This window comes from Oncorhynchus tshawytscha, linkage group LG33 (genome assembly GCF_018296145.1).
Source record: "Oncorhynchus tshawytscha isolate Ot180627B linkage group LG33, Otsh_v2.0, whole genome shotgun sequence".
NCBI lineage: Eukaryota > Metazoa > Chordata > Actinopteri > Salmoniformes > Salmonidae > Oncorhynchus > Oncorhynchus tshawytscha.
In genome coordinates this window covers 15,842,603-16,130,960 of record NC_056461.1, presented here as the reverse complement: position 1 = coordinate 16,130,960, position 288,358 = coordinate 15,842,603, and the positions used below count along the sequence as shown (strand labels likewise).

At 42.0% G+C, this 288,358-nt stretch overlaps 6 protein-coding genes, 1 long non-coding RNA gene, 3 other non-coding genes and 1 pseudogene across 16 annotated transcripts; 3 read left to right on the top strand and 8 right to left on the bottom strand.

Annotated features, from left to right (window-relative positions):
* Positions 1–9,128: 9,128 nt before the first annotated feature.
* LOC112230901 (torsin-1B) lies at positions 9,129–26,395 on the bottom strand. Of its 2 annotated transcripts, XM_042311054.1 has the most exons (6): positions 26,093–26,395; positions 16,509–16,558; positions 13,439–13,704; positions 11,598–11,773; positions 9,977–10,104; positions 9,129–9,614 (listed from the first exon to the last, which is right to left on the bottom strand). In XM_042311054.1, exons 2-6 carry the CDS (start codon positions 16,549–16,551, stop codon positions 9,370–9,372), a joined length of 858 nt encoding a protein of 285 aa, XP_042166988.1. In that variant the 5' UTR covers positions 16,552–16,558; positions 26,093–26,395; the 3' UTR covers positions 9,129–9,369. The 2 variants fall into 2 exon arrangements, with proteins under 2 accessions (XP_042166988.1, XP_042166987.1); XM_042311053.1 differs by lacking the exon at positions 16,509–16,558.
* A 92,093-nt stretch (positions 26,396–118,488) lies between these two features.
* On the top strand, positions 118,489–144,209 carry LOC112230900 (epidermal growth factor-like protein 7). The gene is made up of 9 exons (XM_024397263.2): positions 118,489–118,716; positions 131,157–131,429; positions 132,302–132,427; positions 138,658–138,770; positions 138,852–138,947; positions 139,040–139,258; positions 141,873–141,931; positions 142,268–142,430; positions 142,698–144,209. Exons 2-9 carry the CDS (start codon positions 131,350–131,352, stop codon positions 142,715–142,717), a joined length of 876 nt encoding a protein of 291 aa, XP_024253031.1. The 5' UTR covers positions 118,489–118,716; positions 131,157–131,349; the 3' UTR covers positions 142,718–144,209.
* A 5,189-nt stretch (positions 144,210–149,398) lies between these two features.
* LOC112230899 (1-acyl-sn-glycerol-3-phosphate acyltransferase alpha) lies at positions 149,399–185,547 on the bottom strand. The gene is made up of 6 exons (XM_024397261.2): positions 185,083–185,547; positions 168,266–168,399; positions 155,210–155,385; positions 151,794–151,889; positions 150,915–150,987; positions 149,399–150,739 (listed from the first exon to the last, which is right to left on the bottom strand). Exons 1-6 carry the CDS (start codon positions 185,256–185,258, stop codon positions 150,573–150,575), a joined length of 822 nt encoding a protein of 273 aa, XP_024253029.1. The 5' UTR covers positions 185,259–185,547; the 3' UTR covers positions 149,399–150,572.
* LOC121841650 (putative nuclease HARBI1) lies at positions 174,690–175,734 on the top strand (the record flags this gene model as incomplete). The annotated part of the gene is made up of 4 exons (XM_042311378.1): positions 174,690–174,990; positions 175,060–175,175; positions 175,272–175,383; positions 175,478–175,734. Coding segments are annotated over exons 1-4 (786 nt in total), but the record flags the coding sequence as incomplete, so codon positions are not given.
* A 5,422-nt stretch (positions 185,548–190,969) lies between the features above and the next one.
* Positions 190,970–223,420, top strand: LOC112230896 (divergent protein kinase domain 1B). The gene is made up of 7 exons (XM_024397260.2): positions 190,970–191,656; positions 192,919–193,053; positions 212,034–212,141; positions 214,209–214,385; positions 216,092–216,318; positions 218,191–218,332; positions 221,637–223,420. The coding sequence occupies exons 1-7, from the start codon at positions 191,588–191,590 to the stop codon at positions 222,078–222,080; spliced, it is 1,302 nt and encodes a 433-aa protein (XP_024253028.1). The 5' UTR covers positions 190,970–191,587; the 3' UTR covers positions 222,081–223,420.
* Positions 223,421–223,924: 504 nt separating this feature from the next.
* LOC112230898 lies at positions 223,925–230,276 on the bottom strand. Of its 6 annotated transcripts, XR_002950389.2 has the most exons (8): positions 230,138–230,275; positions 229,139–229,264; positions 228,131–228,196; positions 227,739–227,867; positions 226,755–226,830; positions 226,369–226,471; positions 225,224–225,279; positions 223,925–224,719 (listed from the first exon to the last, which is right to left on the bottom strand). It is a non-coding gene; the product is annotated as an uncharacterized LOC112230898 (long non-coding RNA). The 6 variants fall into 6 exon arrangements; XR_006080670.1 differs by having other exon boundaries at positions 225,224–226,471; positions 230,138–230,276; XR_002950387.2 differs by having other exon boundaries at positions 223,925–225,279.
* Positions 224,494–224,623, bottom strand: LOC112231519. Its single transcript, XR_002950479.2, has one exon. It is a non-coding gene; the product is annotated as a small nucleolar RNA SNORA17 (small nucleolar RNA).
* Positions 226,567–226,698, bottom strand: LOC112231518. The gene has a single exon (XR_002950478.1). It is a non-coding gene; the product is annotated as a small nucleolar RNA SNORA17 (small nucleolar RNA).
* Positions 227,943–228,074, bottom strand: LOC112231520. Its single transcript, XR_002950480.1, has one exon. It is a non-coding gene; the product is annotated as a small nucleolar RNA SNORA17 (small nucleolar RNA).
* Positions 230,277–232,289: 2,013 nt separating the features above from the next.
* LOC112230492 lies at positions 232,290–235,094 on the bottom strand (annotated as a pseudogene).
* An 8,898-nt stretch (positions 235,095–243,992) lies between these two features.
* On the bottom strand, positions 243,993–255,824 carry LOC112230895 (protein phosphatase 1 regulatory subunit 26). Its single transcript, XM_024397259.2, has 5 exons — positions 255,661–255,824; positions 249,035–252,777; positions 244,808–244,928; positions 244,522–244,574; positions 243,993–244,271 (listed from the first exon to the last, which is right to left on the bottom strand). Exons 2-5 carry the CDS (start codon positions 252,745–252,747, stop codon positions 244,247–244,249), a joined length of 3,912 nt encoding a protein of 1,303 aa, XP_024253027.2. The 5' UTR covers positions 252,748–252,777; positions 255,661–255,824; the 3' UTR covers positions 243,993–244,246.
* Positions 255,825–288,358: the final 32,534 nt, after the last annotated feature.

The following is a 288,358-nucleotide window of genomic DNA, read 5'->3' as shown; positions in this document are numbered from 1 at the left end:
AGAGCTTCTAGAGAGCTTCTGTTGACGTTTTTATGGTCATTGGATCCTTTGTTATGCTTGTTACCCCTGTTCCCTGACCCTTTAAGAGGGTTAAGTGCAGGAACGTCGTGGCCAGGTCGACCTCTGCGGGACCTGTTTTGTTGGGGACGGTCGTTATAGCTATCGGTACTGCGGTGGTCATAGGTGTGGTTACTTTGTAGCTGCCCACCATGTGCGTCATCTTTTCCTGCTTCTGCCCCTGATGCCTCACCCTCTAACTGGAGTGAATGCTCCTTACGCATCACAAAGACTGGGTTTTCCGGGCTCGCTTTTGAAGCATCAAAAGCTGTGCTTGCAAGCTCTCGGAGTGCCAAGATTGGCAAACCAACGTGGACAGTGGGGCCCAAGTAGTTAATGAAGTTGGGATGCAGGTTAGACAGAAACATTTGTTTGAATGGTAATAGCACTTTCATTCCTGTTTCGGTGAGCATTCCAAAGTAGGCTGAACAAAGCCTATGATAGTAAGCTTGTGGGTGTTCAGTCCGAGCTTGTTTGACAGTGTTAGCCAGCGAGCTGTCGTGTTTGCGGGTCGCAGATCCACTGAATTCTATTTTCAAAGCAGTGTAAAGTTGCACGTAGTCGTTTTGCACGTGTTGCTCTCGTAGACGGATGAACCTTGTCACGTGTTTGTTGGACGTTCGATTCAACAGGTAGAGCCTGTCGCCATTGGGAGCGTTTGGGTAGCCATCCAAGGCGTCCTCAATGTCTGCTAAGAACGTCTCGATCTTGTTTGGCTTACCTGGGACGGGGTCAAAGATGCAGAAGCTTTTGACGATTTTGTCAAGTCGTTCCGTGCCAAATGCGCGGGGAGCGTCTACTTCATCCTGTGGGGAATTTTGGTCCGAAAGGGCAAGAGGAAAAGGAAAACTTTGGCTTTGTTGGCAAGGAGACGCCATGTTTCTCTGGGTCGAATGGCTAAGAGGAAAAAACAGAGACCCCTGAGGGAGGTAAAGTCTGAAACCTCTTTTCGTCTACATACACTCATAACCCCGAGCTCTGGTTGCAAGCTTGGGTAGTCACGCGACAGCGCGTGGCAGGTCTGGAGTTCCTCCAGATGGTACCTACGGGTGGTATTCTGCTGCATCGCAGAGTCCACTTGGGAGCTTAAGGTATTTATTTTATTTGACCTCATACTTATCAGTCATGGTTTACAGGGAGAGCTCACGTTTGCGGAGCGAGAGATTCAGTGAGGACATATCCTCTGCTTGCTTACAGGCCAAGGTTTCCATCTTGTTCACCTGGGTTCTCTCATCGCTCATTTGATTAGTGACTTCAATGAGTTCCACTGTTTTGTCATCCAACTTGGTTATCGTATTCATTGTCTGATCGTCTTTGGTCTGCAGCTGAAGGAATAGGGCATTATTACTTTTAGTGGTGTTATTCAAAACTGTTTGCAGGGCATCGAATTACACGCCCTTAGTTTTAGCTAACTCGTCAAATACATCTAATTTTGCATGGACTTCATATTTACTGTTGGCTTAATCGAGATGTACCTTTAGAAGATGGATTTGTTAGAGTTTGTGCTCGCTCTTCGTCATAAGTGTTTGCCAGATCTTTTAATTGGACCGTTCTCAAATGTAGCTCCTTGGCTATCAGTATCTTTGTCAGCTTTTGTCATTAACTTCCTGGATCTCTCCACCTGTGCCGTCAACTCCGCAGTTTTCAGCTCGTGCCTCTGCTGGGCAATGAGGTATTGGACCACTGTCCATCTCTGCTGGTTTGCACAGTTTAAGGCTAAACTAGAGAGAACCTTCACAAATCCTGTGCCTGGAGAGCGTCTGGCACCATTTCTGCTGTTTTTCCACTTATGGCATCGAAATCTAATTTTCAGCCCCTCGCCATAATTAGGATTTGCATTGCTGCTGAGGTCAGCGATCAATCTTTCGGTGGGTGAGGGTTCACTTATTAGTGGGGGAAGGGATGGCAACCCACCTAATAGCTTGCTCATTATTATGATTATCAGTTATTTCAATTTATGTCAAGTTTGGGTTGAGTTGAAAGCTGCAAACACGATTTAAATCAGTTTATAGACGTCAATGAATCATCAATTACAGTTAATGTGGAAGTTGGGCTTTTAATGAACTTGCAAAAGTAATTCTTAATTGATTGCTCTTTGGGAATTAAACTTTTAACTCACCTGAACCTGTTGCTGTTTCTAAGTTAATGGGGGAAAGTTTAAAATGTCTCATTGGTTAGAACAAATACATTTGGACGTCATCCAAAAGAAAAACCCTGAAAAAGGTTTGTTGGGCGATTCAACTTCCCGGTTAAATCGAATAAGACAATGATATCAAATCAGTTTAAAATTATATACAGTGTAGCCTGAATTACTTAGAAACAATTATTGCCGATTCTTCAATGAGCTTGTAAAATCAAATGTTATTGATTAATCAATGTTATTGATGAATCATACCTCATACCTAGGTTATTTGGGATTTAAACTTTGATTAACCTGAAAGTGGTGATGTACTTAAGTTAATGTGGAAAAGTTTAACAATGTCTCATCGGTTGGCACAAATCAATTTGTGTATTATCCCAATGAACGACCTGAACAGGTAGTATGGCAATTTAACTTATTTATTAAATTGAACGAGACAATGATATCCAATCAGTTGAGATTGGTTGGATACCATACAGTGTGCCCGATTGTAATAGGTGTGAGAAACCTATGCCACCTGAATTCTTTTTAGCCAAAAAAAATAAAAAATACTAGCGATTCTTCATCACCAGGGGTCACTGATAGCAAAAAGCTAAAATCAAACAGGGAACAAAGGAAAAACTAAAATGTCTGCTCTCACTTTGTTAGCTTTGACATTCACCCTTTCGGCGTAGTTTGGATTTCTATTCTAGCAATGTTTCCGGAATATGCGGAAACATAAATAAATACCCGCCTTGATCTCCTCACGTTACCAAACGTGAGAGATAATGACTTCGCTTCAGTCAAGCAAATATATCTACCAAAATTTCTGACATGGCCAGTACATAGACTCGTAGAAATTAATAATGACCGAGTCTACCCACGCCGAGGGCGAGAGACAGAAATAGCAATTGTTTAAGCCCAACGCTGCTATCGCTTAAAATGCTTAAAACGGTCAGCCCCTATGTCCTGACTCGTAGGCATTTGGCAATTCCCCTATACACACTGACTTCTGTCAGATATACAACCGGAGTCAATCTCTCCCTATTCGTATCTGGGTGAAAAAAAAACAACACACACCCCACTCAACAATAATGCTTGCTACAGCGCTATTGGTCCATAAGTATCTTGCTACTCTATTCCTATGGACTTAAACAGTGAGACCTAGATTTATCTTAGATTTCTCGCACGGGGCTCCAAATATGTCGTTACGTTTATCATCATTAATGTGATGACATGCTATTCATCGAATGATTAACTTTGTTTATAATTACGTGATTAAATTAATCAGGTAACCATTAACTCAGTAACCTGGGGCACCATGGGAAAAATAAACGAGTTGTCATTTCCCAAATTAACACAAAGAATATCAAAATATCGATTTCATAGCAGTCCCTAATTAATTCATTTCCTCATAAGTCTCATTCTGAACATTGCATAATTCATAAATCTGCACAAACCCGGGTCTCACTAAATCATTCTGTACCACACCAATTGAGTTAAATATTTTTTTACGAACAAGCTAAATGATAATATAAGATACACATACAGTCTAGGTTAAGGATTATTGATTAGAACTTAATTCAGTTACACAGGTCCCTAGCTGGCCAACACAATATGACATGTTACACAAGATGGAGATTGAGAAAGAAAGTGCACGAGAGAAAAGCACTTGGATACAAATGTAAACTATGCTTAGTTTAGCCCTAACACCTTGCCCTGAACTGCCGCGCTTATCCGTCAGAATTATATTGAATGTATTTACTTGAAGGTCTCCGTTGGATATCTCTTCGTGGGCCGAGTTCCTGATGGGCCCAGGCCTTCGTGGGCCGTGTTCTGCTTTGTGCATCTTGTTCTTCGGATAGCCAGGTGCAAGTCTCTGATTGTCCACAAGGTGTCACAATGTCCTTTCCCTTAGTTGTCTGACTCCTTGTACTCGTTCTGGAAGATTGGTCTTCTGAGGATGGCTAATCAGCCGTTTAGATATTCCCAAAGTGGGAATAAATGCAGTGTAGACACACAATTGCTTGGAGAGAATAACCAGGTGGTCCTGCTTGAATTCACCTTCTTAGATACAGCTACTCAACCGTAGCATTGATTGTTAAGAGGTTCCTTTGTCTTCTTCAACCTCGTGTTGCATTTTGAGGTCGAATAATAGTAGACCTAGGCTGCAGTACGTGATCTCTAGTCTGATGTGTTAACTCTTAACACAAATGCTTTATGCCCTGGGGGAAAGAGGGCATTTACATCATTGTGGCACGCTCCCTGGGTTTCCTTGAGGTGTAGCTAGTTACAAGGCAAGGTGTCAGACAACTAAATTCACAGTTCATCTTCACACAAACATTAATTTTGATCTGGATATTTCCTACACAACACACAGTATGTAAACATAATGTACATATTATTTAAAGTTACAATGTTTGTCATAACATCCTCATTTAACTTTTAATGACATCACAAAATTAACATTCATTTTCATAGGCCAACTGTCCTCATTTTGGTTGATGAAATAGAATGTCCCAAAGTCCATATATTGCATGTGAGAGTTCTGAGGTAGATACTCCATAAGGGACAAAGACATTACGATATCTCAGAGACCAGAACGGAGTTGGTCTGCTGCATTATAATTTACAACGGGCGTGAGGGGTCACACCCCCCCCCCAGACACACACCTCTTCCCTTCTGCTGGAGTGAGGGATATCTCTTTAGAGCTGATCCTCACAGGCATGTCATGACTACCCCCAAAGATAAACTTACAGCAGATTTTGAAAACTGTACACAACGCACGCCTCCAACTCAATCATCAAGTTTGCGGACGACACAACAGTGGTAGGCTTGATTACCAATAACGACGAGACGGCCTACAGGGAGGAGGTGAGGGCCCTCGGAGTGTGGTGTCAGGAAAATAACCTCACACTCAACGTCAACAAAACTAAGGAGATGATTGTGGACTTCAGGAAACAGCAGAGGGAACACCCCCCTATCCACATCGATGGAACAGTAGTGGAGAGGGTAGCAAGTTTTAAGTTCCCCGGCATACACATCACAGACAAACTGAATTGGTCCACTCACACAGACAGCATCGTGAAGAAGGCGCAGCAGCGCCTCTTCAACCTCAGGAGGCTGAAGAAATTCGGCTTGTCACCAAAAGCACTCACAAACTTCTACAGATGCACAATCGAGAGCATCCTGGCGGGCTGTATCACCGCCTGGTATGGCAACTGCTCCGCCCTCAACCGTAAGGCTCTCCAGAGGGTAGTGAGGTCTGCACAACGCATCACCGGGGGCAAACTACCTGCCCTCCAGGACACCTACACCACCCGATGTTACAGGAAGGCCATAAAGATCATCAAGGACATCAACCACCCGAGCCACTGCCTGTTCACCCCGCTATCATCCAGAAGGCGAGGTCAGTACAGGTGCATCAAAGCTGGGACCGAGAGACTGAAAAACAGCTTCTATCTCAAGGCCATCAGACTGTTAAACAGCCACCACTAACATTGAGTGGCTGCTGCCAACACACTGACACTGACACTGACTCAACTCCAGCCACTTTAATAATGGGAATTGATGGGAAATGATGCTCTGTACCATCACTCATTCATATATCCTTATGTACATATTCTTTATCCCCTTACACTGTGTATAAGACAGTAGTTTTGGAATTGTTAGTTAGATTACTTGTTGGTTATTACTGCATTGTCGGAACTAGAAGCACAAGCATTTCGCTACACTCGCTTCTGGTGAATGAAAGGATTAAAAACAAATGCAAAATAGATGCAAGTAAAGGCAGATTTATCCATGTTTAGGTATTGGTAAACTGGGTATTGACAACAGATATAAAATACACAATGGGTATCCAGTGGACAATATTTCAAGTGATACATTTTCAATGACAATTAAAGGGGCAACCTGCAATACGTACAGCTGTCCAAATCTTTTTCAATTAACAATATGTACCCATTGATTCTTGAAGAATATAACCATCACATTGATCTCATGGACTGCGAGTCCTCTGTCGTTTAGAGAGTGTTGGCATTTGTCCGGCACCAGTATCCCTCAGCCGTTTGGCTGAAAAATGTTTGACTGGCTTGGCCCAGGCCGAGTGGAACGATTTGCCGTGGTTGGTAACTGGCGGAAAAGCAAAGGAGTGATGCTTTGTCTAGATGAAGGAGGAATGCTAACTTGTGTCACTGGCATAGAGGGCGTTGGCTGTGCTGGCCTCGGAGCCTCCGGGGACTGTGTGCCATGCTGTGCCAGAGAGGCAGATTGGGAAAGAAAGGCAGACAGGTCAGGTCCATGTGGAGGGGTGGTCAGGTCAACTCAGTTTGTTCCTCTCCAGGAAGGATGAGAACTTTCGTGCCTCCTCCAATTCCCTTCTTGCTTGACGGTGCCATCGCTGCTGTGCCAGGTCCTTGGCAATGAATTCCCGTTCCTGTAGAGCTCTACGGGCCTGCACATCCAATAGGTGAGATCGTTTGTCAGCCTGTCGTTCCTCCTCAATCTGAAGCTCAATTTCCTCCAAAGCTAGTAGGACAGCGTTCTGTGAATCGCTGAGGGCTATTGAATGGCGGCTGCCATGGCCACTTCCAAAGGGGTATCCAACTGTCACTCCGTCTAGAGTGCCTCAACGATTTCCCATTAGTTAAGGGGTGAGCGGAGACTGCCTCAGGAAGCTGGTCGACCTGTGCGGTGGGAGTAACCTCCTCCATAGGTTCTTCCTGTAGACCACTTTCCCGTCCTTGGCTCAGAGGGGATGGTTGATGGCTGAAACGTACAGTTGATCCATCACCACTTTGAGTTCTGGTGGGCTTGCCCTTTGATGTGGGATACTCGACCACATAATCCTCAAGATAACCAGGTGCTTGTCTGGTTCTTCTGGTGCTGCTGGTGGCTGAGGATGAAGCCTTCCTTGTTGCTTTAGGCTTAGCTCCTGGATCTTTTATTTGTTCCAAGACCTTTCCCTCAGCTGCTCTTTCTTCCTCTCTCCTTCCAGTGGAGACAATTCTTCCTTCTCCCCCTCCATTTATTTTTCACCTGTCTTTAGCTCAGTCATGATCCTGCTCGAAGGACCATTGAAAGATCAGTGGAATCTGTGGGGAGGAATCTGTGTTGGGAGGAATGGATGAGACTGAGGCAGGAATACCTTTAACCATTAAGTGGTATATTTACTGGGTAGTCTGTGCTGCATAACAAAGGAAACAGAATAACATGTATCCAATCAAATTAATAACATGTATACAATCAAATTCATAATCAGAAATATCAAATCATAACAATCATTCATTAACAAAATTAGGGAATTCAACAAATCAGTTCATTAAGAAGTCAATAGGAATCATCCTTGAGTCATTTATGCTCGTAACTATTAATCATAATCATGAGAAGAATACAAACAGTGATCGGTTATTCAATCTATAATCCCCATTAGTTTGATATCAGAATCGATCAGTTCAGCAAACGATGACGTTTCATATTTCACCCTTTCAAGTGTCTTCATATGTACATGTAATTTCACGACATATTAACCATATATCGATGGCATAATTGGCCTGTGATGATCCGTAGGGCTGTGATCATTGACCATTCACATTAAATAGGTTTGAAGCGTGCTCTCCAAGCTGCGCTCCGCGGTAATAACTATAAACAATAACTTATGGCCCACTCTCCCGATCGCAACAGATAGTTCAGATGAAAGGTTCAGATGAAAGGTTCAGATGAAAGGTTCAGATGAAAGGTTCAGATGAAAGGTTCAGATGAAAGGTTCAGATGAAAAGTTCAGATGAAAAGTTCAGATGAAAGGTTCAGATGAAAGGTTCAGATGAAAGGTTCAGATGAAAAGTTCAGATGAAAAGTTCAGATGAAAAGTTCAGATGAAAAGTTCAGATGAAAGGTAACAGATTTGGTGGACTTACATGGATTCATGGACACACAGAACTTCTGGATTAGACGGAGTTAAGGAAGAGAAAGCAGTCAGATCGGAGATTTCCTCCTTTTATGGAGTTGAGATCTGTCGGACATTATTAAGGCCCTAATTAAAGCGCTCCTGGCCAAGCTGAGTAAGTGGCCATGAATTAAAGGATTCTTCCACCAACTCCATGGGCCCTTTCTACAGTACTAGAGATTGTAACTTTAAACCACATTTGTTTCTAATACACAACTCATTTTCACTTGCCACAGTTCATGTGCAGCAGAATTCCATGAAAAAGAAAATCATTATTTGGAGGTAATCATTTACAAAAAAATAGAAATCAGGAACAAGCACCTTGATTGGTTAAAAAGAATAGCGTTTCCCCTCAGTGTTTTAATTTTATATCTCTTCTTAAATCTGGCATCCTCTCTCTCGGTAATCCATCTTCAGGGAGATGGACACTACAAGAACAAGGCCGTTGATTTTCTCCACATGGTTGTGTTGACAGTGGGAGGCCTGAGGGGCGGGTCATCATCAGTCACTGACTTCCTCACTCCGACTGGCGGAGATGTTCTCATTAAGAAAGTGCACACAGGGCCTCCCAGGTGGCGCAGTGGTTAAGGTGGCTGTACTGCAGCGTCAGCTGTGCCATCAGAGACTCTGGGTTCGCGCCCAGGCTCTGTTGTAACAGGCCGTGACCGGGAGGTCCGTGGGGCGACGCACAATTGGCCTTGCGTCGTCCAGGTTAGGGAGGGTTTGGCCGGTAGGGATATCCGTGTCTCATCGCGCACCAGCGACTCCTGTGGCGGGCCGGGCGCAGTGAGCGCTAACCAAGGTTGCCAGGTGCACTGTGTTTCTTCCGACACATTGGTGCGGCTGGCTTCCGGGTTGGATGCGCGCTGTGTTAAGAAACAGTGCGGTTTGGTTGGGTTGTATATCGGAGGACGCATGACTTTCAAACTTCGTCTCTCCCGAGCCCGTACGGGAGTTGTAGTGATGAGACAAGTTGGTAGCTACTAAAAACAATTGAATAGCACGAAATTGGGGAGAAAAAGGGGCAACATTTTTTTTTTTTACATTTAAAAAAGAAAGTGCACACAGTAGAGTAGGAGGTAGATAGATACAGTAGCTATTCCCTCGGAGATCGTCTACATTACCGTCAGCAAATGCAGAATGACTGATCAGACCTACAAACCACCTTTCATCCTAAATTACAACTCATTATGATTAGATCAGTCAGTCTGCAGCCGCCGGCAGCAACGTAGTTGGCCTCAAACATGCACTATGTGAAGTAATCTAGCCTTCCGTTGATGGTCTTGCAGCCCTTGACGGAGAAGATCTTCTCGCTCTTTGGGGAATAGACCAAGTCTCTGGCCATCTGGTCGACCACGTCCTGGTTGGGCTCCAGGCCCTTGGCGGACATCTCTGCCATGCCACACAGCAGTATATGTCTGTACTCCAGAGGCAGGAAGGGGACAAAGAAGTCAACTAGGTTCTTGTCTATCAGACTAGAGTGCCACAACCCACCTACACAGAAAGGGAGGGAGGGACACAGTCATGAGATGGGCAAGAAGAAGCTACCACCAATTGCTTACCCAATCCTCTCAGATGTACACAAGTGCCTAGGGGGTAAGGATAGTCATAAAATGGGCAGGGGCAAGAAAGGTAGATGGACAGAATATAGATATCACAAGTAATCTTTGTATTGAAGGTCTAAAAAGACTCCAATAACATCCCCAGTCTTCTAATCCCAGGCGTAGTAACACAAAGGAGAGAATCCTGACCTTAGACAAACATGTGCATGGTTTGTTAAATATTTAAAAAAAGAGTTACCAAAGTGCATAAGTTAGGCTTCAGCCTTAAAGAAGGACAGCAAAGAGGTGGCTTACTGTTCTTGTTGTTGAACACGGACAGGGAGAGAGCTGGTTCTAAGTCATGCAATTTAATCTCCTCTCGGTCTCGACCTGCTTTCCAGAAGTCCAGGGCCACCTGCGTGATTTTCTCCCCTCCAGCATTGCTATGGAGATGAGCAAAACAAACTAGTAGATATTAAAGTTGCACTATGCAGAAATTTCCTGGTTGCTAAAACTCTAATAGTTAGCCTAATTTCAGTTTATGTGACTAAATAAGCTAGTAAAGAATCACTGTACCATCTAAACCACTGTGAAATATATTTTCTACATAATATTTTCTACATTTTCTACAAATATATTTTCTAATAATATTGTTGTTTCAGCTGCTTGAAGCTGGTGTAAAAAAATGAAAATAATCGACACTGTCGTGGCAATTTCCTATATTACCAAATGAGGAGAGTTACAAACCACACACCAGTCAGAGTTATACTTAAACTTCATCTTTAATAATATGAGCTTTACCATAGCCCTGTGACTTTCAACAATTCACTATCTATAATGAATTGTTGAGTCCCAACATAATGGTAACTGAGATCTTTTATAGCAAAGATACACCCCTCTCAACTTACATGACGAACCACAGATCTTAGGAACTCTTCATAAAGGGCATTTTTCTTGAGAAAGGAGTATCCCTTAGCCAGATTGCATTCGCTATAAATTATCACTCAGTTTGGTCTCTAAAATGAGGTTCTAATCTCGTTCCTGGTACTTCATAGTACCAAAACATTACTCATCCAAGGCATAACTCAATTGTCAACTCTATATTCTCCCATCTCAAGTAAGCCCCCTCTTCTCCCCACTCCTGGACAAGCTCACTGAGGGGAGTGACTTGCGTACAGACATTGTGGAGCCAAGAAATAATTGGTTCCCCCTTAATCACGCCATCCCTTCACATGGTTTAACAGAAACATTCACATATGAAAACAATGTTCCATTCTGACCTCTCCCCTCTCTGGGCCCCAGGTGACTGAGCCCTAGCTGAGAAGGGAAAAATGCAACTGCCAACAGTATAGTCCAAAGGGAGACATTCTAATGACAAGTATCTCACATAAGCATATTATATAAATAAAACATCTTATTTATCTATGTTACCCAACTAATTCTGATTCATCCTCCACAACACGAAAACAAAACTTAAGAATGGGAAGCATAGAAATTGAACACATTACTGATCTACTCGTTCTTATACTTGCTTCAAGTAGAATGATAGATCTATTACTCACATTTCTATGTGAGTTTGGTCAGGTCGCCCATAAAAGTTGCGTATTGCCACTCTAAGCTGGGTTCAACGTTCTTTTTCTTCCTCACTGGTCCGGACATGGAGTAGTTTCTAAATGCTTTAGGTTCATGTGTGGTGATTCCATTTGCTAAATAAAAAATCTGAAGTAACTGAACTTTAGTTTTGGGGGGCCGTATCTGATTGACAGCTGACTTTTAGCTAAGTAAAACCATGGTCACTACAACGAGTAATTAAGTTGTGGGAAAGATGATGGATGTCTAATATATTTGACTGGATATCCAAAATGTAAAAAAATACATAAGTATCCAAAAACAACACAGGAATTCTTATCACACACTGCTGGTCTGTCTGGCCTACCTGAGGAAGATGAAGATGGCTTGGCGGTACGTGACCCCATCCAGATTTTCATAGTATTCCAGGTAGGGCTTTATACAGTCGATCAGGCCAGGGTGCATCTTGTCCATCTCGTCAAAGATGAACATGGAACGTGGGCAGTTGGTGACATTGCCTTTTACCCACTGTTGCAGTTCAGACTGGGGATATGGTCACAACAGTAAAACCACAGACTTATCTACAGCAGTGAAGATAACTTACAGGAAAGCCGCAAAATATATTTAGAAAAATTCATATATATATTACCAGTCAAAGGTTTGGACACACCTACTCATTCCACGTTTTTAAATGTTTTACTATTTTCTACATTGTAAAATAATAGTGAAGACATCAAAACTATGAAATAACACATATGGAATCATGTAGTAACCAAAAAAGTGTTAAACAAATCAAAATATATTTGATATTCTTCAAAAGTAGCCTTGACAGCTTTGCACACTGGCATTCTCTCAACCAGCTTCACCTGGAATGTGTTTCCAACAGTCTTGAAGGAGTTCCTACATATGCTGAGCACTTGTTGATTGCTTTATCTTCACTCTGCAGTCCAACTCATCCCAAACCATCTCAATTGGTTTGAGGTCAGGTGATTGTGGAGGCCAGGTCGTCTGATGCAGCATTCCACTCTCCTCTTGGCATTCCACGCATCACTCTCCTTCTTGGTCAAATAGGACTTACACAGCCTGGAGGTGTGTTGGCTAATTGTCCTGTTGAAAAACAAAATGGTAGTCCCACTAAGCACAAACCAGATGGGATGGCATATCGCTGCAGAATGCTGTGGTAGCCATGCTGGTTGTGTGCCTTGAATTCAAAATAAATCACAACAGTGTCACCAGCAAAGCACCCCCAGACCATCACACCTCCTTCTCCATGCTTCACGTTGGGAACTACACATACAGATATCATCTATTCACCTACTCTGCGTCTCACAAAGACATCTCACATTGCTTGTGTTTCTTGGCCCAAGCAAGTCTCTTCTTCTCATTGGTGTCCTTTGGTAGTGGTTTCTTTGCAGCAATTTGATCATGAAGGCCTGACTCACGCAGTCTCCTCTGAACAGTTAATGTTGAGATGTGTCTTTTACTTGAACTCTGTGAAGCATTTATTTGGGCTGCAATTTATGAAGCTGGTAACTCTAATGAACTTATCCTCTGCAGAAGAAGTAACTCTGGGTCTTCCTTTCCTGTGGCGGTCCTCATGAGAGACAGTTTCATCATCGCACTTGGTGTATTTTGCAACTGCACTTCAATAAACTTTAAAAGTTCTGGAAATGTTCCATATTGACTGACCTTCATGTCTTAAAGTAATGACGGACTGTCATTTCTCTTTGCTTATGAGCCGTTCTTTTTAACGAGGTTTATTTTGATTTGTTTAACACCTTTTTGGTTACTTCATGATTCCATATGTTATTTAATAGTTTTGAGGTCTTCACTATTATTCTAAAATGTAGAAAATAGTTTTTTTTATGTGGAATGAGTAGGTGTGTCCAAACTTTTGACTGATACTGTACATTCCCTATCATATAGAACTCTCAAATCCAAGCCAGTTCCACTGCTTTTTTCTTTTTCATTCTTCCCATCTAACCAGGGACTGATTTAGACCTGGGACACCAGTTGGGTGCAATTAATTATCAGGTAGATCAGAAAACCAACAGTACTCCAGACCTTGTAGGGTAAGATTTGAATTCCACTGATATAGAACATGCATAAGAGGGATTTTTATTTTTTTACAGCCTAATTCTCCATTGAGAATTTCCCTGCCACGGTTACTGGGGATTACACTTCAATATAACAAAATAGTTGTTTTACCTTGTAGTCCTCAATCTGACTCAGATGAGGGAAGTGAGCTGTAGAAACAAACTGATGGATGAAACTGCTGGCCATGCCCTCCTTGTAGAGGTTTTCAGCTATCAACTGGCTGATGAAGTTCTTCCCTGTGCCAGTCCAGCCATGTAGAGAGAGCACCAGGGGCTTTTTGGGTTTTTTATTGTTCATGAAACCCGTTACAGCTTTCTGGATGACTCTGGAGGCAACATGTTGACCAAACAATTTCTGATCTAGAGCCACTTCCAAACCTGATGACAGGGCAGAAGTCGATTATTAGTGTCCATGAATGGGACGTGTTACGAATACACCACCATTATTTCTATACTAATTATAGGTGGTTATCTTAATAATGTGATTAGTTACGCATATAGGGCACAGCTATGTAGGCTAGCGGTGCACGAGTTAGCTGTTTGTTCACTCTTACCTGCCAGCCCGCAATTGCTAATAAATCATCCACAACCACCCGACTGTCATGACTTTGCCTCATGGGTGAGGATCAAAGATGGCAGACCCCCCCCTCTCTCCCACCAGAGTGGAAAAAGAGGGGGAGTGGGGCCGGTTGCATGACTTTAATGACCGGTCATAAACTCTCTCCCTCTTGGAGAAGTCAAAAATCGTTTTTCATATAAACTTTGCCAAGTCAGTAACCACGCCCACGTTAGCACAGACATTATGCCAAAATGATGGAACGCCCCTTTTGCCAGAGTGCTTATGAAGTAGTCCCTGGCCTCCCGGGTGGCGCAGTGGTTAAGGGCGCTGTACTGCAGCGCCACCTGTGCCACCAGAGACTCTGGGTTCGTGCCCAGGCTCTGGCGTAACCGGCCGCGACCGGGAGGTCCGTGGGGCGATGCACAATTGGCCTAGCGTCGTGCGGGTTAGGGAGGGCTTGGCCGGTAGGGATATCCTTGTCTCATCGCGCACCAGCGACTCCTGTGGCAGGCCGGGCGCAGTGCGCGCTAACCAAGGTTGCCAGGTGCACAGTGTTTCCTCCGACACATTGGTGCGGCTGGCTTCCGGGTTGGATGCGCGCTGTGTTAAAGAAGCAGTGCGGCTTGGTTGGGTTGTGTATCGGAGGTCGCATGACTTTCAACCTTCGTCTCTCCCGATCCCGTACGGGAGTTGTAGCGATGAGACAAGATAGTAGCTACTACACAATTGGGTACCATGAAATTGGGGAGAAAAAGGGGTAAAATTCAACAAAAAAACAACAAAAAATAATCAAAGAAATTAAGTAGTCCTAAAGAAAGTTACATAAGACTAAGCAGGCGGGCGGTGTAAACCGGACGTCACGTAATGGTTAAAACTAGAAGACCAGTATACGAAGGTGAAGACAAGACTACAAATTCACAGTCTGTAGCTGTACAGTTGAAGTCGGAAGTTTACATACATTTAGGTTGGAGTCATTAAAACAGTTTTTTCAACCACTTAACAAACATCTACTTTGTGCATGACAAGTAATTTTTCCAACAATTGTTTACAGACAGATTATTTCACTGTATCACAATTCCAGGGGGTCAGAGGTTTACATACACTAAGTTGACTGTGCCTTTAAACAGCTTGGAAAATTCCAGAAAATTATGTCATGGCTTTAGAAGCTTCTGATAGGCTAATTGACATCATTGCAGTCATTTGGAGGTGTACCTGTGGATGTATTTCAAGGCCTACCTTCAAACTCGGTGCCTCTTTGCTTGATATCATGGGAAAATCAAAAGAAATGAGCCAAGAGCTCAGAAAAAAAATTGTAGGCCTACTCCACAAGTCTGGTTCATCCTTGGGAGCAATTTCCAAATGCCTGAATGTACCATGTTCATCTATACAAAACAATAGTACGCAAGTATAAACACCATGGGACCACGCAGCAGTCATACTGCTCAGGAAGGAGACGCGTTCTGTCTCCTAGAGATAAACGTACTTTGGTGCGAAAAGTGCAAATCAATTACAGAACAACAGTAAAGGACGTTGTGAAGATGCAGGAGGAAACAGGTACCAAAGTATCTATATCCACAGTAAAAACGTGTCCTATATCAACATAACATGAAAGGCCGCTCAGCAAGGAAGACGCAAATGCTCCAAAACCGCCATAAAAAACCCAGACTACAGTTTGCAACTGCACATGGGGACAAAGATCGTACTTTTTGGAGAAATGTCCTCTGGTCTGATGAAACCAAAATAGAACTGTTTGGCCATAATGGCCATCGTTGTTTGGAGGAAAAAGGGGGATACTTGCAAGCTGAAGACCACCATCCCAACCGTGAAGCACAGAGGTGGGAGCATCATGTTGTGGGGGTGCATTGCTGCAGGAGGGACTGGTGCACTTCACAAAATAGATGGCATCATGAGGGAGGAAATTTATGTGGATATATTGAAGCAACATCTCAAGACATCAGTCATTAAGTTAAAGCTTGGTTGCAAATGGGTCTTCCAAATGGACAATGACCCCAAGCATACTTCCAAAGTTGTGGCACAAAGCCCTGACCTCAATCCTATAGAAAATTTGTGGGCAGAACTGAAAAAGCGTGTGTGAGCAAGGAGGCCTACAAACCAGACTCCGTTACACCAGCTCTGTCAGGAGGAATGGACCAAAATTCACCCAGCTTATTGTGGGAAGCTTGTAGAAGGCTACCTGAAACGTTTGACCCAAGTTCAACAATTTAAAGGCAATGCAAACAAATACTAATTGAGTGTATGTACACTTCTGACCCACTGGGACTGTGATGAAAGAAATAAAAGCTGAAATAAATCACTCTACTATTATTCTGACATTTCACATTCTTAAAATAAAGTGGTGATCCTAACTGACCTAAAACAGGGAATTTTTACTGGGATTAAATGTCAGGAATTGTGAAATTTGTGAAGTTTAAATGTATTTGGCTAAGATGTATGTAAACTTCCGACTTCAACTGTATATGTAAAATAGTGTAGGAAACTCAATCGTAGACGAGAACACCTCGTGGTACACATCTGTAGTATACATTCTAACAAACACATCCAGAACAAAAGCCTACTACAACTACAAATGACATTGCGTACTCTGGTGGACAACCAGACTTACACGACCAGAGTCTTACATCACTTGAAAACCTCCCACTGAACATCCGAGTTCTACAGGGGGATGACAGAGAAAGACATAGGCATAAATATATACATTGCAATTCTTGTCAAATGATTCATGTGCTAAGTATTCATATTCCCATGAGCATAGTTTACAAACGTCCTGATAGTTGAATTCCTTTGTATCTCCCTTTCCCTCTCCTTTGAATCCGCCATATTGTGTAACAAGCAGTCATTTCAGTTTAGTCCACTAGGAACCTATCATTGCATTGTGTTAGTAACCAAATACCCATACTAACATACTGTATACTACAATGAGTATATACACTACATACTATTAGTTCATTTGAGTATACTGCAAACGAACAGTACACTTTCATTTGAGTGTACTAGCTCTTTGCTTGTCTATCGGAAGTTGTGGTTGCTATGCAACCTCTTGCTAGCTAGTTGGCATAAATGACTAGTTAGACATTTTATGACTTCAGGTGTATTCTTCAATTCAATTTGGAGTTCCAGTGTGCCCATGATTTCAGAGGGTTGTCAGCTTGTCCATTTGTAAATTCTGACCGGTTCTCTCTCTCAGAGCGCACACTGGACGTTCACGCTGAAGAGTAGGGTTGATTTGAGCGTTCTGGCCTTGCAACGGCAGTCAAGCACCCAAGCTAATGTTGGCTAGCTTGCTAGCTACTTCCAGACACAAATGAGACCACTCAAACCATTTTACTCGCCCTAGCAGAGCTGGTTAGGCAGTTTTCATGTTATCCATTGGTGACTAACTGTGCTGCTGGAAACAATTTATTGACTCTTTTTTTGCCAACGTTTACTGACACTGGCCTTATTCAACGGGTGTTGAGCGCCCATAAATCAATTATTCTGTGCTCTGGTACCCTCAGACGAGAGTGCTCTGAAATCAGAGTAGATAGCTAGAGCGAAGTCACGAAGGCACCCGAAAGACCATTGAGAAGTCACAACGACTATACCGTTAGGCTAGAATGACGGGACAATCAAGTCGTTGGGTAGTTAGTTAGGGTAGTTGGGTAGTTAGTGTAGTTAGTTGGGTAGTTAGTTAGATAGCCTGTAGTTACAATACTGGCAAGTTTGATGTACAAGTAGCCAACTAATGTTAGGTAGCTAGCTAACATATCGGTACATACTGATGTAATGATATGCTATGTGGTTCGTAAGGACAGCGTAGCTGACAAATTGTCAGCCAACATAACATGTAAGGTAACTTATTTGAAAACTCATTACTTTATTACATTGTTCAACATTTTCTTAACATTTGTCATAATTAGTTAAAGCAATGAATTTGTATCTGCTCTCGTTGAACTTCAGCTGCATATTTTCCGCCATTTTCTAAAAATCTGAAACCGATGTGAAGCCACGCCTATTTCCTGAAGAATTGCATTATGGGCCCTAAAGTACAGAAATAGTGTCCTCTGCGTGTATACTTCATATTTTGGCCAATGTAGTACGACATCCGGGAACTTTTGGCATAGGCGTACAGAGGCCCATTATCAGCAACCATCACTCCTGAGTTCCAATGGCATGTTGTGTTAGCCTTTTAAAATGATAAACTTGGATTAGCTAACACAATGTGCCATTGGAACACAGGAGTGATGGTTGCTGATAATGGGCCTCTGTACGCCTATGTAGATATTCCATGAAAAATCAGCCATTTCCAGCTACAATAGTCATTTACAACAATAACAATGTCTACACTGTATTTCTGATCAATTTGATGTTATTTTAATGGACAAAAAAATTGCTTTTCTTTCAAAAACAAGGACATTTCGAAGTGAACCCAAACTTTTAAACGGTAGTGCAGCTAGCTAGCTACCACAGCCAGCTCATCTCGAGGCTCTAGCTACAGACTGCTGTGTGTATGGAAATGTTTTGTAGCCTTTTTGTCGCGTTTCCAACTAACTTGGCTAGTTTTTGCCAGTTGATGTACCATTAGAGCTAGCCAAAAGTTGGCTAACTTTACCTGGCTAGCTCACAAACTTTAGATATTATTTTTGTCTCAATCAAACTAGACCTGAATAAAACGATGGAACCAGCAGACAAAATGATTTTAGACTGATATTCTATAGTTTATATTAGTCAGTTTAGCAATGTAATGTTATTGATCTGTCAGTTTCCCTAGCTAATTCCCTACTTTTCAAACAGACACGGTAGGAACAGCTATACAGACTACACTGTCATGGTGAACGGTCAGTACTCAACACAATATTGATGATGAATGGATACAGATATCTTTGAATGTACAGTCATGTTCATATAATCTCAGACATACAGTGGGGAGAACAAGTATTTGATACACTGCAGATTTTGCAGGTTTTCCTACTTACAAAGCATGTAGAGGTCTGTAATTTTTTATCTAAGGAGTGGTACACTTCAACTGTGACAGACGGAATCTAAAACAAAAATCCAGAAAATCACATTGTCTGATTTTTAAGTAATGAATTTGCATTTTATTGCATGACATAAGTATTTGAGACATCAGAAAAGCAGAACTTAATATTTGGTACAGAAACCTTTGTTTGCAATTACAGAGATTGTTTCTTGTAGTTCTTGACCAGGTTTGCACACACTGCAGCAGGGATTTTTGACAGACCTTCTCCAGATCCTTCAGGTTTCGGGGCTGCCGCTGGGCAATACGGACTTTCAGCTCACCCCAAAGATTTTCTATTGAGTTCAGGTCTGGAGACTGGCTAGGCCACTCCAGGACCTTGAGATGCTTCTTATGGAGCCACTCCTTAGTTGCCCTGGCTGTGTGTTTCGGGTCATTGTCATGCTCGAAGACACAGCCACGACCCATCTTCAATGCTCTTACTGAGGGACGGATGTTGTTGGCCAAGATCTCGCGATACATGGCCCCATCCATCCTCCCCTCTTTACGGTGCAGTCGTCCTGTCCCCTTTGCAGAAAAGCATCCCCAAAGAATGATGTTTCCACCTCCATGCTTCACGGTTGGGATGGTGTGCTTGGGGTTGTACTCATCCTTCTTCCTTCAAACACAGCGAGTGGAGTTTAGACCAAAAAGCTCTATTTTTGCCTCATCAGACCACATGACCTTCTCCCATTCCATCTGGATGATCCAGAGGAGGTCATTGGAAAACTTCAGACGGGCCTGGACATGCGCTGGCTTGAGCAGGGGGCCTTGCGTGCACTGCAGGATTTTAATCCATGACGGCGTAGTGTGTTACTAATGGTTTTCTTTGAGACTGTGGTCCCAGCTCTCTTCAGGTCATTGACCAGGTCCTGCTGTGTTGTTCTGGGCTTATCCCTCACCTTCCTCATGATCATTGATGCCCCACAGGGTGAGATCTTGCATGGAGCCCCAGACCGAGTGTGATTGACTGTCATCTTGAACTTCTTCAATTTTCTAATAATTGCGCCAACATTTGTTGCCTTCTCACAAAGCTGCTTGCCTATTGTCCTGTAGCGCATCCCAGCCTTGTGCAGGTCTACAATTTTATCACTGATGTCCTTACACAGCTCTCTGGTCTTGGCCATTGTGGAGAGGTTGGAGTCTGTTTGATTGAGTGTGTGGACAGGTGTCTTTTATACAGGTAACAAGTTCAAACAGGTGCAGTTAATACAGATAATGAGTGGAGAACAGGATGGCTTCTTAAAGAAAAACTAACAGGTCTGTGAGAGCTGGAATTCTTACTGGTTGGTAGGTGATCAAATACTTATGTCATGCAATAAAATGCAAATTAATTACTTAAAAATCATACAATGTGATTTTCTGGATTTTTGTTTTAGATTCTGTCTCTCACAGTTGAAGTGTACCTATGATAAAAATGACAGACCTCTACATGCTTTGTAAGTAGGAAAACCTGCAAAATCGGCAATGTATCAAATACTTGTTCTCCCCACTGTAAATTACTGCAGTTTAAAACCATCCACAGAACATCCAATATGCCAATGAAACTGAATATTATCCATCTCTGCTGGATGTGTAAATCACAAAAGGGACATATTTGCATATGTTATGATCTTGTGAAGGCTGGCTGAATTCGGGCAAAGAGTGTATTATTTTATCTCTGTATGTCTACAGATTCTCCCTTCTCCCTGGTTTTGTTTGCTTGGAAATGTTGATACTGGAGACTTATCCGAAGACTGTAACCTAGCATTTATAGTGGCTAAGAAACGCATCACCATTAATTGGAAGGTTGGTTATCCTACCACAATGTGACAATGGATGGCAAAAATGCCAAGATGTATCACTAGATTTGATTTATTACAAGATTAAGGGTCTACTGTGCAACATTCATAATGTCTAGGTGTCTTATATGGAATAGCCTACTGTATGACAAATGGCTCAATTTAATTTACTTTAGTCGAGCAGTCACAAATAGATACAGTGGGGCAAAAAAGTATTTAGTCAGCCACCAGTTGTGCAAGTTCTCCCACTTAAAAATATGAGAGGCCTGTAATTTTCATCATAGGTACACTTCAAATATGACAGACAAAATGAGAGAAAAAAAATCCAGAAAATCACATTGTAGGATTTTTAATGAATTTATTTGCAAATTATGGTGGAAAATAAGTATTTGGTCAATAACAAAAGTTTCTCAATACTTTGTTATATACCCTTTGTTGGCAATGACAGAGGTCAAACGTTTTCTGTAAGTCTTCACAAGGTTTTCACACACTGTTGCTGGTATTTTGGCCCATTCCTCCATGCAGATCTCTTCTAGAGCAGTGATGTTTTGGGGCTGTTGCTGGGCAACACGGACTTTCAACTCCCTCCAAAGATTTTCTATGGGGGTTGAGATCTGGAGACTGGCAAGGCCACTCCAGGACCTTGAAATGCTTGTTACGAAGCCACTCCTTCGTTGCCCGGGCGGTGTGGGATCATTGTCATGCTGAAAGACCCAGCCACGTTTCATCTTCAATGCCCTTGCTGATGGAGGAGGTTTTCACTCAAAATCTCACGATACATGGCCCCATTCATTCTTTCCTTTACACGGATCAGTCCTCCTGGTCCCTTTGCAGAAAAACAGCCCCAAAGCATGATGTTTCCACCTCCATGCTTCACAGTAGGTATGGTGTTCTTTGGATGCAACTCAACATTCTTTGTCCTCTAAACACGACAAGTTGAGTTTTTACCAAAAAGTTATATTTTGGTTTCATCTGACCATATGACATTCTCCTAATCTTCTTCTGGATCATCCAAATGCTCTCTAGCAAACTTCAGACGGGCCTGGACATGTACTGGCTTAAGCAGGGGGACACGTCTGGCACTGCAGGATTTGAGTCCCTGGCGGCGTAGTGTGTTACTGAGGGTAGGCTTTGTTACTTTGGTCCCAGCTCTCTGCAGGTCATTCACTAGGTCCCCCCATGTGGTTCTGGGATTTTTGCTCACCGTTCTTATGATCATTTTGAGTGGAGCCCCAGATGGAGGGAGATTATCAGTGGTCAAGTATGTCTTCCATTTCCTAATAATTGCTCCCACAGTTGATTTCTTCAAACCAAGCTGCTTACCTATTGCAGATTCAGTCTTCCCAGCCTGGTGCAGGTCTACAATTTTGTTTCTGGTGTCCTTTGACAGCTCTTTGGTCTTGGCCATAGTGGAGTTTGGAGTGTGACTGTTTGAGGTTGTGGACAGGTGTATTTTATACTGATAACAAGTTCAAACAGGTGCCATTAATACAGGTAACGAGTGGAGGACAGAGGAGCCTCTTAAAGAAGAAGTTACAGGTCTGTGCGAGCCAGAAATCTTGCTTGTTTGTAGGTGACCAAATACTTATTTTCCACCATAATTTGCAAATAAATTCATAAAAAATCCTACAATGTGATTTTCTTTTTTTTCTCATTTTATCTGTCATAGTTGAAGTGTACATATGATGAAAATTACAGGCCTCTCTCATCTTTTTTAGTGGGAGAACATGCACAATTGGTGGCTGACTAAATAATTTTTTGCCCCACAATTTTTTTTTCATGGCCCAAGAGACACCTGTGTGATTTGCGAATGTCTCAGTGGACTAATCCATTGACAAGGATGCGAGGATACCATGGTTCAAGAATATGGGGATTGTGGCACAGATGCACAAGTCTCTCTCCAGAATGCACTCTTCCTCCATTTTGTGGGCATTCATTTTTTCATAACTTCATTGTGTGCAATATTTGCTGTGTATAAATTCCCCCTTACATAAACTCAGCAAAAAAAGAAACGTCCTCTCACTGTCAACTGTGTTTATTTTCAGCAAATTTAACACGTGTAAATATTTGCATGAACATAACAAGATTCAACAACAGACAAACTGAACAAGTTCCACAGACATGTGACCAACATAAATTGAATAATGTTTCCCTGAACATCTCCTCCTCATGGACTGCAACAGATTTGCCAGTTCTTGCTGTGAGATGTTACCCCACTCTTCCACAAAGGCACCTGCAAGTTCCCGGACATTTCTGGGGGGAATGGCCCTAGCCCTCACCCTCCGATCCAAGAGTTCCCAGGCGTGCTCAATAGGATTAAGATCCGGGCTCTTCACTGGCCGTGTCAGAACACGGACATTCCTGTCTTGCAGGAAGTCACGCGCAGAACGAGAAGTGTTGTCATGCTGGGGTGGCAATGTCATGCTGGAGGGTCATGTCAGGATGAGCCTGCAGGAAGGGTACCACATGTGGGAGGACGATGTCTTCCCTGTAACGCACAACGTTGAGATTGCCTGCAATGACAACAAGCTCGGTCCAATGATGCTATGACACACCCTCCACCTCCAAAATGATCCCACTCCAGAGTACAGGCCTCAGTGTAACACTCATTCCTTGGACAATAAACGCAAATCCGACCATCACCCCTGTTGAGAAAAAAACACGACTCGTCAAAGAGCACTTTTTGCCAGTCCTGTCTGGTCCAGCGATGGTATGTTTCTTGTGCCCATAGGCGACATTGTTGCCGGTGATGTCTGGTGAGGACCTGCCTTACAACAGGCCTACAAGCCCTCAGTCCAGCCTCTCTCAGCCTATCGCGGACAGTCTGAGCACTGATGGAGGGATTGTGCGTTCCTGGTGCAACTCGGGCAGTTGTTGCCATCCTGTACCTGTCCCGCAGGTGTGATGTTCGGATGTACTGATCTGGTGCAGGTGTTGTTACAAGTGGTCTGCCACTGCGAGGACGATCAGCTGTCAAAACCTGTCTTCCTGTAGCGCTGTCTTAGGCGTCTCACAGTACGTAAATTGCAATTTATTGCCCTTGCCACATCTGCAGTCCTCATGCCTCCTTGCAGCATGCCTAAGGCACGTTCACGCAGATGAACAGGGACCCTGGCATCTTTCTTTTGGTGTTTTTCAGAGTCAGTAGAAAGGCCTCTTTAGTGTCCTAAGTTTTCATAACTTTGACCTTAATTGCCTACCGTCTGTAAGCTGTTAGGGTCTTAACAACCGTTCCACTGGTGCATGTTCATTAATTGTTTATGGTTCATTGACCAAGCATGGGAAACAATGTTTAAACCCTTTACAATGAAGATCTGTGAAGTTATTTGAATTTTTACGAATTATCTTTGAAATACAGGGTCCTGAAAAAGGGACATTTCTTTTCTTGCTGAGTTTACATTACCAGTAGTAGCCAGCATTTAACGTTAATTCCCATCAACTCTAATCTGCAATGTTTGTTTGTTTATGGTCATTTCTGTTAATGCATTCAATATATTTGTATTAGTAATTTACCATTAGTTCTCATTGTCGGAGTGGACATGTGTTTTGCAGAACTCACAACCTATGTTACACTTGTGAGAAGTTTGTTTTATTTCATTACACTTACGAGTTGTCAATTTATTAATTGTCTTTTGTTTGAAACGCTCCTGTCAATGTTGAGTAAGGACAAGCACCTAATTACACATATAGAAGTAGGACTAGTCTACCTGGCCTGCATCCAAATCTAGGGCTAATAATGTGCCCATTTGGGGATGTCTGATAGTATTTCTGATGTCTTAATTCAGCCCCACTAATGAGTTGGAGCTTCTCAAAGTAATTTTTCTTCACCTCAAAACAGCAAGTAAACAAAGTCTGTTTTTACAATCAATTGTGAATGACAATAGGTTCTCAAAGTATTTGAACAATATTTTCAGCTCTCCCTTTTGATAACCAAAGCGAAAAATGTAATGTTCTGATCCAGTGGAATGTCATAAAATACCTGATTACTTCTTATCCCTTGCACAGAAAGCCTACAGCTATGTCTGTCTCGAGATCACTGGCACTGGAAACTGAGGGCCTAGACTATTTTATACAATGTCTCAAGTTTGCGAGTGTAACAGTATAGACCAGGGACGCTCTGCACACGTCAACAGTCACCCTCGAAGCATCGTTACCCATCGCTCCACAAAAGCCACGGCCCTTGCAGAGCAAGGGGAACCACTACTACAAGGTCTCAGAGCACGTGACGTCACCGATTGAAACGCCACTAGCGCTAACCAGCTAGCCATTTCACATCGGCTACACTAGCACGAGTTTTGGGGCGACACAGTTGACACAACGTTTCAAAATCGTTGCAGACAAGCCATGCGTAGCCAATGTAATTTATAGGATATTTATTTTTATTTTCTACCTGCCGGCTGTAATGTTTGTTTGTGTTGGCTTTATGTAGGTTATTATTACATAGTTGGCAAATGGCAATAAAAGTAACTTTTAGATTTGTATCATTTTCATTTAGATAGAATGTAAATTGACAACAGACAATGATTTTGAGATACAAAGACGATCATAAATTACATGAACCTGTTCCACAAAATTGCAAATGAAAATCATAATTGGTAGAAATGGTAAGATAAATTGGCACTCCAAATGGAGAAGGTTGCCGACCGCTGGTGTAGTCTATTACCGGCAACTTCAGGAGCATAACAGCTGAATCTGTGAAAGTCAGCAGGAGAAGGCGGGTCAGGAACAGTTTTTTTTTCTTCTGGTTAAGCTATCTTGGTCTCCGGCTCCATTTGAGTCATTTGTGTGTCTTCTTTTGTTTAATCAAACAGTGCTAAAAGCAGCTGACTAGTTCAGTACTTACAGATGATTTTATTAAAACACATAGGGTGTGTCTATATATGGAAAAATAAACGTTTAAAAAATGGATTAATAGATTGCTCAAAAGAAAATACTACTCTTGGTTTATCGGGACCGGTCCTAGTAGAAATGCAGTAAATGAGCTATAGATGCCCAAAACCATTCAGAGGGAGGACCCCCTCTATGGTTATGTCCCCCCCCCCCCACACTTCTAAAACCAAAGTTGCACCTGATGTAAAAACTATAAGAGGCACTGATTCAGTTGTTCCTAACTCACTTCACTTATAACTTATATGCAGCCCACAGATATAAACTGCACAAGACTGAAACATTTATGGATTTAAGGTATCGTTTTCTCAAGCCGCCCGCCTACCACGCGAACTTCCTCCACACAATATGTAACGATCCTAAAGTCAACCCTGGTTTTCTAAAGTAGACCAACGGTATATTGGTGGAGATCGATAAGCAATTGCAAGATTAAAACGCAAAAGGACTGACTGTGTCTACACGATCAAACAGCCTAAGTAAACCACGTTAACACATCAACCATTTAATATTTAGTTGTGCACATACCTGTTGAATTAAAAGTAATCCATTTTGAATCGCAACTTTCACCATATACATAATTGTACATTTTCCGCCCCACTGCTGTAAATCCCAAACCGACAAATGTGGTTGAGATTGGTTCGAACGCGTTCACAAAAACATTCGATATCAAGACATAAAATACGAAAAAGGTTTTGTATGTTGCTCTCATTTTCACTTCAAATAAACACGTAGTTAGCTACCAATTTTGTCATTTAGGAGTGCAAAGACGTTAGAAAGAATGCAAAACAGATATTTCCTCCTACGTATTCATTATGCGACACCAACACAGCAAAAATGTATCTGTAGCAAAATTGTCGTCACCAGGTATAATCCGCGTTTACATACTAGTCATGGATCAAATCATTCTGCTGGTGTTTTGACATTTATTCACAAGTTTAAAGGTGACATTCTAGAATCCACATCTTCACAAGAGGGCAGATGGGTCATAGTAATTGTTAAACTTGACAATGCTATTTTCATCATCTGTAATGTATACGGACATAACTCACATGCTCCTAATAAGACCCTTTTTACCCAATTTACCAGGAAAGTACAGGATTTAAACAACAAATACTCTGAGGCTTTTCTAATTATTTCAGGGGATTTTAATGAAACACCTGATGCATCTGCTGATTGTTTTCCTCCTAGAACGAGTCAAAACTTTCAAAATAGTAACATTATCATTACATTATGCAAGGATCTCTGTGTTGAGGATGCCTGGCGTTATTTCAATCCGGATGCTAAGGGTTATACCTGGACCAACAAAACTACAGTGGCTTGCGAAAGTATTCGGCCCCCTTGAACTTTGCGACCCTTTGCCACATTTCAGGCTTCAAACATAAAGATATAAAACTGTATTTTTTTGTGAAGAATCAACAACAAGTGGGACACAATCATGAAGTGGAACGACATTTATTGGATATTTCAAACTTTTTTAACAAATCAAAAACTGAAAAATTGGGCGTGCAAAATTATTCGGTCTTACATTTTTACTGAAATGTCATTATATTTCTGAAAAATTACCTGCTAAATTGGCTAGGTTTCACCAACAAGCTTTACTGGCCTGGAAAATATGTTTCCTGCACAATTGTTCCCCTCATAAAGCTCTTTTGTGGAATAATTCAGACATAACTGTAAGGAATAAGTCATTGTTCTACCCCAGCTGGCATGAGAGGAATATTGACTTTGTCCTTGATATTTTCGACAACAAGGGTAATATTCTCACATATGAACAATTTATAACATTGAAAGAGTTTCCAATACTTTTCAGAGAGTTTATTTCTGTGATCAAAGCCGTTCCCAGTGGTCTAACTACACTTATGAAAAGTCATCTTAATTTTGGGAATGATCACAAAGTTTATCCAGAACTCAGATTGGAAGGCGTGGGCTTACTTGAGAAATCTTGTTGTAATAAATATATAAGACAAATTCTTCATTCACAAAACCAACTTACACCGAGAGGAAAGTTTTTCTGGAACATGCTTATTTCTAACATTGTCTGGAAAAATGCATGGTTAAGACCTTACAAATACTGTATAACAAAGTTAAGGAAGTGCACTTCAACATTTTGCATAAGATATATCCATGTAATTATATGATGTCCAAATTTGTGGCTATTGATTATATCTGCGTTTTCTGTGAAAAAGAAGGTGAGAATCTGTCTCACTTGTTCTTTGAATGTAAATTTGTGTCCGAATTTTGGGAAAACCTTGCAAAGTACTTATTTACAATTATGAACACTGCCTATAATTTTAACATAAAATATATAATATGTTACTATTGCAATGATAACAAAACCACTGAAATTATTGTATTTTTTTAAATTCTTGTTGCCAAATACTTTATACACAAACAAAAATTCCAAAATTCTATACCAAAATGACCAATTTTTCTGATTGAATTTAATTATCTTATTAAAACACTAACCCTAGTGAATAAGAAAAAGATATCATTATAATAAGATATTTTCAGAGTGAATATAATTGCACTTAAATTGTTTCTTTTTTTGTATTTTATTTATATTTTTTGTATGTTTGAGCATTGTTAATACCTGTGCTTGGTTTGCTAGACATATTTGATGTAGCAATGTAAGTTGATTTTTGTATTATGAATAATAAAATAATAATAAATAAATAATAAAATAAAAAATAAAAATACTAGTCGTAAGTAAGAAATTCTGATTATTTGAATTGCTAACTTGTTTAGTTATATACGTGCAGCTTTCAATGAGACAAGTCGGGCATTTCCAAGTTCACTAGTTCCTACTAGCATTTGAGCACGACATAATAAATAAACAGCCACAAATGGCTAAATCCCACCTATTTATACAATTTCCACACCGATAACCCTATAACTAACCTGAAATGAAGACATTTTATTTATAAATTTTTACGATATAGCCCATTTTGCTGGTTGTCACTCATTACCCCACGCCAGAAAAGGGATCGCATTCAACATCGGCTACGTTAGACCATGGTTGGTCACATGGATGTCATTCGGCATTTCAAAGTTAAAACAGCTAATTATATTCAAAAGCACACAATGTTAAGGGCCAGAGGTGTTCCTGCTGAGCCAGAGAGATGCAAGTAGTAGCTAAGGAAGGACCACAATACATTTACTTACTACAAACGAGGATATGTTAAAAGAAACTAAAGCTGCAACGCCATTAATACATCTAGGAAATACCCCCCAAAATAAACCTTACCACACCGATACTAAATGTTGATATTACCTGCTGTTTTTAGGAGATCCACTCTGGTATACAACATTCGTGAAAATTGTAAAACACATACCAACCGCTATGCTGGTACTGATGGGTTCAATCGTCGCAGTGATGTTCAACAACAGAAACCCCGGCAGAAAACTGTCGCATCTTTGACAGTGTTTACGAGCTAGCTAGCTGTGTATATTTACCTAAACAAACTTGATTGCAGACTAGGTTAAGTAAAATTAGACACAAAATGGTATCAAAGAATACAGACAACACCACCTGAGCGAGCCACAACTCTGTGGTTTGAGCTTCTTCTATGATATAATGGCGGTCCGTGTATGCCGCCACCTGCTGTAGTGTGTATACAACATTTCTAAATCCTCCTTCCTAAATCAGTACTTTTGAGAAAATACAAAAGAGCCCTACTAGCATACCCTCCCCCATATCCTCCACACACTGGAGGGCAACTATTATTGGCAACAGTTCAACTGAGTATACCGAAAGTTAATCTCTTAATCTTCTACATATCTGCACATCAAATTCAGGAATGTAAACGCCTGCTCCTGTGCGCCCAATATCTGGGTCCTTGGATCCATTTGTGATAAGAGGTAAAAAAGGCTAGAAACTTCTACCAATGTAATTGTCAACCAGTTTCCCTATATCACTGACTTCTGACCAATCTTTCCTCTTCTCTACCAAGGTTAGATCAACAACAGGATCTGGGAGTAACTATGGAAGAACATCCTCTATCACCACAGGAGGGCCAACCTCTAAGTCCCTCAAACCACTCTCATGAGCAAGCTGTATCACATCCCAGCCGTGATTGGGAGTCCCAAAGGGCGGTGCATAATTGGCCCAGTGTCGTCCGGGTTAGGGTTTGGCCGGAGTAGGCCGTCATTGTAAATAAGATTTGTTCTTAATTGACTTGTCTAGTTAAATAAAAAAGCTTTTCAACTGTCCAACCAAAACCATTACCTTGTCTACTAGTATGTTCCCAACCATCATCTTGGACAGTAGCAATGGGATGCACAACCTCAGCCTCTCAACATAAGCCAATAAGCTAATGACCATTTTTTATGCCGTATATCCAAAGCCATCTCACCTGCCTACACTAATAAGGCAAATGCACCAATACATATCCTTAAAGCTATACACTGGATTTTGTCCAGCTTCTGAAGCAAAATCTTTAGCGCTGTTCCATAAACTATACACCCGTAATCAATTGTCGTCCTGATCAGAGCTCTATAAATATCAATCAACGATTGTCTGTCAGCACCCCATTCATAACCAGAGACCGAGCGCATAAGATTCATCACCTTCTTACACTTTGTTTCAACATTGACATTATCTTTCCATTTATATGACTCATTGAACAATAGATCCAAATATTTGTACTTAGAAACCATCCTTATAGGCTGTCCATACAGAAACAACTGTATATTATCTGAAACTTTCTCATTCAAGAAGAACATAAAAGACTTTGCCACTGACAATTTAAAACCCCAGTCAATCAACCATCTTTCAACATCCACTTGTTGAATAGATTTGATCACATGAGAAACATTCCTTCCCCTCCAAATAGCCACATCAGTATATAGGGAAGCCCCAATACCTCTACCTATATTCGAAAACACATTGTTAATCATAATGTTGAAGAAAATAGGACTGATAGCACTGCCTTGAGGAATACCATTGTCAACTCCATAGGCATCAAATAAAAATGCTCCTATTGTTACTTGAAAAGAGCAGTTACATAAGGACAAGTTAGCCCAGTTATATAATCTCTCACCAATACCAATTCTTTCCATCTTATTCAGTAGGCCTTTTCTCCACATAGTGTCATAAACCTTTTCAATGTAAAAAAAAAGACAGTAGCCATTACTTCTTTCATGACCAGAGTTTTGTCAAATTCATTGCTCACCTTTACTAATGCATCCAAAGTAGATCTACCTTTACGGAATCCACTTTGACATTGACTCAATAAACCTCTATGTTCCAAGAAATATGACAATCTACTGACTATCATCTTTTCCATCAGTTTACACAAGTTAGAGGTCAGTGCTATTGATCTATAAATATCAGCACATGAAGGGTCCTTACCAGGCTTTACAAAAGGTAATATTTCTGCACGTTTCCAATCAGAAGGTATAACACCCTCACTCCAAATTGTATTAAATAATCCCAGGAGAACAGGTAGATGCTTATACATTACATAGCACAACTGATCAGGACCTGGGGCTTTATACAGTGGGGAGAACAAGTATTTGATACACTGACGATTTTGCAGGTTTTCCTACACTTCAACTGTGAGAGACAGAATCTAAAACAAAAATCCAGAAAATCACATTGTATGATTTTAAGTAATTCATTTGCATTTTATTGCATGACATAAGTATTTGATCACCTACCAACCAGTAAAAATTCCATCTCTCACAGACCTGTTAGTTTTTCTTTAAGAAGCCCTACTGTTCTCCACTCATTACCTGTATTAACTGCACCTGTTTGAACTCGTTACCTGTATAAAAGACACCTGTCCACACACTCAATCAAACAGACTCCAACCTCTCCGCAGTGGCCAAGACCATAGAGCTGTGTAAGGACATCAGTGATAAAATTGTAGACCTGCACAATGCTGGGATGGGCTACAGGACAATAGGCAAGCAGCTTGGTGAGAAGGCAACAACTGTTGGCTCAATTACTAGAAAATGGAAGAAGTTCAAGATGACGGTCAATCACCCTCGGTCTGGGGCTCCATGCAAGATCTCACCTCGTGGGGAATCAATGATCATTAGGAAGGTGAGGGATCAGCCCAGAACTACATGGCAGGAGCTGGTCAATGACCTGAAGAGAGTTGGGACCACAGTCTCAAAGAAAACCATTAGTAACACACTACGCCGTCATGGATTAAAATCCTGCAGCGCATGCAAGGTCCCCCTGCTCAAGCCAGCGCATGTCCAGGCCCGTCTGTAGTTTGCCAATGACCATCGGGATGATCCAGGGGAGGAATGGGAGAAGGTCATGTGGTCTGAGGAGACAAAAATAGAGCTTTTTGGTCTAAACTCCACTCGCCGTGTTTGGAGGAAGAAGAAGGATGAGTACAACCCCAAGAACACCATCTCAACCGTGAAGCATGGAGGTGGAAACATCATTCTTTGGGGATGCTTTTCTGCAAAGGAGACAGGACGACTGCACCGTATTGAGGGGAGGATGGATGGGGCCATGTATCGAGAGATCTTGGCCAACAACCTCCTTCCCTCAGTAAGAGCATTGAAGATGGGTCGTGGCAGGGTCTTCCAGCATGACAATGACCCGAAACACACAGCCAGGGCAACTAAGGAGTGGCTCCGTAAGAAGCATCTCAAGGTCCTGGAGTGGCCTAGCCAGTCTCCAGACCTGAACCCAATAGAAAATCTTTGGAGGGAGCTGAAAGTCCGTATTGCCCAGGGACAGCCCCAAAACCTGAAGGATCTGGATAAGGTCTGTATGGAGGAGTGGGCCAAAATCCCTGCTGCAATGTGTGCAAACCTGGTCAAGAACTACAGGAAACATATGATCTCTGTAATTGCAAACTAAGGTTTCTGTACCAAATATTAAGTTCTGCTTTTCTGATGTATCAAATACTTATGTCATGGAATAAAATGCAAATTAATTACTTTAAAATCATACAATGTGATTTTCTGGATTTTGGTTTTAGATTCCGTCTCTCACAGTTGAAGTATACTACCTATGATAAAAATTACAGACCTCTACATGCTTTGTAAGTAGGAAAACCTGCAAAATCGGCAGTGTATCAAATACTTGTTCGCCTCACTGTATATCCACAGCCTTTTAAGGCTGAACGCACCTCATGTATGGTAAAAACAGCATCCAAAGAAGAGTCAACAGTATCTCTTTTCTTATACACATTAACATGACGATTTAAAATCTCACACCTGCGTTGCTTAAATACTTCATCCAAAGTAACCCAACTACAGTATGTACCCTAGCAAATGTGTTCCCTAACAAGTCAGCTTTTTCTTTATCAGTTACGGTCATTTTTTGACCCACAACCATAAATGGAATTCGAGTGGACTTGCTTCTTCCAATAATTTTATTCAACATAGACCATAAATCTATCAGCTCAGTACCCCTGCCTATTGTAAAGCAGAACTGTCTTCGTGCATTCTCTTGACAGACTTAATGACCCTACATACTAGAGGAAATCGACTAGATTCTCAGGAGTCATATTCCTACGCAACACTCTTTAAGCCCTATTTCTTTCTCGACTAGCACTCTTCAGTCCACCAAGGAATCACCTTCCTTTTCTCACCCACTTCACTCATTGGTACATATACATTCGCAGCACTCAAAATCGGAGGTCACAGAGGCAGCACATACATCAACCAGCCTCTCTAAAGACAACTGTCCAATAGACTTTAAGCAATGATCTCCAAACCTTTCCCAGTCTGCTTCATGAAAGCCCCATCTTCTGAATGGTACCGTATCTGGAATAGTAACATCTAAGTTCGTGGTAAAACCAGATCTGGAAATGATCACTTCCAACAGTAGAATAATTCATTACATTACATTCACACAAAGATGCAATAGAGTTAGAAGCCGTTATGAGGTCCAGGCAGGATGCAACCCCTCTAACAACATCAACTCTTGTACCACATCCATCGTTAAGACATACAAATGCTCTTGTTTCCATCATATCTTCCACAATAGTACTATTAGCATCTGTATGTGTGCTTCCCCATAAACTACTATGTGCATTAAAGTCGCTGCACATACCTCTCTAGAGCCCAACTCTCCTGATATTTCATCAAACACCTCTAATGATAGTTGACGACAAGGGTGGTAAAAAATGGTGTAACTTAATATTACGACCTGCACTGTAGATTTCCACCATTGAGCATTCATATTCAGATGGGACAGTTATATTACGATATACAAGACTTTCCCTTATGAACGTAGCACACCCACCACCCTGTTTAGCTGATCTATCAGATCTGATTGAACAATAACCTGGAATTAAAAAATCTAGATGTTTCTTGAACACATATCACATCAAGTTTGATCTCTAAATCTATTACATATTTCTTAAACTCCTGACAGTTAGCAATAAGGCGTCTGGAATTCCACTGAAGGATAACAAAACATCATACTGAGACATTCCCTCATTAGTATTATTTGGAGTCAACATATCAACAATCATGGCGATAGTAACATCTGTTACTCTTAAAAACTCTGTTGCGTCTTCCACAATGATCTTCAACTTGGCAGTTATTTTTTCCACAAACACAGTCAGGTTGATAATCTTTCCAATGAAGGCTATAAAGTCAATCTCATTAACTATTAAGGTGTCCTTTGAAACAACACATTTGCGAGAGCAAGATTTTTGAACAGGTCTTGTATCCGTGTCTGGACCAACATGAGCAACATTTCCTACAGTAGGTCGGCTTATTCCAGGAGTAACCCTGATATCTCCATCATTCTGCCTTGCAGTCTCTGCATAAGAGACATTATGAGTGATTTTACGTTTTTTACTCTTTCTGCACCTGGCATCCACCTAATGCTGCACTGTGTCCCCCCCCACAATTACTACATTTAACTTTGACATGGTTCCCACGTTCACCATAATCATGTTCCCCTCCACACTTGGCACATCTTTTCTTTCCTTTGCACAGATCCGCTACATGTCCCATTCTTTGGCATTTAAAACACCTTAATAGAGGTGGGACACTCTCTAACAGTGAAAGGCAGAAAGCCCATCTGTGCTTTCTTAGGTACAGCCTTCTCAAACATGAATAATACTGACAGACTTTAACTTCTCTGCCCCTCTTTCTTACTGAAAAACCTTTTAGCTCAAGGTGGAGCTAGCATGTTGGAGTGAACAGCTGTGCGTGAGAGGCTCCTGCAACTTTTTTGCGAAATAATCTAATTTAACCTACTTTATGACACTTTTTACAACAAATGTTTCTTTCTAATACAAGATTGTAACTTTTTATATGAAAATGCCGAGTAATAAGCGACCAAAGGACAATAAATCCACAGCGGAGGCCTACTCCCCACTAAACAACGAGACAGACATGACGGGAGGCACCTGCAACAACGTGACACTTACAGAACTTACCCGGGCTTTGGGGGAGCTACGTGTTGCTATAGCTGAGGATCTTAAGGCCACTATTGCTGAACTGGACACCAAAATCGAGAGCATCATTGGAACGGTCGCTTCGCATGGCCAGAGTATTGTGGACCTTGAGAAAGCTTCTGAATTCAACGCTGGTAGGATCAACGAGTTAGAGAAGCTATGCACGTCATTGCAGGATAGTGTGCAGAGGCTTTCTGTGAAAGTGGTGGACCTGGAGGGCCGATCCAGACGTAATAACCTTCGCGTTGTTGGTCTGGCAGAGGGGGTAGAGGCGGGCTCTCGCCCCACTGACTTCTTCGCCAAGCTATTGAAGGATGCAATGGGATCGGATGTTTTGGATTCGGATCCCCAGCTGGACCGTGCACATCGCTCCCTTGTCCCAGTGCCTGGACCGGGCCAACGTCCTCGCCCAGTAATCATCTGTTGTCACAGTTTCAAGACCAAGGATCTTATCCTGCGTGAAGCTCAAATGAGGGGCAACCTGTCACATAAAGGGCATCCATTCCGTGTATTTGAGAATTATGCGCCCGATGTGGCAAAGCATCGCGCCGACTACAGAGATGTCATGACCAAACTCTACAAACTCTATCTTCGCCCAGCCTTACTCTTCCCTGCAAGACTAAGAATTACCCCGCATTCCGGTGAGAAGATTTGGCTCTCCTCGGTTTTGGACGCAGAGAAATGTATCCGGGGATATACACCAATCCCCCGTACAGGTTAGAGTGCCTTGTCATTGCGTATTAGCGTCTGCTCATGGACTCGAATCCATACTATACCATATTGGGTGAAACCGTATTAAATGGGCTCAACAAGGGCTACCGAACATGTAAGACGCAGAGCCGACCAATGGATGGCGGTCAGAGCTCTCATTTAACGTTAAATTCACTTTCATCCCGGCTGTGCTCAGAGCGATGCATATTTTTACTTCCAGGTTTGATCACTGACACCTTCGGATGGATATACTTATATTCCCCCACTTTTGTTTTGTTATTTATTTTACAATCCTTACATTATTCTTACTACCATACCATTTATTTATTGCTTGCAAGGGACTGGGGGTGATGGTTGGGAGGGGGCAGACGCAGACACCTGGTTAGCAAGTTGATGTTTTGTGCCGTTCTGCCTTTGTCTAGCCGTGGGCCGCTCTCCCGACTAGAGTCCCACCAGCCCTCTGTAGTGCTTATGGCTGTGTAGGTGTGCGTACATATAATTACTATTTGTACTTTATTACTATTTTCTCTTAGCATTTTAGTATTATGTATGTGTATATTTTAAATCAGTGTAGATTGTTATTCTGGGGTATGAATGTTTGTATGTGTATATGTGCATATGGATGTATATACATATTCTTTAAATATATATTTTTTATATTTTTTTTGTGTGTGTGTATGTATGTATATATGTGTACGTATGTGTATGCATGTGTGTGTATATATATGTATATATATATATTTTTATTTTTTTTTATGGGGGGAACGTTTAATTTAGCAAATCCTTGTTCCGATCTCCTGACCCACAGTATGTAAAGGTACGGCTGACTATGTCAGTTGCGGATGGTTTATTTTTTGACCGGCAGTGTTTAGCAATATAATCTTGAGGCTATGTCTTGCTTATCTCTGGGATTGACCCAGGATGGCGCTTAAATGCGCAATATGTTTAAGTTGCAACTTATTCTGTTTAGGTTTATTAGATGCCAACTGAACACTTTATTCGCGGGAGCCTCCTCAGTTCATATGTTAGTAGAAGTTCTAGGATAGTGAGAGGTGAACATATAGTTTGGATTTTATTTTTGTTTTACCTCTTGTTCGAGGTTGCGCCGTGCTTTTTTGGCATCGGCCAGACAATGTGTTTATTATTTTTATTTTTCCTTTTCTTTTCTCCTGTTTGTGCATGCCTGTTAAATGTGGGTTGATGGGGGAGGTAAGTGTTGGGGAAATTAGGGGAACAGGGTGGGAAGTAAAGGTGCTGGCAGGGGGGAGGGGTGGGTTAGATACTGCTCGGGTGTAGGTGCTACATATGCTGATCATGATGGTTTGGTGCGCTTTCTTACCTTTTTATCAAGTTACATGGTATGCGGGCCACCTTAGGAACTACAAACGAGAGGAGGGCGGGGCTTCCATTCACTTCCTGGAATGTCAAGGGTTTAAACGAACCAATTAAGAGAGGCAAGGTCCTAGCCCACTTGAAAGCACTCTCGTCTGATATTATTTTTTTGCAAGAAACCCATCTGAAGAATAACTCTCATAGCAGACTTAAGTGTAGGTGGGTGGGGCAAGTGTATCACTCTAACTTCTCTGCCAAAATGAGAGGCACCGCGATTCTGGTACGGAAAGGAATTCCCTTTCTACATAAAACCACTATTGAGGATAAAGAGGGTCGGTATGTGATCGTAATAGGAGAAATCCACTCTACCTCAGTAACTCTACTAAATATCTATGGGCCAAACATTGATAACCCCTCTTTTTTCAAAAGAGTCCTTGCCCTGATTCCAGATATCTCCCATACTAACCTGGTCATTGGAGGGGACCTTAACTGTGTGCTAGACCAGTATTTGGATAGATCCTCTACCCGGCGAACCCCACCCTCCTATTCAAGCGAATTCTTGAATACCTACATAAAAAATCCAAACTTATTTGATATATGGAGGATCGCTAACCCTACGGGTAGGGAATACTCCTTTTACTCTCATGTTCACAATGTTTACACTTGAATTGACTACTTTTTGTTGGATGCTAGACTACTCCCCTATACCTGTAATGTGAGGTATCATGATATATAATCTCGGACCACAGTCCACTCACCTTCTCCCTGAGATTGGGTGACATTGTACAAAATGAGAGGGTCTGGAGGTTGAATCCTCAGCTCCTCACAGAACCAACATTCTGTGAATATCTTAAAGACCAAATTACAGTTTTCTTTGATACCAACGACAACACAGAGACCTCCCCAGCATTATTGTGGGAAACACTGAAGGCTTATCTGAGAGGCTGTATCATCTCCTTTCAGGCTGCCAGGAGTAGGCAAAACAGAGGAAAACTGGAAGAACTGGGGGGACAAATTCACTTACTAGATAGGGAGAATGCTAGCCACCCATCTATGGAGAAACATAAAAAATGACCTCTTTAAAATTTGAATATAATAAGTCTCTCAGCTAAAATTGCTAAATCTTTTCTCTATGCCAAGCAAAAATATTTTGAGTTTGGTGACAAACCTACACAAATTACTCGCCAGACAACTTCGAAAAAATGTGAGTGACCGAATGATTCACAAAGTTAAATCTGCATCTGAATTACTCTCTTCCCCCAAAGACATCAATGACAGATTCCGTCAGTTTTATGAGACTCTATATACATCTAAAGCGGATCCTAACCCCTTAATTATGCAAACATTTTTGGAGGATTGTAATATTCCTGCCCTGAACCAGGAAGATTCTAACTTCCTGAATAAGGAAATATCTCTTGATGAAATTCGAGAAAAAATTAAATCTGTAAAGAGTGGCAAGACCCCGGGCCCAGATGGATACCCTGGTGAATTCTATAAAACATTCAGCAACATGCTCTCTCCCTACCTGCACAAAATGTTGGTTCAGGCCAATGAGGATGGAGCTCTCCCTTCTACTTTGGACGAAGCGTTCATTACAGTTATACATAAGAAGGGTAAAGATCCAGAACAGGTAGGGTCATACAGACCAATATCTCTCCTTAATACAGACCAAAAGATTTTAGCAAAAATGGCTGGCCAACAGGCTTAGCACCTTAATTGGCAAATTGGTCCATTCGGATCAGACCGGCTTTATCCCTAACAGAAACTCATTCATCAATCTCAGGCGCCTCTTCAGTCTATATACTTCCGGCCCATCCTTGGACACTGTGCTATCTAACCTCCAAACGAGCTTCAATGCCATACAACACTCCTTCCGTGGCCTCCAACTGCTCTTAAACGCTAGTAAAACCAAATGCATGCTTTTCAACCGTTCGCTGCCTGCACCCGCACGCCTGACCAGCATCACCACCCTGGATGGTTCCGACCTTGAATATGTGGACATCTATAAGTACCTAGGTGTCTGGCTAGACTGTAAACTCTCCTTCCAGACTCATATCAAACATCTCCAATCAAAAATCAAATCAAGAGTCGGCTTTCTATTCCGCAACAAAGCCTCCTTCACTCACACCGCCAAACTTACCAGAGTAAAACTGACTATCCTACCGATCCTCGACTTCGGCGATGTGTTGGTGATCACAGACAGGAGAGGGAGAGCAAAACAACGACGCTGGACAGAGTGGAATCAGGTGTAGCAAAAAGGCAGTTTATTTAAAGTCAGAGATATCTTTGTTCTACAGCGTGCACGGACCTAAGCAATATGACTCTGTGAGGAGTCAGAATAATTAGGCTGCTCAGCCAGAGTTTACAGCAGAATGTATACACAGAATAATGTAGGTGGAGTCTCGTCGTGTTGGTCTTCTGACTGGTCCTGAAGAGTTGGAGGCGGGCCTGCTCTAGCCAGAGCAGGAGCCCCATTGGTGCACAGCAAAGTCCTCTGCTCTTGGCACCCGACCAGTAGGGGGGGGGGGTAGACTGTGAGTGTACAGTGCTCATGAGATGTTTGTGTGTCAAGGAAGTGTGGATATAGGGACTGGCAATGTCTGCTTTAGGCTCAGGTGTTTCCTGTCTTTGCAGGAGTGCATGCAAGGGTCAATGTCAGTGAGATAGTTTGGCACTCTAAGCTCGTTAGTGTTGCAGGATGTTCTTTGTAGTTTACAGGGGAGTATATTTGCGTGATGGCAGCTGTGTGTCCTTCGGATAATCATGTTATTGCACGTAGGCTCTAAACTTGACTGAGGACACTGGGCCCAGAGTTATCTGAGGACATCCGGTTTAACCAGAGCGTTGGTCTGCTAGTAATGCTTGATATTAGATTATTTATATAACAGATGTCATCTACAAAATTGCTTCCAACACTCTACTCAGCAAACTGGATGCAGTTCATCACAGTGCCATCCGTTTTGTCACTAAAGCACCTTACACCACCCACTACTGCGACTTGTATGCTGTAGTCGGCTGGCCCTCGCTACATATTCGTCGCCAGACCCACTGGCTCCAGGTCATCTACAAGTCCATGCTAGGTAAAGCTCCGCCTCATCTCAGTTCACTGGTCACGATGGCAACACCCATCCGTAGCACGCGCTCCAGCAGGTGTATCTCACTGATCATCCCTAAAGCCAGCACCTCATTCGGCCGCCTTTCGTTCCAGTTCTCTGCTGCCTGTGACTGGAACGAATTGCAAAAATCGCTGAAGTTGGAGACTTTTATCTCCCTCACCAACTTCAAACATCTGCTATCTGAGCAGCTAACCGATCGCTGCAGCTGTACATAGTCTATCGGTAAATAGCCCACCCATTTTTACCTACCTCATCCCCATACTGTTTTTATTTATTTACTTTTCTCCTCTTTTGCACACCAATATCTCTACCTGTACATGACCATCTGATCATTTATCACTCCAGTGTTAATCTGCAAAATTGTAATTATTCGCCTACCTCCTCATGCCTTTTGCAAACAATGTATATAGACTCCCTTTTTTTCTCCTGTGTTATTGACTTGTTAATTGTTTACTCCATGTGTAACTCTGTGTTGTCTGTTCACACTGCTATGCTTTATCAACTGGGGCCAGGTCGCAGTTGCAAATGAGAACTTGTTCTCAACTAGCCTACCTGGTTAAATAAAGGTGAAATATATATATATATTTTTAAATTATGTATTCTCAGAGGTTACCCAACGTGGACCTTGCCGTCATATCTCTTGACGCTGAAAAGGCCTTTGACCAAGTTGAGTGGCCCTATCTATTCAAGGTCCTACAGAAATGTAATATTGGAGATGAGTTCATAAATTGGATCCAGCTTTTATATAGGAACCCCTGTGCCGGAATATTCACTAACCAATCATTGTCGCCTCGATTTAACCTTAACAGGGGGACAAGGCAGGGTTGTGCTCTGTCGCCTATGCTCTTCGCCCTAATTATCGAACCGCTCGCTCAGACGATTAGATCTCATGTAGCAATACACGGCTATAATACTAAAGATACTCTAAATAAGATTTCCCTATACGCGGATGACATCCTCCTCTATGTAACAGAACCCCAGGCTAGTGTCCCAGCTATTCTTGATGTGATCAATTTGTTTGGTACCTTCTCGGGATACAGAATAAATTGGAACAAGAGTGAATTAATGCCCATACGGTCGCAAAACACCTCCTGGCTAGAACATCTCCCATTTAAGTTCTTCCGAAAAATTGACCTACCTAGGAATTGTAGTTACCAAACAATACTCCTTACTATTTAAATATAATTTCCCCTCTCTGATACAAAAACTCAAAGCAAACATACTATTTTGGGGAACTCTCCCAATTTCTCTGCTCGGAAGAATTAATGCCATTAAAATGGTCTTCCTCCCACAACTGCTCTACCTATATCAGAACATCCCAGTATTCATACCTAAATCCTTTCATAAACAACTGGACTCAATTATCAATCCTTTCATCTGGGATTATAAAACACACAGGATAGGTAAAAAACACCTCTGTAAATCCAAGATGGAAGGAGGATTGTCTCTCCCAAATTTAATATTTTATTACTGGGCCGCTAACCTCCGCGTTGATACGTTTCTGCTGGATGACGCACTTCCGGCATCCAGCTGGCTTACTATGGAGCGTGAGGAGTGTCACCCCTTCTCTATTCGCGCTGTGATTTTGTCGCCTGTCAATCTGGAGATTTACTTTATTGTAACAATCCTATTATACATAGCACAGTCCAAATCTGGAAGCAAATTAAAGTCCACTTTGAGCTTAGACCAATGTCATTCATGCTCCCTGTCGCCAGGAATCCCTCCTTTGCCCCTTCTAACCTTGATAACACCTTTGAGCAATGGGGAGAGCTGGGGATAAGTACCATAGGGGATTTATACATAGAAGGGATCTTTGCTTCCTTTGAGTTGCTGAGGGAAACTTATAATCTTCCCAGAAGTAATTTTTTCAGATACCTACAAATTAGAGACTACGTTAGAAAACACCTCCCAACATTTGGGAATGCTAAACCTTCCATGTTTGACGGAAGCATAAAAATATGCCCCACCTCAGATAAACTGATATCGCGTCTATATGATGCTTTTCAATCTGTTAGCAGACCTTCTACAGATGCCATCAAGGCAAAATGGGAGGAAGAACTAGGGACTGACATTTCTCTGGCAGACTGGGAAGAGAGCTTGGAGTATATCCACACATGCTCCATTAATTCCAGACATCGTCTCATACAATTCAAGGTATTACACAGATTACACTATTCCAAAACTAAACTGCATAGGATATTTCCTGATATATCCCCTACATGTGATAAATGTCAGGCTGCGCAGGGTACACTACTCCACTGCTTTGCCCTATGCTCTAGCTTGCATGGTTATTGGTGTGGAATTTTTGGGATCCTCTCTGAAGTTTTGGAGACTTCAACAGATCCAGACCCGCTTCTGATAATCCTGAGAGTATCTGAGTCCCTAAACGGATTAACCAACCCCCAAAAACAACTAATCTCGTACGATCTCATTTCGGAATCTTGTTGTTTTGGAAAAGGAGGGAAGCGCCCTCTACCAAATTATGGTTCAGTGAATTGGCAAACACTGTACACTTAGAAAGAATTAGATATATTCTGAACAATAAATTATCAACATTTGATCAAATCTGGCAGCCTTTCCTCTCCTACTTGGACGAGTCGGCGCTGTGAATTTGTACTTATTAACGCACTCTCAATTGCAATATTTTAATCTAACTTTGGGCAGCATGTGCTGGCCCTGCCACCCGGGGGGAATGAGTGGGGGGGGGACATCTTCCCTCTTTCTCTCTACGTGTCCTTGTTTTGTATGTCATGTTTTGTATTATTTGTTTTGGACCCAGAACTCTGGGTCTTGTTGTTCCTGTATGCTCTTTTATGTTTAGATAAGAATTGTATACCTGTCTTGTATACCTATACACCATTCTTGTGTGTGTTTAATAAAAAATATTTGAAGAAAAACCTTTTAGCTTCAACCACTATGCCCCCCCCCCCTCTGCATTTATATAATCTATAGACAGACAGTAGAACCCCAGAAATGACTGTATCCAACCCCTATCGCCCGTTTGACGTGTGGTGCAATTGTATTCGCCCTTTGACTTTAGCCACCGCCCCAACTCGAATTTTCAGAAAACATACGGCGGCCATGACACTTTCCCCGCATCCTATCATTGTTTACATCACACGGAGAGATAGTTACAGAGTAAGTATATTGTGTAAGCTTGCATGAAATCGATTGTAGTGTTATTGCTACATCTGTGAAGACGTAAGAACGGAAAAGCTAATTGTAAACATTATTATACAGTGTGATCTCTGGTGTCAACTACCTATGATGCATGTACAGTAGTATTGGTTTCGGCATCGGTAGCTAACTTTACCAGTTGAAACAGCCACCGTCTGCATTTTCAATCATATTTTTACAATTGTGGGGTTTTGAAAATAGGCTTGGCCTAACATGAGGGTGTCTGTGTGTGTTAGAAGTAACATTTTGCGACATATGGTGTGACTAGCGGAAAGGCTATGGCTAACCTTGGGTGTAGGCAGTTATCATGAGTTGTGGGGGACACATACAGAGCATATTGTTACGAAAACAAACGGTCTTTTGTTAGACATTAACAATAACCAGATGTGTGATAATGGTATCTAGGGTATGAGCGCATAGATATTCTACACAGCAACAGTTACATCTATCAACTGGAGTGCCTGGGGGCTGGGACCAGCCTGTGCGCCAACGATAGGCTGAGTGAGGTTAAACCACGCCCAGTCTCTACTCTGACAGGCCAGCTCAGAAGCAGGAACTACTTCTGTCACAGTATTAAAGAAGATACCGTTAGGGTGTTGGCCAGTTCTCTGTTCTGCCCTGCGTGGTATTACAGCAAACCCGTATATATATGAAAATTGCATTTACCATTTATTGCTTAAGTTAATAAAAAGTGTTAATAGAATAAAATCGATGTTTCTGAAATTCACTCTCTAACCTGAAACCAGATTCAAATTGACGCAACCCCTTACACAATCGTATCCATTTTAATGCACACTATTGCTTAAATTCGTGCTTTGTTTTATGGTATAAGACATCTGTGAAGTTGTTATAGTTGTGAGATCGTGTGCACGTGACGCAGGCTACAGTACAGTAATGTAATCATGCTACAGTAGTTTCTTTTCTGTTCCAGTGTATGTGGCAGTATCAGTCATGTATTAGCTAATTAGCTAATATGATGTTTGGTAGGCATTGAATTCCCTTGACATTCTGCAAACATGAATACTTTACAGTAAGGAATGATCTGCATTGCGTTAGTCTTACTATTTGCCCGTTAAATCTCACATGCATTGAATGCTAAACAACTTTACCACATGCTTTCCATAAATGCAGTGTGTACTTTGCAAAGATGAAAACCCTTCCATGATGACACTCCCGTCCTGTATCTGTCATATAGGCCTATGCATTCTTTGTCCTATAGCTAGCTAACTAAATCTAGTAGCTGTCACTTACCATCCATGCTGCTGCTTGGCTGTAGATTTGCTCTCATGGTGTTGAGAATGATTAATACTGTAGTTGTCACTTATGTATTCTCTGTATGTATTATGTATGAACCCTTGGACGTACAAGTACCTCCAGTGCTCGCTCCTGCCTCACGGCAGGCCTGCCCTGGGTGATCTACCCCAGGCTTCTGTCTTTCCCCCAGTGGGGTGAAGACTAGCAGAAGAGGGCGATGTCCTTCTTGCCTCAGAAAGTGCTAGGGTGAGTTTTTCTATAATAAACGTTAAGCATAGAAATTGTAATTGAATATTTGCTAATATTGGGTTGACTATAAGTAGTTTAACACTCTCTCCCTCTCTCAACAAGCATCAGCAGGGGTGGATTGGCTGGACGCTCTTGACCAGGAGCAGCATGGGGAGTTCACAATTCAGCACTGACTTGCTTGAGAGAGACCAGACCAACGTTGGTCCAGTGTGAACTGGCGGCCAGCAGTGGATTGCCCGACCTCCTTCTTTGCATATCCACTGTTCCTCTGGATGCCCCTTTGTATGTAGGCATTTAAGCTGACATGCCCCCAGGCTGGGTGAGGGCACAATTCATCACAGACTTGCTTGAGGCACCAGACTAACGATGTTCCAGTGTCCAGTGTTGTTTTCCACATTTTGTACAGGTGTGTCATGTGGTGTGAGCTGATGTTCAATGTTCCCCTCCTGTGAAAATGTAGTTATTTATTTTTGTAGACTTAAATAAATCGTTTTTTAAAAATGAATTACATTTCCGTCCAGTTTTTGGTCACAAGGCACCTGTCACTAATTTCGTTTTTTTTTAAAGAAGGGGGATACTAGTCAGTTGTACAACTGAAATGTGTATTCCGCATTTAACCCGACCCCTCTGAATCAGAAAGGTGCAGGGGGCTGCCTTAATTAACATCCAGGTCCAGGGAACAGTCGGGCAGTATTTTGATGTTTGGATGAAAAACGTGCCCAAAGTAAACTGCCTATTTCTCAGGCCCAGAAGCTAGAATATGAATATAATTAGCAGATTAGCATAGAAAACACTCTAAAGTTTCCAAAACTGTCAAAATATTGTCTGTGAGTATAACAAAACCGATATTGCAGGCGAAAACCTGAGGAAAATCCAACCAGGAAGTGCTGTTTTTCTGAAACCTCCCTTTTCCATTGCAAGCCTATCCTCCATTTAAAGGGATATCAACCAGATTCCTTTCCCTATGGCTTCCATAAGGTGTGAACAGTCTTTAGACATAGTTTCAGGCTTTTATTCTGAAAAATGAGCAAGAATGATCACATCGCGTCAGTGGATAGCTAGGTGTCCCCAGATTTGTGCATGCGCGAGCGCCTGTAGCGAGACCTTTTCTCGCTCTCTCTCCTATTGAAAAGGCTACCGTCCGGTTGAAATATTATCGATCATTTATTGTAAAAACAACCTAAGGATTGATAAAAAAAATATTGACATGTTTCTACGAACTTTACAGATACTATTTGGAATTTTCGTCTGCCCGTCGTGACCGCACGAGCCTGTGGATTACTAAACAAAACACGCCAACCAAATGGAGGTTTTTGTAAATAAAAATAATCTTCATCGAACAAAACAAAAATTTATTGTATAACTGGGAGTCTCGTGAGTGTAAACATACGAAGATCATCAAAGGTAAGCGATTAATTGTATTGCTTTTCTGACTTTCGTGACCAATCTACTTTGCTGCTAGCTGTTTGTAATGTTTTGTCTGCTGAGAGCTGTCCTCACATAATCGTTTGCTTTCACCGTAAAGCTTTTTTGAAATCTGACACGCCAGGTGGATTAACAACAAGCTAATAGCTAAGCTGTGTTTTGGTATATTGCAATTGTGATTTCATGAAAATTAAATATTTTTTGTAATTTAATTTGAATTTGGCGCTCTGCAATTCACCGGATGTTGACTAAAATGATCCCGCTAAAGGGATCGGTGCGCCAAGAGGCTCTTGCTCAGGGGCAGAACAAGAGATTTTACCTTGGGGATTTGATCCAGCAACCTTTCAGTCACTGGCCCAACACTCTTAACCACTAGGCTACCTGCCGGTGTTTATCTGACTAGATTTTTTTTTAATGTATATATATATGAATTTTTTTTATATAAAAAAAATACATATATATATATATAATAATTATGTCTCCCCCTGCATAGATGTATTACATTTATTACATTTGTTAACAACATTGGTCAGCTAGGAGAAATTAGAATAGGTAAGGTTGAGTTGAAGATGAGTGCAATATAAGCCTAAGAGATGGTGAAAGTACATTTTCAACAAGGTTGCATAATATTGATTTTCTATATGTAAAAACAGTAAACTCAGTTATCAAGGTTTAAAGGGACCAATATGTCAGAATGTTTTATCACAAACAAATGTGCCACTCCTATCCAGAATATTAGGCTATTTCCTGGTATAGGGTACTGATTGGTTTACTTCATGTTTGTTTGATAAAAAAAAAGATTTAAAAAAGAGACAGAACTATTTAAGTCTTTAGAAAGAATATAGAATAAAAGCTATGGTTGATGCCACTTTTTAATCGATAGACCTACCAGAAGAGGGCATCATTGTATTGTAGAGAGTAAATGGCTTGCCTTACCTTCTCAATGGGAATTATCCTGCTGCACTTACAGCCACCTTTTTAAAGTCTACAAAATCACCTATACTACACTCTTTACATTCACCATACAGTGCCTTCATAAAGTATTTTGTTACGTTACAACTGTATTCTAAAATGGATGGGGGGGGTTGGGGAGAGTCCTTAGCAATCTACACACAATACCCCATAATGACAAAGCAAAAATTGGTTGTTAGAAATGTTTGCAAATATATTAAAAATGTAAAATATAAATACCTTAAGTATTCAGAGCCTTTGCTATGAGACTCGAAGTTGAGCTCAGGTGCATCCTGTTTCAATTGATCACCCTTGAAATGTTTCTACAACATGATTGGAGTCCACCTGTGGTAAATTCAATTGATTGGACAAGATTTGGAAAGGCACACACCAGTCTATATAAGGTTCCACAGTTGACAGTGCATGTCAGAGCAAAATCCAAGCCACGAGGTCGAAGAAATTGTCCGTAGAGCTCCGAGACAGGATTGTGCCTCGGCACAAATCTGGGGAAGGATACCAAATCATTTCTGCAGCGGTGAAGGTCCCCAAGAACACAGTGGCCTCTATCATTCTTAAATGGAAGACGTTTGGAACCACCAAGACTCTTCCTAGAGCTGGCTGCCTGGCCAAACTGAGCAATTGGGGGAGAAGGGCATTGGTTAGGGAGGTGACCAAGAGCCCGATGGTCACTCTGACAGCTCGTGAGTTCCTCTGTGGAGATGGGAGAACCTTACAGAAAGACATCCATCTCTGTAGCACTCCACCAATCAGGCCTTTATGGTAGAGTGGCCAGACGGAAGCCACTCTTCAGTAAAATGCACATGACATCCTGCTTGCAGTTTGCCAAAAGGTACCTAAATACTATCAGACCATGAGAAACAAGATTCTCTGGTCTGATGTAACCAAGATTGAACACTTTGGCCAGAATGCCAAGCATCACGTCTGGAGGAAACCTGGTACCATCCCTACGGTGAAGCATGGTGGTGGCAGCATCATGCTGTGGGGATGTTTTTCTGCGGCAGGGACTGGGAGACTAGTCAGGATTGAGGCAAAGATGAACAAAGCAAAGCACAGAGAGACCATTGATGAAAGCCTGTTGCAGAGTGCTCAGGACCTCAGACTGGTTCACCTTCCAAGAGGACAACGACCATATACACACAGCCAAGACAACGCAGGAGTGGCTTCGGAACAACTCTCTGAGTGTCCTTGAGTGGCCCAGCCAGAGCCCAAACTAGAACCTGATCGAACATCTCTGGAGGGACCTGAAAATAGCTGTGCAGCAATGCTCCCCATCCAACCTGACAGAGTTTGAGAGCATCTGCAAAAAGAAATGGGAGAAATTTCCCAAATATAGAAGTGCCAAGCTTGTAGTGTCATACCCAAGAAGACTCAAGGCTGTAATCGCTGCCAAAGAAAACTTTACTTCTGAAAACTTATGTAGTTAAGGTATTTCAGTTTTTTTGATTTTGAATACACTTGCAAACATTTCTAAATACCTGTTTTCACTTTGTCATTATGGGGTATTGTGTGTAGATTGATGAGGCAAAAACACTATTTAATCAATTTTAGAATAAGACTAACGTAACAAAATGTGGAAAAAGGGAAGTGGTCTGAATACTTACCGAATGCACTGTATATCAAGTATCCGTGGCGCAGTGGTTTAATTGCGGGTCTGAGCATCTTATCAGTTACTGTTACAGGTTCACACCTTCCACCGTGCTTCCTTTTTTGCTGTGAATCCCTTTTTTTTTGCTGTCAAAAACTATGAATCTATGGCATTATTTAGGATAGAAGCTTATACTTTACTAAATAAAACAAATTGTTTGAACAACAAAGTGCAGAAAGTGTGGTGTCACAAATATTTTCAAATGAATATGCTTCCACCGGGATTCAACATTGTAAGTACGGTGTCAAGTAGAGGTCGGTGTTTGAAAGCAACTTGGAATTGAGGAAAGCCCCGGAACCACTGCAAAATCAGTGAAAAACCACTTGATCTAACAAAGCTTTGGACGTCATTGATCACATGACAATGTTATGTTGAAACAAGCATTAGTACACTGCATCAGAGCATCAGAGCTCAAGTATCATATGTCCCATTACTCAAATTTTGTCCAGTAGGTTTTCTCAAGGAAAACTCCCCCACTGCTATGTCAAAGATAGTATACTTTGTTATAAATACTTTAGATGTATTATCATATTTTTTAATGTGTGTGTGAGAGAGAGAGAGAGAGAGAGAGAGAGAGAGAAAATGTGATCACAGTCACACTGAATTGTGAGCACAAATTTCATATATTTTTTCAAATGTTAAAAAACTGAGTATTTTCATTATTGAAAAAGAAAACCTGTTGTTTGACTAAGCTTACAGCAGTCAGAGTTGTGTTGAGTAATAATCTAGGTGAGGGCAGTCACTGTTTGTTCAGTCTGCTTCATAAAGCTAGCCAACATTCCCATGTCCACAGAACGAGACCCAGCTTTAACGTGGTGGCAGTAAAGTTGTAACTATAATGACTACATGTCATCAATACTGTACTTTCTTTCCACCACAATTTTTCTTTTTGGCAAATACTTTATCAGGACTAGGGAGCATTTTCCAAAACAAGCTCTAAGGTATTGAGAAATGCCTAAGCTTACTGACAAATGTTTATGATTGATGACACAAATAAAGGGGGAGAAGCAGTGAAGAGAGGAAGGGGACTTTCATGTGAGTCATTTTACAGAAAAAGGTGTGTGTGTGTGATCTATGATATTATTCATACTCAACCAATGAAATAGGTAAATATTATACACTGAGTGCACAAAACATTAGGAACCCCTTCCTAATATTGAGTTGCACCCCCTTTTGCTCTCAGAACAGCCTCAATTAGTCGGGGCTTGGACTACAAGGTGTCGAAAGCGTTCCACAGGGATGTTGGTCCATGTTGATTTCAATGCTTTCCACAGTTGTGTCAAGTTGGCTGGATGTCCTTTGGGTGGTGGACCATTCTTGATTACACACAGGAAACTGTTGAGCATGAAAAACCCAGCAGCGTTGCAGTTCGGTGAGCCTGGCATCGACTAACATACCTCGTTCAAAGGCACTTAAATATTTTGTCTTGCCCATTCACCCTCTCAATGGCGTTCGTACACATGTCTCAATTGTCTCAAGGCTTAAAAATCCTTCTTTAACCTGTCTTCTCCCCTTCATCTACATTGATTGAAGTGGATTTAACAGGTGACATCAATAATGTATCATAGCTTTTACCTGGATTCACCTGGTCAGTCTATGTTATGGAAAGACATAGATGGCGCTGAAGAACATGGCTGACGTTTCACATTCTCCCAACCAATTGTGCAATTTAGATTTTTTTTTTTGCGTTTTGTGTAACTTTAAAAAAAAACGTATTGCTCCTACCGTCTCTTATGACCGAAAATAACTTCTGGACATCAGAAAAGCGATTGCTCACCACAGACTGTGAGAAATGTTTCCTTTTTAACGAGTCTGACGAGAAGGATATCCTGCTCTCACCGGAACAGGCCCAGATCCATGCCTTTTGTGTGAAGAAAAGACGTCGGAAAAGGGGATGCAGATCGGGGATCCTTCTGAGAAGCGAGCGAGTAAACTCCCAATGCCTTCCATTCTCCTTGCTAACGTGCATAAAATTGATGACCAAGATTAATAAAATTGATGACCAATATTAAGATTATCCTACCAACGGGACATTAAAAACTGTAACATCTTATGCTTCACTGAGACGTGGCTGAACGAAGAAACGCTACCACTGGTAAGACGAGGGGTGGGGGTGTGTGACTTTTTGTCAATAACAGCTGGTGCACAATGTCTAATATTAAAGAGGTCTCAAAGTATTGCTCGCCTGAGGTAGACCTTATGATGAGTTGTTGACCACACGACCTACCAAGAGAGTTTTCATCTGTTCGTAGCTGTCTATTTACCACCACAAAGTGAGGCGGGCACTAAGACTGCTCTCAACCAACTCTATAAGGCCACAAGCAAAAAAGAAAATGGTGACCACAGAAGTGGTCAGATGAGGCGGATGCTACACTACAGGACTGTTTTGCTAGCACAGACTGGAATATGTTCCGGGGTTAATCCAGTGGCATTGAGGAATACACCACCTCAGTCATCGGCTTCATCAATAAGTGCATCGATGACGTCCCCCCCACAGTGACTGTACGTACATATCCCAACCAGAAGCCATGGATTACAGGCAACATCCACATCGAGCTAAAGGCTAGAGCTACCGCTTTCAAAATGTGGGAGACTAATCCAGACGTTTATAAGAAATCCTGCTATGCCCTCTGACAAAACATAAAACAAGCAAAGCGTCAAAACAGGATTAAGATTGAATCCTACTACACCGGCTCTGACGCTCGTCAGATGTGGCAGGGCTTGGAAACTATTATGGACTACAAAGGGAAACCCAGACGCGAGCTGGCCAGTGACGCGAGCCTACCAGATGAGCCTTTTATGCTTGCTTCGAGGCAAACAACACTGAAGCATGTAGGAGAGCACCAGTTGTTCTGGATGACTGTGTGATAACGCTCTTGGTAGCCGATGTGAACAAAACCTATAGGGGGCAGTATTTTCACTTTTGAATAAATAGCGTGCCAAATTTCAACTTCCTGCTACTCATGCCAAGAATATAAGATATGCATATTATTAGTAGATTTGGATAGAAAACACTCTGAAGTTTCTAAAACTGTTTGAATCATGTCTGTGAGTATAACAGAACTTAACGGAGCAGGCAAAACCCCGAGGAATAACCGTTCAGATTTCTTCTTTTTTTGAGGTCTCTGTCTGTTGACTGATATCTCAATGGCAAACGATATTTCTTAGGAACTTGTTTTCAGTTCCTACCGCTTCCACTGGATGTCACCAGTCTTTGGAATTTGGTTGAGGTTATTCATTTGTGTAATGAAGAAGTAGGGCCATCTTGGAAAAGGGTAACGCTGTTGAGAATTGGCCAAGACTTGAAAAGTAGTGTTAGTTTCCTCTCATCCTCTATTGAAAACAGATAGACCCGTCTTCAATTTGACCGATTATTAACAATTAAAAATACCTAAAGTTGTATTACAAAAGTAGTTTGAAATATTTTGGCAAAGTTTATAGGCAACTTTTGAAATATTTTGTAGTGACGTTACGCATTTTGGAAGCTGTTTTTTTTCTGGATCAAACGCGTCAAATAAATTGACATTTTGGATATGTATGGACGGAATTAATCGAACAAAAGGACCAATTGTGATGTTTATGGGACATATTGGAGTGCCAACAAAAGAAGCTTGTCAAAGGTAAGGCATGTTTTATATTTTATTTCTACGTTTTGTGTAGCGCCTACAGGGTTGAAATATGCTACCCTCTTTGTTTACTGTTGTGCTATCATCAGATAATAGCTTCTTATGCTTTCGCCGACAAGCCTTCTGACATGTTGGCTGGATTCACAACGAGTGTAGCTTTAATTGAGTATCTTACATGTGTGATTTAATGAAAGTTTGATTTTTATATACATTTATTTGAATTTGCCGCGCTGCATTTTCCCTGGTTTTTGGCCAAGTGGGACGCAAGCGTCCCCTATACCATAAGAAGTTAAACAGGTCAACATTCACAAAGCCGCTGGTCCAGACGGATTACCAGGACGTGTACTCAAAGCATGCGCGGACCAACTGTCAAGTGTCTTCACTGACATTTTCAACCTCTCCCTGACCGAGTCTGTAATACCTACATGTTTCAAGCAGACCACCTTCGTCCCTGTGCCCAAGGAAGCGAAGGTAACCTGCCTAACTGATTACCGCCCTGTGGCACTCACGTCGGTAGCCATGCTTTGAAAGGCTGGTCATGGCTCACATCAACAGCATCCTCCCGGACACCCTAGATCCACTCCAATTTGCATACCGCCCCAACAGATCCACAGATGACGCAATCTCTCTTGCACTCCGCACTGCCCTTTCCCACCTGGACAAAAGGAACACCTATGTGAGAATGCTGTTCATCGGCTACAGCTCAGCGTTCAACACCATAGTGCCCACAAAGCTCATCACTAAGCTAAGGACTCTGGGACTAAACACCTCCCTCTGCAACTGGATCCTGGACTTCCTGATGGGCCGCTCCCAGGTGGTAAGAGTAGGCAACAACACGTTTGTCACGCTGATGCTTAACACTGGGGCCACTCAGGGGTGTGTACTTAGTCCCCTCCTGTATTCCCTGTTCACCCACAACTGCATGGCCCAACACGACTCCAACACCATCATTAAGTTTGCTGACGACACAGCCTGATCACAGAGAACGATGAGACGGCCTAAAGGGAGGAGGTCAGAGAACTGGCAGTGTCGTGCCAGGACAACAACCTCTCCCTCAATGTGAGCAAGACAAAGGAGCTGATCGTGGACTACAGGAAAAGGTGGGCCGAACAGGCCCTCATTAACATCTACGGGGCTGTAGTGGAGCGGATCGAGAGTTCCTTGCTGTCCACATCACCAACAAACTATCATGGTCCAAACATATAAAGACAGTTGTGAAGAGGGCACAACAAAACCTTTCCCCCTCAGGAGACTGAAGATTTGGCATAGACCCCCAGATCCTCAAAAGGTTCTACAGCTACACCATCAAGAGGCTCCTGACCGGTTGCATCACTGTCTGGTATGGCAACTGCTCGGCATCTGACCGTAAAGTGCCACAGAGGGTAGTGCGAATGGCCCAGTACATCACTGGGGCCAAGCTTCCTGCCATCCAGGACCTATATAATAGGTGGTGTCAGAGGAAAGCCCATAAAATTGTCAGAGAGTCCAGGCAAGTTATAGACTGTTTTCTCTGCTACCGCACAGCAAGCGGTACCGGAGCGCCATGTCTAGGACCAAAAGTCTCAACAGCTTCTACCCCCAAGCCATTAGACTGCTGAACAATTCATGAAAATCGTCAGCGGACAATTTACATTGACCCCCCCCATTGACCATTTCACGATAAAGTCTACACTTGTTGTATTCGGCGCATGTGGCAAATAAAGTTTCATTTGATTTGACTAATGTTTTGTACTCAGTGTATGTAACACAAAATCATGTATTTGTGTATGTTGGGGACGTACATCCAACTACCTGTGCAAAACATGTATATGCCTCTATACAAATTGTATATGCATGTGTACAGTATGTGTGAGTAGATATGCATGTGTGTACACATCTGTGTGGCACTCATCTCATCTTTGTCACTGCTGTTGAGAGGTGGGGTGGCCCATCATCAATCAACAGAATGAGAGCAGATGCAGAGACAAGACTGGAACCTGATGCCAGAGTGTCCAGAGTGTCCCTTCCTCTTCAGGGCCATGCCACAAACGACGTCCACCTCCCTCCCTCCTGTCACTGCACCAACCACAACAGTGACGATCCTCTCCCACTCTAGCGCCTCCTGGGATGGTCTAGTGGTGGTCTACCACAGTCTCGTGTCCCTGGTTGTCGGTCACACCACCGCAGAGAGAGCGAGGGAGGGAGAGAGGGAGAGAATGTGTGTGTGTGTGTGTGTGTGTGCGCGCATACGTAAATGAGTGAAATGAGGGTTGTTCTGGTTGTCTGTCACACCACAGCACAGAACACAGGAAGAAGGAAACCAGGGGAATCACTCAAACCACACAGAGTAGAGCAGCCCTTTACAAAACTGAAACCACACTGACCTTAGACTGACTCCAAATGACTCACCAGATGTTTACTATGCTGGCCCTCTTCAAACTGTAGGTTTGTTGAAACTCAATGATAGATGACGGCACTAGAGTGTGTGTGTGTGTGTGTGTGTGCGTGTGTTTGTGTGTATTTGAGACCCATTCAAGTACTACCTGAGACCATTATGACTGAGGACACATTAACAAAGATGTGCTATTGAATCAGACATTACAAGACTATTGTGGGCAAGGGGAATCGCGTTTGATGTTTTTGACTCTTCACTTTGATATCTTAGGGTTTATCCTCCTGTTCATGTTTTGGAGAAAGATTGGGTCACATTTCTGTTTTGTTACTTTAATATTAAAAGGTAATGTTCTTGTCTTGTTTTATTCCGTACCAATAACATTGCCCTGCTCGTGACCCCTTCATCTTTGACTTAATTTCCCCCTCTGGCCATTCGGATCAAGCCCATCTATTTTAAGAGAGAGAGGAGAGAGAAAGATAATGGTTTGGTTTATAGAAACCAAATGTTCCATCCCCTCCCATTCTATCCACCCTCCTCCCTCCGTCTGCCCTCTCCAACCCGCACCTCAACCAGCGCTTGGCCCACATTAGCTGGGCCTGAGGTGAGGATGCTGATACTCATACTGATTTTTACTAAGGAATGTGAAGTGGGATGGGTGGAATAAATATAGACATAACAATAAAAAGTTAAAGTGGTGAAAAGAGACGAGGGGGGACAGATGCAGGCAAGATGGCCAATGTTACTGGACTGACATCCAATAAATCTTACAATATGGTCAGAACATGCAGCAAAGCAGCACAATTGTGACAATAATGTACTAAAAAGGTTTGGTATGTAGTTGAATCAGACCCTTGGGGTCCCTGACTGACTGACCGCCTGCCTGCTATGGCAGGTGAACTGGCTGTTTGTTACACAATCTGTCTGTTCATAGATCAGTGTGCTCTTTAATCAGCTGATGTATGACAGGTGAACAACATAGCCAGAGAGATGAATCAGGATCAGCCAGGTTACCCTTCGGCAGCCCTGGGACACCCTGACTCCCACCCACTGGGCGAAAAGGGTCCATATCAGGGGATATCTTTACATGACACCTTTTCGATATTCTAGAGAAAATAGACCATTTGCAATGCATATTTAGAGTTTTGTGAATATGCACCATATCCTGACAAATTCTGAATCCAGATTTGTCTTTTATGATACTGGGATTACTCCGAATATCACACATGGACATTTCCTATGGTCGGATATGGACTCATTTCATATCCTGAGATATGTGACATATTTTTCTCTCTCTTCATGTTGACAAATACTGTGTGCATCAGCAGATCTGTGTTTTCTCAGCACATTTCTCAGCACATTCCAGATATGCTTCTCTTGGCTGAGGTCCATATCCAGATCTAGATATGCCTTTTGATGCTGAAAATAAGGACGGTTTCTGATGCATTTCTGAGACTTTCAGCACATGCTCAATAATTTGACAAATATGAAATCCATATTTTCCTTTCATGCACAAATCTTTTTTGGATTCCCTCTGGAGGACTAGGACTATGTATGTGGACATCTTATTTTGTCTATATGATGACAAATACTGACAGTAAGCATACACAGTATATTTTCTCCGCACATACAATGCATATGCTCTTGACTGATGTCCATATCAGGATCTTGATACACTTTTTGATATGCTAAATAAGGACAATTTCTGATGCTTATTTAAGGACATACTCAATAATATGACAAATATCCAACCCATATCATTCTTTCAGACACTAGCTATAATTTTTGTATTCCTTCTGCATGAAGGTGATCGCCTTGCAACAAGAATCACGTATTTTAGAATTTGCACACTACAAATGAGTATGTAAACAGTGTGTGGTCGAACTGACAACTGGAGACACAAAGAACTGAGAAGCTGTTCGGAATATACCTAAAAGAAGTTAACACTAAAGTGAGAAGCTAGAGGTTTTATTTAATTTAGTAACTACAATAAAGAATGTTAGCTAGCTAATTTAGCCAGCAGCCAGTAGGGCTAAATAGACTTGATAGGGGGGTGAAAGCTAACTGGTAGCCTAAGTTAGCTAGCTAACAAATAACAAAATTGCCTTTCCTTCAGCAAAATGTTTTTACCCCCGAACAAGCCTCGAGGTAACAGCTAATGTTTTAAAACGTTTAGGCGTATTTTGAATTACTGGTTAATATAAGCTAGCTAGCTAGCTAGCTAACTAGCAACTTGGCTAGCTAGCTAGCTTGTTCCACTTAGTTTTATCGTCATGAATGAAGCAGGTAACGTAAACTCGTACATCGCCTTGGTCCGTACAATTGCCCTTATTTTAGCGCCCCACGTAATAATTCCAGATCAACTGTAATGTCAATACCATTGTAAAGCACGATTTCTCCCCTTTCAAACTGAATCAATTACATGACCTAAACGCTGCCCGTTTCTGCATAATTCAAGAAGACAATGAGCCTCGTCGGGTCTTTTTAAAAAGGACGGGTGGGGAAGCGAAACTAATGCGTGATAGTGAGAAGGAGAGATGTTGTGTGAGAAAATGGCATTTTTTTCACTCGATCTGTCCAACTTATCACCTTATCGCCTCTAAAATGTAAATAAAACACTATAAAGAGTTTATATAATGTGTCATTACATTATATACCTATTTGAAGGTTTGTGTCGCAGTTGAATCGGGTTTTTAGGGCAGTGCTAAAGTGATCTTAGAAGTTAACAGTGGCTTTGAGAATGATGATCGCATGCAATGACGACACAAAAAATGACTAGGTACCCCCCCCCTTACCCCCGTCACTGTCCATTTTTTGTTTTTAAAGGATGAGAAAAGTGCTACACCTGGTGGAGAGAGATTGTAAGACAGAAATAGTTGCTTTATGCGTGCTGTACGTTACGGCATGACACGTCACGACGTAACGGAGGGTCCGTTTTTTCAACTTTTCTCCAATACTATAGAGCCATTACCATTTCGATCAACGCTTAAATAGAAACGTAGTTCAGACCCCTGATTTTGAAGTCAACACAGTCGCTACAGTCCCATTAGTTTTCTTTGTAGCCTCGTTTGAATGTTGCGGTTGCGCACATTTGTACGGAATGGGGTGAGTTTACGTTAGAGTAGCTACCTTGTGGTATGGTTATGTGAAATGACAATATTTTCTTGGAGTATCGACACAATTTTGATTCATGATATGCATTGACAGTTTGTAGTAAATCGCAGACTGACACTACCACCACGTTGGGTCTGGACTGCGAGGGACCCCCACTGACAACCCAATCTGCCAATAGTGTGTAACTGCAGCCCGCTATTTGAAGTGTTCCAGCATGTGGGCATTCCTGCATCTATACCTTATATCTAATAACACGTAAGATATCTGGAAATATATAGATAGATAAAGATATCCCCTGATATTGACCCTTTTCGCCCAGCTACCTGCCTCTCTTCTGCCTCCTCCCTGCCTCCCTGGCAGTCTCTCTGGTCTCTGGCCTGGCTGAAAATCTGTCAACAACAGAGGCCATCTTCTGCCTGGTGAGGGAAGAAGCCAAACAAAGGGGCCTGGAGTTTTCTGCTGTTTCGGGTGTTTTCTCTTCCTCCCCGCATGCGTGTGTGTTCGTTATGTTTCAGGATCAGCGCCCTTCCTTCGAGGGCCCTGGGTGTGGCCCCTGGGGGGGGAGGTAATGAGCGCTGTGGCCCTTGACAAAGCACAGGCCTTCTTGCAGGCAGAGATAAGACGAGAGAAAGAGAGGGATTTGGGTTTCCATTGATAGAGTGGGGAGCTGTGAGAAAACAAGGAAGGCCTGAAAGCTGAGAGGGCACATCCCAATACACACTCCTCTCCGCACTACCTTCATTCCCCTGTCCCAGACCCATCGACTCTTGGAACCCAAAGGGATCTGTACAAACACTTCTGCCAGATTTGTCAAATAAACACCCGCACTTCTCTTTTTTCTCTCTCTCAAGGAGGTCATTGAGTGACAGATTTCAAATCAAATCAAAATCAAATCAAATCAGGAGGAGGAACAATAAGATTTGCCATCATCCGGGAATGTTTCTGTTGTGTTTTTCAGTGTTTTGTTTGTGTTATTTTCTTGTTAGAGCAGCCCAAGAGGTATTATTGCTATTTTTTAAATAGCCACAATTATAATGACCAAAGGCATCGACATGGCAACTCAGTAACTCATGTTCAGCATTTTGACTTGGTCTGAACACAACAACATGTTTTACATTAATGCCTTATACGGTCTTTCTATATATTTTAATCCTAGTTCCCGCTTCCATTTCAGTCTTAGTTCACTTCTGGTTTTGTTATTGGCAATGGAGAAATCCATTTGTGTCACCAAAACATGTGCCACAACAACAGCAAATAAAATAAGTTTGTAACAAAATAGATATCAATAACATCTGGGAGTCATTACATGAGAACACAAACTCGGAACCTGGAATGTGTGTGTGCTTTTGAATGTGTGTGTGCCAGTCCAATCACAACAATTATGTTTCAGTCCAATCACAACAATTTTGTGTCAGTCCAATCACAACCTCCTGGACAGTAGTAAGTCTCCTCAGAGGAAGGGGAGGACCATCCTACTCAGTGAATTTCTGAAAAAATTCCCTTTAAAATAACTAAATATATACATATGTCAACCAATACTGATTTAAAAAAAAATGTTTTTGCAATATTGGCCTACAGTTGTCTCAGCAGCACCCTCTAGGGTAGCACCATGGTGTAGCCGCAGGGCAGCTATTTTCTGTCCTCTGGCTACATTGACTTCAATACAAAACCTAGGAGGCTTATGCTCCTCACCCCTTCTATACACCTACATGGTAACTATGACACCTTCCGGAGGACGTCCTCCAACCATTCAAAGCTTTTGCAGTACGAACTAACATCTTGTCAATCCAATCAAAGGATCAGAGAATGAACCTAGTTCTTCGTATGTGTGATTTAGAAGCTTGGTGAGTTGGTGACAATGTTGGATTGATTGAAGTTGAGATAGTGAATAGTGAAAGTGATCATTTATTTCAATTTTCCTTGCTAACAATTTTCCTTGCTTAACTAACGTAACTTAACTCTAACGACAATGTAGTGGATTTTTTTTGTTGAAAAACCCTTTCATTGCCCACATCAGGTTCAATCTTCTGGGAAAAAGTCGCTTCGATAATGTAATGGACAAAGGTCTGCGTATTCAAACTGTGCAACACAACGACAAGATAAGAAGTAACAGATTTTCTCAAGCAGCTTGTCGACACTACTGCAATTTTGGGCATGTAAGAGTTGGCTTTTAGGGGGCACGGTGAGAGGGAAAGTTCTTCTGTATGTAGAGTCAATCACATTATTACACATTAATGTGATTTTACTCCTTGCTTGAACTAACGCATTCATAGCTATTTTGTCTAACTCTGTTGTGTTATTGTTTTTTGGTCTTCCCAGTCAAATCCTGTCCTGCCCTTAATGGAAGAGTTGAGCTCTTCTCCAACACCATCCATCTATAATAAAACTGTCCTGCACTGAAGCCTCTGAACACCCCAACCCCTTTCCTGCACTGAAATCAAGCATCTGAATACCTCAACTCATACCTCATACCCTCCTTTAATCACTGCTGTAATCCCTTCCCAGCACTGTGTAAGTAGCCCCCTCATGTTTGGATAAATACCATAGCAGACTAGCAGCTAACACAATCTAATTATTACATATACACATCAATGATTTTACTCTTTGCTTGGACTAACTCATTCTTAGCTCATCTGTCTAAATGTGCTGTGTTCAGGGGTAAAAAAAAAAAAACATTCACAATCTTTGCGTTCTGAGCAGAACTCCTTTCCGATGTTCTGACCAGAGATTAAGTTCTGAACCAGTTCAACCCCTCTAAAAGTTACGGTTCATATACCTTCATTTTTTTTCAAGTTCATTTTTTAACCTGTGAAATCAACATTGTTTTTACATTCAACTAATTAATTTACTCCACCAATTTGCGCCGATAGTGCAGCTTGCTGTGGAACGGGTAAAATAGTTGTTTACATGTCTGTGCAGGCATGTAAGTGAATGCGCCTAGATGCAACTGAAATTTCCCAGGTAGGGAGCGAGCGAGAGAAAGGGGTGTGCATGGAGGGGGCTTGTCTTGAAGCGCTGAACATCACGACTTGAAATGTATTATGTTTATGCTATAACTAGCATTATAACTGCACTGAATTACAGAATAATATAGTAGAAATGTTTTATATTTCTGGAGAAAAAAACAAAAACATTCTTAACCGGTTCTCACGATTTGATCACTTTTGTTCCGGTTTCTGTTTCCGTTCCTCAATTTTATTTGGTTTTTGGTTCTGTTCTCTGAACCGGTTCCAATCCCTGGTTGAGTTATGGATTTCACTGCCCTCAGTGAATGAGTTGAGCTCTTCTCCAAAACCCTCCAGCCATGATGAGCCTGTCCTGCACTGAAGCCTCTAACCACCTCAACTAATACCTCGTACCCTCATTCAATCACTGCTGTGATACTTTCCCAACACAGTGTAAGGTATCCCTCATTTCCATTCCCCATAATATTTTACTATAAATGTTATTAAATATTTTAGGTTAAAATCATTTGTATTTGACGATATTTGAAACACTCTTTGACGTCTCTGTGCGGTCCACGCCTATTCCGTGGGTCTCTCATCCTCCTCAACTTTTCAAAACCCCAGTCCTCAGCTCTCTTTTTTGATAAATGTGTGTGTGTGTGTGTGTGTAGAGACAGGGTGGCAGTGCCTTCTGCTCAATCAGCTCATTTTCAGATGTTTGGTAATCTGACACTTCACAGGGATTACACAGGGTCAGATGTTAGAGTGTATACGTATTAGGGAGGAACCCTAGAGATAATCCCACAATATCAACTGGCTTTACAGCTAATCACCCAATAAAGACTCATCTGGTGATAATGCATCTCTGTGATGTGACTTTTGCTTTGGAATAAAACATCAGCATCCATCTCTCATCTCGAATGACATAATTCTACAGTATATAGTCTTACTCAGCGTCAGATATAAACGCTGCTATACAGCAAGCCTGTAATCGGTGAATTATGTGTGTCGTTTTACGAGAGAGGCTTCTTTCTTTGGCTAGGCTACAGAGTGTAGTAACAAAATCCGCCTAGTCCGACAGGTCAGTGCATCCTTTCAATAATAATAATAATAATAATAACGTTATTTGAGCCAGTGTTCTGAATCAGTGTGTCCCAAATGGTCAATGGTCAATGGCGCTCGGTGCTGTGGAATGGAAGATGGCATCTCTGAAGGCTTCATGTTCTTAGAAGGACAGAGGACAGGTCAGCTACTAATCTCAGTTCAAACAGAGGCCACTGCCACTACAAAGCAGGGGCTGACCCCAGCTCCCCCCTTTTCTCCTGGGTTAGCCCTAGCCTCCCACTCCTTTACCCCCACCACCCCTATCAGCCCAGCACCCCGCTCCTTTGAGAGTAAACCCAGGGCTAAAGCACATTCCTGTGCAGTCAATAATTAGGGAATCTGCCAAAAGAAGGCAAAAGGCAAAAGAAGATGGAGTGAGAGTGAAGAGGAGTAAATCGACCGAGAATAAATGGTTGTTTCACTCTCTCCATCACGTTATCACTTGTTGTACTTGTAGATCCTCTCCCCCTCCCTGTTCATATACCGTACTGCCTCCCCTTTTGGTTAAATGTAAACATGTTTAAGAGGGGTTGGTGTTTGGCTGTGGATCTGCTTCTTAACAGTGGTCCCCTCTAACTGTAATGGCAACTCCCAGAAGGAGTGTACAGCTGGTGTACAGCTGTCTTCCCCACTTCTGCTCTCCATAACATAACTATGTATCCATACTCTTTCTCTCCCTGTCTTTCTCTTTCTCTCCCTCTCTCCTACAGTATGACTGTACGTTACAATTATTCATCATGCCATACTAACAAAGGCCACCACTCTCAACGGTGAAACCCAAGCTGTCACCAACAGCACGACAGGCAGAGGCTCCTTCCCACACAGGGTATCTTACACATTCTGTCTTAGAAACGTGATCCACCCTTAGACTCAGGTCTGAGAGCATACCTCAGCTGGGGAACTACAATGGATCAAAAGAGAGAGGAAAGGAGACAACAGGTGATACTAAGTCTCGCTGTATCCCTACCCCCTCCCAAGATTACTTAGCTACAGGGATTACTCATCCTACCCCTTCAATGCACTTTACCCCCTTTTACCAAAGTGCTTGGGAATTGCAAGGGTGCACCGTATTGCGAGTTTACAGTAGTAATAGTTTACAGACTGTACAGTGCCTCAAGTCCTTACCCTTCAACACCAGCAGAGGGAATTTAGTGATTTTCTACAGGCATGTCCACAGATGAAATATGCCACATGCATGCGCTCTCTCTCACACACACACACACACACACACACACACACACACACACACACACACATTCCATATCATTGTCAGAGCTGTGAGCTCATCAAAGGATATATTGGCATGGGAGCTGTTAGGCCCGAGACAAAGTAAATGCGACCCAGTTGTTCTAAATGTTCCATTGCCATACTGGCTGGCAACATTATTATCCCTTGCTTGCTAGCTAGCCAACTACTGCTAACTTACAGTCACGTCAGAATAACAGCAAAGTAGCTGCATTTGCATTTGCTTAAGCTGTTTTATAGTGGCCTTTATTTGGATACATCCATAACAATGAGCAAATGAGGCATGATTTTGCCTGGCAAAGAACATTTGCACACTCGTCAGGACACTGTTGTTCAGAGGAGCTAGCCAACAACACAGCTAACACATTCACTTCAAACTGAAGCTGGAAAGACTGCAAAACTAGCTGCACTTCGCTTCGTTTGACCTTTTTTTAGCTGACATTTCTTTGAATATATTGATAAAAATTATGCCAGCTGATTCATGACTGGCTGAGAAAGGCTGCCTGTCACTGATTGAGAACAATACCCGGCCAAAACAAAGAAATACAAAAACATAGAAAAAGGGACATAGAATGCCCACCCAAATCACACCCTGACCAAACCAAAATAGAGACATAAAAAGCTCTAAGGTCAGGGCGTGACAGGAGATCAAATTTTAATATTGAAACAATGTTGCAAATGTCAAGGTTTATACACATATTTCCACTGTTGAAACTACATGTTAGTCTTAACAAAATGTGAGATAATGTCTAGATGCTTTTATAGTGGAGATCAAGTTTATAAATTGCTTGGCTGGGCTGATGAGACAGTGGATTGCGCAGTCAGATGGAATAGGGTAAATAGGCATTTTAACATCATACATTTCGCCGGTGATAACTTGTATAATAGACACCGGCTAGAATGAGGTTTTATCCAATCAGTATTCAGGATTAGACACACCTGTTGTATGAAATGGCATAACACAACACATTACATAAACTGGAATGACACCCCACAAATGGTTGCACAAAAAGAACTCTGCGCAAACCACGGCCAAAAATATTCTAATGAGCCGCTCCCCTACATTTGAATTGTCACAAAAGAGCAAATAACCCTTTTGAGAACTTTAAAGAACCATTGAAGAGCTCAAAGGTTTCTTTGAGTCATAATGGTTCCACATAGAACCATCACCCTTTCCAAAGAACTTTTTTTTTGTGAGTAGCCACCGTTACAATACTGTGAAACATATGGGACTACTATATACCAATTCAACAATCGAGAGAACTACTGACCTAATCATAGGGGCTACGACACAACTGGCTGAGAGACACGGCTCAGAGAGGAAGGAAGTGTCGATTCGACACAGATAACCTGGAACACCTGTTCTGTTATCTATGATATGTGTACTGTAATAGACCAACATCCACTGTCCACAGCACAGTAAGGGCTGGAGCCTACCAAATTCCATTGTGTGTGTGTGCGTGTGTGTTTATGACGCATGCATGCACATGCAAGTATAGTTATCTAATGTAATGTCTATCAGGTTTATGACCAATGGTTATGACTTACTGAATACTTATGGGGCTAGGACGTTTTCCTGCCCACATGACCTGACAAGGAAAAACTCCAGGCCCTACTCATAAACATAAAGAGTTGACTGACCATTAAAACCTCACCACTATTCCACTACTTGGCCCTATCTGATCCTACCCCAGGCCGACATTCTGGGAGGAATGGGACGATATCGTTCAGCACACCTTGTAAATCCTCTGCAATAAAATCTCGTACACCCAAATACTTCTCTCCAGCTGCCACCACAACAACTGTTTTCTGTGATTTACGTTCCATTTTTGCGGTACAGTTGACAACCTTGGCTATGAACACTAAGAAGCTAACTTTACTGGAACACATGTTATTCCTATTGACCTCGGCCAACTCACAGGGATCCTCTTAGGACAGAGAGAGAGTGAGAGAATAGACAATACACATCACGACAACACATGACTATATATAGGGCCTCGGGACCCCAAGGGGTGCACGTTTTGTTTTTTGCCCTAACACTACACAGCTGATTCAAATGATAAAAGCTTGATGATTAGTTGATTATTGAATCAGCTGTGTAGCGCTAGGGCAAAAAACAAAACGTGCACCCCTTGGGGTACCGAGGACCGAGTTTGGGAAACCCTGATATAGGGAAACGTTCTCCAAGCTGTTCCATTGAATCACAATGAGCTACTTTATATTAAAACGTAAACATCCACCAATACCCAAAGTCTAGTATTAACGCCTCTAGTTAGGAAGTGACCCAACATCCTGCTCCTTTTCCTCTTCGTCCTCTTATTCAGTCTTCCTCTCTCGGGTTGAGAGCTGCCCATGAAGAGAATTCAGACCAGGGACAGGGAGGTCTAGGGGGTAGGGGTCAAAGAGGAGTAGTGAGGGTGTAAGAGCTTCAACAAAAAAAAATGTTTTTGTGCTGTACCATACAGTACACCAAGTTTACAGTTTCTCAAATAGTCAGCTAAAGCCTAGTTTGTGGTTAGAAACATTTGATCTATATGGTGTTTCACAAGGACTTTTAAAAATGCTTTAGGTTGGTCACAAAGAAAACAAGTTTTGAAACCACTATGATATTATTGTCCTATAGTACTATATAGTTGTGGTTTGGGAGCCGCTATACTATAGAAGCCTTTATTTCATCCCTTTACATAAATTGGACTCTGGTGATATCATTAAAAGCACTGGTGATGTCATTAAAAGCACTCTGTTTTCCAAGAGAGCCAACCACAGGGAGCAGAGAGAGTACATGGTGAGAGGGATCGATATGACTGGTCTGACTGCTATAAAGCTCAGTTAGGGAGCTACACTATAATGTTCAGGTTGGGTGGCAGCCAAAGCCCCTTTCCATAACTCAGGAAGGATGCCAACACCAGACCAGTTTCAGGGTCCATTTGCTTGTAGTAATTACTTATTTTTATGATTACAGTAATGGCCATAAAACCATGTTACTGTGTTTCTGGAAGACAATAAATCACTCTTTAAACACAGAGATCAGGGTTCTAAGATGGCGCCGGAGAGGATGGCTGCCGTTTTATTGGCTCTTAACCAACTGTGCTATTTTTTAAAAAGTGCATTGTTTGTATCTTATTTTGTACATAACTTTGCTTCTACCATGTCTTAAAGAGCTTCTGGACATCAGAACAGTCATTACTCACCTCGAATTGAACGAAGAATTTTTCTTTCATGAGTCGGACGGGAAGGATATACTCCAAACACCCGAACTGTCCCTCATCCTCGTCATTTGCTGAGAAAGAAACTGAGATTTTGTGGAAAGAGATCGGGGTGCCTTGTGAGGATCAGGCGACGAGTGGCTAACCTGCCTTTGCCATCCGTACTGTTAGCCAATGTTCAATCGCTGGAAAATAAATGGGACAAACTGAAACCACATATATCCTACAAAATTTGAGTGTTAAGAGCCATAAGCCAATATCATGTAAAGGTACACTGTGCAGAAACGCCATTTCCTGGTTGCTGAAATTCTAATCCAATCTAATTCTAAAACAAGCATACCATCTAAACATCTGTGAAATATCTTTTCAATATTGTATTTTCAGCTGTTTGAAGCTGGTGTACGAAACTGAAAATAAAAGATCAAAAACAAAACTGAAAGGGCAAATTCAAAAATGTTCTACTTCATATTCATCATCGCCACACCACTCCAACATCAACGTATGTGAAAATGGTGCGTTTCTATGTTTTCTAGTAAACAAAATTGAGAAAGGTAAGTGTTTCTAATGACATGATCAACCAATTAGTAGGCAATTAGTAGACAATGCATACTCACAATTGGTCAAAATCACAGGATGCACACTGTTGATGTCATTGGAAGTACTTGTCTTCCTCTATCCTTTTTTTTACTACAAAACATATAAGAGTACCATTTTCACATATGTTGATGTTGGGGTGGTGATGGGGATGATGAATAAGAAATTGAAAATTGTGAAGTTAACCCTTTATGAATGGGAAGTATAGAATTAGCGGGCATAGAACAGATCTACCACTTCTTAGACATGCTTTCAATGAGAGTGACAAATCTATAATTAACATTTCTATGTGAATTTTGTCGGGTCGCCCAAAAATGTATATATTATATATTACAATATAAAGGAAAGTAAAAGGAAGTGGGAAGGATGTAAAACACATGGGTTAAATTAATATTTATGTTGGTATGGTAGTAATGGAATAGTGGTTTAAATGTGGTGGATTTCCATATATGACTGTTGTCTATATGGAGACATTTTCACATGACAATGACCTAGTGAACTAACAAAGAAGCACCATATTTACTGTTACAAGGGATAGTTGAGGCAAAATAAATATATTTTCTGAGGTTAAACACACACACCTATTTGAACACTCACAAGGTCACTTTCCCTTTAAAGAGTATGTCATTCACAGATAAGTAAAAACAAAAGTAAAAACCAGGTACAGAACATTAAATATCCCATCCCTGCCAATGTTGTATTATGTGGCAGAGAATTAAGTAAAAGTATGAAGTACACTTTGAATGAAGTATACTGTGAAGTTTGTAAAGTAAATTATTATGCAGACAGTAAAGAACAGATGCTTAAAGGATCATTGAACTGAAACAGCTAGCTTGAGACTATGTTGGTAAGCAGGAGCGAATAAGATCCCCTAAGTGTAAGTGAGGAAGTGAGATCACCTCTGAGTAGAGGGGGGTCTGTTATAGGTCCGTACCTTCTAGGAACCCCACTGTGACAGGGGTCTTGGGAACAACCTTCCTGGGTTGGAGAAAGGAAGGTTGAGGAGAGGACACCACAAATAGATGAATGAGCAGAAACAACAAGAGGGGGAGAGAAACAAACAAACACAGGGCTAGCCTTACGTCCACCTGCCCACAGGCCACTGACTCTACATCCTAAACCGTAAACCTTACACAACCCCAGTAAACCTAGAGCTACTAGCTGTAACTGCATGCACACTCACCTCAATCACCAAACCAGATCTAAACTGTTAAAATACACCGTAAATATGTTTGACTCAAGGATTCATTATTTCAATAAGAAAGAGTTTGCTTCTTGCCAAAGACACTCATGCATTTAAACTCCTTTGTATATCAACTACACTAACATTTGTATTCTTCTGGAAGCCGAGCAGACTGCGAAAAGAGTTATCAGAGCTTTGAGTCTTCACATCACACACATTGAGACAGTAACTCTAAGATAATAGTTAATTACTAAAACTTTCTTTATGAAGGTCAATTTATTTGTTTTTTCCAAAATTCATTACAGTTTAAAATGTTCAATCAGTTTCAAAGGAAATGTACACTATTCAATACATCATTAAGGTAAAATTAGAAATAATAAACAATTCAAACAATAAGTAATCAATCCAACTTAGGCTAATCAAATGGTAATTCAATCAAAAGAAAACGAAGAACAAAAAAACGAATGCAATCAATGAAAACAAGGAATATAGTGGAGTGGCGTAGTTGACGGTGTATGTGTGTCTTCCTGTTATGTGTGTCTTTCTCATACAAAAACTCTGAGATACGAGTTAAGTACTAAAACTTTCTTCATGAAGACACAGGGAGAGGTTGCTGACACCATCGGTTATTAGGGCACAATGCCGCTACAAAGAGAACATTAGGAGTCTCTTCTGAGTGTCCGTTAACGTGGGCACACATACACATTCACAAAAGTCATTGATTAGGCTGTTATCAGAACACTAGACTACAAAGTGAATAGGGATAACACAAACATTCCATTGATTTAGCTGTGAAAGAGACCCAATGCAGCACTTGCTTCTTTGTTTACGCTCCCACTCATCGACAGCATCAGCCCAGACTCAAAAATGTTAAAGCACCCCATACCCTTCCTCCAACCTCTCCCCTACCCTCTCTGAATCTACACTGAACAAATATATAAACATAACATGTAAAGTGCTGGTCCCATGTTTCATGAGCTGACATAAAAGATCCCAGAAATGTTCTATACACAAAGAGTTTACTTCTCTCAGATGTGTGCACAAACTTTATTACACCACTGTTAATGAGCATTTTCTCCCTTGCCAAGATAATCCACCCACCTGACAGGTGTGGCATATCAAGAAGCTGATTAAACGGCATGATCATTACACAGGTGCACCTTGTGCTGGGGAAAACAAAAAACAAATTCTGATTGGCTGAGCCTGGCTCCCCAGTGGGTGGGCCTATGCCCTCCCAGGCCCACCCATGGCTGCACCCCTGCCCAGTCATGTGAAATCCATAGATTAGGGTCGAATTCATTCATTTCAATTGACTGATTTCCTTATATGAACTGTAACTCAGCAACATCTTTGAAATTGTTGCATGTTGCATTTATATTTTTGTTCAGTATACTTACCATATGTTTACTGGGACACCAGGATATCCTAGGGTTCCCACTCTCTCTCTATCTGAGCCACCCAGTTGACAACACAGAGCCAGAGGGGGAAAAGACCTGACACACACACACACACACACACACACACACACACACACACACACACACACACACACACACACACACACACACACACACACACACACACACACACACACACACACACACACACACACACACACACAGCCAGAGAATGGCTTTGTACCAGCCTGGTGGTGCACTAATCTAAAGCAAGGGCTTTGAGCCTACCGAGTCCTACCTCCCTGCATTAAAACAGTCTTTAAATCTTACCCCCTCTGTCAGTGAAAGAGTGGAACATGCCTTTACATAGACTCTGCTGACTGGGGAGTCTGAGCAGAGGTCTGAGGTGAGGCACACTGCTCCAGGGCACGTGTGTGGAAAGATAGAGAGGTTTCTTTAAATTGGGTATAAGCATTTCAGCACTCTCAGTTCAATATGGGAGAAGTGTTTTGGCCATACCCAGTAATGAAAATGAAGTTGAAAAGACATATTTTAGAAGTATTTCCCAGACGTTGACATCACGTGCTTTTTAAGTGCTGAATAAAAGGGACAAATAAATATTTTCCGGATGTCAAAGTTATGTATTTTGCGAACATTTAAAATACATTTTCAGATGTAAAATTCCAGACTTTGAAATCAGGTGCATTTTAGGTGCTGAATTAAATATTTTCCAGAGGTTGAAAATATATATTTCCAGACATAGAACATTTTCAGGCATTGATTCAATGTTCAACTGCTACACATTCTCAATTAAGTAAGCATTATATCACAAATAATAATTTTTCACACCTCTTAATAGCAAAGAGGAGCCATCTAAAAAAAATATTATTAGCCTTCATCAATCACATGGACTTACATATTTAGTTTTCAAATGTTTTAAAACGGTCAGCAATTATATTAAAAGCAATCAAACATAGTGAATAATCTAACATATCACTTCAACTACAATAACATTCTGAGTAACGGTTACAGAATACATTTTTCTTGCTATGTTCTTGTTTATCTACCTTAGTTGAATGTACTTTCTGTAAATTACTCTGGACAAGGGTATCTGCTGAATGACCAAAATGTAAATTTAAAACCAAACACTTGCAAAGCACGCTTGGTATTATTCTAATGAGCTCCGCCCCCAAACAAGTACAAATTTAGTTGGTGCGAACCAGATACAAATCTGAACAAATCATAGATGTCTATTTTGAACTTCACAGTGCAGTATGGCACAGTTTAGTACAGTAGAACACAGAAGAGTAGAGTACAATACAATGTGGAATGGTACATGACAGCAGAGTTTTATTCAGTAGAGTACAGTACTTTAAAGTACAGTAGAGTTTCATTCATTAGAGTACAGTAAAGTACAGTAGAGTACAATCCAGTAGAGTGCAGTACAGTTCAATTCAGTAGAGTAGTGTACAGTACAGTAGAGTACAGAATAGTTTAATTCAGGAAAGTATTTGTATTTATTAGGGATCCCCATTAGCCGCTGCCAAGGCAGCAGCTACTCTTCCTGGGGTCTGAACACATCAAGGAACTTACAGTACATATAAAACAAAAGATAAAACAGTACATCATATAATATTATTACACCACTACATACCTCCAATACAAAATGTATAATACCACCATACAACAATATTACAATGTATGTGTGTGTAGAGTGCGTGTGCTAGCGCTTATGTGCATATGCATTTCTCTGTACCCTTGTGTGTCACAGTCCCCGCTGTTCCAAAAGGTGTGTTTTGACCAGTTTTTTTATTTGATTCTACTGCTTGCATCAGTTACCTGATGCGGAATAAAGTTCCATGTAGTCATAGTTTAAACAGACATATTCAGCTTGTCAACACTTCTTACCAAAACAAGTAATGATAAAGTAAATCTCTTCCACTTTGAGCCATGAGAGATTGACATGCATATCATTCATGTTAGCTTCCCAAGTACTTTCTGCTGCCCTGTTTTGAGCCAATTGTAATTTTCCTAAGTCCCAATTTGTGGCACCTGAACACACGACTGAACAGTAGTCCAGGTGCGACAAAACTAGAGTCTGTGGGACCTGCCTTGTTGATAGTGTTGTTAAGGAAGCAGAGCAGTGCTTTATTATGGACAGACTTCTCCCCATCATAGCTACTGTTGCATCAATATGTTTTGATCATGACAGTTTACAATCCAGGGTTACTCCAAGCAGTTCAGTCACCTCAACTTGCTCAATTTACACCTTATTCATTCCAAGATTTAGTTGAGGTTTAGGGTTTAGGGTTAGTGAATGATTTGTCCCAAATACAAGTAATTTCAGTCACTATAGTGGTTGATGTGCATACTGTTGAGTCATCTGCATACATAGACACAATGGCTTTACTCAAAGTCAGTTGCATGTCGTTAGTAAAGATTGAAAAAAGTAAGGGGCCTAGACAGCTACCCTGGGGAATTCCTGATTATGTTGGAGAGGCTTCCATTAAAGAACACCCTCTGTGTTCTGTTAGACAGATAACTCTTTATCCACAATATAGCAGGTGGGGAAAAGCCATAACACATGTTTTTCCAGCAGCAGACTATGATCTATAATTTGTTTTGCTGGACCGGACCAAAAATAATCGCCCATGGACGTTGAAATCAAGGCCAGTCCGGATTGCACCAAAAAATACAAAAATAAGACTGAGGACCAAAAAAAATATGGAGTATGACAAAAAAGACGTCCAAAAGACATCGCATAACATCAAATGCTTAGTGGGTATACATTACACCCCCCTCCCCTCACAAAAAAATGTGTTTTATTTTTACATACACTAAATAGGTGTAGTGAAATGTGGTTTTTACAGGGTCCGCCATAGTAGTACAGCACCTCTGGAGCAAATTCAGGTTAAATGCCTTGCTCAAGTGCCTTGCTCATTTTTCACCTTCTCAGCTCAGGTATTCAAACCAGTGACCTTTCGGTTTCACTAACGCTCTAACCGCTAGGCTATCTGGTCTAACTTCTAGGCCACAGATGGCCCCAAGTATAGAGGAGGAGAGGAGGAGCTGGTGGAGGCATGGTGGAGAGAGACAGAAACATGGTTGATAAAAAACATGCAGCCTGCAGTGCGTGGCTGAATCTGTGGAGTGCAACCCAATCCAGGTCCTGGGTGGTCGAGAATGAAGAATGGCTTTTGTTTTACTTGAGTCCTTTTAGAAAATAAACGGCCTGTAGATGTGATTGGCGGAGGAGATCGCATTGCATATCAAACACTAGGCTAGAATCTAGCTAAAGAGATTGCTTCTAGCAAGCCTGCCAATATGACAAACAAATTCAAAAATAGCAGTTGCTCAAAACAGCTAGTCAAACTAGAAATATGTGGGAGGATTTGACAGCATAGCACCACTTGCGTCATGACTGCAACAAAAGGGACAAGAGAAATTCATGTTCATTACTCACCACGTTAGGTCATCAGATGCTCCAAAAAAACATGTCTCTGCAAGAACAAATAAATGCTAGCTAAGTTTTTCCTCGTTGGACCTGTGTTTACAATGTATCCAATTTCAGTTTGTGTGGTTGTTGGTTTAGCTTTCTGTAACTTTGTAGCAAGTATGGTCTGCATGTGTTGGCGCATATTGCATCATAATTGCAAAGTGTCCGATAACTTTTCCAAGTGGCTTAAATAGCCACCCATTCAGTCTGTTACCAACCGTTAGTAAAGTTTTGGAAAAAATTGTGTTTGACCAGATGCTATTTTACAGTAAACAAATTGACAACAGACTTTCAGTATGCTTGACTGATTATTGGCTGAGAGAAATTGATGATAAAAAGATTGTGGGGGTTGTTTTGTTAGACATTAATCGATCATAGTCTGTTGCTGGAATAACGTATGTGTTATGGCTTTACCCCACCTGCTATATTGTGGATAAAGAGTTACCTGTCTAACAGAACACAGAGGGTGTTCTTTAATGGAAGCTTCTCCAACATAATCCAGGTAGAATCAGGAATTCCCCAGGGCAGCTGTCTATGCCCCTTACTTTATTCAATCTTTACTAACCACATGCCACTGGCTTTGAGTAAACCCAGTGTGTCTATGTATGTGGATGACTCAACACTATACACGTCAGCTACTACATTGGCTGAAATGACTGCAACACTTAACAAAGAGCTGCAATTGGCTAAGAACAGGGCAGCACGGCTGACCCTTGGATGTACGCAGAGAGCAAACATTAAAAATATGCATGTCAATCTCTCCTGGCTCAAAGTGGAAGTGATATTGTCCATCACTACTTACATTTGTGAGAGGTATTGACATATTGAAAACACAGAGTTGTCTGTATAAATGACTGGCACACAGCTCACACACCAATGAATACCTGACAAGACATGCCACTAAAGATCTCTTCAGTCCCCAAGTCCAGAACAAACTATGGGAAGCGCACAGTACTACATAGAGCCATGACAACATGGAACTCTATTCCACATCGGGTAACTGATGCATGCAATAGAATCAGATAAATATATATAAAAATACACCTTATGGAACAGCGGGGACTATGAAGCAACACAAGAATAGGCACAGACACATGCATACACACACATGATAACATATGCACTATACACACACGTAGGCATGGATTTTGTGTTGTAGATACAGTGCCTTCGAAAAGTATTCACAACCCTTGAATTTTTCCACATTTTGTCAGGTTACAGCATTATTCAAAGTGATTCAAATGTTTTTTTCCCCTCCAATCTACACACAATACCCCATGATGATGAATCTAAAACAGGTTTTTAGACATTTTTGCTAATTTATTCAAAATAATAAAAACTAGAATATGACATTTACATAATTATTCAGACCCTTTACTCTGTATTTTTTTTAACACCTTTGGCAGCGATTACAGCCTTGAGTCTTCTTGGGTAAGACGCTACAAGCTTGGAAAACCTGTATTTGGGAAGCTTCTCCCATTCTTCTCTGCAGATCCTCTCAAGCTCTGTCAGGTTGGATGTGGAGCGTTACTGCACAACTATTTTCAGGTTTCTCCAGAGATGTTCGATCGGGTTCAATTGGGGACTCTGGCTGGGCCACTCAAGGACATTCAGAGACTCCTAAGTCATCTTGGCTGTGTGCTTAGGGTCGTTGTTCTGTTGAAAGGTGAACCTTTGACCCAGTCTGAGGATCTGAGCTCTCTGGAGCAGGTTTTCATCATGGACCTCTCTGCACTTTGCTCTGGTCATCTTTTTCCCTCGATCCTGACTAGTCTCCCTGTCCCTGCCGCTGAAAACATGATGCTGCCACCAACATGCTTCACCGTAGGGATGGTGCCATATTTTCTCCAGATGTGACGCTTGGCATTCAGGCCAAAGACTTCAATCTTGTTTCTCATCGTCTAAGAGTCTTTAGGTGCCTTTTGGCAAACTCTAAGTGGGCTGGCATATGCCTTTAACTGAGGAGTGGCTTCCGTCTGGCCACTCTATCATAAAGGCCTGATTGGTGACGTGCTGCAGAGATGGTTGTCCTTCTGGAAGGGTCTCCCATCTGCACAGAGGAAGTTTAGAGCTCTGTCAGAGTGACCATCGGGTTCTTGGTCATTCTCTGTACAAGGCCCTTCTCCCTTGATTTCTCAGTTTGGCCAGGCGGCCAGCTCTAGGAAGTCTTGGTGTTTCCAAACTTCTTCATTTTAAGAATTATGGAGGCCACTGTGTTCTTGGGGACCTTCAAAGCGGCAGAATTTTTGGGGTACCCTTCCCTAGATCTAAGCCTCGACACAATTCTGTCTCTGAGCTTTACGGACAATTCCTTCGACCTAATGGCTTGGTTTTTGCTCTGACATGCACTGTCAGCTGTGGGACTTTATATGTGCGCCTTTCCAATCAATTGAATTTACCACAGGTGGAGTCCAATCAAGTTGTAGAAACATCTCAAGGATGATCAATGGAAACAGGATGCAGCTGAGCTCAATTATGAGTCTCATAGAAAAGGGTCTGAATACTTATGTAAATAAAGTTTTTCTGATTTTTATTTTTTAGAAATGTCCAAAACATTTCCAAATACCTTTTCACGCTTTGTCATTATGAGGTATTGTGTGTAGATTTCTGAGGTTTTTGTTTTTGTATTTAATCCATTTTAGAATACGGCTTTAGCGTAACAAAATGTGGAAAAAGTCAAGGGGTCTGAATACTTTCCGAAGGCACTGTATGTGGTAGTGGAGTAGGGCCCTGAGGGCACATGTTTCTGAAATTGTATAACTACCTTAATTTTGCATGACCCCAGGAAGAGTAGCTGCTGTCTTATGGGAATACACAATAAATACAAATACAAATAAATACAAATGTCCCATTTGTTGGTTTTAATGTCAATTTTAGAATGTCCTTCAGAAACGAGTATTCAACAATGCTGTGGTATAATGTTAAACAGATGGAAGCAACCATGCCATGGGCCGGAAAGTCTGCTTCTGGAGATTGAGTCAGTGCAGGCTAAAAGCCTTTCCTTCTACCACCCTATATCTCCCAATTTAATACAGCCCTGTAACTCATCACATCAACGCAGAGGCTTATAGAACAGTTCATTATAAAGAAAAATCCCACAAAACAATTATTACCTCTGCACATTGTTTAATGTGTCAACATTCTGGTTGGGGACCTTTCTCAAGACAGATATAGTTCATAGTCCCCCCAAATTTCTAAAAGATCAACTCATATAGTTAAGATTAAAACTGGTTAGTTACATTTATATTAGCTATACACATATACAGCTCTCCTGACGTTGTGTCTTAATTGGAATTAGAATTTGAAAAACGTTTTTGTCCAAGCAATGTGGAAAGTTGTCTTAAAGCAGACATTAAACACCATCAGGAGCACAGCATCCTCAAGATCATTAAATCAAATCAAAACAAATCACATTTTATTTGTCAAATGCGTTGAATACAACTATTCGAATACACATGCGTCGAATATGAACTTTACCGTGAAATGCTTACTTACAAGCCCTTTTCCAACAATGCAGTTAAAAAGTAGGAAATTTAGCAAATAGATAAAAAGAAAATAATAACACCATAAATTAAAATAAAGTATACAAAGCACAAAAGTGCTACAGTGCAAGTTCAGTTTCAAGTTAGTATACATTTCATCATTGGTCTAAAAGACTGAAGGGCACCTGGTCATCTACATGATTCAATAATTCCTATGTACATACAGTACATCATGATCCATGAACATTATAAGCACCTATGCTAATGAAACGTGGGACAAATTACTTTTTATAGATATTCTTAGAGGTCCTCGGCATCCTGAACCACCTCCCAAAGGGGAGCATTTCAAACTCTGGGAATAGGGGATGAGAGGGGTCATTGGCAATAGTCAGTGCATTCCGCTGAGTGCTCGGCACATACAGTACATGTTACTGAGCAGCCTTTGAGATTTACCAACTATCTTGCTGCCCATATATACCACTCTGGACAGTTTTGTCCTGTTCTTGGCACTCAGGTTGCCTTAACATACAGTGGGGCAAAAAAGTATTTAGTCAGCCACCAATTGTGCAAGTTCTCCCACTTAAAAAGATGAGAGAGGCCCTTAATTTTCATCATAGGTACACTTCAACTATGACAGACAAAATGAGAAAAAAAATCCAGAAAATCACATTGTAGGATTTTTTATGAATTGAATTGCAAATTATGGTGGAAAATAAGTATTTGGTCAAGAACAAAAGTTTATCTCAATACTTTGTTATATACCCTTTGTTGGCAATGACAGAGGTCAAACATTTTCTGTAAGTCTTCACAAGGTTTTCACACACTGTTGCTGGTATTTTGGCCCATTTCTCCATGCAGATCTCCCTAGAGCAGTGATGTTTTGGGGCTGTTGCTGGGCAACACAGACTTTCAACTCCCTCCAAAGATTTTCTATGGGGTTGAGATCTGAAGACTGGCTAGGCCACTTCAGGACCTTGAAATGCTTCTTACGAAGCCACTCCTTCGTTGCCCGGGCGGTGTGTTTGGGATCATTGTCATGCAGAAAGACCCAGCCACATTTCATCTTCAATGCCCCTGCTGATGGAAAATCTCACAATACATGGCCCCATTCATTCTTTCCTTTACACGGATCAGTCGTCCTGGTCCCTTTGCTGAAAAACAGCCCCAAAGCATGATGTTTCCACCCCCATGCTTCACAGTAGGTATGGTGTTCTTTGGATGCAACTCAGCATTCTTTGTCCTCCAAACACGACGAGTTGAGTTTTTACCAAAAAGTTATATTTTGGCTTCATCTGACCATATGACATTCTCCCAATCTTCTTCTGGATCATCCAAATGCTCTCTAGCAAACTTCAGACAGGCCTGGACATGTACTGGCTTAAGCAGGGGGACACGTCTGGCACTGCAGGATTTGAGTCCCTGGCGGCGTAGTGTGTTACTGATGGTAGGCTTTGTTACTTTGGTCCCAGCTCTCTGCAGGTCATTCACTAGGTCCCCCCGTGTGGTTCTGGGATTTTTGCTCACCGTTCTTGTGATCATTTTGACTCCACGGGGTGAGATCTTGCGTGGAGCCCCAGATCGAGGGAGATTATCAGTGGTCTTGTATGTCTTCCATTTCCTAATAATTGCTCCCACAGTTGGTTTCTTCAAACCAAGCTGCTTACCTATTGCAGATTCAGTCTTCCCAGCCTGGTGCAGGTCTACAATTTTGTTTCTGGTGTCCTTTGACAGCTCTTTGGTCTTGGCCATAGTGGAGTTAGACAGGTGTCTTTTATACTGATAACAATTTCAAACAGGTGCCATTAATACAGGTAACGAGTGGAGGACAGAGGAGCCTCTTAAAGAAGAAGTTACAGGTCTGTGAGAGCCAGAAATCTTGCTTGTTTGTAGGTGACCAAATACTTATTTTCCACCATAATTTGCAAATAAATTCATTAAAAATCCTACAATGTGATTTTGTGGGTTTTTTTCTTCTCATTTTGTCTGTCATAGTTGAAGTGTACATATGATGAAAATTACAGGCCTCTCTCATGTTTTTAAGTGGGAGAACTTGCACAATTGGTGGTTGACTAAATACTTTTTTGTAAGTAAGAAAGACTTCCTACCAGACTTTAGTACACTATCTCAAGAATATGATGGCTCACACCAAAGCTGTTTAACTTCCTGAACAGATAAAATCACTGCATTGCCTTCTTAAAAATATAGTCAGTGTTCACAGTAAAATTCAAAGAGTTGTCAAAAAACAAGTAGTATTTAAACGGTCGACAGGTTGACATTTTACCAGATGCTCTTATCCAGAGCAACTTACAGGAGCAATTATGGTTAAGTGCCTTGCTCAAAGGCAAATCGGCAGATTTTTCACCTAGTCAGCTCAGGAATTCAAACCAGCGACCTTTCAGTTACTGAAATACGGGAAGTCCTTTTGTTCACCCCATCTAGATTACTTCACTATAAAATACCGACCGCATTACCTCCCGAGAGAATTCTCTTTGGTCATCGACGGCTCTCAAGTAACTACAATGGACTTTGTGCAAACTGGAAACCGCATATCCTGAGGCTGCATTTATTGTAACTGGGGACTTTATGAAAGCAACTCTGAGAAAAATGCTACCGAAGTTTTATCAACACATTGCCTGCGCTATTCGCTCATCAAGAAATATTGACCTTTACTACGCTCCCTGGCTACAAGGTTCTATTACAATTACACCTCTATTCTGCTCCTTCCTTACTATAATGCAGAAACTCAAACAGGAACTACCTGTGGTAAGGACTGTTCAATGTTGGTCTGACCAATCAGAATCTATGCTTCAAGAGTGTTTTGATCATGCAGACTGGGAGATATTCCAGGTCGCCTCTTAGAATAACATTGATGTATACACTGACTCAGTTCATCAGGAAGTGCATAGAGGATGTTGTTCTCACTCTGAAGATTAGAATTTGCCCAAACCAAAAACCGTGGATAGATGGCAGCATTTGCGCAAAACTGAAAGCACTGCATTTAATCACGACAAGGTGATTGGGAACACGGACGGGTAAAAACAGACCAGCTAGGCCATCCGTATGGCAATCAAACAGGCAAAACGTCAGTACAGAGACCAAGTGGAGTTGCAATTCAACGGCTCAGACACGAGGTGTATGTGGCATGGACTCCCGACAATCACAAATTATAAAGAAAACCAGCCATGTCGTGGATACCGACACCTTGCTTTCGGACAAGCTAAAAACCTTCTTTGCCCGCTTTGAGGAAAACAAAGTGCCGCCTACCTGGGCCAGCGCCGAACACGAGGACGTGTTAACCCTCGAAAAGGCTACCAGTCCAGACGGCATCCCTAGACACGTCCTCAGTGCAGACCAGCTGGCTGGTATGTTTACGGACATATTCCATTTCTCCCTATCCCAGTCTGCTGTCCCCACATGCTTCAAAATGTCCACGATTGTTCCTGTACCCAAGAATGCAAAGGTAACTGAACTAAATGACGATCGCCTCGTAGCACTCACTTCTGTCATCATGAAGTGCTTTGAGAGACTAGTCAAGGATTGTATCACCTGCACCTCCACCTCCACCTCCACCTCCACCTTACCCGAAACCCTACACCCACTAAAATGTGCATAAGCCCCAACAGATCCCACGGATGATGCAATCACCATCACACTGCAAACTGTCCTATCCTATCTGGACAAGAGACTACAGCTCAGTCTTCAACATTTTAGGGCCCTCCAAGCTCATCACGAAGCTCAGTGACCTGGGTAGGAACTCCGATTTGTGCAACTGGGTCCTGGACTTCCTGACGGGCCGACCCCAGGTGTTGTAGGTAGGCAACAACACCTCGACTACGCTGATCCTCTAAATAGGGGCCCGACAAGGGTGCATGCTCAGCCCACTCCTGTACTCCCTGTTCATACATGACTGTGTGGCCATGCACATCTCCAACTCAATCATCATGTTTGCAGACGGCACAACAGTGGTAGGCCCAATTACCAACAACGAGGAGACAACCTACAGGGAGGAGTTGAGAGCCCTGGCGGAGTGGTGCCAAGAAAATAACCTCTCCCTCAACGTCCAAAAAACAATGAAGCTGATTGTGGACTTCAGGAGACAGCAGAGGGAGCACGCCCCTATCCACATCGTCAGGGCCTCATTGGAGAGGGTGTAAAGTTTAAAGTTCCTTCGACGTACACATCACTGACAACCTGAAGTTGTCCATCCACACAGATAGTGTGGTGAAGAAGGCGCAATAGTGCCTCTTCGGCCTCAGGAGGCTATAGAAATTCTGCTTGACCCACACAAACTTCTACAGATGCACCACTGAGAGCATCCTGTCGGGCTGTATCACCACCTGGTATGGCAACTGCACAGTACGCAACTGCAGGCCTCTCCAGAGGGTGGTGCGGTCAGCCCAATGCATCACTGGGGGAACACTGCCTGCCCTCCAGGACATCTACAGCATCCGGTGTCACAGGAAGGCAAAGAAGATCATCAAGGACCTCAGCCAACCGAGCCATGGCCTGTTAACTACGCTACCACCTAGAAGGCGGAGACAGTACAGATGCATTAAAGTTGGGACCGAGAGACTGAAAAACAGGTTCTATCTCCAGGCCATCAGACTGTTAAATAGTCACCACTAGCTGGCCTCCGTCCAGTACCCTGACCTGAACTTTAGTCGCTGTTACTAGTCGGCTACCACCCAGTACTCAACCCTGCACCTTAGAGACTGCTGCCCTATGTACATAGTCATTGAACACTGGTCACTTTAATAATGTTGGCATACTGTTTTACACACTTCATATGTATATACTGTATTCTTGTCAAGGGTCATCCTATATAACTACTGCTGTACATGCCTTTTCTATTCATATACTGTCCATAATGTCTATACACACCATCATATACATATATATTTATATTCCAGACTCTGACATTGCTCGTTCTAATATTTCTATATTTCTTAAGTCAGAAATGGGAATTTTTGGGATCTGTGTGTATGGTTAGGTATTACTGCACTGCTGGAGCTAGGAATATAAGCATTTCACTACAACCGCGATTACATCTGCTTAATATATGTACACGACCAATAAAATTTTATTTGATTTTGTTAGCATAGGTAGAAAATAATACAGGTGAAAAAACACATCCTTGAGGTGCCCTGGTGTTTAAAACCAGCTGCTCTGACATGGCACCATTAGTGGAGACCCTTTGTGGCCGGGTAGAACAGGGCTTTCCAACCCTGTTACTGGAGAGCTACCATCCTGTAGGTTTTCCCTCCAACCCTAATCTAGCGCACCAGATTCTAATAATTAGCTAGTTGATAAACTGAGTCAGGTTGGTTACAGGAGGGTAGCTTTCCAGGAACAGGGTTGGAGAGCCGTGGTTAGAGAGGAAGTCTCTGATCCAGAGAATGAGACCACCGTTCACCCACCGTTCAATGAGCCTTTGCAGGAGAATGTGTGTTTTCGTGGCGTTAAAAGCAGATATAAGATGTATGAATACAACTCTGGCATAATAAGCCTTGGATTTCTGGAGATGTTTGGCATTGTATTGCATAATGTTAGAGTTGCATCAGTGGCTTTTATAAGCAAACTGGATTATCCACAGAAGCTGTAAGGTGATTAGTTCTCCATATGTTTGTTCAGGATGGAGGTGAGTGCCACTGGTCTAAAATCATTCAAGAGTAGCTCCAGGCTTCTTTGGTACAGGTATAATATTGGATAGTTTCCATGAATTGGGTACAATGCAGGTGGTCAACCAAAACAAACTTCTCTGGGATCGGTGTCCCTTCCACAGAACGGTTGAGCTAACATAGGCTAATGCGATTAGCATGAGGTTGTAAGTAACAAGAACATTTCCCAGGACATAGACATATCTGATATTGGCAGAAAGCTTAAATTCTTGTTAATCTAACTGCACTGTCCAATTTACAGTAGCTATTACAGTGAAAGAATACCATGCTATTGTTGAGGAGAGTGCACAGTTTTGAAAAATAAAAAGTTATTAATAAACAAAATAGGCATATTTGGGTAGTCTTACAAAAGTTTGAACAGAAATGCAATGGTTCATTGGATCAGTCTAAAAGTTTGCACATATACTGTTGCCATCTAGTGGCCAAAATCTAAATCACAGCTGGGCTGGAATAATACATTATGGCCTTTCTTGCATTTCAAAGATGATGGTACAAAAAAAATACACTTGGGTCAAACGTTTCGAGTAGACTTCCACAAGCTTCCCACAATAAGTTGGGTGGATTTTGGCCTATTCCTCCTGGCAGAACTGGTGTAACCGAGTCAGGTTTGTAGGTCTCCTTGCTCACAAAAGCTTTTTCCGTTCTGCGCACAAATTTTCTATAGGATTGAGGTCAGGGCTTTTCAATACCTTGACTTTGCTGTCCTTAAGCCATTTTGCCACAACTTTGGAAGTATGCTTGGGGTCATTGTCCATTTGGAAGACCCATTTGTGACAAAGCTTTAACTTCCTGACTGATGTCTTGAGATGTTGCTTCAATATATCCACATAATTTTGCTTCCTCATGATGCCATCTATTTTGTGAAGTGCACCAGTCCCTCCTGCAGCAAAGAACCCCCACAACATGATGCTGCCACCCCCGTGCTTCACATTTGGGATGGTGTTCTTCGGCTTGCAAGCATCCTCCTTTTTCCTCCAAACATGAAGATGGTCATTATGGCCAAATAGTTATATTTTTGTTTCATCAGACCAGAGGACATTTCTCAAAAAAGTACGATCTTTGTGCCCACGTGCAGTTGCAAACCATAGTCTGGCTTTTTTATGGTGGTTTTGGAGCAGTGACTTCTTCCTTGCTGAGCGGCCTTTCAGGTTATGTCGATATAGGACTCGTTTTACTGTGGATATAGATCTTCACAAGGTCCTTTGCTCTTTTTCTTTGGTTGATTTGCACTTTTCGCACCAAAGTACATTCATTTCTAGGAGACAGAACGCGTCTCCTTCCTGAGCGTGGTCCCATGGTGTTTATACTTGCGTATTATTGTTTGTACAGATAAATGTGGTGCATTCAGGCATTTGGAAAAAACTTTCTAAGGACTTGGCTAATTTATTTAGATTTTCCCATGATGTCAAGCAAAGAGGCACTGAGTTTGAAGTTAGGCCTTGAAATACATCCACAGGTACACCTCAAATTGACTCAAATGATGTCAATTAGCCTAACAGAAGCTTCTAAAGCCATGACATAATTTTCTGGAATTTTCCAAGCTGTTTAAAACCTCTTACGTATTGTGGTTCCTGTACAGGAACCAAAATCAGCGGAAATGTCAGAGTGCCACCTGTAGTACTCGATAAAACTCAAACTTTCATTAAAACACACATGCAAGGTACTCAATTAAAGCTACACTCGTTGTGAGTCTAGCCAACATGTCAGATTTGTAAAATGCTTTTCGGCGAAAGCATGAGAAGCTATTATCTGATAGCATGCACCCCCCGAAATACCTGAACGAGACCTAAACAAAAGATTTAGCGGTAGCCGGCGCTACACAAAACGCAGAAATAAAATATAAAACATTCATTACCTTTGACGAGCTTCTTTGTTGGCACTCCTATATGTCCCATAAACATCACAATTGGGTCTTTTTCCCGATTAAATCCGTCATTGTATACCTAAAATGTCAATTTATGAAGGCCGGTCTGATCCAGGAAAATTGACCTTTACAAGACGCAGCGTCACTTTTTAAAATTAAAAAAGTTGCCTATAAACTTTTACAAATCACTTCAACTACTTTTGTAAACCATCTTTAGGTATTAATAAACGTTAATAATCGATCAAATTGATCACGGGGCGTTCTGTCTGTCTTGATAGCAGCAAGTCTTGAAATCTTCATCCATTTTTTCACTTCCATAACTTCCTCCGGTGCACCCCAAGACAGGAAGTGCCTATACGTCCTCTAACCAAGGATAAACCAGCAATGAAATGCCAGTACTGGTGACATCGTGCGGAAGCTGTAGGCATTGTAAACGGAACCTCATCTATTTTCTATCGCCTTAGACAATACATTGACTGGCGGATGAATATTTTTTTTGTGTTTTTGGTGAACAGTTTTCCCAGGGGCTTTTACTCCTGAACACGTTCTGTTATAGCCACATACATGATTTAACCAGTTTTAGAGACTTCAGAGTGTTTTCTATACACACATACTTATCATATGCATATACTATATTCCTGGCATGAGTAGCAGGACGTTGAAAAGTTGCGCGATTTTTAACAAAAAGTTGCGAAAAGCTGCAAAAATTCACATCATCCTTAACAGGTTTAAAGGCACAGTCAACTTAGTGTATGTAAACTTCTGACCCACTAGAATTATGATAAAGTGAATTATAAGTCAAATAATCTGTCTGTAAACAATTGTTGGAAAAATGACTTGTGTCATGCACAAAGTAGATGTCCTAACCAACTTGCAAAATAATTATTGTGCAGATAATTACAATCAGTCTGTCTGGTGTTATTGGCCAAGGATTAGGTGAGGGAATAAAGTCTAACACCTGGGTGTTAGGTTGTGGTGGCCGGTTGTTCAGGGAGTCCAGTTTGCAGGACTCAATATAAATGCAGAGAGAGGAGGGGGAGGGCGGCGGATATAAGTCCTCTCACATCACTTCCTGTCTTTGTTCCAACCGCTCTATTTTCAAGGCTTGGAATGTAAATCCTGTCAAGAGGTGAAGGAATTTAAAACAAGTTCATTATCTCCTATGTTGGGAGTGGGGGTGGAACAGGCTTCTGTGTGTGTGTGTGTGTGTGTGTGTGTGTGTGTGTGTGTGTGTGTGTGTGTGTGTGTGTGTGTGTGTGTGTGTGTGTGTGTGTGTGTGTGTGTGTGTGTGAGAGAGAGAGGGAGTGAGAATGGTCTGGTACCACACCCTTTCTGTATCCTGTACCACCCCTTCAGTCCTTGTGTCTCAGGCCAGGGCACTGAGGCATGCCAAGCCCCACAGTCCCACAGCGCGCTAATATAAACACCCTTTAAAAAAGTGACCCTTAAAACATGTAAAATAACCATTTTCACATGTTGAGCTTAAATCTCTCATGTTAACACCACTTTTTCACATGTGAGAAAAATAAAATGTTTTCACTTGTGAAAAACATTTACATGTGAAAATCTAATTTGCAGTATGACATGTAAGAAAACTCCAACTGTGAAAATCTCACTTTCACATGTGATTTTGCAGATTCACATGTGGATACATTGTAAACGCAGGTCCAACGAGCAATGTTTCCACCAGTGGAATTAGAGTGACCACATCTAAAATGGCCAAATGTGGGACAAGGGAATGATTTTGCGGGACTTTTGCAGAACAGTGGACAGAATACATGGGGGGTAGGTTAATGGAACACGTTCAAATGTCAACATATTTCTGCAATATGAAGGTCACTGCCTGTTATTAAAGAGGCAATCCTTAGTTGCTACATCCATTTTTTGACTTATACATGTATGATAAGTACCCACTGATTCTTGAAGAAAATAACCTATAAATACCTCATGACCAACTGTTGTACCCCATCAGAACCCAAAATATACACATGTTGTACTCCAAGGTAGGACTGCTCTCCTACTGTATGATTCGTTTTTTTAAAAGTGGGTTTGTCTCCTTGGGGACGTCTGACAGGGACCTGTCTCGGGGATGAGGCTCAGCGCTCGACGGATGACAGATTTCCGGTAATCCTCCACTCCTCCAGAAAGACCTCAATCACCCTAAAGACTCTCTTGGAAACTGCTGTCTTTCAGCAGCACAGGGATTTGTGACTTGAGGCAGGATACATGGATATACTTTTTCCAAGTTCAGTTCACATTGTGGGAGAATTTGTGTTTTTGTGTGTATGCCTGTGTACCATGTGAATTTGCTCAGCATATTGTGTATGCATCCAGTGTGTGTGAGTTGTAGTCATGTTCTTCTATTTTAAGTGCATTGTACTATATGAGCATTTTTGACAGTGCTTATTTTCTATGTTAGTATGTGTTTGACTGTGTGTGTGTGTTTGTTTGACTGTGTGCAGGGCTCTAAAGTGCGACCATTGTGGTCGAGTATAGTCTTCAATATTTTGCTGTGCGGCCTGACATTTTAAATTGGGAACCCAGTGCGACTACAAAAAAATTGGCCAAATTATAATTGTTGTAAATATTAGGCTTCACTGTACCTCTGTTTCCGAGTGCCCTAGATACATTTTTAGCACAGATTCGTTACCGTGGTGGTTGCACCATTACTACTGAGAAAACCGCTTGTCTGTGGCCCAAAGCGTTCAAAAGTTGTTACCATATTACCACCGCTAAGCTTTAAAGTGGTTCCTTTACCAGTATGTCCAAACATTTGGGGCACATAAAGAATGGTAAAGGTATACCTTCTTCAGGACATCAGTGATCATAGTGATTAATGAATGACAGATTTGCATGTCATGTCAACACACACAAATGTAACACTCTTAAAGGGACAGTGGACAATTTTCAACACTTGCTTTTTACTCAATGTAGAAACCTAATATTCCACAAATTACTTTGTAATTTCAGTGACAGGTATTTGTATAAACATTTGAGCTTTTATAATAAACATATGTCTTGACAGAGTTATATATTAGTTTCTAGGGCACAACATAGTAGCTAGAATTCATATAGGCCCAATAAAGTCTGTACCTCAATCATGAAAAAAAATCTTATTTGATGGTGCTCCTAAATTTTATGTGGTGCTCCTAACTTTTTTAGGTTTGGAGCCACCAGTGCTACCAATGAAAGGTTTTAATTGAATTAATTTCTCTACCATATAAGAGCAATGACTGTGTGTGTGACTGATATAGCACGTGTTATGACCCATGATTTCTGTAGGATTAATAGTCCCTCGGGTGAACACACATTTAACAATCGCTTGGCTGATGGCTTGTTGTTCTTACCTGTGGGGGTCAATCAGCCTTCCCTTGTTTTTACCTCCTTCCCTCCATTATCTACGCTCCCTCCTGCCCTCGCTTACCAGCCCTCTCCCTTTTCCTCCCCCGTTTCCTCTCACTCTCCCTGCCCTCCACAGTGTGCTCGCTAACAGCCAGCACTTGGTATTTGAGGTGTATTTGTTGACAGCCTGTCACTCACACACTGTGGGCGCATTAGGCCCAGGCTGCTAATGTCTTTGACATGTTTAAGAGAGCGCCTCACCCCATAAACGGACTGAGTAGCAGGCAGCTCTGGTCAGGATCAGTGCCATGACAAAAAGGCCATTTGTCAGGCTTGTTTTCCAAGGTGTTTTGCTACTGTGTACACAGCCAGGTCATCTACTTTAACAGTCCTACCCACTGACTGACTCAAGGTCTTTATGCTCTGTGTGTCAGAGAGGCCTTTTCTTCTCCACCAGAGAAGCCATGGGGGGTACGCCTGAAATGGCACTATTTATAATTTATAGTGTACTATTGACCTGGGCCTGCATAGGGCTCAAAAGTAGTGCACTATATAGGGAACATGGTGCCATTTCAGATGTGATCTGCATCACCAGTACCCTCTGCTCACTTTACTTTACTTTCTATTTGGAGGGGGGGGGTAGATCAGCTTTAATATTGCAGATAGATTGTGGCTTCTATCAATGTAATTGTCTGCATCATTTCCAATCCCCCATATGTTTTTTTTTGTAAATATATATATACACTACCGTTCAAAAGTTTGGGGTCACTTAGAAATGTCCTTGTTTTTGAAAGAAAAGCACATTTTTTTTCCAATAAAATAACATCAAATTGATCAGAAATGTAGACATTGTTAATGTTGTAAATGACTATTGTAGCTGGAAACAGCTGTTTTTTTATGGAATACCCATTATCAGCAACCATCACGCCTGTGTTCCAATGGCACGTTGTGTTAGCTAATCCAAGTTTATAATTTTAAAAGGCTAATTGATCATTAGAAAACCCTTTTTCAATTATGTTAGCACAGCTGAAAACTGTTGTCCTGATTAAAACTGCAAGAATTTTGTATAGTAATTTAAATGGTAAACCTCTTAAGTTTTGAATCTGTCGCCATTTTGTGTATCAGTTCATAAACCATGTGCCATGGAATCGGTACATCGAAAATCTCTTCCCAACTTTATTGCAACCTGTTGGCCATTTTTTGGTCCTTAAAATACATTAGTATACTTTTTTATTTATCACAATTTCTTTTAACCAATTTTGGTCTTTAATGCAGGGCCGACAGACACGTTCCTTACCTCCTCCCCCTTCCACTTGCCTCTTCCATTTTTGTGGTAATGCTGCAATCAGTTGGTTGTAATTTTGGATGGAGCAGACATTTCTATATATTTTTGTTCACTGCATGTGTGACATACTGTAACTCAACCAGTCCTATTTATGATATAATTTACAAAGATTATACCTTTTTTTTTAATAATCTTAAAACAATGATTTTTTTTATTTTGATCAATTAGTATATTTGAATTTAACCATCATATTTGTTGTAATATTTGTTTAGATTTTCTGGTGGATTAAACTGAAATTGCAACCGGCTTTCTATGGCTTGTTTTAAATAAAGCGATATTTTGGAGAATTTTCAAACAACTGAAGTGGGAGTTTGTAATCGGATTAAAGGGGAAAAGGCCATTCTTGAACACGGGGTGAGCCATTCATACTAATCTGCTGGAGAACCTTTTTGAATTTAAGTATAACTTTTGTATGACTGAAGCTTTTAGTGAGAGGTCCAATGCTTAAATATTTAATTATTTCTGCCCTCCAAATTCATTATTCATTGTATAAATAGGCCAGCTTAATTTTGTCTGGCTTGACGTTCCAAATAAAGTGGAATATGTTTAGCTCGTATAATTTAAAAAACAAGTCATTCGTTGAAGGCAGGGCCATAAATAGATACAGTGGGGCAAAAAAGTATTTAGTCAGCCACCAATTGTGCAAGTTCTCCCACTTAAAAAGATGAGAGAGGCCTGTAATTTTCATCATAGGTACACTTCAACTATGACAGACAAAATGAGAAAAAAAATCCAGAAAATAACATTGTGGGATTTTCTATGAATTTATTTGCAAATTATGGATTCTTGACAGTTTAATACTTTTAGAGAAGTAGCCATTATTTACATTTCACACCTGGGGTATCTATACATAACTTTAACCCATTGTATAAGATTCTCCAAAATTAAAATAGTCCAGGAATTTTTTATATAAATTCCAGTCGTACTTTAAGGCCTTTTTTAAAGTCAGCTATGAATACCAGACCTGATTTCCCAGATTTTTCATAGTGTTCTATTGTTTCCAGTACTTGTCTTACATGTATCGTCCATGCAAAAAACCTGTCTGATTAGGATGAATAATATCCGACAATACCATTTTATTTCCATGCGCTATGCATTTTGCCAAAAAAATTCGCAACACTGAAGTGTAAAGGGTCTCCAGTTTTTTAGGTGGACTGGATCTTTATATTTACCAGCTGGGTTCTGTTTCAGTAATAGTGAAATCAGACCTTTATGCTGAGTATCTGATAGTATACCATTTTTATAGGAGTATTTAAAACATGTTAATAACGGAACTTTGAGTACATCGAAAATATTTGATAAACCTCAACTGGTATGCCATCAAGCCCTGGAGTTTTCCCAGACTTGAAGGCTTTAATTGTATCTAGAAGTTCCTCCTCTGTAATTAGGCCTTTATATGACTCTTTCTGTACAGCTGTTCATTTTACACTATTAATTTTAAAAATCTTTACAATTAACTTCAGTTAGTGGAGATGGAGGAGACTGAAATGAAAACATATGCTTAAAGTAGAGGAAGAGGAAGCATCCTCTTTCAAATGATCATTTGGTGAATGACTGACATTGGACAGGGAGACATTTTTTTATGAACCACTTTTCTGTAAATGGCTCCAGAGGTATCTGAGGTATCTGAGACGTCCCATGTCGGATCAATCATCAGGTTAATTGAAATCTGGCACAAGTTTTTCTTTCAATAATAAGTACAGTTGCATAATCTAATTTAGAGGCAATGGCAGATGGGGGCCTGGAGACTATAGCGTAACTGTTGCTCAGGAGACAAGATGCTTGGTTTCTAACTGTGGTTTGGCGTAAATCTCTTTCTGAGTGTATCCAACTGTCTGCTGTGGATTTGTGTGTGGATGTGTGTGTGTCCTAACCCATCTGTCCTTAGTTAGAGATCCAGGCTTGACAGTCCAATAACGAGGGAATAATTAAGACATTGACAGACAGTAACAGCATCAGGCTGGTTGGTATTCTCTCATCTACACACTGACGCTGCTAAACTAACACAGCGCCTCATCTAAATACACTGATCCCAACTGAAATCAGGCTGTACAGTAAATATTTCTGGGAGTATGCCGGGTCTATGTAATCACTGGCGCAGCTGTATACAATTAGGATCCTACGCTGCCAGACTGCTCCCTCCAATAGACCTACTGGTTCAGGATATGGACATATATCATTGGTTACGCCCATCACAGCAAAGACTGCTATCTGTCAATGTGACCACAAAACTAAGACACAATTCTCATCTTGACTCTTATAGCTTCTATAGATAAGGTGGAGGAGTTAGCAGAATGTTATGCCAGACAGCAAGCATTCATTCCACTGTGTCACAGACTAGGATACAGTTGCACTAAGATCAGTCTTGTGTTTACTCCCCTAATGGTTAAGGTTACGATTAAGGGAAAACAAGCTAATCCTAGATATGTGCCTAATTGTTAAGGCCCAATCAGAAGCAGACCTGAGGAATGCCCTAGCTGTCGCTCTATACTCTCTCTGAAACAGTCGTCAGTCCCATGGTCAGCTCAGGCAGAAGAGATGCAGCACTCTACGACACGTAGCAGCAGTATAATAGCAGCAGTATAATAAACCTCTCATCACCAGCAGCAACCCCACTACTCCTCTGACAGTCAATCTTGGGTCTACAACATACTCTCCTGGAGGATCCATTTAGTTTAGACTCTGGCTTCAGCGCCAGCTACTATCATTGCAGTCTGAGTGGAGTGTAGAGTTCCTCATGTCTAGTGGAAACCACTGATGTGCATCTCTGGACACCTTATCTCCTTACTCCAAACATGTTTGTTCCATTAGTCGTTCTTCAACTGCTGCCCAGCCTCTCCACATAACTGCCACCAAACCTGTATCTATAAACCATAACTGAACTTATCAACTACCTATCTGGATTTGATCTCTAGCCTGTACATATACAGAACCCCTCTTTGGAACACCTGCCATTGATTCACAACAGCTTTTCTATTCTTATTCTATTCTGGATAGTGCCAATACAATACTACAAACACAGTACAACACAGTAAAAGTGACTAATTATTTCTACAGTATTTTACTGTAAGTACAGGGGATTAGAGCAAGCAGGTTGGCTCTGTGCATTTCCATATTAATCAATACTAGGTGTTTTATATCACTTGCACATCTAGAGGAGAGTGGTTGACGGTGTATGTGTCTTTCTGTTGGGGAAGGGGCTGGGGCTGGCAGTTGCTGAAATGAGGTAGCAGTTGTGGTTTGTCGGTGCTGTGTCCAGGTTTGGGGCTGGTGTTGTAGCTGGAACTGGGAAAACCTGGGTTGGTACTGATGCTGGGGATGAGACTTCAAGTCGTGCTGGGACTGGGACTGGAGATCAGGGGCCGGATTCACAAAACCTTCTTTAGAAGAAATGTCTTCTTAACTGCCATTCTTTCCTGAACTATAGACTTAAGAAGAAATGTAAGCAAAGTTGCTAGTCCTCATTAAAGTTATTGGAAATGTTCTTAAGTTTTTTTCCTGTTTCTTCCTAAGAAGAAAGTTAAGAAGAAATGGGATTCTTGAAAATAATGCTTTAGGATTTCTTCTTGGAAATGTACTTAACTTTAGGACAGCTAAACCCTTCTCTTGTGCAGACTGGGCCCAGGGGAAGAGCATTTTAAAAATAAATTATAACTAAAAACATCAATGTAAACCTTAATTTGAAAAGCTTTTAATGACATATTTGACAATAATGAATATAATAATAATAATTTTTTAAATGGTCATAAAATCAAATGGTGACAAAGCTAAATGTATTGATTAGAAAAATTATTTAAATAACAATAGTCAAAAAACAGAATAATCAAATAGGAATATTTAGTGATTCAAAACTTACCATAACACTGAACATTAAAGGATGTCACTTCTTTGGGTAGCTGCTAGAGAGAGGGAGAACCCACAGAGGCCTCTCAGAGACAGGATGGATCCTCTACATGTCCCTGACCATGTTCTACTGAGGCAATATTGACTACCACAACACTCTATCATGTACTTGGCTGAACTTTAAATGAAAACTTAAAAAGAAAGTCCATGAGATCTAGCCCTCTTTCAATCATCCTGCAAATCATGATTGCCCTGAGATTCCTAGCATTGGGATCCTTTCAAGCCTTGCTTGCAGGGACAGTGTGAGTTAGTCAGTCCTCTGTGAGTCGGGTGGTTTGTGCAGTGTGTGATGCACTGTGTCGTCATGAAAGATTCCTCAAGTTCCCATAAACTGTAGCTGAACAAATAAGCACCAAACAAAATTTTTTTTGAGGTGGATAACTTCCCCAATGTCCTTGGTGCTTTGGATGGGACCCATGTGACAATAAATGTCAGTGACGATGACTAGCTTCTGTCAAAACATGTCTACATAAGTAGTGTTTGCACCCCACCAAAATGTATTATTTCAGTAGGTTTTATACGTATCTGGTGTAGTCTTACCATTTATCCTGATAGGGTCCACGCTGTGAGGAGGAAATGTATGTTAAACTAAATAACTCCCACTCTATCAATGTGCAAGTAGTCTGCAATGCCACACTAGCCTTCACAAATGTTGTTGCCAAATGGCCCGGGAGCAGACATGACTCCTTCATTGTATCAAATTCAGCCCTGGGAATCAAGTTTGAGGAAGGTCACATTCCTGATGGATGTCTATTAGGTAAAGAAATCAGAAATCACTAACCCTTTCTTTACCTGACACCCGTGGAATTGTTTTATGGTCCACAGCACACTTAAAATAGTGTTGCTTCTTATGATATCAATTTACTACTTTGTGTGTTTGGGGTTTTAGGTATAGTGGCTATGGACAAAAAAACATTGCTCACGACACCAATCCTACACACTAACAATGATGCAGAAGAGAACTACAACCATGCTCAGATGAAAACAAGGAGTTTAGTAGAGAGATCTATCGGAGTCCTAAAAATCCAGATTCAGATCCATTGACCACTCTGGGGGAGTTATTTTATACAGCCCAGAAAAAACATGCAAGATCATAACCTCAGCATGTATCTTGCACAACATCTGCATACAAAACAGGATGCCACATCCCAATATACCTGACATTCCACCAGCTGTACCTGACCAGGATGTTGCCGCTGATCACAATGCTGCTGGTAGATGCAATGCTGGCCTACAAGCAAGAAATTACCTCATAAGGATGAGATTCACATGAAAAAAATATTTATTTTATAACAGTAATCTTCAAGTCTTCGCTTCTCCATGGGAAACTTTTCCTTCTCCAGGGCCTTCCGCCTTCAGAAGCTCCTCCTGCACCCTGCGCAGGGTTGTGATCTCCCCCAGGAGCGTCCTCTAGACAGCCACCATCTCCTCCACACCAGCATGCCTCCTTGCCCATGGTGGCACTGGCTCGTACATTGGGGTGTCATGATGGATAAGGATCCGAGACAGGCACATCTCCCCTGTGTCTTCAGTGATGATCTGTTGAGATAATACAATGAATCTGTTATGGGAATGATATGTGTTGTAGGCATATTATAGAATAATAATAAACTTATTAAATGAGAAATCAAAACAAACACCTACCTCTGCTTGTTCTTATGTCAAATGATCATGATTTTCCATGGCTCCCACATCCGGGCACAGGGGCATATGGATCAAGTCCAGTGTTATTTATGGAAGGTCAAACACCGTGTTAGCATGACAACAATGTTTCAAGAGCTGTAGGCTCAATATGATGAGAGAAGTAAACCAGTGTAACGTTATAGCTGCACGACTGGATACTTTTGTAACCATGAATGTTTTCTTGGGCCACTGACACAGATGGCTACCGGACATTTCAATACAGCAAGAAAACAAATTAAACATGAATTATCTAACTATCTAGAAATTAACAATATATTACAATATTCTAGAAGTGTTATATAGCTATAGTTAGCTCGTTAATTTGCAAAGAAGAACTTGTCTGACTTAGCTAACGTTAACGTCGTTAGCTATGTTGGCTAATTAGCTAACATTAATGTTGTTACAAGTTAGCTAGCTAACTTACCGGCCGCGCAGTCTGAGTCGATGCCCGACCGCAGTCCAATTCATGGTCAATCCGAATTCTGCAGTGGCCGTACTGCATTTACAACGATGCGGCCTCCGCAGAAGTTCATTCATACTTCTTGAGCTAAGGTGAGCTGTCATACACAGCCAATAAATTGGTCTGCACCGCACCACTCGTAGTGATTCAGGGCTAATTTCTACAGCCATTCAGCTAATTATGAGCAACGGGCTAAACGAAAAGACAAGACCTTATCTCTTCTGAGATGTTGGAGTTTGTTTCCCGGTGCTTGACATAGGAGCTCCGCCAAGATAGCATTAAGTAAAAAGGCTGCATCTCCACCCTGAATCTCCCCATTGCTCCCCAGCAATATCAGCCTCAATTTAGGCTATTGGTTTATATGTGTATTTCACACTATGTTGAGGTAAAAATGTGAGTATAATGCAAGCATGGATGTCAACAGCAATAAATGTTCATGTCATCGCCATCAATCAACTGCATTACAGTTAAAAACAACTTTGACTACCACCCCTGATTTCTGTATGCTAGCTGTGCTACCAGCCTATACGAACAGGAATAAGCTGACAACTTCTAAATGTTATGCAGCGAAATACAGTGCCTTGTGAAAGTATTCGGCCCCCTTGAACTTTGCAAACTTTTGCCACATTTCAGGCTTCAAACATAAAGATATAAAACTGTATTTTTTGTGAAGAATCAACAACAAGTGGGACACAATCATGAAGTGGAACGACATTTATTGGATATTTCGAACTTTTTTAACAAATCAAAAACTGAAAAATTGGGCGTGCAAAATTATTCAGCCTCTTTACTTTCAGTGCAGCAAACTCTCTCCAGAAGTTCAGTGAGGATCTCTGAATGATCCAATGTTGACCTAAATGACTAATGATGATAAATACAATCCACCTGTGTAATCAAGTCTCCGTATAAATGCACCTGCACTGTGATAGTCTCAGAGGTCCGTTAAAAGCGCAGAGAGCATCATGAAGAACAAGGAACACACCAGGCAGGTCCGAGATACTGTTGTGAAGAAGTTTAAAGCCGGATTTGGATACAAAAAGATTTCCCAAGCTTTAAACATCCCAAGGAGCACTGTGCAAGCGATAATATTGAAATGGAAGGAGTATCAGACCACTGCAAATCTACCAAGACCTGGCCGTCCCTCTAAACTTTCAGCTCATACAAGGAGAAGACTGATCAGAGATGCAGCCAAGAGGCCCATGATCACTCTGGATGAACTGCAGAGATCTACAGCTGAGGTGGGAGACTCTGTCCATAGGACAACAATCAGTCGTATATTGCACAAATCTGGCCTTTATGGAAGAGTGGCAAGAAGAAAGCCATTTCTTAAAGATATCCATAAAAAGTGTCGTTTAAAGTTTGCCATAAGCCACCTGGGAGACACACCAAACATGTTGAAGAAGGTGCTCTGGTCAGATGAAACCAAAATTGAACTTTTTGGCAACAATGCAAAACGTTATGTTTGGCGTAAAAGCAACACTCATCACCCTGAACACACCATCCCCACTGTCAAACATGGTGGTGGCAGCATCATGGTTTGGGCCTGCTTTTCTTCAGCAGGGACAAATGGAGCCAAATACAGGACCATTCTGGAAGAAAACCTGAGGGAGTCTGCAAAAGACCTGAGACTGGGACGGAGATTTGTCTTCCAACAAGACAATGATCCAAAACATAAAGCAAAATCTACAATGGAATGGTTCAAAAATAAACATATCCAGGTGTTAGAATGGCCAAGTCAAAGTCCAGACCTGAATCCAACCGAGAATCTGTGGAAAGAACTGAAAACTGCTGTTCACAAATGCTCTCCATCCAACCTCACTGAGCTCGAGCTGTTTTGCAAGGAGGAATGTGAAAAAATTTCAGTCTCTCGATGTGCAAAACTGATAGAGACATACCCCAAGCGACTTACAGCTGTAATCGCAGCAAAAGGTGGCGCTACAAAGTATTAACTTAAGGGGGCTGAATAATTTTGCACGCCCAATTTTTCAGTTTTTGATTTGTTAAAAAAGTTTGAAATATCCAATAAATGTCATTCTACTTCATGATTGTGTCCCACTTGTTGTTGATTCTTCACAAAAAAATACAGTTTTATATCTTTATGTTTGAAGCCTGAAATGTGGCAAAAGTTCGCAAAGTTCAAGGGGGCCGAATACTTTCGCAAGGCACTGTATATCCAAATTCGATTTTGGTAACCACGTTGTGGGCCTGTTACAATTCATCAATCATTACAGATTTGACATATATCCACTTTGTTAGATCAAATTTGTTGAATGTGCACCAATCCAGCGTCCTTCTATCCCCCACAGTCTGCATTCCATTGACCTCTTTACCGCATCTATCCCCATCACCTCCCCGATGGGGATAGTTTTTGTGTCTTTGAAATGCCAACAAGAGGTATCATAAAGATGTATTTTATTTGTGAACTTACTCTGATAGCCTTTCATCAAAGTTCTCCATGTTTGTTGTCAAGGAAGTTGTCAAGGATGTGAGTTTGTGTTCATACAGGATGTACCACCCCCACCTACCAATCATGTCAATATAGAGCTATAGGGAGCTATGCGGAGCCCCTCTGCATTGTTATAAAATTTTAACTCTTGGTGGGGCAAAAAAACAACAAGTGGAATGCATGACAGCAAAGCCACTACACAACACAACACTAAACAATACATTAATTGGACTATAACGGTGACAAACGGTGCCCACAAACTGTTAGGGCCTACATAAAGCTGTCCCAACATCTTACCACTGCTACACCTGGCTATCAGCGGAGCCTTGTCTGGCAGCGAAACAGTTAATTCAGCCTCATATACTGCCTTTTTTGAAAAACATTTTGATATAGAAACAAATGTGGTTTCTAAAGCCAATTTAGATGTACAAACTATGGCATAAGGGGACAAGTTGATAAGAGGCAATCCGTCATTTCGATTAAGACATTAATGAGCGAGCTAGGATGGACGTAACGTTAGTCAAAATAACTATTTGTTTAGCACTTTTGAAATGTACAGAGACAGAATTCAGAACATGGGCCATTCTTACAGTGTTCTCCCTGTACACCAAGTCAGAACCGTAGGATAAATAAAGGGGGCATATAACGACAATGAAAGCTCTTATAATATTCAATGATTACATTTCTCTAAAACAGGTTATAGGCTACATTAGAACAGTCAGAACAGTAGGCAAAATGAAGAGGGGTAAATATACCAAATTATTAGGGTAAGGCACATGGGCTACTAACATCTTACTAAACAACATTGTTACAGGAATTAAATTCCTCTGTTTTAATACCCAATTAAAATCAAACACTCTGTCAATTCATAAGAATTTGTATGACCCTTATTTGTATAAAATGTACAGAGCCCAGTCTTAAAGTCAATCAGCAGCGTTTATTCACGAGAGTACTGCCCATTATACATTTTACCACAGGTTATAAACTGAAAATGACGTCATTAGTTTTAGTACTAGCCCGTGTCATCTCCGCTCCAGTACAATGGCTGTATGGTTCTCACATCGTCTCTCCTATTAAGATAATTTATGACCGAGCCTCTAGCCAGTCTGGCTATAAGTTCATTCATTTCTACCATGGTACAGACAGTCATTGTTCTAATGCTTGATTATATTTACACACATTATATTCAGTACTAGGATTAAAAAGAAAATTCATACATATACAGTAACATAATAGCATTCTGATTAGTACATATACAGTAACATAATAGTATTCTGATTAGTCAGTCCTGATTGAAATGTATACATAATTAGTCATTATTGATACAAATTCCCTTAACAAACATCCACTTAGTATTACTTTCTTAGCTACAGTATACATATCTCTCTAGCATATTACATAATTTATCAAGAGCATACAATACATTTTCAGACTCGCATTGTTCTTGCTGTGCTCACTTGAACATGAAGGTGGCACGGTGGTCCTCCGAGTTAACAGTTGTTTTGAGCGCTAGCTAAAATTGTGATAGTATGATATTGACATGATCAGTCCAATCAAAGCTACTGTACATATAACGTGATTTGACACCATTTTATCTGTGGTCAATGACCTTCAGCTTTCTTTGATGGGCACTGCTGTGGCAGCAGTTATGGCAGAGTTCGGTACACTGGATGAGATGTTGGGGGAATTTCATCTTGGTTAGCACCCTCTGCAAGAAGCCATGGCTAACCCTGTCAAAGGGTCTAGGCTGAAAAGGCTTAAAGGGGACCTCTGCTCCTGAGAGTGCAGGATGAGATCTCTCACCAGGAGCAGGTTGTCATTGATGGACCTAACAGGGATGCTGCAGGTCTGGCCTGGGGCTATTAATGAGGGGCGGTGTGTCTGGAACCGTTTGGTGAGAGCCTTGGTCATGGTTTTGTTGTCGACAGAGAGGAGGTTGATTGGGCACCTGTTTCGGAGGTCCATAAGGTCTCCATGTGACAGAGACCGTACTCTGTCACATGGACCCACCCAGCCTCTTTTCCCTGTATACTACTCTGAAGACCTTCGCCACGTCGTCCTTGAGGAGATCCCTACCGTAAAACTCCCTGGCCACCCCCAGGATATTGTCACTGTTGGTCACAGTGTCCACTTCGTTGTTGTACAGGGACAGAATGGGTTTTTGCTTTGACCGTGCCCTGCGAAATAACCATTTCTCCTGCTCCTCCAGATCCTGGAGTTTTGACCTGTGCTAGATCTTCATCTGTTCTTCCCGATAGAGGGTGGAAAGATGTTATTTGGTTTTGGCCAGCTCTCTGGCCGTGTCCCACCCCTCTAGCTGGAAGAGGCTAAGACACTGGAGGGCCTTGTTGTGGTGTTCAAGATTGGCCCTCTTTTCCCTAGCTTTCCTCTGTGCTATTCCCCCAAATAACCATGGGTCATGGTCTTGACCATTTCTCACCACTCTATCAGGAAGTCAAATATTTATTTCAAGGTCATCCACTCCAGGAAGCATCTGGAGGAGAGCTTGACTGCTGGGTCCTAAAGGATAGATATATTCATCCACCAGGACCCATACCTACTCTCACTAGGCCTTTGCAATCTGAAGACACAGTCAATATCCTGTGGTCTGAGAAGTGCACTGCTTAGCTTGTCAGGGAGCATATTCTCAGACCTGGTGAGAGCAAGAATATGTCAATCCTAGAGTAGGATGCAACGGAGGAACTCACCCACGTTGGTGTCGGAGGGGAGGTGCCACCGGCGTCTGTCTGTAAGGGGGAGGTCATTGATGATTGATTGTAGTTACTGAGTGCTATGGTCTCTCTTCGGCCTGCTGTGGTATTTGTCTCGGAGGGCACAATTATGTCTCCCCAACCAGGACTGGTGTGGTGCTGGATGGTGCCTCCCCCACTGACTGCCTGGTGGCCCAATACACTTTCCGGATGAAGGGTTATAGGAGTGTTGAAGATGGTGAAGATGGTGAAGGTGGCTCAGATGGTCCGGGGGTCTGGACTGAGGCTGGCTGGCATGCTGCTGTGCGGAATCAGAGGCAGGGAGGGCTAAGGGGGGTGGATCTTGGTCACTTAGGAGCAGGGGGAGGAGTCCGGGGCAGTTGGTGGTGGGAGAGGGGATCAGGAATGCGTCCTTTATATTCACGCGAGACTTGGTGCAAAACTACGCCCACAAGAAACTTAGCAACATTCAAAGCTGTGCTGATTGGTCAGAGTTTGGTTGTTCACTGTGAAAAGTAATGGCACGTGAGAGAAGAAAGAACGCTAGAGACGGAATCCCCACCAAAACAAAACATTGTCATCCCATACCTTGCATTTTCCTGAATTTTGTGAGTTGATTGCAGCTTGCCTGACTGGTCCACTGGATAGCATCGAGAACATGGATAGTTCCTTTTTTTTGAGGTAAGTAAAGCTGTGAATTATATCAAGTGTTATCGCCATTTAACAACAGCGATTGGGATGAAGCTGTCTATTAGTGTGTGTCGTCTAGCGTTAGCTTAGTGTGGTTATCTACATGTTTACGAAAGGACTATTGAGATACTTACCTACATGAAGTTTGTGCTAGTTGGCAACTAAAAGAGATGCTGCATAGCTCGCAGTAGCTGAATGTGCAAAGTTAACTCCATTGATTCACTATTACTGACAATCATGTAATGTTAGCTATCTACAGAGTCACTTGTTCCTTTCGTTTAGATCATTTCAAAATGAAACTGTACGAAATGCACGAAACTGTGCATCTCCTGCAGTTCGTGGCATTGCAGGCACGAGCAAAATCCGAACTCCCCGTTCACAGGGATTCCCTCTCTAGCGTTCTTCATCTCTCACTTCATCGCAGGGAACTTCAAAACTCTGACCAATCAGCAAGGCATTGTATGTTGCTAGATTACTTTTGGGATCTGTAGAAGTGCCCCTCCCCTTTGCACAGGTTGCAGGGTTGTGATTGTTTGCATTCTGATGTGGGGTGTTTGCCTTTGCAGTTTTTACAGCGGATGGCTCGGCAGGCACTGCGGCCAGATGGTCAAGTTAGCCGCAGTCCCTGCACAGCTTGGGCATACCGCAGTAGTGGATAGCGCCCCTGTTGTTCCTCAGCGTGATGGTGCTGGGGTTATGTTGGTATAACTGAACAAGCCATTTTCTTGCCCAAGTCCAGAGAACTCCAGGACTATCCTGGCCGTTGATTTGATCAGGGCAAACCTGCCGAGCCAAACCTGGATGTCAAAGTCTTGAATACAGTCGTTGTGGAGTTGAACAGTGACTATCTTGTTTCCTGTGTCTGAGAGAGGGTGTGCTCTGAATTTGTTAATCGTGGGTACATTTTTGAAGTTTCTAAATGTTAACCAAAATTGGAAACTGCCCATACCTCTCTGGAGAACTGCCCTGCTGAAGCCAGGAGGGTCATGCTGTTTCCTGGTCTGTTGGTTCCGGTTGCTGCTGTTGCTCCATATCCGTTTGTGGTCGACTGTGGCACTCCCCTATGGCCTGCTCGGTCTTGGAGTAGATTGGTTTCTTTGGGTCCTTCCTCCGTGATTGTAGCAGGGTCAGGCCCTGGGGGTTGTCTAGTCACTGGTCTACTCTGTTCCTTTAGGGGGAGGAAGGACAATCTCAGAGTAAGCAGTCACACCTGGTAGCCCATGACCTGGAGATCAATGGCGGATCTCCCCTATGGTCTGCTTGCTCCAGGTGTAGGTTTGTGTCTTTGGACCTTCCTCTGCACCTTTGGTTCTTTTGGTGATGGTGTCTGGTCTGGTCTCTCCTTCTGCTGGTCTGCTCTGGATGGTTGGCGGTTAGCTGGTCCTGCTGGAGTCAGGCCGGGCCGTGGTCAAGCCACTGTTACCCTTCCAACTTCCCCAGTCCTTCCGGCGATTCCGGCATTGTCTGCTGGACCAGAGAGACACTGCCAGCCACGGTCAAGCCATTGTTAGTGTTGCTGTCTCCAGGGTCTGTCCAAAGAAAAGGCTAGTGAGAAAAGAGGGTAGAGAGTGGGACACAACCCTGGAAATCTCCAGCGCACAGGCTTGTAAGTAATGAAGAGAAACCAGAGTTAAATATCTTTAATTACATTTTTCTTTTCATGGGAGAAACATTAACATACAAACAGGGAGTCAATGCAACAAGGCAATACGTACATGAACTAACACTCATTGACTTGGGGGCAGTTACTGGCTATCATTCAGACGTAGACATATGTGGAAACACTAAGAAATCTAGAAACGAAGAAACAAAGGGCAGGGAGGGAATGAGTTTCAGATGGCTTCTTAAGGGGGGGTGCAGGTTCTAAGGAAAGACAACACAACATAACACAACACTACATATACGATATTAACTGTGGTTTATAAATGGGGTGGCATTATGTTGGTAGGTCAAATTGCAGGGGCAATAGTCAAGCAATGATCTATTGGGGGAAGAGAAGGGGAGGGGCTAAAAATAAAAATAAATAAAGTATTTGTGTCTGATGGCTACATTGTTCCATACTGTTGTGCTTTGATCAGTGGTCAGTGGGGGGGGTGACTGTGTCCCTGTCTGTGATGTGCTTTCTGAGGGTATTTGAATGACCAGTACTGGCTTGTGTTAGTGTCTGGAGCTGTAGGGAGGTGATTACTTTTTTAAGGTCTTTGTAGTGTGTCGGGGAGTCCCATGAGTTAGGGTTCCTATGGTCAAGGGTACAGAGCCCTAGTGGTCTGCTCATGGTGGAGAAGTAGAAAGTGTTGAAGATGCTGGCCTTACTGTGTTTTTTCTGTATTTTGGAGATAATGTAGCTAAGGCCCTGCACTGCTACCATGAGTGGGATGTTAGGGATCCCCTTACCCCCCTTGTCTAGTGTCTTCCACATAGTCATATTTTTACCTGTTGCTGGCTGCTGCTCTGGAGGAAGTGGAAGATGACCAGATTGATGTATGTTTACAATGATGAAAAAACCTAACCTATGTAGGCCAGGATCAGGTAAAGGATGGCTTTGATCAGTAATCCCTTCCCAGTCATTGAGAGTGATCTTCCAGCTTTGGTCTCTGGGGTGAGTCCTGCTCAAACAGATGCTCAGAAAGTTAACAGTGCTCTTGATTGGAAAAAAGATGTGCAGGATCTGGTCGACTCTCCAGTTTGGTGTACGCAAACCTCGCACTTGGTATCATTCACTATTGTGCCTGTGGTTTTACAGAAGGAGTTTATGGACTGGATGACATTGGGGATCGACTGTGGGTCTGTTTTGACTATCGTGACATCATCCATGTATAACTGTTTTTTTAGGGTTGTGCCTTGTGCACCTGGTAGGGGGTGGCCTGTGATTAGAGGGTGGTTGTGGATGCTTGCAGGGAGTGGTTCTATTGTGATGGTGTAGAATAGGGCCGATAGTGGGCAGCCCTGTTTTACTCCAGCATGAATGGGTATGGGATGGGAGGGGGTGCTGTTGATCAAGACTCTACTGGTGTGGTGTTGGTAGATGATGTATTCCCAGTTTCGGAGACCGAGAGTGTGGTTACTTCTGGCCATTACCCTAAGCATGTATGGGTGGCACACTCTGTTGAAGGCCTTTTCCATGTCAATATTGAATAGACAGAATGTGGATGTCACCATTTGACAGAGTGAGCAAACACGTCCCTGATGGTGGAGAGGTTGTCAAAAACCGACCTCCCCGGAACACCACATGTCTGGTTGGACCCAGCTGCCTGCGGGAGCGACCTTTGTGTCCTAGTCATGACTGCTTTCGCTAGTGTCTTGTAGTCTGAGCCAGAGTTTCCGTTTGGAAAATGTGGCACCGGACATTTGACCGGCAGCATTTTAATTTACCGGACATTTGAGAAATGTATAGGACCCATATGCATTGGGTGTGTAACCTGATTAGGATGTCCACCCATGGTGCTCAGAAATCACATTTAGATTACGGTCATTTATATTAACAGAACATGCAAGTTGAGGATGTGGTCCTTCTTACCAAATTCTGATGTGCATTTTGAAGATGTTAAAATAACTGTCCACATGTACTTTTTCTCAGCCAACGAGACCAGCAATGAACAGCAAGATCACTAGCCTATGTCAATCTACTATCCCCCATAGTAGAAAAGTTTACCTATTCTATTGGTCAGCTTGTTGAGAAAGAAATAGCCTATTCCAAACAGACTCTGGGACAGTTGTGGGACTACAGATCCCAAATTAATACAACCAGTAGGCCTAGGCTATCTAAAAAAAAAAAGTTAAAAAACAATGAGTCTGATGCGACAGATCAGAACATTTAGTTTTCTTCACATTATAAGCTCAGAAATGCAAACAAGGCAGTAGGCTAGGTGCGACTGTTCGTTCCATAATGGAATTAGTGGGAAAACACTGTTGTCAAAAGCTCACCACACTAGCGAGCGGTTTCATGTGACAGAGATGAAAATATCCATTAGAAATGTAGAAGGTGAAAATAGTCTGGGTAGCCATTTGACTAGGATTGTGCCTTGTGGCTACTGGAAAGTGAAAGAAAGTTGATAGAAAATAATTGCCACCACCGATATGGTCTGGTTTTGCCTAGGCTACTTTGAAGCAAGGTAAGACATGTCTCATAATATGTAGTAAAACTTTCAGGTTTCAAACAATTAAGTACAGTATAATGCATACTGCCTCCAGCTCATTGCAAAGTTGTTTGTGACGCACTGATAAAGCCTGCCTTCCGTTGCCTATGCATTTGCTGTTTGAGATGCTGTAGCAGCAGCTCAAAGGCATTGTATCTGTATGCTATGAGCTACATGTGTGATACATAGGATAGGCCTACATAACGAATATACTGCACACATGCGTCAATTTATTTCCAGTAAACTACACAAATGAACCTATAGACCGGTAAGCATGACTCGTCAACTGTACGCTATTTCCACCGACTGCTATTTTCATCAATGAATAGCATTATTTGGCAATGGGATTTTTTCTTGCAATTTTATTTATCAGCTTTTCTATTTTTTCATTTGACAAAAGCCAGCTATTCCCAGCTAATGGAAACCCTGGTCTGAGCCCAAGAGACTGATACGGCGCCAGTTCTTGAGCTCAGTAGCTTCTCCCTTTCTCTTGTACAGGAGAGTGATTGCACTCTCCCGCACTGAAGGAGCTAACCTTCAGTGTGGGTGAGTGCAAGCTAGCCATCCCTGTACATGCTACTGTAAACTGTCCCCAAACTGACTTAGAGGTGTTTCCAAAATGCTATGTAAAACTCAGTAGGGAGCCCAACTGGACCTGGTGTCTTACCTTTGTTTAAGGAGTGCACGGCCTGGATGAGCTCATCCAGCGACAGGCCCATTTCCTCCTACAAAGTCGTGTTGTGGGATTGGCGCTATGTGGCTGAGGAGTTTGTCGATCAGTGTGTCATCTGTCGTCTTAGGTGATTACAATATACTGTAGAAGTCTGTAATGATGTTATTGATGGCCTGATCGTCAGTAGTGTCTGTTGGTCATCTTTCAATGCATATATTGTCTGTTTCTTTAATTTGATTTGTTTGAAAAAGTATTTGGTGCATTTCTCTTCCTCTTGTAGGTGTTGGATTTTGCTTGTGTGTTTGATTTTCTGCTGTTTCTGCCTGTGTAAGAGTGCGAGTCTGTGTTTGGTGTCTGCTATTTCGGGTGCCAGATCGAAGCCTGCTTGCTGTAGGTCGGATTGGCTTGTAGTCGTTGGTTGAGTTTGTTCAGTTATTCTCTTTATACCTTTTGCTATTGTTTGCTGCCTTGATGTAAAGGTGTTTAGTTCTCCTCTTGACCATTTCCCACGACTCGATGGCGGAGTTCAAAAGGTCAAGGAGAGAGGTCCAGTTCTTCAAATGCGTGATGCATAGGTTGTTGAGTCTGGTGGTCAGTAAAGTGGTGTTCAGTTTCCATAGTGCCTTTCAGTCTGTGTCGCTGGGAGGTGTACAGTCGTACTGAGTTGTCGGTGGTCTGAGAAGAAAGTGGCTGATGTGGTACCTGATGCTGTGGGGGTCTGGTCCAGGAGGAGAAGGTAAATACTGGAGTATGACTGGTTGTCAGAGCTCACCCAGGTGTAGCAAGGCACCAGGTCCTGATCTTTTAGCCATGACCTTTTAGTTGGTACTCATTATAGACTTCTACAGTAAGTCCAGAACAGACTATGGGAAGCGCACAGTACTACATAGAGCCATGACTACATGGAACTCTATTCCACATCAGGCAACTGATGCAAGAAGTAGAATCCGATCTAAAAAACAGATAAAAATACACCTTATGGAACAGCAGGGAATGTGAAGAGAAACCCGCGCAGGTACAGACACACACTTATGCACACACACGCTAGCACACGCACTCTACACACACGTACACCGTCATATTGTTGTATGGTGGTATTATACATTTTGTATTGTAGTGTATTGGTGTAATACTGTTATATGTAGTATATGATGTACTGTTTTATCTTTTGTTTTATGTGTGTTGTAAGTGCCTTAATTTGTTTGAACCCCAGGAAGAGTAGCTGCTGCATAGGCGTTGGGTAATGGGGATCCCTAATAAATACAAATACAAACTTTTACATTTTCCCACAATGCACCATCATTAATACTGTAAAACAGATGTATGGTATTTTACTGTGCATTCTACAGTGTTTTACTGTTGAAAATTACAGAACGGTCTTACAGTGTACTGTAAAAACAAATGTATGGTATTTTACTGTGCATTCTAGGGTAATTTGCTGTATTCAGTTCATAGAGTATCATACTGTTGATCAATACAGTACATTACTGATAAAATTACAAAAAAGGCCAACAGTGCACATACACTGCACAGTCTTTCTAATGAGTGGGTTTGTAAACAATGGGATACACCTCCTGGAAATAACACACAAAGCTGCAGAGTGCCAGCTAGTATTGATGACAAACCACTACAAAAGTTGACAGACAATGGCATATTGAATAACCAACAAATACTGTACGTCTTTATGTAACTTCATACCTTGCCTAGGTGCCTTACCGTCTCATAACAAATATTTGGACAAAAAATATACATTCAATAATTATTCATCTGAACTAGAAGAGAACATTTAGGACTATTGTGGTGTGAATGTCCACACTCCACACTCACACAGCCTCCTGAAACAACTTTGGGGAATGTTTTGGTTCAAATTCAAGATGTCTGCCACTGTTCCAAACGCTAGCCTCATGAAGAGAGAATGGATTACTATGGTAAATAAGCCTATCACTGTCACATGTGTTTCTGAGGGAGCAGTTTGGGAGGAATGTGTATAAAATTCCATCTCTCCCTGGCCGTCGATGACAGTTTCTGACGAGGACCGTTGGCAACGGCAACAAGGGGAAGTAATATGAACAGGACGGGAGGGAGGCCATAAAAAGGCATGTTTAAAATATGTGCTCACATTCTAGCTATGCACAGAGCTAGGGACTAAATTAGTCAAGGCTATTTTCATATATTTGTATGAGGTCTAAGCATTTTTACTGTAGGGGTTCTAGGCATGAATGGTAAAACCAACATTGCAACTGAACATTGATACATTACTGACAAACTTCTCCATAGTACTACTTCACCGGTTTACTAGTTTCCCTCACCCTATCCTAAAGACGACAGAGAGGAAGTAAGATGGATAAATGAGGGTACTTCTACACAAAAAAACTGCTGGGTTAAAACAACACAGTACTGGGTAAATAGTGGACAGAACATGCATTGGATTATTTTTGACTCAGCCAGTTGAGTCACAGTTGGGTTATTGAGCTCATCGAGTCAGATCAGAAGACTGGAGGCATGGCTTAGTAAAGGTGTGGCTTTCAGATGGTTCCTTTTGGCCACCTGTGAGAGTAAATGTCATTCTGGTTCTTCTGTTCTTTTGTATTGTCTACACCTGTTAAGGTTGAGCACCGACACTTTTGTAGTTTAACGCTGGCCTGTAAAGTCTCCTGTTTAGGAGATCTGCTTGGTTCTGTTAATGACTGACATTTTTGCTTGTAAATCAATCTGTGGAAATCCGTAGATCCAAATGGCTTGCGTTGAGCGATAGCCCTGGTTCCCACGGACACAGCCTGCGTGACGTAGGATGTGAAATCTGAAACCACTTGATGCTGGAATGTCCCTCCTACCATTACATTCGCTCTTCCGACTGTCCATCAACTCCTGGCTGAACCCTACGTCACAGCCACTGACAATCCTTACATCGTAGCGCAGCAGGAGAGAGTGGTTTCACCTCATTCAGAGATCAATCTATAAACAAAGAATACTTTCTGTTTGTCATAGATGGACTAGATTAATATGAAAGGTGAGTTCCTACCGAGTTCAGGAAGCCAAGCTAGAGCTCTGTGGGATGTTCACAGCGGTGGGGCCAGATGTTTTGATCAAGAGAGACATTTAGAAAATATGCACATTTTCTCTAACACTAAACATACAAATATGTATTTTACAGTTATATAATTAAATAATGATGTAATTAATTGTAGTGATGTTACGATTGATACCGGAGCTCCAAGGCATGTGTCGAAATCTCTAAGCAGCTAACTTCGAAGCAGTGTGCCAATGCATGTATCACTTTATCAGAAGTACGTCGTCAATGACATCCGAAGCTTTGTTTGATTGCATGCTTTTTATAACCATGTGTTGCAAAATGCGAGATCACACTGATTTCTACGTGGTTCCGTTGGTTTCTTTAATTCCAAAGCTGGTATCAAACACCAACCTCTACTGGACAACGTACTTACAAATATTGTTAGGATTTTGTATATGTAGTTTCACCTGACAGGTAGCTTAGCAGGTACAGGATGGAACTCAGGGACGTGAGGATATGAGGTCAAATCCTGTCGAAGTCACACTATGGTATTCCAACTGTATATAGGCTATTAAAGCCAACAACTTACCATTGAGCCACGGAGTTCAAACGAAAACAGTGGAGAGAAAAAAACGTCTATCTGACGTCAGCTATATATTTCTGACCAGCAGACGTCACTAATGTGCATTGTGAACCGATAATGAAGCGCACTTTTCAGCACAATTTGGTGTAAGCTCCAAAGAGTTCAGAAAGCCTTGGTTTCCCATCACTAATTAATTGTATATTAAAATATTTAACATGCCACAAAATGATGAACATGAATTACATTTACTCTCACCGGTGGCCAAATATACCTATCTGAAAGACACAACCCTAAAAGGCCAAGCCTCCTGAAAATAAACAAAGGATTACATTTAAAAGACCCATCCCTGGGTCAACCCCAATAAACCCCTAATAAACCCCCAACCCCCAATAAAACCCTAACTGATGGTTAAATTAACCCATGTTTGGGTAATCCAAAGGTGTGGCCTATTGGGGGCGTGGCTTTTACCTATATATCCGTGATAATAAATATCATTCATGTTCATCATTTTAAGTTTGTATTACTGCAAACTTCAAATTTCCTTCAATGTTTTTGCACATTACATATTTTAATATACAGTTGAAGTCGGAAGTTTACATACACCTTAGCCAAATACATTTAAACTCAGTTGTTCACAATTCTTGACATTTAATCCTAGTAAAGATTTCCAGTTTTAGGTCAGTTGGGATCACCACTTTATTTTAAGAATGTGAAATGTCAGAATAATAGTAGAGAGAATTATTTATTTCAGCTTTTATTTCTTTCGTCACATTCCCAGTGGGTCAGAAGTTTACATACACTCAATTAGTATTTGGTAGCATTGCCTTGAAATTGTTTAACTTGGGTCAAACGTTTCGGGTAGCCTTCCACAAGCTTCCCACAATAAGTTGGGTGAATTTTGGCCCATTCCTCCTGACAGAGCTGGTGTACCTGAGTCAGATTTGTAGGCCTCCTTGATCATACACGTTTTTTCAGTTCTGCCCACAAATTTTCTATGGGATTGACAGAACGTGTCTCCTTCCTGAGCAGTATGATAGCTGCGTGGTCCCATGGTGTTTATACTTGCGTACTATTCTTTGTACAGATGAACGTGGTACCTTCGAAATTGTTCCCAAGGATGAACCAAACTTGTGGAAGTCTACAATTTTTGGCTGATTTCTTTTGATTTTCCCATGATGTCAAGCAAAGAGGCACTGAGTTTGAAGGTAGGCCTTGAAATATATCCACAGGTACACCTCCAACTGACTCATATGATATCAATTAGCCTATCAGAAGCTTCTAAAGCCATGACATCATTTACTATAATTTTCCTAGCTGTTTCAAGGCACTGTCAACTTAGTGTATGTAAACTTCTGACCCACTGGAATTGTGATACAGAGAATTATAAATTAAATACTCTGTAAACAATTGTTGGAAAAATGACTTGAGTCATGCACAAAGTAGATGTCCGAACCGACTTGCAAAAACTATAGCTTGTTAACAAGACATTTGTGGAGTGGTTGACAAACGAGTTTTAATGACTCCAACCTAAGTGTATGTAAACTTCCAACTTCAACTGTACATTTAGAAACATTCTTATTTAAATATTGTAACAAAGCTGTAACTATTTCAACAGGCACTTAAGGAACTCATATTCTTGACTTATTAAAGCTACAAAAAGTGTGAGGGTTCAACATTAACATGCATTTACAATATGACAGAACAGATTAACTGGAATGACATTTACTCTCACACCACTAGTACTCCACTAGTGTTTAATTGCTATATTGTAATTACTTCGCCACCATGGCCTATTTATTGCCTTACCTCTCTTATCCTACCTCATTTGCACATGCTGTACATAGATTTTTCTACTGTATTGTTGATTGTATGTTTGTTTATTCCATGTGTAACTCTGTGTTGTTGTATGTGTCAAACTGCTTCGCTTTATCTTGGCCAGGTCGCATTTGCAAATGAGAACTTGTTCTCAACTGGCCTACCTGGTTAAATTTAATAAAAATAATTTTAAAAAATAATTTAAAAAATAGTATGCCACACCTCCAGTCTTCTGATCTGACCCAGTGGATAATAGCTCAATAACCCAGCATCAACAACCAATCTTAAAGAAAACAATGGGTTGTTTCTGACCCAACTGGCTAGGTCAAAACAACCCAATGTTTGCTCTTTCCAATATTTACCCAAATTGGGTTGTTTTTAACCCAGCATTTTTTTAGAGGGGTTTAAGGCCTTGGATGCAGGACTTCCTGTTTGGCTTGACTGAATGGAAAACATGTCATCATTGTGGTAGTGGTGGAGAGATGTATGTAGCACAGGGAGGGGGTTTAAGTGGGGTTTGTGTGTGTGTGTGTGTGTGTGTGTGTGTGTGTGTGTGTGTGTGTGTGTGTGTGTGTGTGTGTGTGTGTGTGTGTGTGTGTGTGTGTGTGTGTGTGTGTGTGTGTGTGAAGGTGGGGCTATATGAGGTTCCCAGAGACTCTTCCTCCTATCTTCCTTTCTTCTTACTCATCCTCTCTTCTATCTTATCTAAGCAACACACATTGTCATGACATGTGTGTATGCAAGAATTAGTGTGCAGGATGTGTGGTTTTATAACAATGTGTGTATGCATGATTGAATAGGGGTAATAGGTGTGCGTTTGCAACTTTGCACATATCTGTCTCCTCCACACATGAGCCTTACAGTACAAATCTCCACCGCATCCAGTCTAGCCTCATCATTCTAGTGTCCAGCATGTAGACAGACAGACAGACATACACTACATGGCAAAAAGTATGTGGACACCTGCTCGTTGAAAATCTCATTCAAAAATCATGGGCATTAATATGGAGTTGGCCCCCTCTTTGCTGCTATAACAGCCTCCACTCTTTTGGGAAGGCTTTCCACTAGATGTTGGAACATTGCTGCGGTGACTTGCTTCCATTCAGCCACAAGAGCATTAGTGAGGTCGGGCACTGATGTTGGGCGATTAGGCCTGGCTCACAGTCAGAATTCAAATTAATCCCAAAGGTGTTCAATGGGGTTGAGGTCAGGGCTCAAGCTTTACACCACTCCAGCCGACGCTTGTCATTGTGCATGGTGATCTTAGGCTTGTGTATGGCTCCTCGGCCATGGAAACCCATTTCATGAAGCGCCAGACGAATAGTTATTGTGCTGGCGTTGCTTCCAGAGATTTGGCATCCTATGACGGTGCCACATTGAAAATCACTGAGCTCTTCAATAAGGCCATTCTACTGCCAATGTTTGTCTGTGGAAATTGCATGACTGTGCTCTATTTTATAAACCTGTCAGTAACAGGTCTGGCTGAAATAGCCAAATCTACTAATTTAAAGGGGTGTTCACATACTTTTGGCCATGTAGTGTACTGTACATACATTTTGAAACCCCATTGCCCTATGTACACTAGCGTTAAAAAATGTGGGGTCACTTATTAATTAAAATAGTCAAGACGTTAACAAGGTTATAAATAATGAATTTTAATTGAATTAATAATTGTGTCCTTCAAACTTTGCTTTCGTGAAAGAATCCTCCATTTGCAGCAATTACAGCCTTGCGACCTTTGGCATTTTAGTTGTCAATTTGTTGAGGTAATCTGAAGAGATTTCACCCGATGCTTCCTGAAGTTGGATTGGCTTGATGGGCACTTATTACGTACCATACGGTCAAACTGCTCCCACACAACAGCTCAAAAGGGTTGAGATCCAGTGACTGTGCTGGCCACTCCATTATAGTCGGAATACCAGCTGACTGCTTCTTCCCTAAATAGTTCTTGCATAGTTTGGAGTTGTGCTTTGGGTCATTGTCCTGTTGTAGGAGGAAATTGGCTCCAATTAAGCGCCGTCCACATCGTATGGCATGGCGTTGCAAAATGGAGTGATAGCCTTCCTTCTTCAAGATCCCTTTTACCCTGTACAAATCTCCCACTTTACAACCACCAAAGCACCACCAGACCTTCACATTGCCTCCACCATCCTTGACAGATGGCGTCAAGCACTCCTCCAGCATCTTTTCATTTTTTCTGCATCTCACTAATGTTCTTCTTTGTGATCCGAATACCTCAAACTTAGATTTGTCTGTCCATAACACTTTTTTCAAATCTTCCTCTGTCCAGTGTCTGTGTTCTTTTGCCCATCTTAATCTTTTATTTTTAATTGGCCAGTCTGAGATATGGCTTTTTCTTTGCAACTCTGCCTAGGAGGCCAGCATCCCCGAGTCGCCTCTGCATTGTTGACATTGAGACTGTTTTGCGGGTAATATTGAATGAAGCTGCCAGTTGAGGACTCCTGAGGCGTCTGTTTCTCAAACTAGACACTCTAATGTACTTGTCCTCTTGCTAAGCTGTGCACCGGGGCCTCCCACTCCTCTTTCTATTCTGGGTAGAGCCAGTTTGTATTGTTCTGTGGCTAATTAGCCAATTAGCCTTTTAAAATAATAAACTTGGATTAGCTAACACAACGTGCCATTGGAACACAGGAGTGATGGTTGCTGAAAAATGGCCTCTGTACTCCTATGTAGATATTCCATTAAAAAAAATCTGACGTTTCCAGCTACAATAGTCATTTACAACATTAACAATGTCTACACTGTATTTATGATCAATTTGATGGTATTTTAATGGACAAAAACTGTTATTTTCATTTAAAAAACAAGGACATTTCTAAGTGACACCAAACTTTTGAACGGTAGTGTATGTAAATGCTATAATTACAAGACACATGACTTCCCACTTGCAATTTGCCAAAAGGCACCTAAAGGACTCTCAAACCATGAAGAACAAGATTCTCTGGTCTGTTGAAACCAACATTTAACTCTTTGGCCTGAATACCAAGCGCCACATCTGGAGGAAACCTGGCCCCATACCTACGGTGGTGAAGCATGGTGGTGGCAGCATCATGCTGTGGGGATATTTTTCAGAAGCAGGGACTGGGAGACTAGTCAGGATAAAGGGAAAGATTAAATGAGCAAAGTACAGAGAGATCCTTAATGAAAACCTGCTCCAGAGCACTCAGGACCTCAGACTGGGGTGAAGGTTCACCTTCCAACAGGAAAACGACCCTAAGCACACAGCCAAGACAACGCAGGAGTGGCTTCAGGACAAGTTTCTGAATGTCCTTGAGTGGCCCAGCCAGAGTCCGGACTTGAACCCGATCGAACATGTATGGAGAGACCTGTATATAGCTGTGCAGCAATGCTCACCATTCAAACTGACAGAGCTTGAGAGGATTTGCAGAGAAGACTAAGATAAACTCTCCACATGCAGGTGTGCCAAGCTTGTAGCATCATACACAAGAAGACTCCAGGCCATAATCGCTGACAAAGGTGCTTCAACAAAGTACTGAGCAAATTTCCGTTTTTTTTAAAGAAATTTGCCAACAAAACCTAAAAACATGGTTTTGCTCTGTCATTATGGGCTATTGTGTGTAGATTAATGAGGGGGGAACTATTTAATCAATTTTAGAATAAGGCTGTAACATAGCAAAATGTGGAAAAAGTCAAGGGGTCTGAATACTTTCTGAATGCACTGTACATACAGAGACACATTCTGCTGACTTTGTTTGTATCCTCACATTCCTCCATTACTGGTGTGGACAGGCCAACCGTCTTAGTATTGGCCAGAGATTCTAAACACAGCACAGATCCACAACTATACTGAACAAAAATATAAATCCAACATGCCACAATTTCAAAGACTTTACTGAGGTATAGTTCATATAAGGAAATCAAGTTGAAATATCTTCATTAGGCCCTAATTTACAGATTTCACGACTGGGCAGGGGCGCTGCCATAGGTGGGCTTGGGGGGGGCATGTGCACACCCACTTGTGAGCCAGGCCCATACACTGGGGAGCCAGGCCTAGCTAATCAGAATGAGTTTTTCCCCACAAAAGGGCTTTATTACAGACAGAAATACTCAGTTTCATCAGCTGTCCGGGTGGCTGGTCTCAGACGATCCCACAGGTGAAGAAGCCGGATGTGGAGATCCTCGACTGGCGTGGTTACACATGGTCTGCGGTTGTGAGGTCGGTTGGACGTATTGCCAAATTCTCTAAAATGACGTTGGCTGCGGTTAATGGAAGAGAAATTAACATTCAATTCTCTGCCAACAGCTCTGGTGGACATTCCTGCAGTCAGCATGCCAATTGCACACTCCCTCAAAACTTGAGACATCTGTGGCATTGTGTTGTATGACAAAACTGCACATTTTAGAGTGGCCTTTGTCCCCAGCACAAGGTGCACCTATACAATGATCATGCTGTTTAATCAGCTTGTTGATATGCCACACCTGTCAGGTGGATGGATTATCGTGGCAAAGGTGAAATGTTCACTAACAGAGATGCAAACAAACTACTACACAACATTGGAGAGAAATAAGCTTTTTGTGCATATGGAACATTTCTGGGATCTTTTATTTCAGCTTGTTTATACTTTTGTTTAGTATAAAGATAAGGAAGAAATTGAGAGTGAGGGAGAAAGAAAGAGAGAGAGAGAGTGATGGAAGAGAGATTGAGATTTTATTTTTAATCAATGCTCCGTTTAAAGATTCATGGTTTTAAAGATAAGCAGATATCAGTGGTGCATCTAAGAGCCTGCAGGCACAAAGACAGCCTGCAGGCACAAAATCTGTAAACACACTTGTGATGTCATCAATACTTAGTGACATGGAGGGAGGCGTTCACTATATGAGTAGCCAGAGAGACACACACACATGGCGACACACACACATGACTGCCCGCCCGTACAACGTACACACACATTGGCACAACCAATGCTTTCTACATAAACACACTCCTATGCTTTTGACAATAAACAGACAATAAACACGAGGCGGTACGCGGTGGGAACGCTCCAGACCTATTTGTTTGTCAGCCACAATAATATTTACTGTATGGTATGCCCTCCTCTACTCTACCCTACCTCCACCCCCCAACCTCTCTCCCTCTCAGCATTCCCATTCTTTCCATCTCTACCACCTATCTCCTTGCTTTCCCTCTCTCTTATGACACTTTTTCTATAACTATCTCTCACCCTATCCTCTCTCCTGTACTCGCACCTCTCAGGGCTCCTCACGAAAGTTAGTTCACGTTTCATGACATTCTTCAGACCATAGCATCGGCACAGCGACCCTTCTCTCATACCCTCTCCAGGGTCAGTGCTTCTGCCCTTAAGCCAAATCTGTCAGGTTCCATTTTGACGCAGGTCCGCTTCCTGAACAAGTGAGATTTTAATTGTTTCAAGGGACACGACTCCAGAATCTCACTTCCACAGCCATTTCCTGCTTCCTCTCTGGCAGGAAGTGCTGCTTTGCTTCAGTTTTTTTTTTGGTCTCAGCAATCGGCATCTTTTCCTGGGCCAAATCTGCAATATGCCACAGACTACAAAACTTTGCTTGCGTCGGACCAAGCCTTGATTTCAAAGAAAGAAAATCATTCCTGTCTGAGAGAAACAGACACACACTCACACACTTGTACTTTTTGCGTCCTTTAACCTTTCCTGCTGCTGACCCTTGACAGAATGTCCTGAGTGTGTGTTGGTGTGTGTGGTCACCTGCGATCCCCAGCCATGGTGCTACAGCACGTAGGCTTCTCTGTTATCTCAGTAAAGGGTCACATCGCTAGGCTAAACCCCCAAATCACTGGGCCTTTAAACTTACCTCAGGAATAAAAACATGGCTAACTCTAGCAAGTTTGGTCTTTCATTTAACTAATATGTTATTCTATTACTCTGGTGGTTTTGTAACATATCTGTTAACCAATGTAAAATTATTACCAGAGAAAATGTGAACCAAATGTTAACCTCTGAACAACTTTTAAATGTACCTTTGATGTAAAAAAAAGAAGAAAAAAAAGGTCAAAATAATCTATTCAGCATAGAGTAATTCAAATTCATGGGTTTTTACAGTCTTTGCAGCCAGTGAGTAGCCTATGGTCTCTACTGATTTTATACCCAGTCAGTGTGTATGACACGGTGACAGATGAAACACACCCTCTGGTTCATTGCAGCCACTCAATAGCTTTAGCCACATGTTGTGAGTACACATTATGAGTAATTGTTTAGAGTATTTATGTGCAGCGTGTGTGCGTGCGTCTGTCATTTTGTACACTTAGCATGACAAATGAAGACTTGATGTCAAACTGACTAATCATAACCTCAGCTTCAAAGGAAATAGATGAGAGTGCTCTATCTTTAACATGCTACTGTCACACACTTCCCATTTACCTCCAAAAAGTTCTGGACCACATCAAATGAACACTAAATACCGTGTTTCCTCTCCCTCTCAGGCACACATTTATCTGAAAAACACCTCTCAGATCCCATAACTTTCTCACACGTCCTCATCCACCCAGTTGGAGTCAAAGTCAAACATGATGAAAATCAGCAAATTCACCACAAAATTTAAAATATGATTCATAGACTATGTTATGGCATGTTTAAGCCAATACAAAATAGAAAGCAGCAATGGAGAGTCCTCATGTGCTCCTGACACACCTAATAAGAATGTCAGTGAATACAGCACTCAGCTCTTACCCGGGATGAACACAATTGTTTTCACTCACTATAATTCAATGTTTATTCTTCATGTGTCGTTGTTTCCATATTTCTGTGTTATTACTGTCCTCTATTTTATGTATCGCTGTGCTGATGTGACTATATGTTCCGGAGGCTTTGGGAGTGACTGTACAGTATGTTTTGGAGGTGTTGAGAACGACTACAATCATAACTTATGAAGACCGATCAAACTCCAAACAAAAGCACAATAAAAAATGTCCTAAAATGACACCCTCAATGCTTTTGCTTTGACTCGACTTGGAGCAAAAGGTCTCATAAGAGGGCCTAAAATGTACATTTCAACGATAAACTCATTATGATGGATTATGGTTGCATTGGGACTATTCATTGGTTGTCATTCCGTGTTCTCTGCAACTCTGAACACGAATTGTCTGTATTTTCAGTAATAATGTTGCTATACTGAATTAGCCTCTGTTGTAATGTAATAAAACATTCTGTGGGTTAAAATCTGATGGCTACAGTCCAGGGTTGGGGTCAATTCGAATTGAAGGGAGTCAATTCAGGAAGTAAACTGAAATTCAGTAATTGAAACGATGTAATATATTTTCAATGATTTATTAATTATTAAACAAAAGTTGAAGCTGTAAATTCAAATCACTTCATTGGACGCTTTTCCTTGTCCCTTCAAACTGTCCGTAGGCAGAGAATGCTTTAAAAGGTGATTCACATAGCGGTTTGAGCAGGATGGAGAGTGTTTGTGCAGTAGAAGGGTTTTATCAGCGCGAAACACTCACAGGAATTCCGGTTTGGGATTGTCCATCCAATTCCTGCGTTCCACAGGAAGCTCTGCATAAAAAGCAACTGAAAAACGCCCAAAGGCATTCCATTTTTCGTCAGTCGGTTCACGGGGAGCATCTAGAAATTAGCCGAAGTTTTGTTCTAATAAAAAACCGTGGGTACGAGTTTAAAATAAATTGTGTAACGATGGAAGATTATTCTAAACTGCCTGCCAAGTGGTCGGGGTTGGTTCCTATGGCAGCCTCCATTCATCGCGCGCGCAGAGACGCACAACCACATGACCTCATTCTGAGGGGGTAAGGAGAGTTCATTTTTTTCGTTGATCTAAAAAAAAGCAGAATTTATGATAATTTCATTCACTTTTGAAGAAAAAATATATACATATTTTAACTTGTTTGAGTGTGATTTGAAGGGTTTAATTGAGCCATCCTTACTGCCAGCAGTAAAATGACATTCAGGCCTATTTGGATGTAGCCTGATATTAGATATACATAACCTAACCTAACCTTACCCTGGTTCAAAGATGCCACATATCTCCCATCAGGGACGGCTCTAGCCCTTTGGGGGCCCTAAGCGAGAGTTGTTTGGGGTGCCCCCACACCTCACTGCAAAACATTTCAGTGGCCCCCCTCATGATGGTGGAGGAAAACAATTTCTGCAATTCTACACATTTTGCCATGGGGTGGAAAGAAAATGTTACAGTTTTAAAGGTGCAATATGCAGAAATTGCTCTGACATTTCCTGGTTGCTAAAATTCTAATAGTTTGCCTAATTTCCGTTTATGTGACAAAACAAGCAATGTATAGTGTAGATAATCATTGTACCATCTAAACTGCTGTGAAATATATTTTCAACAACCAAAAATATTGTATTTTCAGCTGTTTGAAGCTGGTGTAAAAAATTGAAAGTAAAAGATGCAAAAACGAAACTTAAGAAATGGAAATGTATAAATAGTGCACATAGAACATATTTACTGCTTCTTAGACTTGCTTACAATGAGAATGACAGATCTATAACTCACATTTCTATGTGAATTTGGTAGGGTCGCCAAAAAGTAACATATTGCAGCTTTATCGCAAGTTTTCTGCAATTCGACAAATCTTGCCATGGGGCGAAGAGAAAACTTTGCAATTTTACAATGTCCTGCGCTCTCTTTCACTTCAACTTTCATGCAATTCTACTCATTTTGCCATGGGGCAGAGAGAACATTTTAGCAGTTTAACAGCTAATTTCTTGCAATTCTACACATTTTCCCATCGGGTGGAGATAACGTGATGCAGTTTCTAAGCTAATTTCCTGCCATCCTACACATTTTGTAATGACTTATGTCATGTTGATATGATGTCTGAGTGAGAATGACAAATACAATCAATGTGGGCCACCTGGAAGTCAGGGCCCTTGGTATTCAGCCATTATTACTACAAGTTTAGATAGCTGGCTAGCTAGAATAATGCTGCATTCACATGCTATAAATTATAGGAAGCTCCTAGTTCCCAGTGGGAATTTTCACTTGAACTACCAATCTAGAAATGTTTAACTGGCATGGCTAATTGAGTGACGGTCAGTGACTGACATAACAAGTGAAAAACTGCTGGTGCACAACCAAATTTCCAAATTGCACCTGGTGTGTTCTACTATTCTTACTCTCACCAGTAAATTGAGTCCCCAACTGAGTTTTATGCCTAAAACCGCTTATGACTGGAACCGGCCCTGACTCCCATAGCAATGGAATCCATTCTGATCAAGCCACAGCCAACTATGATAGAATTCTAAACTATCCATTCACATGAACCATATTAGACTAGGCTACTTTCTTTGCATGCATAAAAATTATATTTGTCATATTATTGATTATCAGCTGATTGCAAAAATATATACATGCTTTTGTTAAATGCCTGTTGTAGTCAGAAACGTGATTTTCATCAGTTGTATATATATTTCCACGCTATGAGGTTAGAATAATACTGTGAAATGGGTGAAAATGATGATAATGCCCGTTTGGTGTAAGAGCTGTTTGAAACGAATGCCTGACATTTCAGCCTGTTTTGGTGGGATTGAGTTTTGGCCTTCCGTGGTGACCTAACTTTGCGGTTAATTAGTTAATAGACCAATAAAAAAGGGAATTCCAATCCTCTCTACCAATAACACCCGATTTTCAGATTTCTCCTCCCCACTCAGACCACTCCCAGACAGTCCTAGCACAATCCTTGCTTGAGAAATTGCCCTTTGCTAAGCAGCATTTTTTATTATGATTTTTTAAAACAGAAATCACACTACGGTACCTAATTGTTACCCAGAAATGATTTGATATTGAGATCTCCGTATGCTGACGTATCTCCCCCTGACACCCTGCTGACTCGAGCTAGAGGAGGTGCTGTTTTGGATAGGCTACCTACCCCCCAAATGCGCGCTTTGACGTTAGGCTACTCATAGAGACCTAACCTGCATGTGAGCTGACTGAGTGAGATATTACTACTAGGCTATAAACACAGGACGACTCATGTGGGATGCTTACTACTCAAGCGAGTGGAATACAACTTTCTGTTGAGGATTTCGTCTTATACAGAAAGGGTTTTCTGTTTTGCTGGGAATATCACATTTTGGTAAAGAGAACAGTGTGTGGCTACTTGGCTGCACATGGAACAGTTGTGAGTTTTGTGATTGGATTTGACAACATTTTACAAAAAAAGCCCAGTGGAATAAGTATTCAGAGAACTTGCTTGTGAGTTGCACGTTTTTATTTATTTTCAGTCCATTACGCACATTCAAAACCAGTATGCATGCACTCACCTCCGTTTCGTTTTGATATGGACATAGCCAGCATGCTACAGATTTTTCGGGGCAATAATTGAGTTGCACTGTGACTATTAATCAATATCGATAACTTTAGCTTATTGTTGTATTGAGAGGAGGATGTCATTCTCTCTCTCTCGCTCTGTGTGTGCGTCTGTGCCCACGTAAGTGCGTGCGTGCATGTATGCAAGAGTGAGAAAGAAAGAAAGAAAGAAAGAAAGAAAGAAAGAAAGAAAGAAAGAAAGAAAGAAAGAAAAAAGAAAGAAAGAAAGAAAGAAAGAAAGAAAGAAAGAAAGAAAGAAAGAAAGAAAGAAAGAATGAAAGAAAGAGCATCTCTGGCTGAGGCAAGTTTGCGGTTTGTGATCTAATGATTAAAGTATTGTAAAACACTGCCGTCTTTTGGCCACTGTACGAAATGTGTCACTTGTGCCAACTGCTTTATTACCATGATGCGTTGACTAGACCAGGGCAATGAGGGCGCATGCTCTATCCATTTACTGTGTTGGCATAGCTGGTCTTGAGTTTGACTACCAATCTCATTTGCAGCAATAACACCATTTTTATTTCTCAGCTAGATCAATATTTAACTGAGCTCAGGGCACTTGATTATCCCATTCATCAGTCCAGGTGTAGCTGTTCAGTTTTGTTTGGCTTGGCCATGTCTGATTTAACTCAGAGTAGTGTGTTCTCGGCTAGGGAGAGTTTTGGTTAGATGGTGCTTTGGGTGAACTGAGATTCAACCTACATGATACACAGACGTTATCAGTCAGAGTCAAGGGCTTTGAATTGCTGTAGGATTCTGCCATTTTCAAATCCCCACCTCATGCACTCACACACACATCCCCAGGGTTAGTGACATCAACCTCTTAAATAATCCATTCAGGAAGGTAGAGGTGTGTGCTCTTCACCCTACAACTCACTCACTTTTTTTCACTGTACCTGGAAACGGCAGTAAATGTTTGTGCTGCCCTTGTCCTCCCCACCATTCCACTACCATCCCCTCTCTCCCCTCTGAGGAGAGACCCTCAGACACAGTGGTGATAGTCTGTCTTCCCACCCACCCCACCTCCATAGCCCCTCCTTTGGCCCGACCTTGGTAACCCCTTGACAGGCACATTGTGTAAGCTGATCCTGCTGTCTGGTCTGTAGCCATTAGAGAGATATCCTCCCCTCTACACAGGGCTCCATAGAGCCTCGCCCCTTTTCAGACACAAACTTAGACAGATAGACAGACAGACACAGCCTCCAGGTCTCCTCTGCACTCCACTCTCAAACACTATCATCATCTGTCTGTCTGTCAGCATAGACCTCATTGCACCCTCTCTAGCTGGGTGGGGTCACCTGGGGCTGGGACACAACCAGGACGAGAGAGGTGGAAGAGGGCACTGAGATATTGAGCTATATATGGGGGAAGGGAAAGTGTTTTTTAATTGGTATTCATTGCCTGGATGACTTTCCCATTTAGTTCTTTATCACCTGTGGAGTGGAGTGTCATGTTGAGTCTGTTGTACAGGTAGCGTGAACCCAGGCATTAACTGCTTGGCTCAGTATATTTCTAGAGGGGATTATGTTTGTAAAAAATATTGTATGGAAGTGCCAGAGTTGTGGATTCAATTAATTAATCCCCAAAATCACTCTTTGGCTTCCAAGCAAACAACTATTTCTTCAACCAGTGTGACATCCATTCTACCAATTTAAAGTCAGCAAAGATATATGCAGATATACAGTACCAGTCAACTTTGGACACACCTACTCAAACCTACTCATTTGTCTTTATTTTTTTTTAAATGTTCTACATTGTAGAATAATAGTGAAGACATCAAAACTATGAAATAACACATATGGAATCATGTAGTAACCAAAGAAGTGTTAAACAAATCAAAAAATATATATTATATTTGAGATTCTTAAAAATATCCACCCTTTGCCTTGATGACAGCTTTGTACACTCTTGGCATTCTCTCTTTCCACAACTTAACTATCTTCTTATACCAACCCTACCTTGTCACAAGACAACTGATTGGCTCAAACGCATTAAGAAGGAAAGAAATTTCACAAATGACCTTTTAACAAGGCACACCTGTTAATTGAAATGCATTCCAGGTGACTACCTCATGAAGCTGGTTGAGAGAATGGCAAGAGTGTGCAAAGCTGTCATCAAGGCAAAGGGTGGCTACTTTGAATAATCTCAAATATAAAATATATTTTGATTTGGTTAACTCTTTTTTGGTTACTACATTATTCCATATGTGTTATGTTATAGTTTTGATGTCTTCACTATTATTCTTCAATGTAGAAAATAGTAAAAATAATGAAAAACCCTTGAATGAGTAGGTGTATCCAAACTTTTGACTGGTACTGTATCTCGCCCAAAGAGGTTGTTACTGTATATGTCCTGTACTGTATTCCCTTTAGGGAGTGTGACTCAGACTATTGGAAGCAGTAACCAGTCTCAAAGCCTTACATGACCTACAATCTAATCATCAACGTTACGGCCTGCCAGCAACAAGGCAAAGCTGTGATAGGTGCACACCCTAAGGTCTTCTTTGATACTTCAGAATTTCATTGATCTACTCTAAAGATAACACACACACACACACACACACACACACACACACACACACACACACACAAGCCCCTGTCTCCCAAAGTGCCCCCCTGCAGAGCAGACTGGAGTTATTGGCTATACAGGGATTGTAACATACTCTGTTTCACGGATACATGGCTCTCTCGGGATATACTGTCTTTGACCATCCAGCTAGCTGGACAGGAATAATTAACTCTCAGGGAAGAAGAAAGGCGGGGGTGTATGTTTCATGGTTAACTACTCATGGTGTGATTGTGATAACAAACAGAAACTCAAGTCCTTTTGTTCTCCCGTACTAGAATACCTCACAATCAAATTCCAACCGTATTACCTCCCAAGATAATTATCTTTGGTTATAGTCACAGCCGTGTATATTCCCCCTCAAGCCGATACCACGACTTGCCCTCAAAGAACATCACTGGACTTTATGCAAACTGGAAAACACATATATTGTAGCTGGGGATTTTAACAAAGCAAATTTGAGGAAAACGCTACCGAAGTTCTACCAACACATTGGCTGTAGCCCTTGCTCTGAGAAAACAGACCACTGCTACTCAGCTTTTCGAAATGCGTACAAGGCCCTCCCCAGCCCTCTCTTTGGCAAATCTGATCACGACTCCATTTTGCTCCTCCCTTCCTATAGGCAGAAACTCAAACAGGAAGTACTCGTGCTAAGGACTATTCAACGCTGGTTTGACCAATTGGAGTCCATGCTTGAAGATGGTTTTGATCATGCGGACTGGGATATGATCTGGGTAGCCTCTGAGCATAACATCAACAAATACACGGATACGGTGACTGAGTTTATCAGGAAGTGTATAGGAGATGTTGTACCCACTGTGACTTTTAAAACCTACCATAACCAAAAACTGTGGATAAATGTCAGCATTCGCGCAAAACTGAAAGCGTGAACCACCGCATTTAAACATGTCAAGGTGACTGGGAATATGGCAGAATACAAACAGTGTAGTTATTCCCTCCGTAAGGCAATCAACCAGGCAAACCGTCAGTATAGAGACAGAGTGGAGTCGCAATTCAATGGCTCAGACACGGGACGTATGTTGCAGTGTCTACAGGCAATCACGGACTACAAAGTGAATACCTGCCACATCGCGGACAAGGACTGTGGGCTCTCCTGCTCCGTGGCCGACGTGAGTAAGATATTTAAGCGTGTTAACCCACGGCATCCCTAGTCGCGTCCTCAGAGCATGCTTCGGACCAGCTGGCCGGAGTGTTTACGGACATATTCAATCTCACCCTGTCCCAGTCTGCTGTCCCCACTTGCTTCAAGATGTTCACCATTGTTCCTGTACCCAAGAAAGCAAAGGTAACTGAATTAAATGACTATCACCCCGTATCACTGACTTCTGTCATCATGAAGTGCTCTGAGAGGCTAGTTAAGGAACATATCACCTCTACCTTACCTGACAACCTAGACCCACTTCAATTTGCTTACCGCCCCACTAGATCCATAGACGATGCAATCGCCATTGCACTGCACACTTTCCTATCCCATTTGGACAAGAGAAATACCTATGTAAGAATGCAGTTCATTTACTATAGCTCAGCCTTCAACACCATAGTACCCTCCAAGCCTATCATTAAACTCGGGGCCCTGGGTCTGAACCCCGCCCTATGCAACTGTGTCCTGTACTTCCTGACGTGCCGCCCCCAGGTGGTGAAGGTAGGAAACAACACATCCACTTCACTGATCCTCAACACAGGGGCCCCACAACGCTGCGTGCTCAGCCCCCTCCTGTACTCCCTGTTCACCCATGACTGCGTGGTCACGTACGCCTCCAACTCAATCATTAAGTTTGCAGACGACACAACAGTAGTAGGCCTGATTACCAACAATGACAAGACAGCCTACAGGGAGGAGGTGAAGGGGTGTGGTGCCAGGAAAATAACCTCTCACTCAATGCCGACAAAACAAAGGAGCTGATCGCCCCTATCCATAACGATGGGACCACAGTGGAGCAGGTGGAAAGTTTCAAGTTCCTCAGCGTACACATCACTAACGACAGGACACGGACAGGACAGTGTGGTGAAGAAGGCGCTACAGCGCCTCTTCAACTTCAGGAGGCTGAAGAAATTTGGCTTGGCACCTAAAACCCTCACAAACCTTTACAGAAGCAGAACTGACAGCATCATGTCGATCTGTATCTCTGCCTGGCACCGCCTGCAACCGCAGGGCTCTCCAGAGGGTGGGGGGTCTGCCCACGCATCACCAGGGGAAAACTACCTCCTCCAGGACATCTACAGCACCCGATGTCACAGGAAAGCCAAAATGATCATCAAGGACAACAACCACCCAAGCCACTGCACATTCACCCCACTATCATCTAGAAGGCAAGGTCAGTACAGGTGCATCAAAGCTGGGGCCGAGAGACTGACAGCTTCTATCTCAAGGCCATCAGACTGTTAAATAGCCATCACTAGGAGGCTTCCACCCGGTTACGTAACCCTGCACCGTAAAGTCTGCTGCCCTATATACATACAGTTGAAGTCAGAAGTTTTAAAACTCATTTTTCAACCACTCCACAAATGTCTTATTAACAAGTCGGTTTAGATAACTACTTTGTGCATGACACAAGTAATTTTTCAAACAATTGTTTACAGACAGATTATTTCACTTATAATTCACTGTTTCACAATTCCTGTGGGTCAGAAGATTACATACACTAAGTTGACTGTGCCTAGAAACAGCTAGGAAAATTATAGTAAATGATGTCATGGCTTTAGAAGCTTCTGATAGGCTAATTGACATCATTTCAGTCAATTGGAGGTGTACCTGTGGATGTATTTCAAGGCCTACCTTCAAACTCAGTGCCTCTTTGCTTGACATCATGGGAAAATCAAAATAAATCAGCCAAGACCTCAGGAAAATAATTGTAGACCTCCACAAGCAATTTCCAATGCCTGAAGGTACCATGTTCATCTGTACAAACAATAGTGCGCAAGTATAAATACCATGGGACCACGCAGCCGTCATACCGCTCAGGAAGAAGAGGCGTTCTGTCTCCTAGAGATGAACGTACTTTGGTGCGAAAAGTGCAATTGAATCCCAGAACAACAGCAAAGGACCTTGTGAAGATGCTGGTGGAAACACGTACAAAAGTATCTATATCCACAGTAAAACGAGTCCTATATCGACAGTAAAAAGAGTCCTATATCGTCCTATATCAACAAGGCCGCTCAGCAAGGAAGAAGCCACTGCTCCAAAACCACCATAAAAAAGCCAGACTACAGTTTGCAACTGCACATGGGGACAAAGATTCTACTTTTTGGAGAAATGTCCTCTGGTCTGATGAAACAAAAAATAGAAACGTTTGGCCATAATGACCATTGTTATGTTTGGAGGAAAAAGGGGGAGGCTTGCAAGTGGAAGAACACCATCCCAACCATGAAGCACAGGGGTGGCAGCATCATGTTGCTTTGCTGCAGGAGGGACTGGTGCACTTCACAAAATAGATGGCATCATGAGGATGGAAAATGATGTGGATATATTGAAGCAACATCTGAAAACATCAGTCAGGAAGTTAAAGCTTGGTCGCAGATGGGTCTTCCAAATGGACAATGACCCCAAGCATACTTCCAAAGTTGTGGCAAAATGGCTTAAGGCTAACAAAGTCAATGTATTGGAGTGGCCATCACAAATCCCTGACTTCAGTCCTGTAGAAAATGTGTGGGCAGAACTGAAAAAGCGTGTGCGAGCAAGGAGGCCTAGGAACCTGACTCTGTTACACCAGCTCTGTCAGGAGGAATGGGCCAAAATTCACGCAACTTATTGTGGGAAGCTTGTGGAAGGCTACCCGAAACGTTTGACCCAAGTTAAACCATTTAAAGGCAATGCTACCAAATACTAATTGAGTGTATGTAAACGTCTGACCCACTGGGAATGTGATGAAAGAAATAGAAGCTGAAATAAATAATTCTCTCTACTATTATTCTGACATTTCACATTCTTAAAATAAAGTGGTGATCCTAAGTGATCTAAGACAGGGTATTTTTACTACGATTAAATATCAGGAATTGTGAAAAACTGAGTTTAAATGTATTTGGCTAAGGTGTATGTAAACTTCTGACTTCAACTGTAAACTTTAAATCAATGGCCACTTCAATAATGGGACACTAGTCACTTTAATAATGTTTACATATTTTTGCTTTACTCATCTCATATGTATATACTGTATTCTATTATACTGCATCTAACAATTCACAACAAAACATACAATAAACACAACCCTAAAAGTAAAAGAATGGAATTAAAGAATACATAAATATCAGGATGAGCAATGTCTCCGACATTGAGCAAAAGTAGTGCACTATATAGGAAACAGGGAGCCATTTGGGATGTAAGGCTGGAAGTACCGCTAAGCCCTGAGACAACAGTCACCGTATCCGACATTGCTCATCCTAATTTATGTATTTCTTAATTCCATTCTTTTACTTTTAGGGTTGTGTTTATTGTGTGTTTTGTTGTGAATTGTTAGACATTACTGCACTGTTGGAGCTACAAACACAAGCATTTCGCTACAACCGCAATAACATCTGCTAATCATGTGTATGTGACCAATATGATTTGATTTGATTTGATACTCTGCCATAGCTGTGGCGATTTGTGAATGAACACAGGCTGAGTAAGGTTTGCCTGTTGGCTCTCTGGGCGTGGAGCCAGTAGAGGATCAGAGAGACATGCACACTGTCAGCCAGGGCTTAGCGGCACTTCTAGCCTTACTCTACATCCCAAATGGCTCCCTGTTTCCTATATAGTGCACTACGTTTGCCCATGGCTCATAGGTTTGTAGTAAAAAGTGGTGCACGGTGCACTGTATAGAGAATATTTGGGACGCAGGCTACCTCATTGTTACCTGTCAGGCTAGCTTCTAGCCCAAGCCCAAGGCTAAGAGCAACCCTTCAGGGTAATATTAGTATAATGCTATAGGCTAGAAGAAAACCCAAGGCCCCTGCCTATAGGATCAACTCCAGGTTAACTGTAGTGCCATCGTACTACTCTCTTAGAGGCTAAATCAACTTTCAGAGTCAGAGTACCCCCTTCTCTTCTGAAGGTTAACCAAACTCCTGCTTTTGCTCTCCATACATCTAACAGAGTAAGGGAGCAAGGAAGAGAGTATGGGCCAGAGCTGGAGGGAGATCTATCTTCACTTTATGTTCTGAGAGACGACTCAGTGTGAGTTCAGCACTGCCTCACACAGGATGTATGTGTTTGTGTGTGTGTGCGTTGGTTCGTGCTTATGTTTGTATGTGTGTGCATGTTGTCTTGGTGAGGGTGTGGGTCAATAGACAATATAACAGAGCTATAAAAATGTACTGGGTAATGGGGGGGTTAATGCACCCATGGCACCCATGATGCCACTACCCATGATGCCACCTCTCTCCCTGTGGCCCTGGCTGTGGTGTGGCGTGACTGATAAACGGTCCTCTAATTAACGGTCCTCATCATTCTGCGACAGGAGGGTTCCAGCGCCAGTCTACATAATGGGGGTTAGCAGGGAACGTTAACATTAACCCAGCAGAGAGAAAGGTCAATGTTTATACACAGACACAGACAAAGACGCACGCGCACACATACACACACATACACACAACCTACCGCCTTGAGCATCCGACAAACAATCTAGCTCAGACGCAGTGCATAAAGCACAAACATGGCTCATAGCATCTTTACAGTTAGTCGTGAACTCTATTCTGAGTGGAAGAGGTATAGTAACCAATGTGCTAAATCTGGTTACTGTACCCCATACTGCTACCTATCGTCTGAACTCCTTCACTTTTACGACCGCCATGTTTAAAAATAAAACCACCAAGGAAGCACACTCAAATCTATTTTAACCAAAGCTCGGGGGGGGTCGTTATACGTCAGTAACTGGGTTGATTACGTTAAGCTTTTCAAGATGAGGGGCTCTGTCGTTCATACAAATAGCTGTGGTAGGGAGACGAGAGTCACGTAACAAACAGAAGAGAACATGCAAAGAGAACATGCAACACGCTGTCACTGCAAACATGGTAGCTGACATGTTATGAATACAGTGAAAATATGACCTGTTGTGAGTGTAGTGAATGTTGAACGAGTCATTTGAAGTCAAGTGAAATGAATTTCAGTGCTGGTATGTTAATCACTGCCACATTTTTTATAGTACAGTGGAGAGAGTCTTACTGTTCCTCTGAGTCTCTGACTTTACCTCTCTCGCTTTCTCTCTCTCTTTCTTTCTCTGCGTGTGCGTGCACGTGTGTTTGTGTGTGTGCTTGTACAACCCCATTCCATTACAACGTTATAATGTAGTAACAGAGCCATACCCTTCACTGCAGATTTAAACTTTGTACAGTATTACAACAGTATGTGTATCAGCTGTTTTAACGTAAAGTTTTAAATTGTCCACGTTCTGTCCACGTTACACTGTCACTCCAGAACTTTATTTGAGGTGCAAAGTCAAGCAGTAAGTCTGTAACTTCTCAACGTGCTCAACCCTACCTGCCCTTTAAAGCTAATTGTTTATGACTAAGCTGTGTAGAAGAATTGAAATCTGGACTTTGAGACTGTTTAATGTCCTCTATCCGGATGTTTGACTGCAGCACTTCATCTAATGGTCTCTAATGCTTTCTAACTCAGGGTAGCTCGGGGTAAAGCTCTTGAGATTTGGAGGAGTGAGAGGGGAGGAGGAGGAGGAGGAGGGTGGCTTTAGTGTTCTCGCTGACACGAGACTGCTAAACAGCATGACAGCGTTCATTGGTCAGAGTGAGTCTATCTCAAGTGGCCCATATGCTGCTATAGAGGTACAGTATGTTTGCTTGGAATGGTGTGGGAACTGATATTAGGAGTGTTTTTAGGAGATGGATTGCCATGAATTTCACATGTGATCACATGCGGAGTGTTCCAAAAACACGCTCTCATGTGATCACGCGATCTTATGTGTAGTTAATGTGATAACGTGACGTGTGAAGAAACGTGGTAATGTGGAACTACACGTGAAAACGTGATCACGTGAAATCGTGCTCATTTCACATGAAATATTGTGATTTTCCCACATGTGAAATCATGTGCTTTTTCCGTAAGTGTGTGTTTGCGTATGTCTGTGGGGGTAACACTGAAGTCTTCCACATGAGATATGAGAGTGGAGAAGTAAGCTGGTCATGTCTCTGAATGTATTTCTAACATGGTTTCTTTCAAATGTGCAAAATGTTACTATGACCAACTGGGGTTCAAACTAGTCTTCTGTGCATCACAAGTGGAGTGGAAACATGAAGTGGAAATGCATGAAAAAAAGTGAGCAGTTACTCTTCTCTTTCTAACACCTAACCTCTGTGTTTGTCTCTCTCTCTGTGTCGCTACAGGTAGCTGGCATCCTCCTCCTGTTGATCAACACAAGGAGCCGTAACATCAGAGAGAGAGGAAGCCCTAATACAGCCATTCTCCCCTCCTCCTCCCCCTCATCCTCCCTTCTTCTCCCATCAGACTGACAGAGAGAGAGAGAGAGAGAGAGAGAGTGAGGAAAAGAGTGAGGGAACGTGGGAAAAAAGGGGAGACATGTACCAAACACTCCTCCTCTCTTCCTCTCTCTTCCTCCTCCATGTCGCGGCCACTACACAGTTCCACGGTCATCACGGGTAACCGCTCCCTCATTCCACTTCTTGTGCTTGTTATTGGCTGTCACTCACTGGTCGGTCAGCCTTGGTCCTTGGGACGGCTCGGCTACATGGGTGGCTAGCTTCAGTTACAGACTAGCCACTTACTTAATTGGGAGCTATTTATTTTAAAAGGTTATTTGCTTCTCTTGACATTCTCACCCTGAGTAAATGTGTACTGGTTGGCCAGATAACAGTTCTTAGATTATTAGACATAGGTCAACTCTGAGGAGATGCAGGTTCTATTTTTGAGGTCTCAGTTGATTTTTATAGAGACCAAAACAAAATAGAGCCCTCACGAGAGGTCAAAGGTCGATGAAAGGTTAGAGGTGACTCTCAACTCTGACACCTTCAGTGGCGATTACATCGGCCAATCAGCATCAATTACATGTCAGCTAACCTCCACTGACTAATAGAGACCTCAAGGTCACGTCCTCAATTGAGAGTTAAAATGCTTGATGGACTGTTTAATTTCCAGACTGGTTAAGAGACCACATAGACTGGTTCAGATACCATATAGTAAGGTTGAAACCCAGTCTTAATTAAACTGTCCCCTGATGCAGCACAATCTATAGGTGAATGCTTCAGAGGTAATAGTGTAAGTGGTGTAATTTCCCATTTAAACCATGAAGATTCCTGTCAGTAATTTAACTACCAACATGATGTAAATAGTTCATTTGATGTCAAATAATTATGATTATGATGAATTTCATGACTTGGTGTGTAGCTAGCTGTTAAACTGATACAGTGACAGACTGATTTAACAACAGAGACAGTCGTCATATGTCCCAAAGAATACCTCTCCAGTGTGTGTGGTCTCACCTATGTGTTCCTACGTGTGTGTGCGATTTAAGGAGGAGGGTGTGTGGCAGAGATGTCCGTCACAGCAGTGTAGTCACGATGACAGAGTCGTTCGTCCAGCCCGTTCACAAGCCCTACATCACCCTGTGTCAGGGGCACCGCTTCTGCAGCACCTACAAGTAAGAGACATAGCCATGACTGTCATGATCATGATCACTGTTACTATCGCTGTCACTGCAAACATGGTAGCTGACTCTATAGCCACTCCTATCTGTCATATCTTTAATCTGAGCCTAGAGGAAAGTCTTTGTCCTCAGGCCTGCAGAGAAGCCAAAGTAATTCCGCTACCCAGGAGTGGTAAAGCGGGCTTTACTGGTTCTAACAGCAGACCTATAAGCTTGTAGCCAGCTCTTAGCAAACTGTTGGAAAAAATGGTGTTTGACCAAATACAATGCTATTTCTCTATAAATAAATTAACAACCGACTTTAAGCTTGCTCATAGAGAAGGACACTCAACACAAACTGCACTGACACAAATGACTGATGGTTGGTTGAAAGTGTGGTTGGTTGACAATATGGTTGGTTGATAATAAGAAGATTGTGGGAGCTGTACTTTTAGATTTCAGTGCAGCCTTTGGTATTATTGACTATAACCTGTTGTTGAAAAAACGTTTGCGTTGTCGCTTTTCAATCTCTGCCATATTGTGGATTCAGAGCAATAAAGAAGAGAACTCAAAGGGTTATCTTTAATGGAAGCTTCTCTAATGTCAAACATGTAAAGTGTGGTGTACCACAGGGCAGCTCTCTACGCACACTATTTTCTATTTTTACCAATGACCTGCCATTGTCATTAAACAAAGCATGTGTGTCCATGTATGCTGATGATTCAACCATATACACATCACCAACCACAGCTAATGAAGTCACTGAAACCCTTAACAAAGAGTTATAGTTGTTTTGGAATGGGTTGCCAGTAATAAACTGGTCCTGAACATCTCTAAAACTAAGAGCATTGTATTTGGTACAAAGCCTTCCCTAAGTTCTAGACCTCAGCTGAATCTGGTAATGAATGGTGTGGCTGTTGAATAAGTTGAGGAGTTACTTGGTGTTTCCTTAGATTGTAAACTGTCATGGTCAAAACATATAGATTCAATGGTAGTAAAGATGGGGAGAGGTCTGTCCGTAATAAAGAGATGCTCTGCTTTTTTGACACCACACTCCACGAAGAAAGACCTGCAGTCTCTAGTCTTCTCTTCATTACTGTCCAGCTGTGTGGTTGAAAGCTGCAAGGAAAGACCTAGTTAAGCTGCAGCTGGCCCAGAACAGAGCGGAATGTCTTGCTCTTCATTGTAATCAGAGGGCTGATACTATTACTATGCATTCCAGTCTCTCTTGGCTAAGAGTTGAGGAGAGACTGGCTGCATCACTTATTTTTATAAGAAACATTAATGTGTTGAAAATCCCAAATTGTTTGCATAGTCAGTTTACACACAGCTCTGACACACAGACTTACCACACCAAGACATGCCACCAGTTTTTTTTCACAGTCCCCAATTCCAGAACAAATTCAAGAAAGTGTACAGTATTATATAGAGACGATATTGCATGGAACTCCGTTCCATCTCATATTGCTCAAATAAACACCAAACTTGGTTTCAAAACAGATAAAGCAACACCTCACGACACAACGCTTTCTTCCATATTTGACCTAGATAGTTTGTGTGTATGCATTGATATGTAGGCTACGTGTGCCTTTAAAAATAAATGCATGTAGTTCTGTCCTTGAGCTGTTCTTGTTTATTAATGATCTGTATTGTCATGTTTCATGTTTTGTGTGGACCCCAGGAAGAGTAGCTGCTGCTTTTGTAACAGCTAATGGGGATCTTAATAAAATACCAATACCTAATCTTATCATAATACCATGCTAATGCCACCACAAGGTCCATATCACTTCCCATTCAACTCTGCCCAAACTACCAAACTGCCAATACATAACCTATTAACTCTGCACGAGCAAGGGCCAATGTCTGGTCTGCTCCCAGCTGTACCATATTTAGCATATTTATACAGTCTTGCCTCAGCCAACCTCATGCAACACATTCATCTCTGAGACAGATGCTACAGTTTATACAATGTTATTCAATGTTTATTTGTTAGTTGGGCAACACTCTAAAGACGGTAAAGGGCTCCTAATGTGTTTTGACTGAGAGTTGATGAGCAGAGTAGAGGAGCCTTACCCATCCAGCAGAAGACAAGGCACTGTCCTTTCTCATTCTCTGATTCTCTCTCTCTTTCTCTCTACCCCCCCTGTCTATCACGCGCTTTCTTTCTCCCCACTCTCTTGTTCTCTCTCTCTCTCTCTCTCTCCCCACATGAACAAAACTACAGTCTACTATATAATACCACAGTTAACTGTAGTATAGTGTAGAATACTATACTACACACTGTATTATCCCTCAATCATGTGTAGTACTTACTATATAATTGTGTAGTATAATGTAAATAGTAAATACTAGTAAATAGTAAATACTACGGTATACTACAGACTAGGGTTGCACATTTTTGGGAATATTCAAAGGTGGAAACTTTCTGTGAGAATTAACGGGAATATATGGGAATTAATGGAAATATATGCAAATGTGTATTAATAACATTTAAATGTAGATGTTTTTTGCATTGGATATATTTACCATATCATATGGAGACAGAAACATAAACCTTTTACCTTATCATAAGTTGACATACTTACAAATTATTATATCCTTCCAATAGAAATAAAAAAACAATTTAGTTATGAATTGAACTTTATAAATGAGTTGACTCTTCACATAGCATGATTTCACTGAACAACAAAAGAAAGGGAATATTGAATGATCCCCAATGATCCATCACATCTCCCAAAAACATTTTCAACATACATCTGTAAAATTATAGTCTAGAAACTAAAGCTTTGGTTGTCTTCCTCTCAGGCTTCCATGTCTTCTCCCTGGATCTCCTCAATGTCCACCTCTTGAACATCAGACTCTGAGGCCCCATCTTCACTGTCACTTTCCAACCTTGTTGAGGATGGCTCGTTGTCAGGCTCAAAAAGCCTCAAATTTGCCCGGATGATCACCAATTTTTCAACCCTTGTATTGGTCAGCCTGTTGCGTGCTTTGGTGTGTGTGTTCCCAAACAAGGACCAGTTGCGCTCTGAGGCGGCTGATGTTGGTGGGATTTGGAGGATGATGGAGGCAACAGGGGAAAGAGCCTCATATCTACAAAGTCCTTTCCACCAGGTGGCTGATGAAATATGTTGGCACGACTGCCATATTGCCTCTCCATCCCAAAGCCCTCGCTTGGAAGTGTACTTCGCCAGACTGCCAAGAACCTTGCCGTCATCCAGGCCAAGGTGGTGGGACACGGTAGTGATGACACCATAGGCCTTGTTGATCTCTGCACCAGACAGGATGCTTTTGCCAGCATACTTGGGGTCCAACATGTACGCTGCAGCGTGTATGGGCTTCAGGCAGAAGTCTTCACGCTTTTTGATGTATTTCAGAACTGCGGTTTCCTCTGCTTGGAGCAACAGTGAAGTGGGCAGGGCAGTACGGATTTCTTCTCTTACATCTGTAAGCAGAATCTGAACATCAGACAGGAGGGCATTGTCTCCCTCAATCCGTGCAATGGCAACTGCTATAGGTTTCAGGAGTTTCAGGCTGCTTACCACTCTCTCCCAAAATACATCATCCAGGAGGATCCTCTTGATGGGGCTGTCCATATCGGCAGACTGTGATATGGCCATTTCTTGGAGAGACTCCTTCCCCTCCAGCAGACTGTCAAACATGATGACAACACCACCCCAATGGGTGTTGCTTGGGCAGCTTCAATGTGGTGCTCTTATTCTTCTCACTTTGCTTGGTGAGGTAGATTGCTGCTATAACTTGATGACCCTTCACATACCTAACCATTTCCTTGGCTTTCTTGTAGAGTGTATCCATTGTTTTCAGTGCCATGATGTCTTTGAGGAGTAGATTCAATACATGAGCAGCACAGCCAATGGGTGTGATGTGAGGGTAGGACTCCTCCACTTTAGACCAAGCAGCCTTCATGTTCGCAGCATTGTCTGTCAACAGTGCAAATACCTTCTGTGGTCCAAGGTCATTGATGAATGCCTTCAGCTCATCTGCAATGTAGAGTTTATGCAATGTAGCTCATCTGCAATGCCTTCAGCTCATCTGCAATGTAGGTGTGTCTGTCCCTTGTGTCTGTGCTCTTGTAGAATAATCGTTGAGGGGTGGAGATGATGTAGTTAATTATTCCTTGCCCACGAACATTTCGACCACCCATCAGAGATGATTGCAGTACAGTCTGCTTTCTCTATGATTTGCTTGACCTTACCTTGAACTCTGTTGAACTTTGCATCCAGCAAATGAGTAGATAAATGTAATGTCTGGTTGGAGGGGTGTATGCTGGGCGAAGAACATTCAAATATCTCTTCATATATACATTGCCTGTGAGCATCAGAGGTGAACCAGCTGCATACACAGCTCAAGACATTCATCAGCATTTCTATGACTACGTTCCTCCATTGAGTCAAATAAACTTCTGATTCTAGGAGGATCATGAGCTGTTGCTATCGAAACGGTGTCTGATTCATCATTTTTGCAGAAGTAGAGGGACCCTACTGAGGGAATTTTATGCACAGACATCTTTGTTGCATTCTTCAAAAACAATGCAAAGTAAATACTAGCTGCAGTGAAAGTAATATCCATTTTCCTGTAAAGATTAGGGAAAAAATGAGTAAAAAAAACACTAGTAAATACTACAGTCCGCAAAAAATTACTATATTATATAATTACTATAGTATATAATTTTTGTATGTATTTTTAACTACAATATTTTGTATTTATATTGTAAATACTACAGTGAATAATGCAGTAAAGTCCTTGTAACGGCTGTTGTCGGTGGAAGAAGGAGAGGACCAAAGAGCAGCATGGTTAGTGTTCATCTTATTTAATAATAATCCAAACTGAACACTGAATAACAAAAACAACAAAGAAACAACCAAAACAGTTCTATCTGGTGCAGGCATACAAAGACTGAAAATAACCACCCACAAAACACAAAGAAAAACAGGCTCTCAAATATGGTTCTCAATCAGGGACAACGATTGACAGCTGCCTCTGATTGAGAACCATATAAGGCCAAACACAGAAATAGAAAAACTAACATAGACAACCCACCCAACTCACGCCCTGACCATACTAAAACAAAAGACAAAACAAAGGAACTAAGGTCAGAACGTGACAGTCCTCAAATACACTACAATGAATAGTATAGTATTTATACCATAGTACACTATAGTATTATTATATTATATATTATATTATTATATTAATATAGTATTGTTTCATGTGTGATCACTCTCTTATATCATATACAAAGAAGTGTATACACATATATACACATACACAGAAGTGGGTCACCTCATATTTTGGTGGAATCCAAATATCAAGCACTTTGTATAACTACGTGAAATGACCAGCATCCCACAGAGCCCACTGCTGTGTTTATCTTGGGCAACCTCTCCCTCCGTACGTACACACTCTTTCTTTCTTTCGTTCTTTCTTTCACTCCTACATTTCTCTCTCTCTTTCTCACTCTCCCATTCCCTTGTTCTCTCTTTCTCTCTTCCTGCACAGTAATGTGCCCACATTAAAAAATACTATACTGTGATATAAATACTAAAGTATTCACTGTAGTGTTTTTGCGGACTAAAATCAGCAGGACTGTAGAATTTACTCTACGTTTTTTTTGCAGACAATGCTGCAATATTTGCTGTGGTATAGTCTTGTACAGTATACTACAACATTCTATAGTAAGCACTACACATGATGTGGGTGGGCAATGCAGCAGACCTCTCATAGCCAACAACTATAATTATAAACTTTCCTTCCCACCATGAGGCTGTTATGAATTAATGTGTTTGAGTCATCTTTTGTGAGGCAATTGTTCTCCTTTCCTCCCTCTTTCCCCCTCCTCCCCTCTCTCCCTCTCTGATGTCTGTGCCCGCACACTGAGAACAATGCCAGGAAACATTTCAGCACATTTCAGTGAACTGGCTTTGGTGTTACACCCCCCTCAAGCACTTAACCAGTGGTCCATGGTCTAGCCTAATATTACAGTGAATTCCCATTATCTCATCTACAATATACAGTGGGGCAAAAAGGTATTTAGTCAGCCACCAATTGTGCAAGTTCTCCCACTTAAAAAGATGAGAGAGGCCTGTAATTTTCATCATAGGTACATCACACACAACGTTGACAGATAGGGGAATCTGACTAAATGCATTATTCACACCTAACTGACTATGTCGGCAGCACATACCCTGTCCAACCTCTCACTCTCTTTTGTGTGTTTTCTTCAGGACAGTGTACAGGGTGGCCTACCGTCAGGTGACCAGAGCGCCGCCACTCTCACACTCTTATCCAGAATGCTGCCCGGGCTGGCGACAACTCCACTCACACAACTGTAACCAAGGTAACGGCGGCTGACGCTCTCCTAGCATCCCATATGTCGTGTGTGTGTGTTTGTTTCTTATGCTATTTCTGTCCTAACCAGCGGTGTGTGTCCAGTCCTGTATGAACGGAGGAACGTGTTTAAGACCCAACCACTGTGCCTGTCCTCTGGGCTGGATAGGACGACACTGCCAAACAGGTACACGCATACACACACCTACACACTCACACACTAATGCTAGCACACTTAAATAAACAACATCAGTGACTCTCCCTCCCTCTCTCAATCAGATGTGGATGAGTGCAGTGAGCAGCAGCCCTGTTCTCATAAGTGTGTGAACATGGCAGGCAGCTACCGGTGTGTTTGTAGAGAGGGCTACAGGCTGGCAAGAGACAGACACTCCTGTGAGAGCCTTCCTCCTCCTCCTCCACCTCCTGCCCCTCCCGCCTCTCCCACCCGCCCCAGCCAGGCAGCAACAAACGATTACAGACCCACCTCCAGTGATACAGGTACACCTACCTCCTCTCACTATTCATCCACAGGCATAGTAATCAATCATGTGCTATGTGTGTGTGTGTGTGTGTTCCGGCAGAGCCTCCAATGGGAGTGAAGAGGAGACAGGACAATAGCCAGGCTCGCTGTCCATTATTACTTTTGGTACGCGCTATGCCAATCTCAACTCGTACCGTGAGTAATAATGCACTGCGACTGGTACCAACTGCAAGTGGACCACAGGAGCTCAACAACCAAGTGTGTTCATGTACAGTATGGTATGACCAGATGAACCATGCTGATAACTGCTGTTTCAACATAGATTGATGTAGACTTATCTTCCTTATCCTTTGCTTAGGAAAACGTCCCACGTTTACAGAACTTTCGTTTAGCATTGAGTGAAGCATGCTTCTCTCCCGCACTTTCAAACACTCAAGCTTTTCTCTAAACTGCTACATCACTCGGACAAAAAGGAAACCACGTTTCCTTCCACAGTAAAGTCATACAGCCTAAAAAAATCAATCACAACAACTGTGATGGAAACAGGTTTCGGTACAATTTTATTAATACCGACAGATCATTTGTTTAGTTCGACATGGCGAGACTTTTTTGTTCTCGCATAATAAAATGTATTATGCGAGAAATGGCGGCGAAATGCCTTTAAGGCGCAAATATTGATATGATAACCATCATATTGAAGTAAACTTGGAGTAACGTGATGATATGCTGTGTGGTCCATGCAGTTTATTAGGCTACAGATGAAATAAGTTATGAACTTCACAGGGTGGTGAATGTGCAAGGTGAAGAGCTTGTTGCTCCTTTCCAATAAATATTGAGGCTCTTATTCTGGTGACATGATGATCGATGCTTGACAAATAAAAAATATTCTCGCTATTATCCACAAGAATCTCATCATGTAGAGTAGCCTACAAGCACTGTATCTGAGAGCTGTTGACTAGAGCACATGTACCAAGACCAGAGTTGCAACTAATCATAAAGCCCTTGACAAGATGAATCAGATGTTTTTGTCCGAGGCTACAACAATAAAAATGTGTGCTGTTGGGGGTTCTCGAGGACCGAAGTTGGGAAACACTGGTCTAGATAGAGGGGAGATATACAGGAAAGGTTGTCTTTCATGTGTTAAACACACTTAAAGACATAAAAACTGGTAGTACTGTACATAAAGTAGAAGTGGCAGCGTTGCCAAACCAATGACCTCTTTCTCCTAACCACTTTCAGTCAGTCTGTATTTGTGTCCAGAGAAAAGGAAAATGTGGTTAGGACCAAATTCACACAAGATGGCTCTTCTCAGCTAAACTTAGACAGGCTGTTCACCCCCCTGAGTGTGGCTGAGGATGGATGTACGGTGGAGGGTGTGTGTGTGTGTTTGTGGATGGATGAATAGGGGTTATTGGATGAATAAGATATTTTGCTTAATCAGCACAAAGTGAGAAAAACAGCAGGAAAAAAACATATGACAGATCTCTGTACTTGGTGAAAGTGACATGGGTGAGGGGAAGTTAGTTGGGGGAATATGTGCAGGCTCAGTACAGAAGTGTTCTCCTTGGCCAACCGAGTGCAAGGCCAGCAGGCAGTCGCAGCAGCAACATCAGTGTTGTGGTTAATGGCCCTATTATATCCTTTAACTGTTCATATCCAGGCTGACGTCTGATGTTGATGAAGATCACAGAGATAAACATGGGAATAAATGCCCTGCTCAGACCGTAGCAGCTCTCGTTTGACCCCCCCCCCTCCTCCCCCATTTCTGGAGCCTTTTTTCTTCCTTCTCTCTCCCTCTTCTTGGCTGGGACTAGCGCTCTCATTCCAGCTCCATCAACCTCGTCTGCTGGGGGTCATCGCTCCCCCCTGTCCTCTTGTCTCAATAATAGGCCACATCTGGGAGAGATAAAACTGTTCTCAGTTTGACCCTAGCTCCAAGACGCGGGTTCCTACCCCAGCTCTGAACCCCTAGCTCTGGGGACCTGTCGTGGGGAGCAGGGGGACACTTGGTGACTGGTTGGATTCCAGCCCAGCTCTCCCCTCCTTGTCCTGTAACCGATAGGACGACACATGTTTAGAGAAGGCATGATGGACTGTTTGTCTGTTCATAGTGCCCTCTCTGTCAGTTATATGGTGTGTGTCTGTCATTTTCCCATATTCTCAGACCCTTATGCAGACTAATTTATGGATTTGTCACCGGCTTCACCCAAAGAACTGAATTCCCCAGGCAGCTTGTGGTTCTTCGGTTCTCTGCTTATGAATCACTCTGTAGCAGGATCAGAGCAAGATGCTAGAGGCAATATCTATCTCAAAGACATGTCACAAGTCCAAGCGTTTGATAGAATAGGAAGGATGAACCATTACACTCTTTCCCCCTCTGTTGAACCTCTCTGTAAGCTAACCCTCCCGGGTCATATTCTGTAGGTTTCATCGTATCAAAACGTTTGGCAACAGAAAAGGAAAATCGGTGTTCTTATCGGAAAAGTCCAGGCAGTAACCCCTCGTCTTCAAAACGTTTTCTCTCTATAAGCAACCTTGGTGTGCAGTTGGAGGGTGTTTTAGATCGTGGTGATCCACATTCTATTTTCATGTGTATGTGTGTGTGTGTGTGTGTGTGTGTGTTGTCTACAGGTGGAAGGGTCACAGAAGAGGTACAGAGCCTGAAGAACAGAGTAGAGCTGCTCGAGCAGGTACAACTGCACTCCTCTACCATCACATGAACACACACACGCTCTCGTGAACGGGTGTACACTCAGGTGTAAAGTCCCCCTTATAACCATTGCTAATGCCCCTCTAGCATCCACCACTCACCTTGACCCAGCCCTAGTAATATCAAATACCACTCACAATGTAATCATGAACCTTTGTTAAACGACAGAGAACACACACTCACAAAACCCAGCATCCTTTGAAACACTAGACTGGTAGTGACCTTTTAAAAGCCTTTGAGTTTTTCATTAGAATACATGTTGCTAATGCTCCGTGGATTACAGTAGAATTGAATCTCTCTCCCCCCTTCCCTCCAGAAGCTCCAGTTGGTCCTAGCCCCCTTCACCAGTCTGTTCCCCATGTCGCTGGACGAGGGCGTGTCTGAGAAGACCAGCTTCCTGTCTCACTCCTTCCAGCAGCTGGACCGCATCGACTCGCTCAGCGAACAAATCGGCTTCCTCGAGGAACGCCTCGGTACCTGTGAGTGGATAAACACACAGTTAAAAATGTATTTTCGTTGTACTTCTCTTGTTGGACAGGACAAATTGGCCATATAGAGGCTTGAAGTGGATGTGAAATGATTTGTTTGACTATAGATAGTAACACCCCACTGGGCACACACTGGTTAAATCAATGTTGTTCCCACGTCTTTTCAATGAAATTACGTTGAACCAAAGTGGAATAGACATTGAATTGGCATATGTGCCCAGTGGGACTGATTTTTCCACTTTTCCGTCCTCACTACAGGTTCCTGCCAGGAAAATTAGACACAGAACATGACTGGGTGAAAACCAACCAGACATCTCCACAGTCTGAATCCACAACACAATAACAATAGGAATGGAATGATTGCCCCAGCCCAGGGATATGGTAGGAGGAAGAAAGTTAGCAGAATTTAGGCCTACTCAACGTTTGTGCATTCATGTTCATGTACCAGCCCAAAGACTTGCTCTCGAGAACCCAAGGCATTAACAAGGCATTCTGCCTTATCTCAAGGGTTCTCAGCAATAAACACTAGTTACCGGTAGCACCATGTGAACTACTATCCCAACGCTGTTTTAACATTTAGAAACGTCCATAATCATCGCTTCCGATACGGTTTCTGAAACATAGAAAACGTATCTTTCATATCAGCGGGAATGAATCTTTCAAATAAAAAAAGATACTTACTGAAACAGGTTTGCCCAGATGCTTACGTCTGTGTGCCTCCAGCCTTCAAACTACACTTCCTCCCCAGTTACACTTACACACAGGTGTTCGAACACACTCTAGATAGCTAATTAGCACAGGTGGTCATCTCTGTCCACCATCTGTCTTCCACAAACAAGCGCTGCAACATGGAGATATGGCTGTGTGCATGGGAATACTCACCCTAACCATATAAAAGGTGTGTAGTAATTTAACCTTTTGTTTTTTTACGATTATTTCTCGCTGATATGAAAGATACTTGTTTCCAAAACCGTACCACAAGCGATGTGCGTTAACATTCAGAACGAGGCTCTTAACAAGAACGGGGCTCTAATAACAAAGCTCCCCTGGGCAGAAGATAGCGCCATGAATAGACGCTAAAAGTAGTTTGTGTGTATGTTTCAGGGTTTATTGAGTGGCGCAGCAGTCTAAGGCACTGCATCACTACAGATCCGGGTTCGACCCCGGACTGTATCACAACTGGCCGTGATCAGGAGTCCTATAGGGCGGCGTACAATTGGCACAGCGTCGTCTGTGTTAGGGGAGGGTTTGGCCGGGGTAGGCCGTCATTGTAAATACGAATTTGTTCTTAACTGACTTGCCTAGTTAAATAAAAGTTCAAATAAATGAGCTAGCCAAAGACTAGCTCTATGATGGGCAAACCTGTCATGTGCTGAGTCTCTTTTCTCTCCCAACAGCATGATTTCATGTCTTTACATTGCTGTTCTACCAAAATACATAGAATAGCGTAACATCAGTACCTGTAGCAGGGTTACTGGGGCCTCGTTCTCCCATTACATTACTGGACAATCTGAGAGTCTAAGGTCAAACAGCCATTTTGACTATGATGTATCTGGTTTCCGTGTCTTAGGTTCACATCAGTGCAGCTGGTTTCACTGTCAGAGCCCCCATGGTGGGTCTCGCATGGACATCTGTATTTATCTATTTAAGTTATAATTCCTTGTGCTTATCTCAGAGCTACAATAGACAGTTGGCTTTTTTGATTTTTTTTTACATAGCTTTGTACCTTTTTGTAATAAAATGGATCAATTAAAAATGTCTAGTAGAGGATTTGTGTGTGAATTTAGATTTTTTTTTAAATGTGAAGCCACTTGGAAGAAAGGTAACTATACATATCAATATCTCATTTTGACCACTCAAACACATTCCTATACTGAACAGAAATATAAACACAACATGGAGGTGTTGGTCCCATGTGTCATTAGCTGAAATAAAAGGCCCCAGAAATGTCCATGTGCACAAAAAGCTTATTTCTCATAATTTGTGCACAAATTTGTTTATTTGTTAATGAGCAGTTCTCCTTTGCCAAGATAATCCATCCACCTGACAGTTTTGTATCTCAAGAAGCTGATTAAACAGGATCATTACACAGGTGCACCTTGTGCTGGGAACAATAAAAGGCCACTCTAAAATGTGCAGTTTGATCACACAACACCACAGATGTGTCAAGTTGAGGTAGCATGCAATTGGCATGCTGACTGCAGGGATGTCCACCAGAGCTGTTGCAAGGGAATTTAATGTTCATTTGTCTACCATAAGCCGCCTCCAATGTCATTTTAGAAAATATTGCAGTACGTCCACCACGTGTAACCTCGGCAGCTCAGGACCTTCATCTGGATTCTTCACCTGCTGGATCGTCCGAGACCAGCCACCCGGACCGGTGATGAAACTGAGGAGTATTTCTGCCTGTAATAAAAACCATTGTGTGGAAGAAATCAAACTCATTTTGATTGGCTGGGCCTGGCTCCCTAGTGTGTGGGCCTGGCACCCAATCCATAGCTTAGGGCCTCATGAATGTATTTCAATTGACTGATTTCCTTATATGAACGAACTCAATAAAATGTTGCATTTATATTTTTTCTGAACAAAAATATAGTTCCAATATCAATTCAATGGAGAGTTAGAAAAAATGTTGTATTGCCAGAGCCATCCTAAATCTCATCTGCAAAGCCTGAGTGTCCAAGGATAAAATAATTTAAAATGAAATAACACACACGGCAATAAAGTAACAGCTCTTTTAGAAAGAAACAAATTACATTTATTTATCATTTCCCAAGGCATTCATCAAACACAGAAGGCTCACCAGGATGTCATAAGACAAGACACTTTGGCCAGTTCAGTTGAACATAGTTATCTTAAGCTACGAACAGATTACACTTTAATAGCTTTGGTGAAACTGATAGAACATTAAGATAATTTTTATATACCACCCAAACTCACCATGAAGTGCTTAATTAATCATTTTGAATATTTTTAATATTTTTTCCAATTTAATTGTGAAAAAAAAAAAAATAATAATAATAATACATTTAAAAAAAAAAAACACCAGATCAACCAACAAGGTTGTGTTGCAGAGCCTGTCAAGTTATCACGGTCATCGAGTCGATGACGCTTTTAGCTGACACACTAGGAAGTTGAGCTATAAAACGCCCATGAAAATAATCATAGGCCAACTCTTGACCATTGTCTAAAATCATTGACAGTTTACATTTGGTTAGTGCCAAATTGGTAGCATCTTTAAACATTCAAAACATCTTTGTTGCAGGATTAAACAAAATGTAACACCCCCACATGAGGATAAGCAACACAAAAAAAACTCATAAATATACTCTCCTGTGAACAAAAACAGATGTCACAGATTAATTTTATGTATCGGGACCGACTGGCGTATGTATTTTACTTAAATGGTGTTACTGGTCTTCAATAACAAAGATGAGGAAAGCCCGAGGGCCGAGTTGATTTACTCCTAGGAGCCAAGTAAGCCAAGAGTCCAGCAGGAGACACTAAAGCTCTTGCAGCCACTTGACTATGAAGAGCGTAGTAGTATACAGGTTTATTGCCAGACGGAACACAATGTTCACTCCTACAAACGTGAGCAATTTATCAATACCATTTCAGGAAGTAAACAAATTCTAATTCCATATTTGTCTCATAGAAGAATTGAGGATAATTGGATTTGTAAATTCTATTTATTTTCTGAATTGATTGACCACAAACCCTGCTCCTCAGGAAGTTTAGGTGCACAAGAAATAAAAGAAAATGCATTCTAGAGGTTAACTAATTTAACACTTAATTTCAAATAAATACATTTCATCAGACACATTTTGCAGTGTCAGAAACCAACATTATGCAAGATAACATTCTATTGGAATATGTTATACTTAAAAAAAAAAAGTTTTTTAAATGTACATGCAATTAGGCTGCATATACACAGGTAGCACAATTCTGATATGTTTTTACTAATTGGTCTTTCGGTCAAATCAGATCAGCTTTTGCCAATAATTGGGCATAATATAAGAAGTGGGCTGCGTTTAGAGTAGCACACAAATAAATGATGAATGCTGAAATACATTCTCACACTGGCGTTTTTGACAGGCAAAATGCTGCAAACGACATTTGATCAAACTGTAAAGTAAAAGCAGCGAATACAAAAATGTTAAGATCTGTACGCAATTGATAAGAAACTGTATTGCCATAAAAAAAAGTATCAATAATTTACTGTAAGACGTCATCCGTCTATTAATTACAAAATATAAACCTCAAGTTGAATTACTTCACAATCCTAAATTTGATGATTACTGTACCACCTTTTGACAGAAGGCTAAAACGTCACAAATCTCAGCCAATTACTTTTTTTTTTTTTTTTTTTTTAAATAGCCCAAGCCTTCTAAACTGCAGTCAGACTTTACATATCGTACACCATCCATCGATAAAATAAATGTATTCTTAGTTCGGTTTTGCGCATCATAAATTGGTCAGAAAACTACAGTAGGTGTTGAGACATTCCCTTAACACATATCCCTATTCCTCATTAATCTATAGTATAAACAGGACCCGTTTCTCAAGTATAAAGCTAAGGTAACCACTCGGACAGCAGCCCTCCTAGTTACCAGGTACCAATAGGGAACATTTGGCCAAGCAAAATACTTACAAGAGTCGATACTGTGCTGTTACGATGCCAAGATTGTTTTAGAGCAATTGACAATTGCTCAATTTATTAGGCTATATTTTACTTCTTAACTACGGGTATCACAGGGGTTAGCAAAATACAGGTTTGTGGTGTGCAGTTTGAGAATTTGATTCCAATTTCACCTCTTCAGATATGTATTTTTTGGGCTAGGCTGAAACAAGCAGAGTTTATTAGTAGTTAGTTATGGTGCTTTTCCATTAAGACTTAACCCCCACACCAATGGGTTGCCAATGTTGGTTAAATGGAAGCTCTAGTGTAATTGTGTTTACATCAAGAGTGACTTGGGACGTGCAGAATCAACAACATCTGCATCATTCAAGACAGTTGTTTCGTGGGAAGGCGTTACATTTCAGTTAGCCATTGCTATGTAAATGCCAGCGGAAAAGTTCCCAGAGCCTTGCGTCCAAGTTAGAGCAGGTCTGCCGGAGCCATGGCCCAGTGAGACAGCTGCTGGATCACGTAGATAGAAACCGAAAAGTGTGAGCTTTGGGTAAATCACTGCGGTAAATCCTCATTGGAAATGTACCATTAGTAACAAATTCTAGTTAAGAGGACCATAAAAACAACTTTGTGTCAAACAATGTGTCAAACGATTTGAAATGTGAAACCTGGCGACTGTCTCTACCGTCATCACCGTAGTGCAGCGAGAATGAGTAACAGATTTGTCATTGGAAACCATGAAAAACGATCAATCACTAACAGATCACTTGTTACATTTAAAACACGTTGTACTGTAACATCTAGATCACTCCCCAGTGGTAGATTTAAAAACACTCCCCCTCAGTAAAATCTCTCCACTGTGTAACGTTTAAAACACTCCCCCTCAGTAAAACCTCTCTCCACTGTGTAACTTCTAAAACACTCCCCCGCAGTAAAACCTCTCTCCACTGTGTAACGCCTAAAACACTCCCCCGCAGTAAAACCTCTCTCCACTGTGTAACGTTTAAAACACTTGCACACTGACATGGCACAAAACGGAATCTTGAAATTCATGAAATCATCTGACACTTCTTTAAATAGAGTGATATTTGAGAAGACAAAAAAAGTGTAGGCCATTTAGCAGACACTTTTACCCTACAGCGATTTAGTCATGGCTGCATACATGTTACGTATGGGTGAGGAATCAAACCCACAGCCCTAGTGTTATAAGCGCCACCCTCTACCAAATGAGCCCGTTGTTTTATTACAAACAAGCTAAATAAACGATCATATGTAGAAATATATATAAAGCAAAATATATAACACAGCTGAAGAAAATACACTTTTTGTACAATGTTATTTCTAAGCTGTTGGGGGAAAATAATTAATAATAATTTGGTGGGTGCTTATTTATATCCTATTTCACACATGTACAATGTGTATTAATACATGTGTGGAAATGTGTATTTTTGCATATCCCAACTCCCGAGACACCCTCAGAGAGGTGTCACGGCCAGGGTCTGCCATTATTAACGGCGGCCCTGGCGCACTTAGGTTTAAGTGCCTTGCCCAAGGGCACAGACAGATTTTTCACCTTGTTGGCTCTGGAATTCAAACTAGTGACCATCTGGTTCCTGGCACAATGCGCTAACCACTAGGCTACTTGCCAGCCTAGTACACCAACAATGCACAGTGTTTGTAAATCGTTGAGTCCACTAGAGTCCATGAATTCACTGATGATTGTTGTCGTCGTCGTACTTTGTATAGCTTGTTTGGCGTCGTCACAGTATGTCATTGAGATATTTTGATCACATGGATTGAGAAGCAAGTGTGGTATGTACAGTGCATTTAGAAAGTATTCAGACCCCTTGACTTTTTTCACTGTTACAGCCTATTCTAAAAACAGTTTAAAAAAATAATCCTCATCTACACACAATTCCCTAATTGTGACAAAGTGAAAAACAAGTTGACATTTTTGCAACTTCATCAAAAATAAACAGAAACGGCTTATTTACATAAGTATTCAGACCCTTTGATATGAGACTTGAAATTGAGCTCAGGTTAACATGGATCATCCTTGATGTTTCTACAACTGGAGTCCACCTGTGGTAAATTCAATTGATAGGACATGATTTGGAAAAGCACACACACCTGTCAATATTAAAAGGTCCCACAGTTGACAGTGTATGTCAGAGCAATAATCAATCATTCCATGAGGTCAAAGCAATTGTCCGTAGAGCTGTGAGACAGGACTGTGTACCAAAAGTGTACCAAAACATTTGTGCAGAGCTTTTTAAAAAATTTAAATAAAATGTGCAAAAATTTCTAAAAAAAACAAACTATTTTTGCTTTGTCATTACGTGGCATTGTGTGTCGATTGAAGGGAAAAAACGATTTAATCAATTTTAGAATAAGGCTGTAACGTAACAAAATGTGGAAAAGGGTCTGAATACTCTCCGAATGCACTGCATGTAACAATAGAGTTGAGACACAGATGAAGAACAAGTCCCTGGTCAACTACTGACCTCTCCTTTCGCTCTGTTGCCCTCCATTTCCCCTCAAGACCCATGGTCCAGACCCTGGTTCCCTACTCCTTCAAAAGATGCAAGAGGCTGGTATGCACAACAGAACAGGGGAGGATATACTGGGGTTGGGTGGTGTGTTGTGCGTGTGTGTTAGCGGTGGGAGTGGTTTGCGTGTGTTAAAGCAGGGTGGTTGTGTGCTGTGTGTGTGTGTCTTTTATAGCACATTAAGAAAAAAAGTTAAGGCAGCACCAGAGGAAAATAAAAATATCCACCGTCAACATATGAAAAAACAAAAAAGTTGAGCCAGAAGGGAAAAAAGCGAAAGTACCACCACTGAACGGTAAACATTTAAAAAAATAAAAAAAAATAAAGACAATAACAATAAAGCCTCTTAAAAAGGTGGAGGTAGAAAAAAAGGTATCCCCAAGCATGCATGATGAACGCACATTAATAATGTATTCTGTTTTGCTTGCCGTCGGTCCGTCGCTCTACTCATAACCTGCAGAGCCTACAGGTCTTCTGTCGTGAGGAGTCAGGACTGCACTGTATAGGGCCTGGGTCAGAGCAGGAGCCAACCAGAACCAAACTATACCAGGCCAAAACAACAGATGAGTTCATGACAGAGGCCTGGTGTGTGCGTTGTATCCTGGTACAGATGTGGTCAAATATATTGGCACCCTTGCACAATTCTCTATTTCTTCAAAAACAAGTTGAAATTGAAAACTGTGTTTACAACTGCACATTTCAAAGAAAAATGTCCTGGACTCTTAGAGGCAATATCTCATTGTGTAATTTATCTCACACCTGTGGTAAGTTGCAGGTCCATACAAACAGTTTTGAAAAGAGAAAATTGAACATTCTGCGCCTTAAGGGTGCCAATATATTTGACCTAAACAGTAGGTACGTAGGTAGGGAGCTGGGACGATGCGGAGGACGGGGGAGAAATAAACATTTTAAAATAGGTGGGGTAGGTTTTGGTGTCTCGGACATGGGAAATGTTCAGTGGTGTGAGGGGGGCCCGTTGCTCTGGGTTATGGGGGCGAAGCCAGAGATGCTCAGGAAGACTGAGCGCATGAGGTCGTAGGACTTGTCGGAGAGGCCGGCCACGTCGTCTGACGTCATGCCCTTCGTCTCGATCTTCGGAAGGATCTTCAACTTGATGGTCCCTGGTTTGAGCATAGCATCATCATCAGTCCAACCATCATTATCAGCACATCCCTCATTCATCATCAACGTGTTTGCATGCAACCAAAAGACATCTTTCTATGCATGTCATGAGCAGTTCATTTCAAGAGTAGCTGTGTATGAGCAATTTCACTATGAATTAAAACTTATCTGTACCCGAGTTGAACAGCTTTTCTTTACGTAGGTAGAAGTTACTGTAGGATGAGAACACAATGGGGATGATAGGAGCCTAGGAGCGAGAGGAAGAGAGTGAGAAAAAGCTAATTGAGGGAGAGAGCGAGAGTTACCATGACAGTTCGTTCCACATTCGATTCAAGCCCTGTGGGTACCTAAATACCATTATTTTTTCCAAGATAAGTTTAATCTTTTCAATGATTTTTCCTTTCCTCGGGCAAGACAAATACAAACATGAACAATCAGATACAGACAATAACATGCATGGCTGACCCAGCTGCACAGACTGTCTGTACACACATCTACCTCCCCGCCATCCTTCCCTCACTGACTGGCGCTGAGAGACAAGAGCATGAACAATAGTGTAGAGAGAGATATCCGACCTTCAATACCGACAGCAGCTTTTGAACTGAGAGATTGAAAACTTGGCCCTGAAGTAGCAACACTAAAGACTAATCCTTTGTGTATCCCCCACTCTTCTCACCTCAGAAAACCTACCTGTGTCTTTCTCACACCAACACTCATCCTATCACCCTCTCTCAGTTACCTCAAACCCTTTCCATCTCCCTCCATCCCTCTCATTCTGTCTCTCTGGCTATTTCTTTCTCTCTCTGACAAAGGTAGTGAAAATATCATCTGAAAATCAGATCATGTTCATCAGTAACCACGTTAGGTTGTTAGCTCCCCCTTGTGTCCTAAATAGGTATAATACCCACGACCACAACACCATACTACCAGAGTCCCAATACCCAGTAAACACCAAAATCTAAATCCAGATCACCACACACACCAACTGCCTCCAAATAGAGTGACCACTGAAATAGAGGCGTGGACATAAACGGACACAGCCATGTGGCTCACCTGTGCCTGCACTGCCAGGTGGAAGGCTCCCTTCTTGAAGGGCAGCAGGTCGCCCCTCTGGTTCCGTGTGCCCTCAGGGAACACCCACAGCCGGATCTACCGGGGGCAAAGGTCAGGGGTCAAAGGTGAGGCCCATGAGGAAGCATGGACACAGTATGTCAATATCAGTGGTGGAGATGGACCTAGATACTAGAGGTCGACCGATTATGATTTTTCAACACTGATACCAATTATTGGAGGACCAAAAAAAAGCCAGTACCGGTTAAATCGGCCCAAAAAAAATAAATAAATAAATAAATAAATATATATATATATATATATAAATATATATATATATATATATATATATATAATATATATATATATATATATATATATATATATATATATATATATATATATATATATATATAATATATATAAATATATATAAATATATATAAATATATATAAATATATAAATATATATATATATAAAAATATATATATATATAAAAATATATATATATATATAAAAATATATATAAATAAATATAAATAAATATATAAATATATATATATAAATATATATATATATATAAATAAATAAATATATATATATATGAATAAATAATGACAATTACAATACTGATTGAACAATTATTTTAACTTAATATAATACATCAATAAAATGAAACATGTTCAATTTGATTTAAATAATGCAAAAACAAAGTGTTGGAGAAGAAAGTAAAAGTGCAATATGTGCCATGTAAAAAAGCTAACGTTTAAGTTCCTTGCTCAGAACATGAGAACATATGAAAGTTGGTGGTTCCTTTTAACAGGAGTCTTCAATATTCCCAGGTAAGAAGTTTTAGGTTGTAGTTATTATAGGACAATTTCTCTATACAATTTGTATTTCATATACCTTTGACTATTGGATGTTCTTATAGGCACTTTAGTATTGCCAGTGTAACAGTATAGCTTCCGTCCCTCTCCTCGCTCCTACCTGGGCTCGAAGCAGGAACACATCGACAACAGCAATCCTTGAAGCAGCGTTACCCATCACTCCACAAAAGTCACAGCCCTTGCAGAGCAAGGGGAACAACCATTCCAAGTCTCAGAGCGAGTGATGTTTGAATTGCTATTAGCGCGCACCCCGCTAACTATCTAGCCATTTCACATCAGTTATACCAGCCTAATCTCGGGAGTTGATAGGCTTGAAGTCATAAACAGCTCAATGCTTGAAGCACAGTGACGAGCTGCTGGCAAAACACACGAAAGTGCAGTTTGAATTAATGCTTACGAGCCTGCTGGTGCCTACCATCGCTCAGTCAGCCTGCTCTATCAAATCATAGACTTAACATAATAACACGAGCCTTAGGTCATTAATATGGTCGAATCCGGAAACTATCATCTCGAAAATAAGACGTTTATTCTTTCAGTGAAATACAGAAATGTTCCGTATTTTATCTAAACGGGTGGTCTAAATATTCCTGTTAACATTTGACGGTTGTGCAATGTATGTCATAATTACGTAAAATTCTGGCAAATTAGGTCGGCCCAAACTATTGCATATACACAGACTCTGCGCGCAATGAACGCAAGAGAAGTGACAATTTCACCTGGTTAATATTGCCTGCTAACCTAGATTTCTTTAACCTCTTGATCCTACTTGAGACGCAGACGTCCCACCTAGGGCTCTGGAAATGCAAATGCGCTACGCTAAACGCTAATAGTATTAGTTAAAACGAAAACGTTCATTAAAATACACATGCTTGGTATTGAAATAAAGCTACACTCGTTGTGAATCTAGCCACCGAGTCAGATTTTTAAAATGCTTTTCGGCGAAAGCATGAGAAGCTATTATCTGATAGCATGCAACACCCCAAAAGACCCGTAGGGGATGTAAACAAAAGAATTAGCATAGTCGGCGCTACACAAACCGCACAATAAAATATAAAACATTAATTACCTTTGACCATCTTCTTTCTTGGCACACCTTGATGTCCCATAATCAATACTGGGTCTTTTTTTGGATTAAATCGGTCCATATATAGCCTAGATATCGATCTATGAAGACTGTGTGATAAACGGAAAAAAATAGCGTTTCATAACGTAACGTCATTTTTTAAAAGTTAAAAAGTCGACGATAAACTTTCACAAAACACTTCGAAATACCTTTCTAATGCAACTTTAGGTATTACTACACGTTAATAAGCTATAAAAATCATCAGGAGGCGATGTAAATTCGATAGCTGGTCGTGTGGAAAAAATGTCCGGAAAAACACAGAGACAATGCCTCAAGTTGGTGGTCGGAGGGAATCGGTTCCCTTTGGTCGGATCTACCAAGAATCAAATCAGAATCAAATGAGAAGACTCTATACATCCTGTGGAAGCTGTAGGTACTGCAACCTCGGCCTCATTTAATACGGTTCACCTTTAACAATTCCTGGAAGTGGCGCATGGATATTTTTTTCCATCTCCAGTGATCAGATTTTCCTGCGCTTTTCGATGAAACAGACGTTCTGTTATAGTCACAGCCGTGATTTAAACAGTTTTGGAAACGTCTGAGTGTTTTCTATCCACACATACTAATCATATGCATATACTATATTCCTGGCCTGAGTAGCAGGACGCCAAAATGTTGCGCGATTTTTAACAGAATTTGCGAAAAAGTAGGGGGGAGGCTTAACAAAATATGCCGGTTTAAAAATATATACTTCTGTGTATTGATTTTAAGAAAGGCATTGATGTTTATGGTTAGGTACACATTGGAGCAAGACAGTCCTTTTTCGCGAATACGCACCGCATCGATTATATGCAACGCAGGACACGCTAGATAAACTAGTAATATCATCAACCATGTGTAGTTAACTAGTGATTACGATTGATTGTTTTTTATAAGATAAGTTTAATGCTAGCTAGCAACTTACCTTGGCTTCTTACTGCATTTGTGTAACAGGCAGTCTCCTCGTGGAGTGCAATGTTATCCAGGTGGTTAGAGCGTTGGAAAAGTAAACTGTAAGGTTGCAAGATTGAATCCCCGAGCTGACAAGGTAAAAAAAATCTGTCATTCTGCCCCTGAACAAGGCAGTTAACCCACCAGTCCTAGGCCATCATTGAAAATAAGAATATGTTCTTAACTGACTTGCCTAATTGGATAAATAAATAAATAAATAAAAACGGTCGACCTCTACTAGATACTCAGCAAGAAATTAAAATAGAAAAACAAAATATCAAGTATTCAAACTTGAATGGGTTAAGTTTCAGTATATATTGGCTTGGGAATGTTCAAAATCAGTCGCCTCAGTGTTATGCTCTATCTGGCATAATTGCCAATCAGGTAGGAGTTAATCATGACTTTGGCAAAGCCCAGAGTACAGCAGAGGGCTACATGTATAATCATGCGGTCCCATAGATTAGTCCTGTAGAATTACCTGGTCGTCCAGCATGGTCTTGGCAGCGTCGGCCATGACGCTCTTGGCATCGCTGGTCTTGTTGCGGTTGATGAAGACGATGCCGCCCAGCCAGGACACAATGCCCACTGTGCCCGCGTACACCAGCTCCTTCTTGGCAATCATGGTGCAACGATCTGGGAGAACCTCCATTAGACCTGGGGATTGGAAAGATCTGTTAGGATCCGTTACAGGATCTGGTAGGATCTCCATTAGACCGGGGGGGCTGAAAAGGATCCAAGGGGATCTGTTAGTGGATATCAAGCCCATTAGATCCTTTAGAGGATCTTTTAGAACTGATAACTCTGATGTTTTATGTTCTGTATGAACCCAGTCATGTGGGGTTGAATCTAACGGAATGTTTTGCACACCGATTCCATTGACACCACTGAATGACTTGGAATGAGACTTTAGGACATTTTTATGACCTTGAATGGTGCACAGCGTCTCTCTCCTGGGGCCTCATTTGTAAACATTGTGTAAATTCCACACTAAATATCTGTGCGCACTCTGAAAAAAAACATTGAGATTTCTTAACCTGGCGCACATTTGTCCTGTCAGATATCAGTGCAGATGGCCATCGTCGTGTTAACTTGCAAACACTCATGGGCTAGAGTGTTTGGCCACAATATGCTGTCCTAACATTTGAAAATGTTACTGTTAAGGGAATTTTTATCAATGATGACTAATTATGTATACATTTCAATCAGGACTGACTAATCCGAATACTATTATGTTACTGTACATGTATGAATTTTCTCTCTTGCTCCCAGTATTGAATATAATGTAGTCAAGAGTTTGGAACAATGACGGTCTGTTCCTTGGTACAAATGAATGAACTATCTCCAGACTGTCTAGAATGCTTATCTACACTGACTGACCTTGGCTTTAGGCGAGGAGGGAGGGCTTGAGATCTATAGAGCCTTTCTACCAGTGTCAAGAAGAGACGGAACATTTAGAAAACGCTGATGTCATTTTCAGTTTATAACCTGTGGTAAAATGTGTATGAACTCAGTACTCTCTTGAATTAAAGGCTGTTACTTGACTTTTAAGACCGGGGCCCTGTCCATTCTTATAAAATAAGGGTCTTACAAACCCTTATGCATTGACAGAGTGATTAATTTTGATTGGGAATGAAAACAGAGGAATTAAATTCCTTCAACAATTGGTCGTTCAAAGCCGGGATCTAAAAATCCATCCCTGCCATCTGGAGGTCGTACGCCGGAAAAAACGTGAACGTTAATACATATATATATTTTTTTTAAAGACCTGGCTTCTGGATTGAGGTTAAAAACAGGCCGGTGTTTAACCCAGATGGCAGATACGATGACAGATCCAAACGAACAGTGCTTTTCCCAGTTGGCAGCAGGTCAGTAGCCTTTATTCTCGAATTTGGGAGGGATTATTTAGGATATTTATTGATTAAAATGTTATAAAGGAGTTGGATTTGATCAATAATAGGTGCTTGAATATTCTGAACAAATAAAATGGGTTTCTACCTTGGGTTTTAACCAAAATCGATAGGAAGGAAACAGGTCTGAAATTGACCTGTGGTAAGGTGTACTACCATAAATAAACTAGAGCTTAATAAATCCTGGTTTTGCAAGCCAGGTTATTAACGAGAGATATAGTACGCATTGGAGAATTAGGACGCTTGTTCCGTACAAATAGGATAGCCATTAATTCAAAAAACATACCTAAATAAAGTTTGAACCTGAGTAGTCTATCTGTATATGGGAAGTAGTCTGACTATGAAGAAGTAGCAGATAGATATATATATAACAGGTGAGGATAAATTAGGCTTGGTGAGAAGGCAGGGTAATTCTAGGCAAACAGAATAATTGAACCTGTACAATGCTGAAAGAAATTAATATCAAAGGATGAGGTTAACTTAGTCTAGAGTAGTGAGATATGAGACAACGTTGAAAGTCCCAAAAAGAATATCCTATGGGTGAAATGTGATGTCCGATCAAAAGTCTTCTATGGACGCGGTTCACAGGAAGGAAAATACATACTGATTATTTTTAAAGAGACACACACATAGTCAGACAGAAAAGCACTAAAAGTAACTAAGTAACGGTAAATTGCAAATTCGTATAAAGACACGCATGTAGAATTTAAAATTAAATATAGTAAGGCATAGATAAGTGACTAAATACCATAGCTACTCGTAACGGTAAGGATTAAGAATGGGTGGAAAGGCCTCAAAAGCCCCGGAACTAACGAGCGTTATATGGAACAGAGAGACAAGAGAAACATTGATTTCGGTCTAAGATGGAGAAAGAAATACGATTTTGATGGCCGTCTAAATGTAGAAAAGCTGGAATCACTTATAAAACAGATACATAAGGAATGTGGAAATAATGTGAAAAAGCAGAATAAACAGGGGTTATACACAGACGGAGTTTGGCTTTCGGAAGCAAAAAGAGAATTGGACGCGCTGGAAAAAAGGTTCAATCTGACAAGACTCGAGAGGCGCTGCCCTCCGCTCCCGCAGATTAAAAAGTTAACCAATTGGGTGGAGGTGAGGGTAACAAACTATATCTTCCTCGATTATACCAACAATACAGAGATAATCCAGTCGACGAAATAGTGGTTGTAAGAATATGGCTGCAGGAGCTACCTGTGAAATTACCACCCATGTATGTGGATCCCACTGAAGCCGAGGGAGGTATAATGGAGTTAGAGAAGGGAATAAAGTCGAGAAAAGTGGATAAGGTGAGTCAAAAGACAAATATCAAATGTTTTAATTGTAACGAAATTGGACATTTCGTCCGAGAGTGTAACACTCCCTGCAAACGTCGTCAACAAGGTTGTAATTTAACCGAGGGGAAGGTCAGAGGCGACAATCGGGTAAAAAAAAAAAGGGTCAGACACAAGACAGCGAAATTAAGGAGAATCCTAACTGAGGGAAAACTTTGTGTCGTTAAATTAGGGCTATTTACTGTTGTCCAGAGGCCGGAGTTACAAATTTAAACAGAGCAGAGAATCTTAGTCAGTTCCAGTGTTGGTAGTATAGTGGTGAGCGCAGCAGTCTTACCAACGGCAATCCACGGTTCGGTTCCCAGCCGAGGCGGTTAACTAAAACTGATATTAGATTGTAATTCACCTATTTGCATGTTTTGCCAGAAAAATACGGTCGCCAGTGTGTCTAAATTAACTGAACGTTTATTATGTGTTTTAGATTGAATTTTTAAAAAAGGCATTAAAAATAATGCCGAGACATTTTGCCCAGATCATAAGGTATTGAGATGGGAGTCATATTTAAATAAATGTATCATAGAAGAGAAAGTCACCTGAAGTTAAATGTAGGGAATAACAGAGAGATACGATACAATTTCGTGGTATCCGGATGTTATAGCTATTTATGAATCGACTGACATACGATAAATTTAGCACACAACATGGTACGTTTAAATGTTAGGGTATAGTAAGTAGAGAAGTTGGGTTGGTTTTACTTTGATGATTAGAATTTAAAACTGCACTCAATCTGAATAGGGAATATATATTTTACAGAGGCGTTGTTTTCTGAAAAGATGCTCCAGCCAGCAACGGAATTGCTAGACACTCAATGGGGCTATATAGTGCAACGCTTTGGACTATAAAATAGGGAAGAATAGTTTAATCGTAAAAAGTTGTGATTGTTTTTCCGAGTATTGATTTTTGGTTAGGTAACGCCAGGGAATTCAAACTAGAAGTTAACGTATTCTAAAAAAACACTTTTTCTTTACGGGGAACAAGTATATGTCTTATCTTAAAGGGACAGTGCATGTTTATCACAGTGGTTTGAGGGTACGGCAGTGTATAAAATATTTTGGGACGACAATTTGAAGATAGACTTAATGAGTTACATGAAACAGTTACATGAAACATCGAGAGATTTAAAACAAACTATGTGAAGGGATTATCAGAATTATTGGGTTTCGTTGTTGTAGTAAAAGTTTGGGTTAAGGGGATTTCCCTGTTCCCAGTGACAAGGTATTTTAAAGGGGTACACTCACATATGGATTATTATGAGTTTTAATTAGACAAGTGAATAACGTATTGGGAATAGAGTCGTAATTAAAATACTAAGTCAAAGACAAGACAGTTACTAGATCAAAATGAATTCTAAATAATAAAGAGGCAATTACGATTTATACCCATCGAAATGTTTTATAAAATTAGCCAATTTAGAGATATTGGTTGGGGTGATAAATTATAATTCAAGATTCGAACAGATGTGATAAATTAGGTTTGGTTCATCGAACAACAAATATTTACAATTCATTGAAAGTCGCTATGAATTGGGCCGAGGTTGAGCGCTTGTTGATGACGTCACTAGCAAAGCACTATTGATCGCCACGGAAATTACGTTGCGACTGGGGGTAACGGAGAAAATATTTGTCTTTTAAAAGGAAAATGTGTGCATTAGTGTTGAGTCACTTTTCAGAAGTTGTTTAAAAGTAATTTGAGAGTCGCCAGGATAGTCAGGAAAGATGCTAAAAACTAGCAGCTGATACGCTAGGTAGGCGTCATAAGATTTGTGGCATTTATTTGGATTGAATTAGGCTATGAGAGGGAGACTGGATGTCTGAATTGTAAAACATCGTGATAATGGATTCTGATGGTTGTCGATTCCAGGTTTGATTGTTTATGTAACATCAGTGAATTTGAGCACATTGTGTGGAACCATGTTAGGGTATTTAAAGTTTGAAAAGCAACCTCTATAGAAAAATATAACTGCATATGTTGTTTCGGGAAATTAGCTAGGTTGAATTTGGTTATTCGAGCTTTGCCCCTGATATGTAGACATCCGTAACAGGGGCAAGAGGGTTTTTTTTTCTTGAGGAACTAACAGATGTAAACGTGAGATCTGAGTAATTTTGCCATCTGAAGTATTATAGTAGTGAGTTTTCGTATATTTGTTCTTAGCTGATAAAAGTAGTTTATTTGTTTACTGGTTATGGTCAATTTTAGGGTTTGATTTAACTTAGTTAAACATTGTGCTCTGGCGTGTTTAAGTAGGATTCTTTAATCCGGGATGGATGGGAGTTATCTAAAATAAGTAAATTAAAGGAGCCATGGGAGAATGCGAATGCATTTTTATTAAATATCTGGGATTAAATTACGGATTTCTTACACTGAGAAATGTACGACATTTGCAGCAGAGGTAAAAAGTAATACATTGGATAATAATGTTATCAGGTTTAATTGTATCTAAGGGTAGCATGTTCATTTAAGTAAACATACGTAGACAATGTTTAAAACTTATGCTTAATGATTTGAGTCAAAGGGGAATTATCTTTAGGTTTAGTTATAGTTCACTTATTGAGTTTCTGAATCAAAGTAGTATAGTGAATGCTAGTTAGGCGTGTTGTGTCTCACTTTTAGAAGCCTCCTGGGATTATAATCTTGGGGAGAGAGCGGCCATAAACAACCAAATTGAAAAAGGTCTGGAAGTCTTGATTATCCATTAAGGTTTGCAAATTATACACATAAAACATATGTTCGGACTATTTGTTTTGGTGCAAAGGTATTTTAAAGAGGCACGCTCACATATGGAACCTTTTGACCTTATCGTGGCTGTCTTTTGGGGTCTGATCAGCCCCGGGGGAGAGCCATTTGTATAATGAATTGTGGTCAGTTGGGTTACTAATTTTAAGGTAAATTAGTTATAATGGAGTGTTAGTTTGGGGTTTAGAATTATTGTTTGAATCACTGAAGCTGATTTACAATATTAGCTGTGAAGTTTTTGAATTGGCTATTATGGATTTGATATTACAACAGAAAATAGTTGTATTTATCATTGAGAATAAATAGGGGTGATAAGGTATTCCACACTATGCAACATATATTAAATTCATGTTATTGTCAGATAGGATACTGAGGATCCCTGAAGGAAAGAGCTTATAAAGTGTAGGAAGGATTTCAATATGGTTATCATTTGTTTTTTCTAAAATCAATGATTTTAGATAGTCAAACAGGGAGACATGGAGTTCAAATTTGGAAACATGAGAAAAAGAGCTAGACAGATAGGGGGAAAAGGCAGACAGAAGAACCCTCCCCCGCACTGCAGAGGCCTTGAAGGTTGGAGAGCAGAGAGGAGAAGTTTTAGAAGCGGAGCCAGGACGAGCAAAGATACAGAATGTGTAGATAACAGTTACTGAATGGAGACAAAAGGGAGAATTGGACATACATGATAATGTCAGAATATAAGGATATTTACTAATCCTACCAAAGTCCTTATTTAGGGTATATAAGGTTGTTACCTGGGCAGAGCCAGGACTGATGTCCTGAGATGCTGCTTCAATATATCCACATAATTTTCCATCCTCAGGTGAGCAAAATCCCGAGACCTCTTTAGATATCGTGCACCTGCTGTTTACAAGTATGAATAGGCCCCTGCCCCGTGTCTTACCAGAGGCTGCTGTTCTATCCTGCGGATAGTGTTTAACCCGCCAGCTGTATGTTCTTAATGTCATCGTTCAGCCACAACTCGGTGAAACATGAGATATTACAGTTAATGTTCTGTTGGTAGGTCATACATGCTTTCAGTTCGTCCCATTTATTTTCCAGCGATTGAACGTTAGCTAGCAGAACGGAAGGCAAGAGCAGATTAGCCACTCATCTCCTGATCCTCACAAGGCATCCTGATCTCTTTCCACGAAACCTACATTTCCTTTTCCAGCCAATCACGGGGATCTGGGCCTGGTCAGGTGTCCGTAGTATATCCCTCGCGTTCGACTCATTGAAGAACTCCTCTTCAAATTTGAGGTGAGTAATCTCAGTTCTAACGTCAAGAAGCTCTTTTCGGTCATAAGAGACGGTAGCAGCATCATTTTGTACAAATCAAGTTACGAACAATGTGAAAAAACAAACAAAATAGCATGGTTGGTTAAGAGCCGATAAGATGGCAGCCCTACCATCCGGCGCCATCATCATGTGTGCTATTTAGAGAGTGAATGGCAAGACAAAAGATTTAATTGCCTTTAACGGGGTATGGTAGTAAGTTCCAGGCGCACCGGTTTGAGTGTGTCAAGAACTGCAACGCTGCTGAGTTTTTCACGTTCAATGGTTTTACTGTGTATCAAGAATGGTCCACCACCCAAAAGACATCCAGCCACCTTGACAACTGTGGAAAGCATTGGAGTCAACATGGTCCAGGATCCCTGTGGAACGCTTTTAACAGAGCAAGCTTCCATCACGTGGACTGGGAGATGTTTCGTATTGCGTCAGACAACATTGACGAATACGCTGATTCGGTGTGCGAGTTCATTAGAACGTGCGTTGAAGATGTCGTTCCCATAGCAACGATTAAAACATTCCCTAACCAGAAACCGTAGATTGATGGCAGCATTCGTGTGAAACTGAAAGCGCGAACCACTGCTTTTAATCAGGGCAAGGTGTCTGGTGACATGACTGAATACAAACAGTGCAGCTATTCCCTCCGCAAGGCTATCAAACAAGCTAAGCGCCAGTACAGAGACAAAGTATAATCTCAATTCAACGGCTCAGACACAAGAGGCATGTGGCAGGGTCTACAGTCAATCACGGACTACAGGAAGAAATTCAGCCCAGTCACGGACCAGGATGTCTTGCTCCCAGGCAGACTAAATAACTTTTTTGCCCGCTTTGAGGACAATACAGTGCCACTGACACGGCCTGCAATGAAAACATGCGGTCTCTCCTTCACTGCAGCCGAGGTGAGTAAGACATTTAAACGTGTTAACCCTCGCAAGGCTGCAGGCCCAGACGGCATCCCCAGCCGCGCCCTCAGAGCATGCGCAGACCAGCTGGCCGGTGTGTTTACGGACATATTCAATCAATCCCTATACCAGTCTGCTGTTCCCACATGCTTCAAGAGGGCCACCATTGTTCCTGTTCCCAAGAAAGCTAAGGTAACTGAGCTAAACGACTACCGCCCCGTAGCACTCACATCCGTCATCATGAAGTGCTTTGAGAGACTAGTCAAGGACCATATCACCTCCACCCTACACCCACTCCAATTTGCTTACCGCCCAAATAGGTCCACAGACGATGCAATCTCAACCACACTGCACACTGCCCTAACCCATCTGGACAAGAGGAATACCTATGTGAGAATGCTGTTCATCGACTACAGCTCGGCATTCAACACCATAGTACCCTCCAAGCTCGTCATCAAGCTCGAGACCCTGGGTCTCGACCCCGCCCTGTGCAACTGGGTACTGGACTTCCTGACGGGCCGCCCCCAGGTGGTGAGGGTAGGCAACAACATCTCCTCCCCGCTGATCCTCAACACTGGGGCCCCACAAGGGTGCGTTCTGAGCCCTCTCCTGTACTCCCTGTTCACCCACGACTGCGTGGCCACGCACGCCTCCAACTCAATCATCAAGTTTGCGGACGACACAACAGTGGTAGGCTTGATTACCAACAACAACGAGACTGCCTACAGGGAGGAGGTGAGGGCCCTCGGAGTGTGGTGTCAGGAAAATAACCTCACACTCAACGTCAACAAAACTAAGGAGATGATTGTGGACTTCAGGAAACAGCAGGGGGAACACCCCCCTATCCACATCGATGGAACAGTAGTGGAGAGGGTAGCAAGTTTCAAGTTCCTCGGCATACACATCACAGACAAACTGAATTGGTCCACTCACACAGACAGCATCGTGAAGAAGGCGCAGCAGCGCCTCTTCAACCTCAGGAGGCTGAAGAAATTTGGCTTGTCACCAAAAGCACACAAACTTCTACAGATGCACAATCGAGAGCATCCTGGCGGGCTGTATCACCGCCTGGTACGGCAACTGCTCCGCCCTCAACCGTAAGGCTCTCCAGAGGGTAGTGAGGTCTGCACAACACCTACACCACCCGATGTTACAGGAAGGCCATAAAGATCATCAAGGACATCAACCACCCGAGCCACTGCCTGTTCACCCCGCTGTCATCCAGAAGGCAAGGTCAGTACAGGTGCATCAAAGCTGGGACCGAGAGACTGAAAAACAGCTTCTATCTCAAGGCCATCAGACTGTTAAACAGCCACCACTAACATTGCGTGGCTGCTGCCAACACACTGACACTGACTCAACTCCAGCCACTTTAATAATGGGAATTGATGGGAAATGTAAATATATCACTAGCCACTTTAAACAATGCTACCTTATATAATGTTTACATACCCTACATTATTCATCTCATATGCATACGTATATACTGTACACTATATCATCGACTGCATCCTTATGTAATACATGTATCACTAGCCACTTTAACTATGCCACTTTGTTTACATACTCATATGTATATACTGTACTCGATATCAGCTACTGTATCTTGCCTATGCTGCTCTGTACCATCACTCATTCATATATCCGTATGTACATATTCTTTATCCCCTTACACAAGACAGTAGTTTTGGAATTGTTAGTTAGATTACTTGTTGGTTATTACTGCATTGTCGGAACTAGAAGCACAAGCATTTCGCTACACTCGCATTAACATCTGCTAACCATGTGTATGTGACAAATAAAATTTGATTTGATTTGATTTGAAGTGCAAGTGACGTCACCGATTGAAACGCTATTAGCGCACACCACCACTAACTAGCTAGTCATTTCACATCGGTTACACCCTGATGAATTGAGGCTGTTGAGGGCAAAAGGGGGGTGCAACTCAATATTAGGAAGGTGTTTCTAATGTTTTGTACTTTAAGTTTACATATGTATGTACACACACACACCGAATCACTCTCACGCACAGTGGTCCAGCTCACGAGCTCCATCAGCAGCATATGTATCTAGATGGTTATCAAATCGTCTTGAAAGGGAAAGCACATCCCTACCAACCTCCCATCATAGATATGAACTACTGCTCCATCTGCGGTTCCCAATCCTGTAATGAACAGCCCCGGCCTTCTGCCATAGCTTCATTCTCTGCACCCTTCCCTCAAAGAGCAGCCTTTGTTTGACTGGGCGCACCGCAGTCACGCTCAAGGTCCTAAATGATATAACAGCCATCGATAAATGACAATACTGTGCAGCAGTCTTCAACCTGGCCAAGGCTTTTCGACTGTGTCAATCACCGCATTCTTATCGGCAGACTCAACAGCCTTGGTTTCTCAAATGACTGCCTCGCCTGGTACACCAACTACTTCTCTGATAGATTTCAGTGTGTCAATTCGGAGGGCCTGTTGTCCGGACCTCTGGCAGTCTATGGGAGTGCCACAAGGTTCAATTCTCTTTTCTCTGAAAACATCAATGATGTCGCTCTTGCTGCTGGTGATTCTCTGATCCACCTCTACGCAGACAACACCATTCTGTATACTTCTGGCCCTTCTTTGGACACTGTGTTAACAAACCTCCAGACGAGCTTCAATGCCATACAACACTCTTTCCGTGGCCTCCAACTGTTCTTAAATACAAGTAAAACTAAATGCATGCTCTTCAACCGATCGCTGCCTGCACCCTCCCTAGCATCTAGCATCACTACTCTGGACGGTTCGGACTTAGAATATGTGAACTACAAATACCTAGGTGTCTGGTTAGACTGTAAACTCTCCTTCCAGACTTACATTAAGAATCTCCAATCCAAAATTACATCTAGAATCAGCTTCCTATTTCACAACAAAGCATCCTTCATTCATGCTGCCAAACATACCCTTGTAAAACTGACTATCCTATCAATCCCTGACTTCCTTGATGTAATTTACAAAATAGCCTCCAACACTACTCAGCAAATTGGATGTAGTCAATCACAGTGCCATTAGTTTTGTCACCAACGCCCCATATAATACCCACCACTGCAAACTGTATGCTCTCGTTGGCTGGCCCTCACTACATATCCGTCGCCAAACCCACTGGCTCCAGATCATCTATAAGTCTCTGCTAGGTAAAGCCCCGCCTTGTCTCAGCTCACTGGTCACCATAGCAGCACGCTCTCCAGCAGGTATATTTCACTGGTCATGGCCAAAGCTAACACTTCCTTTGGCTGCCTTTCCTTCAAGTTCTCTGCTGTCAATGACTGGAATGAATTGTAAAAAATATATTTAAAAAAAAACTTTTTATTTTTGAAATACATGTCTGAAGCTAGAAACATATCTCCCTCTCTAACTTTAAGCATCAGCTGTTAGAGCAGCTTACCGATCATTGCACCTTTACACAGCGCATCTGTAAATAGTCCACCCAACTACCTCATCCCCATATTGTTTTTTTGCTCCTTTGCACCCCAGTATCTCTACTTGCACAGTCATTGTCTGCACATCTATCACTCCAGTGTTTAATTGCTAAATTTAAGTTATTTCGCCACTGTGGCCTATTTATTGCCTTACCTTCCTAATCTTACTACATTTTCACACTGTACATAGATTATTCGATAGTGTTATTGACTGTACGTTTGTTTATCCCATGTAACTGTTGTTTGTGTCGCACTGCTTTGCTTTATCTTGGCCAGGTCACAGTTGTAAATGAGAACTTGTTCTCAACTGGCCTACCTGGTTAAATAAAGGTAAAATTAAACATTAAAAAGCATAATGCATTTCATACTGATCCTGGCTTTTCGCTACAGTCAAATACACCTGTAACCTTATCTACAAAATAATACAGTCTTAAAATAGTACTGTTGATTGATTACATGCACCAGTCTGTCCTAGAGTTAGGCTACATTCCAAATACAATGGAGACTAACTTCCTTAGACAGCCATGTCAGTGATCACATCTTGTGTGCTGCTATACCAACTGACAGTTGTCGGTCTGTACCCACTGAAACCATGTGTAGCCACATTATACTGTTCTCTCAGAATAGAGTGCCCTGTGACTGCACTCAAACCATTACTAGAGGATTCCCTTAGGACGTGAGCTATGGAGGGTAAGTGAAGTTAGTGGGAAGGGAGACAACCAGCACTTGCACTTCTGTGATATGTGGTTGTCGCACCTAGCTATCTTAACCTCTCTGGGATATGTGGGACGCTAGCTAGCGAAAATGCAGAGCACCAAATTCAAATAAATTACTATAAAAATCAAACCTTCATTAAATCACACATGCAAGATAGCAAATTAAAGCGACACTTGTGAATCCAGCCAACATGTCAGATTTCAAAAAGGCTTTTCAGCGAATGCAAACGATGCTATTATCTGAGGATAGCACCTCTAAACAAAGAGAGAAACCATATTTCAACACTGCAGGCGCGACACAAAACACAGAAATAAAAATGTAATTCATGCCTTACCTTTGACGAGCTTCTTTTGTTGGCACTAATATGTCCCATAAACATCACAAATGGTCCTTTTGTTTGATTAATTCCATCGATATATATCGAAAAAAATCTAATTATTTGGCGCGTTTGACCCAGAAAAACACCGGTTCCAACTTGCGCAACCTTTACTACAAAATATCTCAAAAGTTACCTGTAAACTTTGCCGAAACATTTCAAACTACTTTTGTAATACAACTTTAGGTATTTTTTAATTAATGTAAATAATAGATACAATTGAAGACGGGATGATCTGTGTTCAATACAGGAGGAAAACAAACTGTAGCTAGCTTTCTGGTCACGCGCCTCTAACAGTACACTTCAAGTGACCCTCGTTCAAGATGGACGTACTTATTCATTACACAAAGGAATTTGGATTCCAGTGGAAGTGATAGGAACTGCAAGAAGGTCCCTTAGAAATCTGGATTCCTAATGAAAACCCATTGAAAAGAGTGACCTGATATAAGTTCTGTTATACTCACAGACATGATTCAAACAGTTTTAGAAACTTCAGAGTGTTTTCTATCCAAATCTACTAATAATATGCATATCTTATCTTCTGGGGATAAGAGTGTCTGCTAAATGACTAAAATGTGAAATGTAAATGTGTGTATCACCACATATGTGCATCTGTGTGTGCAGGCATATCCATCTCTGTGTGTGTCTGTCAGCAGGTCCGTCCGTGTGCGTATGTATGTGGTGTGTGTGGGCGCGCGTCCGTCCTTGCTGTCTGTTTGTGTAGCCGACCGACCGACCGTGTGTGTGTGTGCGTCCGTCCTTGCTGTCTGTTTGTGTAGCCGACCGACCGTGGGTGTGTGTGTGTCCCATACCCAGAACGTCCAAGGAGCTCTGGTGGTTGGAGATGATGACGTAGGGTCCCTCTGTCTGCAGGTGTTCCAAGCCACTCACATCGAACCGCAGACCCAGGAAGTACTTAACATGACGAACCAGAGCACGGACCACCCTGGAGACAGGAAAGAACACAGCAAATGTTCAACTCAATCTTGATCTGAAAACCATGCATGTTAAAACGATCGGAGTATAAACAAAACACCAATGCATCCATGACAGTGTTTGAGCTTCAAATCTGCTCTGTCAGCGATCAGCAACAGAGCAGAATGAATGCTCTCAAACACTGCGATCATCTCTAATGAAGGCGGTGAGAAAATACCGCTACGTACAGACAAATCTTGTACGTTGTGCAACTGTCATCTAAGGTTTTAGGTTAAAGAGGCCGACACGTTAGCTGTAATTAAACAAGTGACACGAGCAGGAGCAGTGTGCAGATCTTTTCTTTGAACTTCATATGTAACCTAACATATATTTGAAATGTTTTGACTGTTCAAGTACTTGCATACTTGTAGGGGGTGGGGGGTTGCACATCTGCCTGGTGTCAACAGTACAGGCTGGTGGTGTAATGGAGTGGGGAATGTTTGACACTGGCGATCATATTACACGCAAAGTTATTTAAGTCAATAATTTTGCCCATTCTAATGTTCAATGAACAGTAACTGAATGCCTCAATGCCCGTCTGTCTACCTGCTTTATATTTCAAGCCACAGTGACTCACTGTCTGTAGGAGCCAACACCATGTGAACAGGGTGGTGTTCCTAATGAAACTATATTCAGTCAACAAAAAAAAAAATTGCCATTGAAGATTCATTTATTGAAACGTAACAATTACATCTTTAAAAAGGCCATTATCGCAGCAGTGGCTCCTGCTTGTAGAAGCCTATGAATGTGCAATGGCATAGCCTTGTATTGTTAATTTAGCAGACATAAGGGCGTTAACGCAGTCAAGACACCCAATTTATAGAGAAAAAAAAACAATGTAGAACAGAATAAAATAGAACAAAATATTTTCCAATGACAAAAAATTGCCAGTGCAAAGTGATGCACGTCTGGAACGGTTTTTGAAACGGGGCTTAATTTGGCGCTTTGAAATACAATTTTTTTCAGGGCTACAAAACATTTTCGATATGGGCCAACAGATGTAGTTTATTCTGTCTGTTCTGTGGAATTTTCTAAGTGGTTTAACATTTCCACATTGAACACGGCACAGTGATTAATTACAGCCACAGCATCTGTTGGATAAGTTATAGGCCTAAACCGAATGATTTTGATGAAAAAAACCTTCTGTCTTTATCAAACTACTGTTTTAGCATATTTTCAGTGTGGAACCTGTCGGGGGGGGGTTATGGCCTAGGCTAACCAATTCTAAATGGAACTAGCGGGAAAAAAAAGAGACAGGATGCAATTATTCCAAAAGTTACAGCTAGTTGTTGGAACACAGTCACATGTACTCATTAACACATCCTTTTTTCCCCCCCTTCTAAAGTTTTTTAGGCATGCATTTCTGTAGGCCTAATGGCCTGTGTATGTGTAGAGGGAGCGGAGAACTGTGTGATGCTTGCCTTGGCTTCTTTTTTTTGTGGCTCGCAAATGCACATGTATAAATGGAACACTAGAGTCAAAACAAATTAATGTTTTCAAGACAATTTATTTTCTTCCCAGAACAAGCCACAAAGCGCATTCTACCAAAATAGTTTCACAGAACTCTTTTCTAAAAAAAAAAATTTTTTTTTTTTTTTTAATCTCTGGTTCAAAGATTGAGTACTCAAAACGGGCAACAAACCTATTACTCATGCTCATCTCTACAATAACGTAGCTAGAACGTTGTCTGCTGGTGGCATCACATGTACCATTACATTCAATAACATAACTAGAATGTTGTCTGCTGTTGGCATGACATTCAAAACATGTTTAGGCTAGATGTAGAACATTATTGTGGTTGGGTAAGAACAGCAGACAAAGGGGAAGGAAATGGCTCTCTTTGGGTTAGGCTCTCTCTGTGCCCTGTCAGGAAAGCAATAAAATCATGGCCACCAATCGCAACAGTCATTTTTATTTATTTATGGAAGATAAAACGTTTGTGTAAACTTAAAATGACTAAAACCAGATATAAAGTATGTAGAAAATATACTGGAGCTATATACACACGTTTAAATGAGCTCATCTTTGGAGAACCACCCAAATAAAAACTAGACAGAATAGACATTTCCAAAGACGTCATGACATGGGGCCCTCTGATTTTGTTTTAACGTTTGAGTCATTCCGATAGAATAAGAACATGGCGTACGTCATGGCAAAATGTGTAGAATTGCAGGAAATTGGCTTTAAAAAATAAAATTGTCCAGTGTTTCAAGATTCTTATTAAATATGACCTATAATTAATGGTAAAAAAAAGTTAATGGAGTGTCAAAATGCAGCTTTTCTGTGTTTATTTATTTGTGCAATGTATGGGCAGCTTTCATTAACTTTTACAGAAGCAGCAGCTATTCGTCCTGGGGTCCACAAAACATGACAAGTAACAAAACACTGGTAGACAAGGACAGCCACATTAAAAAACAAAAATATTATACAAACAATACAACTCAAAAATAGTGATAGTGTGCGCACGTTAGAGGTCGACCGATTAAGTAGGCCCGATTTCAAGTTTTCATAACAATCGGAAATCAGTATTTTTGGGCGCCGATTTTTTTACGTGTTTTTTTTTTTTTACACCTTTATTTAATTAGGAAAGTCGGTTAACACATTCTTATTTTGAATGACGGCCTAGGAAGGGTGGGTTAACTGCCTTGTTCAGGGGCAGAAAGACAGATTTTCACATTGTCAGCTCGGGGGATCCAATCTTGCAACCTTACAGTTAACTAGTCCAACGCAATAACGACCTGGGAGACTGCCTGTTACGCAAATGCAGTAAGCCAAGGTAAGTTGCTAGCTAGCATTAAACTTATCTTATAAAAAACCATCAATAATAATCACTAGTTAACTACACATGGTTGATGATATTACCTAGCGTGTCCTGTGTTGCATATAATCTGACTGAGCATACAAGTATCTAAGTATCTGACTGAGCGGTGGTAGGCAGAAGCAGGCAAGTAAACATTCAAACAGCACTTTTGTGCGTTTTGCCAGCAGCTCTTCGTTGTGCGTCAAGCATTGCGCTGTTCATGACTTCAAACCTATCAACTCCCGAGATGAGGCTGGTGTGACCGAAGTGAAATGTCTGGCTAGTTAGCGCGCGCTAATAGCATTTCAAACTTCACTCGCTCGGAGCCTTGGGGTGGTTGTTTCCCTTGCTCTGCATGTGGTGGCTGTTGTCGTTGTGTTGCTGGTTCAAGCCCAGGGAGGAGCAAGGAAAGGGACGGAGGCTATACTGTTACACTGGCAATACTAAAGTGCCTATAAGAACATCCAATAGTCAAAGGTAAAATGAAATACAAATGGTAGAGGGAAATAGTCCTATAATAAACTACAACCTAAAACTTCTTACCTGAGAATATTGAAGACTCCTGTTAAAAGGAACCACCAGCTTTCATATGTTCTCATGCTCTGAGCAAGGAACTGAAACGTTAGCTTTCTTACATAGCACATATTGCACTTTTACGTTCTTCTCCAACACTTTGTTTTTGCAATATTTAAACCCAATTGAACATGTTTCATTATCTACATGAGGCTAAATTGATTTTATTGATGTATTATATTAAGTTAAAATAAGTGTTCATTCAGTATTGTTGGAATTGTCATTATTACAAAATACATTTTTTTAAATATATATATTTTTTTATATAAAAAATTGGCCGATTAAATCGGCAGTGGCTTTTTTTTGTGGGGGCCCTCCAATAAATCGGTATCGGCATTGAAAAATCATAAATCAGTCGACCTCTAGTGCACGTGTTCCCTCACAGTCCCAGCATTCCATGAGTTGTTTAAATCATTTGTTTTTTTAAAAAAGGTACTTTTGCTGTTTGGTTGAGTAAATTGGAGATGGGAGTTCCATGCGATCATGGCTTTGTAGAAAACGGCATTGCCGTGAATTTGTTTTGAACTTCGAGACTGAAAAAACCCGTGGTGTCATGTATGGGCATCTGAAATAAATGTTACTTGATCATGCAATTGAATTTGTCACAGTAATATTCAAACAAAGAAATTATGAAAGAGAAGCAGTTAATCTCTCTTCAACCCTCAACCAGGAAAGCCTGGCATGCATGTTGATGATAGTTCTGTACGTGCAGTTAAGGGCAAGCCATGCTGCTCTGTTTTGAGCTAGCTGCAGTTTGCTACCTCTTTCTTCACTGCAGTTGACCATATTGACAGTAAATCAAGACCAGGGGCCTGTTGCACAAAAGTAGAATTAAGACATCCGGGATAAATGACTCAGCTGAGCTCAATGAAGCCAAAACATGTGCGTCCAGGCTTAATTGGTTGCACAAAGACCAAGCCAGGATGAGCAGACACGGATTCATTAAGCCAGGTGAAACCAATCCTGGATAGGTGCGCGCTCACGGCTCACTCAAATAGACCCCGCCACAGATCACAGATTAACTGATTTACCATGGCAACTAGAGCCGCGTACTTTTCCCCGTCGGAAGCACAAATCCTCATGGAGGCATACGAGGAGGTAAAAGATATAATTAAGAAGAAAGGCAACACCGCCACAGTGATAAAGCAAAGAGAAAAAGCGTGGCAAAGTATTGCAGACCGCCTGAATGCGTAAGTAGTGCACAATTACACACTCACCGCTCCGCTGAAACATCACAATTACAATTCAAATATTTAATTCACATCTCCAAAAATGCAGTTGTACTGTAATTATGAAACGGTTAAATTTTTTATTGAAATGCACTGCAGATATGAGTGAAATTGTGTAAAGTAACTCCATCACACTGTATAAAGCTATGATAATTTTTTTGATATTTTTACTGAAAACAAGACAAAAATACCAAGTAATTTTTTGCAGTGTGACTCCATTAAATGTGTGTGTGTGTGTGTGTGTGTGTGTGTGTAGATTAAACATGAACGGGCCAAAACGGACATGGCAGCAGGTCAAAATCAAATACAAGAACATTCTGCAGAATGGTATGGTCCCTGACTAATATTTAACAAAGCACAAGCATATATTGTACCCAGAAGGTGCCTGCTCACACATTGTCTGTACTGTTTTAGCAGTGAAAAAGAATACCCACAGACAAGGCACGGGTGGTGGGTCACCAAAGGCTGACCTTACACCAGCAGAGGACATGGCCTTGGAGCAAAATAAAGGAAGGCCCGTCTTAGAGGGGATCCCTGGGGGGAAAGAGACGAGCATAGGTTCCTCCCAAGATGCCACCCGCTTCATTCAAGGTATGTCCTTCCATCTCTACATGGGATACAACCACATTCATATTGAATCAATTTGGACTGTCTGACTTTGGTTTACCTATTGCCTTGCAGTGTCTGGCAGCACTGTGTTCCTGTTAGAGCCACCAGCACAAGCACCAGACGATGCTGATCCAGTGAGTACTCCATCAAAGGCATACTGTAGGCCTGGCATGTCTTGTCTACTAGCTTCAATATGAATCCGATTAAATGTGATAGGGTGAAGGCCCCAGTGCAGCAGCAACAGCACATGATGGAGACGATGATGAGGAGGAGACCATCTCTCTGGATTCCAGAAGGCATGAGGTATCATGTTAAGACTGTGAAAGTACTATTTACTCTACAATGGTGAGGAGTCCTCATGAAAATCAAAAATCTAATTTCTTTTACAGGACCCAGATGCTATACAGTGGGAAAACCAGCCTGGCAACATAGTGCGTATTAATAAAAGGACACCACATCCTGCCAAATTCCAGCTGCGCTAATTGTATTGTGTTCACAGAGCTCACAAGCTATCAGAAAGTTGTATGGCAACCACCTCCGGCGCCAAATAGAACTGGCAGACATAGACATTCAGTACAAGAAGAAAAAGATGGAAAATCTTGCACTGGAGTTCGAAATAAAAAAGAGGACAATTAGGAAACTGGACCTTGAAATAAAAAAACTTGAGAGGGAGGTGAGATATGCCTTCAATGTACACTGTATGCTAACTGTAACACAAATGTATTAATCATTATTTTTCTTTCCTCCCCCAGCTCCAAGAAGATGACACAGCTCAAAATAAAAATTAGGTATATTCTCGTAAAGTCAAGTGAGCCATGACATATGAGCTCTTATTGTGAGCACACAGGACGGTGGCATCTTTCTAAGGTTTTTTTATTTTCCCAGCAATCAGTACAACCAAGTCATCGTTATAAGGCATCGCCCTCTTTTGCCCACCCCCCCAGCACCAGGTGTGGCCACTAGCCTATATGAAGGCCCAAAATTGTGTGTTCCTTTCTGCTCTGACAATGGCATGCCCATTCGTGCGAGATGTGGTGCAGATGGCATCAGATGGCATCATCTGCAGATGGCATCAGGTATCTATGCAGACTACTGGGTCCCAGGATTAAGCACCGCACTGCACGGAGCCATGCACTGAGTGTGGAGCAAATGGTTTGTGTGGCCTTGCGCTTTTTTGCTAGTGGAGCCTTCCTGTACTCAGTGGGGGATGCAGAACAGCTGAACAAGGCCACAATTTGCCGCACAATAAGGAGTGTGTGTCTGGCTATCAAAGCATTAGCAGATGTCTTCATCTCCTTCCCTGGCCACAGAAGACTCTGTGACATCAAAGAGGAGTTCTATAGGATTGCAGGTAAGAGGATCTACAAATTACAGGACAACTGTTAACACATAGTAGGATACTCATTACTTTGTGTGACAGGTTTCCCCAATGTCATTGGTGCAGTGGACTGCACACACATAAGGATAAAAGCCCCCTCAGGTGCCCATGAGGCCGATTTTGTGAATAGGAAATCCTTTCACAGCATTAATGTTCAGGTGAACATAACTTTTTGATATTGTCCATTGACGAACACTCTGCATTGCCAGTGATGTGCATTGATTGGTGTAATATTCCTCATCTTATGATTTCAGATGGTCTGCAATGCTGACTGTGTGATCAGCAATGTTGTGGCAAAATGGCCTGGCTCAGTCCATGACTCCAGAATCTTTCGGGCCTCTGAAATCTATCAGTGCCTATCACAAGGTAAGCCACACAACCCCTATTTATAACCATCATGGCTGTGTCAAGAATATCACTGTGTTTATGAGGTAGTAATGATGAGATTTTGTGTTGACAGGTGAATTCTCTGGTGTGTTGCTGGGAGACAGGGGGTATGGCTGCCAGCCTTTTCTCCTGACACCTTTCACAGACCCCCAGGAAGCACAGCAGGCCTACAACCATGCCCATGCCAGGACCAGGGCCAGAGTTGAAATGACCTTTGGCCTCCTGAAGGCACGCTTTCACTGCCTTCACAAATTAAGGGTCAGCCCTGTTAGGGCATGTGATATTACTGTGGCTTGTGCTGTCCTCCACAATGTGGCCTGCCTGAGGAAGGAGAGGGCCCCCAGAGTGCCACCAGCCATGGACTGGGACAATCCGGCAATCTTCCCTGATGACGACAGTGGTCGGCTGCTGAGGGACCAATATGTGTTGAATTATTTTAGTTAGTATGTGTGCTTTCAATTTTGGTTAAATATGTCCTGCGGTGGCAGAGGAATTTGGGTTTTTTTGGGTTCGTTTTTTGACGAATTTGGCCTCTTATGATGTTTGTGCGGTATACTGTGTGTAATACAAGGCTGCAGGGAGGCTACTGCATCCATTCATTTGTCTGTTCAGTTGATGTGTATGGATTTGTCCTGCATTTATTTTAGTGTGCAGACATGCAGGGTGTGTTATATACAGACCTTTGAATGTGTATGTATCATTTTGTATAATATGCTTGGATTCTGTGCTTTCCATCTTGTAGAGTCACTGTGACTTCAGTTTCGAAAGGAGCTGATGGTTTACCTGCTTTGTTTTGTCCTTATTCAATAAAGGAACATAATGTTACACATTGTGTTTTTATATTCATATGGAATGTGTATTTGTTTATATGACAGAGTACTAGGGCCACACTGAAGAAAAAGGATAAAGTCATAAATTTATGAGGCTGGTTCTTTCTGCAGAAAAGCTACATATTGTTTTTACAGTTTTGATACTTATGACAATGTGATACTTAATATTCTGGCACATCAGCATGTCTTTGTTTATGAAACCATACTGAAGTACAATTTCACGAAATGCCCCACATCTGTCATTTTAACAACTGTCCTCCTTTAAAACAACTGGTTACAATATTATGACTTGTGTTTTTTTCCCCTCTGTGGCCCTAATATTCTATCATTTTATATATAGCCTTATAGTCTATGGGAAACTGTAAATTATCTAATGATAGCAACATCATCTAAAAATCATTTTTTATCCAAAATCATTGAAATTAATGATCACAAACGTTTAAATAATAACAGTGGGTCTAGTTATATGTGATAACAATGTATAGTGAGCAGTGAAATAACTATTGGTTTCCATTTGTGGTGACTGCTGACTGACATTAGGGATGAGATTAAATAGATCCTGGAATTTAGCCTGGTCTGGAGCAGGCTAGCTCCACAGAATAAATCTCCATGGTAATTTATACCATAACATATCCTCCTGCCCCCTATCCATCTTTAGTGCAACCGGATTACGGATCAATTGAGCCAGGATCACCAAGATATCCTGGCTTAATCCCTTATCCTAGTTTTGTGCAACAGGCCCCAGAGCCTGAACTACTACAGTTTTTTTTATAACAGATATACCCTTCCCCATCTACACAACAACTCTTGTCGATATGACTTCACCAGCCAATGTTATACCTAGGAGTTAAGATTTCTGTTGGAATGATGTGGGCGTATATAGGGTCGTGGTGTCATGAAATTCTGTCCGCCAGTAATTATAATGCAGAGACTGCCAGTCTCACGGTAATTGACTGTTAATTAACGAACATGTTTACCATCGCCGGGCTTCCATGCGCCCTAGGAACATCTACATTTTAAAAAGTAGAATAAACCCATTTCATATAGCCTACACGTCTCAATAAAAATCCATTATTTATTTCATTGTGATAGGCCTATAAACTTCATAGAAATCAAAACACAAGGGGCTGTATGGTGCGACTAGATTGAGGATTTGGGAAAAGTTTCAATAAAAGGCATGCGCTCTGATCCTTGTGCTTGCCATGGAGAGAAAAAGACAATTGCACCGCTGCTCTGCTTGTCAATGGAAGGTGGAATTAAAAATGAAATGAGAATGAAGAGCCAGAAGGTTGGCTGCTATTTACATTATAACCTGAATGGAGTTATGTAGGCTAACTAGGACGGTGAGAAGCGCAGTCGCGTTATTGCTAGCCTCAATTAGCTAGCGTCTCTCAGTTTGATGCAGTCAAGATAGTTATTTATCATCCCATCCGGTTACATAGTACCTATCAAGAAGTCTAGCAAGAAATAACAGTGGTTACGGTCTCTCCTGCCATGCCTGCGCTGGTGCTTTGAGCTTTCCATGTCTTACTCACATGCACCGCACGGCCTCCGCTCCCTAATAACCTTCAGCTGATCGCTCTGTGCCTCTCCCCCCTTCTCCATGGCTCCAGTTTAACAAAAATGTGTTTTTCTGCCACTTCCCTCACTCGGATCGAACCAGTTGTTTTTTTAGCATTGTTTGAGTTACGACAAAAGGTGTAAAGGTTCCAAATCTAACTGAACAATCAGGGGTTTGTTTGGACAAGGCTGTAGCAGGCATGGAACAGGAGCAGGCTGACAGGGGAGGGGGATTTGAGTCTATTCAGGAGAGAGAGTTAACATATCCCAGTGAGAAGGGTTGACAAGAACACACCACACAGCAGCACGTCATGGTTCACGAACACACCGACAGGTCTGTAATACTGTTGGCACTTCGCATCATAAGCCACTCCCCTTGAGCAGCTAGGAGACCGGTTAGTTAGGGTCTAAATCTCCTGTTTGTTTTCATCCCAAAACTCAGTGTGAAAATTCATGATGGAATCTTGGCGACTGTTGACAGCAGCATTACGATTCCATTTGTTTGGAACGTCAGACAGGGGGAAAAAAAAATAAAAAAATCGGACAATTCCATCCCTGTTCCGGCTGAGGCTGAAGTGACACTTTAGTTCGCTTCAATGTTTGCTACGTTGCGTGACAGTTCGTACTGAATGACAGTTTCCCACAAAACGGTGCACAATGTTCTTCAACAGCCTTTAAGTTCCATTTAAACCTGTTTGGTGGGTGTGGCAAGGTAAATCCTGGTCAATATGGGTGATCGTCTGAAATCACAACACTCCGCAGCACACCATATGGCAGGGATCATCAACTAGATTCAGCCGTGGGTCGATTTTTTTTCTTGAGCGGGTGGTGGGGGGCTGGAACATAATTACAAATAATTGGTAGACTGCAAATTGACTGCATGAAATCCAAACAGATATAATATTTGACTAAAACAATTTCAAACCTTGTTTACATTGATATATGATCACGTCTCTCAATTATGCATGGAAATACTTGAGAACAGATTTATGGGGTCTATTTCACACCATATGTATTGAATTGAAAATGAAAACATGAATAAGTTGAGAATGTAAACATTTCAGGACCGCCACTCCAAAACTAGCAAACCAATAGAGATTCATTGTCTACAATTTGCTCTAAACCCCACCCTTCACAGAAAAAAAGAATGCCAAAACTCACCCTAAAAAAGACTGGCAGTGAAAGCAAAGATACGAGTAGCGTAACCAAAAGGTCATACATGCAGGAAAGATCGTAGGCAAAATGTATTCAATAGGATTGGTTGCTGGGAAAGTTGAACCGAAAATGATTTTTGCATTCCTTTTTTCAAATATATACATACACTGCTCAAAAAAAAATAAAGGGAACACTAAAATAATACATCCTAGATGTGAATGACTTAAATATTCTTATTAAATACTTTTTTCTTTACATAGTTGAATGTGCTGACAACAAAATCACACTAATTATCAATGGAAATCAAAAATTTATCAACCCATGGAGGTCTGGATTTGGAGTCACACTCAAAATTCATGTGGAAAACCACACTACAGGCTGATCCAACTTTGATGTAATGTCCTTAAAACAAGTCAAAATGAGGCTCAGTAGTGTGTGTGGCCTCCACGTGCCTGTATGTCTTCCCTACAACGCCTGGGCATGCTCCTGATGAGGTAGCGGATGGTCTCCGGAGGGATGTCCTCCCAGACCTGGATTAAAGGAGCGAGACATGATGTCCCAGATGTGCTCAATTGGATTCAGGTCTGGGGAACGGGCGGGCCCGTCCATAGCATCAATGCCTTCCTCTTGCAGGAACTGCTGACACACTCCAGCCACATGAGGTCTAGCATGGTCTTGCATTAGGAGGAACCCAGGACCAACCGCACCAGCATATGGTCTAACAAGGGGTCTGGGGATCTCATCTCGGTACCTAATGGCAGTCAGGCTACCTCTGGCGAGCACATGGAGGGCTGTGCGGCCCCCCAAAGAAATGCCACCCCACACCATGACTGACCCACCGCCAAACCGGTACTGCTGGAGGATGTTGCAGGCCCCTTGCCCAGACGGCATCCCCAGCCGCGCCCTCAGAGCATGCGCAGACCAGCTGGCCGGTGTGTTTACGGACATATTCAATCAATCCCTATACCAGTCTGCTGTTCCCACATGCTTCAAGAGGGCCACCATTGTTCCTGTTCCCAAGAAAGCTAAGGTAACTGAGCTAAACGACTACCGCCCCGTAGCACTCACATCCGTCATCATGAAGTGCTTTGAGAGACTAGTCAAGGACCATATCACCTCCACCCTACCTGACACCCTTGACCCACTCCAATTTCCTTACCGCCCAAATAGGTCCACAGACGATGCAATCTCAACCACACTGCACACTGCCCTAACCCATCTGGACAAGAGGAATACCTATGTGAGAATGCTGTTCATCGACTACAGCTCGGCATTCAACACCATAGTACCCTCCAAGCTCGTCATCAAGCTCGAGACCCTGGGTCTCGACCCCGCCCTGTGCAACTGGGCACTGGACTTCCTGACGGGCCGCCCCCAGGTGGTGAGGGTAGGCAACAACATCTCCTCCCCGCTGATCCTCAACACTGGGGCCCCACAAGGGTGCGTTCTGAGCCCTCTCCTGTACTCCCTGTTCACCCACGACTGCGTGGCCACGCACGCCTCCAACTCAATCATCAAGTTTGCGGACGACACAACAGTGGTAGGCTTGATTACCAATAACGACGAGACGGCCTACAGGGAGGAGGTGAGGGCCCTCGGAGTGTGGTGTCAGGAAAATAACCTCACACTCAACGTCAACAAAACTAAGGAGATGATTGTGGACTTCAGGAAACAGCAGAGGGAACACCCCCCCATCCACATCGATGGAACAGTAGTGGAGAGGGTAGCAAGTTAAGTTCCTCGGCATACACATCACAGACAAACTGAATTGGTCCACTCACACAGACAGCATCGTGAGGAAGGCGCAGCAGCGCCTCTTCAACCTCAGGAGGCTGAAGAAATTCGGCTTGTCACCAAAAGCACTCACAAACTTCTACAGATGCACAATCGAGAGCATCCTGGCGGGCTGTATCACCGCCTGGTATGGCAACTGCACCGCCCTCAACCGTAAGGCTCTCCAGAGGGTAGTGAGGTCTGCACAACGCATCACCGGGGGCAAACTACCTGCCCTCCAGGACACCTACACCACCCGATGCTACAGGAAGGCCATAAAGATCATCAAGGACATCAACCACCCGAGCCACTGCCTGTTCACCCCGCTGTCATCCAGAAGGCGAGGTCAGTACAGGTGCATCAAAGCTGGGACCGAGAGACTGAAAAACAGCTTCTATCTCAAGGCCATCAGACTGTTAAACAGCCACCACTAACATTGAGTGGCTACTGCCAACACACTGTCAATGACACTGACTCTACTCCAGCCACTTTAATCATGGGAATTGATGGGAAATGATGTAAATATATCACTAGCCACTTTAAACAATGCTACCTTATATAATGTTACTTACCCTACATTATTCATCTCATATGCATACGTAGATACTGTACTCTATATCATCGACTGCATCCTTATGTAATACATGTATCACTAGCCACATTAACTACGCCACTTGGTTTACATACTCATCTCATATGTATATACTGTACTCGATATCATCTACTGTATCTTGCCTATGCTGCTCTGTACCATCACTCATTCATATATCCTTATGTACATATTCTTTATCCCCTTACACTGTGTATAAGACAGTAGTTTTTTTGGAATTGTTAGTTAGATTACTTGTTCGTTATTACTGCATTGTCGGAACTAGAAGCACAAGCATTTCGCTACACTCGCATTAACATCTGCTAACCATGTGTATGTGACAAATAAAATTTGATTTGATTTGGCAGCAGAACGTTCTCCACGGCGTCACATCTGTCTCAGTGCTCAGTGTGAACCTGCTTTCATCTGTGAAGAGCACAGGGCACCAATGGCAAATTAGCCAATCTTGGTGTTCTCTGGCAAATGCTAAATGTCCTGCACGGTGTTGGGCTGTAAGCCCAACCCCCACCTGTGGACGTCAGGCCCTCATACCACCCTCATGGAGTCTGTTTCTGACCGTTTGAACAGACACATGCACATTTGTGGCCTGCTGGAGGTCATTTTGCAGGGCTCTGGCAGTGCTCCTCCTGCTCCTCCTTGCACAAAGGAGGAGGTAGCGGTCCTGCTGCTGGGTTGTTGCCCTCCTACGGCCTCCTCCACATCTCCTGATGTACTGGCCTGTCTCCTGGTAGCGCCTCCATGCTCTGGACACTACGCTGACAGACACAGCAAACCTTCTTGCCACAGCTCGCATTGATGAGCCATCCTGGATGAGCTGCACTACCTGAGCCACTTGTGTGGGTTGTAGACTCCGTCTCATGCTACCACTAGAGTGAAAGCAGCACCAGCATTCAAAAGTGACCAAAACATCAGCCAGGAAGCATAGCAACTGAGAAATGGTCTGTGGTCACCACCTGCAGAACCACTCCTTTATTGGGGGTGTCTTGCTAAATGCCTATAATTTCCACCTGTTGTCTATTCCATTTGCACAACAGCATGTGACATTTATTGTCAATCAGTGTTGCTTCCTAAGTGGACAGTTTGATTTCACAGAAGTGTGATTGACTTGGAGTTACATTGTGTTTTTTAAGTGTTCCCTTTATTTTTTTGAGCAGTATGTGTATATATATATATATTAATCATTTGTCATAGAGTTTTGCTCTCACTTTAAAATGATTTTGCTTAGAAGTTCTGGGGTTTTGCTTTAGAAGTCTTATTTTTGTTACAATTTTATACATTTTGCATTCAATCGTTTTTTTAAATTTATTTCAACATCCATTATTTCACCAGTCCTTCTCAACTTTATTTTTCATATTCACAATTTATATTGTATTCAATACATATGGCGTAAAATTGACCCCATACAGATTACCCAAACTAAATTCCCGGTGAGGATTTCCTGGTGTCAATTTTTTTGATTTTATAATAATGTTAAAATCAGTGAACTCTTTCTAATATGGCCTGTCCCCCTCTGTGTCAGGGTCCCTATTGCTTTCTCTTCATCTTGCACACTCACTCTCCATCTGTCTCACACAACACACACATTAACGACAGTGAATAGGGTCCCGCGCCGGACACCCTTTAGGGTGAGAGAGAATGCTGCCTGGCGCAACATGACACCACTGATCTGCACGCCTGGCTGTGAAACAGTTCAGTTATTCCAAGAGCATTGAGTCTGAGCCAGGTCAGTCTGATAACACAGGGCAAGGCACTAAACTAACAAGGACAATTGATTTCTAGGGGACCTTTCAGAAGACATAACCAGTCAGTAACATGACCCCAACCAGGAGGGAAATTCAGTTCTATCTGACCCCTACTCCTCTGAGTAATTATCCAATAATATAGTCACTTGTGTCCAATAGGCTGCGTCTCTGTCCACAGTACAATACCCAATCCCTCTGGCCTATTGACAAGTGGACCGAGTTGCACATTGACACAGGTGTAGTTTAACTCCACCAAGGTGAGTATTAGGCGGAAGTTGACCCAGTAAGAAGAGAGGTGTACAATGTACGTTTCTTGTGTAGAGAATGCCAGGTGGGATTTTCCTAAATTAAATAGGCAGTTGGAACTTGGCAACCATCCTAAACACTGTAAAATGATTTAATTATCGATTCCAACATGGAAGTGGTATTAGTTTCATTTAGACTAAAATCATTGACATTTTGATTTGCTTGCATTAATTAGCCTTCCACATAAATTACCTGAATGGCAATGTCATAGACATATGTGGGGCTAGCCTAAAGAATCGAACTTTACGGCAACTGTAAGTAGGCTACATCTTCCCTGTAAGGTTAGAATGACAGGCTGCCATGATCAGGACACAGCGGAGCCAGTGTGAGATATGGCTCAGAAAACGTACCTCAATCCAGGGATGGGAGATAGCGCTTTACTCTTACTTATCCCATATGATACAGCGAGAAGATTTAATTAAAAAAAATCTAAACTGCCTTTTTAACAGTATACTAGACTAGCTAAAGAAACCCCTTGGAATCGACTAGACTTCCAGTAGTTAACCACCCAAACGCTCGGTATCACATTTTAATGGAATCCAATGTGCTGCTATAGCATCAGCTAGCCTAGCATGTTGACAAACATAGCATTTAAAAAAATGTTAAACTGAGTAGTATTCCAATCTTCTCGATTCATTGCTCAGGAATAATGAGTACAGCGACATATTCCATTCCTGGTTTGAGGTACATTTTCCAAGCCATATACCGCGCTGGGCTCCGCTGTCCACATTCTGGCATAGAAACATTCCTACAAATTCCGAAATATGTCGATGTCTTCAATTGTGTATGCAACACCGTGTATATTTACATAGGAAAAACCTAAACGTCCCTCGTCTGTCATGAACGTTGAATAAAATTACATTTTGACTTACTCTGCCAATGTCAGCTTTTGAGACAAAATATTTGGTCTCAAATTTCGAGCAGCTGAATGACAACTGGTAGAGTAAATTTAATAAAATTACATTCAAACATGCTGGCTTGTAAGGAAAATGTCCACAAAAGTGCAGTGGTTTCTTTGATTGTATACCAATAATTGGTATCAAATACAAGTCTTTAGACTAGGCAATGTTCCGAATAGCGAGAAGAAACTAACGAAAGTCGGATTCTTATGGCTAGTATGGGTCATGACTCTAAACTAAAAGGAATTCAGTTGATATTAAACCAACTGATGAAACCAAACATCCTCTTTTCTTGGCCCTGTTAAGACTTGAAAAATTGACACAATCTATGCAACAACAAAAAATGCATAGATTAAAGTGGCATTTTCTGCAATCTATTGATGGTTTACATCTGTGCAAAACACACGCCTGTTGGATATGTTGTTCCGAACTGGTTTACAGCGACGAAAATGTCGGACCCAGAGGCCATGTCCGGATGCGAGGTGAAGCTAACGTTAGCAAGCTAGCTAGTATTCACCGCCTGGTTCAGAAAGTCCCAAACATCTGTCAATGCATTTGAAGCTTGCTAGCGTAAATGTGCTTTATTTCCACTGCTGGATAACTACCTCGCATTTCGTTACACAAATGTTGCAACCAACCGTTGAAAAATAACAGCAAAATGGCTTATGATAAATTAGGGTAAAGCCACAGATTGATGTTGTGTTTGTAACATTTCAAGATTTGGCAAGCTAGCCATCTTCCATTCTAATGAGCAAACGAAACGTTCGCTAGTAAAGCATCGCTCGCGCGGTTGTGGCACTTACCTCATGTTTTCAACGTCCCTGCCTCCGCATTTCAGAATACTAAGCGGAATCGCAATCGCACCCAAAACCATCATATAAGCCACGTAGAAACACTTTTTGAAATAAAAAACAAAGGTGCTGCTAGTCCATAGCAGAAGTGGGACCAGCAGCATTAGGAATACCCAGAGCGCATCCATACTGATTCCTGCGAGGATATTGGCAGCAGAAGCTGACGTTACCGTGTCTAGTGAGAAAGCGTGAGCGGCACTGTGGCACCGGCTGACATTTCAACTTCGAAGGCCAACACCGGTGGTGCACAACTCGTTCTCTGGGTTAAAATAACGCGACCGTGAACGACAAAATATGACAACACTTTTCAGTCGACGATGGTGCAGGCAGCCTCATGTAGTGGTTCCGATATGAAATTCAATGGTTTCCGGTGGCACAAGCATTTAAGTTCCTCTGCAGAGATGGGCAATATAAAGCGCCACAGTGGAGTTGTAATAATACCCATAAAACCTAGCGGGCAATTAGGGAAATGGTTCCAATCGTTTTTCTACCATTCATTTCTCCCATTGGGAATTTTAGAAACACTTAAAATAAAGGGCGGTGTTTCGTGTAGACTTATCCTGGCGTGACATTTTGATAACCATGTAAGTCTCTCTCAGACAATGTGAGTTTTATCAATCTATTCAGCTCCTTTTACTCTCAGATTCAAAAATGCTTAGCATCAAAGTAGACATCATGCAAGACTACAAATCCCTGCAAGCTCCTGCACATCATCTCTAGCTGAAATTTAAAACTTGCACAAGACAGTTCAGAATTGTCAATTCATGTTTTAAACAATTTATTCATGACTAAATTTAGCTAACGTTAGATAGTTAATGCAGAGATTCTTACCTCTACCTTTATTCGGCAGTCTTGTCCAGATATAATGGAATACCACTACCATTAGTAGTTCATTACAATTAGCAGCTAATGATTAGCAGCCACATTAGCAGCTAATTTGGGGGGTAATGTATTGATAAAACTCACCTTGTCCTAGAGAGATTTACATGGTTATCAAAACGTCATGCCTGGGATAGTCAACACGAAACAGCCCTTATTTAAAGTCTTTCTAATATCCCATATGGGAAAAATGATTGGAACCATTTCCTTGTTTGACAGCTATGTTTTATGGGTATTATGATTCATACTGTGGTACTCTATTCCTGTTACATGAATTTGAAATACATATTTGAATGACTTCTGTTTATTTTGTCATTCAAGTTACACTGGGCTGAATTATACTCCAATGTATTTTCAAAATACAAAATACTTTACTATAAAAATGTTTTATAGCAGTTCCCATTTTGTGGTCCACCTTTCAAACTGCATTGGTATCAGAAGTATGATAGCACTATGGATCAGTGAGATAAGAGCATCCCTTAAAATAATGAAATATAAAAGTATGTGTAAAAATGTTGATAAATACTTTGTTGAATGTACTTAATATGTACTGAATGTACGATTGTTATGTTGTTGTCTCACCTAGCTACTTTAAGATGAATGCATTAATTGTTTGTCTCTGTCTTTTTCTCCCCAATTTCATGGTATCCAATTGGTAGTTACAGTCTTGTCTCATTGCTGCAACACCCGTACGGACTCGGGATAGGTGAAGGTCGAGAGCCATGTGTCCTCCTAAACACAACACAGCCAAGCCGCACTGCTTCTTGACACAATGCCCACTTTATACGTAAGCCAGCCACACCAATGTGTCAGAGGAAACACCGTACACCTGGCACTCGTGTCAGGGTGCATAACGCCCAGCCCGCCACAGGAGTCGCTAGAATGCAATGGGACAAGATCATTGCTGCCAGCCAAACCCTCCCCTAACCTGGACGACAATGGGTCAATTGAGTGCCGCCCCATGGGTCTCCCAGTCACGGATGGCTGCGACAGAGCCTGGACTCGGACCAGGATGTCTAGTGGCACAGCTAGCGCTGGGAAGATAGAAAAGGAAGATTTGTACTGTGACTAATCTTTTCTGGTAAAAAAAAAAGTTTTTTAATGTAATTTCATTAAATGTAAATTAACATTACAGGTTCGAGGTAGCTTGCAGTCATTGCATTCAGCTAATGACTTAGGCTGATGATCTCAGTCTCTAAAGATTTGGTAAATAAAGATTTGGTTAATTTTGTGTTTATTAGGCATGTGTTTCCAAAACAAAGCAGCTACCACATTTTCTGATTTGATTACAAATATATTTCCAAAGCAAAACATAGTGGCACATTGAAAAATGCATTATTGCTGTTGATGCCTGGGGCCAAACTAAGGTTCAAACTTAAGTTATTTGTGATCCTCTTAACATCTTCATGAGATATTTGTTGGGCTGTGCAGCATATTATTCTCTCTCCCTTTCCTGTTCTCTCTCTCGTGGCTAGTGGTGACTGTTTATCTCCAGGCTGATGGCCTGGAGATAGAAGCTGTTTCTCAGTCTCTCGGCCCCTGCTTTGATGCACCTAGTTGGTAGCGGGGTGAACAGGCTGTGGCTCGGGTGGCTGAGGTCCTTGATGATCTTCTCGGCCTTCCTGTGACACCAGTGCTGTAGATGTCCTGGAGGTTAGGCAGTGTGCCCCTGGTGATGGGTTGGGCTGACTGCACCATCCCCTGAAGAGCCATGTGGTTGTGGACGGTACAATTGCCGTACCAGGCGGTGATACAGCATAGCAGGATGCTCTCAATGGCGCATCTGTAGAAGTTCATGAGAGTTTTAGGCAAGAACTTCACAAAGCCAAATTTCTTCAGCCTGCTGAGGTTGAAGAGGCACTATTGTACCTTCTTCACCACGCTGTCTGTGTGAAGGGACCATTTTAGGTTGTCGGTGATGTGCAAGCCGAGGAACGTGAAGCTTTTGACCCTCTCCACCGAGTCCCTGTCGATATGGATGGGGGCGTGCTCTCTCTGCTGTCTTCTGTTGTCCAGGAGATATATACAGTGCATTCGGAAAGTATTCAGACCCCTTGATTCTTTCAACATGTTATTACATTACAGCCTTATTCTAAAATTGATTAAATACTTTTTCCCCCTCATCAATCTACACACTTAATACCCCATAATGTCAAAGCGAAAGCAGGTTTTTATACATTTTTGCTAATTTATTACAAGTAAAAACAGAAAATAATTATTTACATAAGTTTTCAGACCCTTTGCTATGAGACTCAAAATTGAGCTCAGGTGCATCCTGTTTCCATTGATCATCCTTGAGATGTTTCTTCAACTTGAATGGAGTCCACCTGTGGTAAATTCAATTGATTGGACATGATTTGGAAAGGCACACACCTGTCTATATAAGACCCCATAGTTGACAGTCCATGTCAGAGCAAAAACCAAGCCATGAGGTCAAAGGAATTGTCCATAGAGCTCCAGGACAGGATACCAAAACATTTATGCAGCATTGAAGGTTCCCAGGAACACCGTGGCCTCCATCATGCTTAAATGGAAGAAGTTTGGAATCACCAAGACTCTTCCTAGAGCTGGCCTCCTGGCCAATTTGAGCAATCGGGGGAGAAGGGCCTTGGCCAGGGAGGTGACCAAGAACCCGATGGTCACTCTGACAGAGCTCCAGAGTTCCTCTGTGGAGATGGGAGAACCTTCCAGAAGGACAACTATCTATGCAGCACTCCAACAATCAGGCATTTATGGTAAAGTGGCCAGATGGAAGCCACTCCTCAGTAAAAGGCACATTACAGCCCACTTGGAGTTTGCCAAAAGGCACCTAAAGGACTCTCAGACCATGAGAAACAAGAATCTCTGGTCTTAATGAAACCAAGATTGAACTCTTTGGCCTGAATGCCAAGAATCACATCTGGAGGAAACCTGGCACCATCCCTACGGTGAACCATAGTGGTGGCAGCATCATGCTGTGGGGAATTTCTTTCAGCAGCAGGGACTGGGAGACTAGTCAGTATCGAGGGAAAGATGAACTGGGCAAAGTACAGCGTTCCTTGATGAAAACCTGCTCCAGAGCGCTCAGGAACTCCGACTGGGGTGAAGGATCACATTCCAATAGGACAACGACTCTAAGCACACAGCCAAGACAACTCAGGATTGGCTTTGGGACAAGTCTCTGAATGTCCTTGACTGGCCCAAGCCAGAGCCCGGACATGAACCCGATCGAACATCTCTGGAGAGACCTGAAAATCACTGTGCAGCGATGCTCCCCATCCAACCTGACAGAGCTTGAGAGGATCTGTAGAGAAGAATGGGAGAAGCTCCCCAAATACAGGTGTGCCAAGCTTGTAGAAGACTCAAGGCTGTAATCGCTGCCAAAGCTGCTTCAACAAACTACTGAGTAAAGGGTCTGAATACTTATGTTGGCAAATTTATAAAAATTGTAATATCACATTTCTAAAAATCTGTTTTTGCTTTGTCATTATGGGGTATTGTGTGTAGATTGATGAAGGAAAAAAATACTAATAATCAATTTTAGAGTAAGACTGTAATTTAACAAAATGTGGAAAGAGTCAAAGGGTCTGAATACTTTCCAAATACAATATCTGAAGTAAACAATGCATTAGACATTCATACAATGTTGTGCATTTCCTCTCATACAGAAACATCTACTTTGATTTCGATCACGTTTGACTCACACATTTTGGACTGTGCTGAGGACCCTCTGAAATGCATGTTGGTGGACTCCCTACCAGCACTCAATACATTCAGCGAAATGGACCTGATGGTTTGACGTCTTCAGTGCAAAGAGATAAGCAACATAAATGTGTATTGTTTGTTTCGCTTGTACAATAAAATCCTTGTCAACTGTAGTTTAAGCTTAACCAGATGTCATCATTTCTGACCGTGAAGAGACATGTCACGTTTATCCCTCTTATAAATCAAGTTGTTCAGGAGTCAATATGCCAGATTTAGACTACAGATATAACAGGATTAGATGTGATAATCTAGGAGTGTAATCCAGCCCTGCCCGGCGCCTCAGGTCTCAGACCGGTGTATCTGCTGTTATTTAACTAGAAGCTTTGGACCGATGCCAGATAATTAATCCCTGAGTGACTGCAGTGTTGTACCACTACTACTGTTCTACTCAATCAAAACCTGTAGTTTTTGACTGAAGGTTTAGATTGAGTGGCGCTGCGGTCTAAGGCACTGCATCTCAGTGCTTGAGGTGTCACTACAGACACCCTGGTTTGAATCCAGGCTGTATCACAACCGGCCGTGATTGGGAGTTCCATAGGGCGGTGCACAATTGGCCCAGCGTCGTCCGGGTTTGGCCGTCATTGTAAATAAGATTTTGTTCTTAACTGACTTGCCTAGTTAGAAAAACTAGAAAAATAAAATAAAAAACAGCATTCAACAGCATTGAAACACAGCATTGATTCATTATGATTGTCTTTCACTGTCATTATTTACACAGTCAACATTGTATAGTTTTTATAAAATCATTAGGTGCAGTAATCTGATGTAAATAGTTGCAGTGATATGATTGGAAGAAACCTCACAGGAAGTAAATGGCTGATTTATATTTAGGGATACTAGTGGGGCGGCAGGTAGCCTAGTGGTTAGAGCATTGTGCCAGTAACCGAAAGGTTGCCAAATCAAATCCCTGAGTTGACAAGGTAAAAATCTGTCGTTCTGCCCCTGAACAAGGCACTTAACCAACTGTTCCTAGGCCGGCATTGTAAATAGGAATTTGTTCTTAACTGACTTGCCTAGTTAAATACAATATAATTGTATGGTTTTGGACAAGAGCCCAGATATTTCCGTATACATTTAGTGTTGCTTATGCATCTATCAGTTTTGGGCATATTAAATTCAGTTGTGATTTAAAATGATTTTTCTCTTCTCCTCATATAAAAAAAAAGGGGGGGGGGGTCTATTTATACCGGCGGTCTAAAAACTGAGAAGCCAGATGAGATTTGTAACTTCCCCTTTTAAAATAGCGCTCACATGAATCGCTACAACAGCGCTGTAACGGACGAGGTTTGGTCGGTGGAGTCGGAAGGTGTAGCATATAAGAAAGCTACTATATTTGGAAAACAGGTTATCTAACGTTATACATTATTTGTTGAAATAGAGGATCGGGACAGGATTTTTCTGCTGTCCTAATCGATGGCGCCTCGGCAGCTGAACGTGTGGCCAGAATGTCATTCTGCATGATCTGAACGAAATATCGCTGCACTTCGTATTTTTCCCCAAGGACGGGTGAACGCTTTGGATCGGTTTTTATTTTCTGCAAAAATAATGGCGTTCTTGTTAAATAGGATTATGAAAGGATGTCCTCTGTCTCGCTGACCTGACTCATCGCCGTCGCTCTGGACTGTTTATGATTTTGTTTTTAATTTTCACAAAAGATCTTTGCCCTTCATGCAAATATCGCACGACAAATGCGCACAATACTGAATGCTATGGGGTTGAACGAGTGATGTCAGTTTATTGTGCTCAGACGGGAAATGCTGGTCTCAAGGATGTGACTCGACGGGAATACGGTTCAGTGATTTGCCATTCCAGCCCGAGCGCGTCCTAATCGCTCATGATGCACAGAGGTTTACGGAGACTCGTGCACCTGGTGCTGTTTTGCCCTCTGTCGAAGGGGCTGCAGGTGGGACCAGTACCTATGAGTTGGCTGCATTTTTGTGCCTTTAGGCCATCAGATAATCACCAATTTAAGAGCTCTCTCTGTATAATTAGGTAGGCCCAATAACATCATAAACCAGTGTGTGAATTTTATTTTGGCTGAACAAAGGTGAAAACAGGTTATTTGACTTGTGGACAATGAGGTGATATTGAATATCAATGTGGAAAGATTTGAGTGATATAGCCTCCGTTTTTGGCTGCGGTCATGGCTCAGAAACTGAATAATGGCTTGGCAAGTTGCATGAAAATCGAGACAAGTTACTACCCCCAGAGCATATGGCTGCACATAGGCCTACTTCACTTATGTATCAAAAGTTATTGTTCATATGTCATATTCATATGACAATCAAGCTGTTTGAGGAGTAAAAGAATGGTGCCAGGAATGGCAAGGCTAGTTTCACGTTTTTAATGTCACATGCACAAGTACAGTGAAATGCCTTTCTTGACAGCTCTAAACTTTAACACTGTAATACTAAAAATAACAAGGTAGAACAAAAACATGAGAAATAAAAATATCAAATAAGGAACATGAGAATGTAAGTAAGCATACTATATACAGGGGCAGTCAGTTTCAGTAACCTATTTACTGTGTGTGTGTGTGTGTGTGTGTGTGTGTGTGTGTGTGTGTGTGTGTGTGTGTGTGTGTGTGTGTGTGTGTGTGTGTGTGTGTGAGGTGACGAGCCATCAGGATACATGAGATACAACAGAGTAGCAGCGTAGAGGATGATTCTATGTGAGTGCGTGTGTGTAGAACCATTATTAATGTATGTGCATATTATGTTGGAGTGAGTGTGTAGGGCCCTGTTAGTGTGCAAAAAAAATAGGGTAAACTCAGTCTGTGTAGCCATTTTGTTAGTTATTTAACAGTCTTATGGCTTGGGGTAGAAAATGTTAAGGAGCCTGTCGGTGTCAGACTTGATACACCGCTTGCCTTGCAGAAGCAGAGAGAACAGTCTATGGCTTGGGTGGCTGCAGATTTCTTTGCACATGAGATGGTTCAACAACAGGGAATCTGTTAAACATAATGTGTACTTTGTTAATATCCCACTCTGGCACGGCACAACAGATAACAGTAAATACAGGTGCCAATGGCTCTGTAAGTTAGAGCATGCTGCTGGCAATAAGTTGATTCCCGCGTGGGCCACATACAATGCTGACACTTCTGTAAATTGCCTTGGATAAAAGCATCTGCTGAATGACCATGGTCTCTTCCTCTCTCCTATGTAGAGTCGTCTCCCGGTGTTAAAGGTGAAGTACCTGCTGCTGGCCTGGTTGGGTATCCTGGTGGCCAGCTGGGTCCTCTACATGCAGTATGCCTCCTACTCCGAGCTCTGCCGAGGACATGTCTGCCACATGGTCATTGTAAGTATGAGTGTGCTCACAAGAATGGATAGCTTACTTTCTAAATGTAATCCATTACAGTTAATAGTTACCTGTCCAAAATTGGAATCAGTAATGTAACTTTTGGATTACCTTCTGTTACTTTTAGACTACTTTCACCGAAAGTGGCGCATTTTAGTATCTGACAGAGCAACAAAGTTATAAAATCTGATTTTAAACCTAACCCTAACCACGCTGCTAACCCTAATGCCTAACATAACCTTACATTTTTACAATATAGCCAATGCAAGTAGTCTTACTCCCATCGGCTACGGAGAACGTGATCACAAAGTCGTCTGGAACAGCTGATGCTCTCATGCATGCGTGTGTTGCTTGCCTCGAGCTAAAATAATTTAGCTCGTCTGGTAGGCTCGTGTAACTGGGCAGCTCATGGCTATGCTTCCCTTTGTAGTCTATAATATTTAGTAAGCCCTGCCACACCCGAAGAGCGTCGGAGCCGGTGTAGTACGATTCATTCATAGTCCTGTATTGATGCTTTTCCTGTTTGATGGTTCATCAGAGGGCATAGTGGAATTTATTATAAGCGTCTGGGTTAGAGTCCCGCTCCTTGAAAGCGGCAGCACTACTCTTTAGTGCAAATGTTGCCTGTAATCCATGGCCTCTGTTTGTGGTATGTTTTTATTTATTTATTATTATTTTTATTTTATTTAACCAGGTAGGCCAGTTGAGAACAAGTTCTCATTTACAACTGCAACCTGGCCAAGATAAAGCGTGACACAAACAACACAGAGTTACACATAAACAAATGTACAGTCAATAACACAATAAAAAAATCTATGTACAGTGTGTGCAAATGTAGAACATTAGGTAGGTAAGGCAATAAATGAGCCATAGAGGCAAAATAATTACAATTTAGCATTAACACTGTGGTGAAAGATATGCAGATGATAATGTGCAAGTAGAGATACTGTGTGGCAAAGGAGCAAGAAGATAACTAACAATCTGGGGATGAGGTAGTTGGGTGTGCTATTTACAGATTGGCTGTGTACAGGTACAGTGATTGGTAAGCTGCTCTGACAGCTGATGCTTACAGTTAGAGAGGGAGATGTAAGACTCCAGCTTCATTGGCAGCAGAGAACTGGAATGAAAGGTTGGCCAAAGGAAGTGTTGGCTTTGGGGATGACCAGTGAAATATACCTGCTGGAGTGCGTGCTACGGGTCAGTGTTGCTATGGTGACCAGTGAGCTGAGATAATGCGGGGCTTTACCTAGCAACGACTTAGATGACCTGGAGCCAGTGGGTTTAGCGACAAATATGTAGCGAGGGCCAGCCAACGAGAGTGTTGGAGGCTATTTTGTAAATGACATCGCCAAAGTTAAGGATCGATAGAATACTCAGTTTTACGAGGATTGGAGATGCTTACTGTGAGTCTGGAAGGAGAGTTTACAGTCTAATCAGACACCTAGGTATTTGTAGTTGTCCACATATTCTAAGTTGGAACCGTCCAGAGTCGTGTCGCTGAGCGGATGGTTGCGGGCAGCAATTGGTTGAAGAGCATGCATTTAGATTTACTAGAATTTAAAAGCAGTTGGAGGCCACGAAAGGAGTGTTGTGTGGCATTTAAGCTCATTTGGAGGTTTTGTTGACAGTGTCCAAAGAAGGGCCAGAAGTATACAGAATGGTGTCATCTGCATCGAGGTGGATCAGACAATCACCAGCAGCAAGAACGACATCATTGATATATAGAGAAAAGAGTCAGCCCAAGAATTGAACCCTGTGGCACCCCCATAGAGACTGCCAGAGGTCTGGACAACAGACCCTCCAATTTGACACACTGACCTCTGCCGATAAGAATGCAGTGATTGACAGAGTCGAAAGCCTTGGCCACGTGGACGAAGACTGCTGCACAGTACTGTCTTTTATCGATGGCGGTTATGATATTGTTTAGGACCTTGAGCGTGGCTGAGGTGCACCCATGACCCACTCGGAAACCAGATTGAATAGCGGAGAAGGTACGGTGGGATTTGAAATGGTCGGTGATCTGTTTGTTAACTTGGCTTTCAAAGATTTTAGAAAGGCAGGGCAGGATGGTTATAGGTCTATAACAGTTTAGGTATAGAGTGTCTCCCCCTTTGAAGAGAGGGATGACCGCAGCAGCTTTCCAATCTTTAGGTATCTCGGACAATATGGAAGAGGTTGAACAGGCTAGTAATAGGGATGGCAACAATTTCAGAGGATCATTTTAGAAAGGGTCCAGATTGTCTAGCCCAGCTGATTTGTAGGGATCCAGATTTTGCAGCGCTGTCTTAACATCAGCTGTCTGGATTTGGGTGGTGGGGAGGGGGCTTGGGCAAGTTGCTGCAGGGGGTGTTGAGCTGTTGGCCGGGTAGGGGTAGCCAGGTGGAAAACATGAGCAGCCGTAGAAAAATGCTTATTGAAATGATTGATTATCGTAGATTTATCGGTGGTGACGGTGTTTCCTAGCCTCAGTGCAGTGGGCAGCTGGGGGGAGGTGCTCTTATTCTCCATGGACTTTAGTGTCCCAAAACTTTTTGGAATTAGTGCTACAGGATGCAAATTTCTGTTTGAAAGCTAGCCTTAGCTTTCCGAACTGACTTTGTATATTGGTTCCTGACTTCCCTGAAAACGTGCATATCGTGGTGGCTATTCGATGCTAACGCAGAACGCCACAGGATCTTTTTGTGCTGGTCAAGGGCAGTCACGTCTGGGGTGAACCAAGGGCTAGATCTGTTCTTAGTTCCACATTTTTTGAATGGGGCATGCTTATTTAAGATGGTGAGGAAAGCTCTTTTAAAGAGCAACCAGGCATCCTCTACTGATGGGGTGAGGTCAATATCTTTCCAGGATACCCGGGCCAGGTCGATTAGAAATGCCTGCTCGCTGAAGTGTTTTAGGGAGCGTTTGACAGTGATGGGGGTGGTCGTTTGACCATGGACCCATTACGGACGCAGGCAGTGATCGCTGAGATCCTGGTTGAAGACAGCAGAGGTGTATTTAGAGGGCAAGTTGGTCAGGATTATATCTTAGAGAGTGCCCATGGTTACGGATTTAGGGTTGTACCTGGTAGGTTCCTTGATAATTTGTGAGATTGGGGGCATCTAGCTTAGATTGTAGGACAGCTGGGGTGTTAAGCATGTCCCAGTTTAGGTCACCTAACAGTACGAACTCTGAAGATTGATGGTGGGTGATCAATTCACATATGCTGTCCAGGGCACAGCCGGGGGCTGAGCGGGGTCTATAACAAGCGGCAACGGTGAGAGACTTGTTTCTGGAAAGGTGGATTTTTAACAGTAGAAGCTCGAAATGTTTGGGCACAGACCGGGATAGTATGACAGAACTCTGCAGGCTATCTCTGCAGTAGATTCTGCCCCCTTTAGCAGTTCTATCTTGTCAGAAAATGTTGTAGTTGGGGATGGAAATTTCAGGATTTTTGGTGGCCTTCCTAAGCCAGGATTCAGACACGACAAGGACATCAGGGTAGGCGGAGTGTGCTAAAGCAGTGAATTAAACAAACTTAGGGAGGAGGCTTCTGATGTTAACATGCATGAATCTAAGGCTTTTAAGGTTACAGAAGTAAAAAAATGAGAGCGCCTGGGAAATGGGACTGGTGCTGGGGGCTGCAGGGCCTGGGTTAACCTCTACATCACTTGAGGAGGAGTAGGATAAGGGTACGGCTAAAGGCTATAAGAACTGGTCGTCTTGTGCGTTCAGAACAGAGAGTAAAAGGAGACTATTTCTAGGCGTGGAAGAATAGATTCAAGGCATAATGTACAGACAAGGGTATGGTAGGATGTGACTACAGTGGAGGTAAACCTTGGCATTGAGTGACGATGAGAGGTTTTGTCTCTTGAGGCACCAGTTAAGCCATGTGAGGTCACTGCATGTGTGGGGGGTGGGACAAAAGGTTTATCTCAGGCAAATAAGACAATCACTAACCAAAACAGCAATAGACAAGGCATATTGACATTAGGAAGAGTCATGTGTAGCCGAGTGATCATAGGGTCTAGTGAGTAGCAATGGGTGAGTCAGAGAGCCGATTCAGTAGTCGCTACTACGCTAGGTGAGCTGGAGACACAGCGATTCAGACAGCTAGCGGGCCGGGGATAGCAGATCGGCCTTTGGTGACGTCGCAACAGAAGAGCCTGTTGAAACCACCTTGGACGATTACGTTGGCAGACCAGTCGTGATGGATCGGTGTGGCTCCATTTCAGCAGTGAAGGGTCCAGGCCAATTTGCAAAAGAGTTATTGTAGCCCAATAATTAGCTTGTGGACCTCTTCAGCAAGCTGGAGATGGCTAGCTCAAGGCTAAATGGTGCTTGCTTCAGGACAAAGATGTTAGCGAGGAGTAGCCACTCGGATTGCAGCTAACTAGCTGCGATGGTCCGGTGTAGGTTCAGAGCTTGCGATAGGAGTCCGGAGATGTGGTAGAGAAAAAGGAGTCCAATATAATCTGGGTTGATATCGCGCTGTGCAGACTGGGAGGCATTGACTGGGCTGAGGCTGGCTGGTGTCCTAGTTAACGTTGAAGACCGCTAGCAGTGGCTAGCTGACTACTAACTAGTAGCTAGTTAGCTGGCTTGTTTCTGATGGGGGTTCCAGTTCTAAAGTATAAAAATAGCAGATCTGTACCACATTGTGTGAGGTGGGTTGCAGGAGAGTATGTTCAGTCCGTAGATGGAAAGTGAGATTAAAATACACTGCTCAAAAAAATAAAGGGAACACTAAAATAACACATCCTAGATCTGAATGAATGAAATATTCTTATTAAATACTTTTTTCTTTACATAGTTGAATGTGCTGACAACAAAATCACACAAATGATCAATGGAAATCAAATTTATCAACCCATGGAGGTCTGGATTTGGAGTCACACTCAAAATTCATGTAGAAAACCACATTACAGGCTGATCCAACTTTCATGTAATGTCTTTAAAACAAGTCAAAATGAGGCTCAGTAGTGTGTGTGGCCTCCACGTGCCTGTATGACCTCCCTACAACGCCTGGGCATGCTCCTGATGAGGTGGCAGATGGTCTCCTGAGGGATCTCCTCCCAGACCTGGACTAAAGCATCCGCCAACTCCTGGACAGTCTGTGGTGCAACGTGGCGTTGGTGGATGGAGCGAGACATGATGTCCCAGATGTGCTCAATTGGATTCAGGTCTGGGGAATGGGCGAGCCAGTCCATAGCATCAATGCCTTCCTCTTGCAGGAACTGCTGATGCACTCCAGCCACATGAGGTCTAGCATTGTCTTGCATTAGGAGGAACCCAAGGCCAACCGCACCAGCATATGGTCTCCCAAGGGGTCTGAGGATCTCATCTCTGTACCTAATGGCAGTCAGGCTACCTCTGGCGAGCACATGGAGGGCTGTGCAGCCCCCCCAAAGAAATGCCACCCCACACCATGACTGACCCACCGCCAAACCGGTCATGCTGGAGGATGTTGCAGGCAGCAAAACGTTCTCCACAGCGTCTCCAGACTCTGTCACGTCTGTCACATGTGCTCAGTGGGAACCTGCTTTCATCTGTGAAGAGCACAGGGCGCCAGTGGCGAATTTGCCAATCTTGGTGTTCTCTGGCAAATGCCAAACATCCTGCACGGTGTTGGGCTGTAAGCACAACCCCCACCTGTGGACGTCGGGCCCTCATACCACCCTCATGGAGTCTGTTTCTGACCGTTTGAGCAGACATATGCACATTTGTGGCCTGCTGGAGGTCATTTTGCAGGGCTCTGGCAGTGCTCCTCCTGCTCCTCCTTGCACAAAGGCGGAGGTAGCGGTCTGCTGCTGGGTTGTTGCCCTCCTACGGCCTCCTCCACGTCTCCTGATGTACTGGCCTGTCTCCTGGTAGCGCCTCCATGCTCTGGACACTACGCTGACAGACACAGCAAACCTTCTTGCCACAGCTCGCATTGATGTGCCATCCTGGATGAGCTGCACTACCTGAGCCACTTGTGTGGGTTGTAGACTCTGTCTCATGCTACCACTAGAGTGAAAGCACCGCCAGCATTCAAAAGTGACCAAAACATCAGCCAGGAAGCATAGGAACTTAGAAGTGATCTGTGGTCACCACCTGCAGAACCACTCCTTTATTGGGGGTGTCTTGCTAATTGCCTATAATTTCCACCTGTTGTCTATTCCATTTGCACAACCGCATGTGAAATGTATTGTCAATCAGTGTTGCTTCCTAAGTGGACAGTTTGATTTCACAGAAGTGTGATTGACTTGGAGTTAAATTGTGTTGTTTAAAACTTGTTGGGGATAGGGGGTAGTATTTTCACTTTGGATGAACTGCGTGCCCATAGTGAACTGCATCCTACTCTGTCCTAGATTAGTAATATATGCATATTATTATTACTATTGGATAGAAAACACTCAGAGGTTTCTAAAACTTTTTGAATTATGTCTGTGAGTATAACAGAACTCATAGGGCAGGCAATCTTCCAAACAAGAAGTGAAATTCTGAATGTGGGTCAAATTTGACGTCATCGCCCCTTCCCTTCCAAATAAGATATGGATATCTTAGCACTTCCTACGCCTTCCACTAGATGTCCTCATTCTGTAGAACGTGGAATGGAGCATATGGTGTGAACTTTGACCGAATGGGAGGGGAAATAGTCACTGTCTTAGCAGAATGCAATTTCCCTGTGGCGCATTTGTCTGTTGATGTCACCGCCGTTCCATTTGGCTGCAGATGAAAACGTATGATCCGGTTGGAACGTTATTGGATATATATGAAAATAACATCCTGAAGATTGATTCTCTACTTAGTTTGACCAGTTTATTCGACCTGAAATATATATTTTTGAAATTTTCGTCCGAGTTCTCCTGGACCAGCGTCAGCTTTTGGGCACGTGAGCTGAAAGTGCTAGCAAATGCAGCTAATTGGACACTAGTATTGGACATTATGGAACAAAACAACGATTTATTGTGAAACTAGGACTCCTTGCACTGCATTCTGATGAAAGATCATCAAAGGTAAGGGAATATTTATGATCTAATTTCGTATTTCTGTTGACTCCAACATGGCGGGAAAATATATTTACGTCTGAGCGCTGTCTCAGATTATTGCATGGTAGGCTTTTTTCGTAACGTTTAAAAAAAACTGACACAGCGGTTGCATGAAGAACCAGTGTTTCTTTAATTATATGTAGAACATGTATCTTTAGTCAAAGTTCATGATGAGTATTTCTGTTATCTGGCGTAGCTTTCTATAATTCCTCCGGATATTTTGGAGGCATTTTTGAACATGGCGGGGGGTTCCCCTAGGGGATCGCCTTGCCATAACAGGTTTAACTTTGGGATCGGTGTCCCTTCCACAGGACAGTTGAGCTAACGTAGGCTAATGCAATTAGCATGAGGTTGTAAGTAAACAAGAACATTTCCCAGGAAATGGACATATCTGATGTTGGCAGAAAGCTTAAATTCTTGTTAATCTAACTGCACTGTCCAATTTACAGTAGCTATTACAATGAAATAATACCATGCTACTGTTTGAGGAGAGTGCATAATTTTGAACATGAAGTTATTAATAAATATATTAGGCACATTTAGGCAGTCCTGATGCAACATTTTGAACAGAAATGCAATGATTAATTGGATCAGTCTAAAACTTTGCACACACTGCTGCCATCTAGTGGACAACATCTAAATTGCACCTGGGCTGGAATAATACATTATGGCCTTTCTCTTGCATTTCAAAGATCATGGTACAAAAGAACGGTAGTTTTTTCTTTGTATCATCTTTTACCAGATCTATTCTGTTATATTCTCCTACATACCTTTCACATTTCCACAAGGTTCAACATGTTTCCTTTCAAATGGTACGAAGAATATGCATATCCTTGCTTCAGGCCCTGAGCTACAGGCAGATTTGGGTATGTAATTTTAGGCAAAAATAGTTTATTTTTCCAACTTCAAGCAATGAGCCCAATCAGTCCTCAATGACAAATACAAATAACTACAAAAGATAAGGCTAATTAGGCATTGGTTTTGGGGTTATGCGCAGATAAAACAATTTAGCTAATCTATATTTCCAAGCCCTACTCTTAAAGATCAAGTTGTATGAAATGAATTGGAATGACTGGAAATATGACAGTTTAAACATTTTAATGTAAAAATATTTTCTAACAGTATTACTATCTGTAGTAGACACCTACATAATCAACCCAACAGTAAAATGCAACATCCATGTATGGCCAGTTATGTAACCTCTAACATGGATGTATCCTGCAATAGATGTCATTAAATTGGTAATACCAATTTTAGTCTTCTGCTAATTAGAGGTCGACCGATTTAATCGGAATGGCCGATTTTAATTAGGACCGATTTCAAGTTTTCATAACAATCGGAAATCGGTATTTTTGGACGCCGATTTGCCTATTTATTTATTTATTTATTTATTTATTTAAATGTACACCTTTTATTTAATCAAGTCAGTTAAGAACACATTGTTATTTTCAACGACGGACTAGGAACAGTGGGTTAACTGCCTTGTTCAGGGGCAGAAGGACAGATTTTCACCTTGTCAGCTCGGGGGATTCAGTCTTGCAACCTTACCTCCAACGCAATAACGACCTGGGAGACTGCCTGTTACGCAAATGCAGTAAGCCAAGGTATGTTGCTAGCTAGCATTAAACTTATTATAATCACTAGTTATCATCAACCATGTGTAGTTATTACTAGATATTATCTAGCGTGTCCTGCGTTGCATATAATCTGACTGAGCGGTGGTAGGCAGAAGCAGGCATGTAAACATTCATTCAAACAGCACTTTCGTGCGTTTTTCCAGCAGCTCGTTGTGTGTCAAGCATTGCGCTGTTTATGACTTCAAGCCTATCAACTCCCGAGATGAGGCTCGTGTAACCGAAGTGAAATGGCTAGCTAGTTAACGCGCGCTAATTGTCGTTGTGTTGCTGGTTCGAGTCCAGGGAGTAGCGAGGAGAGGGACGGAAGCTCTAATGTTACACTGGCAATACTAAAGTGCCTATAAGAACATCCAATAGTCAAAGGTTAATGAAATACAAATGGTATAGAGGGAAAGTCCTATAATTCCTATAACTACAACCTAAAACTTCTTACCTGGGAATATTGAAGACTCATGTTAAAAGGAACCACCAGCTTTCATATGTACTCATGTTCTGAGCAAGGAACTGAAACGTTAGCTTTCTTACATGGCACATATTTTACATGGAACATATTGCACTTTTACTTTCTTCTCCAACACTTTGTTTTTGCATTATTTAAACCAAAATGTTTCATTATTTACTTGAGGCTAAATTGATTTTATTGATGTGTTATATTAAAATAAGTGTTCATTCAGTATTGTTGTAATTGTCATTATTACAAATAAATAAAAATCGGCCGATTTAATCGGTATCGGCTTTTATGGTCCTCCAATAAATCGGTATCAGCGTTGAAAAATCATAATCGGTCGACCTCTACTTCTAATGCATCTTAAGCAGGTTGACAAGTCTTGTCCTTAAGAGACAGTGCAATTGAGCAATTTCCTTGTAAGGAATCTGCCTCTGTACGTTGGCTAATAGGACTGATGGTAATCATTGGATAACAAAATAGACTAACTTTGATCACGAATATCCTACCAACGGGACATTAAACTGTAATATCTTATGTTTCACCAAGTCGTGGCTGAACGACGACATGAATAACATACAGCTGGTGGGGTTTATGCTGCATCGGAAAGACAGAACAGCGTTCTCTGGGAAGATGGACTGGTGGTGGTGGACTGTGTATTTGGAAACAGCTGTTGTACGAAATCTAATTGTAAGGAAGTCTCGTGGTTTTGCTCCCCTGAGGTAGACGATCTCATGATAAGCTGTAGTCCACACCAGTTACCAAGATAGTTCATTTATATTTTTCGGTGCTATCTATTTACCACCACAAATTGATGCTGGCACAAACACCGCACTCAATGAGCTGTAAACGGCTATAAGCAAACAGGAAAACGCTCATCCAAAGGCTGTGCTCCTAGTGGCCGGGGACTTTAATGCAGGGAATCTTAAATCCGTTTTACCTCATTTCTACCAGCATGTTAAATGTGCATCCACCTTTACTCCCCACACAGATACACGTACAAAGCGCTCCCTCGCCAATCATTTGGCAAATCTGATCATAATTCTATCCTCCTGATTCCTGCTTACAAGCAAAAAAGGAAGCAGGAAGCACCAGTGACTCAGTCAATAAAGTGGTCAGATGACACAGATGTTAAGTTACAGGACTGTTTCGCTAGCACAAACTGAAATATGTTCTGGGATTCTTCCGGTGGCATTGAGGAGTACACCACATCAGTCACTGGCTTCATCAATAAGTGCATCGATGACATCATCCCCACAGTGATTGTACATAGTGCAGAGTTCCAAGATGGCGTAGCAGTCGGACTTGTGTTTTGTCTAGCCGTCCTTTCCCTTGTAAATAATGTTTTCCTCGTTTTTTTTCTGTATATACACTGCTCAAAAAAATAAAGGGAACACTTAAATGATAAGCGGTTTCTGTAATTAATACACCCCTGGTTGCCAAAACAATGATTGATAGGCAGCTTGAACTTCTTCAATTCAATCGTCATTTGTAAAGTACACATACATTTGTCAACAGCCATCCACAACAACCACAGTCCATAAGGCACTATGTAGCCTAGATATCAATAATCATTTACATCAGTATTGCCCGTAGGCTACGTACCATTGCTGTTGTCCTTACTTCTCCAAGCATTTATTCACTTTGGATGCCGACAGCAGTCGCAACATTGGAAGACGTAGCTTGGACCTGTAGCCTACAAAAGCACATTCCTGTTATTTTCCCGCAATCCATGAATCGCATTTGGTGTGTCATCATAGTGGTCTCTGATTTGTGGTCAGACTCGCTCAGGAAGAACAAACTTAAATTTGTGCCTTTTTTCAATGTCATTGACAAAACCGAAAGATGTCAAATACATTTTTGCTCAAACATCCTTTCTGAATTTAAAGTAATCATCACATTTTTTAAGTATATGTAATCTGATTACAATATTTTAGCTGGTAACTGATTAGTTTTCTTGTAATCCGTTACTCCCCAACACTGTCCACACACACACCTTTGATTATTCACAGGTGCATCCACCCTTTATATGGCGACGGAAACTGTTAGATGGAAAGCATTAAAGAGGAAAAGGGAATCTGTATTGTATGTGTCAGTAGCTGCTGAGGGAAAGATGGTTCCTTTTATAATATTGTAGCAAATGGGGACCAGTTAAAAGTAATTAACAGAATGCCTGACAAGAGTAATTAACACTGGATGAGAAATCAGTGATGTAACAGAGTGACTGTGTCTGAAATGGCATCCTATTCCCTCTGGTCAAATGTTGTGCACTAAATAGGGATTAGGATGCCATTTCATAGGTAGCTGGTATCTCTGGCTTGTCTGATAGCCCGGCCACAAGAGAAGTGACTCTCCTCTAGCTTCATTGTTCCCTGTGATAATCAGTGATGAGAAATAACCAAATATTACAGTGCCTTCAGAAAGTATTCATACCCCTTGATTTATTCCACATTTTGTTTTTACAGCCTGAATTCAAATTGGATTAAATCAACAACACAAAATCACACATCTACACACAATACCCCACAATGACAAAGTAAAAACATGTTTTTAGATATTTGAAATTAAATACAGATATATTTACATAAGTATTCACACCCCTGAGTCAATACTTTGTAGAAGCACCTTTGACAGTGATTACAGCTGTGAGTCTTTCTGGGTAAGAGCTTTTCACACCTGGATTGTGCAACATTTGCCCATTTTATTCTTTTCAAAATTCTTCAAGCTCTGTCAAATTGATCATTTCTAGACAAACTGTAACTAGGCCACTCAGGAACATTCACTGTCTTCTTGGTAAGCAACTCCAGTGTATTTTTGGCCTTGTGCTTTAGGTTATTGTCCTGCTGAAAGGGGAATTCATCTCCCAGTGTCTGGTGGAAAGCAGACTGAACCAGGTTTGCCTCTAGGATTTTGCCTGTGCTTAGCTCCATTCCGTTTATTTATTTTTATCCTGAAAAACTCCCCAGTCTTTAACAATTACAAGTATACTCGTAGCATGATGCAGCCACCACTATGCTTGAAAATATCAAGAGTGGTACTCAGTAATGTATTGGATTTACCCCAAACATAACACTTTGTATTCAGGACAAAAAGTAAAATGCTTTGCCACATTTTTCTGTTGTATTACTTTAGTGCCTTGTTGCAAACATGATCCATGTTTTGGAATATTTTTATTCTGTACATGCTTCCTTTTCATTCTGCCAATTAGGTTAGTATTGTGGAGTACCAACAAGGTTGTTGATCCATTCTCAGTTTTCTCCTATCACAGCCATTAATTAAACTCTAACTGTTTTAAAGTCACCATGGGCCTCATCGTGAAATCCCTAAGTGGTTTCCTTCCACTCCGGCAACTGAGTTTGGAAGGACGCCTGTATTGTGGTAGTGACTGGATGTATTGATACACCATCCATTAATTACTTCACTATGCTCAAATGGATATTCAATGTCTGCTTTTTTATTTTATTTTACCTATCTACCAATAGGTGCCCTTTTGTATGAGGCATTGGAAAACCTCCCTGGTCTTTGTGGTTGAATCAGATAATTACAGATAATTGTATGTGTAGGGTACAGAGATGAGAGAGTTGTTCAAAAATCATGTTAAACACTTATTGCACACAGTGATTCCATGCAACATATGTCATTTTTAAGCAAATAATGACTTATTTAGGCCATAACAAAGGGGTTGAATACTTATTGACTCAAGACATTTCAGCATTTAATTTTTCATTTAAAAAAATCTTTGGTAAACATAATTCCACTTTGTTATATGGGGTATTGTGTCGGCCAGTGACCCCCAAAAAATCACTCTGTAACACAACAAATTATGGGAAGTCAAGGGGTGTGAATTCTTTCTGAAGGCTCTCAGAAGTGGTTGGGAGTGCTTGTGTTTTGTTGCTCAGCTGTCAGCGTACACATTGAAGTAGTAAAGGATCATGAGAGAAAAAGAGACTAAGTGTGAAGATTAATGGACAGCCTGAGGTGGTCCTGTTTTGGTTTCTCTATCTTTGTATTGTGATGAATACGGCAGCACTGTTGTGCCCAACTCTTCTTTGTGCTGCGAGAGGAAGGCCGGCTCTCTCGGGACATACAAGACATTGAAAACAGTGTCTGAGAGAAGAAACAAGGAGAGATGAGAGGAAGGGAAGGAGGATTGTTCTGCCTCAAAGCACAAAAAAGATTTCGACCCCCACCATCTCAGATTGTGCTGAGTTTGTTTCTGTAGTTAGAAACATTGACATTAGTATTCTGACGGTATTCTAACAGTATTTTGTTGCAATGTAATTTGATCTCTGCAAAATAAATCTAATTGCACTCAAATTGGCCATTTTAATTTATTAGGTTCATATAATCTTCAATAAATATAGTACCTGACATCTGATTTGGAACATAATTCTTCCTATCAATGAGTAAGACATGCGGAATCCAATAAAATGCTCAAAAGCCAACCACGGACCCTCCATACCCCACTCTAATTCCACCCCAAATGATATTAGATCGAAGTTTACACAAGGGAACGTTACACAAAGTAGTGTGGTGCAGTGGCAAGGAGTATTTCTCCTTCATCCTTTGTAATGTATTCCCTGTGAATATGTTGTTGTTTTTTCGCTGTTCAGAGAAATTAGCCATTGAAGTTACATGCATTATTTACCATTATATTAGTGTGGAAGTACTAGGTTTTGCTCACTATATGCCGCTGTTTCTGCTATTGCCACGTCCTTTTCCATTTTGCTGGTCTCTTGTGTTTTATTAAATGGATACCTCTACCCAACATTGAGCAGAAAACCAATAGCTTTTTCTCATGATGAAAATAAGTTGGGGTCATCCTCATTCAAGCCAGTCCTCCGTGAAAGCAAATCAGTTTGTCCTTCTCTTAGGTTTAATCTGTGTCAAGGAATCGGCCACTCTGTGTGGTTTATTCCCTTCAAAAATATCTGGATTAGTTAGACCATCCCTGGTGAACAAGCAAACCATTAGGCTACAGCAGTTGTAAGTACATTTACATTTTAATCATTAAGCAGATGCTCTTCTGCAGAGCGACTTACTGGAGCAATTAGGGTTAAGTGCCTTTCTCACCTGGGTACTATATTTGTTGAATATTATGTGAATCCTATAAATTAAAAGGGACAGTTTGGGTGTGATCAATAAGATTAATTTGTCAGCTATCAAATACCGTCTTGTACATAAAACATCCTCCGCGAATATGGCAAGCGGGCATTTCTTGAAATAAGGAAAAATAAGCACATAAAAGCACATTTTTCCACCAAAATGCTAGAGTGGCTAATGGTACTTCCTGATGTTCAACCAATCCGGTTGCAGCAGTCTTATTGTTTACCCCTGGCTCAACCCCGTGTGCGACATCGGGAAGTAGCATTAGCCATTTTAGCATGGTGGTGGATTTCTATTTTTTATTAAGACAGTACACATGTTTTTTTGTTCGGTGGCTTGCCAATAAAGCTAGTTAAGGAGGAATTTGACGCCCTTGCAGCCTGAATGCAAGATGTTTTATGTACGAGCCTGTCAGCAGGGCACACGTGTATAGCTGGCTGCATACATTCCGGTTAGATGCAGATGACAAACGACGTAGAAGGAATAATAGCGTCATTGTCCGGCCGGTTGGGCTACTTGACTTGAATGATGCAATTCATATTCCACTTTCAAAAAATATAACATGACATTCTAATGAACAAATCCCCCTGTCATTTTACAAGATATAAACCACAGTAACATTTTAATTTGGGAGGTGTTTCATGTTTTACATATGTGAAGTCTCAATCTGACAATGTAATTAGGCATGCTTCTCCCATTTATTTTGTGTGAAATTGCGCAAACTCAAAAATAACACAGTGCTGGGATTCCATTTTGTTCTGGAGCCGGCAGATTTGCTGGCTCGGTCTGAGTTGTTATTGGAGGGTCTAATTATCCCCTACACCCTCCCTAATTTTCACTGCCTTAGCTTTGTGGACACTTGTGCATATGGCGGAGGCGAGGGCCGAGGATAAGGGGGTAATTTGGGATTCAGTGTGTGTGTAAGAGTGTTGGCAATCTTGTGTGTACTCCCAGGGTAATCTGCACATTACTGCGACATTAAGGACAACTACAGTAGCTGGGCCTGCAGAAATACCCCCCCCCCACTCCAAAAAAGGAAGATAAACAAATACTTTTAAAGTCCTTTAATTGGTTTGCTCGCAGTCCAAAGTGTGCAAAATGAAGTCATATTACCATAGCAACCACCATACAGTGGAGGAGGTCACAGCCTATGGTCTTTAGTCTTTCTTTTTGTTTGGTATGATTCATGCTGTTTGGGTGGATCTCCTTTTACTGGAGCTAGCTCTTAGAACAGTGGAGTTAGCTCCAGGCTGGCAGGGTGCCTGGATGTTTCCCAAACAAGATTATCTCACACCCCACAGCTATGTTATGCTGTGGTTAGGGTTGCAAAGGGTCAGAAAGGTTCCGGTAAATTTCTGGAAATTTTCCATGGGAAGTTTTAAGCCTGGGAATTTGGGGAATTTTTCTTAAATCATCAAAAAAAGTTAGCGTATAACTGTGAACCTTTTTTTTGTGAGATACACAAGGCAATTCTAGGTCTTGTGGCATATTTTGGTTAAACTATCCCCAATTCAATGGAATTGCAACCCTCTGCATGCACAGTGCATTCTTCCATCACATGTGCACTGCACTCTTCCATCATATGTACAGCTGATTCTCAGGATCTTGCACACTAATGAGATGCTATTGAACCCACACTACTGCACTGTTTGTTTTTTGTTAACTAGTAAATAGTAGCCTACAGCAAAGTGTGTTTAAATAATTTCTAACATGTTAACAATTTCTGCAAGTTAGTTTTTGCTACCATGTGGGTTTTAACTTGCTTGAGCCTGCTAACTGAGTGTTAGTTCACCTGTTTCCATACATGTTTCATTTTAAAACATTTCTTACAAATGAGTTTTTAATCTAACTATTTATCTGTACATGGAATTGTATTTCTTTTTTTTCTTCTAATCTTTACAGGAAAATGTCACAGGAACTATCTGATGTGTGGAGATTTTTTACTGCAGCTAATGTAGAAGGAAAAGCTGTGTACATTTGCAAATACTGTGCCAAATCATATGTGAAGAATGCAACAAAGGTGCAGAATCATCTGGCCAAGTGCATAAAATTCCATCAGAGCTCACAACAAGCAGTCTGACAAAAGTCCTACCTCTATTATGAGGTAAAAATTATTAATCAGACACCTTATCGATAGCAACAGCTCATGGTCCTCCTGGAATTAGAAGTTTATTTGACTCAATGGAGGAACGTAGTCAGAAATGCTGATGAATGTCTTGCTCGAGCTGTGTATGCAACTGGTTCACCTCTGATGCTCACAGGCAATGTATATTGGAAGAGATTTCTGAATGTTCTTCACCCAGCATACACCCCTCCAACCAGACATGACATTTATCTACTAATTTGCTGGATGCAGAGTTCAACAGAATTCAAGTGAAGGTTAAGCAAATCATCGAGAAAGCAGACTGTATTGAAATAATCTCTGATGGGTGGGCAAAATGTTCGTTGGCAAGGAATAATTAACTACATCATCTCCACCCTCAAACAGTATTCTACAAGAGCACAGACACAATGGACAGACACACTGGTCTACATTGCAGATGAGCTGAAGGCAGTCGTCAATGACCTTGAACCACAGAAGGTATTTGCACTGGTGACAGACAATGCTGTGAACATAAAGGCTGCTTGGTCTAAAGTGGAGGAGTCCTACCCTCACATCACATGCATTGAATCTGCTGCTCAAGGACATCATGGTACTGAAAACAATAGATACACTCTACAAGAAAGCCAAGGAAATGGTTAGGTATGTGAAGGGTCATCAAGTTATAGCAGCAATCTACCTCACCAAACAAAGTGAGAAGAATAAGAGCACCACATTGAAGCTGCCCAGCAACACCCATTGGGGTGGTGTTGTCGTCATGTTTGACAGTATCCTGGAGGGAAGGAGTCTCTCCAAGATATGGCTAGATCACAGTCTGCCAATATGGACAGCCCCATCAAGAGGATCCTCCTGATGCATTTTGGGAGAGAGTGGTAAGCAGCCTGAAACTCCTGAAACCTGTAGCCATTGCATAGATTGATGGAGACAATGCCATCCTGTCTGATGTTCAGACTCTGCTTACAGATGAAAGAGAAGAAATCCGTACTGCCCTGCCCACTTCACTGTTGCTCCAAGCAGAGGAAACTGCAGTTCTGAAATGCATCAAAAAGCATGAAGACTTCTGCCTGAAGCCCATGTATGCCGCAGTGTACATGTTGGATCCCAAGTAAGTGGGAAAAAAATAACTTGTTTAAAAATGTAAAAAAAGACACATTAAATGGAAAAGTGGTGTGTGCATATGTATTCACCCCCTTTGCTATGAAGCCCCTAAATAAGATCTGGTGCAACCAATTATCTTCAGAAGTCACAATTAATTAGATTCTACACAAGTGGACTTTAAGTCACATGATCTGTGTCTATATACACTTGTTCTGAAAGGCAACAGAGTCTGCAACACCACTAAGCAAGAGGCACCACCAAGCAAATGGCACTATGAAGACCAAGGAGCTCTCCAAACACGTCAGGGACAAAGTTGTGGAGAAGTACAGATCAGGGTTAGGTTATAAAAAAATATATGGCACCACAACAAACTTGCCAAGAGGGCTGCCCACCAAAACTCACGGACCAGTCAAGGAGGGGATTACTCAGAGAGTCAACAAAGAGACCAAAGATAACCCTGAAGGATGTCTTGGAATGGCCTCGTCAAAGGTCAGACAGACCTCAATCCAATTGAGCATCTGTGGTATGACTTAAAGATTGCTGTACTCCAGAAGAACCCAACCAACTTGAAGTTTAGTTTGCTTTGTCTTATTCCTTGTCAAAAAACATGTTGCATGTTGGGTAAATCAAATGATACAACCTTCTAGCAGGACAATGACCCCCCTCCCCAAATCAATTTTAATTCCAGGGTGTAAGGCAACAAAATACGAAAAATGCCAAGGGTGGTGGATACTTTCTCAAGCCACTGTACGTATGGTCACAACATCGTCAATGCACTTATTAATGAAGCCGGTAACTGATGTGAACTCCTCAATGCCATCGGATTAATCACCGAACATATCCCAGTCCTGTAGCTCAGCGTCCACTTCATTGGACCACTTCCGTATTGAGCGCGTCACTGGTACTTCCTGTTTTGAGTTTTTGCTTGTAAGCTGGAATCAGGAGGATAGAGTTATGGCCCTCTGTCTGTGGAGTAAAGGTGATCTAGAGTTTTTATCCCTTTTTAGTTGCACAGGTGACATGCTGGTAAAATGAGGTAAAACAGATTTCAGTTTCCCTTCATTAAAATCACCGGGTGCTAGGCGCGCCGCCTCTGGATGAGCTTTTCTTGTTTGCTTATGGCCCTATACAGCTCATTGAGTGTGGTCTTAGTGCCTGCATCGGTTTGTGGTGGTAAATGGACAGCTGCAAAAAATACAGATAAACAGCCTTGGTAAATAGTAAATAGACATGGTATCAAGAACAAGAAGAAATGAGCTGAAACGAGCCACTTACGATTCCCCCAATTGTCATTAGCAATCAGGCCATTCAGAATCACAAAGCACGCTGGCTTCTGCCCCATGGAAGCACAGCTAACCCATCCATAACTCACTAGAACAGAGAATCTCATGGGGTGAAAATAAAAAAATCCTAACTTTACATCCATGTGGGAATCTTGAAATTCCCAATTGACATCTACAGTATACATGATTTGCATGCGGTTGGGATTTGGGCCATAGTACATATGAGCACGAGATTGTAGGATCCTTGGGTCCTCTTCCTGTTGATTAATGTATTTCTGGTTTCATGTCTGTCTGTGCCAGTGTGACCACTACAGAAGCGGAATTGTCTCAGGGTCGTCCTGCAAGGCCCTATGTGAGGAAAGGACTCTGACCCTGCAGCGATGCATGTCCACCTCCTCCACACATCAGGTAGGTAACACACACACACACACACACACCAGGTAATATGCACACACAGCCCTACCAGCTGCCAACCACATCTCACAAGGTACAGTGCCTTGCGAAAGTATTCGGCCCCCTTGAACTTTGCGACCTTTTGCCACATTTCAGGCTTCAAACATAAAGATATAAAACTGTATTTTTTTGTGAAGAATCAACAACAAGTGGGACACAATCATGAAGTGGAACGACATTTATTGGATATTTCAAACTTTTTTAACAAATCAAAAACTGAAAAATTGGGCGTGCAAAATTATTCAGCCCCCTTAAGTTAATACTTTGTAGCGCCACCTTTTGCTGCGATTACAGCTGTAAGTCGCTTGGGGTATGTCTCTATCAGTTTTGCACATCGAGAGAATGAAATTTTTTCCCATTCCTCCTTGCAAAACAGCTCGAGCTCAGTGAGGTTGGATGGAGAGCATTTGTGAACAGCAGTTTTCTGTTCTTTCCACAGATTCTCGATTGGATTCAGGTCTGGACTTTGACTTGGCCATTCTAACACCTGGATATGTTTATTTTTTTTAACCATTCCATTGTAGATTTTGCTTTATGTTTTGGATCATTGTCTTGTTGGAAGACAAATCTCCGTCCCAGTCTCAGGTCTTTTGCAGACTCCATCAGGTTTTCTTCCAGAATGGTCCTGTATTTGGCTCCATCCATCTTCCCATCAATTTTAACCATCTTCCCTGTCCCCACTGAAGAAAAGCAGGCCTAAACCATGATGCTGCCACCACCATGTTTGACAGTGGGGATGGTGTGTTCAGGGTGATGAGCTGTGTTGCTTTTACGCCAAACATAACATTTTGATTGTTGCCAAAAAGTTCAATTTTGGTTTCATCTGACCAGAGCACCTTCTTCCACATGTTTGGTGTGTCTCCCAGGTGGCTTGTGGCAAACTTTAACTTTAACTTTAACTTTAACTTTCTTCTTGCCACTCTTCCATAAAGGCCAGATTTGTGCAATATACGACTGATTGTTGTCCTATGGACAGAGTCTCCCACCTCAGCTGTAGATCTCTGCAGTTCATCCAGAGTGATCATGGGCCTCTTGGCTGCATCTCTGATCAGTCTTCTCCTTGTATGAGCTGAAAGTTTAGAGGGACGGCCAGGTCTTGGTAGATTTGCAGTGGTCTGATACTCCTTCCATTTCAATATTATCGCTTGCACAGTGCTCCTTGGGATGTTTAAAGCTTGGGAAATCTTTTTGTATCCAAAACCGGCTTTAAACTTCTTCACAACAGTATCTCGGACCTGCCTGGTGTGTTCCTTGTTCTTCATGATGCTCTCTGCGCTTTTAACGGACCTCTGAGACTATCACAGTGCAGGTGCATTTATACGGAGACTTGATTACACACAGGTGGATTGTATTTATCATCATTAGTCATTTAGGTCAACATTGGATCATTCAGAGATCCTCACTGAACTTCTGGAGAGAGTTTGCTGCACTGAAAGTAAAGGGGCTGAATAATTTTGCACGCCCAATTTTTCAGTTTTTGATTTGTTAAAAAAGTTTGAAATATCCAATAAATGTCGTTCCACTTCATGATTGTGTCCCACTTGTTGTTGATTCTTCACAAAAAAATACATATCTTAAAATTTTTATATCTTTATGTTTGAAGCCTGAAATGTGGCAAAAGGCCGCAAAGTTCAAGGGGGCCGAATACTTTTGCAAGGCACTGTACAACCACCTTACACCGGCTAATCTTGCTCGCCAGACTTGACAGCTGATGTAAAGGTAGCTGGAGTATATTTCAGTAAACATACACATGCACGCATACCACTTGACAAAACCACACACACTACCTACTCTACCTAATGACTGTCTATCTGGGGCGGCAGGTAGCCTAGTGGTTAACGCGTTGGACTTGTAACCGAAAGGTTGCAAGATCGAATCCCCAAGCTGACAGGGTAAAAATCTCGTTCTGCCCCTGAACACGGCAGTTAACCCCTAGGCCGTAATTGAAAATAAGAATTTGTTCATTAACTGGTTAAATAAAGATTACATTTAAAAATGAAGAAAAAAAATCTGTGTTTGTAGGTGTACAGTGGTGTGTGGAAGGAGAGGCCTGTGGTCATTAAGTGTGGTCTGGAGGAGCCTCTGAAGGGAGACGGTGCTCCTGACTCTGTACTGAGACAGGAAATGACCCTGTTTGACAAGCCCACCCGCGGGACCTCCATGGACGAGTTCAGAGAGATGCTGCACAGCTTTCTGAAGGTCTGGCTGCTCATTTCCCGTCATCTCAGTCCTCACAGTTTGATTAGATATAACTTTCCACAACAGAACTGATGTTTTTTGGTCAGGCCGTACAGGAAGTATTACAGACAGGCACATTTCAATACAATACTATCACACAAAATAATGCTACTTGTAGTATTATGAGGAATTTTACAGATTTAAAAAATTTACTGTAAATTTACGCATTGCTATAACAGAAAAGTGAGGTGAGGACCATAAATTGGAAATTAGTTTGACCTTGTGGCGGAGGGAAATTAGGGCATGTTGATACAGTATATTGAGTCGGAAGCTAACATAAAATGGTAACTGATAATCACTGTGACGCTAAGTCTCTCTGAGGGACGGTTCCTCTGTAGACAGGCTTCATGTAGCTGGTGCTGGAAATGAACAAAGGCAGGGCAGAGTGACCTTGTTTCTAGTGTGTGTGCTGTCAGAATGCTGCTGGCTCCCCAGAGAGAGAGATTGGAAAAGAAAGAGAAAAGAGGGAGGAGGGGTTAGTGTGCGATGGAAGGAGACAGTAGACGTAGGGGGAGAATCTCAATTGCATACTCGTGTCCTCTCTTCTCACCTCGTTCTCAAACCCCATTGGAGGAGAATGTCAGAGGGTAGGGGCCTCTGGCTTTCTCATCCAATGGGTTTTGAGAAGGAGGCGAGGAAAGAGGACACGAGGAGTATGCAATTGATATTCTCCCATGGAGTGTGCGTGATGGAAGGAGGCGGTAGGGGGAAGTGAGAGAGGGAGAGCAAGAAGCTAGGGGTTAAAGCCCTGTGTCAAATATAGCGCAAGACAAGGTGCTGAAATAACAGTCAGCACAATGGCTCCACTCAACTGTAGTGAGATCGAATCATATTAGTGTCACCCCCTGCCAATTATCTAATGGAAGTCACATGGAAGAAATCCAGCACATTTCAATCATGCCACAGTCTTGTTTTTATTATAGTGTGTATGACTATATGAACTAAAAAGTGACATGTTTAGTTTCTCTCTTTACATAGCATTATATACAATGAGTGTATAAAACATTAGGAACACCTGCTCTTTCTATGACAGACTGGCCAGGTGAAAGCTCTGATCCCTTTATTGATGTCACTTGTTTAATCCACTTCAGTCAGTGTAGATGAAGGGGAGGAGACGGGTTCAATGATTTTTAAGCCTTGACAGTTGAGACAAGGATTGTATATGTGTCATTCAGAGAGTGAATGGGAAAGACAAAATATTTAAGTGCCTTTGAACGGGGTATGGTAGTAGGTGCCAGGCGCACCGTTTTGTGTCAAGAACTGCAATGTTGCTGGGTTTTTCACACTCAAAAGTTTCCTGTGTGTATCAAGAATGGTTCACCACCCAAAAGATATCCAGCCAACTTGACACAACTGTGGGAAGCATTGCAGTCTACATGGGCCAGCATCCTTGTGGAACGCTTTCGACACCTTGTAGAGTCCATGCCCCGATGAATTGAGAAAGTTCTGAGGGCAAAACGGGGTGCAACTCAATATTAGGAAGGTGTTTGTAATTTTTGTACATTCAGTGTATATTTAAACTTGTTTTCTAGTCTTAACTGGCTGATACTTACCCCCCTTTCGTAGTTGACGGAAAGTATAACATTAGCTATGCAAGGTTTGAAATTTTACTGTCACCTGTAAACATTTACTCACTTCATATTTTCTTCTCTCCATCCTCCCTGCAGTCTAACCTAGGGGAGCAGCCCTCTCTCACCACCTTGGTAGGGCGTGTCATCACCCTGGCTGACGTCAACAAGGACAGCAAGGTGTCCCTGGCCGAAGCCAAGTCTGTGTGGGCTCTCCTCCAGATTAACGAGTTCTTGCTGATGGTGGCTCTGCAGGAGAAGGAGCATACCCCTAAACTGTTGGGCTTCTGCGGGGATCTGTACGTTACTGAGCGCGTGAGCCACAGGTGAGGACCACTTAGGAATCAGAATGCTTTATTACAATGCAACAAATATTGTTCCGGTTTTCTCTTGGCTTTGTGACCAACAAGTCAGTCCAATTTATGTTTTAATTTATGCTTTCAAGTGATATCCTCTGGGATCAAGTGCACGTCTTGTTTATGTAGACCCATTTCCTGGCCGCATCATCAAAAAATTGCACTCGCCGTTTCGAATCAGAAAGGGTTTAGTTTACATTCATGGGAGTGGATACAGAATCCTCTGACTTCAAATGCAGCTCGCGCAAGATAACAAACACGTAGTCAGATGGTTATCTGATGGTTATTGTCTACATACATCACCGATGTCATCGGAGGATGGATTACTGAGCAAATTAGCAAGGTGCAATATCACAAATAGAGCTTGATAAAGCCTGAAGAATAATATACCTGTTGAACATAGCCATCAGACTTGCGTGTTCTCATGGTCATCACTAACTCACTGCTAAGTTTATCAAGGTCCCGACATCAGTTAGCTACCGTGCTAGAGCTTTGGTGTAAGGATGTGCATGCATCACTCCAACTTGACATTTGCTTGTAAACAAAAAACAAATGATAGTCCCACTAAGTGCAAACCAGATGGGATGCTGCATCGCTGCAGAATGCTGTGGTAGCCATGCTGGTTAAGTGTGCTTTGAATTCTAAATAAGTGTCACCAGCAAAGCACCCCCACAACATCACACCTTCTCCCCAATGCTTCACGGTGGGAACCACACAAATAAAATAAAATGTTATTGTTCACATACACATGGTTAGCAGATGTTATTGCGAGTGTAGCAGAGATCATCCGTTCACCAACTCTGCGTCTCACAAAGACACGGCGGTTGGAACCAAAATTTGTACTCATCAGACCAAAGGACAGATTTCCACCTGTCTAATGTCCATTGCTTGTGTTTCTTGGCCCAAGCAAGTCTCTTCTTATTATTGGTGTCCTTTAGTAGTGGTTTCTTTGCAGAAATTCGACCATGAAGGCCTGATTTCACGCAGTCTCCCCTGAACAGTTGATGTTGATGTGTCTTTTACTTGAACTCTATGAAGCATTTGGGCTGCAATCTGAGGTGTAGTTAATTGCTGATTTCTGAGGCTGGTAACTCTAATGAACTTATCCTCAGCAGCAGAGGTAACACTGGGTCTTCCTTTCCTGTAGCGGTCCTCATGAGAGCCACTTTCATCATAGCGCTTGATGGTTTTTGCGACTGCACTTGAGGAAACCTTCAAAGTTCTTGAAATGTTCCGGATTGACTGACCTTCATGTCTTAAAGTAATGATGGAATGTTGTTTCTCTTTGCTTATTTGAGCTGTTCTTGCCATAATATGGACTTGGTATTTTACCAAATAGGGATATCTTCTGTATACAACCCGGTAGGTAGCCTAGTAGTTCAAGCGTTGGGCCAGCAACCGAAAGGTTGGTGGATCGAATCCCGAGCTGACAAGGTAAAAATCCGTTGTGCCCCTGAACAAGGCAGTTAACCCCCTGTTCCTAGGCTGTCATTGTAAATATGTTATGTTAATTCAAGTGCATTTCAGGTGACTACCTCATGAAACTGTTTGAGATAATTCGAAAAGTGTGCAAGGCCGTCATCGAGTCCAAGGGTGGCTACTTTGAAGTTTCTCAAATATAAAATATATTTTGATTTAACACTTTTTTTGCAGGGGTTACTACATGATTCCATATGTGTTATTTCATAGTTTATGTCTTCAGTATTCTACAATGATGAAAATGGTCAAAATAAGGAAAAACCCTTGAATGAGTAGGTGTGTCCAAACTTTTGACTGGTACTGTGTGTGTGTGTGTGTGTGTCAATTTTTATTTTTTTACCCAAAATAACATTCAATTCACAGCTCCCTCTACAGGCTGGCGGTCCCCAGCTACCTGCAAGCGTTAGTCCCGGAGGCCCTAAGCTCCAGCATGAACCAGTGGCTGGCCCCGGCGTGGCCCCGGAGGGCCCGCATCACCATCGGCCTGCTGGAGTTCATAGAAGAGGTAAAGATAAGATACTGACCGTGTCTGAATGCCCATATACCGTATTACATACCATGTACTCAACGTTGCATACTATTTAGCACGTACCATTTAGTACAAGGTATGCAGTATGCAACGGCTGAATAAAGAGCATGATCATTACACAGGTGCACCTTGTGCTAGGGACAATTAAAAGGCAACTCTAAAATGTGAAGTTGTGTCACAACACAATGCCATAAATGTCTCAAGTTTTGAAGGAGTGTGCACTTGGACATTCCTGCAGTCAGCATGTCACCAGAGCTGTTGCTAGAGAATTGATTGTTCATTTCTCTACCATAATCCGCCTCCGTCGTTTTAGAGAATTTGGCAGTACGTCCAACCGGCCTCACAACCGCAGACAACGTGTATGGTGTCATGTGGGCGAGCGATTTGCTGATGTGAACATTATGAACAGAGTGACCCTTGGTGACGGTGTGGTTACAGTATGGGCAGGCATAAGTTACGGACATCTAACACAATTGCATGTTATCAATGGCAATTTGAATGCACAGAGATAAAGTGACAAGGTCATGAGGCCCATTGTCGTGCCATTCATCCGCTGCCATCATGTTTCAGCCTGATAAAATCATGGCCCCATGTCGCATAGAAAATGTCAGTTCTTCCATGGCCTGCATACTCACCAGACATGTCACTCATTGAGCACATTTGGGATGCTCTGGATCGACGTGTACGACAGTGTGTTCCAGTTCCTGACAATATCCAGCAACTTCGCACAGCCATTGGAGTGGAGTGGGACAACATTCCACAGGCCACAAACAACGGCCTGATGAATTCAATGCTAAGGAGATGTCGCACTGCATGAGGCAAATGGCGGTCACACCAGATACTGACTGGTTTTCTGATCCGCGCCCCTACTTTTTTTGTTTTTAAGGTATCTGTGATCAATGGCCCGTTGTGTCAAGTCACTCTGGTTCACACTGACCGTGTGCAATGCCATAAGAATCATATTAAGCTTTAGCCCCCATCCAAACTCTGACCATTTTACTCGCCCTAGCAGAGCTGGTTAGGCTATTTTCATGTCATCCAAAGCGTTGGTGACTAACTGTGCTCCTGGCAACAATTTAATTACGCTTTTTTTGCCAATATTTACTGACACCAGCGATATTCAACCGGTGTTGAGTCTTCGTAAATTCATCATTTTTTCTGCGCTCTGGCACACTGACGAGAGTGCTCTGAAATAGTTGTTGCAGTGACATTCTATAGAAATGGATACTTGCATAGGAGTCTTTTTTGTTTTACTACGCGATATATTTCATAAAAAGCCACTTTAAGACATGATTACCTACACATACTGACCAGCTCAAATAGAAGTGTGCTATAATGGCAGACCAATCCAAACTCCTCTCTCAGCATGTCCAGCCCACTCATTATCTCAGCCAATCATGGCTAGCAGGAAGGTTGCTCACTTTTTCTGTGGCTTAATTTGACAATTTTATTTACAGATGGCATACAAGTGACCCTCTACTTTCCTGAAACGGGTCACATATCTGTAATCCCAGTCATGTGAAATCCATAGATTAGGGCCTTTTTATATGTTTTGTTCAGTATAAGTAGCCTACAAAGCAAAAACAATCCATATGTTCAAATCAAAAGGCCTGATTAACATAAGGAAGCCACATCCTGAGTGCCCAGTGCCAACACATTCAGAAATCAAAAGATGGTCTAGTGTTTAGTTTAAAAGCTACGACAAAGGCCAAGAAACACTTAAATGGGAGAACAGAATCTACTATGGATGAAACATTTTTAAAGACTTTTCAAAGATGTTGCCTAGGATGCAATACTCATGATCATTTTTTAAAGCAGAACAAAAACGACTTCACTTACATTTGAACACCACCGTAGAAGCTTCCCAATTAAGTAGCCTAGTTTTGTTGTTTGGCTACTTGAAGAGAACCAGCGCCTATAATTCACCGTCCACCTCTTCCAATGCATTATGCATCATAAATTCAGCAAAAAAAGAGATGTTCTCTCACTGTCAACTGCGTTTATTTTCAGCAAACTTAACATGTGTAAATATTTGTAGGAACATAAGATTCAACAAATGAGACAAACTGAACAAGTTCCACAGACATGTGACTAACAGAAATGGAATAATGTGTCCCTGAACAAGGGGGGGGTCAAAATCAAAAGTAACAGTCAATGCAACTGGTGGCCACACCAGATACTAAGTACTGCAGTGCATCTCCTCCTCATGGTCTGCACCAGATTTTCCAGTTCTTGCTGTGAGATGTTACTCCACTCTTCCACCATGCCACCTGCAAGTTTTCGGACATTTCTGGGGGGAATGGCCCTAGCCCTCACACTCCGATCCAACAGGTCCCAGACATGCTCAATGGGATTGAGATCTGGGCTCATCGCTGGCCATGGCAGAACACTGACATTCCGGTCTCGCAGGGAATCACGCACAGAACGAGCAGTATGGCTGGTGGCATTGTCATGCTGGAGGGTCATGTCAGGATGAGCCTGCAGGAAGGGTACCACATGAGGGAGGAGGATGTCTTCCCTGTAACGCACAGCGTTGAGATTGCCTGCAATGACAACAAGCTCAGTCCGATGATGCTGTGACACACCACCCCAGTCAGTAGAAAGGCCTCTTTATAGTGTCCTAAGTTGTCATACCTGTGACCTTGATTGCCTACCTTCCATAAGCTGTTAATGTCTTAACGACTTTTCCACAGGTGCATGTTCACTGTTTATGGTTCATTGAACAAGCACGGGAAGTGTTTAAACCCTTTCCAATGAAGATCTGTGAAGTTATTTGGATTTTTACAAATTATCTTTGAAAGACCGGATCCTGAATGAGACGTGTCTTGTTTTGCTGAGTTTATTTTACCAGATGAAGAGCCGAAATTAGTATACATCCGGGCATTTAAACCATACTCCATTTTCAAAAATTCACATACTATGAAGCTTTCTATTTTCGCATACTGGTAATGCGCAATTGCGTTGTTTACTGTTATTCGATGATTTCAGTAGCGCATCCCCATATCTTATTGATCAACTGTTGTCATAGCCGAAATCAGTATGACATCTGGCATTTTAAAGTATACTCGATTTTCACATACTCAAACAGTCTATTTAGAATAGGTATTCGGATGCGACCACTCTATTATCCCCATGACATTTTGTTTTGCAGCTTTGTGCATGCATAAAACATAGACAAAGGACAGACAATTACAGGGACTAAATACAATCATTGGGATTAGAAAAAGGTCAGTTAATGTGTGATTCATAGTTAACTAATTATATACCACATTATCAACAGGTGTTCCACGGGGCATATGGCAGCTTCCTGATGTGTGATGCCAGCCCGCGCCATGTGGGCTACAACTTCAAGTACGACTGCAAGATGGCCGACCTGCGCAGTGTGGCGTCTGAGACGGCAGTCCGGGAGTTCCTGCGGGGGCGTCACTGCGAGACCAACGCTGACTGCACCTTTGGGAGTGACTGCACGGCCACCTGCGATCGGTTGGTGAAGCAGTGTAACACGGAAGTGATCCAGCCCAACCTGGCCAAGGTGTGTGTGCTGCTACAAGACTACCTGCTGTTCGGGGCGCCCCAGGACCTCCGTACAGACCTGGAGAAGCAGCTCAGCACCTGTGTGACGCTCAGCAGCCTGGCTAGCCAGATGGAGGTGCACCACTCACTGGTCCTCAACAACCTCAAGACCCTGCTGTGGAAGACCATCTCCAACACACAGTACTCCTGAGGACCAGAGATACTAGGATCCTGGCTCAGACCTGGGTCATATTCATTAGAGAACTTGACTCGGGTAGACCTAACATTAATTTGTGGATGTCCATCTATTTCATGTTACAAATTTCAATTTGAGTCCAATGTTAGCTAGGTGGCAGTTATGCTAAGTAGTTGGACATTAGCATTATACGCACACCCAGCCACCTTGTTTTTGCCTGGCGTGTCCTGGATTTGTTTACTGTTACATCTAGTCAGGAACGCTGCGCTCCTGAGTGGCGCAACAGGGTTGGAGTCCCATAGGGCAGTGCACAATCGGCCCATGTCGGCTGTCATTGTACATAAGTCAAATTCTTAATGTTGATAGCGTGCCCTGATGAATACAACCCTGAAGTTCCCCCAATAGAACTTCAACCAGGGCAAAACTACAGGACCTGCCGATAAGGGAAGCATGTCCAAACTCTACGTCATTTACTCTAGAGGTACTTGTACTTTTCTTAGAGCCATGCTGAAAACTTAAATTGGAAGGTTGATGTATGCTCTGGGCCTTGCGACGGTCATTTTAAACTCTACTTAAGAGAAGTCGTACTTAATAAACTAGTGCCATGAAAAAAATCTGATGTAACTGTATGGTGAGTTTTAATGCATTTCCTGTCCGGAATATGATCCACTCAGACAGCTAGAGGCATAAAAAAGGATTTCTCATGGGAAGATCCCGTAACCAATCTGGAACAAGTAGACTGCACTCCAAACAATGGCCAATATACAGCCACTTATGGGGAACTTTGAAAGCCATCCTGTTTAGATCAGCCAACGTTAAAAAAAAAAATTAAGTATTTGTAATGACAATGACACCAATACTGAATGAATACTTGTTACATGAATCCATTTAGCCTCTAATGAAACATGTTCAATTTAGTTTAAATTATGCAATAAGTCCCATGTTAAAAAGCTAACGTTTAAGTTCCTTGCTCAGAACGAGTCTTCAATATTCCCAGGTAAGAAGTTTTAGGTTGAGGTTATAGGACTCTCTCTACACCATTGATTATTGGATGTTCTTATAGGCACTTTATTGCCAGTGTAACAGCATAGCTTCCGTCCCTCTCCTCACCCCTACCTGGGCTTGAACCAGGAACACAGCCACCCTCGAAGCAGCGCTAGGGTTTCAAAGCGAGTGACGTCAACGATTGAATCACAATTAGCTCAAACTTGAAAATACCGAGTGCAATGAACGCAAGTGACAATTCCCCGCTAACATGAACCGCTTTTAAGTAGATGTGTATTGATGTTTATAGGTAGGTATGATTGTGCTTATTTTCACAAATGCGCTTTTATTAAATCATCCCGTTTGGTGAAGTTTTTCTTCCTAACAGAGACAGCAGTCTTCACAGTTTGCAACTGCTGCATATACCTTGACTCCGTTAGTGACAATTTCCCTAATTAAGAAATTCATGTTTGCAGGCAATAAACCAAATATTGATGTCAAATACATACTTGTATTGATTTAAAGGTGTTTATGGTTAGGTACACAAGTGCTTTTCACAAATACGCTTATAAAATCAAAAGTAGGCTAAATTTCAATGATTTAACAGGCAACGCAGGACAAGCTGGAAATAACCATGTGTAGTTAACTAGTGACAATGTTAAGATTTATAAAACGGACGCGTTTAATGCTAGCTCCTTGCTGCAATCGCATCGGCCATGATCGGTGTCCAAAAATGCCGATTAATCCGGTTACCATTGTGTAGTTTGTCCATCCATTCCAGCAGACCTGTGACTTCACTCAACATTCAGTTCTCTGTAGTTGTCAGTGAAGGGCATCTGAAGAAATGCTTAAAAAAAAAAAAATCAAACAGCCACTGAGATCAGCTTGAGTTTATTTTAATTATCTTGAAAGCAATACATTTATTCAAATCGAACAGGGCAGGTATGTTTAATTAATATTTGTTGAGCCAATTTCACCTAGGTCACCCAGAGTAAAGGGTTTTCACGTGATAACCAGAAACTAAAACTGAGCTTGCTGTGATTAACGGCATCTAACGGCTATAATAGTGGCAGCTGCATACACAATCAGATGGCACCCTAGTCTAGGACTGGCAACTGAACAATCTGCTTTCTTCTAAGGTACTGCCACCTTTCATCTTCAACAGGCCAATCTTCAGTCGTTCTTCAGCACCTGTCCCATCGATCAAATCAGGAAATTGGTGAGAATAATATAAAAAACCTGGCAACCCTTTAAAAAAAGTGACCAAGTCATAAAACCTCAGGTTAGTTGAATCAACTAAGTATTGGCCCAATGGCAATTACCAGTCAGTAATAAGTGGTTTTGGCAAAACAAGCTAAACTACCGAGGGAGCTTAAATCAAGCACTCGGCCACCTGTTCAAGCACTAGAAGTTGACATTTGTCTGCTGGTCTAAAATGGGTCCCAATATCGGCGCCATAGTCATGCAAAGTACCCACTGTCCTGGGTCCTTGGCGTAGACGTAGCCCGGTTACTCTCCGCCCCTCATGACACAGGCTCAACACATAGTCGGACTGCAACACCTCAAGGGGCAGATTTCGATGAGACCAATATACATTTAGCCAGTGTGTAACCAAATGAGGCAGACTTACAATGACCTGTGGCGCCATGTCAACCCCACACTGTCAGACTCTGAAAATAAAGATGTAACAGGTAAGTTTGAAGAGCAACATATCAAGGCAACAGCATACACATTAAGTAGTGGGTCCAAATACATTGATGCTAGTTCTTGAGTATTGCACCAAACGTGCGTGATTAATAGGTTAGGACACTTTGCCCTCCTGGCGAGGGTCTGGGTACCTGAGACTGTGCCATACCTGCTTCCCACTAAAGCGGGCAGTTAAGTCATTGTGGGTCAGTTTATCATGCAATTGGAGCCACAAGTACATCAAGAGGTAGGAAACACCATTAATACATGTGCTGAAAAACAAACCTATTGGTGCCTACATGGATTCTCCATTGAAAGAGCTTTAGTCCATTAGTAGGTTTAATCTATACCGAACTAATTTCAAATTTTCAAAGTTAAGTCAAGGAAAATCAGGCTATGGTACTAAATCCAGTAGGCCCTAATCTATAGATTTCACATGACAGGGAATAGATTTGTCACAGATAAAGGCTCGTGCAACAACCATTTACCTCAGGCATCACAACATCTCCTTCGCATAGAGTTGAGCAGATGAGGTGAGTGTGGCCTGTTCGAAGTGGATGGATATTGCAGGAACACACAATCATACAAAGCATCATAAACATGCTCTGTATGTAAGCCATGGAAGAAACAGGACATTTCAGCTCACAGGAATTTTGTACAGATCATTACAACATAGGGCCATGGATTAGCGCTGAAACACGAGGTGAGACAGATGGCGGCACAACAGGCCTCAGGATCTCATCACGGAACCTCAAAACACAATTACATATTATCGACGGCAATTTGTATGTAGTTGGCCATTGCTTATGCCTGCCCATATCGTAACACCACTGCCACCATAGGGCACTCTTCGCAACTTTGACATCAGCAAACTGCGCACCCACAACACTGGACGCTGCCTGCCATCTACCCGGTACAGTTGAAACTGGGATACACCTGTGAAGGGCACACTCCAACAAAGGTGAGCATAGTCAGGTCAAGACACCCAAGTGTCCTGAGACTGTATGACAGTCCATGCAGAACTGAATGTTGAGCAAACCCAGTTTCAGCTGTCCGGGTAGCGGTCTCAGATCGTATAGGTGAAAATATGGAAGTCCTGACAAATTCTAAAATGTTGGGATGCTGCTTATGGTAGAGAAATTAAAATCCAAATCTGGCAACAGCTCTGGTTGACATTCCTGCAGTCGGCATGCTAATTGCGCTCCCTCAACATGAGAGATCTGTGGCATTGTGTTGACAAAACGGCATATTTTTTTCACAGCACAAGGTGTACCTGTGTAATGATCATGCTGTTTAATAAAGAAGCTTATGTCACATATCAGGTGGATGGATCATCTTGGCAAAGGAAAATGCTCACTAACAGGTATAAACAAGTTTGTGCAAAACATTTGAGAAATAAGGTTCTTGTGCGCATGGAAGATTTCTGCGAACTTTTATTTCAGCTCATGAAACCAACCCGTTCATTTGCTCAGTGTAACATTAACAAGCCTTGTGTGAATTTGTAACTATGTCTCTGCAGGTCTCAGATAATGTGGTATAGAGGTTATCCATCACAAGTTCAGCGTGGTGAATGATTTCTCATTAAACATTTTCTTTTAAGACTTAAAGTTAAAATGCCATGGATGTTGCTTACCGTTCTGTGCACAGCATTCTTTCAGGGAGGAAAGGCGGCAATTATTCTGCTACTTCCAGGTTACATCTGCTAGGACACCAAAATACCAACTTCTCATTGGCAGCTTCACAGCCGAAGGACAACCAGAGAAAACTGAACGTTACATGTATGATATAAACCCCGGTCATTTACCTGCATTACATTTCATATACTGCTGCCAATGTTGGCGCTATGATCACTCCAAGTACCCACTGTTCTGGGTCCTTGGCGTAGACATAGCCCTGTCACTCTCCGCCCCTCATGACACAGGCTCAACACGTACAGTCGGACTGCAACACCTCAAGGGGCAGATTGCTAGGAGAACAAGACATTTAGCCAGTGCATAACCAAACTCAGCAAGGACTTACCGTGGCTTGTGGCGCCTCATCATGACCCACTATAACCAGTAGGTCAGCACTGCTGCACCTCCAGACCATCCTTTATCTGAAAATAACAAGATGGTAACAGTTACGAAACAAAACCAACAAATAGTCAAAGTGTAGATCTATTAAGTTAATCCAAGTAGATCGCTGCTAGTGCAACAGCCCTCAGACCTCAAAGCCAGTTCCACTGAGTTTTACTCTAAACCGGGGACTGATTTAAAACTGGGACCCAAGGTGGGTGCAATTATCAGGTAGGACAGAACCCCAGCAGGCTCCAGGCCTCGAAGGGTAGCGTTTTGGATTTTGCACCAACACAACTGATTAAAGTGATCAAAGCTTGATTAGTTGATTTAAATCAGCTGTGCAGTGCTTTGACAAAAGCAAAACGTGCACCCCTCGGGGTCAAGAGGACCTTTTGGGAAACCCTGTCGTAGGACAAGGGTTGAATGCTCCTGTTCTAAAGCATCAGCCATATCAAGCACAAATGTGCATGATTAATAGGTCATAGACACATCCTTTCCTCCCGGTGAGGGGGATGGATACCTGGGCCAATTAGGCCCAGTTCCATGTCCACTGAACAGGACAGCCATGCCATCATTGGTTAGTTTCAGTCTGCCCGCTCATTGTCACAGTGGCATTGCAGAGGGCAAGAACCACCAAGAAGTACCATTAGTAACTGGTCTTCTGAAAAACAAGCCAATTAAACTGTTAGGGGTATGGAATATGGATTCTCCAATGAAATTGCTTTAGCCCAGAAGTACGCTTAATCCATGTCTGGGAAACCAGAACCAATCATTCACAACCCAGCCTTATGAACCAGCATTTATTTGTAACCATGTCTCTGCAGGTCTCAGATTATGTGGTAGAGGTTATCCATCACAAGTTCAGCGTGGTGCATGAGTTCTCATCACAGACCAATTACACATTTATTTTAAGACCTAAAGTTTAAATGCCATGGATGCTGCCTACCGCTGTTATGTGCACACTGCACAGCATTCTTTCAGGGAGGAAAGGCGGCAATCATTCTGCTACTTCCAGGTCACAGCCGCTAGGACACCAACCAGCGGTATACCAATTTCGCATTGGCAACTTCACATCCTAAGGACAACCAGAGAAAACAGAACGCTAAATGTATGATATGAACACGTCATTTACCAGCATTACATTGCATACACTGTTGCCGCTATGATCACTCCAAGTACCCACTGTTCTGGGTCCTTGGCGTAGACATAGCCCTGTCACTCTCCGCCCCTCATGACACAGGCTCAACACGTACAGTCGGACTGCAACACCTCAAGGGGCAGATTGCTAGGAGAACAAGACATTTAGCCAGTGCATAACCAATTGAGGCAAGGACTTACCATTGTGGAGTCACATCATGACCCACTAACCAGTAAGTCAGCAAGCAGTGCTGCACCACCCTTTATCTGAAAACAACAGGATGGTAACAGTTAAGGAAACCGAGCAAGGAAAAAAAAAAAAAAATGCCAACAAATAGTCAAAGTGTAGATATAATAAGTAGTTAGTCCAAGTAGGTAGCTGCTAGTGCAACAGCCCTAAGTCTAGACCTCAAAGCCAGTTCCACTGAGTTGGTTTCTTCTAAATCACTGGGACCCCAGGAGGGTACAATTATCAGGTAGAGCAGAACACCAGCAGGCTCCAGACCTTGAAGGGTATCGTTTTGGTTTTTGCACCAACAACTGATTGAAATGATCAAAGCTTGATGATTAGTTGATTATTTAAATCAGCTGTGTAGTGCTTAGACAAAACCCAAATTGCGCACCCCTTGGGTTCAACCGGACATTTTGGGAAACCCTGCCCTATAGAAAGTGTTCAATAACCCTGTTCTAAAGCATCAGTCACACCAAGATCAAATGTGCTCGATTAATAGGTCATGTCACCGAGAGGACAGGATATGATACCTTGGCATATCAGGCCGGTTCTATGCCCACTGAACAGGGCAGCCGTGCCATCATTGGTTAGTTTGTCTGCCCGCTCATTGTAACAGTGGCATTGTAGACCGTTACATCACAAAGGGCAAGAACCACCAAGAAGTATCATTGGTAAAACAGGTCTTCTGAGAAACAAGCCCATTAAACTGTTAGTAGGGGCCTATATGGATTCGCCATAGAAATAGCTTTAGCCCAGAAGTAGGCTTAATCCATGTCGGGGAAACCAGAACCAAGCATTCACAACCCAGCCTTATGAACCAGCATTTATTTGTAACCATGTCTGTGCAGGTCTCAGATAATGTGGTAGAGGTTATCCATCACAAGTTCAGCGTGGTGCATGATTTCTCATCACAGACCAATTACACATTACTTTTTTAAGACTGGACAGAGTTCCAAATGCCACCTGGTGTAGCTTACCACTATATTCTTTCACGGAGAAAAGGCAGGCCTTACTGCTACGTTCATGTGCCATTTGCTTGGACAGTGACACCAATAGGTCATGGTGGCATCTAATCTTCCTCATTGTACTCTTCACCTTGGAGACTATAAAAGAGAAAACAGGACATTAATGATTCTTAACACTTAAAAAGAGCATCTCCGCCACAAATATATTCACGATCTCCAGCACTAAAACAGTCGACATATGTGAAAACGGCAGTTAGGTTTTAGCAGATGACAAAAGTAAAAAGTCTGAAGACTGATTTTCAAACACTGATCTTCGCAGGTCATCATGGGGAGGAAGAAAATAAACTCCCTCTGGTTAAAAGCTACTCACATATATAATAAACAGTTTCTTACAACTAAGCCTACCGTGATGTTAGAAGCATTTGGGACCTTTATCTTTTAACCACAGAAACGTAACGATTTCGCATATGTAGACACTGGTTTGGGGCTGGAGATAATGAATGAGGTTGAAATGTGGAGGAGTTGCCCTTTAGTAGTTTACATGTACACCTACATAAAATGTAGAGCCACAAAATATGTTCGCGCCCACGTGGCCATCGCAAAAACGGAAACGCCACAAACCGAGCGTGCAACGCCTCTTAATTAATAAGAGGCCATTTTAAAGAAAAAAAAGGCATAAAAAGCATGCATATCCCGCTAGAAATTAAACGTATAGGACGTAAGTTACATGCGTTAATTGAATCAGCAACATGTTACTTCGAATATTTCTCAGGACGTTCCCGAAACATCGTTGCCAACCGTATCAGAAACGGTCTGTACAGTAGTATGGAACCACGTGCGTATGGTTATAACTCAATTTTAGAGTGGAAATAAAACACATATACATACATACATACACACACACACACACGCTGCTGCACTAGACAACAAGTACTCAAATACTCATGTTTGACATGTACTACAGTAGGTTGGCCTGAAACTAAAACACGTAAACCAAAATGTGCTACTCACCATGCTCAGACTTCTGAGTGAGAACAAGAGAACGAAAAACGGGGTGGTGTCTATTTATAAGGATCACCTACGGAATCTTTGAAGGACAATTTAAGGCATGCAAATACGCATTTTTTTTTTTACCCAAGCAAGTCAGTGAAGAACAAATTCTTATTTTCAATGACGGCCTAGGAACAGTGGGTTAACTGCCTGTTCAGGGGCAGAACAGCAGATTTGTACCTTGTCAGCTCGGGGGTTTGAACTTGCAACCTTGCGGTTACAAGTCCAACGCTCTAACCACTAGGCTACCCTGCCGCCCCGGTGGTTACTACATTCAATCGCATACAGCTCGACGAGCTAGGTTTCTGTCCAATTGGCGGCAGATTTAAGTGAATACTGCAGAATAAGCAAAAAGTAAATATGCGCCTTTTCCACACCAGTGGGGTTTCAACCAAATGTACTTTTTGCGGAACAAAATCAGAGAGCTAAAAAAAAAGCTTATAGTTCAACATGTTTCCATCGCATTTTCAACTCTACCGATAGTTTTTTCACTAAAACTGTTGCATTAATTAAATAGCAAATATGCCTACTCTGGCCTTGGCATGTGCACTCTAGCCCAACGTTCCCATAGTCGGTCCTGGGCCCCCAGGTGAATGTTTGGTGTTTTTCCCTAGCACTACACAGCTGATTCAATTTACCAACGCATCAATCTTTGATTGTTTGAATCCGCTTTGCAGTGCTTGAGCAAAAAACAAAACGTGCACACAGGGTAGGGGAGCCACAGGACCGACTTTGGGAAACCCTGCTCCAACCAACAGCTCACAGTGCTGGTAGGCTGTTGACGCCGTGGCCCCAATGTATTTATTTTTTAGGAACTGTCTGGGTCTCAACCTACTGTTGAGAGTCAGCATAATAGAATACACAAGGTGCAATTTCGAAATTTGGTTGCGCATCAGCAGCCGCTAAATGTATTTAGATTGGTAAATTAGATTGGTAAATTAGTCTAGAGGTCAGCTATCTAAACTTGTAGTAAGCATGGTCGAATTACCGACCAGGGTGTGGCCCATTGATCGCAAACAGTTTTTAATTGTAGAATTGTAGGAAATTACCGGTAAAACTGCAATTATTTCTATCCTCTCCATGGCGAAATGAGTAGAATTGCAGCAAACTTGCTTTAAAATGGCAACATTTTCTCTACCTCCCATGGCAAAATTGTAGGAATTATTTTCTCTTCGTTGGCACGAGGGGGGCTATAAAATGTTTTGCTCACAGGGGAGAGGGCAGGGGTGGGGTACGCAGAGCCACTGCAGCCCCCATGGTGAGTTCAGTTTTTTTTGTGGCCCCCACCCCCACTAAAGTTTCCCATTCCTGATCTACATGAGATTATTATGGATAAGAGTGAGAATATCTGTGTTTGTCAAACAGCAGTCAAGCATCAATCATCTTGTCACCAGAATAAGACCCACAATATTTATTGGAAAGGAGCATCAAGATCAAAGTGCACCTTCACCATCCTGTGAAGTTCATCAATATTTACTATATTTAATCTGTAGCCTAATAAACTTCATGGTCTCGTGAGTCGTAGTGGGAGAAACACACACCATATTATCACCACTCCAAATGTACTACAATAGGATGGTTATTATATCAATATTTGCACATAAAGGTGTTTCCACTGCCATTTCACACATAATTAACTTTACAGATGCAAAAAGATCCCACCATGTTGAACAAACAAATGATCTGTCCTCATAAAATGCAATTTAAATTTCCTGTTTCCAAAACAGCTGTCCTGATTTTTATTTTTAAATACGACAGGACTTTACTCACATAAAAACTGTGGATGGAAACATGGTTTAAGTTGATCAAAACTAGAAGCTACGATGAAGACATCTGATTTGTTGATTGCTATACAGTGGGTGCAATAACCCTTCCACTGGAGTCACCATGATCACTCTGCTTGGTGTAAGTTTCATGTTTTCATATGTAATAATAAACATGCCATAGCTATACATTTTATTGGCACAACAATTAGATGAATTTAGTCATTGCCAAAGTAATATTTTTTTTTTTTGCACTAGTTGGACATGACTTGTACACTAAGATTTTAGCCCAGTATTAAAATCCACTAAGTGTGCATGTAGAAAAATGCATACAAAAGAGACCAAACAAATTTAGTGAAAATAAAGTTTACTTGATAAATAGAATGAGTGTAGTGCAATCATGTCATTTGATACAGAAATGCTATTTTTTCATTGAATTTGACCAGCCAATGAAAAACAAGCTGAGACTTGGCAATAATATGGAAACATGCAAACCTGGATCAGTTGATGATGGAACAAACATTAGAATTACACATTTTGTACACCAGTTTCTCCAGATACATCTAGAAAAAGAGCAACAATTCTGTACAAAATCACCAAATCTGTTGCTGAAACATGATGCTTCATAGAGTATTCAGAGTATTTTAGCAGTAATGTCCTTGTCCATGTTCAAATACTGAAAATGAATCCTCTATCTTCTCTTCTTTGTCATACATCCATAATCTGATATCCATATGTTGGGGCAAACTAAGAAGTGGAACACTTGCCTCCAGATACTACTCTCTTAGCCAAAAGGTAAAGATTTCACCTATCCTGTTACTTCAGATCAGGTATTACTTCAAGGGAGTAAAGAAGAATGCATTTTCAAAGAACTCAAACAGGGGCCCTTCATTCCCCCTTGTTGCTGCTCACTAGCCTGGTGTGAGGCCCACTGCTGATCGACCCTGCAGCAGCTCCATCTGTCTCCTCTTGTCCTTGGCTCGGTTGATGGTCATCTTGAACAGGCGGCAGTACAACTCCATAGCGGCTGGTGTGTCGTCATTCCCAGGCACCGGGTAAGTCACCAGGCTGGGGTTGCAGTTAGAGTCCTGTGGGTATATTCATCTTGGCCGCGTCGCGGACCCCCACGTGCTGCTGGAAGACGTTGTTGAGCGTTGAGAAGAAGACAATGAGGTCAGGCAGCCGAACCCCCGGGCCATACCGGATGGGTGCATTGGTGAGCAGGCCGCCCTGCAAGTAGCGTGTGTGGGCATATTCTCCGCAGTCTTGCGCCGTGCTCTCCACCAGGTGACCAAACTGGAGGCGGCGTGAGACAAAGAGGATGACACCGCCACGGTAGGCGATGTGGGCGGTAAAGATTAGGGCGCTCTGGAGGTGCTCCACTGTCTGGTCTAGGTCGATGATGTCTTGGTCCAGACGACTGCCGAACAGGTAGGCCTCCATCAGCCTACAAGAGAGGGAGGGAGAAAGAGCGGGAGCAAAGGAGAGAGAGAAACCAGAGATTGTTTGTGTGAGAACGTCAGTCTGTTTATACTTAAATGCTGTCTCTAATATCTGAAAGCTGACAAACATTTTGTCCAATGGAGATTCTTTATTCTACTTGTCTGATCCAAGATGGTAGATCAGTCATAAGTCTAATGTGAAGCACAATGACAAGTTGACAAAAAAATCATAGTGCAACTGTTAGATGAAATATGGAAATCATATTCAACACACCTGTGTCTGCAGCCTTTCTTGTGGCCGAGGTGAACTCTGGCATCAACTAGATCTTTCAAGGAGAACAGTTCTGACAAGCGGAAGAAATCTGGCATTTCAAGGGGAAGGTTCAGGATCTTGTCAGTGACATCTACAAAAAAAAGAGAGAAGAGATTATCTCCTTGTGATGGTGAAGTAGAGAATTTTTGTGAATGAGTGTGAAACTTAATATCCATACCCATAACTACTATAAGACAGCTAAATGTACATGTCACTGACAACTGCCTACCTGTGCTGTCAGTTTGTGTTTTGACTGCCGCAGCAGGAATATCCGGCTGCAACAAGCCAGTGGTGGTGGAGCCCGCACAAACCTAAGGAACACACCGGCATAAAGTTAGCTAGCAGTCATAAAATTACGACAGTAGCTAAACTACAACATATAAGCGATTACATTGTAACGCTGACCATCCCACATGATTTGAATGTGTGATGTAGAGGGCTGCATTCCCGATGGACCCGATGACTTTGGCATTAAAATATTTATTGTCCCGCAGATTTTTTGAAAATGCTTGTCTTGCTGCTTTAAATGCATTATTTTAAGCCTACCTATTGTATTAAAAACACTTTTTTGTTGTTGCATTATTCACACACTCAGAATTCACTGGTTCAACTTCAGTAGCCTACCTCTCCTCTATAGTTGGGTATGTAAATTCAAGTGTGCCTAGTATGTCTGGTCTCATTGGAATAGAGTAGGCTGCCTACATGGGCGGAGAATCAAGTGGCAGTTAAATATGAAATTAACTACATATGATTAGACTGTTGTTTACTACAGTGCCTGTAAATAAATATTGATAACGGAAAGTGTAGGGAGCTCAACCAACGTCAGTCAAGGTGCAGTAAAAAAATTTATGTAAAAATGTAAAGGCAGACCTCGCGCATTGATTAGGCTACAATGGTGAGCAAGTGTTTACATTTTCAACAAGTATTAATTACCGATTTATTTGTCTCTGCCTGCCACTCGTCCTCCTAAAAGGTAGGCTACAGTGCATTCAGAAAGTATTCAGAACCCTTGACTTTTTCCACATTTTGTTACAGCCTTATTCTAAAATGGATTAAATTGTTTTCTCCCCTCAATCTACACACAATGCCCCATAATGACAAAGCAAAAACAGGTTCTTAGCAAGTTGCCCTAAATCTTGTGAGATGCTAATTGTTAGCCGCTAAAGCTAATAGCTAGCAAATAAATGTACTGAGTAAGAGCAAACTTAACTAGCTAATACAGCCTGATAATACCAGTGATGGTGTAGACCTAAAATTGCATGTTGTTTGTGCAACAGTATCTTCTAAATCAAAGAGGAATATGCAAAGCAAGAATATGTTAGCTACATTAAGTAGCTAAGAGAAAACATGCAATGTAGCCAAAGCTTATAGGGTCCCCTAGGAAACATTTATCAACACTTTAGTTCCTACCATGGCACAATAACTTCTCCCTGGCATTTTAATTAATTGTCATCTCAAACACTGCATTTGAAGTGTTCACTATTATAACAGTAGAATAGTCATTCTATTTCCATGATTCCAACAGTTTTGCTCTAATTCTCAAGTCAAATCACAATTGCAACATTCGGTTAAAAAGAAATCCTTCATTATTTGCCCATATCGTGGAGCGCTATGTGGCAGTGTGGAAATTCTCCCAATTGAGTAGAAATACTTTCAAGTACTACTTAAGTCTGGTTTTTGTATCTGTACTTTACTATTTGACAACTTTTACTAAACTACATTCCTAAAGAAAATAGTGTACTTTTTACTCCATACATTTTCCCTGACACCTAAAAGTACTTGTTACATTTTGAATGCTCAGCAGGACAGGAAAATGGTCCAAGTCACACACTTGTCAAGAGAACATCCATGGTCATCTACTGCCTCTGCTCCGGAGGACTCACTAAACACAAATGCTTTGTTTATAAATTAAGTCAGTGTTGGAGTGTGCCCCTGGCTAGCCGTAAATAAAAGAATGGTGCCATCTGGTTTGCTTAATGTAAGGAATTTGAAATGATTTATACTTAAGTACATTTAATCAATTACATTAACTTGACACTTAAGTATACTTAAAACCAAATACTTTTACTCATGTAGTATTTTACTGGGTGACTTTCACTTGAGTAATTGTCTATTAACATATATTTACTTTTACTCAAGTATGACAATTGGGTACTTTTTCCACCACTGCAATTGAGTGCAGTAAATGCAGAAATGATAAGTGCTGAAATTTGTTTTGGTTGAATTGAACAGTGTAAAACAATCAGAAAGAAGAAAGACTCACTGAAATCACTTAGATTGTACGTGTTGCCTCTCTAGGATCACTCACTACTCAAAGCAAATGTAGAACTTTTATTATTCAAAAACAAAAAATATAATCCAATTTTAAAAAATACCGTGATATAATATTTGGGCCATATCACCCAGTCCTACTGAGAAGTGGCTTCCATCGGGCCACTCTACCATAAAGGCCTGATTGGTGGAGTGCTGCAGTGATGGTTGTTCTTCTGGAAGGCCCTTCTCCCCCGAATGGTCAGTTTAGCGGGGCGGCCAGCTCTAGGAAGCGTCTTGGGGGGGGTTCTAAACTTCTTCCATTTAAGAATGACGGAGGCCACTGTGTTCTAGGGGACCTTCAATGCTGCAGAAATATTTTGGTACCCTTCCGCAGATCTGTGCATCGACACAATCCTGTCTCGGCACTCTACAGACAATTCCTTCGACCTCATGGCTTGGTTTTTGCTCTGGCATTCACTGTCAACTGTGGGACCTTATATAGACAGGTGTGTGCATTTCCAAATCATGTCCAATCAATTTAATTTACCACAGGTGACTCCAATCAAGTTGTAGAAACATCAAGGATGATCAATGGAAACAGGATGTACCGGAGCTCAATTTCGAGTCTTATTGCAAAGGGTCTGAATACCTATGTAAATAATGTATCTGTAATTTTGGGGTAAATTGTGTATAGATTGAGGAGAAAAAAAGAGAATGTAATCAATTGTACAATAAGGCTGTAATGTAACAAAATGTGGAAAAGGGGAAGGAGTCTGAATATTTTCCCAAATTTAAATTATATCCTATATGCAAAACGTAGCAAGTGTTGCTGTCATCATTCTTGTTGCTTTAAGTTCAGTAGCCATACGTGAGAGTTTAGGTGCGTGTGTGGTCTCAATTAAATAGAGAAAGATATAGCCTATGCATGGGCGGAGAAGCACGGGGCAGTCATCTTTCCAAGGAAATGTACTTCCTAAATACGATTAGGCTACAGTTTACTCCGTCTGAAAATCTTCCCAACTCTGCGCTCTTCAAACTACATCTTGCATATTGGCTGATATAAACTCAGCAAAAAAAGAAACGTTCTCTCACTGTCAACTGCATTTATTTTCAGCAAACTTAACGTGTAAATATTTGTATGAACATAACAAGATTCAACAACTGAGACATAAACTGAACAAGTTCCACAGACATGGGACTAACAGAAATGGAATGTGTCCCTGAACAAAGGTAACAGTCTGGTGTGGCCACCAGCTGCATTAAGTACTGCAGTGCATCTCCTCCTCATGGACTGCACAAGATTTGCAAGTTCTTGCTGTGAGATGTTACCCCACTCTTCCACCAAGGCACCTGCAAGTTCCCGGACATTTCTGTTGGGAATGGCCCTAGCCCTCACCCTCCGATCCAACAGGTCCCAGACGTGCTCAATGGGATTGAGATCTGGGTTCTTCGCTGGCCATGGCAGAACACTGACATTCCGGTCTTGCAGGAAATCACGCACAGAACGAGCATAATGGCTGATGGTATTGTCATGCTGGAGGGTCATGTCAGGATGAGCCTGCAGGAAGGGTACCAGATGAGGGAGGAGGATGTCTTCCCTGTAACGCACAGCGTTGAGATTGCCTGCAATGACAACAAGCTCAGTCCGATGATGCTGTGACACGCCGTCCCAGACCATGACGGACCCTCCACCTCCAAATCGATCCTGCTCCAGAGTACAGGCCTCTGTGTAACGCTCATTCCTTCGACGATAAACGTGAATCTGACCATCATCCTTGGTGAGACAAAACCGTGACTCGTTAGTGAAGAGCACTTTTTGCCAGTCCTGTCTGGTCCAGCGATGGTGGGTTTGTGCCCATAGGCACGTTGTTGCCGGTGATGTCTGGTGAGGACCTGCCTTACAACAGGCTTACAAGCCCACAGTCCAGCCTCTCTCAGCCTATTGTGGACAGTCTGAGCACTGAAGGAGGGATTGTGCATTCCTGGTGTAACTCGGGCAGTTGTTCCTGTACCTGTCCCGCAGGTGTGATGTTCGGATGTACTGATCCTGTGCAGGTGTTGTTACATGTGGTCTGCCACTGTGAGGACGATCAATCCTGTCTCCCTGTAGCTCTGTCTTAGGCGTCTCACAGAATGGACATCGCAATTTATTGCCCTGGCCACATCTTCAGTCCTCATGCCTCCTTGCAGCATGCCTAAGGCACGTTCATGCAGATGAGCAGGGACCCTGGGAATCTTTCTTTTGGTGTTTTCAGAGTCAGTAGAAAGGCCTATTTAGTGTCCTAGGTTTTCATAACTGTGACCTTAATTGCCTATTGTCTGTAAGCTCTTAGTGTCTTAACGACAGTTCCACAGGTGCATGCTCATTAATTGTTTATGGTTCATTAAACAAGCATGGGAAACAGTGTTTAAACACTTTACAATGAAGGAGTTATCTGGATTTTTATGAGTTATCTTTGAAAGAAAGGGTCCTGAAAAAGGGACGTTTATTTTTTTGTTGAGTTTATGTACAGACAGAGCTCCCTGCCATCCAGGACCTCTACATCAGGCGGTGTGAAAAGTACGCCTGGAAAACTGTCAAAGACCCCAAGCCATAGACCATTTTCTCTACTGCAGCATGGCAAGAGGTACCGGTGCATCAAGTCTGACACCAAAATGCTACTGAATAGCTTCTATCCCTAAGCAATACAACTGATAAATGGCTATAAAAAAAGAGCTGCACGGACTCTTTACCTTGTATCTTTATTGGCCTTTTATTTCAATATTTGCGCTGTCTCTATGCACACTCACAGGGCCCTACACACTCACTGTCACTCCAACACTCACTGCATAATTTGCTCACTCACACATAATATGCACATACATTTATACTGACTCTACACACCCACTCACATACAAGCTGCTGCTATTGTTCTTATATCCTGTTGCCTAGTCCCCTTACCCCTATACATGTGTATCTCCATCACTCCAGTATCCCTGCACATGTAAATATGGTATTTGAACTGACTTTTGAAATATTTCCTGTATATTGTATGCTTGCTTACTTACTTGCTTTGTGTATTTCATATTTTCTATTCCTCGTATTTTTTTCAAGTAATACATTGCTATTGATTATTGGATTGTTGGGTTTTGAGATTGCAATTAAGTAATTTCACCGTACTTGTCCATGTCAAATACTAGTATACTGTAGCCCAGTAATACAGATAGCCTAAAATAATGGGCCACCTGAGAATCTCGGGTAATTTAACAAATTTCTTAAATTATTTTTGCGCATTTGTTACTGCCTATAGTGTGTAAAATTGCTGGGACTGGGTCAGGTTTTGGACAATCCTTGCGGTAGTGGGTGGGAGTCGGACAGAAAGCCAGAGGGTGCGGGCGGAAGCGAGACAAAGAAATCAGGCCCACGCCTATTTTCTTTAGAAGCATAACCAACGTACATAAATGTATTGTATAATGTAAATAAACTGTACCGTTGGTAAAAACTCCGTCTGTCATGCATGATTCGGCTCTGTACCCTCCCACTGAAGGTCAAATAAAAATGTGACTGAGTAGTTGTAGTCCATTGGATGTTTCGTGCGCGCTAGATCAAGCGTCAATAATTTCTATTGGACCACAACTCCCACGAACACTCATTCATTTGAATGTTTATTCAAAAACTTTATTGAAATGTGTTACAAAATCAATGTACAGGTAACTTCAACATTTATTTATTTATTTATTTTAATTTTACCTTTACCTAGCTAGGCAGGTCAGTTAAGAACAAATTCTTATTTTCAATGATGGCCTAGGAACAGTGGATTAACTGCCTGTTCAGGGGCAGAACGACAGATTTGTACCTTGTCAGCTTAAGGATTTGAACTTCCAACGCTCTAACCACTAGGCTACCTTGCCGCCACCACTTCCAAAAATAATGAAAACACCTACATAAAGCATCTTAAATTGCGAGAAGGGCCACCATGAGCCGCCAGAACAGCATCAATGCGCATTGGTGTATATTCTACAAGTGTTTTGAACTCCATTTGTGAGATGTGCAGTAGCGGTGCCTATGTAAAATCACTGGGGAAGTCAAGCTAGTAAAAAAGCCATATTACAAGTTAGTTTGTGATAATTGTGTTGTTTGCATTCCTTCATAAGCCACCGTGAGACAACAAAAAGACAACTGTCACACAGTGGCGGAATAAATTGAATGACACATACCTTTGTTTAATCACATAACCGGAGAGCGGCAGGGTAGCCTAGTGGTTAGAGCGTTGGACTAGTAACCGAAAGGTTGCAAGTTCTAATCCCTGAGCTGACAATGTACAAATCTGTCGTTCTGCCCCTTGCAAATTCTAATCCCCGAGCTGACAAGGTACAAATCTGTCGTTCTGCCCCTGAACAGGCAGTTAACCCACTGTTCCTAGGCCGTCGTTGAAAATAAGAATTTGTTCTTAACTAACTTGCCTAGTAAAATTAAGAGCAATCTGTCAGGTGAAGTCCACAAAACAAATATTGCATGTAAGAACAGTTAGACCTACAGTGTGGTCAAACAAGTGAATGTTTTTAACCGTTTCCTAAACAACCATACTGAACAAAAACATAAACGCAAGATGTAAAGTGTTGGTTTCATGAGCTGAAATAAAAGATCCCAGAAATGTACCTTTCACACAAAAAGCTTATTTCTCTCAAATTTTGTGCACAAATATGTTTACATCCCTGTTAGTGAGCATTTCCCATTTGCCAAGATAATCCATCCACCTGACAGGTGTGGGATATCAAGAAGCTGATTAAACAGCATGATCATTACACAGGTGCACCTTGTGCTGGGGACAATAAAAGGCCACTTGAAAATGTGCAGTTTTGCCACACAACACAATAGCACATATGTCTCAAGTTTTGCTATTGGCATGCTGACTGCACAAATGTCCACCAGAGCTTTTGCCAGAAAATTGAATGTTAATTTCTCTACCATAAGCCGCCTCCAACGTGGTTTACAAAAATGTAGTAATACTTTCAACCGGCCGTTACATCCGCAGACCACGTGTAACCACGCCAGCCCATGACCTCCACATCCAGCTTCTTCACCTGCGGGATGTCTGAGACCAGCCACTCGGACAGCTGATGAAACTGATGAGTATTTCTGTCTGTAATAAAGCCCTTTTTTGAAGAAAAACTCATTCTGATTGGCTGGGCCTGGCTTCCCCAGTGGGTGGGGGCCTATGCCCTCCCAGGCCCACCCATGGGTGTGCCCCTGCCCAGTCATGAGAAATCCATAGATTAGGGCCTAATTAATTTATTTCAATTTACTGACAACAAAGTCAGTCAATATGAACTGTAAATATATTTTTGAACTGTAAATAATAATATATTTAAATGTATAAAATCATTGAAATTGTTGCATGTTGCATTTAGATTTTTGTTCAGTATAGAACCACCGAGTTACCAGCAAGTCAGCACAAAGACAACAGGAGCACTGCCAAAGCTATTCCAGCATCATTTCATCATCATCAAATCAACTAGGCTATATATCATTAGTTTAATAACGTGAAAACAAACTTAAAGATACCAAAAACTATTTAGTCCAATTATTGTTGCTAAATATCATGTGGCTGTCCACGGTAATGATTTGTTTCGTGCTCAAGTAATAAAAAACAAAAACAAGTTGACTTTTATTTTATTTTTTATTTCACCTTTATTTAACCAGGTAGGCTAGTTGAGAACAAGTTCTCATTTACAACTGCGACCTGGCCAAGATAAAGCACCTCAGTTCGACACATACAACAACACAGAGTTACACATGGAATAAACAAACATACAGTCAATAATACAGTAGAAAAAATAAAAATATATATACAGTGAGTGCAAATGAGGTAAGATAAGGGAGGTAAGGCAATAAATAGGCCATGGTGGCGAAGTAATTACAATATAGCAATTAGACACTGGAATGGTAGATGTGCAGAAGATGAATGTGCAAGTAGAGCTACTGGGGTGCAAAGGAGCAAGATAAATAAATAACTACAGTATGGGGATGAGGGTAGTTGGATGGGCTGTCTACAGATGGGCTATGTACAGGTGCAGTGATCTCTGAGCTGTTCTGACAGCTGGTGCTTAAAGCTAGTGAGGGAGATATGGGTCTCCAGCTTCAGTGATTTTTGCAGTTCATTCCAGTCATTGGCAGCAGAGAACTGGAAGGAAAGGCGGACAAATGAGGAATTGGCTTTGGGGGTGACCAGTGAGATATACCTGCTGGAGCGCGTGCTACGGGTGGGTGCTGCTATGGTGAGCAGTGAGATGAGATAAGGCGGGGCTTTACCTAGCAGAGACTTGTAGATGACCTGGAGCCATTGGGTTTGGCGACAAGTATGAAGCGATGGCCAGCCAACGATAGCGTACAGGTCGCAGTGATGGGTGATATATGGGGCTTTGGTGACAAAACGGATGGCACTGTGATAGTCTGCATCCAATTTGTTGAGTAGAGTGCTGGAGGCTATTTTATAGATGACATCGCCGAAGTCAAGGATCGGTAGGATGGTCAGTTTTACGAGGGTATGTTTGGCAGCATGAGTGAAGGATGCTTTGTTGCGAAATAGGAAGCCGACTCACTCTACTTCTAGACTAGTTGAACGCCAATGCCATCCTCCTCTTTCATGTTGGCAAAACGGTCTCTGTCATACAGTACACTTTTAGTTTTTGTTGTCATAGGCTACGAAGCTAAAATGCTTGCTAGCCTAACTTCTATAATTAATCAGCTATGTTAACTAGCTAGTTATGTGAGTCTACATCTATGCTACATATTGAACTTCAATCGTCTCAAGCCAATATTAATCCATGGTTAGATCAGAATCGCCATCATAATAATTTTCCTGTACAGATAATTAAGTCAAAACCTCAAAACCACAAGTCGAAATCCACACTCCATCGATGGCTTAGAAAAGGGTTGATTTAGCAAGCTAGCTACTGCAGGACATCAACACAAGCAGACCAGAAACAGACACGTTTTTGACGGATGTGATTTGATTGTTGTGAAGCCAAATCCATACCGGCCTCCCTTGGGGGGATGCTGCAGCAGGACAACCCACAGTTGAGCTCAGCTGAAAGCTGATTGGCTAATTATTTTATATAAACTATTTTATCAATCGGAGGCCAAACGCTTGTTCAATCAATGAAATGCTACGGCGGCAACATGTCATACTTTTTTAGTCCAGATAGCATCAGATAAATGGGCTACACACACTGAGACAGAGGGGCGCAGTTTCCTTTCCTCTACACTATTATTCAACAATGTAGAAAATATTACAAATAAAGAGTTGTGCCCAAACTTTTGACTGGTACTGTATATATTTTGTTAATTAGTCTAATATTTGGGGAAGCCTGGCTTTCCTTGACATCCATGAATATACACCACTGGGGATGCGACACCATTCATCCACAAGAAATCCCATCCACTTGATATTTTGTTGATGGTGGTGGAAAATGCTGTCTCAGATGCTGCTCCAGAACCTCCCGTAAGTGTCCAATTGGGTTGAGATCTGGTGACTGACATACATTTGTTTTACTATACTTTGAGGACCAACAATTGATTCCCATTAAAAATGATTTCCCCTAACCTTAACCCCAAACCCAAACCCTAAGCCTAAAGTAGCTGTTTTCCTTGTGAGGCCCTGCAAAATGTCCTCACTTGTCAGGATCTTCCTTGGTGTACAATTGTGGGGACTTCTGGTACTCAGCAGTATAGTAAAATACACATACTTTAAACCCCCTATGCTCCTTTGAGACCCCTCGTTCAAAGTCATTGAGATCTCTTGTTCTAGCCATGCATTTTTATACATGACCCTAAGCATGATGTATATTAATATGCTTAATTAACTCAGGAACCACACCTGTGTCAAAGCACCTGCATTCAATATACTTGGTGGCTCTCATTTACTCAAGTGTTTCCTTTACTTTGACAGTTACCTGTACATTCCTCTTTCTTGTCAAATTCTAGCCAGATTTTCTGGATCTGTTGATTTCATAACCTTGTTTTTACCAAAAGTGTCAAGAAATTATATGTCAACATTAATATGAACATGATGTAGAAGAAAATTTATTGACATTTAAAACATTCAACAACTCTCAAATATTGAAGATCAATGGCCTAATCAAAATAGCCTACTATGCAAATACGAAACAAATATGAATAATACAAATATTGTTGAACAAACCAACAAAGAGCTGAAGTGCAATTTCAACACAACTAACATACTTCCCAATCAAACAATTCAACCAACAATAACAGTTCAACATTTCAATATTTGATAATAATTCTTGAAGATGTGCTTCACTTCCAAGTTGATTCATTTTTCCTGCAAAGCAGAATCCTTTATCATTACACTAATTTTTTCTCTCTGCATTGTTGGGAAATGCCCATAAGTAATCATTTCACTGTTAGTCTACCTGTTGTTAACGAAGCAGGTGACAAATAACATTTGATTGGACTCAAGGAACCCCTTAGATTCTAATCATGTAATTTCCTACTCCTTTATTTATCTCCTTATTGTACTATCGTGTTATCAACTATGGTAAATATGACAAGATGAGACTGACAAAATGTACCTGGATAGTGGTAGAAATTGGAGCACTCTCTTGACAGGTTTTTTAATCTTGGTCTAATGAAAAAAAGCAACCGAAAGATTCCATTGTCAACAAACCAAGCCAACAAACCCCAATGCATCACAAACCTATTCCAGATAAATCAGAACACACACTAAAGCCCCTTGCACAATGCCCATGCAATACCCAACACATAGACACACCTAGCCAACTCAGTTTCTGTTGGTGTTTGTTTGGCATTGTATGGGCAGTGTGCAACAGGCTTAACTGTTCCTGTATGTCACTGTACCTTTGGCTGCTTTACAGCGACTGCTTTATACGTCAATCCTCTCCTCTTGCTCCTCTCCTCTGTGTTCAGTGCTATGTAAGGGCTGAGGTTGACACCAGGGTCAATGGCGCTGGATAGAGACCTGGGGCAAGGTAGGGGAAGTAGCATCAGTGCATGTTTAAGACTGGCTACATTGCAGCCGGCAACAGCAGACTGACTGACCTACACATCACCCTACTACATCTTCAATGACTACTCATTATAATTTGGAGATCAGACAATCTGCTCAAGAATAATCGAACACAGCCTAATTTCCATACTCCTTAAAACAGTGACTGCTTATGCACTACACGTTATGAAAAGTATGATCATATCATTCTCAATCTCAACATTAGAGAAATCGAAATAGTCAGGCCTCAGAACAGAATTGCATGCGGTTTGCCAGAGGGAAATGATAAGAGATCAAGCAGAGACCTTGGAGTTTCTCAATCATGTCTTCCAATCGGTCTGTCTGATAAAAATGTTTCTGGGCCCAAGGTACTGCTGTACTAATCACTGCTGAGTAACTTTGATTTGATACGATAATGAAAGGAGAAGTAGGAGGAGACTGAGGCCTTTAACATTAGCTAAATGAGTCATGTACATGGACAATATAGCAAGGGTTACATACAGTGCCTTCAGAAAGTATTCGCAACCCCTTGACTTTTTCCAAATTTGGTTGTGTTACAGCCCTTATTTAAAATGGTTTACATTGATATTGTCTGTCACTGGCCTACACACAATGCCCCATAATGTCAAAGTGGAATTATGTTTTAGTGTCTACACAGTAACTAAAATTAAAAAGCTGAAATGTCTTGGGTCAATAGGTATTCAACCCCTTTGATATCGCAAGCCTAAATAAGTTCAGGAGTAAAAATGTGCTTAACAAGTCACATAATAAGATGCATGGACTCACTCTGTATGCAATAATAGTGTTTAACATGATTTTTGAGTTACTACCTCATCTCTGTACCCCACACATAAAATGATCTGTAAGGTCCCTCAGTCAAGCAGTGAATTTCAAACAGAGATTCAATCACAAACACCAGCAAGCTTTTCCTATGCCTCGCAAAGAAGGGCACCTAGTGGTAGCTGGGTAAATAAAGCAGACATTGAATTGATCCCTTCGAGCATGGTGAAGTTATTAATTACACTTTGAATGGTATATCAAAACACCCAGTCATTACAAGTGTCCTTCCTAACTCAGTTGCCAGAGTGGAAGGAAACTACTCAAGGATTTCACCATGAGGTCAATGGTGACTTTAAAAAAGTTATGGCGTTTAATGGCTGTGATCGGAAAAACTGAGGACGGATCAACAACATTGTAGTTACTCCACAATACTAACCTAATTGATAGATTGAAAAGAAGGAAGCCTGTACCGAATAAAAATATTCCAAAACATGCATCCTGTTTGCAACAAGGCACTAAATTAATACAGAAACAAATGGGGCAAAGCAATTAACTTTTTGTCCTGAATATAAAATGTTGTTTGGGGCAAATCCAATACAACACATTACTGATTACCACTCCATATTTTCAAACATACTGGTGGCTGTATCATGTTATGGGTATGCTTGCAATTGTTAAGGACTGTGGAGTTACAGGACACAAAAAAAAACAGAATGGAGCTAAGAACAGGCAAAATCCCAGAGGAAAACCTGCTTGAGTCTGCTTTCCACCAGACACTGGGAGATGAATTCCCCTTTCAGCAGGACAATAACCTAAAACATAAGGCCAAATCTACACTCAAGTTGCTTACCAAGAAGACAGTGTTACTGAGTGACCGTGTTAGTTTTGACTTTAATCTGCTTGACAATCTATGGCAAGACCTGCAAATGGTTGTCTAGTAATGATCAACCACCAATTTGACTGAGGTTGAAGAATTTTGAAAAGAATAAATGGGCAAATATTGCACAATCCTGGTGTGGAAAGCTCTTAGACTTAAGACGTCAGCATGCTTCAGTTCGGGTGGTGCCTAACCGAACGGAACGAGTCTGCTCGCATACTCCCTTTAAAGACCTTTGCTTGTATAATGAGAAAAAAGTGGCAATAGTACTGTTTGTCGATTTTGAGAAGCGGTAAACAGTACACACTTCCTCAAAATAGTATGTATTAATCTAAGATAACTCAAGAAATCTGTCATTACTTTCAACGTTTTTGCCCAGGAGATTTTAAGTTGCGCAATTGTACATCTAAAATGTTTGGTGCAGGACCGTAGACTTCAGCTCCAAACTTTGTCTTGCCTCCACCCAAAAAAAATGGTGGGCTTGAACAGCCCCCCCCCAAAAAACTCACCAAAACAAAAAAAGTCACAAAATGTCATCATAATATATGCATGAATTCTTCCGAACTGTTTTGGCTGGGAAGCCTTTACCCAGGAAGACTCACAGCTGTAATCGCTGCCAAAGGTGCTTCGACAAAGTATTGACTCAGGAGTGTAAATACTTAAGTGATATTTCAATAAATTTGCAAAAATGTCTAAAACCATTATGGGGTATTTTGTGTTTGAATTCAGGCTGTAACACAACATGTGGAATAAGTCACAGGGTATGAATACTTTCTGAAGGCACTGTAGATATGGCTGTTTAACAGCAATCCACATTCCTTGAGGGGCAAGTGTCCTGAGGAGTAACAGCTGGTAGGTACATCTTGAAGAGCTCTTCTGTGATGTATGCATGGTCCATCTCAGTTGAGCAATAATCAAGTTATGATTCTTATATTGTTGAGGCTACATTTTAATTTTAAACTATATAAAATAAATACCATATGATTGTGAACCAATGAGAAAATGTCAAAAGACAATTACATGCACACACTCATATTGACCATATCAAGCTTGAATTGTTAAATCAGATAGAGGCACCACTGTTGTTGAAATTCACTCTTTATTATACAGTTGCACTTTAAAGATACAGTCAAAGTATCCTTCCTCTGACAGGGAAAACCGGTGAAAGTTCAATTTTTGCAAAATATTTATGAAAACTGGCGATGCACAGCATGTTCAGTAAGTATTTTTTCCTCCTTTTTTCCCCATAAACAAAAATAAATAACATTCTTTTCACATATGAAAATTCAAGAAAACTACTGGAACATAAAACAAGCAAACAAAGAAAGAAAAAGAAAAAATGAAAACACCAATGTCAAGTGGAGAAATCCAAAGAGCCCGATGAGTTTGTGTGTGCTGTTGACAGCTTGTGAGCAGGAGATGAACCATTGATATGGGCAATGTGCCTATGATTGTAAAGAGGACAATCGCTTCATCATAGGCCACAAATTCAGAAAGCATTTGTATATTTTCAGACACAAAACAGAGCAAACATACAAAAAGCAGGTGTAAAAACCGCATCTGAACGGGTGTTAGTCGCTTTTGCTAATTTAACCGCTGCTGACAGGATCCTTCAGAACAGAAACGTAGCTTATGGTAAGGGCTTGTTATGAGAATGATACTTTTTGTTTCCGTGCGTTTGTGTCATTAAAATGGGGAAGACTGTTAGAATGCACAGGGAAGATTTTAGTCTATTAAAACATTACAAAGAGGGAAAGGGAACACAGACACGGGAATATTAGGCTAGTTGAATGCAGAGTATGAAGTATTTGCATTATAAAAAGGAGTCCCTTAAGCCATTCATCCATGGAGCTACAAAACACTTCTACCTCACTGCTCCCTGTTAAAATTGTCTTTATAATTCTGTATTTGACCTAACATTTTATAGTACTAGTGTAGTATTTTAGTGGTTAGGTTTATATATTTGATAGGGTTTGAAAGTTTTTTTTAAATGTCAAGGGAGACAAAAATAAACAGTTCCTGTATTAAATGACCAGACACACACAGCTGTGCATTGGTGGTATGAGCCTTCATGCACGGGGCTCGTTGTTTCAGGGTGGTGATTGATATTGCTTTTAAGAGCTTGAATGAAGAAAATGGAATCTCACAGAACAAATGAAAAAAAAAAAAAGTAGGTTTGTCTTAAATCCTTGATGACATTGTGTTATAGTATTTTAAATAGATGTATAAAATGTACAAACATATAAAAATAAGCTTTGCACTATGCTCATTTTGTGTATCAACAAACAAACTATCCCTTGGAACCGTCAAATGAACGAATGCACATGATTTCCACTAGGAAGGAGGGCACACGCAATAGGTAAACAAAAAAAGGCTATGTGATGCTACTATGTGAAGTTACAAGGAAAAAGCCTGAACTTACAAAGTAGGAAAGCCCTGCTTCTTCTCTGGGCTCGTCCTCTCGTCTGACTCGCTGACATCGGTCTCATCTACATACTCCTCCTCTCCTTGACTTTCTATCTGCTCTCCTCCTCTCTCCTCTGGCTTTCTGCCCTCCCTTTCTTTTTCCTTCTCTCCTGCTGGCAAGTCACCTCTCCTTTCCTTCTTTCCCTCAATCACTGTCACCTCCCTGCTCCTGACTTGTACATGATTGGTCTTGTTCTCAGACAGTTCGACAAACGTGGTCTGGTTCTTGGCCACGTGTACCACGCTGCTCTCCGACGGCCCTGGGGTCAGGGTTGGAGGTTGACCCCAGCGGCTGACCGGCCCTGACCCATGACCCTGGAGGAAGTACCTCCCGGACGGCCCCGTCTCCACAGGTCTCCTGGTTAGGCTTGGGAACGGAGAGCTGAAGACGACGGCTGTCTCTGAGGATGAGGGGCAGTGGAAAGGAACCAGTGGTGATTTGATGATCCTCCCAATCCGTACAACATCAGGACAGGTGGAGACAGGTGTGTTCAATGCAGGTGCAGGCTCAGCTCTCCTTCTATGTTGATAGATACTGGCTGGTACTCCACACTGATACGCATGTGTGGTGGCTGTCTTCTCACCAAAACTAGGTGAGCTGTACTGGAATGGGTTCCGGTTATGGATCTTCTCTTTTGTCTCAGTGGGGGGGAACGCTTGGCTCTTAAGCCACTGCTCTGAGTCAGTCCTGGGCAAGTGGGTGCTGGGGCTTGGAAATGACCTGTGGCTGTGACCCCTTGCCATCTCTGAGCTGGCATACTGGTGGGCATTACCGCTTCCTGAACCCGAACTCCTCTTGTCAGCTCTGGCAGCCCCAGCGCCATCAGCAGGCTCCAGGGCTGTAGGATAGGAGCTGGGGGTGAGGGCTGAAAGGAGGCACGATCCCCTGGCTGTTCCTAGGATGGAGGTGGGGTTTCCTGGGGGTGTGTTGGGAAAGACTCCTCTGTCCAGAACTCCTCTCTGCTCAGAACTGCTCTGACGAGGCGGGTCAGGGAATTGGGTAACATCCATTCTTGGAATATCAGCCAGCTGATTTTCCATCTTGCTGCTTTTCTCTGAGAGAGGGATTGTAGTTTTGCCCTTGCCGTTCCCAATCTCCTTTCCTTCTCCCGTGTTCCCTGCGGTAGTAGAAACTTTAGCCTTTTCCGCCAGGAACTTTCTGATCTCCTGTTCAATGCTGTCGTCGCTGTCCACTGAACTACTATCTTCCTTTATCTGAAACACCCCTGGGTCATTAACTCCCGACAAGCATTCTACACATTTTGTCCCTTCAGACCGGTCTGTCTCATATGCCTGGTTAAGGGGCTCTTTCTTCTTATTGCTCTGTGGATGCTTTGACACATTCTTACTCACTTTGCACTTCTCTCTGTTGTCATTGCCACTTTGGGCTGTAGTAGTAGTAGTGACTTTAAGGGTCGTTTTCAAAAGACTGCTGGTCTTGGGCTCAGACTCCGTTCTGAGCTTCTTTAGCGGTGATGCTGTTTTTCTAGACAAATAATCATCATCCTTGAGGCCCTTCCTTGACTTCAACTTCATATCTCTAGTCTTCTTTTTCAACTTCTTCTTGGTCTTGAGCAAATCTTTTATTGCAGTGTCCAGGTCTTCGTCACTGTCCAGTGAGCTACTCTTCTCTCCACTCTGTTCCCTCCTCCTCTCTGAGCCCTTCACTGATTTCAGTGGGGCTTTCTTCAGGGACGACAAGCATGAGCCTGACCCTCTGTCATGCTCAGTCAAGGGTTTTGTGACGGCCTCTTCTTTCATTCCGAGATCAGTCTCTCGTTCCTCCTTGGAACCGTTCCTGCTGCCGCCTTCCTCTTTGCACTTTCTTCTCTGCGTCAAAGACAGCCTCAGTGTTTTCTTCTGGGCCAGACTCAGTTTGGCGTTTTTCTCTGGTTCAGTCGTAGTGTTAGTTCCACCCTGACTTGTAGTACCAACAGCTGAACCAGGCAACAGTTTGTGCATTTGGGCCTTCTGCTCGAGAAACTTCCGGATTTCCTGTTCGATCCCCTCCTCACTGTCAACGGAGCTCTCATCATCACTTTTATTATTATCATCATCATCAGGACAGTTTGTGGAGATGAAGAGGGAAGTGGTGGACTCTGTGGAACTGCTGTTGATATTGATAAGGTCCGCTGCGTTAGGGTTAAAGGCCTCTGGAATTTTAATGACAGCTTTAGAGATGTCCAGAATGGCTTCAGCACACATCAGCTCAGCTGTGGTGGTAGTGATGGTGTTCACCTTCAGGGTGGCTGGGCCTGGGGTGGTGTGCTGCTCCTGCTCCCTCTCTCGCAGGGGCTCCACATGAGTCAACAGGAGGAGGCCGTTCCCCTGGGGACAGCTAGCTGCTAATCTCGTCTTGATAAGAGAGAGCGAGGAACCTGGAGTTTGGGAGGGTAGATAGGATTTTACATCCCTAGTCTCAGGTTTCTTTTTTTTATTTTTAGACAGTTTGTGTTTTTTCATGTCCCCTGCTGGAGAGCTGATGCTCTCTGGACAGTACAGGGAAGCGGCTGCTTTACTGACTTGCTTATGTTTAGGGGGTAGAGATAGAGAGAGTTTGGGGACACTCTTTTTCTCTTTCTGCTTCTCCAGCTGGTAGTGGCGGATAGCCTCCTCAATTCCGTCATCGCTGCTGCTGGAGTCGGACTCCTCTTTGAGGAGAAGAAGGGGCTTGGAGGACTGTCTGCCTCCTCCTTCATGTCTCTCTCTTTTCTTCTCCTGCTGGTAGCGTTGAATAGCCTCCTCTATACCATCATCACTACTGCTGTCACTGTCAGACAAGTGTTCCTCCACTGCTTTCACCAAGGGACACTTCAGTTTGCCAGAAAGAGGGTTCGAAATAGAGGGGCCTCTCTTCCGTTCGAAAGAGGACAGTTTTTGGACCACCGCTGCTTTGCTTGTTGTGCCCAATTTCTTAAAGGGATTCTCTTTGCAGGTGGGTGTCTTACTTTTTACACGTTTTTTCATGGCTGGGGGTGTGGTGTCCTGCGTTTCTGTTTTGACACTTTTCGGGACCTGGTTGCTGGCAGTTAAAACCTTATTGCTGTCAGATTGTGGTTTGGGAGGTTCTGGAACGGTTGGAGGAGGCTCCCTCCGCGGCATCTTGGGTGGCTGTAGAATATTAGTGGATGGCTCTGGCTCGGCCTTGCGTTTGTGGTCGTCCTTTTCCTTCAGGTACTCCTGTATGGCCTCCTCGATCCCTCTATCCACAGAGTCATCGCTGTCAGAACTCTGGCTCTCCGAATCAACATTTGAGGAAACTTCTGGCACTGCCAGCAAGTTATTAATGTGAGTGGCAGGAAGAGGTCCTCTGAATTTGGGCCCCACCACCACAGGAAGCCCCCTCCGGGCCTTGAAGCCCTGGGAGCCGCGGGCTCCGACATCCTGTCCTGGTTGTCCTGACAGCACCTGGTTCCCCTCAGTCTCATTGCCCATGTCGAGTGAGGAATGGGTGCTCCTTAGGCTCTCTATGATCATCTGGACCTTCTCTGGGATGGGTGTTCCAGTGGTGGACAAGTCGCTGTCAGAGTCATTGAAGCAGATGGGCAGACCGCTAAAGCCTCCGGCTGGACCGCCGCACGATGACTTCCATTCTGTGTGAATAGCCGCAACTGGAGGCACATTCATCAAGTACATTCTAGTGTGGTGCTGGGGTGGGTGGGAGCACATCTGCCTCTGACAATACTCACATTTTTACATCTGAAACAAAAGAGAGAAACGAGAGGGGCTCAAAATACAGCTTATGGTATGCATATCATACAACATTCTTTATATACAGTTGAGGTCAGAAGTTTACATACACCTTAGCCAAATACATTTAAAACACAGTTTCACAATTCCTTACATTTAATCCTAGTAAGAATGTCCTGTCTTTAGGTCAGTTAGGATCACCACTTTATTTTAAGCATGTGAAATGTCAGAATAATAGTAGAGAAAATGATTTATTTCAGCTTTTATTTCTTTCATCACAGTCCCAGTGGGTCAGAAGTTTACATACACTCAATTAGTATTTGGTAGCATTGCCTTTACATTGTTTAACTTGGGTCAAACGTTTTGGGTAGCCTTCCACAAGCTTCCCACAATGAGTTGGAAGTGGGTGAATTTTGGCCCATTCCTCCTGACAGAGCTGGTGTAACTGAGTCAGGATTGTAGGCCTCCTTGCTCACACATGCTTTTTCATATCTGCCCACAAATGTTCTAAGGGATTGAGGTCAGGACTTTGTGAAGGCCATTCCAATATCTTGACTTTGTTTTCCTTAAGCCATTTTGCCACAACTTTGGAAGTATGCTTGGGGTTATTGTCCATTTGGAAGACCCATTTGCGACCAAGCTTTAAACTTCCTGACTGATATCTTGAGATGTTGCTTCAATATATCCACATAATTTTCCTGACGCCATCTATTTTGTGAAGTGCACCAGTCCCTCCTGTAGCAAAGCACCACCACAACATTAAGCTGCCACCCCCTTGCTTCACAGTTGGGATGGTGTTCTCCGACTTGCAATCCTCCCCCTTTTTCCTCCAAACATAACGATGGTCATTATGGCCAAACAGTTCTATTTTTGTTTCATCAGACCAGAGGACATTTCTCCAAAAAGTATGAACTTCATCCCGATGTGCAGTTGCAAACCGTAGTCTGGCTTTTTTATGGCGGTTTTGGAGCAGTGGCTTCTTCCTTGCTGAGCGGCCTTTCAGGTTATGTCGATATAGGACTCATTTTACTGTGGATATAGATATTTTCTACCCGTTTCCTCCAGCATCTTCACAAGGTCCTTTGCTGTTCTTCTGGGATTGATTTGCACTTGTCGCACCAAAGTACATTCATCTCAAGGACGCGAACGCGTCTCCTTCCTGAGCGGTATGACGGCTGCGTGGTCCCATTGTGTTTATACTTGCGTACTATTGTTTGTGCAGATGAACGTGGTACCTTCAGGCGTTTGGAAATTGCTCCCAAGGATGAACCAGACTTGTGGAGGTCTACAATTTTTTTCCTGAGGTATTGGCTGATTTCTTTTGATATGCCCATGATGTCAAGCAAAGAGGCACGGAGTTTGAAGGTAGGCCTTGACATACATCCACAGGTACACCTCCAATTGACTCAAATGATGTGAATTAGCCTATCAGAAGCTTCTAAAGCCATGACATTATTTTCTGGAATTTTCCAAGCGGTTTAAAGTCACAGTCAACTTAGTGTATGTAAACTTCTGACCCACTGGAATTGGGATAGTGAATAATAAGTGGAATAATCTGTCTGTAAACAACTGTTGGAAAAATGACTTGTGTCATGCACAAAGTAGATGTCCTAACCGACCAAACTATAGTTTGTTAACAAGACATTTGTGGAGTGGTTGAAAAACAAGTTTTAATGACTCTGTGTAACCTTCCGACTTCAACTGTATATTGTTCAGATAGCCTATAGCTTACAGTGACTATCATTGTATTTTGACTATGGACCTATAAAAAGGACTACATCACATTAATGCTGAAATGCTCCTTTATTGAATATCATGATTATTACAATGATTTTTAGAGCTACAGCAATGCAGTAAGGGCATAGGCCTAAATTGGCAAAAAAAAAACACCCCAATCTGCCAGAATATGAATTGCTTATAATTGAACTCAACCAATTAGTTATTCTACAGAGACTATGGCATGCACAAATACACTGCATTAAACTAGCAGCAGGTGGAGGGGCGGTAATGTGTAGCGCGATACTCAAACCCGCCATACTGTATCTCCCACTGTCTGAAGCCTACCAATGAATGATAAACAACGTTGCCGACTTCCAAGGCTGCAGTAAACCGCCGAGGAAGGGCCGCAAGCTCGGAGAAGACCAAGCCTAGGCTACTGTTTAATTAAATAACACTTCACAAAAACGCCAATATCATGGGATACACGAATAGAACTGGGATATATGAGTCAATGTACAGCCAGTGAATGACGGTAGAAAGTCAAAATAGACGACAATCTGTCCAAATTGTGATGGCCATCATCATACATAATTTAACACGACTTCACACTGGATCCAAAAATTATTTGTTAAAATTTAACTTTACCTGAGACAACATTAACTTAGTCTGCATAAGGCTATACCTGATAAATAGGACGGTTTTCTTTCCAACAAAATCATTCACGTACGTCGAGGGCATTCTCTCCGTACCTCAATACATCGGTTGTCGCAACGCCACCCCCGGCAGTCCCCGTATCCCTCTAGCGGCCCAGGCTGCACTTATGGCCGGTGTGTATCACTAGGAGACACCGCAGACCAACCAATGTTCCTTCGCTACACGGCCACTGATCTTCCAAACCTTCACTTTACGTTGTCATCTTCTCAACGGACACGGGTTACTCGACAATATGGTTCTCACTAACAACGATATTCATTTAAAAATGTATAAAACAGGCGGGATTGGGAAATCTCATTGAACCTATGCGTTGTCTTGAGAAATAAGATACTTGCGGGCCTCTTCTAAACAACCGGCATTTTTCTGCGAAGAAAACCTTTGTATTGTGCTCCTCAACAACCTCTGTAGTCACACGGAACTGTCGTTGTCGGCACAAGATATATCAGGACATCAACTTACCTGGTTATGGTTGAATCGCTCATACGCGTTAAATGTCCACCAGTTTCGCTGGTTTTCCTAGTAGCTATTAGCTAATTCTATAGATTTCAGCAGTATTCACACACAGAACTGACACAAGCAAACAGTGCACGGTCTCTAGCACCCCTTCCTCTCCACCTCCGTCAGCTTTTTATTTTAAAGGAACAGTAAAGGAATATAGCCTAACTCTCAAAGTTGACCAATGACCGTAAGGACTATGTTAGCTTATGTAACAGCTCCTCTTGATATTACACTACAAAACATTTTTTATTCAGATTTAATTGATATGGACAGATATATGAGACATTAAACAGGGAGGCCTAATTTAATTATAGTATGATTTTACAAATGATATCCACAGAGGGGTTGGCTGTTTAGCATGCACAACTTATGGTGTAAAATGTATGGCGTTGGCTTGGGTTGTTGACAACGTGTATGCTATATTTTGTCTCCCAATGCTTATTGAAAACATAAATAAATTGGCACGATGAGCACTTGTTGACTCTCAAATACATCGTTAAAGTTGTTGGTTATCTAGCTAAAAAATGTTTTGCCATATTAGCATAGACTTGACATCAGTCAAAACACCTCAAAACAAGACATGGTAGATATCAATAACAAGATAAAACGGTCTGAAACGAGCCACCTACGATTCCCCACATTGCAGATTTTTGTAATTGTTGCTACCTGCTGCTATCATGCAGAATCACAACAACAACACGCTGACTTCTGCCCCATGGATGAGTGCACGATGTACTTACATTTTAAGAAATATTGTGGCTAATTATATTTTGTAATAATTACACCTTCTTCAATGTGAAAAGCACATCACAACACCTCAAGATAAAAAGTAAATAATCATAATAGTATGATAAATTGATTCCACTTTTATTCCGACAAAGCTGCAGGGTCAAACATTATACAATTATACATTCAGTGCAATTCAAAGTAGTAATAGTAGCCTAATAGAAAGTAATGGTCAATCCTTGATGTTTATAATTCATAAAAAAATGGAAATATGTAATGTCTATTATGTTCCATGCATTTACTCTAGGTTGTTGAAGGTACAGTAGGTAGATGAATACTACATTACTCATCTCATATGTATATACTGTACTCTATACCATCTACTGCATCTTGCCATCTTGATGTAATGTATCACTAGCCACTTTAAACAATGCCACTTTATATAATGTTTTCATACCCTACATTACTCATCTCATATGTATACACGGCACTCTATACCATCTACTGCATCTTGCCTATGCCGTTCGGGCATTACTCATCCATATATTTTTATGTACATATTCGTATTCATTCCTTTACACTTGTGTGTATAAGGTAGTTGTTGTGAAATTGTTAGGTTATATTACTTGTTAGATATTACTGCATGGTCAGAACTAGAAGCACAAGCATTTCGCTAGACTCACGTTTAACATCTGATAACCATGTGTATGTGACAAATACATTTGATTTGATTAGATTTTTATACTATACATATTTTGTATCTGCAGTTGTTTCAAATGCCACAAGATGGTGCTATATGCAAACATAAAACATATCTTATTTTCTTCTCATCCGCTCCCCTCTCCTCCCCTCTCCTCACCTCTCCCCTTCCTCTCTTTTCTCAACCTCTTCTCACCCCTCTCTCTTTCTCTCTCTCCTCCAGCTCTTCTCAGTTCCCTCTCTTCCCACCTTTCCTCATATCGCCTCTGTTTTTCTTACTCCATTTTCTCACCACGCTCACTTCCTCAGGTGCAGTTTCACCTCTGGTTCAAAATACTGATTCTTCTAGTCTCCTTTAGCTTCTTTCTGCTATTTCTTAATGTCTGTCTGCTTGTCTTTCTCTCTGGGTGCATCCCAATAATCTCTCCTTCTTTGTGAAGTGAACACTTGTTCACTACTCTGCACACATTTAGAAGTATTTGATTGGTGTAGGCATGGTCTAGACTTGGGGGACTTCCCATACAAATCAAATCAAATTCATTTATATAGCCCTTCGTACATCAGCTGATATCTCAAAGTGCTGTACAGAAACCCAGCCTAAAACCCCAAACAGCAAGCAATGCAGGTGTTGAAGCACGGTGGCTAGGAAAAACTCCCTAGAAAGGCCGAAACCTAGGAAGAAACCTAGAGAGGAACCAGGCTATGAGGGGTGGCCAGTCCTCTTCTGGCTGTGCCGGGTGGAGATTATAACAGAACATGGCCAAGATGTTCAAATATTCATAAATGACCAGCATGGTCAAATAATAGGTCTGGGACAGGTAGCACGTCCGGTGAACAGGTCAGGATTCCATAGCCGCAGGCAGAACAGTTGAAACTGGAGCAGCAGCACGGCCAGGTGGACTGGGGACAGCAAGGAGTCATCATGCCAGGTAGTCCTGAGGCATGGTCCTAGGGCTCAGGTCCTCCGAGAGAGAGAAAAAAAGAGAGAAAGAGAGAATTCGAGAGAGCATACTTAAATTCACACAGGACACTGGATAAGACAGGAGAAGTACTCCAGACATGACAAACTGACCCTAGCCCACCGACACATAAACTACTGCAGCATAAATACTGGAGGCTGAGACAGGAGTGGTCAGGAGACACTGTGGCCCCATCAAATGATACCCCCAGACAGTGCCAAACAGGAAGGATATAACCCCACCCACTTTGCCAAAGCACAGCCCCCACCCCACCAAACATTGTATTGATGCAGTCTTAAATAACAAATGGGTATTCTAATACTAAGGCTCATGAATGTTCAGGAGGATGAGCCTTAGTATTAGAATACCCATTTGTTATTTAAGGCTGCATCAATACAATGTTTGGTAGGCCGTCACATTGGATGTAGCAGTGAAGAGGCAGACATATTTTACAAAAAATCTGCTCTAGTCGAGGCGGTTATTAACAAAAGTGGAAAAATAAATAGGCACCAAACATCCAAACATAGGCTACTACTTACAATATTTACAAAATTATAAACAGGATGAAGAGCAACAAGTCATAGCACGGACTTAATCCAGGCCTCAGTAATGCATTTGACCCATAATGCATTTCACCATGGGATATTCCATTAGGCATAAATTAGCAAGAACATCATTGAATGAAAATATAAATAATAATATAAACTTCAGACAATACACATAAGCTTACATACCAATAGCACACACTTCAATCAAGGTGCTAAACCATGCTTTAAAAAGCTACACATTTCAATGTTTTCCAATCACACTGTCACGCCCTGACCGTAGCTTTTTATGTCTTTAATTTTGAGTTGTTCAGGGTGTGATTTGGGTGGGCATTCTATGTTCTTTTTCTATGTGTTTGTATTTCTTTGTTTTGGCCGGGTATGGTTCTCAATCAGGGACAGCTGTCTATCGTTGTCTCTGATTGAGAACCATACTTAGGTAGCTTTTCCCCACAGGGTTTTTGTGGGTAGTTGTTTTGTGTCTTTCTGCACCAGCCAGACCTGTTTCGGTTTTTGTTCATTTGCATTTTTGTTAATCAGTGTTCAGTTCAAATAATAAAGATGAACACGCTGCACCTTGGTCCTCCACTCCTTACAACCGCCGTTACACACACCTGGAGTAGCATGGTGATGATTTAGTCAAATTTACATTTTTCTCTGCTCTGAATGGGCTCTAGTTAAGGAGTTAAGTTGCTGTGTTTATAAGAATGCAACATACACATCGTTGCAATTTCCATTACTTGTTAGTGTGACACCACAGAAATAATATTTGAGGATAACATGCCACCAGCATTAATTAGTTAATTATTCATTAAATGTATAAATTACATAATGATTAGTTATAAAATGTTTGCTCCTGCGGACTTGTCATTGTTTGTTGACAAGGACGCCCTTGAAAATCCTTGATGGCCGTTAGTGAATTAATGAGTTTGCACATCGAGCGAGAAAACATACATTTATTTTCCTCTCTCGTGGACAGATGACTTTGTTGTAGGTCACTCAGAGACAGATGTGAGAAGGGCTGATTTAGCAAAGTTCCATTTATTTGCCCAAAGTATGCAAAAAAATGGTCAAACACACACACACACACAAAAGTGACCCTTGGCTGGCTGTGAGGACAGTTTAATGTCTGATAAGAGACAAAGTGTCTCTTCATCCCACTGTGTGTGTGTTTCACCCCACGGCCCTCTCCTTATGGCTCCTCTCCCTGCCCCACAGTGTGATATTGATCGTTGGAGAAATACAATTAATTTCTCTCACAGCAGGTTGTCTGTTGTGGCCAACTGTCCTTGAGGCCCCCATTTGACTTATTTTAATAGAATATTACACAGAGAGAGGGAGAGGGAGGAAGAGATAGGCAGGGAGGGAGGGAAGGAAGGAGAGAGTAGGAGAGAGTGAAAAAAAGGGAGAGAGAGAGAGAGAGCGAGAGAGGGAGATATGCCCCCTAAACATGTTACTCTCCAGTGGAAATATTGAGTTGATGGGTTTTGTCCAAAAAAGTCATGATACACTTTGTAGTGTATCCAAGACTTTGTCATCTTCCAAGATGGCGTAACAGTCGGATGTCTGTTTTGTTTGTCTTTTCCCGTCCCGTGTATATATGGTTTTTCTTCGTATATATTTCGTATATATTTTTAATCTCAATTTCCATCTACCGACTGAACATACTCTCCTGCAACTCGCCTCACCCAATGTGGTATGGATCTGCTATTTTTTATACTTTATAACCGGAAACCCTTTCAGAAGCTAGCCAGCTAACACGCTACTAGCTAGCAGTCAGTTAGCCACTGCTAGCGGTCATCACCGTTAACTCGGACACCAGCCAGCCTCAGCCCGTCAATTCCTACCAGTCTGCACAATGCGATATCAACCCAGAGCATATCTGATTGCTTTTTCTCTATAACATCTCCGGATTCCTACCGCAAGCGCTGAACCTTTACTCCAGATTATCGCAGCTAGCTAGCTGCTATCTGAGTGGCTACTCCTGGCTAACGTCTCTGGCCCAAAGCAAGCATCAGTTAGCCTAGGCCCATCTACTGGCTAGCCGAAGAGATCCATCAGACATTTCCTGGGCTTCAGTACCTCTTTTGCCAATTGGCCTGGACCCTTTGCTGCCGACACGGAGCCCCACCGATCCATCACGTCTGGTCTGCTGACATAACCGTGCGAGGGGGTTTCAACAGACTCTTCAGTTGCGACGTCCCCCTGAGGCCGATCTGCTAGCCTGCTAGCCCGGCCTGCTAAATGTCTGAATCGCCGTGCCTCCAGGTCACCTAGCTACTCACTGAACCCTATGATCACTCAACTACACATGCATCTCCCTAATGTCAATATGCCTTGTCTATTGCTGTTTTGGTAAGTGATTTTTCTCTTATTTCACTGTAGAGCCTCCAGCCCTGCTCAATATGACTTAGCTAGCCCATTTGTTCCACGCCCCACACATGCGGTGACCTCACCTGGCTTAAATGGTGCCTCTAGAGACAAAACCTCTCTCATCGTCACTCAATGCCAAGGCTTACCTCCACTGTACTCACATCCTACCATACCCTTGTATGTACATTATGCCTTGAATCTATTCTTCCGCGCCCAGAAATCTGCTCCTTTTACTCTTTGTTCCGAACGCACTAGACGACCAGTTCTTTAAGCCTTTGGTTTCATGCATGTTAACATCAGAGCTTTGGTTTCATGCATGTTAACATCAGAAGCCTCCTCCCTAAGTTTGTTTAATTCACTTCTTTAGCACACTCCGCCAACCCGAATGTCCTAGCCATGTCTGAATCCTGGCTTAGGAAGGACACCAAAAATCCTGAAATTTCCATCCCTAACTATAACATTTTCTGACAAGATAGAACTGCCAAAGGGGCGGAGTTACAATCTACTGCAGCAATAGCCTGCAGAGTTCTGTCATACTATCCAGGTCTGTGCCCAAACAATTCAAGCTTCTAATGTTAAAAATCCACCTTTCCAGAAACAAGTCTCACCGTTGTCATTTGTTATAGACCCCCTTCAGCCCCCAGCTGTGCCCCATCTTCAGACTTCGTACTGTTAGGTGACCTAAACTGGGACATGCTTAACACCCCGGCTGTCCTACAATCTAAGATAGATGCCCTCAATCTCACACAAATTATCATTGAACTTACCAGGTACAACCCTAAATCCGTAAGCATGGGCACCCTCTTAGATATCATCCTGACCAACTTGCCCTCTAAATACACCTCTGCTGTCTTCAACCAGGATCATTCAACTCAGTGATCATTGACTTATTGCCTGCGTGCGTAAAGGATCCGCGGTCAAACGACCACCCCTCATCACTGTCAAACGCACCCTAAAACACTTCAGCGAGCAGGCCTTTCTAATCAACCTGGCCCGGGTGTCCTGGAAGGATTTTGACCTCATCCCATCAGTAGAGGATGCCTGGTTGCTCTTCAAAAGTGCTTTCCTCTATCATTTTAAATAAGCATGCCCCATTTAAAAAATGTAGAACTAAGAACAGATATAGCCCTTGGTTCACCCCAGACTTGACTGCCCTTGGCCAGCACAAAAACATCTTGTGGCGTTGTGCATTAGCACCGAATAGCTCCCACAATATGCCACTTTTCAGGGAAGTCAGGAACCAATATAGTCAGTCAGTTAGGAAAGCTAAGGCTAGCTTTTCAAACAGAAATTTCCTACCTGTATGTAACAGCATTCAGAGGTGGAAGAAGGAGAGGACCAAAGCGCAGCATGGTTAGTGTTCATCTTTTTAATAAACAACTGAACACTTCAAAAATACAGAACAACAAAGTGACAACCAAAACAGTTATATCTGGTGCAGACACACAAAGACTGAAAATAACCACCCACAAAACACAAAGGAAAACAGGCTACCTATATATTGTTTTAAATCAGGGACAATGAATGACAGCTGCCTCTGATTGAGAACCATATCAGGCCAAACACAGAAATAGAAAAACTAACATAGACAACCCACCCAACTCACGCCCTGACCATACTAAAACAAAAGACAAAACAAAGGAACTAAGGTCAGATCGTGACAGTACCCCCGACGCAAAAGGTACGGACTCAGGCCGCAAAACCTAAACCTATAGGCGAGGGTCTGGATGGGTGTCTGTCCGCGGTGGCGGCTCTGGGGCGGGACGTGGACCCCACTTCACCACAGTTTTTGTCCGCCTCCTCAACCGCCCCCGTGGCCTCTTACGAGCGGCGACCCTCGCCGCCGACCTCCGACTGGGGACCCTAGCCATGGGTCCTGAATCGACGGGAGACTCCGGCAGCGCGGGACAGGCGGGAGACTCCGGCTGCGCCAGACAGGCGGGAGACTCCGGCAGCTCCGGAGTGAAGGGCGATTCTGGTATCGCCGGCGTGACAGGCAACTCTGGCAGCTCCTGGCTGACTGACGGCTCTGGCAGCTCCTGGCTGACTGACGTCTCTGGCAGTTCCTGGCTGACTGGCGGCTCAGGACAGACTGGCGGCTCCGGCGGCTCAGGACAGACGGGAGACTCCGGCAGCTCAGTACAGACGGGAGACTCCGGCGGCTCAGGACAGACGGGAGGCTCTGTCAGTGCTGGAGAGGAGGAAGGCTCTCGCAGCGCTGGACAGGCGGGAACACCTGTAGGCAGAAAATGGAGAGACAGCCTGGTGCGGGGGGCTGCCACCGGAGGGCTGGTGCGTGGAGGTGATACTGGGTAGACCGGACCGTGCAGACGCACTGGCACTCTTAGGCACCAAGCCTGCCCAACCTTATCTGGTTGAATGCTCCCGGTAGCCAGGCCAGTGCGGCGAGGTGGAATAGCCCGCAATGGGCTGTGCTGGCGAACCGGGGACACCATGCGTAAGGCTGGTGCCACGTACGCCGGCCCAAGGAGACGCACTGGAGACCAGATGCGTAGAGCCGGCTTCATGGCACCTGGCTCGATGCCCACTCTAGCCCGGCTGATACGAGGAGCTGGAATGTACCGCAGTGGGCTATGCACCCGCACTGGGGACACCGGTCTCTGGTCTGATGAAACCAAGATTGAACTCTTTGGCCTGAATGCCAAGCATCACGTCTAGTGGAGACCTGGCATGATCCCTATGGTGAAGCATTGTAGTGGCAACATCATGCTGTGGGGATGTTTTTCAGGAGCAGGGACTGGGAGACTAGTCAGGATCGAGGAAAAGATTAATGGAAAAAGTGCAGAGCGATCCTTGATGAAAACCTGCTCCAGAGTGCTCAGGACAACAAACTAGGGCGAAGGTTCACCGTTCGAACTGGACAACGACCATAAGCACAGCTTGAAGAACCATACATAGAGGGTTCCAGAGGAAACCCTCTGCAAAGGGATCTACCCAGCACCAAAAAGGGATCCTCTATGGGGACAAACCTAGGAACCATGCATGGTTTCACTTAGCACCTTTTTTTCTAAGAGTGTACATTCACAATGGCAGCCTCAGGCCTCGGTTCCACAACAACAGGGAAACACTGGTGTATTTTCAACACCAGGAATCCTCTCACCCCATCTCCCCAGGTTCCTGGTGAGAGTTCCTGGGAAGGAGAAAGACATTGGACGACCCATGACAGTGATCTTCCCTGTCTCACTCTTCACCTGAGACTCATTTTAAATATCTGGATTAGGGATATCCAAGTCTTGGCCTTGAAAGTAGAAAGTAGAAGGGATTGTGAGGAAATAGGGATGAAGAGCAATTGAGAGGCAAGAACAAAGCAGAAAAGGAAAGTTGAGATAACATGAGGAAGTAAAAAATGGGGAGGAGATATCAACAAGCTAGAGTGGTGTTGGAAAATAATGTAAGGCTATTTTTGGGTCACCAGTGTGAGTGTGTTGCAGCTTGTGAAGCACTAGCAGCTCACATCCACCTCATTCACACTCCACACAAAGCACAAGCCAATCTATTTCAGTCATCTCCACTGTAGGCTAGTCTGTAGCTCCTCTCAGCCTCTGACAGCCCTTGTCTGTGTGTGTGTGTGTGTGTTCTTGAATAGGGAAGCTAGTTGGACTTCATTATAACTGCCTTGTTCTTGTTGACTGAACTTCGGAACTCCAATAAGATGAAGGACTTGGAGAATAGGTCAACAACGTCATAACAGTAAACTTTTACGTGGAAGTTAAAGTAATGGTGTGAACGTCCTCACATCGCATTTGTCTCCTTTAATACATTTATATTTGTCCCATCCCTCCCTCTCTTATTGTTCAAGGGAGAAAAGCATCCAATGTCTGGATGAGCTTTGGGAAGTCCAGGGGTAATAGAAAAGTTTCTAAATGACGAAACTCCCCTGCCTCCAGTTCTAAAACTACCTTGAAAATGAAATCGATCAGTTATTTTCCAACTAGTTTCATAGCCTCGTCATACCAATATTTTTTCAATCTCTCCTCATTTTCCCATCTTGATTGACATCTCGAAGTCAATATTTAATTTCAGAAGTCAGTGAGAATATCAACCCTCTGTTGGTGTGGCATTTCACACACAGCAACTGTCCGATCCTTTATGACGGTTGCTGTATAAATGGCAGGATTAACATTGATGGGAGTTTATGGCACATCCTGCTGAGTTCTCGGCAGTCGAGAAGAAAATGTTTGCGTATTCGATGTGACTTTTACCCAGAATAACCCCATGGGGTTCAGAGCTGGGATCAGAGTGAAAGGTTGTCTATAAAATATGCATGCTACGGGAGGGAGGGCCTGAAGTAAAGTGTGTGTGTGTTTGCGTGTGCGTGTTTGCGTGTGTGCATGTGTTTCTGAGTGTGTGTTTGCATGCTGGCATGTGTTTCTCTTTGTGTGTGTGTGTGTGTGTGTGTGTGTGTGTGTGTGTGTGTGTGTGTGTGTGTGTGTATGAGGGGCAAGGAGACTTCCATAACGAGTTATGCTATGAAACTGATTTAAAAGGGCTTTCAGAGGTGCACTTACCCAAAGCCTGAGAGCTAACTGCTTATGTCATCCACAATTGGCCACTGGACCTAAAATATAACACACTCTAGTCTGTTAGCAGAACCACACACAGCACTGACAGGAAGGTTCTTACAGGAAAACAAAGAGATCATCATCTGACTTGGCTTGAACCACCCGTCTGTGGTTCTCACTATTTGACAAAGTGGTAACATACAGACAGTAAACGAACCATGCATTGCATTACAGGGTTTTAGAGCACTGATGTCTTCAACAGTGAATATAAGTTTGAAATGACAGTTTTTGTTTGGTGTACTATATATAGGCTACTTGGTATTGAAAACAGACTACTAAATCAATGAGCTATGTTTAGAACCTCTTACTTGCATATTTTTTCTTTTGATGAACACTGGCTAGAAAACATGCATTTGTGACTACTAGTGTAGTCTAGAGTAGCCTAGGAGGTAACTAGTTAGAGTATTTAGCAGTGTCTTGTAGGAACATCAGAGAATGATACTGTGACGTGTACCACCGCCTATCACTGGTTATTTGGTTCAAAGTTTCGAGCAGAGTGTTTCGGGCTCGAAGCAGGTCCAAAGGAGGGAGGAGGGGGACTTAGAGAACATCAAATAAACATGGGTCTTAAATGGCACCCTATTCCCTATATAGTGCATATAATCCTGGTCAAAGATACACAGGGAAAAATATCCTGTCATTTTTACAGTAAATTACAGGCAGCACGGTAGCCAGTAGGTTACTGTAAATTTACAGTAAAATACTGGCAACACAAACGCCAGTAAAACTGGAGATTTACAGGACCTTTATTGAAACACAAATTTAAAGCATATTACTCTAACACCTGACTACAGTGACATGCTCTATTTCTATCATTTTCAGTGAATTACTGGTAGCACATTGGTCAGTAAACTGTTGCAAAATTAAATTGCAGGTTGCATAGCGTCAACGATGGGTAGTATTTCTGTTACATGGATTTGATGTAGGTATTTCGGCCCCACTTTATTTGAAGTGCACCTTCATATAGGCTTCATACGCACTACATAGATTCTTCACAAATCATCTATAAACATAGATCATGCTCGATAAATATTAATAATGTGGCATAACTGTGTAACATAACTGTAATTCTCCGGGTGTCGTGGGTGTGGAGTCAAACGCAGGAGACAGAGAGTACAATGCTGTGCTCTTTAATTGCACCAACAGGGTGCTCACAATAATAACGGCCCCAAAACACAGGGAATGAAAAATTACTACTGAAAAATGCACGACCAGGAACTAACACGTTCCTCTACTACAGAGCCGAAGGTTACAATGAATAATCCCGCACAACAACCAGGCGGGACGGCTGTCTAATAAAGACAAACTAATCATCACAAACAGAATTCTCCAAGGTGGCATAGCAGTTCAGACGTCTTTTGTCCTCGTCTTGTCGTGTCCTGTATATATATATATTTACAACTTTTTTTTATATACATTTTATTTTTATTTTCCGTCAACTCATCTTCAAAACACTCTCCTGCAACCCGCCTCACCAATTTATATTTATAAAAAAGTATTATTTACCTCAAATCTGTAATCCTCCAAGAAGCTAGCCAGAAACTCCAAGAAGCTAGCCTGAAACTAGCCAGAAGCTAATCCAGAAGCTAATCCAGAAGCTAATCAGAAGCTAGTTCAGAAGCTAGTTAGCTTCTTTACTGGCAAATCGTTAGTATTCAGCTAACCACGGTTTGTGGTCATCAGCTATCCTTTAGCTCGAAAATCTATCACCAGTTCTGTACGGCGCAGCGCGGCTCGGAACGGAACATACCGGACCAATTTTTCTCTCCATGTCCCTGGATTTCGACTGCTCTCTGGACATTCATACCCGGATCTCACAGCTAGCTAGCTGCTATCCGTGTGACTATCGGCCTTCGTCGATTCCGGAGCAAACATCAATTATTCCGGAGCTAGCCAGCTCCGTCAATCACTCCTGAGTTCCATCAATCACTCCTGGGCTGCAGTCACCTATCCGGACCCGTTTTACTGCCTACGCGGAGCCCCACCGGGCCTTCACAACTGGACTGCCGACGTTATCTACCCGAAGGAGATCCGGCTGGCTCCTCCGTTGCGACGTTACCTGAACGCCCATCTGCGGCCTGCTAACCGTTAGCTGTCTTACCGGCTGCTATCTGAATAGACAATCGGACAATTTATTTATTTTTATTATTATTATGTTTTCTTCTTGGGCCTCTATAACTATATCTATTGTTTTTATTTTTGTTGTTGTTGTGTGATTTGGATTAATCCCCTCTACCACACGGAACCCCACTAATCTACTGACGGAACGCAAGAGGTGGCTAACAACAGACCTCCATCCTATGCTAGCTTGCTACCGATGGCCTGGCTAGCTGTCTAAATCGCCGTGACCCCCAACCAACCTCTCCACTCACTGGACCCTTTTGATCACTCGACTAAGCATGCCTCTCCTTTAATGTCAATATGTCTTGTCCATTGCTGTTCTGGTTAGTGTTTATTGGCTTATTTCACTGTAGAGCCTCTAGTCCTGCTCACTATACCTTATCCAACCTATTAGTTCCACCACCCACACATGCAATGACATCTCCTGGTTTCAATGATGTTTCTAGAGACAATATCTCTCTCTTCATCACTCAATACCTAGGTTTACCTCCACTGTATTCACATACTACCATACCTTTGTCTGTACATTATACCTTGATGCTATTTTACCGCCCCCAGAAACCTCCTTTTTTACTCTATGTTCCAGACGTTCTAGACGACCAATTCTCATAGCTTTTAGCCGTACCCTTATTCTACTCCTCCTATGTTCCTCTGGCGATATAGAGGTGAATCCAGGCCCTGCAGTGCCTAGCTCCACTCCTATTCCCCAGGCGCTCTCTTTTGACGACTTCTGTAACCGTAATAGCCTTGGTTTCATGCATGTTAACATTAGGAGCCTCCTCCCTAAGTTTGTTCTATTCACTGCTTTAGCACACTCTGCCAACCCGGATGTTCTAGCTGTGTCTGAATCCTGGCTTAGGAAGACCACCAAAAATTCAGAAATTTTAATTCCAAACTACAACATTTTCAGACAAGATAGAACTGCCAAAGGGGGCGGTGTTGCAATCTACTGCAAAGATAGCCTGCAGAGTTCTGTCCTACTATCCAGGTCTGTACCCAAACAATTTGAACTTCTACTTTTAAAAATCCACCTCTCTAAAAACAAGTCTCTCACCGTTGCCGCCTGCTATAGACCACCCTCTGCCACCAGCTGTGCTCTGGACACCATATGTGAACTGATTGCCCCCCATCTATCTTCAGAGTTCGTGCTGCTAGGCGACCTAAACTGGAACATGCTTAACACCCCAGCCATCCTACAATCTAAACTTGATGCCCTCAAACTCACACAAATTATCAATGAACCTACCAGGTACCTCCCCAAAGCCTTAAACACGGGCACCCTCATAGATATTATCCTAACCAACTTCCCCTCTAAATACACCTCTGCTGTCTTCAACCAAGATCTCAGCGATCACTGCCTCATTGCCTGCATCTGTAATGGGTCAGCGGTCAAACAACCTCCACTCATCACTGTAAAACGCTCCCTGAAACACTTCTGCGAGCAGGCCTTTCTAATCGACCTGGAAGGGGTATCCTGGAAGGATATTGATCTCATCCCGTCAGTAGAGGATGCCTGGATATTTTTTTTTTAAATGCCTTCTAACCATCTTAAATAAACATGCCCCATTCAAGAAATTTAGAACCAGGAACAAATTAGCCCTTGGTCTACAAATATGGCCCTTGGTTTGACTGCCCTTAACCAACACAAAAACATCCTATGGCGTTCTGCATTAGCATCGAACAGCCCCGTGATATGCAGCTGTTCAGGAAGCTAGAAACCATTATACACAGGCAGTTAGAAAAGCCAAGTTTTAGCTTTTTCAAGCAGAAATTTGCTTCCTGCAACACTAACTCAAAAAAAGTTCTGGGACACTGTAAAGTCCATGGAGAATAAGAACATCTCCTCCCAGCTGCCCATTGCACTGAAGATAGGAAACACTGTCACCACTGATAAATCCACCATAATTGAGAATTTCAATAAGCATTTTTCTACGGCTGGCCATGCTTTCCACCTGGCTACTCCTACCCCGGTCAACAGCACTGCACCCCCAACAGCAACTCGCCCAAGCCTTCCCCATTTCTCCTTCTCCCAAATCCATTCAGCTGATGTTCTGAAAGAGCTGCAAAATCTGGACCCCTACAAATCAGCCGGGCTAGACAATCTGGACACTTTCTTTCTAAAATTATCTGCCGAAATTGTTGCCACCCCTATTACTAGCCTGTTCAACCTCTCTTTCGTGTCGTCTGAGATTCCCAAAGATTGGAAATCATCCCCCTCTTCAAAGGGGGGGACACTCTTGACCCAAACTGCTACAGACCTATATCTATCCTACCGTGCCTTTCTAAGGTCTTCGAAAGCCAAGTCAACAAACAGATTACTGACCATTTCGAATCTCACCATACCTTCTCTGCTATGTAATCTGGTTTCAGAGCTGGTCATGGGTGCACCTCAGCCACGCTCAAGGTCCTAAACGATATCTTAACCGCCATCGATAAGAAACATTACTGTGCAGCCGTATTCATTGATCTGGCCAAGGCTTTCGACTCAATCTGTCAATCACCACATCCTCATCGGCAGACTCGACAGCCTTGGTTTCTCAAATTATTGCCTCGCCTGGTTCACCAACTACTTCTCTGATAGAGTTCAGTGTGTCAAATCGGAGGGTCTGCTGTCCGGACCTCTGGCAGTCTCTATGGGGGTGCCACAGGGTTCAATTCTTGGACCGACTCTCTTCTCTGTATACATCAATGAGGTCGCTCTTGCTGCTGGTGAGTCTCTGATCCACCTCTACGCAGACGACACCATTCTGTATACTTCCGGCCCTTCTTTGGACACTGTGTTAACAACCCTCCAGGCAAGCTTCAATGCCATACAACTCTCCTTCTGTGGCCTCCAATTGCTCTTAAATACAAGTAAAACTAAATGCATGCTCTTAAACCGATCGCTACCTGCACCTACCCGCCTGTCCAACATCACTACTCTGGACGGCTCTGACTTAGAATACGTGGACAACTACAAATACTTAGGTGTCTGATTAGACTGTAAACTCTCCTTCCAGACCCATATCAAACATCTCCAATCCAAAGTTAAATCTAGAATTGGCTTCCTATTTCGCAACAAAGCATCCTTCACTCATGCTGCCAAACATACCCTTGTAAAACTGACCATCCTACCAATCCTCGACTTTGGCGATGTCATTTACAAAATAGCCTCCAATACCCTACTCAACAAATTGGATGCAGTCTATCACAGTGCAATCCGTTTTGTCACCAAAGCCCCATATACTACCCACCATTGCGACCTGTACGCTCTCGTTGGCTGGCCCTCGCTTCATACTCGTCGCCAAACCCACTGGCTCCATGTCATCTACAAGACCCTGCTAGGTAAAGTCCCCCTTATCTCAGCTCGCTGGTCACCATAGCATCACCCACATGTAGCACACGCTCCAGCAGGTATATCTCTCTAGTCACCCCCAAAACCAATTATTTCTTTGGCTGCCTCTCCTTCCAGTTCTCTGCTGCCAATGACTGGAACGAACTACAAAAATCTCTGAAACTGGAAACACTTATCTCCCTCACTAGCTTTAAGCACCAACTGTCAGAGCAGCTCACAGATTACTGCACCTGTACATAGCCCACCTATAATTTAGCCCGAACAACTACCTCTTTCCCTACTGTATTTATTTATTTATTTTTCTCCTTTGCACCCCATTATTTCTATTTCTACTTTGCACATTCTTCCACTGCAAATCTACCATTCCAGTGTTTTACTTGCTATATTGTATTTACTTTGCCACCATGGCCTTTTTTTGCCTTTACCTCCCTTATCTTACCTCATTTGCTCACATCGTATATAGACTTGTTTCTACTGTATTATTGACTGTATGTTTGTTTTACTCCATGTGTAACTCTGTCGTTGTATGTGTCAAACTGCTTTGCTTTATCTTGGCCAGGTCGCAATTGTAAATGAGAACTTGTTCTCAACTTGCCTACCTGGTTAAATAAAGGTGAAATAAAAAATAAAAAAAAGAACATTTAAAAAACTTACCTTTCCTTTTTGACAACATTTACTTCTACTTTACTACATTCATAAAGAAAATACTGTACTTTTTACTCTATACATTTTCTTTCACACCCAAAGTACTCATTACAAGTTGAATGCTTAGCAGGAAACAAAAATGGTCAAATTCACACTTATCATGAGAAAATCCCTGGTCATCCCTACTGCCCCTGACCTGGTGGACTCACTAAACAGGAATGCTTTTGTAGCTTTCTTTTGTAAATATTATTTTATTTATTTATTGTTTGGGGTGCTTTGTTTGTAAATTATGTCAGTGTTTAAAACGCATACATTTAAAAAAAAAAAAAAAAAACATTGTGCCACCTGGTTTTATTAATTTTAAATGATTTATACTTTCACTTTTGATACTTAAGTAAATTTTAGAAATTACATTTGCTTTTGATCCTTAAGCCTCTCTGGGATTTGTGGGACACTAGCGTCCCACCTCGACAACAGCCAGTGAAATTGCAGGGTGCCAAATTCAAACAACAGAAATCTCATAATTAAAATTCCTCAAACATACAAGTATTATACACCATTTTAAAGATACGCTTCTTGTTAATCCAACCACAGTGTCCGATTTCAAAAAGGCTTTACGGCGAAAGCACACCATGCGATTATTTTAGGACTGCGCCTAGCCCCAAAAACCATACAGACATTTTCCAGCCAAGGAGAGGGCTCACAAAAGTCAGAAATAGCAATTTAAATGAATCACTAACCTTTGATGATCGTCATCTGGTGGCACTTCCAGGACTCCATGTTACACAATAAATGTTTGTTTTGTTCAATAAAGTCCCTCTTTGTTAATGCAGCCTCTGTGTCAGATTTCAAAAAGGCTTCACGGCGAAAGCAAACCATACTATCATCTGAGGATAGCACCCCATCAAACAAACACAGACAATCATATTTCATCCCGCCAGGCGCGACACAAAACTCAGAAATAACTGTATAATTCATGCCTTACCTTTGAATATCTTCTTTTGTTGGCACTCCAATATGTCCCATAAACATCACAAATGGTCCTTTTGTTCAATTAATTCCATCGTTATATCTCCAAAATGTCCATTTATTTGGCGCGTTTGATCCAGAAAAACACCTGTTCCAACTCATGCAACATGACTACAAAATATCTAATAAATTACCTGTAATCTTTGTCCAAACATTTCAAACAACTTTCCTAATACAACTTTAGGTATTTTTTAATGTGAATAATCGATCAAATTTAAGACTGGATAAACTGCATTCAATAGCGGATAAAAACAAGTGTAGCGAGCTTTCAGGTCACGCGCCCCAACCACAACAGTACACTTCACTCGACCCTCGTTCTGAACAGGGCTACTTCTTCATTTCTCAAAGGAAAAACATCAACCAATTTCTAAAGACTGTTGACATCCAATCGGAAGTGATAGGAACTGCAAGCAAGTGCCTTAGGAATCTAGATTCCCATAGAAAACCCATTGAAACGAGAGTAACCTCAAATTTTTTTATCCTGGTTGGTTTTTCCTCTGGGTTTTGCCTGCCAAATAAGTTCTGTTATACTCACAGACATCATTCAAACAGTTTTAGAAACTTCAAAGTGTTTTCTATCCAAATATACTAATAATATGCATATCCTAGCTTCTTGGCCTGAGTAGCAGGCAGTTTACTTTGGGCACGCGTTTCATCCGGATGTGAAAATACCGCCCCCTAGCCTAGAGAGTTAAGTATATTTAAACCAAATACTTTTAGACTTTTACTCAAGTAGAATTTTACTGGGTGACTTTCACTTTTACTTTAATCATTTTCTATAAAGGTATCTTTGCTTTTACTCAAGTGTGACAACTCACATCGGCTGATGTGAAAAGGGCTTAATAAATACAATTGATTAATTGGGTACTTTTTCCATCACTGTGTAAAAGGTTAGTGCTGGCTGTGCTGCCGGAAATGTTTGAGGTGGTTATTGGTAAAGTAGTCCTGGCAGATGGCACTATTATTTATTTTTTGCCGTTTGTCATGTGTGTACAACTGGAATGTACTTGTGTCCCCTGGCGACCGGCTTGTACATGGGCTGCAGGGTAGCCTAGTGGTTAGAGTGTTGGGCTAGTAACCGGAAGGTTGCAAGTTCAAATCCCTGAGCTGACAAGGTACAAATCTGTCGTTCTGCCCCTGAACAGGCAGTTAACCCACTGTTCCTAGGCTGTCATTGAAAATAAGAATTTGTTCTTAACTGACTTGCCTAGTTAAATAAAGGTAAAGAAAACATCCTCCATTCAGGATGCAAGGGTGTTGATTTCCTTCTTAACTAGCTTTAATGGCGAGCCTCCGGAAAATAAACTGGAAAAATGATGCATACCGTGTTCATAACAAATACATGCCATTCAGCCAGGGGTAAACACCAGACTGCTGCAACCGGATCGGCTGAACGTCAAGAAGTAGCGTTAGCCACTCTAGCATGGTGGTGGAACATTGTGTTTTATTTTTAAGAGATTAAGCATATTTTTCCAGCTTTTTCCTGGCAGCTTTCCATTAAAGCTGTGCGTCAATCTAAGTAACATAATAAAATTAAATAAATCCCTGTCAAAATTAGTCAGTTTAAACTAGAGATTTCTGTTCTTTGCATGGCCTGCGTCTCAATCTGCCACATCCACATATGTCGCTTTTCGCAATTGCGGTGGAAAGAGGTCAACCATGACTTCCCGAAAAACAGTCTTCTCACAAAAACGTTAGTAGTGTTTGAATGGTTTGGGCTACAAACTAATGTGACCACTTTATGGAAAGATGAGACTCTCACTCATCTGAAAGTAACCTCAATCACACTGCACACTGCTCTTTCCCACCTGGACAAAAGGAAAACCTACAGTGCATTCGTAAAGTATTCAGGCCACTTGACTTTTTCCACATTTTGTTAATTTACAGCCTTATTCTAAAATGTATTAAATATTTTTCCCCCTCATCAATCTACACAGAATGCCCCATAATGATGCAGCAAAAACAGGTTTTTAGACATTTTAGCAAATATATTTATTTTTAATTTTTAAATATCACATTTACATAAGTATTCAGACCCTTTACTCAGCACTTTGTTGAAGCACCTATGGCAGTGATTACAGCCTCAAGTCTTCTTGGGTATGATGCTACAAGCATGGCACACCTGTATTTGTGGAGTTTCTCCCATTCTTCTCTGCAGATCCTCTTAAGCTCTGTGAGGTTGGATGGTGAGCTTTGCTGCACAGCTATTTTCAGGTCTCTCCAGAGATGTTCGATTGGGTTCAAGTCCGTGCTCTGGCTGGCCCCTCAAGGACATTCAGAGACTTGTCCCGAAGCCACTCCTGCGTTGTCTTGGCTGTGTGCTTAGGGTTGTTGTCCTTTTGGAAGGTGAACCGTCAACCCAGTCTGAGGGCTTGAGCGCTCTGGAGCAGGTTTTCATCAATGATCTCTCTGTACTTTGCTCCGTTCATCTTTCCTTTGATCCTGACTAGTGTCCCAGTCCCTTCTGCTTAAAAACATCCCCATAGCATGATGCTGCCACCCCCATGCTTCACCGTAGGGATGGTGCCAGGTTTCCTCCAGATACGACGCTTGGCATTCAGGCCAAAGAGTTCAATCTTGGTTTCATCAGACCAGAGAATCTTGTTTCTCATTGTGTGAGAGTCCTTTAGGTACCTTTTGGCAAACTCCAAGCAGGCTGTCATGTGCATTTTACTGAGGACTAGCTTCCGTCTGGCCACTCTACCATAAAGGCCTGATTGGTGGAGTGCTGCAGAGATGGTTGTATCAGGAATCAGGCAAGACCCAGATGCAGACTGTGTCGAAGTAACAATGTTTATTAGAGCAAAGGGTCAAAGGTACAGGAAGGCAAGCAGGGTCAGGTCAGGCAGAGGTCGGTAATCCAGAGGTGGGGCAAAGGTACAGGATGGCACGCAGGGGCAGTCAGAGTGGTCAGGAGGGCGGGCTCAGGGTCAGGACAGGCAGCGGTCAAAACCAGGAATATGAGAAAAGACGGGGAAAAACAGAAGCTGATACAAAAAAAAACGCTGGTAGGCTTGAACAAACAAGACGAACTGGCAACAGACAGAGAACACAGGTATAAATACACAGGGGATGATGGGGAAGATAGGCAACACCTGGAGGGAGGTGGAGACAATCACAAAGACAGGTGAAACAGATCAGGGTGTGACAGGTTGTCCCTCCGGAAAGTTCTCCCATCTCCACAGAGGACCTCTGGAGCTCTGTCATAGTGACCATCGGGTTCTTGGTCACCTCCCTGACCAAGACCGTTCTCCCCCGATTGCTCTGTTTGGCTGGGCTGCCAGCATTAGGAAGAGTCTTGGTGGTTTCATACTTCTCCATTTAAGAATGATGGAGAACCTTGTGTTCTTGGGGACCGTCAATGCTGCAGACATTTTTTGGTACCCTTCCCCAGATCTGTGCCTCGACACAATCCTATCTCGGAGCTCTATGAGATAGGATTCCACTGTCAACTTTGGGACCTTATATAGACAGGTGTGTGCCTTTCGAAATTATGTCCAATCAATTGAATTTACCATAGATGGACTCCAATCAAGTTATAAAAACATCTCAAGGATGAGCAATGGAAACAGGATGTACCTGGGGGTCTGAATACTTACAGTACAGGTCAAAAGTTTGGACACACCGACTCATTCAAGGATTTTTCTTTATTTTTTATATTTTCTACATTGTAGAATAATAGTGAAGACATCAAAACTATAACAAATATGGAAACATGTAGTAACCAAAAAAGTGTTAAAAATATATATATATATATTTCAGATTCTTCAAAGTAGCCAGCATTTGCCTTTGACAGCTTTGCACACTCGGCATTCTCTCAACCAGCTTCACCTGGAATGATTTTCCAACAGTCTTGAAGGAGTTCCCACATACGCTGAGCAATTGTTGGCTGATTTTCCTCACTCTGCAGTCCAACTCATCCCAAACCATGTCAATTGGGTTGAGGTTGGGTGATTGTGGATGCCAGGCCATCTGATGCAGCAATCTACCACTCTCCTTCTTGGTCAAATAGCCCTTACACAGCCTAGAGGTGTGTTGGGTCATTGTCCTGTTTAAGAACAAATGATAGACCCACTAGCGTAAACCAGATGGGATGGCGTATCACTGCAGAATGCTGTGGTAGCCATGCTGGTTAACTGTGCCTTGAATTCTAAATAAATCACGATAGTGTCACCAGCAAAGCACCCCTCACCATCACACCTCCTTCATGCTTCACGGTGGGAACCATACATGCGGAGATCATCCGTTCAACTACTGTGCGTTTCACAAAGACACAGCGGTTGGAACCAAAAATCTCAAATTTGGACTCATCAGACCTAAGATTAGATTTCCAACTGTCTAATGTCCATTGCTTGTGTTTCTTGGCCCAAGCAAGTCTCTTCTTATTATTGGTGTCCTTTAGTAGTGGTTTCTCTGCAGCAATTTATTTGAGCTGTTCTTGCCATAATATCGTCTTTTACCAAATAGGGCTATTTTCTGTGTATGACCCCTTTTGCCCAACCTCAACCCAATTGAGATGGTTTGGGATGAGTCTGTTGCTAGATATTGTTACTGGTCACAGTCTCATTGAACCCTATTTTATATTGGTTTGGTTTGGCTGTCTGACCACACAGATTTTCATTGTTTGACTTGTCCCTTTTAATAGAGGCTCAGACGACAGGAAGATGCTTTCACAGGGGCACTGCCTGCATCCATTACCCGCGTTTATGTTCCACATTCCTCCATTACCCGCGTTTACCTATTGCATGCATACAGTGCATGTATTTTTTAGTATTCACATTAAGAATATCCTTGGAAACCACACGTTTAAGGCATTTCTACTTTTAAAGTAAAGTTTCGTTCAATAATTTGCGTAAGGATGCTTGTCAAAGGTTTTCACTATTTGTTATTACGGAGGCACAACCCTGATGATCGCACAGCAATCACACCAATATATTGGATTGAATATTGAAATCGTTGAATTGAATTGATTGTTTACCAATTAATTCAGTACTGCTAGACCGGATAGTGTAATTTGTACTCTATAGGTGGCGCTGTATATATGCACACACAACCCTCTGCTAAATATGGATTGTCTGGCTCATAAGTGTTTCGGATATCCGCCGGTACTGAGGGTGTGTCAGCGTGGTGTTGTTGTAACTCAGAAATGGCCTTAGGTCTGATGTCTTTGGGCACCAAACAGTTCTGACCACAGCAGCCACCGCTCCAGCCCTCAAGTGGACCAAAGTGGGCCAGACCAGTCACTCGATCAGTGTGTTCCGGAGTTTATTGTCTAAGACTCCTCTTCACAAGTGTTTGCTTTCAGTTACTTTATTTGTGCACTCACCAGGCGGCCACAATGCTAATTGCTAGGGGATGTGAGGCGGTAGAAAAACAATCACAAAGGGACTCACCACAGATTCAAGTTCATTAGTGCTTCATTGAGTGAGGTAGGCATATTCCGGTCCCAGAGCTGAGCTGGGCTTGTGTGTAAATATCTGTGATATAGCCTAGCGGACACGGTGAGACATTGTATCTAAATTGTAAATGTTTTGTACAGGAAGTATATTGAAAACACCCAAATTCAGTTGCAGATGTATAGTAATCAGCAATGGCATATTATTCTGTAACCTTTGTGCAGAACTCAGTCCTCAAATCCTCCAGAAATAGAATATAGCAAAAATACAGAGTTCTATATTTGATGATGGAGCACTATCAGAATAGTGCATATGAATAAATATGAATTATGTTGTGTCATTCATATGCTGAATCATTCTTGGGGAGGAATGTAGGCACTTGAGTTCTGGGGAAGGGGATGTGGGGGGTTGTTGCCAGTGTCAGCCCTGGGTCAGGCATCTGCAGTATGATTACAAGTGTTGACAGACTCAGGGGATATAAGCAGCATCTGAAGGGCCTCGCAGCATTCAGTGCTGCCAGTCTTACACTCTGACACCATTCAAAATAGCATCTTTAAAACAGCATAGTTATCTACACTCTGGCGTGGCACTTGAAGGGCATCAGCCTCATTAGGACTATTTCTCCCCCAGAGGAAGTGTCTGGATGATAGACACTAGCACTAACAATCCCATCTTAATACCTTAATAGCCAGCGTTCCTTTGTAGGAGTCAACTGTATATAACTATGTAACTGGCCGTATGTAAAATTATTATGAACATTTAACTGGAGAAGATGACATACCTTCCAATGCTATTGTATTACTTTCCAAATAACCTTGTCCACACCCAGGCTAATTCCTACTGTATAGAAAGCCGGCTGGTGAACGAGACTACTTGCAAACTGATTTCATGTTCTTTATACAAAAAGTATGTTTTGCTCCTCGTTAAAATCAGTAAATGACTATCTAAAAATCTGTAAATGACTATAAACACAGTTTGGCTGGGATTTATGTAGCAATAGGTATATTGCGTATGTGTTCACTGCAGCTGTCTGTATCAGACCCTCCCTGTCATACTTAGTCTCAGACTCTCCTCTGCGACTCCTCTGACACAAATTAGTTGTCTTTAGGGAGGGAACAACAGTTACAGCAATTAAACTGCCGTATTAGAAAGATTTAGGCCTAATGTAGCTCCCTCTTGTAGATGCTCCTGGGCAGTTTTTCTTGTTTTCTATTCCACTGAGACTCACTGCCTGCAATGCAGGGGCTGACACAGTGTCCTCTTACTAAAACAATGCATGATGCATTGGCTTGATGAAGTTAATCTGCTTATGTTTTTGTTCCAAATAAGGAAAGATTGTCTGTGAAAACAATGCAGATGTACAGTTCTTAATTATATATTTTTTTATGTCCTTTAAAAAACATTTTTAAAGACAGTTGATGTTCAGTCAAGCCGTGTGCTGGTGGTGGCCCAATGAATGCTGCAATGCAGTGAATTATTATCTGTTGGACAAGGTGTGTTGTCTTTCCACCTGTTTCACACCAGATGGCGATGTTCCCAACCATGACTCACGCAGCCCAGAATGCGAGCTCATTTCACAGTGCTACGCCAAGTCTTTTTCATCAATGTCAAGCATTTCCCTTTGACTATGATCCAACAGTACTTTCTAACAAATATGCTTACTACCATTTAAAAAAACAAGAAATCCTATGAGTTCTATCTGGACAACAAGGTGGAGTATGAATTTGATTACTTGTTGTAATATGTGGACTGTCAAGAGCTTGAACTGAATTTTAAGAATGTCACCAAAAATAACAGATGTTGATCCAATAAATTAACTTTCCAAACTAAAATTAAAATGGTAAAACACTATTAGATTTAGATAAAGACCAGGGCCTGTATCCAGAATGCCTCTCAGTGTAGAAGTGCTGATTTAGGATCCATTTAGCCTTTTAGATCACAATAAATCTGATTGTAAAGACAGGTGAGGACCTGATCCTAGATCAGCACTCTTACTCTGAGACGCTTTGTGGATGCGGGCCCTGATTAGCATTATTGAACATTTGAGACGTTTTCCAGCAGGGCTTGATCACTGTCAACTTTATTAAATTCATTACATTTATCCCCTCAGTTTTGTTTGATAAGTTCAGTGAATGCGGACATCCTGTCTGTTTTGTAGAGGCCATAATGGACTGAGATTGTCAACTTTGGTCTGCTGGCACAATGACAGAATCGGTGTATTGATGACTTACACCCACAGTGATGTGCCATCCCTGAGCGTCTCCATCAACATGATTACCTTTATGGATGCATATGGCATCACAAATCACTCTGCGGAGGCTAGGTGGTCACACCCTCACACCGCGCTCAAAGCCGGTGGCACAGTTTACGTTGTGTGGGGGTGAGAACGTGCGAAGCGGTGAGTGAATATGTCACAGAATTCCTTACATTCCCGGGATAGGTCTGGGGAGTCTGGCTCGGTGTTGGGTTCCTGGGGTAAGGAAAGAGGAGCCAGGGGAATAGGGTGCCGACTCAGCAGCTGACACCTCCTCTGATCTCTCTCACTCCCTCCGTCCTCCACCCTTAACTAAATTCTAAGCCACACTGTAAAAAAAAAAAAATCTAGCTGTTTCAACTAAATATTATTAAGTAACTGGTTTCACAGCCTTTTTTCTGTTTACTCAACTTTTTGGTCAAAGTGTTACCTGAATTGAACATTTTTAGTTGGCTCAAACTTAGCTGCAACATGAGAAAAACAAAGGCAAAAAATGAAAAAACGTATAATGATGTGTTTGCTCAAATTGTCTCATAATATGAAAATCACACACAGTGCTTTTAACATACAATGTTTTCAACTTACATATTTAAAACACGTTGACATGATTACATTGTGCATGTTAATTGATACAGTAATTAATATTCAACATTATCTCACCTAGGATTTGAGCTCGCAACCTCTTGGTTCGCAGCATTCCAGTCGTTCTACTTCTCCACCATGTCTGTGTCAATAACTGATTTCACCTGTATTTCTACACGTGCACTTTAATGTAAATTTCAGCTCTGTTTAAAGTACACTCAAGAAAAACGATTTTATTTATCATAGTGATTAAGGAGTGACATTAAAACAGTGTAATATGCCCCACCAACATTAGACACAAAAAAACTTTTAGCATGCTTATAGGAAGGCCACTCAACATGCTCGGCACTGACACAAATGACTGATGATTGGCTGAAAGAAATGTGTAATAAGAAGATTGTGTGAGCTGTTTGAGGGACTTCAGTGCAGCCTTTGGTATCATTGAGCATAACTTATTGCTGAAAAAACGTAGGGATTATGGATTAATATCTTCTGCTTTATCATGGATGGCCAGATACCTATCAATAGAACTCAGTGGGTTTTCTTTAATGGAAGCCTTTCTAATGCAAATTTGGTTGAGTGTGGTGTACCGCAGGGCAGCCAGCTTGGACCATTATTGTTTTCTGTGTTTACTAATGACCTTCCACTGACCTTGAATAAAGCCTGTGTGTACCTGTACGCTGACAACTCAACACTATACATCATCTGCAACAGTAAAATAAATAACTGACACCCTTAACATAGCTACAGTCAGTTTTTGAATGGGTAACTAGCAATAGGCTGGTGCTAAATATTTCAAAAACAAAAAGTATACGGGCCTCCCAAGTAATGTAGCGGTCTTGTGGTGTCACTACAGATCCGAGTTCGATCCTGGGCTGTGTCGCAGCCAGCCGCAACCCGGGAGACCCATGAGGGGGCACAGGTGGCCCAGCATCGTTAGGGGAGGGTTTGGCCGGCCAGGATGTCCTTGTCCCATTGCGCTCTAGCGACTCCTGTGGCAGGCCGGGCGCATACACGCTGACACGGTTGCCAGAAAAAGGGGTTAAAATGAAAAATAAAACATTTTAAAATCTAAAAGCTTCCTTTTGGGACAAATCACTCGCTCAACCTTAAACCTCATCTGGATCTATTATTGAATAATGTGGCTACTAAGCAAGTTGAAGAGACTAAACTGCTGGGTGTTACCCTAGATAGCAAGCTATCATGGTCAAAACATATAGACAATGGGTGCTAAAATGGGAAGAGGTCTGCCCATGATAAGGCCTTGCTCTGCTTTCTTGATATCTCAGTCAACCAGACAGGTCTTACAGGCTCTAGTTTCATCACACCTGGACTACTGTCCAGTTGTGTTGTCAGGAAGGACATAGGCAAATTGCAGTTGGTACAAAACAGAGCAGCCCGTACTGCACTTAAATGTACACGGAGGGCGAATGTCAATGACATGCATGTCAATTTCTCCTGGCTCAAAGTTGAAGAGAGATTGACTGCATCACTATTGGTCTTTGTGTGAGGTGTGATGTATTGAAGGTACCGAACTGTCTGTTCAAGCAGTTGGCACACAGTTTGGACACTCATGGGTACAACATAAGACATGCAACCAGAGGTGTTTTCACTGTCTCCAGGTCCAGAACAGAGGCTGGGAAACACACAGTACTAAATAGAGCCATGACTACATGGAACTCTCTGCCACCACAGGTAACTCAAGCTGGCAAAAAGAACATATAGAAGAACACCTTACAGCACGACAGGGACAGTGAAGAGACACAGACATATTTTTATGCATTTTGTATTGTATTATGTATGTGATATGTGTTTTGGATACAACTGTGATATGTGGTTGTCTCGCCTGGCTATCTTAAGATGAATGCAATAGCTGTGGGTCACTCTGGATGGGAGTGTCTGCTGAATGGTTCAATTATAATGTAAATGTAGTGCTATCTATGTATATTTATCTATTTAATTTGTTGGGTTGTTCCTGTTTGGAACCCAGGAAGAAGCTAACTGGGGATTCTAATAAATATTAAATTATGAGAGAATAGTCAGATTAACTGAAAATTGACACAGACACATTGGTGTAGCAGGAAGATTGGAATGCCCTGAACCAAAAGGTTATGATTTCAAATCACAGGTAAGGTCATGTTGAATAATAATTACTCTAGAAATGAACATGCACAATGTAATCATGTGTGTCAAATATACATATTTACATAGTTGAAAACATTGTACGTTAAAAGCACTGTTTGTGTGTGTGTAACCAGTTGCACAGACCAAATAATAATAATAATAATGTATAGTTGAATGAACATATAAGACAATTTGAGCAAATGCATCATTTTAAATTGACTGCATTTTGTTTTCTTAAGTTGGAGTAAGGGCCAACTAAATGTTTTTATTCGGGTAACACTTGGATGAAAAAATTGAGGAAAAAACAAACAAACTGTGGAACCAGTTGCTTAATAATAATTAGTTTAAACAACTATATATTATTATTTTAAAAATATACAGTGCAGAAGAATATGACACACAAATCTTTCATCGGTTCCAACTATGTTAGTAGTGCTGAGCATGCACATTGGATAGCACACACGTTAAACATTTCGCCATGTAAGGCCTACTAATCTGTTTGATCACATCTCATTGAAGAGGCACTGCTGTTCCCCTCACCTCTCACGGGGTGAATTAATGTCCATGTTGTGAAGCATCCTCTTGTCATTTGGAGTGAAAACCAATCTATGAGTTAGCCTACGAGTGATGTGGCTCGAACAGGAATTGCTTTTTCACCACTCAAGCCAGATGAGGAGAAAATGCTCCCATGGTCTGTAACGGCTCTCTTCTATCTCCTCCTCTGACAAAGAGGTAGAACAAGGATCGGACCAAAATGCAGCGTGATGATGATTCATTATATATTTTAATGAAGGAAACCCTATACATACAGAAACTACAAAACTAACTAAATGAAATAATGAAAACCGAAACAGCCTATCTGGTGAAAATACAAAACACTAACACAGGAACAATCACCCACAAAATACACAGTAAAACCCAGGCTACCTAAATATGGTTCCCAATCAGAGACAACGAGAATCACCTGACTCTGATTGAGAACCGCCTCAGGCAGCCAAGCCTATGCTAGACACACCCCTAATCAGCCACAATCCCAATGCCTACAAAAAAAAACAATACGACAACACAATAAACCCATGTCACACCCTGGCCTGAACAAATAATTAAAGAAAACACAAAATACTAAGACCAAGGCATGACATGGTCAACATTCTCCAATTAATTTTGTCCATTGAAATTGCAACCTTGTCTGGCGATTTATGCAACCTTGGCTGGCGATTTATCAGCATTGGGTTACATCGTTGTCATATATGGTGTATTGTATTTATAGACTGAGAAACCTCTTAGGAGATACTGGAGAAGTATCATATCCTTCCGACTGCAGCCCTCTTCTAAGACAGTCCAGAACATTTTGCTGGAAGTTTGCTAGTGGGTCCTGTTTAAATTGTATTTTTGACTCAAGTAAAATGACAATGATTTCTGCTGTGTCATCGATGACTGTGGACCTTCAGAAAGGTCACCGCTGCCCTGGTACATTTCCCCTCAAACACTTATGCCCATTTGAGAATTTCTGTGACACTTGTGTACCAGATGCACTTTTCCTTTCTCTGCAGAGGCTGTATCCTCAAACTGCTCTCCACTCTGAACACTCCCGCCTGCCGAGCTGCACTTACACAACTCAATGCCGCCGAAAGGTCGGGCTGAGCATGCCATTTGAACCAGGGTTTTATTATTGATTACGTCCAGTGGGCCCTCTGTGGCAGCCTGTCTGTTTAGTGGTGTGTTTCGTTTTTTTGTTAGGCTAGTGAATGTAGGCTACTGGGTTGTGTGTTGTGCTCACTGCTGTTCAGTAGCTTACTCCCAATCCCTCCCATACACCTCTGACTCTTTCACGTGTTTATTCCTGTCAGAATGTTATGTATGCACATGTTATCCACAGTACATAACTTAGGCTATCAGTTACCTTTCTGAGTAAGCGGCATGCATAAGTATGTGAACATAGTATCATGCATGTACAAGCACATGCTCCATCAAAGAGAATGAATCAATAAATACAACACTGCCAGTTCCTGCTGTCGTAGAAAACGCCAAACGGCAAAGTCATACTGCTTCTTTTTCTGCTGATGAATTATGGATCAGCTGCATCAGCAAGAAAATAGTCCCCAGACCCCAACGTTGTATCCAGTCCCCTTTGACTTGACTGGCCTATATTCCTTCAAACTGAAATCCAATGCTTTTCAATATGCTATCCCATATTGATTACTGGGTTTCTTAATTGTCACAATATCACTGAAGTGAATGCTTGTCCACTTTGTTTTTGTGAGTTTTATCGCTTGCTTTCATTAAGATGGAAATTCAGCTTCGTGATCTGAATGAGCTCGTGCAGCAGAGTTACTGCTAGTTTGGGGTTCAAGTTCAAATGTGAAATTCTCATCCCACTGGACAAAAACAGGTTGAATCAACGTTGTTTCCAAGTAATTTCAACAACAACAAAAATCTACGTTATTGCATTGAATCAACGTGGAAAATGACATGGTCACATTTTGTTCATTTCACGTTGAACTCTCATTAGTTGACAACATAACCAAATCTAAATCAAAACCAGACGCTGAAATTACGTCTGTGCCCACTGGGATGTCAATTCCTGAAATGTAATGGTCAGGAATGTTAGTACTGAAAGGGATAGTTGATAGATGAACAGACATGCAGTCGTACAGTATTGACTTTCAACACAATGTTTCTCATCGTATCCTATGTTTAAAGAATGCTGTTGGCATCAATATCATTTAGGCTACACTAACAGTGCTGGTTGGGCTAGTTGCTTGAAGATAGCTGTGTTGAATACACTGCTGGGGGTATGCTAGTGGTTCTGATGTCATCCTTGAACAATTCTCTTCCAATGCATATTGGGTCTCCCCAGCTGTTGTTTCAATATCATCTAACCCCACGTTAATAAAAGCCTAATTGAAAGAGCTTGATATCCCAGTATATCCAGTTACTTACACTTGTACACAAAGCCTGTATGAATGGCTATACCCTTCAGCCCATTCTGTGTGTGTGTGTGTGTGTGTGTGTGTGTGTTGAATAGAGGACCCTATAATTGGTATGGAGACAGCTGACCTGCCAATAACAAAAGAAACCTCTCTGGCACATTTCCCTCCGGTTAACTTCCTGTTTCTTTGTTCCATATATAAGCATTCCACATCCATACACACGAGCGCACACATGCACACTATTAATGTTTGAGGTCAAGGCAAGTCAATTAATGCATTTTGAGCTAGCTGTTAACCTTACAAGTCTAAATCACATCTTGATATTATGTGCCGTTGTGCCAGATTAGTAGTAGGCCTAGGCGGAGTTTGCTTATCAATCATATATAGTACTGTAAATCTCTCTTTCACCCTCCGTGTTGAATAATCCTGCCGACTCAGTGATATTCTACATATCAAACAAACTGTAAGGTCTTAGAAATGTGATGGAGAGGGAGGAAGAGAAACGATGATATGAACTCCATAGAGGAGGTTACTTCTTCTCAAAGTAGAGAATTTCTCTTTTTGATGGTATCCTTAGTTTTTCTGAAATTGGTTGTATATTATTATAAATGAAAGAAAAACACACATTTGAGACCCAGTTTGTTCGACAACGGCAGTTGCTGTTGACCTGTTTCTGTTTCCTTATTGTGCTGCAGGCAGCTGTGCTTAATTGTATCTTTCTAGTCAGATTGCTGTGGATAGTAACCCAGCTGTTAATGGGTCAAGTGCAGTTGTCTCTGTCAAGGATTCATGCATCTAGACGTGTTGTCTTTTAATCTCGCTGTGTGATATAATCCATTCTAAGTGCTAATGGAAAGAATGTCAGAACATGCTCTAGGAAATTGCAATGTTCTTGGCTGATGCCCATTAATTTTCCTCCCATGCCATAATCTCCTCATGGTCTGCATTGGGGCTTTGAAAGAATTGTCACTATTCAAAATGCAGAGGTGCCTAGGGGTCGTTAATAAGATTAACAAGATTAACTTGGCCATTGGGCAAACCCCCTAAAAATTTGAAATATTAACTTTGTTCCAGAACATTATTTTTAGGATGTCCCAAAGAGTGAATACCATTAAACAACCCATAACGGCTGTGCACTTCAAATTTGTCAGTGGATCTCTTGAATTTCTGCTAATGAAATCCCAAAATTTTGTCAGTAGAGATGTACTTGATATGGAAATTCTGGACAAAAACAGATAATCAAAAGTTTTTTTGCCATGATTTTTTTTGTACAGACGATACAGATGTGATGGCCAATATTATGCATATACATTATCATTAGGCATCCCTGCAGTATTGTCAGGACTGGACATATGGTGGTAAGCTGCTGATGATGGTGGTGGTATAGCAAGGTCTACCCTAAAATCACTATCTGTTAGGCTGTCATTACACTCAGCAGTTTTAGCTGCACATTAATCAGACTATTGAAAGCTCTCTATGGTCCATGTCTGTGTCTCAGAGCTCAGCAGCGTCAATGTCAAGGCCTCAGCATGGTTCTCATTAACATAGCTTTCCCAAAATTGATTTAAGGTTTACTTTGTCAATGACATCTTCCTTTTGCCTATTCAGATGCTGTTTGCAGGACTTTCTGCTTGCACAGCCAGTTAAACCCTGTAGGCATACAATAAATGTGCTTTTCAGCAGGGTTTACTGATGTTGTAACTTAAATTGTAGAAGCAGGTACAATGAAGACATCTAACTAGCTTGCAGGAATCCATTGTTGTGGGTTCCCACTATGGCCAAGCTGCAAAGTCAAAATTGGCTATATCATTAAATTGAATGGGTAAAAAATTAGCTTAGGGTTAGGTTCAAAATCAGACTTTAAGAAACCAGGGCTTCTTGGCCAGATAGTGATGGCCATTGTTGTGCACTAACAGCCCGTGTTAAATGAAGACGATGTGGGGCGATGAAACAATGGAAGCCATTCATTTTCAATGAAAGAAAAGCGATGAGAAGTGAATTGGGCGGGGGACCGTTGGGCGATGCGATCATGGGCAAGAGAGTGTGACCATGGTGGGACCTAAGTTTGGGAAAGCTGAACTTCATGCAAGTACTCAGCAATAATGCAGGGCTATTGACCAATCAAAGCTCACTATAGCTTCAAGCCCCTACTGGATTGCCTGTTGATACTGAGCACTACCTAGCTTGCTAGCAACCACATGATGAGCCACTCTGGACAAAGCTAGTGTGGCTAGGTGATGCATCACTGCATATTAATACCCCCTAATACCACGGCGCACAAACATTCAGCACCATGGACAGATCCCTAATCAGCACGAAGTTAACAGAACAGACAATGCTCAAACATTAAGGACCA

Excerpts from the sequence above, each read along its gene's own strand:
- LOC112230901 (XM_042311053.1), bottom strand. The coding sequence starts at position 26,276 with ATGAGAGCAACATACAAAACCTTTTTCGTATTTTATGTCTTGATATCG. Across the intron at positions 10,105-11,597 it reads GCCATCTTCATCTTCCTCAG|CAATGCTGGAGGGGAGAAAA; the intron begins GTAGGCCAGACA and ends TCATCTCCATAG. Across the intron at positions 9,615-9,976 it reads CGTGTTCAACAACAAGAACA|GTGGGTTGTGGCACTCTAGT; the intron begins GTAAGCCACCTC and ends CTTTCTGTGTAG.
- LOC112230900 (XM_024397263.2), top strand. The coding sequence starts at position 131,350 with ATGTACCAAACACTCCTCCTCTCTTCCTCTCTCTTCCTCCTCCATGTC. Across the intron at positions 132,428-138,657 it reads CGCTTCTGCAGCACCTACAA|GACAGTGTACAGGGTGGCCT; the intron begins GTAAGAGACATA and ends TGTTTTCTTCAG. Across the intron at positions 139,259-141,872 it reads ACCCACCTCCAGTGATACAG|GTGGAAGGGTCACAGAAGAG; the intron begins GTACACCTACCT and ends TGTTGTCTACAG.
- LOC112230899 (XM_024397261.2), bottom strand. The coding sequence starts at position 185,258 with ATGGATGCGCTCTGGGTATTCCTAATGCTGCTGGTCCCACTTCTGCTA. Across the intron at positions 168,400-185,082 it reads AGGGACGTTGAAAACATGAG|GGTGGTCCGTGCTCTGGTTC; the intron begins GTAAGTGCCACA and ends TCCTGTCTCCAG. Across the intron at positions 155,386-168,265 it reads GAGCTCCTTGGACGTTCTGG|GTCTAATGGAGGTTCTCCCA; the intron begins GTATGGGACACA and ends TCCAATCCCCAG.
- LOC112230896 (XM_024397260.2), top strand. The coding sequence starts at position 191,588 with ATGATGCACAGAGGTTTACGGAGACTCGTGCACCTGGTGCTGTTTTGC. Across the intron at positions 193,054-212,033 it reads ATGTCTGCCACATGGTCATT|TGTGACCACTACAGAAGCGG; the intron begins GTAAGTATGAGT and ends TGTCTGTGCCAG. Across the intron at positions 212,142-214,208 it reads CCACCTCCTCCACACATCAG|GTGTACAGTGGTGTGTGGAA; the intron begins GTAGGTAACACA and ends CTGTGTTTGTAG.
- LOC112230895 (XM_024397259.2), bottom strand. The coding sequence starts at position 252,747 with ATGTGCTCCCACCCACCCCAGCACCACACTAGAATGTACTTGATGAAT. Across the intron at positions 244,929-249,034 it reads AAGCAGGGCTTTCCTACTTT|GTCTCTATCCAGCGCCATTG; the intron begins GTAAGTTCAGGC and ends ACCTTGCCCCAG. Across the intron at positions 244,575-244,807 it reads TCGCTGTAAAGCAGCCAAAG|ACCAAGATTAAAAAACCTGT; the intron begins GTACAGTGACAT and ends TTTTTTCATTAG.